The sequence below is a fragment of the Ambystoma mexicanum genome, chromosome 8, assembly GCF_040938575.1.
Source record: "Ambystoma mexicanum isolate Mex_15411 chromosome 8, UKY_AmexF1_1, whole genome shotgun sequence".
Lineage (NCBI taxonomy): Eukaryota > Metazoa > Chordata > Amphibia > Caudata > Ambystomatidae > Ambystoma > Ambystoma mexicanum.
The window spans coordinates 1,597,272,628-1,597,515,358 of NC_090929.1; the positions used below are offsets into that span (position 1 = coordinate 1,597,272,628).

At 46.1% G+C, this 242,731-nt stretch overlaps 1 protein-coding gene across 1 annotated transcript; it reads left to right on the top strand.

The window, feature by feature from the left end:
- Positions 1 to 78,352: 78,352 nt before the first annotated feature.
- On the top strand, positions 78,353 to 221,107 carry ACSL5 (acyl-CoA synthetase long chain family member 5). The gene is made up of 20 exons (XM_069611790.1): positions 78,353 to 78,535; positions 95,717 to 95,825; positions 101,609 to 101,673; positions 101,932 to 102,033; positions 108,631 to 108,730; positions 122,702 to 122,880; positions 124,013 to 124,045; positions 124,136 to 124,187; positions 127,395 to 127,468; positions 134,024 to 134,101; positions 142,617 to 142,751; positions 152,734 to 152,868; positions 154,394 to 154,489; positions 168,628 to 168,700; positions 171,952 to 172,040; positions 172,138 to 172,254; positions 201,463 to 201,606; positions 211,961 to 212,062; positions 218,431 to 218,502; positions 218,997 to 221,107. Exons 1-20 carry the CDS (start codon positions 78,380 to 78,382, stop codon positions 219,135 to 219,137), a joined length of 2,052 nt encoding a protein of 683 aa, XP_069467891.1. The 5' UTR covers positions 78,353 to 78,379; the 3' UTR covers positions 219,138 to 221,107.
- The last annotated feature ends 21,624 nt before the right edge of the window (positions 221,108 to 242,731 follow it).

Genomic DNA, 242,731 nt, shown 5'->3' on the forward strand with positions numbered 1-242,731 from the left:
GCCTGGGGTTTAGCCCCATGGGGCGTCCGGGTAATTATGCTCATTAAGGGTCATGCGGGTGCTTCTGTGTGAACTCATAAACCTGCTCTGTGATTGCGTAATGACATTCGGCAACGCCTCCTACCTGGGGCAGCAAAGGAAGATCTCATTGATACTAACCAGCCCATGGCTCTCCGGGCCAAGTGTTCTCTGGGCCAAGTGCATAAATGTCCAGGCCACCATCTTGGAAACAGGCGGCCTTGTCATGGCGGCTGCCTGATTCCAAAATGGTCCCCTCGCTGGATTCACCAGGGAACCACCCTCTGGAGCAGGCGGTCTCCTTGACTCTTCAGGGTCTCTCTTTACCACTTACTACTGACTTCAGACATGGGGCTCTTTGACAGACCCCATTAGTGACTAGAAACCTTTCCCAGTAAATCTGAAACAGTGGGATGGCTTTCGGTACGTGGGTAGCGTGCTCGTGCAAAGACGCCCTGAGAAAAACTCTAATTGTTTATCCCTCACTGGAATTGGTGTCAGTGATGAAAGCGGGGAGGACGCCAAAAATCCATTCTGCCCAATCAGTGAGTTTAGCTCCTTCCACGCTCAAACCAACCAATGGTCCAGTGTATCTCCATTCAAACCAATCATTGGATCTGGTTCTGTCCCCACTCAAACCAATCAGTGGATCTGGTTCCCTCCCCCCCTCAAACCAATCAGTGGAACCTGTTCACTCTCCAGTCAAACCATTCAGTCGACTCTGCCTTATCCACTCCAAATGAATCATTGTTTCTGGTGCCCTATCTTCTCAAGGGAGGGGTCCGCAATCTGCGTTTCCCTAGATATGTGTGACTACTAAGGTTGTGATCCCTCATCTTTGAATATGTTGTTTAGGGCTAATGGGAGGGGTGGTCCAAAACTGCTGGGGAGAAAAAGGTTGAATACCCCTGTGGTAACAATCAGTGTGTCCAGTTTCCTATCCCCGCACACCAACCTGTGGGCCCAGTGCTCTGTCCACTCAAATCAATCAGCCACTATCAGGCTCTGTTTTTGGAAAACGGTGCCCTGCAGAAGCCACAACCATTGGATACAATGCATGGCACGTTCTTGGCATCTATGGAATTGATGACGCTAGAAGATGATCCATACCAATTTGTAGGTGCTTATCGAGTCATGTTTTTCTCTTAGCATTCTAGGACTTGTAGTTCTGCTTTTCCCATTATAAAACACAGACCACAAGTTGTTGGCAAATATGAATTAGAGGCGGGCCTGTCAGAACCTAGCGTTGTTCAATTGTCCGTGGTGTTCCAAGGAAATAGGAACAGTTCGACTGCTTCAGGCCTCTGGGTCCCCTCGTGTGGAGTGAAATTGTGATGGCAGCCTGTTTTTCGCTTCCCCTTGGCTGACCTGCTTGGCTTGGAATTGCCCAATGTCCTTGTGTCTGCACCCTTGCAATTCTCGTAGGCACCAATTAGCACCCGTGTTTCATCAAACCGTGCCAACCTTTGCACCTTTCGCAACAAGAGCTCAGAGGGCAGCAGCCAGGTACGGTGCACACCTTAGATTAAAGCAGCTAGGCAGGTCAGTGCGGGTGCAGTGCCTCTGCGGTTGCTGTCGTGAAAGGAAGGCAGCACACCAGCCTCTCCCATCCCCTGAAGGAGACGCCTTGCGCCACCCGCCTGCACAGGGTACCCAGGTGAGCGGCAAAGGGAGAGGGCAGGTGCAGGCAGCCCGCCAAGCTCTCATCAGGGAGCGGCGCGAGGGTTGGATGCCTCAAAGGGGATAATGCCGGGTAACGTAATCTTTCACGAGCGCATTTACACAGGACGATTGGAAGGGAACATTACCTGATAAAGGGAGATTCAGAACGAGGCTCCAGAGAAACAGGCGCAAGAGTGAGGCAGAAAACGGAAATGAAGATCGAAGGATGGGTGGGTGTAGAGAGAGAGAGAGAGAGAGAGAGAGAGAGAGAGAGAGAGAGAGAGAGAGAGAGAGAGAGAGAGAGAGAGAGAGAGAGAGAGAGAGAGAGAGAGAGAGAGAGAGAGAGAGAGAGAGAGAGAGAGAGAGAGAGAGAGAGAGAGAGAGAGAGAGAGAGAGAGAGAGAGAGAGAGAGAGAGAGAGAGAGAGAGAGAGAGAGAGAGAGAGAGAGAGAGAGAGAGAGAGAGAGAGAGAGAGAGAGAGAGGAGAGAGAGAGAGAGAGAGAGAGAGAGAAGAGAGAGAGAGAGAGAGAGAGAGAGAGAGAGAGAGAGAGAAAGAAAGAACAGGGCGGCGGTGAGGGGACAGAGAGAGAGGGGGAGGGAGCGAGAGAGGGGGGGGGGAAAAGAATGAGAGAAAGAGAGAGAGAGAGAGAGGGAGAGAGAGAATTAGAGAAAGCGAGAGGGATGAGAGAGAATGAGAGAAAGAGAGAGGGAAGAGAAAGAGAGAGAAAGAGGCAAATGGACTGAAAGAAGGAGAGAGGGAGAGAAAGAGAGAGGAAAGAGAAATAAAGAGATAGAGAATGAAAGAGAAGAGAGGGAGAGAGAGAGAATGAGAGAGAGAGAGATGAGAGAAAGGGAGAAACAGAGAGAGCGAGGAAGAGAGAGAGAGAGAGAGAGAGAAAGAGAGGGGGACATGCCAACAGGTAACTAGGCGGAAATAAAGGAAGCTGGGTGCAGTCAGGAGAACAGACAGGCAGGTTTGTACGCAGGTCTACAGGCAGCCGGACATGCAGACATATCAAAAGAAAGTCAGACAGGCAGAAGGATAGACAAATATGCAACCAGACAGGCAGAGCCGGGAAGATGATAGAGCTACAGAACTATAGAAAGGCGGATAGTAACCAGGACACACAGACTGACTTACAGGGAGACAACTGTGCAAACAGATATACAGGAACATACAGGCAGACACAGGCAGACAGACATACAGGAAGATGCAGGATGATACATACAGTACGACGTTCATTCATCGACAGTGTTTTTTTCGATGGGTTTTTTGCTGAAATGTTTTTTCTCGAAAAATATAGGGGGTTGTTGGTAAGGGTGCAAGCAGTGGTGTCGCCCCTCGACATGCTGTGCCCCGCCTTGTGCCCCCCTACCTAAGGCAAGCAGTGACTGTGTTCTCTGTTCGTGCTGTTATTTGTGACACTCACAGAGGCAAAGGTCTGCAGATCACATGGCAATACTCCTTTTGTCGCAATGTTAATAGTGATCCAGCAACTAGCAGCCCCTCCCATCAGAATGTAGTCCACGAAAGTGCTAATGATGGGCCATTAGTCACTGAATGGTTTCGTGTCTGCATTCTGATGGGGGAGGAGGTGCAGTGGGGTGTGGGTAGTTGGTGTGCACAAAAGCCTCTCTGCAGGAGTGCTTGTGTGACATCACACATTACCTTTTGTCTGTGCCCCCCCCCTGTGCCCCTCCTAAATTTGATTCCTGGTGATGCCACTGTGAATAAGGGGTGGGAGGTCAGGAATAGTGTAAAATTAATAGGGGAATGGGGGTTGGGGGAACCCCCCAAAATAAAAACAATGTTGATGAATGAAAATAAAACCGATACATACAGAAAGACAGACAGATATGCCAACAGGGATACAGGGAGATACAGACATGCATGATAACACAAACAGGGGAAGATAGACAGACAGACATGAAGACACACATACAGAAACATTCGCAGCAAAAATACATGCAAGCAGAGAAAGAATGAAAGAGAGAAAGAGAAGAGAGAAAGAAAGAAGAAAGAAAGAAAGAAAGAAAGAAAGAAAGAAAGAAAGAAAGAAAGAAAGAAAGAAAGAAAGAAAGAAAGAAAGAAAGAAAGAAAGAAAGAAAGAAAGAAAGAAAGAGAAAGAAAGAAAGAAAGTCCCAATAATATATAGCTGCAAAGGCCGAAAGAATGATATTACCAACGTTGGATAGATAGATAGATAGATAGATAGATAGATAGATAGATAGATAGATAGATAGATAGATAGATAGATAGATAGATATAGAAAGACAAATAGATATACAAATAGAGAGGATAGCTCAGGGGTAACGGGCTTGTCTTGGAAGCAATGCAGAGCATCACGTGTTTGAATCCCAGTCCCACGCTTTGAGGCTGGTGTCTGGCCTTAAACACGATATAAAAACTGAATTTAAAATGTTGTGTACAGCACAAATGGCTAAAAGGCCCTCAACACTACTAGCAGAACAAAAGAAAAAGCAGATGGCAGGGTTCCTGAACCTAAGAACTGCGCTGGGAGTCCCTGGCACTCAGCCGATATCCATCGCTATCCCAAGGAATTTTGGGCCAGAAAGTGGCACTGTGTCTGCCATGAATGTGCATCCAACAATTCAGAAGAACTGCACAGATCAATCTCGTTAGGGATGGGGCATCTTGGGCCCAGGTAGGCGGGATGTCTTTCATGTGTTGGGAGGTGGCATGGCAGAAGTCTTGCAATTTGGGTTGCATTAACTACTGCTGTCACTCATGTGTTGGCGTCTGGCAAGTGGACCTGGTGCACACCATAGAGACCGAAAAGAGATGTGGAGTGGCCTAAAGGAACGCTCGGAAACTTTTTATTTGAGTCCATGTTGAAAGACTGTGCTTTGTTCCCATGCTGCTTCGGGACTAGATGCAGAGGCGGAGCAAGGAATCTCAACTGCAGAGCCGGCCTTAGGGGGGGCAGGCCGGGTGACCGCCCGGGGCAACCTGCCCCCCCAGGGAGCTATTAGCCCCCGCCACGCCAGTTCAGGGGAGTCTTTCAAGGGCACCCCCGAGCTGATGTTGTGGGAGAAGGCGCTGCAGGCTGCCTTTTGCTAATAAATGCGCCCGCAGCCGCGGGCTCATTTAATAACAATAGGGTGCTGTTGTCAGCATCCTATTGTTATTAAATGTGCCCCTCCGCCGTGGGCACATTTAATAGCAAAAGGCCGCCATTAGCCACCCCACCACGCCAGCTCGGGGGAGTCTTTCAAGGGCTCCCCTGAGCTGGCATAGTGGCAGAAGGCATGGCAGGTGGCCCTTTGTTGTTAAATGTGCCTGCGGCGGTGGAGTGCATTTAATAACAATAGGGTGCTGATTTATTTATTTATTTTAATTCTTATAAAGCGCCAACATACCCGTAGGCCTCAGGGCGCCCTATTGACAACATTCAACTGGTTAAAAATAATTTGTTTACATTTAGTGGCACATCCTGGCCCGACCCCCCCTCCGCTCCACCTCCTGTTGACCAGGCGTGCGTGTGGAGGGGGGGTGCTAATTCCCCCAGGGCGCTGCTGCCCCTAAGGCCGGCCCTGCTCGACTGGGAAAAAGTGCATGGGAACGGTTAAAGGAAATGCCCAGGAAATATGGCTGAGGAATCCAGAAAGGATTGCAGTGAAAGACCTTCCCTTTGCATCTCAGGTTTGAATCTTGGGAGTAATAGATGTGGAATGATGCCTGATGGTGTAGATATGCACTATTAGGCAATACTGTTCCCCTGGAAATGCAATGTCAGAATGGCTAAGTGTGATGACTGCAAATACACGCAAAGCGACTAATGTGCCTCGAACGAAGAGAGTTGCCCTGGCAAGCGGGAAGGGCATCTAAAAGTAACAGCAGTGGCGGTTGGTGAATATTTTACTGGAGGTGTGTAGATATTTGTCCGAGATATGTGACAGTGACCCATGATTCAATCTTGGTGCTAAAAGTAGGCACTTCCTCTACCTCATCTTCTTGGTCCTCTTCATTGTCTTTGAAAGTACTGCACTTTTTTTGTTGTGAAGGTCCTCCAGCTGGTGGTGGTGGTGGTGGTGGCACTTGGGGAGGAGGGATGGCAATAACTGATGCAATTTTTAAGATAAATTGCAGTTTTGATAAAATTCTTCCAAGTATGTGCTGTGTACTAGATTGGTAATGGATAATGAGTACGAAAAGGTGTAGGAGGTGTGCAAGGGAAATTTTGAAGTTGAAAGTTCCTAGATCAGTAGAAAATGCAGTTCCGAACTGTTCGCGAAGGACGGATCTTATTGTGAAGTGCAGACGGGTTCTCGGACATGTCATCATGCTGCGCACCAGCGTATGGTCATGTGGCACTGTCCGGAAGGTCCGCAATGAAGTCAGATGTTCGTAGATGTCTACGGATGCAAAACTAGTTGAAATAATTGCAAAAAGCGTATAGAAGTGTTAAAAATGATTCTAGAAGGTGGGAAATGGCAGAGTTTTAAGGTGACACTTTGTAAATTGGACACAAATATTGTTATATTTGGTAAGTATGATATTAGTAAGTTGTAGGAAAATAACATGCACTGGTAAAAACCCATGAAATTCACTGAAAAAACGTTGTTAAAGGGACGTTATGGTTAAGTTGCACTAATAAAAACCTATGAAATTCAGTAAAAAAATTTTGTTAAAAGACGTTATGGTTACAAGTAAAATTGAAAGGGGAGGGGTAACCTCCCCTTCCCAGGCAGCAGCTGTCCAGTCCTTTGATCAGGGTTAGGTGTAGAAGGACGCCTGTCCCTCCCAGCAAAGGTCAATGCTCAGCCTGTCTTTTGTTCTGGGCTCAGCCCCAAGACGAATGTCTAATGCGGCCTCATTGTTCTCCTTGTTGTCATTATGCAGGAACCATCAGCAGCCATTAGCCTTCCTGTTTTCAGGGGAGTGTCAAGCTGAGATGTCAACAGGCCAGGCTGTCAGATCAGAATTAAATAGTTGATTAGCCCTTCCCAAACATGCTTTAAATAGGCAGTTTTTGCAATTTTAATCAGGAAACAGAAACACTTTTAAAGTGGGTTTAACAGCTAATTTTCTGATGCAGCTGTCAGGCAGGGAGGCCTGGATTCCTCGGACTGCCTGGGAAATCTCTAATTACAGCACACTTTCCTTTCAATAATTCAATGGGAAATGACTGGATTTTTAAGGGCACTTTCGGATTTTAGCCCTTCTGTGGCCTTGCTTCAGGTGACAGGTGACAGGTGAGAGGTGAGAGCAGTGATTCCTGTTTTTACCCCAACGTTGCCTGTGTGTGGCAGGATGTGCAACTCTTTTGTGGTTTATGAACCATGCGCAGTTTTGCAGATATAGCGCGCCCGGGGGTTATCGCCTCCATTTTTGGCAGTTTTCTTTCCCCATTGGCAAAAGGGGTGCAGTGTGGCGCATTGGCGTGAATAATGTATTCCGCACAGCCAAGCTTCATAATAACACTTACCATGATTGCTTTTTCAAACACGCCCAACACAAAATGTCATACCACAATAAGACATGGATAGATTGGTTGCATAAAAGTGCCAGTCTTGCTTCATAATAGCACTTTTCATGCTTGCTTTACCAAAGACGTCCAATACAAAATGTCATACCACAATAAGAAATTACTGGACTGGCTGCATTGAAACACCAGTCTAGCTACATAATAACACTTATGCTTCTTTTATCAAAGATTCCCACTACAAAATGACATGCCACAGTACGAATAATACCACTGATCCTGCTTGCTTTATCAAAGATGCCCAATACAAAATCTCATGCCTCAGTAAGAAATGGCCAGACTGACTGCATTAAAATGCATGTCTATCTACATAATAACACTTATCATGCTTACTTTATCAACAATGCCCAGTAAAAAAAAATCCCAAGCCTGCTCCATGGTGTGCCAGTGTCTTGCACTCAGACAGAATCACATTAATGATTCATGTGATTATGTGTGATTGCGAGGCACAGCGGGCCAAGGGGGCCAATGCGTCTCAGGAGCTGGGGTCCCAGGGAACATCCATGGCATTTTTTACTGGGCATGACGCCTAGTAAATACTGTCATGCCTTCCCCCTGAGGTCCTAAGCGCCTCACATGCACACATTAATTGTGTGCCTGCAAGGTGTTGGGGGGCCCATTCATGGTATTTTTTACTGGGCATCTATCAGACGCTCATTAATAAATGGAATTCCTTTCCCCATTGCCCTCTAGCACCCACATGTACAGATAATTAAGTGTACATCTGAGGTGCTGGGATGCTTAGGGTTCATGCATGGTGTAGCGTGTGAGGTGCTTAAAATTCCAGCACACTGTTCTGGCATTCTTTACTAGGCATACCCATTACAAAATGCCATGCCTGCCCCCTGGACCTCAGAGATTCACACGCACACGAAGAATGTGATTGTAGGCATGCAAGGTGCTGGGGGGGGGGGGGCACAAGAGCCAGGCATGGTATTTTTTACTGGACATCTGCCATAGATGCTCAGTAAATAAAATGGCATGCCTTTCCCCTGGGCCCCAAAGCCCCAATCACACACACAATCAAAGTGATCATGTGTGTATGGAAGGTGCTGCGGACGCAGGGGGGCAGGTATGGTATTTGTTACTAGACATCTGTCATAGATGTCGAGTAAAAAAATACCATGTCTGTCCCCTGGGCTCCAAAGTGCCTAACGCATGCACACAATCAATGGGATTATGTGTGTATGCGAGGTGCTGTGGTGCCCAGGTGGGAAGCATGGCATTTTTGACTAGACATCTATGATAGATGCCCAGTAAAAATATTCCATGCCTGTTCCCTGGGCCCCACAGCGCCTAACACATGCACACAATCAAAGTGATTCTGTGTGTATGGAAGGTGCTGGGGGGCCAAAGGCGAAGGTATGGTGCTTTTTTTACTAGGCACCTATCAGATGTCCAGTAAAAGAATACCATGCCTGTCCCCTGGGCCCCACAGTGCCCAAAGCACGCACACAATCAAAGTGATTATGTGTGTATGCAAAACGCTGGGGGCCAGTACCATGCCTGTCCCCATGGCTACAAAGTGCCTAACACACACACACAATCAACATGATTATGTGTGTATGCGAGGTGCTAGGGTGCCCAGGGGGCAAGTATAGAATTTTTGACTAGACATCTATGATGGACGTCCAGTAAAAATATGCCATCCCTGGCCCCCACAGTGCCAAACACAACACAAAATCAAAGTGATTATTTGTGTATGCAAAGCGCTGGCGGTGGCCGAAGGGGCCGGCATGGTATTTTTTACTAGGCATCTATCAGATGTCCAGTAAAAAAATGCCATGCCTGTCCCCTGGGCTCTAAAGTGCTTAACGCACACACACAATCAACATGATGATGTGTGCATGTGAGGTGCTGGGATGCCCAGGTGGCAGGCATGGTAGTTTTGACTAGACTTCTATGATGGATGTCCAGTAATAAAATGCCATCCCTGTCCCCAGGGCTCCACAGCGCCTAATGAACACACACAATCAACGTGATTGTGTGTGTATGCAAGTTGCTGTGGCGTCCAGGGGGCCGGCATGGTCATTTTTACTAGACATCTATCATAGCCGTTCAGTAAAGAAATGCATCCCTGTCCCCCGGTCCCCACAGCGCTCTCCGAAGGAGAGCTTATTTTGTTTGGTGTACAGCAGGATTGTGCAACAAAGGGATTTTAAAATGCCTTTGTTATACAAATCTCCTCCCTCCACTCGCCAAAATCAGCTCCATGGACCAGCCTACACACACACACAGACTGTGTGTATGTGTGTGTGTTTGTGCTGGTATACGCACACACACAAATTAACATAACATTCACACAAGCGCCCATCATCATGCACTCACTCATAACACAAGCACACATGGATCCATGCAAATATTTAAATAGTAAATAAATGCACATACAAACACACACATTTCCACAACATACACACAGCAAGCCCTCTCTCATTCACACCAGAATACATCATCATACATTCACCTAACAACACAAGCTTGCATGCATCCATACACATAATTTAAAATAAATAATCCATGAACATAAACAAACTTACCTTCTTCTGCCGTGGGTCCTGAAGTTTCCTCTCCAGTGCTCCAGCCCCTACTAGCATGACTAGGAATCAGGAAACTGTGTGCAGGGGCCTGAGCGTGGGTGAGCAGATGCCCCACTTCAACTGGCTCTATCTGTATGTGTGAGGAGGTGCATGAGCGCCCACTTGCACATATAGACATGTTTTTCCCCAGCCAGCATTTCCAATGAGCCATGCAAGGCTGTGGATGCAAAACGCCACCCGGCTTGCATGACTCATTGAGCTTGCGCAGCTGGGGAACTGTAACTGTCAAAGGGAAATTTTGACAGTTCAGAACGCTCCCTCGGCTGAAAGAAACAGCTGATGGAGCGCATAATGGGTGAGAAGGGGCCAAAACCCAGTGGATCGACGCTCTCCAGCCAATTATGGATGAGCCGCCCCTGTGTAACAGCCATATTGGAGGGGGGGGGGAGTATCAGGGTAAGTCCTCTGGGATAAGGAGGAGTAATGTATGTCAGGTAGCAGGCTCAACCATCATCTGCCACGGATTGTCCTCCGCTCCACCACTACAGCACTGACCAGGAGGCACCCTGACCAGAGTTCTTTGGTCGTCTGGCCTGTAGGAACCTCTGTTTCACCCTCAGACACCTGCCGAGCCTTTGCTTGGCTTGAGTGGAGAGGCGCATTCAGGAGCAATGTGGAGATGGCTTTATATGGACTATGAGAACAGGGAGCAAACTGTTTGTGTACTATGTTTCCCGCTTATCTAATAGGGAAAGCTGCTCGTAAATAATGTACTTCCCCCGTCAAAGGTTGAAGATGAGACTGACTTTGAGGCGACATAAGTGTGCTTTCCCTAAACCCTAGCAAAAGCCGTGCAAAATGATTTAGTTCCACTTTTGGCCCTGTGCAAAAACTAATGATAACATACAGAGGTCTAAGTGAGCTGGAACGAACAGGAACGCTGCTTATAATTATAGTTCTACTGCATTTTGCAACCATGCGCATTATTCTGGAATTGTTCTTTTTGCGTCTAAGTGTGCATTTTTCATTTTTACCTAATAGAGTTTTTGAATCGAATCACTTCACCCCTGCATCTGCCGAGTTAACAAGCAGCACAGCAATGTGTGAGCTCTTCTGAATTAACACGTTTTGAGGCGCTTGCTTTACAAGTGGCGCAGTACATATTTATCACAATATACATGCATTTTCTTCTTCCTAAAAGCCCCAGCGGAAGCCTTGTGGCCATAACAAAAACTGTATTTCTTGGGTGTGTGTATCCTTTTGATGTTAATGTTTGCCCCGTTTCTATTGCATGCTGAATACGAGATGTGGGCACGTGTGGTTCACATAAACACAACTACTGCTGGACCCGTCTGAGGCCATTATCAGCCTGTTACAGATTAAGGGGGCAGCTGCGACCGAATGATGTCACGTGAAAAAGTTTGCCATTATTTAGCTCCTCCCTTTGAGTTTGGCCCGGGAGGATAGCTCAGGAGGACGTGTGCCTTCCTTGGAAGCAAGACAATATGAAGCAGCATAGATTCGACCCCCGGCTCCGCGCTTAGAAACCTCTGGATATTTAAGTGCATTATAAATACGCAACTAAGACAAAAAAACTATTTCGCAACTAAAAATAAAAAAAATATTCCTGTAACAGCGCCTCGATGTCTGCGGGCTATGTTAGCGCTTTAAAAATGCAAAATAAATACATTGGTTTTTTTTGGAAGGCTTAGGTGTCACTGTACTGCACACGGTCTTTACACATGAACTCTATGATGCATTGAAAGCGCGCAGCACGTGTTGATATAAAATGTCACCAGGCTTGACAATGGAAGAAAAATCCAAAGTGGCACCTCCCCCACACTTCTCCTATGATTATTAGAGTATGGAAGAGGAAGACATTCCAAAGCGCATTCCAGCCACTCGGCATCTGCAGTACGTCCCCGGCCAAACCCTTCCTCGTCCATGCCAAGGTCACAACTCCACCTCCTATGTTTTTGTTACACTTCGTCGTCGCCCTCTAGAGAACCCCGGGTGTTCCTTTCCTCATTACGAACAACACAAATGATGCGACGTGTATTTGCTCCAGATGCATCTCAGGGCAAAGCACATCGAAGGGTCATGTTCAGAGAGCCCCAAATTGCACGGAGGAACGCCAAAGAGTGCACTTCTGCTCACTTTGGTGCCCTTTGTGCAATAGTCCTTGTTTGCACGATAAGGTGCCCCCAAAGGCTCGTCGGCCCTGGCGAAAACAGGTCTACACACATTCCTCAAGCTTCGTAGTGCAAACAATTGTAAATGTCTCCAATGGCCTCACAGGGAGGCATTTAGAATGGAGTCCTGCGGTATCCACCTCTTTTTAGTTTTGGCTAGTTTTGAAGCGCCACCTATGAGTGGAAACTATTGCTTTAGAGTACAGATGGGGAGGAAAGGCATGAGAGGCACTAAGCTTGTAGGTGTTGGCTGGTTACTTACCCCCACATTGTATGCCTGCGGCTATGCTAATCCTTTTGGCCACTCCCACCCACTTCCTGCCCGTCCCTGCCCAAAACACATCCCCCTGGGAGCTCCTTGGGCCACCTTTATCAAGCCACACCATCAAACGGTGTGCTTGAAGTGCCTGCCATTGCTTTTAGAAAGCAGTCTTCTGCGAGTTAATCACTTAATTGGAACTGTAAACGTGTTACCGGTGTAATAAAAATGTCTTAACCAGGTCTGCCTTCAGCCACTCAATCTATCAGCACTACAAGTGTCCTCAATTGAGGTCCTGTTATAAACAAGCATTGGCAAAGCCAACAGTTTTAGCTTGTGTATAAGTATAAGGTATTTGCCAGGCACTACTATTATATGCCAAGGTACTTGCTCCATTTTGCAGATGCTACCATCGATTGCCAGTTAATACCACGAGCAAAGTGCCGGGCAAATGCTTTTCCCATGCCCAAAGAAAAGCCAAAACTGTTGGTGTTGTCAGAGTTATTTTTTTTTTAAGCAGGTGCTAAAACCAGGAAGATTCCATAAGAATCCAGTGATTTTCCCGCCAGCATGAAAAGGACATAATGGAGCGAAAACATTCTGTTTTTGCTGGCGGAGCAGAAAGGGGAGCTGGCAATGGTAAGCCCATTCCATGCGTGCATCCCGCCTGCAAAAACACTGAAAACCTCTGGACGCAAAAAGAGGTGTTAAGGGGGGTTTTAAAAAATGTTCCCAGGCAATATGACCCTAGATGGCTTCCTCGTGCTTGGTGCCAGTGCTGCATGGCTGGTTACAACTGGATATACAAAACCCAAGGTGGGGAAACTCAACATTCACTGGCACCTTGAGGTGAGAACATAAAATGAGACAAAATGTGATGCCAGGAGAGGAACACGATTTGGAGGATGGAAGGCAAGAAGCTAGAGAAATCAGATCATTATTTCATTTTATTTTGACTTGAATATGTAAAAAATCATTAAACATTTTAATCACTTACATTTATAAAAAACATCCTATATGTCACACATTCATACATTCATTCAATCTAAATAATTTCCTAAAACAAACAATTTTTTAAAAAGATATTCAAAAAGAATATATAATTCATTTCCAATATACAATTAGTAATAGTTCATTCCAGACAACGTATGTATATTGGAAATGAATTATATATTCATAAAATTGTTTGTTTTAGGAAATTATTTAGATTGAATGAATGTATGGATGTGTGACATATAGGATGTTTTTTTATAAATGTAAGTGATTAAAATGTTTAATGATTTTTTACATATTCAAGTCAAAATAAAAAGAAAAATGATTTGATTCCTCTAGCTTCTTGCCTTCCATCCTCCGAATCGTGTTCCTCTCCTGGCATCACCTTTTGTCTCATGGTTACAACTGGAGACAGCAGACAGACCCTGAACTGTGGCCAGTTTTTTTTTTTTTTTACAAAGCCGTTTCCTGGTGCATTTATCTACTGGTGCATAGTTCTCAATGGCACCAAAGCTCCATTACGCAAGGCTCTGTATGTGTTTGCCACTTTCGGTCACTGGTGCATTTACTAAGTAGAGAGACAGCATGAGTGCTATCTAAATTAATGATAGGTAGAGAGATAAATCACAGTTCCCTGCAGGGACTGCAAACATGGTTCCAAATGAGCCATTTATTGGTGCCATAATGTTATATGTTGACCGAGCAAATGTCAGAGTGCCTCCTTGAAAGGCACCTCAGATTACTCATGGGCCCGGTCAAGGGTTAAGCTCTGTTCCAATGGAAGCCAACGGGCAAAAGCCTGCTTCTTTTCCTGACGAATGCTAATTGCTAAAGAGTGAGGTTTTGGCGTGTACACGCTGCTGAGAATGCTCGCATGCAGTCCAGTCGGTGGCGGTATTTAAGACTCAGCTTAAGTTATAACTGCTTAAAAGTCTTGGGAGGATAGCTCAGGGGCAACGTGCTCGCCTTGGCAACAAGACAACACGGAGCAACACAGGTTCAATCCCAGGTCCACACGTAGAAACCTCTGGGTATTAAGCACATTATAAATACCCAATTACAATCACCAGGGAAGGTGCTTATTCTACCGGTTTTCCTGTCTTAGCACCAGAGCTCTCTACCCTATCCAAACCTGATGTAATCATGGAAGAGCAGGTTTAATAGCTTTAAGTATAATATGCCATTTTATTCTCTCTAGTCCCCTTTTCATGTCGCTGCACTCTACCCCCATCATCCAAACTACCAGTACGCACATATTTACAATAACCCTGTTAAGGCACCCGGTAATGGCACTGTCTCCACTGTGTGCTGCCCTTCTGGTTGAGACAACAACCCTATTACCGCGAATAGAAACAAAAATACAAATACCCTCTGGAAAACTGGTTTCATGAACTAAACATTTCTTTCTTCAGAGGCGATGGGGCATGTTTTGTAACTCTTTATCTCGTAGAATAATCATAGAGTTCCAATTAACCCATGTTCCTCGGCCTTAGAAATAGGGTCCTCCAGAGTAGACCTCCAGGCTGTAGGGCGGGAAAGGGTCTTCTCTGTTTTAGGCCTGCGTCCTGATGGTGCAGATGAACCAAGTGTTTTTCTGAGCAAAGTGCTCGACCCTATCCCCCTCTACCATGAGGCCACCTGCCTTTCAGTCAAAAGATCATTCAGTGGCTCCACCCTCCCTTTTTGTGTGAAGTAAACAAGGCAACCACTGGCAATACATACCATCTCCCAGGCGGTGTAACGTAGTTTCACTGAAATAAATAAATATGTCCTAATTTAAATTCTAGGGGTAACCGTAAAGTCGATAGGTATATGTATACGGGTGGGGTATAGAGATGTGGGGAAGAGTAGACATGGGATGGGTGATGAGGGATATGGGGAAACCCCATTAAATGGAAATAAAGCAAATTACCACTAAGTAAATTCCAAAATAGGACCTCATTACAAGTTTGACGGTATGCAATAAAAGTGGTGGTAACTGAATTACTGGCACATTTACTGCACCGCCGAATCAGAGGTACATGCAAATGTGCCTGGCGGTCACAAAAATTCCAACATGAGTCGGTGGAATTACCGTCCAAAATTGCTTTTTAGGAGAAATTCAGCCGGAGCAAATTACTGTTACCGCTGATGGTCTGTGCATACTTTCATCACCTTGTGATACAACGGTAATTCCACCAGACTCCACGGCAGTAACAGTAATTCCGACTGGCAGGATTACCGATGTGTTCACTGCCCAACTCGTAATGAGGACCTAGTGATTTATGTCATGGAAACCACGTAGAACCCTCCACGGCTGGTGAAACTGAAACAGGGGGTCATTATGAGTTTGGCGGCAGTGGTAAATCTGGCAGTATTTGCCTAATACCACCAGCTTTACTGTCCACAAAATTCAGGGTTGAGTGAAATACTGACGGTGGCATTCCTTGGGAATACTGCTGTGGTATTCCGGGCAGCCTTTCAGCTGAAAGTCTGAATACGTTTCCTCCCCTAAGAAGTTGGAGATGAAAATTACAAGTGGCCCCAGCATTTTCTTAAGACATGTTTTACTGTACTGAAAGAAAGCCCCAGCTCCGTCCTTCAAAACAACAAACGCATTTTTTCTATGGGACGGCCATCTCTGATGCCCCCTCTCACCATCATTCCAAATTCATGTTGAAAAGGTTCAGTTTTGCCCCTTTTCTGCATTAAAAACATGCACAGCAGTGGTGTGAGCCCCCACCCACAAAGTATAGGAACATATTTTACCAAAATTACTATTAAAGTTATCACTGACTAAGGTGGGATTTCTGGAACCCCTTAATAGGGTTATATGTGATTTTACCGACCACAATTACAGAGTGGTAAATTTAATCGTGGACACCACACTGAAAAACACATTTTCTTTTGTTTATTTGGGGGCCCCCCTCCCAAGCCCCCTCTTTTCCACCTTTTTAAAGCCACCCCAACCCCATCCCGACTCCTTACCCCATTACCCTTTATATATTTATTTAATCTTTTCTGTGTCTTTCAGTGTTTTAGTCCGCTCTGTTATGTGCCACTCTGTTTTGTTTGCAATAAAATAGCTGGATACCCTTAGGAGGTATTCCATATACCCCATCTCCGCCAGTGCAAAACTCTGAATTGGGTGGATTTTGTGAACTGCCGCTGGTGCAGTGGTTACGGCCGATGACAGGAAATTCTGCCCAATTCTAAATCCTAAATTCTAAATCTAGGCTCCACAAATGGGCAATCCTCCATTGGCACATCAACTAATTGAACAGGACAGGGCATTGTGCAGGAATATTCTCTATTTTCATGAAAGCCTCATTGGGATGTCACCAGGACAGCATATCAGTGGCCAGGTGTGTCATGTCATTCCAGGCCTCGGAGTAAAATGGCCTCCCCAGAAGCATGAACAGCTCAGGGTCTCAAACTGGCAGAAAGGCTTCGGACTATACAATAACGGAGTGCATAAACAGTATCAATGTTTTATGATTAGATATGCAATGTATCAAAGTAAGTATTGATTGTCTTTTAGATTCGTCTGTTTTGTTTTTTATACTTATTTAGAACTGTGTTTCTTCTTTTTATATGTTTTGTGAAAGGTGTATTAATGCCATATCGCAATTTTGCTATCCTGGAATATATAGCGGGGGCAAGGAGGAGATTACTGTCGAGTTTTTGAGGTCCCACAACGTTATAGTCTTGCAAGAGACCGGTTTCCTGGAGGCACCAAGGTTGGAGGCATACACCTCATATGGGATACCATCAGGAAAGAACCCGATGGGGCAGATGCTATAGGGGGGATTGCAATTTTGATTAAGATATCACTGGCCTGTAGGGTTGGGGTAGTGGAGTCTAAGTTTAATTACCTACAGGTTGGATCGATATGCTGTTTTATTACTAAGCTAAGGAAGGTTCTGAGTTCTGATCTACGAGTTCTTCCTTCTGCGCCTTCCTGTGTGATATTGATTAAGAAATGAGGCTCATTTGTGTCTGCATCATGTTGTGCTTGTAACAATCCGAGAGGTGCATGCTAAAGTTTTGAATGTATGTCATGACACGGCTCCTGTGGTTATAGGCATAGTGAACTCTACTTTGGAGTTGGTTCAACAATCGTTGCTCTGGTGCATCCCAACCTGCTTCTACCATGTATGGGATCATGAAGGCTACTTGAAAAGCAGATGCAGGATTGCCGGCATTGCCGGCAGTTTGGGCTGGTGAACTAGGGGAAGATGTTGACATGAGATGTTGGTGGAGATGTTGTGGGAACGCTCGGCTGGTGAGCTTGGATTGGGGCCTCCGAGCATAGCAAACGAAACTACTGTTTAGGGCCTACTGGACACCAGAGAAGTTGTTTAGAAGGGGGCTATTGGATAATAATCTCTGCTGCAAGTGTAAATGTTCAAGTGGTTCTCTTGGTCACTTGCTTTGGTCTTGCCTCAAGACAATGCAGTTCTGGGAAAAGGTTTGTGAAAGATTAAGCTTAGTCTTGAACGCTGCCATTCCCATGAATGCCTCACTACTAATTCTGGGTGATGTTTCTCTATTGGAGGAAATTGACTGTGGTAAGAAAATCTGGCTGCTGCACGCATGCATGGTTGCTAAAAAGTTGATACTGAGGTCCTGGAAGTCGAGCACTTCATTTAATATTGATGATTGGGTGGAAGAACTTCTTACCATTTCAACGTATGAAAGAGCCATTTACAAACAAAAAGATGAACTTGACAGGTTTTGGAACATTTGGAGCTGTCTTCTTGATGTTTATGGTTACCTTTGAACTATGCCTCCGGGACACTGCATTCCTCATGATGATAATTGTTATGTATAATTAACTGTAATTTTATGCCATGGACTTGAAGAGTTCCTGTGTCTGTTGTATGGTTTATTGCGAATGTAATTTTCAGTACTAAATTTCGGTATTTCTTCTTTTCCTTTCTTTTCTCTCCCCTTCTTTTTCCTCTGTTCTTTCTCTTATATATAGTGTGTCCAGTTAGTTTATGATGAGTTGTTTAGTATGTTTTACCTTTAATTGACTATATACATGATTAACTGGTTACTAATAGTCGTTTCCTCTCCTGTTATTATTTGTTGTTATGACAATAACCATTTTTTTTTAAACTGAACAATCATGTTGGTCAACAACTTCATGAGTTTGTTCAGAAATGTTACTCGTTGGCCTGTTTGTGCCAGTGTTAGTCTTTACATCAACTACCAGTTTGCTTGGTAAGAGCTTTGGGGCAGAACCATGGCACACAGTCAATACAGATTTGTGGAATTCCCTCTCTTAAAAGGGTTTTAGATAATTGTTGTTACCCTGGGTGCATTTACAAAGATATAATACTTTACTCCTGTTGAGACGGTGCCTTCTTTTGCAGTATTGGCTAGTGGTTTTCTGAATGTGATGTTCTCTCTTCATTGCCTCCCCTGGAAAATATTTGTGGGCTCAGATTCCCACTATATTTTGGAATTATGGGGACAATGTGTAATGCTTGGGTGTGGAAAGTGTTATTGTCTCTGGTATCACCCTGAAATGAGTAGCCAGTCAAAGAGGGTAAATCCTATTTTGGGGCAGCGTTTGTTTTGCTTTCATACATAATTGTGTTTTGTTTTTAACTGTGGAGCAGTATTTGGTTTGCTACTCAGACTAATTGGAAGGGTTTCTCTTCTACAGCAGAGTTTTCATATAACACCTCTGCATATTCTGTGACTCAAGTATCCACTTTTTCTGTCTGTAATGTATGCATCCATGCGTCTTTTGTGAGGTGGTTCCTATTCCACATAAGGCTTCCTGATAAGTCAATGTGCACTCCTTGTTATGGCGGCATAACCCCATGTGCAGCGTGTCAGTCTGATGAAGGATAGTATCGGAAGGACACGTGTCTTCAAAGATTACCACTATCTGGGCGCACACAGTTTCTCCTTGTTATTTACCAGAACATGCTTGTATGGCTTGCACTTAAACTCAGTCCAATTGTCAACCTTTGGGTAAATCTGGACATGCAGTGCACGATTAATGGCGCGTCATAGCCGAAGAAAAATTACTAAGATGCTTGCAAATAAAATATGTTATGTCAGCATGACCTGCATTGCCGTCTGTGATTTGACATGCTGGGCATTAGTTACTCAGACAAACGACAACCAATCACCTGTGATATGCAAATGGCTGGTGTGGCGTCATTCCAGGCGACATGGGAGTCATCCCGGGTGACCTGGGAGTCATCCCAAAGCCATTCCATAGCCTGTGTCTCACTGACATGCCACGCACACCCTGCACTGTCGTCTTTCCATGTGACTCTCCCCACATGCTGAGGCCACCCTTTGAGCATTTCTCCCAGCAGTGCCCCCTACACACTCCGCATGGAGGTTCAGATGAATGTTTTCAAATTAAACCATCAAAGTGCTTTATCCAAGCAGGTATGAACTTTTTGTACCGTATATTAGCCCGCACACATTACAATTTGGTTCCACCACAGACTCTGCCAAATGCCAAATCTCCCACATCCGACTCCATCCCAACCACCACACACATGTGCCATTCATTATATCCCTAACCCCAGCACTCAAAATTCCACCCGTTGCAACCAGAGTGCTTTATATGGCATTTAGCAGGACCAAATACCCAATGATCAATCATTTCGAGATGTGGTTGCTGCCTGGTGTACACTCTACATTGTTTAGCGTCTCTCAAGACAAAGGTTCTTCTCCACAGCAGGCTCCGATCTTGCACCCATGGAGCTATTTCTATTACATTTTAAGTTAGTACTGCAAAACTGTGCACTGCCCAGTATCAGTTAATTTAATCGGAAAATGCAATTAAGTTGTGCGCTGGTTTATTCAGATGATCAGCCGACACGTGTTTCGACCCTCCTGTCGTTCTCAAGGCTATATGTTGCTGATTAGTATGCCCAATTAATCTGGTTTTAAGATCTAATCATTTGGGCTCTGCTGATTAGCGTGTTAGATGAAAATTCTAGTCATGGATAATTATCCTTGATTAAAGTAACACGTGTCGGCTGATCATCTGAATAAACCAGCACACACCGTAATTGAATTTTTCCATTGTATTAACTAATACTGGGTAGTGCGCGGTTTTGCAGTCCTAACTCAATATGTATTAGTATGTGATTTTTTGGTAGTTGGGGTAGTACCACCTAGTGCTGACACGCAGCCAGCCCTCGTAAGGGACATAAGGGCGAAAGCGCTCCCACCAAATACGGGTATACCCTCCATATCTTTAACTTCCACAGAGCGATTTCGTTTGTGTTTTCTTCTGGCTGGCTGGTGTTCGCACCAGTAGCCTGGGAAAGATGAATTTCTTGTTGTAAACGGCCTGAATTTTGGGGTCGAGCATCATCCTATCTTGGTCTTACAGGCTCCGAGTGTCTTCTAGCAAATATTCAAAAGCACATTTCTGAGATTCTGGCCCTCGTTACAAGATACCAGGAAACTGCTGCTACTGTCTCCGGCGCCTGATATCCCGGTATTACCAGGATATTACGGGTGGCAGATGGGATGGGTTTGCCGGAATCACTGGCACCGGTCGTGCCAGTGCTTCTGGCATTTATTTGCTTTTAGGGGCCTGAACTCCGGGCAGGTCAGGCCTGCTGGTAGATCACTGCCCCCTCCAGCAAACGTGAATTTCCCTGGTCCGGAAAAAATGCTGGTGCTGGAATAACCAACAGTTTTTCGGACCGGGAAAGTTGTGTTTTTTTTGCAATCACCAAGATGGAGTTTCAGCCTTGCGAGTAGCCATCGATTATTTGTACTTTTAAATAATACACAGTATACCCTCTGAACTCTTGGCACTGAGTACAGCAGGTTCCCAAAACGCCTTTTTGGTAAAATGAGATGTAACTTTGTTGCTCCCGCACATCTTGTGTGTGTATAGTGTGTTCGGCCTGTGGCCACTAAAGTTGTATTGCATTCAGCATTCACACTCCCACACACTCACTTGCAAACTGACTGCTTTGCTTTACTCTTTACATGCATTGATCTATAAATCCTATTTCTACAAAGAAAAGCTGGTTTTTCATTAAATATGCCAAACATGGTGCTTTCATTACACTCTTTTCCCATTTCCAAGGTATGTTCAGTAATCTCGTTGAAGGTTTTGTAATCTCTGCATAATTCGCAATACATTTCCTGTTGTAACTTGCCATTCCTAACAGACTTTTTAAACTTTTCAAATTAGTGGGATCTTTTAATTTATGAATCGCCTCCACCTTTGGAAACTGACTGCTCTTCTTTACTGTTGCCTTGGCAACCGTGGTAATCTGCAAAGCCATGTAAGGGTGTCTTAAAAAAGCAAAAACAATGTTTTTGTTACACTGTCCAAAATCTGGTTCGCAAATAGGAAACCAATCGCTCCATGTTTACAGATTCCATGATTTCTGAATAGTTCCAGTTCTTTTTTTAAGTATCTGGATGTTTCCACAACAGGCTTCAGAACAGCATTCAGTTTATTTATCAAGAAGACAAATGAAAGTAAAGTTGAACAAAATACACGATGCAAGCATCAAGAATTATTTCTCTGCATAAACTACATTGTGACAAATCACATAATCAAAGTATTGCACACAAGCGTAATTCCAGTGTGATTTTCCCCCCATGGCAAAGGCAGTATCCATCAGCTTAATAGAACTGCTTTGTATAAAATGTTAAGATTGCTAACTGGTAATCCCATTACTCTGAGACCTTCTCTTCCTTGCCCCATTCCTTACAGAATGAGGCCTCCAGGACTCATGAGACGGGCAACTCCCTACTTTTCTTCCATTGGGAATCACCTTGCCTGGCGTGACTGCTGACCCTTCTCCTAACAATGGGAGGGTCTAAGGGCACCTCGCATCCAATGACTCCCCTAACCGTACTCCAACAATATAACCACGAGCATGGGGAGGAATGGAACTAGGACTGGGATGAGGAAAAGAAGGACTCAGAGTAATGGGATTACCGTTAAATCACTTGTGTACGAGCGCGATAGAAATAAAATATCCATATCAAAAGTCATTTTAACAGTACCTCTTAGACCCTCATCCTTAGACCAATCATTATTGAATGAGGAATTGTCAGCAATGGATAATGGGGACATTGCACCATAGAGCCAGTCTGAATACCCCGATGTAGTACAAACAAACCAAATGTAACGTGTGCATCAGTTATTGACTCAGGACAGAAGGATTGCCTTCAAAGGCCAAATGCAGCTTGGGTAGAGAAATAAAAGACTCAGGGACCCGCATGAGGCCCACCTGCAAATGTCGCAGACTGGGGCACCCTTGAAGACCACCCCGCATCGGACATACTACATGTAGTTCTGCTCTGCGCAGAGCTGGGGGAATAAGACCAGAATCCTCATAAGACGTGTTGATGACTGTCTGAACCCCCATTGTCAGCCATTGACAGGCTTGAAATCCTGGACAAGTGGCTTAAATCCTGGACAAGTAAAGTTGAATCCCTGCCAACATCCGGGGGGTGTGGTTAGGATGCACTGGAGTCCCCCGAAAATTCCCTAGATTTCCTGAAGATTAAGATCTGAAATAACCTTGGGTCTCCAGAGGGGAGGGGGACAGAGCACCAGACCCTCACTCACAAATCGCAAGATGCCCCTAGCCTGCAGATGGAAACCATGGCCACCTGGAAAAGGAAGGAGAACGAAAGAAGGCTGATATGCAGCTCCTCCAGAGGCTCAAAGGGAGGAGTAGGAAGGGCCTTGAGAACCAAAGGGAGGCCCCAGGTGGGGTGGGAGACTATACCTCAGGCAGAGAAATTTCTAGTCCTCGAAGGGGGTGGGGGGTAGCTAAGTCATAAATGAAGGCGGTGGAAACCCAGGAAGCCTTGCATGCTCTAATTGGTGCCAGCTGAGCTCGCAGGGTAGAGTGACCCAGCCCCGGGCCAGACTGTTCCTGGGGAAAATCTAACACCCTAACAGGACCACAGGAAAGGGGGTCATGGTTGGGTTTAAGACACTGGTTGGCAAAGGAACGCCAGTCCATAGAAATCAGAGCAGTAACAGTGATTGTGTTCTTTAATGTGGAATAAGGCCCGCGCGAGTCTTTACGTCGCCAACGTTGGTGTCTGCGAGCAAAGATACATTTGCGCACAATGTGATTCAATAATTTGCTCCCCTCACCGCAGCCCTCCCCAATTTTATTGAAAAGGGTTTCCTAAGACTACCAGAAAACAACGGCATTCATAGTCAGGTGGTTGAACATGTGACAATTAAGTCGGTTTACATATCTCCATGTCTGTGTGTAATTTAGCAAAGAATGGGAACCTGAGGTTTTGGACATCATATTAAAGAGAAGTCTAAGAAATACCTCTTGGTGACTTTTTTGCAAATCGGGTTGTAAATCACCGGACGGATGATTCTAGACAATGTAGTTTGCGATGACGAGTTCCTGTCGCGAGATCTCCACGCGCGAGCCATTCTCGCCCTTGTAGAGGGCAGGAGATCTGATTTAGAGCCTTTCCTTTTAGAGCGGTTTTCACAACCCTTCTCTGCTTCAATAGGCGGCGGAGCTTCTGCACGCACGTGCTTAATCCGCTGCGAGAATGGGGACGAGGCCACGAATTGTGATGAGGGCTTGATGTGGATTGTAAGAACGTGTTACAGTCGCTCTGTGTCATGTACAATTCACATGCCAACCCCTTTTTGAGGTCTGTGAAAGGTGGCACCCAGAAAGCTGACCTCCTGCTCTGAGGAATGCATTGCAAAGGTACTGTCTGGATAGCATACGTTGCAGGACTCTATAGGCGCACTCACTGATGATTATAGCTAAAATAACTCAGCGGGTTGAGCGCTCGCTGCTGTGATCTGAGGGTGATCTGCAGGTCGCAGGTTCGAATCTTGGCAAGGCCAACTCAGCCTTTCATCCTTCCGAGGTCTATAAATGAGTACCAGTTTCAGTTGGGTGATATTGTATGTAAATATGTGCTCTGTAAAGCGCTTTGGGTTAAGGCGCTATATAAATAACACATCATTATGTGAGGTTCTATATAAACAGGACACCATCAGCAGATGAAAAAATACATCTGGTGCCTTAATTTTGCATGAACATATTTGCTAAATGGGTGGAGGGGGGGTACAATTTGAACCCAGTGAGGGTTCTTTACTTTGCTTAAAAAATAATTCTCATGCCAAAAAAATGTATTCTTTAGAAATGTACTCAGCAGCATTATAAGAAATTCATGATGTGTCTCCTTAATTGCATTAGCTAGTTGGAACTACTATTCCCATAATGCTCCAAGTTACAATAATGTTGTCTCTGTTTACAGGCATATTAAAACCATTAGATGCACCCTGGCATTTTGTTTTGATTCTTAATAAGTACTGTTGCATAATCTTTTCTGACACGTCAATCTCGGGATCAATAATTCGCCAAGCTATAAGGTTGTGTCTCTGTGTGCACAGCTCACAGTTGTGTTAGCTGCAGCATAGCATTCTGCCTCGAATGCTTCTGCTTTCATGTAAACAGGTGGTGGGGACTACCGTTCCCACAAAGCCACGGGCTGAAGTCTGTTGTCAGTGTTTGCCTGTGCCATATAACCATGCGAGCCAGGCAACACACCCATTCTATATCAAGCCGTTCCAAGGAGCTGCTGGGTGGTGCCTTGGCCTTGGGGGGGAAATCAAGCGGGAATGTCGTTTCTTCGCACGTGAGTTCAATACTTTATGTAATTTGCCACAATATAATGTATATAGGGAAATAATTAGTACTGCTTGCTTTTTACATTTTGTTCAACTTTATAGCGAAATGTTATGTTCAACTTTGTTGTCAATAGGGCGAATCATAAAGTGACTGAATGCTGTTCTGACACATGTTGTGGACATGTTGTGGACACGTTGTGGACATGTTGTGGACATGTTGTGGACACGTTGTGGATACCTAAAATAGAATTCCAGCTATTAAACCTCCTTCCCTGAAAGTCTGTAAACATGGAATGACTGGTTTCTTCTCCGCGCACCTGAGTGGGGCCAGGGTAACAAGGCATCGTGTTTGCCTCGTTAAGATATGTTCCAGTTATGGTCGCACTCACTATCCAGGCACCTCTGATTAAGTCCAGGGTGCGGCCCACTGCTGCTGTTACATCTGCCCAGCAAGCCGAGCCCAGCCGGTGTGTGGCCTGACAGCTTTGCCGACCATCCTTATCAAGAGGTAAGCAAAACCTATGACCAGTTCTGTTACCTCTGAAAGTATTATTGCTACTGCTACACGTGGCACAGTCAATGCCACATCTACTACTACTCATACTACTACTATCATCGCTGCTGCTACTACTACTGTTACTACTACCACTACTTATACTGTTACCACTTCTATTACTACTACTACAACATCTACTACTACCACCACTGTTACTTCTGCTTCCATTACTCTCGCTTATGCTATTAAACGTCTACTACTACTACTACTTATATTACTATTATATCTACACCAATTATTGTATGTTACCACTACTTCTACTATTACTACTTCTATTACTACTACTTCTGCAACATCTACTACTATTGCTACTTCAACTGTTACTACTGCTTCTATTACTCTCACTAATGCTCTTAAACTTCTACTACTACTTATATTACTATTATATCTACAACCAATTATAATATTTCTACCACTACTTCTATGACTACATCTATTACTACTATTATTTCTTTAACATCTTCTACTATCACTCTTACTACTGCTTGTATTACTTCTATTACTTTCACTAATACTACTAAACTTCTACTACTACTTATATTACTATTATGACTACAGCCAATTATTTTATTGCTACTACTGCTACTATTACTACTACTACTACTACTACTACTTTTTTTACTACTCCCGTTACTACTACCACCACTACTATTACATCTACTGCTAATGTTACTACTACTTTCACTACCACTAGTTCTATTATTTTCACTAATACTAGTACACTTCTTCTACTACTTATATTACTATTATACCTACAAACAATTCTAGTATTTCTACTACTACTGCTACTACTTTCTTTTACTACTAGTACTACTATTACTACTACCACCCTTACTATTACATCTTCTGCTAATGTTACTACTTCTACTAACACAGCTACTACTAGTTCTATTACTATGGCTAATACTAATGCTACTTATACTATTACTATTACGACTAATACTACTACAATACTAGTGTGTGTACTAATACTGCTACTATTAATACAACTATTACTACAACAATCACTACTACTACTACTTCTATTACTACTACTTCTACTACTTCTACTACTGCTATCGTTTTTAAAACAATGTAATTTAATTTGACAAATTTGTCTTACAAAGTGTGATCTACTATACAACTAGAACCAAAATAAGTTATTTGCCATTATTGTATATAGTCCAATTGATTACCCTTATAACATTAATAACATATGACTAAAAATCGCCACTATGAAGTACAAAATAAGAACATTACATCATTAAAAATGAGAGTCTTAATTATTAAATGGCATTCCCAATCAGCACATGATCGTATAATTATTAAATGGCATTCCCAATCAGCACATGATGGTATAATTATTAAATGGCATTCCCAATCAGCACATGATCGTATAATTATTAAATGGCATTCCCAATCAGCACATGATCGTATAATTATTAAATGGCATTCCCAATCAGCACATGATGGTATAATTATTAAATGGCATTCCTAATCAGCACATGATGGTATAATTATTAAATGACATTCCCAATCAGCACATGATGGTATAATTATTAAATGGCATTCCTAATCAGCACATGATGGTATAATTATTAAATGGCATTCCCAATCAGCACATGATCGTATTCAAATGTAGATTTGTTTTCATGCTTCCCTTTCTGTACAAATGATCAGTTACTGGAATATTGCATTGGTAGTTCAAAGCAGTTTGCTATGACTGTCTGCCAGACGTGGTGACTGCACAGCAGTGAAAGATGTTCACCACATTTATCAGCCAGTTCTAACCTTCCCTCTTCTCATGTTCTCCGGCAGAGCAAGTCACGCAGACATGGAAAGCATGTTCCCTGATCTACAATACAGGATTAATAATTATCAGCCAATCCCAACCGCCCCCTTCTCAGTGTACTGCAGCATAGCAAGTCACACATAAATGCATAGCATGTTCCCTGATATACACTGGAGATTTAATGATTATCTGCCAGCCCCAACTTTCCCTCTTCTCAATGGTCTCCGGCAGAGCAAGTCACACATAAATGCATAGCATGTTCCCTGATACACACTACTACTGGTAGACTACTTTGACTCCCAATACTTCTACTGCTGATGTTACTACCATGGCGGATAGTATTACCAAATATAGTACAACCACTAATACCATGAGGTCAACTATTACATCTACCACTATTACTCGTACTACTGCTATGGATACTAATACTGGCACTACTATTTCTGAAGCTAAGAACAACACTGATATTATTTCTGCTGTTACTACCACCACTACTACTTTGACTACTATTGATACTTGCACAACCTCCACTACTAAAACAACCACCACCACTACTACTACTACTACAGCCACCACCACCTCAATTACTACATCTACTGCCATAACCACATGTCATTATGGTACTCTACAATGACTACTACATTCACTACTAGGACTGCTACTGCTCTTATGACTACTGGTTTTATGCTATTATTTTCTGGATGTCCCTGTGCCGTGATATTATGACTGTTATTTTTATGATTAAGTGATGTTATGGTTATGTTATGTTTCAATTTCATCATGTTACATTCTGTTCAGTTGTGTGTAGTCATGTTATGTTTAGTTTTCACTATGTTTAGTTGGTTTTAGTTATCCCAGCTTTAGTTTAGTTATGCTCAGTTATGTTTACAGATATGGTGCTTATTTATGTTATGTCATGTTGCGCTATATTTCGTTTTTATTATGTTTCGTTATGCTTGGTTGTGTTTAGTAATGGTGTTTAGTAATAGTGTATGTGTTAGCTCTGCAAAGTCCCTGTCCGTCAAACTCTCTCTATCCCATACCAACACAGCTTCACTGCACTTCATCTACAGAACTCCAGGCCCTCTCGCCTCATTCTCGGACGACATCATGTCCATCCTTACTGATAACACCAAACCTAACTCCCAAGTCTCACTACTTGGCGACCTCAATCTTGGGCTATTGGACCCTAAGGACCACCATGCCGGTGAGATTGCCAGTAATATCTCCAACCTAGGATTCTCTTATCGCATCCTCGAACCTACACATAACAAGGGAAGAACGCTCGATTGGATTGCCGATCTAAACTGTAACACGTCTATAAGCTCCAAATCCACGTGTGCGTGGTCGGACGACCACATCATCATCTTTAACATACCTGCCAATGACCCACGTCCCAAACCGAATATTGCACCCTCCATACCCACAAGAAACAAAAAGGACATCACCAGGGACAAACTGCTCCCTCTCATCTTGCCGATACTTAATAATTGTGCCTCGCTTCATGATGACCCAACAGTCCTAGTGGACACCTTTAACCAAACCCACTCAAAGCTATCAATACCATAGCCCCTCTCAAATTAAGCAGATCCAAACAGCATGCCCACCTGAACACATGGTTCACCCCACAGCTGAGAGTATTACGCAAAGAAAAACATAACGCAGAAGCTCTCTGGACAAGTCTCCCATGTGAAACCAATAAAGACGACCTCTTCATAGCATCTCTTAATTACAAGGAAGCGATAGTACAAGCAAAAGAAGAGACGTACAACCAACGTATCTCTCAAGCAGAATCCAACACGAAGGAGTTATTCAAAATTCTCAAAGAATTAGAATCCCCCTCGTCCATCCCTGATACTTGCAGCAAAGACAGCACGTGGTGCAACAATATTCAAAAAGCCCTCCTCACCAAAATAACTACCCTACAGTCTAAAATTAATGCAAAGCAAAGTTGCTTACAAACTAACTCCCAATCGAAACTCTCGTCCATTAAGACTACCACCCCCACATTCACTCATACACCATTCAGCTTTGCTCCTCTTACCATTCTAGAGGTAGAAAGCATCATTAGCAAACTGAAACCTTCCAACTGCCAGGGCGACTCCTGTCCTGCCCCTATCATCAAGGAATCCACGCATGAACTTGCCCCGTTCATCACCACCTTCATCAATTCCTCATTGCAGTCAGGCATTGACCCGGACAATCTCAAGGACGCTTGGGTCATCCCCATGCTGAAAAAACCTAATAATCTACTCGGCACAAGACAATCCGGATTTAGACCTAAACACGGGACAGAAACATCCCTATTAGATCTCAAAACGCAAATTGAGGACTTAAAAGATAATGTAAAATTGGCCCTACTATTCCTCCTTGACCTATCGGCAGCCTTTAATTTAGTCAATCACCAAATCCTCTGTCGCCACCTGAAATCAGCTGCCCACTTCTCTGAAAAAGCCACCAAATGGATCAGTTCCTTCCTGGACAACAGACACATGAGAGTATTCTCACCCACTTCATCCGCGGATCCGACGCCAGTGTCGTATGGGGTGCAGCAAGGCTCCTGTGTCTCACCAACCCTCCACAACGTATTCACCAAACCTTTGTTTGATGTACTTGATTATCTGGGTGTCACCTATGCCGACGACACTCAGATACTCATTCCCATCACTGGTGATTACGAGGTTGACTCTAAAGCATTGAACGATATCTACCAAGTCATTCAAGCCTGGATGGCCCAACATGAGCTCTGTCTTAACGATGACAAGACGGAGCTTCTCATCCTGGGATCCCAACAGCGACTGAATAGGCTTGACCCATCTTTTAAAACCTTCAATATTGATGGCAATTCCATCAAAGTGTCCTCTGACACCAAAACATTAGGAATCTATCTTGATTCTACTTTATCACTCAATAGACAAACTAATGCTGTTGTCTCTGCCTCCTTTCCACAAAGAATTGCATTACTCTGGCTAGGAAACTAAACTTGATTATTGCAACGCATTATATCAAGGGACTAACCAACGTAACCTACACAAGCTCCAGGTTACTCAAAAGAATGCCATTAGAGCGGCCCGCACCATCCCCAGATCTGCACACATCTCTGAAACTAGGAGGAGTCTACACTGGCTTTCAGTAACACAAAGAATCTCTCTGAAATCTCTAGCCCTTACTCACAAATGCGTGAACAACCAGGCCCCTATCTACCTAGCCTCTCGCTTCTCTCAGTATGCGCCCACCCAACCACTTAGATCTGCTCAAGCACATTGCTTGACCATCCCCAGATACAAACTTCAGAAAGCTGGTGGTGTAAGCTTCCCAGTTCTTGCCTCCAAACTCTGGAACTTGCTCCCACTAACCATCAGATCTGAATCCTCTCCAACACTATTCAAACAAAAAGCTAAACTTTGGCTATCCTCCACACAAGACTAACCCTTACTTGCTCCTGCATCTAATAACCATCTCTCAACTCTAAGACACTGTTGTATCTTTATACATTGACCTCGATGTAATAGTTTATTGGTGCTCACCCTTACTAACACCAATAACTACCTGTATATTGTGCTTACTATTTATTGTATTTATTTTGCCGATTCTGCTCTCACACATCTTGATCGCCTCTGTAACCCATGTTTTATTTATGAATAATCTTATGAAACCCTCTGTAACTGTAACTGTCTAACCTGCACCTATGTTCTACAAGATATGCGCCCAGATGCCTTTGGGCCTGGCGCGCTATACAAAAATAAATAACTACATTATCTTATACTTAGTTATCTTTAGTTGTGCTGTTTTAGGGTAGGTTAATACGCTTGTGTATTGAATCCATCACCACTTGAATGGATTTATAGTGCTGAGGCTTCTCAGGACTATTGTTGAATTTATATAATTAACTATAATTTATGATTATTTATGATTATAATTATTCTTTTATAACGTGCTTAATACAAGATATCGGGATTCACACTTGTCTTGCTTCCAAGACAAACGTGTTGCCCCTGAGCTATCCGCCCTCACCAATTCCGGACCCACCCTTTGTTAGTAATGGAAGTATGAACATTGTGTAATGGGCAAGAGCAAACGATGGACTGATGTTACTGAAGATTAGAACAGTAGTACAAATGCTGATGAAGCGCTACAACAATTTCATGGAAATTTGTGCAGAAATCCTGCAAGCGCTGCATGCCAAGAAGGACACTGTGCAAGCCTGCGCGTAGAATGAAAAATGCGTGCCCCGCATATTCATGGAATCTACAGCGCAAAGTAACCTACACTGCTTACGCGCACCCCTAAGTTACATTGGAACCCTGATTGAGTACACGCAACCCGAAATCTGACATGCAACCCCACCTGTGCACTGCAAATCCTACTCGCAAGTGTACTTACGCCTGCCTCTGGGTGGCGGATCATATGAAGGGCTTGCCTGGGCATTTCCCAGCCGAGACGCTGCGCGTTCAAATCCATGAATACGTCTTGTGCCACGCAATTGTGGGCATCCAAGGCACTGCCTGCAGGCTGTTCCTCGAAATGGCCACTTTTTTGCAAGTTCTTCCCCATTTTTGGTGTTCCGCCCCCTTCCCAACCTCCTGCACAAGCCACGCCCACGCTCTGCTTGGAGCCTCGCGCAAGGCCCTTGACGGCCCGCACAGACCTGCCGAGCCAGCGCAAACTCCACGCAAGTCCAGGAAAAGTACAGCGCATTCGATTCCCTGAATTGACGAAAGCGGATTTGTGCACAGTTGCGCACGCAAGTACCCTAGTGATAATTGCATCAAATGGGCTCTCAATGCTCACCTGAGAATCTTCATTTCCAAGCAAGCTCGGAAGGGCCTTTATAACGCAATAATGCAATTGCCGAAAGGGCATATGCAACATGCTAGGGTATACCAGTATTTTTGATCTAAGGGAGACCGGTTGGATGAGATACCGTAATGCACTCTGCAGCTGGTAGTTTTGTCCAATGCTGCCTACCAAACATGTTTTAAAATGCACTACTTGCAATATGTTTTACCGAAGCACCCTTTTATATAGCCCTCAACAGTTTTTCACCAGACGAAACAAAAAGCCATTTGCAATTGTGGGCTGCTTCCTTATTGGTTCTACAGGTGTATTTTCTATGCCAGTCTGATCCCACTACTGAGCATACAGACTCCTTTGGTCCTGTTATGTCTACAACATCTGCAGTGCAGATCCAGCCTCCAGACCCTCACACGAGCCGGCCAGGGTGAGGCAAGTCCTCAGCATCACCAACAGTACACAAAGTGCTCCTATTCGAAGTCCCCATAATTTTCTGCAGGGACCCGTTCCGTGTATACTTTCACCACATAGGTCTGCACCACCACATTTTCCTCGTTTGCACAGCGGACTGCAAATGGAGAGGGGATAAAAGACGCCAAACACGCTTGTACATTGCTGTTTTGCACTCCGCCTTGCAAATTGAGTAAACGCCACCTGCCATGTACACATGCCTCTTGCTGGTGCAAACAGCTGGCAGATGCCGTAGGAAACCCCGGCTTTGCTTTTTCAGCCAGCATAAAAATCCATTCCGGCGCAAATGCTGGAGTATTTGGTGGAGAGGAAAGGAGCAGCGGAAACGTAAGTTCCCTTCCTTCCCTCCTATCTGCTATACAGATCAAGGAAAACTAGTCGTAATGCAAAACGAAATTCATGAACGCCTTATCCAATGTTTTTACGCCTTTTTATTTCCGATTTGGCCAGGTCAAAATGAGCTCACCTGACTGCATTGCTGCCGAGGACTCTGCTCAACATAGACCCTGCAGACTGGTAGCGGACTCCACCGCCACCACCATGGGGTCCAGAGAAGAGATCTCTCCATTGCCCACTGACCGGTGTAAGGGATCCCACTAAATTCACTGCGTGTGCCCCATAAAGAGCCACATTCAGGGCAAGACCCCATGTGTAGTCCCCCTCTTATCTCCCTGCTCCTACTGCAGCGGCCCCTTCTAGGCCCCCACTCTGAGCGAACCCTGTCCATCCCAGATATCAGGGGTAGGGAATGGTAGGGACTGGCTAGGCTAGGGCAGGTCCAGCAGAGGAGGCCTGTTCACCCACCTGCCAGGCAGGAGAAGGGATGGGGCAAATGGAAGCAGTCACAGAGCATCCTGCATCCCAAGTGTGTGGGGGCAGGAGGGAGGTGCACTGTATGGAAAAAAATACTGTTTTTTTTTCTTCAAATTACCATCTCCAAAATAGGTTATCAATAATTCCCTTTGAAATAATTTACAAATAAAGCTGAACAAATCCTTCCACAAAGATGCATATTAAATACCTTAAGCAATAATGGATAATCTATGTTAACCCTTAAGTGCCAGGCTATTATGCAAGTCTATTCAAAAAGGACCAGCATACTCGTCCTTGGCACTTTATGTATCCATTCTGCGCCCTCACCCCACACTTTGCTCATCTCTCGCTCCATGCCCATCACATAATTTGTGTCCGCCGCTCCACCCCAACCTGTACTCTCTACCCACTCTGTCTCTCCCTTCTAGTCCATCACCTACCCTGTGTCCGCACCTGCTTTTTGACCTTTGTGCTCACTCTGCGCCCCGTCACCCTCTTTGTGACCCCGAGCCACTCTGTGCCACACGGACCCACTCCATGACTCTTGCCCACTCTTTCCCACCTCATTTTCTCAGTGCACCTTTATCCGCTGCTTCCCCCTCACTCACTGTAAGGTTTCTCAGAATGCGTAGAGATGGAACCTGCCTTGGACCCGTCTTGTAGCCGTAGAAATCCTTCCACAAATATAACCCTCTGAACACCCAAGGTAAATACAGAGGGATCTATTAGTTGAAAGATATGGAACACCACACAAACGACCAGGCGCTGCAGGAAAACAAGAGGAACAAATTAGATCATAGTTGACAACCAAGATACAGGAGAATGGGTAGAAGTTGATTAAGAACTGACCAGGCTATACCGGGAGGTTCTGGTCGAAGAAATAATAAGGCTGGGTCAAGATGTGGACTAAGAGGAAATACAAGAGAGACAGTGGTGTTGATTAATTAGAAACAACAGATGGACAGTAGAAAAGGGCCGTGGTTGACAGATGAAAATTGAAGGTTTACCAGGGGTCCTGATGCAGATGGCGTACCGAATTAACACCCAGTGTACTATCCAGAACCGACGACACAAGGACGCCTAAGCGGAAAGAGGCAGTCTCTAGTCCCAAGCCCTATGCCGCCGGCACGAGGACGCCTAACGACTAGCGCAGGATGGCAGTCTCAAGTTCCGATCTATAAGTTCACTGGGGTGTAATTGGTAAGTTCTCAGAACCAAGATGAGATGTTCTTTGTGCCAGCAATCCAATGGACAGAGATGGTAAGTAAGAGTTCCAAGTTCAACACACACAGTTACGCAAGTAATTCGAACTCGAACTCGAAAAGCAAAGACTTGTAAATGTTGTTCCGGGTTTGGTACACGTGGAGTCAAGCAGTTTCCAAGCGGTAGGCAGAAATTAGTAATTAAGCGTTCCAGGTTCGGTGCACGTGTAAACCAGCAGATTCCAAGCGGTAGGCAGAGACTTGTAAGTAAGCGTTCCGGTTTCAGTGCACGTGGAGTCAAGCAGTTTCCAAGCGGTAGGCAGAAATTAGTAATTAAGCGTTCCAGGTTCGGTGCACGTGTAAACCAGCAGATTCCAAGCGGCAGACAGAGAATTGTAATTAAGCGTTCCAGTTCGATACACGTGGAGTCAAGCAGTTTCCAAGTGGCAGGCAAAGACAGGTAAGTGAGCGTTCCGAGTTTGGAGCTCATGGAATACCAAAGGTGGTCTAGGGGCAAGGCAAAGCAAAGACAAGGGCAAGGACAAAGTTAATTGAGAGAAACACAAGGTGTAGTTGCGGCTGATTACAAAATCAGAAGCGAAGAGCAGGCAATCCGGAAGTCTTTAAGTAGGTTGCCAAGGGAACGCATTCCTAACGTCGTCCGGAGGACGCAAAGGACACCAAAGTCGCCATGGCAACCCATATCCGTGAATCCAATGGAATCGGGCATGGCGAGAGGGTTGTTCCACGCTCGGCTGTGGTTTATTCTTGCGAGGAAAAGAACGAGAAAACGAGTAAGCAGGTCGGAACCTGACACTCACCTTGCACTCCCATGCACTATGTGCGCCATTTTATTAATATGACTATTGATATGAATAATAATGTATGTAAATATGTGCTATGTAAAGCGCTTTGGATAAAAGTGCTGTATACATGTAAAATTATTATTATTCGTGCCTGTACCCTCCTTCACGCCATGCCCCACTTCCACTCGCTGCCATAAACCCACTCAGCGCCACCTTCACCCATAGTGGGTCCCCGCACACACTCTGTGCCCATCCTGTTACTCTGTAGCCTACCCACGCATGCTCTATCGGACTTGCCCACCCCTATGTGACCTATCTCGCCTGCTCAGGTGCCCAATTGATATGATTGGTTATTTTTAACACACTTAATACTCAGAGGTTTCTAAACGCGGAGCAGGGGATCGAACCTGTGTTGCTCAGCATTGTTTTGCTTCCAAGGCGAGCACGTTGCCCCTAAGCTATCCTCCCGAGTATTAACCCATAATGTGGATACCGTGCAACATTTTCAGGATGCAGGCAAATGCATTTTCAGGGTGATCACATTAAAGCCAACAGAGATGAACACAGTGCTTCATCTCTTAGAATTAGCTAAATAAAAGTCACTGGCTTTTATTGGAAGTTTACACTTTGATGGCTCGTACATCGCCATAAGGTGCCTTGCCCCTATGGAGTCAACAAGACTTCCATTGCACCAAAACCAAAAGTCCTGGTTCATTTGACCAGAGTGTCAAAACGACCTGGTTCCCTTCAGTGAGTGGCTTTGAAGGGGCAAGCGGGCCGCCTTGGCCACCAGTCAGTATACCATTAGGCAGCAGGCAACAGATCCTGAAAGAGGACACTATCCCTGAGGCCCTGGAGACTAAGGGCTAGAGCAGGGAGGGGGCAGGGCAGAGGACATGGAGGGAAACTGAGCTAGAGGAGGGACATGCAACCCTGGTTTCACTATTTAACCAACATGTGTTATCTTGTGCAACTCATCATCTCAGATTGTGTTATGTGCCCAAATATAAGGGGCTCTAAATGTTCTGCATTACATACACTATTAAAACCCCTAGTGGAGGCCACCAGGGGGCGCAGGCAGGATGGACGCCTGAGCTTCGAGCTCCGCACCCAGCCCTGGGTAAACTGCGGTCCACCAGCGGAACGAGGGTCCCATGAACCACGCGACCCCCACCAAGAGGTGCGGGAACCGGTAGCCCCCACCTGGACCCAACTCCGGTCCCGATCCGACGCTCCTACGCGGAGCTTTACGGGCTGAGACGATACCAGCAGCCCCTCCCCCACGGCCTGGTGTGGAGCGGCGTAGGAGGCGACGAGGGAGAGCGTGGCGTCCGCGCACACATAGGCCGTGCCGCTCACGAGAGGGCCTGGGGCCGTGGGCCGGTGCCCCCCCCGGACACTTAACGCGGCCTACCGCGGATCATCGCACGAATCAGGGGCCCGACCCGAGGAAGGCCATCCGCCCGCCCAGGGAGCTGCGACATCGCAGGGGGGCCGACGCGGGAGCGTGCCCCCCTTTCCATCGCGGCACGCATCAAGGCAGCCGGCGGCGCCTGGGGGCTCCACGCCTGGCGCTCCTGACACTCGAGGCGGGGCAGCCGGGAAGCCGCCGACGCGGCCCGGAGAGGGCCATCCTCCCACCCTTAGAGCAACGACACTGCTGAGAGGCCGACGCTGGGGCATGCCCCCCGCCCTTCCATCGCAGCCCCACGCCTGGCGCTCCAGACACTCGAGGCGGGGCAGCCGAGGTGCCGCAGGTACGCTCTATCATAGGGAGGCCCGGGCCTAGCTGCCCATCCCACGGCCCCAGGGTCCGATCCGAAGAAGGCCATCCATCTGCCCACGGAACATCGACATCGCCCGGGGGCCGACGCGGGAGCGCACCCCCCCCCAACAAACTCCCCCTCCTCCCGCTCTCACCTAAGGAAAGTGCCAGGGGACACCTGCAGCCTCGCGACGAGGACCCTCCCCACTGCGGCTAGGTTTGGGGATCAAAGTGAGGCAAGCATAGTGGGCAAGGACCCCTGCCCAGCACCCCTACAACCCCCCTCCATTGGAAGGCCTCTTGGAGTAAACGGGGTACCAAAGGGAACGTTCCGCAAACTAACGGAGCCAAACAGGGTAGACACGATCCTCCCATGAGCTGGAAAGAAAACTTGCTGAAATACCAATTTGTTGCCAACGAGAGTGTCATGGCGACCGGGGGCCCCGCTACCCCACCCCCAGACTTGGGGGCCATCCAGAACAATATCCAGACGATTCTAGAGGAGATACGAGGGATGAGGACTGACATGGGCGCCAAATTGGCTGACCTCACGACCAAAGTCACCACCCTAGAGGACCGAATGGAGGGAGTCGAAAACAATCAACTCTCTGTAACACTCCTCGAAACCCAAATGGACATTAGACTCCAAGACATGGAAAGACGAGAGGAAGAACTCCGGCTTAAGGTCGACGACATGGAGAACAGGGAGAGAAGGAACAACCTGCGCATTTTTGGCCTGGTGGAGTCCGAGGGCGAATCCACACAAGGACTCGAGGGCAAAGTGCACGACATTGTGAGGATCGCCCTGGGAACAGAGGCTGCGGGCACGATCAACTTTGACAGAGTGCACCGGGCGGGGGGAGGGGGCAGAGGCCCGCGCTCTGTCTTGGTCCGGCTACATTATTATAAAGACAAGGCCAAAATTCTAGAGAAAGCGAGAAACCTCGGCAACATACAATATGGTGACTCAAGGGTGTCCATCTTCCAAGATCTGTTGGCCCTCACCCTGTCAATGAGGAGGAAATGTGGCACCCTCACAAGATGGCTTCAAGGTAAAGGGGTTCGATACCGCTGGGGACATCCCTTCTGTTTGGAATTTGAATGGCTAGGGGAGAAGTACCACCTGGTGTCGGAGGAGGATATTCGGAGGGCCACAGACGACCTGGTCAGCGACCAGGCGGGCCACTCAGGCGCCCAGGACGGAAGAGCCCGTGACCCCCCCAGGGGTCCTGACAGACTGGTGAACCACAGCGGCAAATCCAAGGTCAAGGGGGCCCGGAAGTTCCGGAAAACTAGACACCCGTCGACAAACTCTGAAGATCACTCGAAGTCATGATAATACCGCTCGAGCGGAGGTGGAGGAGATCACGAGGTGAGCATTGACTCGGGGCCCGGGCTCTGGAGATCCTGGGTCCACGAGGTGCCATAACTGGACGCCGCGTTGGCACAAGGCTGGCCCGCCGGACTACAGGGCGGGCGAAAGTTTGTTAAAAAGTTAACTGTTTGGTTGAGTTAGCCCACACACGAGGCCCAAGTTAGTGGTTGGTGGGCTGGAGTGGGGGCTCATGGTTCCAGAATTCTACCTCGGACACTTGTACCGAGGTTCTGACGGGGCCAGCCTATATTGATCTTGAGAATTGGGATTCCCTAACACATGAAAATCCCGGGGCTGGGGTTAGAGTCCTTGGTGGTTCGTTGACCAACCCCACCGTATGTTGGGGAAAGTGGACGAACGCCTTATATTTCAGGGGAAGGGTGGGAGGGGGGCTTGGAATAGGGGAGAGGGGGGAAAAATGGTCAACAGGGCAGACAGAGGGGTAAGGGGGGAAAGTCAGTTCAAGTCACGGAAACTTGCTTGGCGGCGGGCTCCGACATTCAGATACTATGAGGGGTCCAAAGTGCACAACCGAAAAGGCGATAATGATTGAAGGGAAGATAGGCACGTTGAACGTCAAGGGCCTTAATTCTCAAAATAAGAGGTCCCTTACGAGCAATATGTTCCGCAAACAACATCTAACAGTTCTATTCCTACAGGAAACACATTATAAACGTGGGAGAGAGTCTAGAATCAAAGGGAAAGATATTGGCTGCAACTACTGGGCATCACACCCGACCTCAAAGAAGGAGGGGGTGGGCATTCTCCTGGGAAGGGCACTCCAACTCACAGGGGTAGAAACCAAGAGAGGATTTGGAGGTCGATTTTTAGGTGTTAAAGGGTTTTGCGAGGGACAGCGCGTCACTCTAGCCACCGTATACGCACCCAACTCGGGTCGGGTGGAATTCCTCACGCGGGTCTTCAGTGTCATGGACGAATGGGCAGAGGGGGCCATGATACTGGGCGGGGACTTCAATCTAATAGCTGACCCCCAACTGGACTGGTGGTCCGCCAGGGGAGGGACACCCAAGGGGATCACTAAGGACAACCTGGCCTTGCAAGCCCTCCTGAGGGATCACTACTGGGTAGACACCTGGCGCAAAGCATACCCGGGCCAGGGCGGTTACACCTTCTTCTCTCCCCCACACTGCACCTACACTAGAATCAACCTCCTGCTGTCCTCAGAGGAGGGGGATGGGGTGGTAACCCAACCAAGGGTTGAGGCCATAACGTGGTCGGACCACGAACTGCTCGTGGCTAACTGGTCACTGCCCGTTGCCCCGAGATCATCTCGATGGCGGTGCAATGGCACGCTCCTTAGAGACCCAGTATTCCGCGACTTTATGAAACTAGAAATGCTGGCCTACTTTGAGACAAACGACACCGGGGAGACTGACATGTCTATGGTATGGGAAGCGGGGAAAGCCACTTTTAGAGGTCTCCTCATAGCAGAGGGCTCGAGGCGCAAAAGGGAGAGGGGCCTGATCGAGAGCAAACTCCGTGCGGAGTTGCAGGTCTTGCGGACCAGATTGGGCGCCCCGGGGGTTGATCGGGAGGCACTCCTGGACGAGATGCAGGGCAAAAGACAGGAGCTCCATACGGTTCTCATAGGGGAGGTTGTCAAAAAAATGCGGTACACTAAGCAGTTATACTATGAACGGGGCGACAGGGTAGGGACTCTATTGGCACACAGGTCACGGGGGTGCAGGGTGGAAAGAGGGATTACCCAGCTTGGTGATGAGGGAGGCAGAATTCATAGGGACCGGCAGAAAATAACGGAATGCTTTGCTGACTACTACAGCAAACTTTATTCCAGGCAAGTGGGCGAATCACAGGAGGATATTTCCTCCTACTTGGCGGAACACCCCCTCCCCAAGCTGACCGACGAAGACCTAGAGGCCCTCGAGGGGGAAATCTCAGAAGAAGAGGTGGAGGGAGCCATCAAAAGACTGAAGGCCGGAAAGGCACCAGGCCGAGACGGCTATACAGCAGATTTTTACAAACAGACCCAATCGATCCTAGTGAAACCCCTGGCTAAACTGTTCAACCAGATTAGGAGTCGGGACACAATCCCACCGACATTCCTGCAGGCCCTCATCACCGTCATACCCAAACCAGGCAAGGACCAGACGGACTGTGGGTCTTACAGACCCATCGCACTTCTTAATTTGGACGCCAAGATTTTCGCTAGGATCTTGGCTTCCAGACTGGAAAACTCCCTCCCACGCCTGATACACCCAGACCAGGCGGGATTCATCCTTAAAAGACAGGGCTCCGATAATTTAAGGAAAACGCTCCACATACTTGCCACAACTGAGGCCAGAAACGAGGGCACACTCTTACTGGCTCTCGACGCGGAGAAGGCCTTTGACAGGGTCAGTTGGGCCTTCATGAGGGAGGTCCTCACATCTATGGGGATGGGCCCAAGGTGGTTGGGATGGATATCTGTGCTTTACTCCTCCCCCTCGGCCAGAGTGGTGGCAAACGGAATGGAATCAAGAGAATTCCCCCTTGAACGTGGTACGAGGCAGGGATGCCGCCTATCCCTGTTAATCTATGCATTGGTAATGGAACCATGGGCAATCTTGGTCCGCAACGATATAGCCATCAGCGGAATACAGATGGGGGACATGCACTGCAAAATTTGCCTCTTCGCAGATGACGCCCTGCTTTATGTCACCAGACCGTCCCAAACAATCCCCCGGTTGCTACAGGGCCTCACGCGATATGGGGAGTTATCGGGGTATAAAGTCAACCTGGACAAATCGGTAGCATTTATTGGTGGGAATCTATCGGACCCGGAGATGGCCTTTGTGGAGGGACTCCCCTTCAAACGGAGTGAGGAGGGGTTCCGGTATCTGGGAGTCCAAATCACGCGCGACCTTGAAGACCTGTATACGGCCAACTTCCCCCCCCTCTGGTCAGCAATCAGGAGAGACATAGAAAGGTGGGCGGGAGCGGGTCTCTCGTGGATGGCACGCCTCAATCTCATAAAAATGGTGATTCTCCCAAAATTCCTGTTTCTCTTCCAGATGCTCCCGGTGCAGGTCCCTAGGGCCTTCTTTGAAGAAACAAAACGTGTCCTCCTTAATTTCCTCTGGCAGGGTAAAAAACACAGAATTTCGTACGAGGTACTGACCAGGGCCAAGGAGGACGGGGGGGTGGGTTACCCTGACCTGGAGACATATTACAGGGCATCCCAGTTGAGGATACTGGTTGATCACTTCTCACCGGGAACGAAAAAACAGTGGGTAGCAATGGATAATAGGCCCCTTGCACCTGTCACAATAGAGGAATGGCTCTGGGTCCCAAGGAATAAGATCCCCAGAACCGTCCTGAACCATCCGATTCTGAAAGTACTGTGGTCCTTATGGAGAGAGGGAGGCTACTACAGATGGCTCACAACATGGCCCTCCCCCTTAAGCTGCATTTGGGCCCCTCCTTTCCTGGCCAAAATAGCAGAACCAGCAGCATACCAGACATGGTTCGAGGCAGGCCTTAGCAGGAATGGTCATATGTGGGTGGGGGGCTCTTTCTTACCCCTGAGTGACCTTGAGGAGGCCCTGGGAATAGGCACGCTTTCCCCTTTCCGTTATCTTCAGCTCAAAGGTGTCCTCACTGAGCCATCCTGGGGCGATACCCTCAGGAGGGATCTTACAGACTTTGAAAAGCTCCTCCTGACCGCGAGGGGCTCCAAGGGGATAATATCCCGCCTCTATAAGCTCTTTCTGTTCTCTGTCCCCAGAGACCCGCCGCCAGCACGCACACAATGGGGTAGGGACCTAGGTGAGGAGATCGATGACGAAAGATGGACGGAGATGTGTAGACGGGCTAATCGATCCACGGCCTCCCTCCAGTATCGCCATCCGGCCCTCAAGATACTACACCGATGGCACTACCCCCCGCAGAGGATAGCTAGGATGAGGCCAGGATATGACCCCCACTGCTGGAAATGCAGGACAGAAAGAGGAGACTACCTTCACATGTGGTGGGGATGCCCAGTGGTCCAAAACTATTGGGACAAGGTACGGGCCTGGATCAAGGGGGTGGATGGGGTTGAGCGACCTTCCTGCCCTTGGCTCCTCCTCTTCGGAGTTGACATTGGGGAAGGCCAAGAGGGCACTCAAGACCATATGCTTCAGGTTATGCTGGTAGCAGCCAGATGTTGCCTGGCACAGAAATGGAAACATCTGGGAATGCCAGGGGAAAAAACCTGGGTAACCAAGGTACGGGCCATCTACGACATGGAGTTCCTCACACACCTGCTTGATGAGTCCAAATCCAGCATCGAGGAAATCTGGCTCCCCTTTTTTGACAAATACGGCCGAGCGGTCTAGTGCCTAATGGTGATGCCGGGGGACCCCCCCCCAAGGACACGGAGCCATGACCCGCAGACCCGTTAGTGAACTTTACCCAGTTGGTCCACACGACTTCGACGTGCCAAACGCACAGTGCACTGACACTTTTGTTTTCTAAGGAACCCGTCAAGCAAGCAATTAACCAACCTATGAACATTTGAACTGAAGGGGGGTGGAGGGAGGGAAAGGGAGGGAGGGAGAAGGGGTGTGTTGCGTTTGGTTTTTTCTTGTTAACTCATATCTGCAAATGTAATGTAATTTCGTAATGCACAAATGAAACTTAATAAAATCGATTTTCAAAAAAAAAAAACCCCTAGTCATGGTTAAATAGACAGAAGAGTGGCTGCGTACATAATAATCACAATGACTAAAGGTATTTGCCTCTTGGTTTACACTTGATCTAACTTTCCATGAAACCCTAGAGCAGGGGTCTGCAACCTTTGGCTCTCCAGATGTTTTGAACCACAACTCCCACCAGCCATACCCATCATAGTCAATGACAAGGGATCTTGGGAGTTGTAGTTATAAACATCTGGAGAGCCACTGGTTGCAGACCCATGCCCTAGAGCGTCAAAGATTGATATTACTTTGAGTGGTGTCACCTTCAGTCAACTGATATGCAAATGAAGGGGCTCAGCTCTGCTTTTGTAGCACAAGGCCTCACTATGACGATCTCTGTGGGACTGGGAGGGTATCGGCAAAGGAAGGCAGGAGTATGACAGCGAGCCTGAGGAGGAGTGGCAATACTGGGAGAGGATGAGGAGGTGGCATAGAGAAGGCACGGAAAGCTGGGGAGGGAGCCCGGCCAGCTTTTGCAATCGCCAGGTGCTTCAGCTCCATGGCTCCATGGTACAGAGGTGACCCCTAGCGGCAGGTCAGTGGAACTGGGGGAATTCATAAGACCTGGAGCGGTCAGGAAAGGGGCCCCTTTTGAGCTCGCTTACCCATGGGGATATGCCAAGGAGTCCAGAGGTTCAGCGAGCATATATCCTTCTGGAGAAGACAGTGGGCATACAGGACAGACTGGTAGCCAAACGCTGGAGAGGCGTGGCTAAGCAGGGGTGTTGAGAGTGTCGGCATCTGCGAGTCTGGAAGCACCAGGGTCAAGGAGGACAGTGTAGAGGGGGTCTGACTCGCAGCGCAACATCAGAAGCATGAGGCCTTGAGGACCCAATACCTTGGCTATTCTGCCACAGAAATGCCAGAGAAGCCCACAGGAGCGGAATACAGCCATGTGGAAGCTCTGGGGAGTCAAAGAGGAGGGCAAGGAGCCCTCCGGCATTGCTGGACAGCAAAGGGACCCGTGCAGGCAGAGCCTGAAGCTGAACAGGTGGAGCAGGGACCTGGGACACCCAGGTATCATAGTTGCCAACATGATCCACTCCAATCTGTAGCAGGGGAGCCGACTTATGAATTTCCCGGGGGGGGGGGGCAAATACAGGAAGTGACATCAATGGCAGTTATATGACCGCAAATTTGCATGTAGTCGTCAACTTAGAGCAACAGTGCGCGGGAGGGGGGGTGGATGCGCGTGCAGAGCAGTGGAAACATTGGCTAGCATGTACTGCATATACTAAAGTCAAGTAAGAAGGACATTTAAGCCTTCGAGTTGCATTTCAGTAAGCCATCACTGCCCCTACTCCAACCCCTTTATAATCATCCAGGTTGTAGTAGTCCTCCCTCAAAAGGCAGAGCAACACAACTAGGATGGGAGAATTAAATACTTGCTAAACAGAAGGTACAGCTGCAAGGTGGTGTACCTCCACCACCAAAGAAAAGTTCCCAATTCAAGGGAAACGAGAAGTAAAGACGTTTCCCGATTTAAAAACTACCAAGCAAGATGTGTGTGGTGCCATAGTTCAGTAAAACATCAACAATTCAAACTTACAATAGTGCTGCTGTAGATTGGCCAGCCAGGAGAACAGGTGAGCTGTTTTCATTGCAGCACCTTCCCCAGGCTAAATGTATTTTTACGGACTACAGTTTGTTGAATAAATTCTTCTGCAATTGCCTCAACATCCAGATGTGCAGCTTCATCTTTGTGTCCATGTAGCAAAGCAACAGCATTTAATCTAGCTTGGACCATTATAGCTCTCGGGTAGGTTTTGATGCGCGAAGGCATGAAAATGAACGCTCCGAAGAACAAGAGGATACAGGGATGGTTACTGCAATTTGAAGCAGTCGTGCCAGTTCTTTTGAAAAGTGCAGCCCTGCTGGGACTTAAAACCATTCAAATCACTCCTGCTTGGGCAGCATTCTGGTGTCACATTGCTGATGCCAACATCAACGACTGTAGGCGCATCTGGCATACTTTCCACGCATTGTGCCTGGCAGTTTGATGCAACTGTGGAGCTCAAAATTGCTACAACTGCTTTGTCAGGCACATGGGAACTATGCTTTGCTTTAGCAGGGGTTATTGCAAAAAACCTCTGCATGATCGCTTTGGGGTTTCATATGCATCTTTTCCAGGGGACGTGGCTGAAGTGGTCGCTGCTAGGTATAATGTCTCAGAAAACGTCTAACTGGCATACAACTGCGAGAAAGAAAATTGGTTGCTGTAATCCATGCAAAATATATCTCTTGATGCAAGAAATTATTTTATATTTCTATTCGGGTTTGCTGACTTTACGTTGTATTAGGTTTAGTTCATCACCAATCAATGTATCGCTTTCAGGGGGTGATCTTTAGTTTTGTCTTTTTCCAAGGGCCACAAGGTCCAGATGCCTGGTAATTTCACAGTAGATATCCATAGGTTTCTCATGATTTGATGACATATGATTCTCCCACTTGGAAACAAGAAGCTAGTACATAGCATCCTGCACATCGTGCATATCATTTTGTCCATTATTTATGACCGCATACACTTCAAATGCTGTATAGAGGCACCCTGGCTATTATGGCTGGCCCCTCTTACATTAACCTACAGTAAAGATGGCGTGCACAAGTGACATTTGCAAAGATGTTACCTCTGGGAAACCAAATAGAGTTAGGGATATAGCTTAATCTTAAACCTTTCAGTGGACACATCAGATGTTCTGCTGAAGTATAATGCAATCAAGTGTGGTTTCAGACTTGAGGAGGGGGGGAGAATGTAAACTTCTTTTAACTTTGTAGTTTACCAGAAATTCTGGTAAAGTAGTGTACAATGTTAAAAAGCAGTTACCCAGGCTCACCCTGCACACAGGTGATGTTTGGGACTGATTGAAGCACTTGTGTCTAAAAGTTGTAGCCACAGTTGTCTCCATGTTTTAAAAACTCCCACTTTCCTGGTTTTCAACATTCATTTGAAACACCCCGTATTCAAAAAATGAAGCAGTCAGTAAAAAAAGTACACCCCACTTATGCTTAATAACTTCTTACCTTCCAAGAATCAAGCATACACCTCTTTATACTGCATTATTATATTCACAACACAGAAGCCACTATTTCAAACAAGCATCTAGAGAACAATGCATTGTGTGCTTCATATTTTAACAGTTTACATATCCACAAATTAGACACTCACAGACTAGTCATTGGTAAATGAAAAAGGCACGGGCAGCGATTAAATTGTGGAACGGCGGGGGGACCAGGAAATACGGGGCAGTGGAGGGGAGATCTTTCTGACCTCACAGCGGTGGTTTTAGCACTTTGAAAATATGCAGATAACCTGACAAGTACAGAATTAACGGGGGGAGGGAGGGAACATTGAGTCTGCTCGGGTCGGACCTTCAAGCACTGCCGGGTTCCCCAAGTCACAGCTAAGCAGACACAGTGTCCGTGGCTCTGCAGATCCTTAAGGTGCTCAGGATTCAAACACATTTGTTTTGTTTTATCTGTGGCAGAACCTTTAATATGCATGATGGAACATTTCCAACCCGAAAGAGCTCGCAAAGCGCCACATTGCAAATCTGTGATAGTTAAAGCAAGATGGGTGCACAGGGATGTAGAAGTGCACCCAACCCAAAACAAATTTACCTCTACATCTGTGCACCCCTCTTGCCCAGGTGGCCTCTAGACTGCCTGGGGGTCCGAGGAGATGGCTACTTACAGAGACAAATGTATCAAATGCCCACTGCCTCACCATACCAAATGGAGAACCAACCACCCAATCCTAGTACCAGCTGCTCATACATCCCCCGCACCTGGACCTACAAAAACATGACAAATGCTGTTCCTCAAAGCACAACGAAGAAGGCCACCACCATACACTATGGAAGTCATGAAACCATGGAGATGTTCCCAGAAGGATATGTTACCAAGAGACTCAGCTGCTTATCAGGTCTGTAATCTTGGCTTTCACACTTAGCCCATAGTATGTGTGATCCTGCACACATTGGCCCTCATTACGACCCTTGCGGAAAGGGGTTTACGCCGGCGTAATGCATGGCGTACCTTTCCGCCTTACTACGAGTTCCCGTAGCGCCATGGTGCTTTTTTCGCCTGCTTTTTCCGGGTGGAAAAATCCATGGCGCTACGGGACTTGTTGTTAATTACGCCACCGTAATTTACGGTGGCGTAATTAACGCCTTCCCCACTCCCATTATACCCTATGGGGCAAAAATGGGAATGGGGAAGGGTAAATGGGGATTGGGGACTTACCGCCCCGCCAAGGTCGGTATGGGGCGGTAAGTCCGCCAACCCCCATGGCGGAGTTGGCAGCTTTGCGCCATGGACCATGGTGCAAATTGCACCATGGTTCTCCGCCAGGGTCGTAATGAGGGCCATTGTCTTTGTGTGCCTTGCTACAAAATGGGGCCGACTTTTCTTTCCACTGCACCCCCCAACCCCCACTCGGCTGCTGAGCCAGACAAATACTTTATCTTGGGAGTGGGCTGTGGGGAAATATCCATAAAACTCCCTCCCCTCTTTCTCGGTCAAAAACATCTCGCAAACAAAATATAATGTGTTCAAATAACCAGCCCATTTGCCCAAATCAGTTGGGTTATAGAGTCCTCCGTGTGCAAACATTTTGAATGACACACTTTCAACCTCACACCTTTTAGGGCATGTATGCAGATTTCTCTGCATTATCCATTTGAATTCCTAAATCAAATTTGACAACTAACTCCATGCTGTTAAGATCACATCTATTTAGTCTTGACTTTATAGCCAAACATCCCTTTGCATGCTGGAACTTGTAGTTATGCATTTACCCATTATAAGTAAGGGCACAAAAGTGGTCCCGTACAAGCTGGGCTTAGAGACCCCAGATACTATTCAATGATGATGCACAACAAGGCCGAAACATGTCTGGGGATGCTTGTGGTCTCTTGCAGAAGGAATGTGACCAAGCAGTTAGGGCTGGACTGCCCCTTTCAGGCTGGTACCAAACTTGATTTGCATATTATCTTTCCCCTTCTGTAATGGCTTGCCAGGCGAACAACGATGGTCTGGAGGGTTGCCCAGAGCGATGCCAGAGGTTAAGATTGATTCTAAACCTTCCAGTCATACCTTTTCCTTGTTTTGCAACGTACAGAGTGGCATGGTTTAAAATGTAAGGACTGGATACAAAGATGGTGTCTTTGACTTGAGGCCTCTTGGCGATTGAGTATAATGTGACGTGGGTTTAGAGCATTGTTCGATTGTAACTAAGCAAGTGGAGTTATAGCCCAAGCTAGGTGTGCAGGTGACTGATGAAAGAGTAAATAAGGAAAGCTTGAATTCCAGATCAAATAATCATTCATGCATGGCCTCTGTAGACACTGTAGATGGGTGAGCTTAATTTTACAGGCCAGGTGTGTCTATCCGCGCATTCTGTGCATCAATGATGCGCTGCAAGCCTTTTCAGTGGTCTGCAACCTATGGCCAGTCAGAAATGTTGGACTACATGGAGACGTAGTCAACAACATCCCCTGAACACCATCCTGTGACTTTGCGCCAGCAGGAGTGGATGCACCCAAGAACATAACTAAAATGTACCAGGATTTTCACTGCTGCCAAAACAATTCCCAATCAATTTTGGAACGTGTTTTTATGATAACCCTGTACATACAATTGCATTACGTGTGCACATTTCAATTTTTGCAATTACACCCAAATAAAGCACCACCACAGAGGTTAGGTGCCTTAGCAGGCTGTTGACAAATTAGATGAGGAGGCTCCCTCCCACACAGTTTAACGTCTCTCTCGTGTATTTGCAAGTAAAGGTGGGGGTGGGGGTGCCAGAGGCGAGCCGACCACTTCACAGGTACTGACGCCCAGCGCACACGGAGTGCCTGTTTATTTTAAACACAGGTGTTCCTGAAGGGAATGCAGCTCTTTTTTATAGCGCTGGTTTGGAAGTGAGGCTTGCTCAGAGAGCGCTGCAGTAGGTCCTCAACCCACTGTGCGTCCCTTTTGCTTCTGCTTGATTCCGTTACACCTTTCTTTGTATTTACAATTTGTTTATGCATGACATGGTACTTACTGGTGCATTGTTGCCCTATGATGTCATCAAGGCAATCTATGGGCATGCCAGTGGATGATTTGGGCCGAAGACTGAGCTGTTAGTCAATGTCACACACCTGCACTGTAATGTGCATGCTACTGTTTCATATGTTTGATATCACACTTAAGAACACTGAGGCGTCCGATTGGACGACATGCTATTTAATGGAAATGCGAAATAACAGTAGCCTAACAGGAGATATAAATATACTTAAGTTGAACGTTAGCTTATAATTCACAAGCGCTAGGCATGCACATGCATTTATTTATTTGTTTAGTTATGTATGTTTTGGATATTTGCAGCACCTATATAACACATGGTGTTTATATTTTATAGGGTATGGTTTCGTTTGGTTTACGGCAGTGGTATTTAAACGTTTTCACTCTGAAACATCCACCCCCCCCCCCCGCATCCCCACCTTGAGTCAAACTAGTGTTGGGGGGCGGGTGGGCAGATTATGCAAATCGGGGGCCATGGCAGTGGAGAGAAGGGAGAACACAAAGTAGTGAGGAAAGACAGGGCCACAAATGAAAAAAGAAAAAGAAAATAACTTACCTGCTGCTGTTTCCGACGAACGTGCTGCTCTTTGCTTCGCTGGCTGAAAGTGTCTGCTGCACCTGCCGCTCCTGCCTCAAACGCGGGCGAACCGGAAGCAAAAGACAGAAGCTTCCGGTAGCCCCTAAGCCCTTTCTTTAAATTAGTGTAGGCGTGGGCGGACCCACGCAGGCGCTTCCCCATCCAATTGGATGATGTGCACCTATCCACCATTCAGCATTCAACCCACGTAAACTCACAATTCCTCCCACCGCCCTGTCTGCCTCACAAAATCCAACAACACACTACTCCTCCTCCTGCCTCTCACCCCGTCACCTCCCAACAAAGCCTTCCCACTCAACTCAGCCACACCCTGCGCAGACAACCGAACCCTCATCAATTCTCTCTCTACAGCATGTCTCTCACACCTAAACAGAAAATGTTCCACAGTCTCAGACACTCCACACACCGCACAGTCCCTCGACTCTCGCTTCCCCACTCTAAACAGACAGTCATTCAGCCCCATATGCCCTATTCTCAATCGATTCAGCATCACCTCCTCCCCCCTCCTCCATTCTAGACTTCCCGGATCCACCTTTACTGAAACTTTCTCATGAATACCAAACATCCACCTGCCTTTCACCCCACTCACCCACTTCTCCTGCCACTCATCCATGACCCGCCTCACCATCACTGCCTTCATCTCATCCACACTCAAAGGCAACCTTACATCAACCGCTTCCCTTCTCATACCCTCACCTGCCGCCAAATCCACTAACTCATTTCCCAGAATGCCGCTGTGACTGGGGACCCACGCCAACTCCAGATCCATCCCCCCACGCACACACCGATCAATCTTTCTCCTGATATCCAAAATCATATCCTTCCTATCACCATCCCCTGCCACAATCGCCTGCAACCCACTCAACGAATCTGAAAACACCACTACTTTCTCAAACCTCAACTCGCACACCCTTTCAATCGCCATTGCAATCGCCACCAACTCAGCCGTACAAATTGACACATCATCCGTCAGACGCCCCACTTTATACTCCCCCAGTGCTTTCCAAATAATACGCCATTCCCACTCTTCCAGATACCGGATCCTTTGAACTATCCGTGAACACCCTGCACCCTTCTTTCTCTGCCACATATGCCTGACCCAAAGCTTTGATCTCACCCCGCAATCCCCGCCTTCTTTGACACCACACTCGTCAACTCCAAGCACACCTTTGGAGACCCCATCAGCCACATCGGACACCTCACCAGATCCATATCTGTCACAACCATCAAGTCGCCCACACCCCACTGCGCCCCCTTCTCCCACATGTGAAACCCCAAAGTGCCCCCTTTCCTCCTCCACCGATCCCCATAATAGTCAAACCTCCAATTATACTGCAAACATTCACGTACCGGATGAGCCACACTCTTCGCACTACACTTCAGCCACCACCTCATATTCAACACATCCCTTCTCAACCCTAATGGCATCTCCCCCACAAGTACCTGAACCGCATTCATTGGAGAGGACCTCATAGCCCCTAAGCCCTCCCCTCCAGGACCATACACCAATATGAGTCCTAGAGGGGAGGGCTTAATCGGACATTTTCGCGCTTTTACCCGGCCGCAGTGAAGTGATGCAGTATCGATGGAAAGGGCCATCGATACTGCATCACTTCTCTCCGGCCCGGGGGGGGGCTCAGCCCCGACTTGATTTTGCCAGGGGGGCCCGGCGCCCCTGATCTGTAGGTGTTTATCCAGTCCGGGTTTTTCTTTGAATTCTGCTACTTGTAATCTGAGTTCTATAATGGGAAAAGCGGAACTACAAGTCCCAGAATGCAAAGAAAAAACTCAGACTGGGTAAGCATCTACAGATTGGAATGGATCATGGTGGCAACTATGATGTATGGAGCATGTTGTGACAACAGGTTCATGAGTAAAAGCCACAGCTGTCAACCTTTTTTGTTCGATGGGCAGGTGAAAACGACCAGTTTTATTTCTGTTGGGTGACAGCCAATTAACATACATGGGCGTGAAAAGGTTTTGGAGGGTGAGTGAGCTGGTTACATGGCAGATGTCAACTGTCAAGGTCGGGTGAGTCGAGAGATATGAAAAGCGAAAGGGAAGTGAAAGTGAAGACGAAAAGCGCCACAAAATGGAGGAGGCACCCACGATAACCCGAGCAGAGTCCCCTCTTGGCCTCCCCCTCTCTGGAAAAGGGGGAGGTGACGGGCCCAGCGCAGCAAAACACGGGCAAAGCCCGCAAAACGAGAAAGCGCGGCAAAACCCAAGGAAAGCCTGCAAAAGGCGGACAAAAGAAAGGGGAGGGATCTCGCCTTTATAATCTGGCAGGAACTGCAGGGGAAACCAGCATCCAGCCTTTACGAAAGGCAATCGCCCAGGAGTCGCGGAAGGAGCATTTCGTTTTAGGAAGAAGAAGCTGCAGCGGCTCGGCACCGACAGAAGAAGGACAACCAGGCGGAGGATCGGCCTGAAGGCCACCGGGTTGTATCGCTGGAGGAAGAGGAGATCCGAAGCAGGCAGCATCGCTGTCTGAACGAGCGCAGAGCTGCGGGAGGGCTGCGCCAGGAGCGAGGAGCCGCGGAGCGCCAGAAGAAGGCGGTGCGAGCGGCACTACCAGAAGGAGAGGAGATCCAGCACAGGCAGCATCAACGTCTGCGGGAGAAGAAGACGCTCAGGCGGCTGGCTAAAGGCGAGCGGTCAGGGACACCTCGCGGCCAGAGCACATAGCTCCAGGACCGCAGCGGCAGGGGAAAGGAGTTGCGAAGCGTCGGCAGGAGGCGGGGCGAGCGGGCGGAGCACGGCGTGACTATTATCCGAACGCTGCGCCACTCCTGAACTGCACTGCGAAGCCGCGGCGGTCCACATTAATGAAGCCTCAGCACTTGACTCCCGGCACAAAATAGCAGACACCTGGGCACTACAAAGACTGTGAGGTTGAGCAGGACAGCAAACGGAGCACCGGCTAAGGCAGCAGCCGGGTGCTAACAAGTTGGGAATCAGACGCCGCACACGGCAAGGAACGGCTCGCACGGAGCAAACAACTAAAAGGTTTACTTTTGGTCCGTATTGACAGTTGTCCAGTCATTTCGCCGGACACAGTAAAGCAGCATCACGTAGGTGAACTCGCTTCCCTTCGGTAGCGGAAGCATGAGTGGACGGGGCGCTTAGCTCTGGGCAAACACGAGAAGCAGGCAAGCAGTGCCTGAACAGCAGCTCGTGTCACAGCACCCGGCTACAAGCATGGATTTGGAGGCGTTTGTGGCAATGGCCAAGCTGGTGGTGGCCAAACACGGTTGCAACTGGATGGAGGCTTTGGCGGCACAGCCTGATGGAGAACAGCCAGGGACAAGCGAGTGCCCGGAAATCGCCTTTGATGTTCCACAATGAAGAGGACATGCAGGACCAGGAAGGAGAAGGGCACGAGGAGGAAGAAGAGGTGCCAACTGGAAAGAGGAGGAGAGTGATGACGCAAAAAGACCTGGCTAGCAAAGAGCAGGCAACCAAGAGCAAAAGAGCTAGAGGGACCGGGGCAAGAGGAAAGGGAAGGACACAGGAGGTTGTGGCGTACCGGCACCTGAACCTGTGGAAGCCGCAAGGAGAGAGGGAACACACAGCATGCCTGCATCCAGACCGGTGGCTGCAAGGGAAGAAGGACCCACATCCTTGGAGGCGGTAAAAGGTATGGTGATGCAATGTATGCAAGCTTGGGGTAATGGGGGCAATGGCCAATTGTTGTGCGGAAACATCAATGCATTTAACCAAATGGGTAATGGGGCAGCAGTATTACAACAGAAAGGGCTGGCACCGGGTCTTGGGGTCGGGGGACCGCGCGCTAGCGCTACCAGCATGCAGGGAACCTCCCCAATATGGGGGTTCCTGGGTCAGGGAACCAAGGGCTGGGGGGATGGCCAATGTTAACAAATGTCAATGGGGGACTGCAGCAGCCACCGAGTCAAGGGGCCAGCTCGGGGGCAGGGAGCGATACGGGAGGCACCAATGCTTTTCAAGCCTCGCAAGTGCAGCATCCCATTCCAGTGACCAGCACAGGTTCGGTAATAGGGGGTGGCACAGGGATTCAGTTTGGTTTAACTGCAGGGGGTGCAACTCAGCCACTCTCATTGTGGGGGCAAGGGGTGACTAATGCAGGGGTCCCCCACGGGCTAGTCCCATTGTCAGTCAGGACGGGGTGTGAGGTACAATGACGCAATACGGGAGAACAATGCCGGGGTTTGCTCCTGTCAGGGTGGCGGTCAATTCTTTATCTTGGCATATACCTACGTCAGTCAAAGAAAGGGTGTGGAGGAAGGAATTCATAGAAATCCTGGAACTGGTGGGAATGGAGCCACTGGGAAATGGTCTAAAGGAACTTTCTGAGAAGGAAAAAGAGAAGAGGGACAAAGAAACACCCAAAACAGAGGCTACCATACATAATTGGTTAAAGGCATTTTTTGTTTATACTTCAATAATGATAGAAAAGTACCCCCAGGACGCTATAGCAATGCTGGCATATGGCCATTACATTCAGGATATTTATTTAAAACGGGGTGGCGATGGGTGGCTACAGTATGATCGCGCGTTTCGCTTGAAAATGCAGGTATGGCCAGCGCTATCTTGGAATGAAATGGATGTGGGCGGGATTATGGATAAATTGGCGCTCACAGGAGAAGAAGGTGGAAAAGCCACAACAGAGAAACCCCAGGTGTGGAGGAGTAGGGGCAGTTTAACACGCAGGGGGAGGGCGTCCTTTCGCGGGCACTCCTCCTGGAACAACAGATCCAGCTACCAGGGGGAGCAATCGGATTGCTGGAGGGTTAATTCAGAGGAAGGTTGCCCCTTTGGTAAATCATGCCGATTTAGGCATCCTCGCGGCGGCGGCGGGAAAGAATGCAGCACCACTTCTAGCGAAGGGAGGCGTAAGGGTAGTCCAAAATGAAAGGAGAAGGTCAAGAAAGAATGGGTTTGAAAGCATGATGACAAAGACGGCTCTGAAGCAAAAATGTAATGGTTTGATTAAAATTGGGCTGCCTACCCCAATTAATTTGCAAGCAATGACTCCATGGTTAAATGTTTATCATAACAGTAATGATGCCAAATTGTTGTGGGAAGGTTTCAGGTGGGGGTTCAGGATCCCATGTAAGGAGGTAGGAAAGGGCGCAGAAGCACGCAGCCTACGCTCAGTGCTAGGAATGCCAGCAGTTGTGGCACAGAAAGTGGCCAAAGAAGTAGCCCTGGGCAGGGTGGCGGGTCCCTTCAGGCAACCACCGATGCCAAACCTGGTGGTATCGCCGTTAGGGCTGGTGCCCAAAAAGGAGGAGGGGCAATATAGGTTGATCCATCACCTCTCATTTCCCGAGGGGGAGTCCGTCAATGATGGGATTAGCGAAGACATGTCCAGAGTGCAATATTCTTCTTTTGAGGATACAGTGCAAGTGGTGAAGGCAGCTGGTAAGGGAGCTCTTATGGGGAAGTCGGACATTGAATCAGCCTTCACGTTACTTCCTATTCATGCGGACAGCCAGCATTTATTGGGGTTTAAGGTGCAAGAGCTCTATTATTATGACAAGTGTTTACCGATGGGGTGCGCCATCTCCTGTGCCTATTTTGAAGCCTTTAGCTCTTTTCTGGAGTTCACAGTAAAGCAAGATTGCCCGAAAGGGGCAGTGGTCCATTACCTCGATGATTTTCTGTTTATCAGGGTGGAGGGGTCTAAAGAGTGTGAAAACCTCATGGGTACATTTGAAAGACTGATAAATGTAATGGGGGCTCCGCTAGCCAAAGAGAAAACAGTGGGCCCAGTGACTTGTCTTACCTTTTTGGGGATAGGGATTGATTCATTTAAAGGGGAATGCAGGCTGCCCCAGGACAAGGTGACAAAACTGAAAGGGATCATCAAGGGGCTAAGGGGCAAAAAGAAGGCAACCCTAAGGGAACTGCAGGTCCTAGCAGGCTCTCTCAATTTTGCAGGGAAAGTCATCCCAGTAGGCAAAACATTTGCAAGGAGTGTGGAACTGAAAACAGTCGGCCTGCAGCATGCGGGCCAACACGTCAGGCTGGGTGTAGAGGTTCAGGAGGATCTGGCCATGTGGGACACATTGCTGGGGGACTTTAACAGGGTTTTAATTTGGCAGAGCAAAGGTGACAGGGAGGACAGCCGCAGATTGTTCACAGACTCATCTGGAACGCTGGGGTTCGGGGCAATCCTTGACAACAAATGGTGTGGCATGGCATGGCCAAAGGAATGGCATCAGAAAGGGATCACTAGGGGCATCACCCTGTTGGAGCACTTCCCCATTGTGGTAGCATTTAACCTAGGGGGGTGTGGGACAGCTGGCGAACAGTAAAATCACGCTCTGGTCCGACAACTTAGCGGTGGTGCAGATCATTAACCAAGGTTCCGCCAATGGCAAAGGGGTGTTACGTTTACTAAGGGAGCTTTCAGAGATGCATGCTCATGAGGAATATAGAGGTACGAGCCAGGCATATTCCAGGGGTGCAGAACACGGCAGCTGATGCTCTCTCTCGTTTACAGTGGGAGAAATTTCGAGAGAGCTTCCCGGGAGCAGAGAAGGCGATGTCCCCTTTCAAAACGCAGTGGTGGGACATGATTGGGGTAATCTGAGTGAACTCATACAGACGGCCCTGGCACCAGGCACAACAAGGAGGTATAAGGCTGGCTGGGAGCGGTACCTGAATTTCAAACAAGAGGTACTGGGGGAAAGACAGCAAGACTCACCGGTAAGGGCCTTTGTAGGCTGGGGCTGGCGTGAGGGGAAAACCAGGTCTTGGATGTCTCACCATCTAGCAGCTATCGCCCATTTCAGTAAATTGAGGGGGGAGATTGACCCTACTAAGGAACACTATATTGGCATGGCGTAGAAAGGATGGGCTAGGCAAGTAAAGCCTGGAAGGGATGAAAGGAGGCCCATTGATGTGGTCAAGCTGCAGAAGTTGGTACTATGTCTAGGGCAAATCTGCCACGGGGATTACGAGGCGACTTTATTCAGAGCTGCCTTTATCTTAGTTTTCTTTGGGGCATTCAGGGTAAGTGAATTGGTACCGGGCAACAAAGGAACAAAAGGGATGAGATTTTTACAAATACAGGATGTGCAGTGTTCAGAGCTTCAAGTGACTTTATGGCTTAAAGGCCCAAAAACAGATCAAGAAGGCAAAGGGTGCACGGTGTCATTACAGCCCATCACAGGGAGCGCTATATGCCCAGTCAGGGCGGTGTCGGTTTACCTCATGCACAGACCTCCTTCAGTAAAGGAGGCTCTGCTATTCATCCATCAGGATGGTGCAGCGCTAAGTCGCTTCCAGTTTAATAGAGTGATGGAGCTGGCATTAGAAGGAATTGGGGAAGCTGAAGGGGTCTTTGGGGCACACTCATTCCGGATTGGGGCTACCACATCCGCAGCAGCGGTTGGCATGGGGGAAGTGGCAATCAAGCAGATCGCGAGGTGGAATTCTGGCTGCTTCAAGAGATATATCAGGCCCGAAAAAATGTGATGTGAAGTCTGTTTGTCCTTTTTTTTCACCAGCACCTGCTCGAGGAAGGAGGAGATCGGTATGGGTGGTGGGACACTCTTTTGTGTCTAGAGCAGGGGCAAGTTGGTCGAAAGAACAAGAAAAGCTGACAGCGGGCGAATTTAGGATAGGTTGGCACGGGATGCCAGGAATGAAATGGGCACAGTTACAGAAGCAGGTGCACAGATTGTTGAGCGTTAAGCAAAAGCCAGACATACTCGTGATTCATTTGGGGGGTAACGATTTGACAAGCTTAGTGAGGGGGGCCCTAATGCGAGCAATGATGTGCTCATTTCAGGAGCTGGCAGGTGAACTTGGGGAAACAGAAATTGGTTGGTCTGAGATCATCCTGAGGCTGGAATGGAGAGGTGCAGAGAACCACGCACCAGTGGAAAAATCCAGGAGGAAGCTGAACTGCGCAATGGCAAAGTTCTGCAGGGGCAGGGGCTTTGGGGAGATCAGTCACGACTTGATCAATCTGAAATCCCCAGAGTATTTCCTCAATGATGGAGTACACTTGGCCCCGTTGGGCATGGATCTGTTCTTTTGGAATATCTGCACAAAAATCCTGGAAATGTAGGCATAAGGGGGGAGCCACAGTGGGCGGTAACCCACTCGTGGCGTGGCGGTGTTTGGCCGGACAAACACATGAGACAGACTCCGGATGAGCCAGGAGAAAGCAAGAAGGGTCTTTGCTCTTCTCAGACCCAGCACCCCGCGGGAGCCTAAGCGGCAGGGGCGTCTGGGAGGAACAACTAGGGCTCAGCTTCCCGCAAGGAAATGGCATTCTCCCCACCCAGGAGCGCCTGCAGGGGCAGGACAGGCTTGGACGCCAAGGGTGGGAGAGTTGGGCCTAGTCTGGACACTTGGGGAAGGAAAGGGGGAAGCAGGTTATTTTGGACACAGAGCAGTCGCCGCATCATGTCAGTAATTTTCCACAAAATGTGTGCAGTGTGATTTTGGTTTTGTGTTATTGTGGAATCAATTCTGCGGCCTTTTATGCCAAAAAACAAACAGGTCTCATTCTATGCTTTCTGGGGGAAAGGGGAATGAGCTATGGATACGTTGATACAAATGGACGGATGCCAGGGTTATATGACTGCAACAGGAAGTGCTGCATGGCCAGGGGCATAGAGAGAAGTGAGCAAACAGGATGGTGGGCCAGGAAGGGAAGGGAAGGGTAGGGAAGGGAAGGGTGGGAAAGGAAAGGAAAGGAAAGGAAAGGAAAGGAAAGGAAAGGAAAGGAAAAGGAGGGTGAGGGAAAAGAGAAAAGAGAAAAGGGGAGTTACCCAGAGGTGTGCTTGTAGGGCGATGCCCATTGCTTGAAGGGGTTGTAGGGCAGAGTTAGGCAACTGGCACAAAGCTTGAGAGCAGCTCTGTAGAGGAGGACGAGGAAGACAGACCCAACAGTAGGAGCCGGACAAGTGGGAGGCACACTCTCGGGCGGGGCACCCAGGGGCATAATATGTGGCACTGCAATACCCCCATCACCCTTCCCAGAGGAAAAATAGAGCAGCCCAGTAACATGGTGGCTCCTTTTCATGAATGGCTGCTTGAATGCTGGAGCGTAGCGGCTCCCGCCATAGTGGGACATGGAAACTGTTAAGGCCCAGAATGCACCGTGCTCAGTGCCCAGGGGTAGGGGCACTTGGGAGTACTGTGGAGGGGAGTGCGTTAGGAAGAGATGTGTGTCCTGGCTCTCAGGTATACTCCTACACCCCCATCGCCCCCACCCCCACCCCCCCTGCTCTGCAGAGTACAACTTGCAATCTGGAAACGATCTTTGATAAGGCAACAATTCCATGGTTTGAACTTTGCACTCCATGCGGGAGCGGATTTGCAGATTGGAAGTTAATTACACGTTTGTACACTTGAGTGAACTTTTGTAAACTCCGACTATTGCTCAGGCCTTTCGTGACCTTTAAACTCTCTGTATCTGAAGGTGGCGCCGAATCTGCGAAAACTAAAGGGCTCAAAGTCCACTTTTATGGGCGGTAGTTTATTGTAGGCTGTAAATAGTTGGCGCCGGGAACTCATTTATTCTCAATGAACAAACTGTGCCGATTTCGTATGCTACGTTAAGTGGTGTTGGTAAAGCGCAACTATCACGATTTCCAGAGCGTCTTCGCGCTCAGAGCTGCCAAAGGAGCGATGGGTTGTTTTGCCTTCTATGGCCAGCCTCGTATGAGGGATACTGGAAGAAGGTACATTCAGTCTCATCACGAGCGCTCCGTTGTGTATCTGTGTTGTTGTATACCTCTGTAAGCGCTCTGTTGCTTCTCAAAGCTAGGTCAGCGCTCAAGAAATACCATACTAATAATAATATGTAGTATCTTAAATCCCTTCCCTTCCCAGTGTATTTTAACCTTGTTGCTGTGATGTCATGAGTGAGTGATGGAATGAATTCATGTCATGGAAGGTTCCTTCCAATAGGTTCCAGGAGATAGAGTTGGAGATGTCTACCTTGGTGGTGGAGACCAATGGGTCTTCTCCTTGTTGGTGTGATGTCATGAGTGAGTGATGGAATGAATTTATGTCATGGAAGGTTCCTTCCAATAGGTTTCAGGAGCTAGAGTTGGAGATGTCTACCTTGGTGGTGGAGACCAATGGGTCTTCTCCTTGTTGGTGTAATGTCATGAGTGAGTGATGGAATGAATGAATATCATGGAAGGTTCCTTCCAATAGGTTCCAGGAGCTATAGTTGGAGATGTCTACCTTGGTGGTGGAGACCAATGGGTCTTCTCCTTGTTGCTGTGATATCATGAGTGAGTGATGGAATGAATGCATGTCATGGAAGGTTCCTTCCAATAGGTTCCAGGAGCTACCGTTGGAGATGGCTACCTGGGTGGTGGGCACCGGTGGGTTGTCTCCTTGTTGCTATGATGACATGAATGAGTGATGGAATGAATGCATGTCATGGAAGGTTCCTTCCTATAGGTTCCAGGAGCTAGAGTTGGAGATGTCTACCTTGGTGGTGGAGACCAATGGGTCTTCTCCTTGTTGCTGTGATGTCATGAGTGAGTGATGGAATGAATGAATATCATGGAAGGTTCCTTCCTATAGGTTCCAGGAACTACAGTTGGAGATGTCTACCTGGGCGATGGAGACCGATGGGTCTTCTCCTTGTTGCTGTGATGACATGAGTGAGTGATGGAATGAATGCATATCATGGAAGGTTCCTTCCTATAGGTTCCAGTAGCTAGAGTTGGCGTTAGCTACCTGGCTAGTGGGGACCGGTGGCTCTTCTCCTTGTTGCTGTGATGACATGAGTGAGTGATGGAATGAATGCATGTCATGGAAGGTTCCTTCCTATAGGTTCCAGGAGCTATGGTTGGAGATAGCTACCTGGATGGTGGGGACCGGTGGGCACTTCTCTTTCCCCTGTACTTGTAACCTGTGCACCTAAGACCTAATAAAGGAATCTACTTCTACCTACATGAGCCTGCAGACTTTATATTGCTACATAATAATAATAATAATAATAATACCTTGGCTTATCCCCCCCCCCAAGTAGACATTGAGGGTCCACCTTGCTGCCACCTTTGCACCCAAGGAGGGAACAAAAGTGCAGAGAAGCAGTTTGGCACGAATAATGTGTGCAGGCGATTCTCAAAAGAGCCTACCATTGCCTTAAGGGGAACCCTGTCCACATCTCACCAGTGGAATCCCGGGAGGAAGCGTACAGCGTCAAGAGAGTTGCCGTCAGAGCAGGGCAGGACACTCCGTTAACGTACAAATTGAAGCACACACTCACTTGAGAGCGTTCTCAGGGATAGCCAGCTAGCCCGCCTATAGCACGGGGCATTCAATGGATTGGGGCATCAGCCTTCTCAGGGTCCACCTCACTGACCTTTGCTGTCGGGTGCCCTCACAGTCCATGTGGTGCCCTGGTCTTCGTGCTGTTTGGCACAACTGCCAGAACTGTGCCTTTTTGGGCACTGTGGCCGGCTGCAGCGTCTAAAAGTGCTTGGAAGCAGCAGGAAGGAAGCATGTTTGATTGTGCTGTCCAGGATGCAAAGCATTGTCTCTGAGGATAGCTTAGGGCCAACGTGCTCACCTTGGAAGCAAGACAACACAGAGCAACACACGTTCGAACCCTGGGTCCGCGCTTAGAAACCTCTGGGTAATAAGCACGTTATAAATAACCTATCATATCATATCATACGTGACTATCGGCCCCACATTAGTTATGTGCTATTAAATTTTACTGCAGCAAAGCACCCTGGGTGCAGAATGTTGGGTACACAGAGCCCCTAAAAACCTGCTCCCACATTTCTTTGCGCACAAATGCCTGATTCGACAAAGGGATTTGGGTCCAAGCAGGGGGGCTGTTTGAGAGCGTAAGGGACAAACGGTCAACGCCACCGAGCATATTTAAGTACCCACCTTCCTAACAACTCCAAAGGAGCTGGGCAACTCCCCAAATGAGCGGGGGGCAGGGTTCAAGTGGCCTCAGTTAGCATTTGCAGTGGCATGCCTTATAGAGCCACTCACTGACTGGAACGCTTTTACATTTCCATCCAATGAGCATTGAGTTGGGGGCAGACCCATGCTAGCATGGGCCTGAAACTTGGGCGTAATTATAGGGGGGACAGAGGGTTTTGCCCCCCCGCCCAACTTCTGTGGCATGCCTTTTTGTCCCCCCCATCTTTTGGAGGGAGGACAGGGGGTCGCAATCATCGATTATGTGATTGGACAGCACAAGCCTGGCTGGGGTGCTCAGCAAGGCTTGTGCTCCCTCATTACATAATGCAGAGATGCCTGGCAGCCGCGCTGCAACACATTCAGGGCTCGGATGCCCTGCGTGGCTCAGTCCCTCACCCTGGCTGGCCTGACTCAAAGTCAGCAGCTAGGGTGCTGAACTGGGTGTTGCAGGGCCTGGCGCCTGTGCTGTCACGCTAGCATCAGCACTTGCAGGGGCCAGGGGCACATAGCATTGCTTTCCGGCTTCGTGTTCTGTGACACAGAGACAGGAACTAGGAAGCTCATTCAGTTTCCTGGTTTTTGTCTGGAGGCGCGTGAGTGCGAAGAGGTTAGGTTGGTGTAACATGAGACGTGACCCGGGCAGCTTTTGAAAGTAGAGCAGAGGTACTTTTTAAAAAAAATAATTTTTTATTGTGTTTGTGTATGTTTGTTGGGGAGCTCTGTCCAAGCCCTCTGAGGCAAAATATATGCAAACTTCCTAATTAGCATATGGATTGCACCAACAGAAGTGACTTCACAGAAAAGGAAATTGCAGAGAGCATCATCAGTCTATGATACTTGGAGGCACCGTGAAAGTGACTTTAGAATAAGTTGCCATAAATAAGCCAAGTGACAAATTACTTTGTGGTGCAAAATACCTAAATTACACTATTGTTATATGTGGAGCAGCTCCATAGACATTACGCTTTTCCATTATAATAGCATGATACATTAATATAAGCTTTGAAGTGAATCAGAATCACTTACAGAGCTGCAGATAAGGCACGATGTGATTAAATAATTTGCTAAGGATCACATGGTGAAACTGGGATGTGGAAAATGTAAGCGACTGTGCACATCTTTCCAGGCTTAGCTGATCTAGATATTTATTAAGGTTTTGCTTTACATTTCATGTGCTTATTATTTATACAATACATATAACATATAATTATTTATAGCAATGCATTGGAAGCAAACCACATTACATAATAAACAATTTCATAGTAAACTAACCATACACTATATACATTGTCATAGAAATATGTTGAGCAATGGGAGTATGGCTATAGTTTCATTCTCCCCATTCTGCATGCAATGTCACAGTAGCATCATGCAGATTAATGTGAGCCTAACAAATCCTCCTTGGGTTTTAAAGCCATAGTCATTATTTCATAAAGCATGCACCATTATGCACCCAACTCACTTCTGATCACTCCCTCCCATTCACATTACTAAAGGGACAAAAGTCCCTGCTAATAGTACCCCCCTCCCTCCAGTCAGTTTCTAATGGCTCACATTGTAATACTCGGTTGATACAGAGCAACGTGAGGACCCTCTGCTGTCCGGCGTTCCTTGGGACATTGTCCTTGCAGCGGGACACCTCTACCATTTGGAACGGGTAAGGTGTCCTTCTGCCAGGACAATGGGCGTGCTGAGCAGGAATATCTCAGCACACATTTTCCTGCCAGCGGGACACTTTTGCTGTTGGGCACCCTCTTTGAGATGCCGAATGGGAGAGGTGTTCCAATGATAAATGTCCCGGTCTGCCTCTTAAAAGAGCTACAGGGGGGCAGCTTGACCACTCTGTTGTAAATGTACATATAAATCGTGTGTGCACACAGTGTATGTCAGTGGAGGTGCTGGGTGCATTTGTGTGTGTGTGTGCGTGAGAGTGTGTGCAAGCATATGTGTGTTGACTTTTGTGCTTGAATTGAATAATAAATAATGCATTGTTTGTATGTTCTAGTGGAATTAAGTTTGTGAATGTTATTGTTGCGTCACTGAGTGCATAGCAGGCCAGCTGAAGATGTGTGGTGGCCCAATTGAATTTTAAAGAAACGCCACAAGTCTCATGAAAGTTATAAAAGAGCATCAGCAATGGACTCTTGTGGTGTAGTAGTTTAGTGTTATCCCTCAGGGATTTAGGTTGTTTGAGAGACGTACAAAATCACGGCAGAATTAACCGTAATCATTTTAGCTGCGAATACGATTTTACCTCGGTATAAAAAACCCAAACCCATGTCCCCTCAAACCGCCAGTATACTCATAAACCCCCCCACTTACCTTTTCTCCATCCGCTGCCTCTCCTGTAACCTGTGGCATCAGATCCATCCCTTTAACGCGGGTTGGATCTGACGCTTCCACCAATGACGAGGAAGCGGGGGACACCCCCGCAACCGCCAAAGACAAACATACCGAAAATGGGCTGAGGGGGCCACCCCTGCAACCACTGCTCTTCAAGTTCGGTATCTTCGGCTTAGATCTAATCGTGGTGACCGAATTTGTTCATTTGGCCGAAACAATCCCTCAAAGCCACCATCCGCCCTCGCTTCACCCCGTCCCTCTCCTTCAGTTATCATATCCCCGCCCCAACATTTTCAGCAAAGTTACTCCACTGGCCTGAAAACACATACCCTTGCGTGCAACCCTTGCGTGCATTGCACGTGCCCTTGCGCCTGCCTTCAGACAGGGAAGACGAGTTACAGGGAAGAAGCTACAGAGGCTGCTTAGCATGGAAGTGGATTATTTTGTGAATCAAAGATGTGCTTGTATGTGTCAGTCACTCCCCGGCATGGCATAACCTCTCTGCATGCATATAATGTCGGTGGGGTGAATCTGTCGACGCAGAGCAATTTGCTGCAGGCATATGACTCATCCCACGTGCACAATGCACAGTGTGGGTTGGCATGCATGCCCGTTTGGCACACGCAGGTATAAACACAGTTTCATGCATCACGGTTTCAGCGAAGGAGTTCTGGCCTCTAGTGGCGTGCCCTGGGAGGGCACATGCTACCCCTGGAATCTGATTGGCCACCCCAGATGCTGCCCCATGATCCTAAACTATGATCATTATGTGTGTGCGTGCTCATACTTCATGCCACTCCTGCATAAGTCAGTGCCCCACTTGTGCCACCCCCCTTCCTCCCCCTTCCCCCCCTGAGTCAAGAGTCTGGATATGCCACCGCTGACCTCACTTTACTCCCGGCAGTGTTAATTGATGAAAAACGAGACACTACTTACAATGTTGGATACAAAACATGGTAATAGACTGCTTTTTGTGTGATTTCATGCAACTTGATGGAATTGCAGTAGTCGAGGCCAGATTACAGAAACCAGGGTGTGATCCTGGGACAGTGGGAACATGTAGGTGTAAACATATTTACATAATACATATTTTCAATTCGAGGCATCGAGTGACTTGTTTGGAATCACATGATTTGTGTTCAGGTTCCATTGCTGAGATTGGAGTCCAGAGCTTCAAGGTCCACGGCCAGCCATTTAGCCATTAGACATCTCCTCGCAGGCCCTTAAGGCCCACTTCACATACAGTAAGCAACGTTTTAAAAATGTTTTTAGTACCTGCAAATCCGAAAGAAATTAAGGCCCCTCTCAACACACTAGGCCCCTTTTAAGAGCTTAGTGGTGTGGTAAAAAGTGACCCCCGAATTCAGAGTTGAAACTCACAAAAACGTCCTATTTTTTTGAGGAGAGAATTTCCTGCACACAAAGCGGTACTGCATGCAGTATTCCTGCATGCGGTAATCGTGCCTGAGGTAACATGGCACTTCCCCATGCAGTCCCATTGGACAGGAAAGAGGGGATTAACTGAAGGGTCTGCATGGCTCAGAATCACGTGGGTCCTTCAAATTACCACACGATTTACCGCAGACGGTAATGCTAAATGAGCTGGGCAGTGTTTCCAGAGGAAATACTGTCAAACTCCACTGTCTCTCTTTCTTGCTCTCCTGGAAAGGAAATCTAAGCTTTCCTGCTGGGATGAAATGTGGGTTCCTTGAGCTAATAAGGGTGCAAGGGCACAAGGCCTGACCCCAGCTACTCCGGTAGGATTCGTGAGAGAGCTTCCGGTTTGCTCTTAATATGCTTGCCCACTGTATTAAAGACACCAATCACAGGGAGAATACACAAGTACCCCCAAAAGAACTGTGCTGCACCAGGGCTGACCCACCACAGAGCAATTCTTAATTCAATTAAATATAATGCAGTGTGGCACCACCGCGCGCTCACACCTTAATTAGCTCTCTGGGCTTTACACATAGATAAGCCCGAACATGCTACGTGATTCAGAAATACAGTGTAATGAGTACTTGTGAAGCAGGACCGCACACTGCTCTCAGCCATATGCAATTATCCAAAGAAGCCCTCATTATTTGTAGAGGTGATACGCGGTGTAGCTTGTCGCGGAACATTGACTTGCTGATTTGCGTGTACCAGCAGGTGTCACTGGCCTGTCTGTTTCGTGCAGTGTGAAGACACGGTCCCACAAGGCGACGGTAGGTCTCTCTGGGACCTGCCTGCAGATCACTTGTTGCACATTGCCGGGAGCACCCCAGATTTTGAAGCCTGAGGAGTGTTTGATCAATTAAAATGGTGCTAATGAATTAAGTTATCTTTTATTACGCGCTTAATACCGGACGGACCGGATTCGAACCTGTGTTGCTCTGCGTTATTTTGCTTCCAAGACAAACACATTGCCCCTGAGCTATTGTGGTGCCTCTGGCGCTTCCCTGTAACCACCTATGTACCAAGTCTATTTGTATCCGAAACCGAGCGTGTTGCAACGGCACAGCTCAGAGATGGCCCACTGAACCGCTTTTTGCTCGCGCCAACGACTGGGTTGTACAGTCACAACTCACGATCTCCTAAGCCCGAGAAGAGACCTTGGATCAGTCCCTCTCTTTTACTCCACAGGTGAACTCGCTGCCAAAACGGGCTTCCTCCACCTTCGACTCCTCCAAGGTATTCTGCTCTTATCATAGACGCGATGGCACCAAAAATGTGTTTTGTCCGCGTAGTGGTCCAATGCCTTTGCGATTGCTGTAATGGGATTCCTGCGGGTCCCACAGAGAAAACTGTATATAAATGAATTGCGGAGAGTTCAATATTTCACAGCTTGTGTCATATTCAGCGTCAAGTGAGAGGATCACATCTCCCCGCCTTGATGTTGCTGAACAAGCTGCCAATAGTATTCTGCATTCACTTGAAAACGTTGACATGTCCATGGAGCCATCCACGGCTCTGGGCTGGATACATCACCAAAATCTTGCCCCTCCACCAGCCGACCAGATGCCTAAAGACCGATGTGCAAAATGTGCTTGACACCCGGAAATGAAGACTCACCGTTTTGACGGTAGATCGCGGTGCATGATTCTCACATTAGAACTCCCTAAAGCTCCATCTCCTGGTCTAGACGGATCTGTTGAAATTTCATGAATCACAAAGATGGTTCAGTTCCATACCGCCCATGGCACAAGAAGAACCCCCATCTCTCTTTCAGCTGTATCCCTTCCGGACACACAGTCGACAAAATACAGAACAACTTGCTAAGAATCCCCTCCGGCATAAAAACATGCCAGCCGCAAGTAGTCGCCTGGATGACCACAAACAGGCTAAAACTCAACCCCACCAAATCTAACTGATGATTTGTTATCCCGTGCCTTCTCTACCGCTTCAGTCCCATGGTTGACGTGATGGGCTCCTGCCCAATACCATCCTCTACATTCTGCAATCTGGACTCCACTATGGACAACGCACTTGCACCCGAACCACAGGTGGGTAAATATTAACAGAAACTGCTTCTGTCAACTCGGCTCTCTGTGCCGCATCATGTCTTATTTATTTTATTTTTTATTTTATTTAGCATTTGTAAGGCACTTTATACAACTGAATAGTGTTTCAAAGCGTTACGAGGCTAAATGGGAGGGGAACAGGGGTAACATAATAATAGCAAAAACAGTAAAATACAATCATGGTCCTACTAGGCCTTGTGGCATTCAAGTGCAGTGAGGAGAAGGGCAGGAGATGGGGTGGGGGGGAGCAGAGGGCTGGGTAGTGCTCATAGAGGGCCAGAGAGAGAAGTGCTTGCATGAGCCAAGAGGGAGAGCCTCAGGCTAAGTGCTAGTGTTGTACCAAACATTGTCCCACAGAACCAGGGCTGTGAATTCTCTAGTGCTAAAACGGCAGGACCATTTATTTATTTAATTGGTTTTTTATAACAGCTTAATACCCGAGTTCGGTTGACGTCATAAGAAAGTGTGCACAAAGTCCTGAAATACTGAATGAATACAATGTATGAATCCTAGAGGAGAAATGAGGAAGTAAAGAATCAAGTGAACCTTAAAAGTGTAAAAGAAGAAGATTACACAGTAAAAAGTGCTGCAGAAATCAGAAGTATAATGAATGTACAGACGCTGAAACGCAAGATAGATCAAGTCGTCGTATAGGCTAGCTACAAGTAGTGAATAGAATGCAGGCGGAGCCGCCATTGTACACAAACTGGACATTGGTATCATGAAATAATAAGCCAATAATATATATAATAATAATAATAATAATAAGCTACTGTCACAGTAGAGTAGCAGGTTGTTGGAGCTGCATTGGGAGGCTGTCTGGCCTGAAGTCAAGAACTGAGAAGTCGAGGTCAGCCATCTACACTGAAGAGGAACATGTGTGTGGAGGATGAATCCTCTCACGTTAAGGTGCAAGAAAGAACACAGAATATGCCAATTCTTAATTCAATAAAACATTTAGAAGCTTGCAGAATGAACAGAATCTTGGTCTCTTGTCACGTGAGTCGAGGATGAAATTAGGGCTTGAACTTCAGTTCCAGACACGATAGAGAGGGCCCTCACTCCCGTTGCATTCCTAGGACAAGAATACTCTGCAAGGCCAAGTACAAAGAGAATTTCTTCATGGTAGAAGGTGTGGGTGATGAAAGATGTTGGACAGATTGGGTGGTAGGGCAGCTCCATGTACTGTCTACTTCCACCTGGGTCTTGGCTTATGTGCTGCCAATTGAACTGAATGTTCCAGACATGGCACAAGCGTGCAAACCAATTGTATTAGTCCATATAATGAAGGACCTTATAGCTTGAGAAACCAATGAAACACAATGTAACTGATTTTTCTTAAGTGACACGTATGAAGAGGTAGTCATAGGTTGTCCACCTTATATCTAACAGCCAATAGCTTAGCTCCTATATGATTGTATATCTAGATGTGTCCCTTAACCAAACTGAACCCTTGATAGGTTTTTCACTATTGCCTGGTAGCATGACGTAATTCTGATGCATAAAGAAGTATATCATTGTATTTCATGTTGAAATCGCTGAGGATGAGCGTACTTCCGTTGATGTTCGTTGTAAACTCTCTGTTTTAGATCATTGTTAATAAAACTGCAACTTGCCATCTTCTTGAGTTTGTCCTGTTATTTGGACTCAGAATTATTCTGGTGTAATCCCATCCAGTAACAGATGCACGTTTCCAAAGCTCAATCCCCACCCATCTTTCCTGTCATAGATCAAAGTGTCTCTCTGGTTAACTGAGTCCTCTGTGACTCTTGATCAAAGCGCAGGACAACCTTGAAGTTTTTGATTAGAGCATACTTCCTGTCTCCCTTAAATCACATACTTTATCCGTCTGAAAGGGAGTTTGCCTACTGTAAACAGTTGTCCCAGACATGACATTCACTGCCCTTCATACAGAGGAGTGGGAGCTACCTTCAAGGTGACACATTGCATATCAAAGAGGTGTTAGCTTTCCTGCCCATTGTTAAGTTCTGTGATCAGGCCTATTCACAGGCCTGCTTCAATTAACTCTCATCAGTATGCACCGCCACCACACATAATTTAGACAATAGAACACGGTGGATCCATGAAGCCTTCCATATTTAATTAGGCTGGCCATGGGAGGAGGAAGGTGTAGCCCTTTTCCTCTTGATGTTTTCGTGCACCCCTCGCTGTCCCCTGTCAAATAAATGTGACAGGGAGGGCTGCACTTGTAGGCTATGTCCCCCAGAGTACACTGGACTATGTATTTGTTGTGCAGCGAGCATTAGAAAATGTGTGCGAAATAGCCCCACACATTTTCAGAGGTTGATCTCCCATCATTCCAGTTCCTAAAACATCATCAGAAAAAGCCCAGGCGAGCGCACACTCCCCGTGTGGATGGTTGAATCCCTCACACACACCCCAACACCCCACAAATGTTGCAAGCAGGTGAGTATTGAATAAGTCGCAGGAAATACTACAAGCTAGACCAGGAGGTCACGGCAGGGTGCGTATTCAAATTCAAGTAAGGAAACAACAAGGGTGGAGACCAAAAAAGCCATGAGATTAAGAGCAGGGATGGGAGGATTGTGCACATGGAAGAAGCAACCATTGGCGATGGCACGGACCAGAGGCCTTCCGGGAGAGGTCGAACCGGATGCCGAAGCTCCAATAGTGGCCACGATGGGCGTGAAGTCTCTTACAAAAGGGCTTAAGGTGGGATCCCCAGTGGTCAGGCCCCACCCCCCACAATCAATACCTCTCTTGTTCGCCTAATTGCAGTGGAGTTATGGAGAAGGTGCTCCAGACTTGGACAGAGACCTCATCCAGCCACCTGCCATAATATCTTTTGTAAGTGAGTTTGGTGATAGAAAGAGAGGCCACGCGTTGGGAACCTAGCATGTCCTAAGACAATTAGTGAGGTGTAAATTGGGTTTGCGTACATTCGTGACACTGGGCACGTGGCAGGGTTCCTTGACTATGTATGATTGTTAAACGTAGGCTTTTTGTTACATTCTCTGTGGTGGGCAGATGTCCTCATGGAACGTGAGGTCCATACTTTTGAGCTTACTATTAAATACAGCAATTAAGGAGTTTTTTATTTTATGAATCACTGCACGAGTTTGTGTGTCGTCCTTGCACACCGCTGCGCTAATCTCCTCTGTATCGTTCCATTTTTAAGTATATTCTGTGCACATGAAGCAATTTTATCTGATCAGGGGATTTCATGTAATGCAGTGTTGAAATTGATCAGAACAGTCACTAGGTTAAGGCTATAGCGTATTTTCCATGCGTTTAGCTAGTTGCAAGGGACTGGTGTGAGAGGTTCCCCCTCGTAACCATTTCAGAGGCAATCAGTAACAAACATCCACGTGACTGGACTGGCCAATTGGCAGAGGGGACTTCGGTCCCACAGGTACATCCTGAGGGGGAAATCAATCTTGGTACACGAAATTCCATGGATGTTCCTAATGACTAGGCATTGTGGATTTTTTTCCCACAAAATTGAAATCGAGGACTATTTGAGCACATTTTGTTTGCACCCTGCGCACAAAACCACCACAGTTTGCAAAAGCAGCTTCCCCAGAGAAATATAGGGAAAACAAATCGATTTACTCCACATGCCAATCAGTTCACTCAAATGATGAACAATTCGCCTCCCCATAGCACCTTATAGTGCCTTGACATGTCGGCGCTTAGAAGCCGGATATTGCTGATCTCCCTAACAAGAGGGTTGATGACCTTAGTACTTAGAATGAGTTGGCCTGTGTTTCCACACAGAGCGGTCCACTGTACCCCCAGCCCACCCCCTGTGTCCCTCCGTACACACTAATGGAGAATGCATGCAGGTGGCCTCCACCGTCTTAATAATTTATTTGAGAGCAGACAGGCTGACTATGTTGCTGCTCTGAATTCTTTTCAATGAATGTCTTCTGGATAGAAATTATAAAAATAAATCACGAAAGTAATGACATCACTACTGAATTTTGAGGGAAAACAAAGCAAAGCCGAAAATTAACCATATGCGAACTGTTCCAAGATCAGATGGCCCAGTTGTTCATTGAATGATACAGACATGTGTTGACTGCAGATCCCTGTGGGAGTGAGCTTTGGGTCACTTTGCCGGCAGTAGAATGCTGCTGATCGGTGCCACCTGAGGCATTCCCCTTGTTTTTGCTTTCTGGTGATAGGTAGTAGGACCATAGATTGGGGGTAAGGGCAGCATGTCAGCACGCCCTATAACAAAAAACATGGGTGTTGCCGGTGGCGTGGTGTTGCCGGTGGCGTAGCGTAGCCGGCCAGTGCCATCTGATTGCCTAGAAATTGAACCCCAGCCTGCTTGCGTCTACAGATATACTAGCTAAGACCTGGCACTTGACCCATGTTCTACTTAGCACGACAGTAAGGCACAGTGCCCCCCATATACAACTATCCTTACACTTGTATTCTAAAACATTTCTCTCACTTCCTTCCTCTTCCCCCCCACTTAAGCTCAAAATGTATTCCATTGATGTACTTATATCTGATGCACGATTAACACTTGAATGTCATGCTTGTGATTACCATGCACTTTTGTTAATCATAATCACTGTCACTTCATACTGTCATTATCATGGCATGAACATGTAAATGTAACTTTTCAGCCTTGATAAAGACCCGGGTGGAAACACGTGCCGGCTGACAAACAACTGAACTACTCTGATGTACGGTTGGGATATGTATATGATTGGTAAATTGGTGTGATTAATTCAACAATAACAGTGTGTGTTTATCAAATTAGAAACGCCCTGAAGAAGGACTTATAAAAGTCCGAAATGCATTGGCATTTTTGCATCTGCGAATAAAATCGAGATATGTTTATTGTCAAGAATCAGCTTGCAAACTTTTTTCGAAGTTGGACATAACGTTAGTATTCCCAGATGAATACAACAGAATTGAAGTAAACACAATGAATATACTTTGAACATTAAAGACAACACGGGAGTGGTATTTTGGGTGTGCAGCCCACACCGATGGCTATCTAGCCTAGGTCTTTTCTCTTTCACAATTTTACATGCCCAGCACGAAGGCATGTGTTGGGATGGAAATGAGCCTATCCCACTCCCCCTAGGCACTTTCAAGTTAGGCGGACCCCATACGAGGCGATATAACCAACAAGGGGGGAGTAGCCCCCACTCGTAGGCACATATAAAAGCCCTGTAGCGCATAGAAGTAGGCGAATAGCGCAAGCCATGCTCCTGCTCCGCGACTCCATTTCGTATTTGGCCGAGACAAGACACGCTGATGGCCTGCGATGCACGTATCCCGAGTTCACTCAGAGATTCCCAGCCCGACATCAGCACACCAAGCCTGCACCACATGAGCCCTGTTCCCACGGAAGTCCATTTCCCTCCTGTCCTTTCAGTGTTGCAAATATCTAGTATCACTTCCAAGAATGCGCCCCGAAAAGAGCGTGAGACAGTACCAGGCACCAGCACGGTGTCCATCCATCTCCACTAAAATGCCATTGGACCCTTGACCCCCAACACTTCATAGACCCGACCCCCTACCTTTTTACATAGCGATAAACATCCAAACCCCAGGTCCTGACCTCCATAAGGTACCCACCACAGATCTAAAGCCAACCGTATATCTCTCCAATAGCAACACATGTCTTTTCGTATAATGAGGCACCGGGGAAGGTAAATCATAGATCATACCCCGGGGGGAGACCTTGGGTGTGGGAATTGCAGTATTAACGAAGTCCTGAATGTTGGGGTCAGCATGACTGTGTTTTATCCTCCCCTCGTCCTGGCACCCCTTTCCTGTGTTGCCCAGTTGCCGTCATAATGAATGAATAGCCAGTTTCAGTTGTTTAGTTTGGACTAGATATATTGTATCTTATGTATGGCCTGACCTTCACAGCGAAGATGAGCCCAGCTGACCCACATGGACCAAGATCGACGAGGAAAAACCAGCCAATTAGCGCCTGGCATCCCCTATGAAGCAGGCCCATGTATATGTTTGCACCAACCATCCATGTGGATTTCTATTGTTTATAATTGATAGATAGTTGCACATAGTTTCCAGTGGAAGAACATAGTTTAATCCAAGTACAGTAGGACAGACCCCCAGCACAACCTCTCACTGGGCCGGCTCACAAACTGTTATGGAATCAAACTCAAACACTAACACTCTATGTAACTAAGCAAAGTACAGTATTCTACACAGAACTATATTACATCAGAGACATGGAACATTCTGACTTCTTTATATAGCATGCCTGACAAGAACTATTTACTCCTAATCAGATAACATCATAACAATAATGATGTCACTGATGACGCTTTTTGCCTTCTTAACGTGCTGCCCATGTAATTTTTAGCAGAGCGCTCTCGGGCAGCAGAGTTCTTTGCTGACACCTATATATATATATATATATATATATATATATATATATATATTTTATTTTTATTTTTTTAAATTTGTTTTGGCGCAAAAGCCTTTACAAAAAAAAAGTGGCTGATAAAACATTTTACAAAGAGGAAATAAAAAGAAAAAAAAGAAGAGAAAAACAATTAAAAGAAAGGAGCAACAATATTTTCCCCGCTTTTTACCAACACTGCCAAGTTTTTCTGTGTAAACATTTCATTAAATTCTGTTCTTTTCCATATATTTTCCATGTGCGCGTTGTTTAAATGCATTTTTCTTATTTTGTTTATATATTAGATAACTATTTCACATTTGGTTAGCACCTGGATAGCTGCTAGCATCAACGAAGCATTAGTGCCCGAAGTGATTCTGTCCCACAGGGAGTCTGATATTATATCTTCCTCTCTGCGCACAAAGTTTCTGAAAAGTCTTGATCGATATGTCCATGAACCTTCACAGTCCATTAATAGATGTCTTAATGTTTGCTTGGCAGGGTTTATGCAGATTGAATGCAGTTTTTTTGCCATATTCCCTTGGTTTTGTTTTTCTAAGACCGCCCTGCAGTAAACGAGGTTTAGTCTCATTCTGAGGAAAATTGAACGCAGCTCTCTGTCGGGGAATTTCCTTAGGTAACTTGAAGGGAGCCCCAGTTCTTTTTCCCCCCTCAAAAAGGAAAATCGGATTGGATCTGCTCTTACTTTTTCTATTGTTTCGATCCAATCCAAAAGTTCTAATTTTCTTTTTATTTTGAGAGAGTTTAGGACCAGAGTTTCCTCATTCAGATCTATACTCGTGAGGGCCTTTGTTACTCTTTCCCCTAATGCAATAAGAAGAGTTGATTTGCCCTGAAGGCTCTGATGTTTTAGATCTCCATAGAGTGTAGAATCGCTGCTCGTTAAGATTTCTCGAAATAGAGAAATAAGTTTCCATTCTGCCATGCACTTCAACGACTTGAGGCCCAGCTCCAATCTTAAGCTTTTTGTGGAAGCACAACTCGGAAGGCCCAAAACTCTTTTCCATAATCGACCCTCGAAGCATTGCCAGTTTAAAGACCAGAGCCCTGGTTTGGCTTCCAGGCCATAAAGTAACACCGGAACCATTTTTGCGAGGTAGCACTTCACTAATGGAACGATTGAAAATTTACAAAATGTTTAGTTTAGTTTGATCATTTGTGATATAGCTTGTGTTACTTTGGCCGTTATCTCCGATTCTACCTTAAATTGAGCTGTATGGGCATGAATGTTATATCCCAGGTATTTTATAGTTTCTACAACTCTTATGCTTTCACCCCCCAAATTCCAGTTTTTGTATTTGGTTTTTGACAAAGGATGCTTGAAGATCAGGATGTTTGACTTTGCAGGATTCATTGTTAGTTTGTTTATTCTAACATACACATTCAATTTCTCAAGTAGATGTTGTAGTCCGATCGGGGTTCTGTCAAGGAGTACTATGTCGTATGCATAGGCCAGCCAACAGATCTTCCTTTTATATTTTATATGAGTAAAACTTTGCTATCCTTGCTAGACTAGCTCTTGGCTTTATTCCCTAGCCGGTTGTATTTACTCTGGAGTTTGTGGACAAGGGTATATGCCTTCACATGATACAGTGGTTTGCGCCCCACTCTGCAACTAATCGTTGATGTGGGGGTGTAAAGTTGATTGGAGTAGCAGGTTCTCGTGGGGCGTGTAGATGTGGTTCTTGAGATGGTCTCTAATAGGTATGAAGGGGGGCTGTATGGATGAGGCATTTGTGTGTGAGGGTAAGGATTTTAAAGGTAATGCAGTCTTTGACAGGGAGCCAATGTGCTGCCTGCCTAGCCTGGGAAATATGGTCCCTTTTGGGAATGCTCAGTGCTGCTCTTAGGGCATTGCTTTGGGTGATTTGGAGTATATTTAAGTTTTTCGCAGAGGTACCGGATAGGAGGGCATTGCAATAGTCTAATTTGGCGCCAATAGTTGCTCTAGCTATTGATAGACAGTTAGGCTTAGAGAGGTAGGGTTTTATTGCGTTGATGAGCTTCGTGGTATGGGCAGAGGCCGAGGCAATTGCGCTGACCAGCCTAGTCATGGATAAGGTAGAGTCTATGAAGACCCCTAGAGTCTTTACTAAAGAGGAGACGGGAATGATGGAGTTGTCTATGTTGAAGTTTTAGTAAAGAGTGTCAAGTTTAGCTAGTGTGGCCTTTTGACTGAGAATGATGATCTTAGCGTTGTCCCCGTTGAGGCAGAGGCCGTTGGCCGCCATCCAGGCTTGGATAGTGGCGTAGATTAGGTGTAGTGCCTTAGCATTTTGGTTATAGGAGCCGGAGAGTGGTAAGAGTACTTGAGTGTCATCAGCGTAATTCGTATACGCTATACCAAGTACATCAAGCATGTTTAAGAGGGGCTTTGTGAACAAGTTGTACAGTGTAGGGGCTGTACATGAACCCTGGGGACTTCATAGTGTTCATAGTGTATGGTGGTGGGGGCTGCACTAGCTATATTGGAGAATATCTTCATTGCTCTGCCCTCAAGGAAGGAGGCAATCCACGAGGCTGTTTGTGTGGAGAAATTGGCTGCGTGAGTGAGGTGTGATGTAAGTGTCTTGTGATCTACAAGATCGAAGGCAGCCGAGAGGTCCAAGAGAAGAAGGAGAGCTGCCTTGCCTTTGTCCATGATTTGCGTGATTTGTTTTTTTTAAATCTACCAGGGCAGTTTCTGTGCCATGCCCTTTGCGGATGCCAGATTGTCTTTTTCGTAAAATGGAGTTGGTTTCAAGAAAGTGTTGAATCTGGCTATGGGCCGCTTTATCAAATATTTTGAGGAGGAAAGGGACAGTGGCTGTGGGCTGGTAATTATTGGGCTGGGCAGGGTCTAGGGTGGGATTTTTTCAGGAGGGGGCGTACCCATGCTTCTTTAAGACTAGCAGGAACAATACCTGTTTTAATTGAGGAGTTAATGAAGGCCATCACGAGAGGGGCGAGGGCATCGGCACAGTCCTTGATGATCTTAGGTGGGCAGATGTCGCCTTTGCACATAGAGGGTTTAAGGTGCTTGAGGAGGTTGATGACTTCTGGTTCCGTGATGTCTCGGAAGGAAAATAGAGGGTAGTGATGGTCTGTAGGAGTAGGGAGTGTTTGAGCGGGCAAGTTTTGGAGAGGTAGTGCTTTGTAGTGATCTTGTATTTTTTTCTGTAGGAGGTCGATTTTGTTAAGCATAGCAGATTGTATGCTCGCGCACCAGGCCTCATCTTTGATGATCTCATCTGGGCTGGTAGGCGGAGAGATGAGTTCATTAAAGATGGCGAAGACTTCCTTGGTTTGGGAGTTAGCATGAGTGATTCGAGCGTTGAAAGAGGTGGATTTGACTTTGATAATGGCGTCTTTATACTGGTGGGAGATCTGGTTAGTGTCACTAGGGTTGGCATGCCAGTTTTTAAGATGGTACGTAGGGCCTATAGTTCTTCTGTGAACCACGAGTTGGTGTGCAATGACTTTTTTTCTTTTTTGCACCCTTGTATATGTCTGCTAGAATGTTGGGGTCATTAGAGAAAGGGGGTGATAGAGCCGGGACATCCACCTTATAGAAGCTAGCAGTATTTACTGCAGAGCGTGCATTTGTAAGCGCTCCACTTGATACTGCAAGGTCACATGCCCATGTGTATGAAATGACATCAAAAATATTTTTGAGACAGGATCCGCAGTAGGAGTGACACCTTCGCTGGGCCAGGATGATCTAGGTCATCAGCTAAAAGGTATGCAAGGTTTTATGATACGATTAGACAGGATACCATTGTGATTAATGTAATTGGTATGCATGTGGAAGGAGCATGTAAATCAGCTTCACGACATCAGCCAATTTGCATCAGGCAAACAGGATCAGCTCATTGTGTAAAAAAGAATGACAAATTCTGAAATGCTGATAGTTAAATAATAAGTGCATTTGGGAAGGTTGCGGGATTGTGGTGGTCTGGCAGGTTTAATGGATGTCCATCCCTGCGTGACTGTTGCAACACTGCCTGTAGTGATGCCTGGACATGTCTTCATGACATTCAAAGACTCTACCTGCGGTTGATGGTGTTGGACATAACAGTGTGAAGCAACGCTACTATGAGATATGGCTGAATGATACATGGAAAACTAAGGTCACGTAACTTCTGATCTCCACGATGTGTGTTTGCGCTTTATTCAGTCAAACATCTACTGCGGAACATGAGCTGGTGGCATGTGTAGATCGTTAGGTTTGTTGTATAGATGTTCGTCATCATGGGCCAAATTTGAGAGTCGTTCACGGATTACGACAAAATTCGTCCAGCCATTGTTGTAGTATTGTTCCTGCCAACTAGGTAGTGCCATGGTAGCCGTGTGTTACCATCAAGCTATCATCTACAAAGCAGATACAAATCACGTCTGTCCGGATCATGTTTGCACATAAATCTAGTGGCATACGATGAACATGTTTCTTCAGAATGTCAATATTAACCTGGATCTTTTTGTTTTTACACTTTTTGCAGCTTCTAGATCACGCCGCTGACTGGGTACGATGCTCGGAATTTTGAACTTCCTGTTCACCCCGCTGCCGACACCCGCACTGATCGGGCTCTTCACCATCGGAATCACCGCTTTCCTATGGGCGATCACCAGACCCAAGGCTGTCAGATGTCCAATCGACTTGAACAGGCAATCCATAGGAATTCAGGTACAAATGTTATTGCGCAGATTGCAGCAACTTGAAACGCAAGATGGCCGTTCTATCTGTTATTTTCAACGTGCACTAATTATGTTGTTTCTCATGAGTCCCCACTGGACGCTCCATTATCCTACATATATTTTTATAACAGGGACTGTCAATTCAGATTCCATCTGTGTAGGGGTGGCAGACAATCTGGTGGTATCCAGCCATAATGTACCCAACAAATATCTCGTCATATCATGATCTTGACACAAATATCTACCCAGCAATCTCAATATGAACTTAATACCTCAGTACCATAATTTAACATAGACCAATTGGCCAAACCCCCCATCAAGCAGGTGGCTCCAAAGATGGCAGCACTGTAGTCAGATTGGACAATTAACCCAGTTCTAAAATAAGGGAGTTCTCGTTTAATAGTACAGTTGACCAATTCGTTTCTTGACAATCTTTTAATTTTAAAGGCTTTATGTCGATAACAGTTTATGAGCAACTATGGGGAGATGTTCATGTTGAGATTATTGTTGGGAAGTATTAGATTGTCAAGGTTAGTCCCAGTAACCAGTCCCGCCACTGTTGCTCGTTCGCAATTTGCCCTTTGTGAACCGGAAGCTTCATCTTCCCATAACACCCAGCAGTATCGGAAAATCTCATTGGTTAATGGCATGCACCACCTCACATCCTGAATCGTTCCTGAATGTCGCCACCTACCTGAAGCTCTAATCCACAAAAACTGAATTCACCAGTAGTAGTTCATGGTGGATTACAGGTGTTTTCTGAGCCTGAGCGAGTGAGCAAGCAGGATGAGTGAGTCAACCGTTTGAGGGGATTCTCCCCCTAATTATGGGGACCGAAGAGTTGCACTTTACACCTTATTTCTTTTAATTAGAATAAGAAAACAGAATGTACATGTCCCGCTGCAGACCCTACAAAGGAATCCATTAAGACTTCACGTCCACCGCATGGTGCTTCCCCTGGCACTGCCATTTGCAGATCACAACTGACCCGGAAATAAAAATGTGCTATGCAGGTGCAATGGTGGTTCTGAACTGCCGGTTTCTACTAGCGCATTTGTGTGGCCTGTAGTTCTTCACTCCAGTGGATTCGCCAGAAATCCTGACCTCTGCTTCAGTGTTTTAATCTGTCTGTTGGATTTTGATGCACGTAGCCTGGTTTTCTGACCCACTGTCTGAATTGTGGACTGATTACTGGACTGTCCCTAGAATGTTAGCTGTGGGTTTTTTATGTTCAAATACTCGTTACTGTAAATGTGGGTTGTACCTATCTCAGTGGTTATTTTGGGACAACCTGGAAGTGGACTTTCATTTACGGACCCCAGTGTTTCCGTGGAGTTATTGGACCTTGATAAGAACTCAAATGTGGCCTCCTGATTGTCAGGTGTTCTGGTTTCAGAACGGGTGGCACACACAGTAATAATAATGACAAGACAGGATCATGACGTCGCTGCATCTTTTACACACAGACTTCAACTCCACTCCTCCTCTTCCTCAAGCATCTTCCTGTCCTTACACGGACAGCAAGGCATGTCCACAGAAAGAGGCGAGGCATGTCCATAGAAAGAGGACAGGACGCTACACTTTTTCTCTTAGAATTCCTCTCGTGCCACCCACGTCAGTCCCTTTTGTACTGTTAATGCAGTGTTGGTCCACAGGCAACACAACATAATCTGGTTGAAGGGATACAGAGTAGGTATACTTGCAAGATTCACATTTCTCTAAGATACCACAGGACTAGTGGGGAGAGGTGGTTTACCCCATGAGGAAAGGGAGTCGCTAACCTTTGTGCATTTATTCTTGCAGCCAGGAAAGTGGTTGTACCCCCTCCTGCCGCTTGCCCAATCACGCATCCACAAGAGTATTCAAAGTCTCTTGAGAGGTGGAGTCTGGAGCAAAGTCTTGCCACTCTTCCACGTACTCTTCTCAGAATCTGTGTGACCTAACACATACACGAACACACACGCTCATCAGTACTTGTGTTTTATAGGGCGCAGATCTATCTTGGAAAAAACAGAGCGCGCGACATACCATTGCAGGTAAAATATGAGACAAGGAGGGAGGGTGTTACAAAATGTGGAGGGATGTGGCGTAGGAAAGCGAAGCATCTAGGAGGCACAGAGGTACTGACTGGAGGTCTCAATTTCCTGCCTCAAATGCAAGAGCACTCACAGTCTGGCTTGCCACCAGGATGGTGTTCCAGTAGACAGGGGTATTACAAGAGAAGTCTTTGTTTCTGTTAGGCAGAATCCTGTGCAGTTCCCTTAGGGAGCACTACAGAAGATTAAGACTACAGGTGAGAGCAATAAATCCCCTTTGGTGTCAGTACCACAAACATTTAGTTGGTAGCTGTGGCTGAGCAGTCAGACTTCTCTCAAGAGGGAGATGAGCAGTATTCAGGGTTTACACATTAGGCCTACAGTACTATGGGACAAGGAAACACTAACCAAAGCTTTGTATTAAAAAGTAAATATATATTTATTTTATACACTTCTAGTAAAACACATTTATCACAGTCATCAAGCAAGTTAAAATTAAGTCAAGGAAAAATCTACATACTCCCTAGTTAAACTGTAGACCAAGTGAACCAGAGTGAAAACTGAGCAAAACGGCACAGTGAAAACTACACACAAGGGATGCTCCAATTTCTCACAAGGGAGGGAAAGCACACATTATATAGAGATAGCTTCTTCCCCACCCTGCCAACACTTCCCATAAGTTTGTGAACCAGTTTAAACAAGATAGTGCATCAGTATAGAATATACCTAAATGAAAACTGAGCAAAATGGCATTTCACAAGGTTTAGCAAAGGGAAGAAAAGGGTAGTTATCAGAAGCAGAAGCACCAACACAATTCGAGTTGAGAATCAATCTAAAGAAGGCAGATCTAACAAATGTAGCCAGAGTCAATAGGCCTGTGCGAGAGTCAGTGGTACAGGGCAAGGGCCCCGGAGCGAAATGTTCTCGTAGCTGCAGTCAAGTCTTTGGTTAACAATTTTGAAAAGGTGGATGCAGAAAGCGAAAGACAATGTTAAGAGAGAGCGGCGGCCAACCCAACAGGTAGGTAAAGGATTTAAAACACCTTTAGTGCTACCGCGAAGAAAGGGCGGCCTGGCGGAACAGTGTACCTTTAAAATGAAGAAGTGGCTCCTGCGGTGGCGGTTGTTCCTGGTAGTTCCTGCAGTTCGGGGGATCCAGCAGAGGAAGAGAGGCTCTCGTCGTGGAAGAAGGTTCGCGTTACTGCACTACCCAGGGATGAACCTAGCCGCGTTGCTGCCCGACGAATAAAAGGTACGCTCCTTTAAATCGCATTGCAGGTGGACTGGTGCTTGGCTATCCGGCCTCCGTGTACAGGGTACTGGCGATTCAACCAAGGCAGGACCAGGAAGGCGATTGGCAAACTGGTTGCCCCACCAGCTCAAGGGAAGAAGGCTCTTGCAGATGAAGATCTTCTCTCGTCGTGTGGAGAAAAGTGGTGAGACGCTGCAGCAGGGCTTCACCGGTGGTTCAGTCGTTGCAGATGTCTTTGGCTTCTCTCCTCTTCGGCTTCTTGTTCCAGTGGCGACGTCTTGCTCTTCCAGTCCTCAGGATCCTGCTTTTATGCAAAAAGATCCCCATTCATACAGCCTAGCTTTCACTCACACAGTGGAGTGGTCATCTTGGCGGGAGACCCTCCAGCCTATCAGGATAGAGTGCGACATGGGTTGTGGAGGCAACCCTGTCCAGGGGTCCTACTCCCCCTCCCACACAACGGACCCACCCCAAACTCAGTGGCGCCGAAAGGAGGGCTTCTTGGCAGAAGCCCGCCTAAAGGACGAACAAAGGATCCCCGACCTGGGTCAGGAGGTTAGAGAAAGACACGAGAAAGAAGTTATATTAAAGTTCTGGCAAATAAAACCTACCGGAGTAAAGTTAATATTAAAATACACCGGCAGTATGTTAGAGGCTGTCAGAAAAAGTGGTAGCCTCGAACAATGGGAAAATCCCATAGGGAAATATTTGCGGTTGAATATTTATGGTAGTAACCACTGCCACCAGCCAGAAACTTTAGAGAGAGGGACTGTACGCTACCCCCTCGAAAATGAACACGAGGGAAAAACTATTAACCCTTTCCAGTACCTCTATAGTAAGATGGGTTGTACTGGTTAAGTTCATAAAAATTGAATAGTAAAGTCAATTGGGACTTTACATGCCCTGGGAGACAGTAGTCAGTCCCAGGGTATGGAGTCTATGTTTGGGGGTCGCTACGACACCCCTGTGTCACTGCACGGAGGGTGCTGTGTAACACATGTGGATAAAGATGGTTCCTATGGAGGTGAGATAAACCCCATAGACATTAAACACAAAAATAGCCTAGAACACATATAGCAAAAATGCCTAAGAGTGGGAAAAAGAGTCTCACTCTTAGCAGGTAAAAATAAACAAACCCTTCAAATCCAGCAAAGCTGCTGGGGGACTCTATAGGTAAGGGAAATTAGCCATAGAATGAGAATTCTCCCTAACAAGTTCCTGTTTTTTTCCTTGCGTTTCAGTTTCATCTCTTCATACAAACTTGCGCGGTTGCACACATCCACATACACGCATCATTTTAGTCAGCATTCTGGGCTGCCACTAATCAACAGCTCCTTGATAAATCCAGCAGCACGTGGAAACATGAAACGGGCTAGAGGTCTCCGCCACCTCTCTCTGATGAATCCAGCCTCCTTGGGAGCTTTAGAAGACTTTAAGGGGGCAGTCTTCACCGATCAAGTTATAAGCTGTTCTGGATTTACCAGTACCTCAATAACCTCTTAGGGCTCTGTAGGGACTGCGCCGCCCAGTGCCTGCAGGGAGAGCTGTTCTGGCGGCTTGAATATGTAACTGGGCAAGCATTACACACCGCCACACATGGCAGCCTAAGTGCATCTGCAGTGCTCTCAGACAACGATTGCCTGTTTAACTGAAAGCCAGCCCACCGTGGGAGATGCTCAAACGCCTGTTAGCGCCGTCACAGGAAGCGCTCTCCCTTTATATCTCAACCTTCCTTTATGGGTGGTCGGCCTTCCCTCTATTAGCCGGTCAGATAGCACAGTGAGCTAAGCGCTCGCCCCTGATATCTATGTGCAGCCTGCTGTGGCAGGTTCGAATCCCAGCAAGCTCAACTCTGCCTTTCATCCTTCCGAGGTCGATAAATTGAGTACCACTCTGTGGGATAATAATGTCTTCTGTTATTTCAGTGCTCTGAGACCGATGGGTGTCTAGCGCTATATAGGAAATAAATTATTATTATGGCAACGATGCCATTAACAATCATACCCTGCATCACCAACACCAATCATTCGCTCATCCATTCTTGTCACTCAGGCATAAGCCTCGAATGATAAATCTGTACCAATAGCCATAATTTCCACTTTGAGAGCACCCTCTCCTTCAAGAACCACATGGGAAAAGAAATATAATGGCTGGCATTGAAATTGCCAGCACTGCATGGTAAATACTTGCTTACCACAAAGAGACTTCTGGACCATTGCCCAAGGCGTGAACCTCTTAAATTGACATCCCATTTTGATCTTGGTGGCGGATCTGGCAGAAATGACCTAATCGCTCACTTCGGCTCATTCCTTTCTGATCTGTGTCTGGAGCTATCAGGATGGTCGTGTAGCTCATCAATTTTGTACCGCCATTGAAAGGGCATTGGCTAGAATATGCGTGATCATGTTCGACACAACACCGATTGGTCTGCAATGTGCTATAACCTAGACCTATAAATGTTAATGGGAGATTAATCTTGGGAACACTAAAAGTATGTGCCTTGATAATAATAGGTCTGGTGTGAATCACAGGTGGCATATTCATGGACACACCCTATATCTGATAGGAGACTTCAAATGTCCATAGGTCATCATGAATACAAAATTGGGTTGGGGCGATGAATGGGAACTGGTCGCGCATAAGCGTGCCCAGTATGTGAAAGTAGTGTCAAGCTCTGATATTTGGTATGTGGGATTGAGTAAATAGTTCTTTATTGGAGCATATCGAGCTAAAGTATTGCTCGTCCCTTTGAGGTCGGAGTTATGGGAATTTGCAGGTTTTCAATTGGAAAAGAACTCCAGGGTTGCCTTTCAGCCAGCCCATCCCATTCATATATTTCTCTAGGGATATCAGCACGTTGGGGACTTGGCATGCCCACAGCCAGAGACCCCATGTGTGCCAACTGATCCCCCTCTTCTAAAACACTGTGACGATCAGGAAGCCACGGTTTTGGGGTATGATATGATATGATATGATATGATATGGTATTTGTAACGCGCCTATACACAAGTGTTTCAAGGCGCGACGAGGCAGGGAGGGGGGGAAACAAGGGGAAGACGGACAAGCGATCCTACTAGGCCAGGTGTCATTCAGATCGCGCAAGTGCAGAGGTAAGGGGAAAGGAGAAAGTGCAGGGGGAGGAGGTGGGGGGAAAAGTGCAGTACAAGGTAAGTGGCGTAATAAAATAATAAATGATAAATAATAAATAAAAGGGCCAGCTGGTGGCAAGTGCGAGGTAAGTGAAGAGCAAGTGCTGGGTAGGGGGCTGTAGGGATACAGTGACAGTCCCACAGTGCAGGGGGAGCCAGGGGGGCAGTGCAAGTGGAGAGTGGCTGGGCCCTGGACCGAGGTCGCTGAGAGTGGCCCAGATGCAGGTTAAGTGTAGAATTCAGGGGGGAGTTAAGCAGGTTTAGCAGGGGAGAGGGAGAGAGAAGGCAGAAGCGAAGAGGAAGGTTTTGAGGTGCTTCCGGAACCGGAGGTGGTTCTCCTCAAGTTTCAGGGAGGCAGGCAGGCTGTTCCAGAGGGAGGCCCCTGCTGCGGAGAGAGATCTACCCCCAGCACGTTGCTTCGAGAAGCGGCTGACCATGAGGGAGTTAGAGATGGATGAGCGAAGGGCTCGTGAAGGAAGATATTTAGGAAGAGAGAGTTGAAGGTATTTAGGCCCCAGGCCCCAGAAGGCCTTGTGGACAATGCAGAGGGTTTTGAACTTAATCCTCGCAGCCACTGGGAGCCAGTGAAGAGATTTCAGTCCTGGAGAGATACGGTCCCTGGGCTTGAGGCCAAGGACAAGTCTCACAGTTCTGTTCTGGATAAGTTGCAGAGGGCGGAGAGTGGAGGCAGGGAGATTAAGATAGAGGCTGTTACAGTAGTCCAGCCTTGAGAGAACCAGGGCTCGGGAGACAGTGAGCTTCTGGGGGAAGGAGAGGAAGGGAAGAATACCTCTGAGGAGGTGCAGCTGGTAGTGTGATTTCTTAGAGACATCAGATATATGAGGAGAGAAGGAGAGTGTGGAATCGAAGATGACCCCGAGGTTTTTAGCCTTGCAGGTAGGGGCAGGAAGGGGGCCAAGGGAGGCCGGCCAGAGAGCTGCAGGGAAGGAGGGAGTGGGTGCGCCGATGAGTAGAATCTCAGTCTTACTGGCGTTAAGGCAGAGGTCATTGGCGGCACACCATTCCTGGATAGCAGACAGACAGTCGGAGATGAGGGAAGGAGAGGAGGAGGCCGAGGGTAGCCTGAAAATGAGCTGGGTATCGTCCGCATAGCACTGGAAGTGGGGGCAGAGGGCGGCGATGCGGTGGGCAAGGAGTGCCAGATACTGGTTGAAAAGCCATGGAGAGAGGTTGGATCCCTGGGGGACACCACAGGTGGAGAAAAAGATGTCAGAGAGGAAGGAGCCCATTTGGACCTGGGAGGGTCGACCGGAGAGGAAAGAGGTCAGCCATGCCAGAGCCTGACCAGTGATACCCAGGTTATCACGGAGACGGTTGAGCAGGATGGCATGGTTGACAGTGTCAAAGGCAGAGGAGAGATCGAGCAGAATGAGAACACAGGGAGTGTTGGAATCAAGGTTCAGGAGCAGGTCCTCACGGATGTTCAGGAGAGCAGTTTCCGTGCTTCTGGCCGCTCTGAAGCCGGATTGATGGTCATGAAGATTACCAACAGATTCAGCATGGAGGTTAAGCTGGGAGATGGCCAGTTTCTCCAGGAGCTTGCCCAGGAAGGGAGTAATGGAGATTGGGCGATAGTTGGCCGGGCAGGAGGGGTCGGAAGAGGGTTTCTTGAGGAGGGGGTGCACAAGGGAGTGCTTGAGGGGGGATGGGAAGACTCCAGAGGCGAATGAGTGGTTGCAAAAGTCAGCCAGGGCAGGAGCCAGGGAGACGATGTGGTCCTTGATGGTTTTGGAGGAACAGGGGTGAACCTGTTTAGACGAGGCTTTCATAGATCGGACTTGTCTGGAAACCTCGTCAGCAGAAAAAGGTGGAAATGAAGAGAAGGAGGGCGGAGGGGCGGCTGCAAGAGAGCAAGAGGAAGAGCCGGGAAGAAAGGGAGGGAGGAGAGGGGAGGAGAGTGAGGACAGGATGTCCTGAGTTTTTGAGATGAAGTGCGAGGCCAGTGCAGTGCAGAGGGCCTGGGAGGGGACAGGAGAGGTAGAGACTGCAGCAGGGTTGGCCAGCTCCTTGCAGATTTTAAAGAGTTCGGCCGAGTTGTTTGATGCCTCAGAGATGCGGGCTTGGATAAGGGCTCTCTTCTTAGTGAGAACGGAGAGCCGGTATTGCCTTTGGAGCAGGCGGCAGGCCAGTTTGTCAGAGGATGAACATGAAGCACGCCATTTCCTCTCTGCCACCCTGCACTTGCGTTTTAGGGTGACGAGATCCGAGTCGTACCAGGAATTACATTTGGCTTTGGGCTTCAGGCGGATTCTCATGACGGGGGCAAGGATATCGAGAGTATCAGATATAGAGGAATAGAGCATGGAGAGGGCTGTGTCGGGGTGGGAGTCAGCCGAGGGGGGAGGAGGGGGCGAGAAGGTGGCAGCGAAAGCCTCAACTGACACGCGCTTCATGGGTCGGATGACCGAGAAGGTGGGTGGCAGTGAAGAGGGTGGCTTTGCCTGTGGGGTAGGGAGGGAGAGGTGGGAGGATAGAAGAAAGTGATCGCTCCAGGAGAGAGGAGTGGAGAGAGGGAGGGAGAGGGGAAGGTCAGAAGAGATCAGAGCATCAAGAGTGTGCCCTGCAGAGTGAGTAGGACCAGAAGGGAGAATAGAGAGTGAGAGAGAGTTGCAGAGTTCGCGAAAGAGACCAGTGGGGGGACAGGAGGCATCAAGGTGGATGTTGAAGTCACCGAGAAAGAGGAGTTGGGTGGTTGAGGACAGGAGTGAGGAGGAGAGATCAGCCCACTCAGAGAGGAAGGAGGAAATTTGACCAGGTGGCCGATAGATAGTAGCCACTGTAAGGGAATGGCTAGGAGAGAGAGAGAGAAAACATTATCGCCAGAAGGACAGCCCTTGATCCTCAATGGAGTGACAACACTTAAATGTTAGGATGAGTGTTGGGCACAATGAGATGCAAACAATGCCCAGTGTGTGTTATATACTTAGTGATGAAAGAATAAAACCCTATTATTGCAGACGTTTTGTCAGCAGTGGCTAACCTTATGTTCCCAAAACACTTTTTCGATTTTATGCAAGGCTGCCAGGAACCCACATTGGTGCTACTATCCCCTTTCCCTTTATGTTATGAGTACTTATAGAGTGCAAACTATCACCAGCTAGGGCATCATAATATTCTCTGTCAAAGAGTCACATATATTGCCACTTCTACTATCAGCCGAGAGAAATATTACTGACTTAAAAGTCCAAGGGAACAAATCATTTGCCACCAAATCAACCCGATCCAAAACATCCTTCCAAAAATCTAACACTCTACTACACTCCCAAAGCATATGTTGGAAGGTCCCTCTTGTGCAATGACACCCCCAGCACAAGTCTGTACCTGCCAATCCTCTCCTATTCATTCTCACAGGCGTCCAATAAATACGTCCTAGAATGCGCTGATGGATGCATCTCAGGTTTAGAACTTGGATGCATTGCAAAGCATTCTTTGCTAAGGAACATTGGTAGGAGCTTGATGTGAGATAAAGGCGACTGTAAAGGGCTGCCTTTAGTGGAAAATGATGACGCTTAAGACACGTTGGGTTTGCAGCATTTTACAGGATTAAGAGGCCATTTCCAGCAGGGTTTTTGGGGTTCACTCTATGGGAACATTGAGGGGCAAATGGTGCATTGCACAGCTCATTGGTCAGTCTGGCTTTCACTTTAAATACAACTTTTCAATCTGGGGTGATGTTTTTTTTTTCTCGCCAAAGAAATCTTTAGACAATAAAGTGAAAGGAGGATAGCTCGGGAGGATAACTCAGGGGCAAACGACACGGAGCACCACGGGTTCGATCCTCGGGTCTGCGCTTAGAAACCTCTGGGTATTAAGCGCGTTATAAATAACCAATCATATCAAAAGTAGGACATTTTAAAAAGAGGTTAGGCCAGAAAGATTGATGAGAACATGGCAGGCTTAAAACACTTCCTTAAAAGAGGGTAGGCAGTTGGGGTTCATCCCCAACTAATTATTGGTAAATGTTGCTGGTACATTTTGAAGCATGTGGAGTCTGTTACATGATTTGTATAGTGCTACATGTCATCTTCCTGCCACTTCAAAGCGCTTGGGGATGTCGTTGTGGTAGGACTCTGGCCTCACGTCGATTGATGCTTGAGATTGTCTGGTGGTTTTGCCAGGGGAAGCAGAAAGATGGCTGTTTTTTTCCGATTGGTGGAGCCCAGTCTCTCATCCAAGGGGTCAGCGGTCTCAGGCTGATCTAGGACTTGAGCACTGACCAGGTGCCTTTGCAAGCAGAAAGAGGCCATGTGGGATGTATTCTGATTTATCACCAGGTCAGTCAGGAGAGATGGGGCTGCACCTGGCTCTGCGGTGTCCGGAGGAGAAGAAGAAATAGCCTCCTACACACTCCAAGCCCAAAATGCACTTGGGCATCAGGGTCTTTAAGCAGGAAAGCTCAGCTGACTTCAACCACGGCCACTTCCAACTGAGTGGGCTTCGGACCATGCCTCCTCTGGGAGGACAGCCTTGGACTCGGCTGTCTGGAAGTTCTTGAGGCCGGCTAGGGGCTATGTGGGGCCTGGGGGACATTCAGCATAATGCATCCTTTTCCACACTCTGCTATCTGGCTATAGTTATGATTTCCCATTAAAAGAGAGCAACAGTCAACCATCACACACACAGTCCACATGAATAACCTGTATGATATGATGATATTTTATTTATATCGCGCTCGTACACAGGTGTTTCAGAGCGCGACCAGGCAAAGGGAGGGGAACAGGGGAGAAGCAAAAACAACGATCTTACTAGGCCCAGTGACATTGAGAACGCGCAAGTGCATGGGGAAGGGAAAAGGGGGAAAGTTCATGGGGAAGGGAAAAAGGGGGAAAGTGCAGAGCATAGGAGAGAACAAAATAAATACTAAGTAAATAAATAATTAAATAGGGTGTTAGCGGTGGTAGTGCAACATGTAAGAGGCAAAGGTGCTGTTGGTCAGATAGGGTGTATCTGATAAGTGCCGAAGAAAAGTGTGTGGGTAACTGTATGGTTACAGATACAGGCCCCAGTGCAAGCGGTGGCCCGGAGGCAGTGGGCAGCTCTTCTGGGTGGAAGCTGGTTTAGAGCATACAGGCCATTGCATGTACTGTTCACATGCACCATTCAATGTTATCACTCATTACAGGATGGGCCATAAACCCTGAAAGCCTGGCTCTTTGCCTAACCACTGCCTATCAAGTTACTTCCCTGCATGCAGACTATGTCCTGAATGTACTGAACGTCTGAATGTCTTCTCCCAAAGGATACTGATATACCCCCTGTTATGAATCAAGCTTGTGTATGATTGTAACTGGTCTGCAACAGCACCCTGATGCCTGAGGGTGTAGGCACTCTACAAATGAAAAAAATAAATAAAATAAATAAATTAGCACTCTAAATGCATCCATCAGCCAGTCCGCCTGCTCAGAACGCAGGCTGTAGCAGGCGATACAAGCCAACGTTAGTCCTATGGTTATAGTTGCAGTTAGGGATACAACTGGGTGGTGAACGTTGTATATGTTGCTGTAGCTAAGGTTTAGATTGGAGGTTTACAGTTAGGGTTAGGGGTTGTGGATACTGCTAAAGTTAGCATTGTAGGTCACAGTTACGTAGACATTTATAGGTTTAAGGTGTACAATTATGGATACAGTTAGGGCTGCTGCGATGGTTGCAGAAATGGTACAGTTTGGGTTAGGGGTTAGAGTTATCGCTACAATTAGTATAAGTGTTATTGATACAGCTACGATTAGGATGTGCTGCCATTATGGATGCAATTTTAGCTTGAGTTGGCACTTCAGTTATGGTGGAAGTTAGTTTTGGATGCAAATATGGTTGCGGCTTGAGGTCAGAGGGATGGATGGAGTGGGGTTAGGCTTGGGGTTAGGGTTAGGGCTAGGGCTAGGGCTTGGGTTTTGTATGCAAATAGAGTTGCGGCTTGAGGTTAGAGGGATGGGTGGAGTTAGGGTTAGGGTTAGGGTTAGGGCTAGGGCTTGGGGTTTGCATGCAAATAGAGTTGAGGCTTGAGATTATAGGGATGGGAGGGTTAGGGATAGGGTTAGGGTTGGGGCTTGGCTTTTGTATGCAAATGGGGTTGAGGCTTAAGGTTAGAGGGATGGGTGGAGTTATGGCTGGAGCTTGGGTTTTGTATGCAAATAGAGGTGAGGCTTGAGATTAGAGGGATGGGAGGGTTAGGGATAGGGCTTGGGTTTTGTATGCAAATAATGTTGCGGCTTGAGGTTAGAGGGATGGATGGAGGTAGGTTTAGGGTTGATGTTAGGGTTAGGTTTACGCTTACGGTTAGGGCTAGGGTTTTGGATGCAAATAGGGTTGAGGCTGGAGGTTAGAGGGATGGGTGGAGTTAGGGTTAGAGATAGGGCTTGGGTTTTGTATGCAGTTAGGGTTGGGGCTTGAGGTTACAAGGATGGATGGAGGTAGGGTTGGGTTTAGGTTTAGGGATAGGGCTAGGGTTTTATGTATGCAAATAGGGTTGAGGCTTGAGGTTAGAGGGATGGATGGCGTTAGGGATAGGGCTAGGGCTAGGGCTAGGGTTAGGGTTGAGGTTAGGGTTAGAGCTAGGGTTTTGTATGCAAATATGGTTGAGGCATTAGGTTAGAGGTATGGATGGGGCTAGGGTTGGGGGTATAGCTACATTTAGGGTGATGTTAAGTGTTAGACATATGGATGCAGGTAGGATAAGGGTTGGATTTGAGCTATGGATGCAGTTGGAGTTGGATGTTTGAATATAGACAGGGCTAGGAGTGGAGGCGTACATAGAGTTGGGGTTTTCCTTAGAGCTATAGATACAATAAGAGGTAGGGTAAGGTGTAAATATGAATACAATTAGGGCTAGAGTTGGTGGGAGAGGTTTTTGTACAGTAAGGGATACGAATTGGGGATGAGCATTATGGGCACAGTTGGGGTGAGGGATTCTGTTGTATTTATGAATATGTAGTCAAGGTTAGGGCTGAGCTTTACGAGGTGGGCGTTAAGGGCTTAACGGCACCAGTAAAGGTGCCAGAGCCATTAACCCCTTACCGCCCCATTACGAGGTCCATTCGTGGGACCCGCTCTGGATGCCTGGTTTTACCAGACGCCCTTAGCGGGTCCCGCGAGCGGCCCAGCATGCTAACAACGGGCCCGTCATTAACGGGCCCGTTGTTAGCATGCCCCCCATTCCCATTGAGCCCTATAAGGGCTCAAATGGGAATGGGGATGGTCCGGGTCCAGGTTCCCTGAATGGGGAAATACCCGGCCCTCCAAGGTCGGAATGCCAGTATTTCCCCATTCAGGGAACCCAGGCCCGAGTTTGGAGCCAATCATGCCCTTATTCAGGACATGGCTGCCTCCAAACTCGTAATGAGGCCCATGGTTACGCTTAGGTTTTGTGTTGGAGTAATGGATACAGTTAGGGTTTGTACTGGGGTTTGCCCTATTGGTACAGTTAGGGGTAGGACAGGAGTTTCATTTGTATATGAAGTTAGGGTAAGGATTGGGTATCAGACGTATGGATGGTGATTCAGTGGTCTCAATACAGCTATTTGAGGTATGGGCAGCGAGGTATAAGGCTGGGTTTCAAGGGGTTAGATTAGGGCTAGGTTTCAGGGGTAGGGATACAGTTAGGTGAGGGTTGGTGATTTTGCAGTATGGATACAGTAGTGGTTAGTTCTCAGGGTACGGACAGTTAGGTATAAGGCTGGGGTTAGTGCACAGTTATGGTTAGGGTCGAGGTCAGAGTTTCGATACAGCTATAGATATGGCGACTGTTTACGCTTAACATATGGGTAGTTAGGATTGGGGTTAGTGTCATGGCTAGAGTTAAGTATAGGGTTAGGATTGGGTATCGGAGGAATGGATAAGATTCGGTTAGGGTTGGCAATTTAGCAGTATGGATCGGTTATGGTTAGTATTTGAGGTATGGTCAGTTTGGAATACGGCTGAGGTGAGCATCATGGGCACAGTTAGGATTAGGATGGAGGTTAAACCTATAGATACAGCAATAGTTAGGGTGAGGTTTGATGATTAACGCTCTAGACAGGATTGTGATTAGTTTCATGGATAGAGGTAAATATAGTTTTATGGGTACATCTATTGCTAGCATAAGAGCTAAAGCTAAGATTTTGGTTAGGGTTACAATTAGGAACAGGTTGTGGGTAATGTTTTTAAAACAATGTTTGGGGTTCTGCTATGGTTGGGATCAAAGTTGTATGGAGTTTTGTGGCTGAGATTTGGGTCAGGGTAGGGGTTAGAGTTAGGGTTAGGGGTTAGGCTTAGGGTTCAAATTGGGTTGGGATAGGCTTAGGGTTAGAGCTAGGTTGGATCAGGGCTATGGTTATAATTAGGTTGGGCCAGGGTTAGGGTTAGAGTGAGGTTGGGTCAGGATTAGGTGAAACACATTATGCTGTAACCTTTTGCCCTGTAACTTTTTCACCAGAAACGCAATGCTGTGCATTATTATGCTTGCTAGAAAGTTTGGTCATTCTAGTCCAGTGTGTCTCTCGACAGAAATCACTGAAGCCTCCGTAGATTCTGCAATCACCTTTACCTCACATATACGTTGTCTGCCCTGAGTTAAGGCACACATCAACGCTGCAGTTGCAGTATGTGTGCGCTTCGACCATTCGCAGGGGGGGTAATGAATGATGCGAGATCAAACTCTGAAAATGTGTGAGGCCATTCTGCACATATTTTCGCTGCTCACCGCACAAAACGAATAGTCACATGTACTCCGGGAGGACACAGCCTACAGGTGCCGTCCTCTCCTGTCAGGTTCAGATGGAATGTGACAGCCACGGATACATCAAAGCATCTCAAGAAGGGGGAAGGTACACCTTCCTCCAGCCATGGGCAGCCTAATTAAAATGTCAAAGGCTCCATGGATCTGCTTTCCTATTGTTTAGTTCGGCGGGTGGCAGTGCATACTAATGAGAGATAATTGAGGTAAGCCTGGAAGGGGCTTGGATGCCAAACAGACAACAAGAAAGCAGGGATAACATCTCTTTGATATGCACTTTGTTAACTTGAAGCTAGTTACCACTCCTCTGTATGAAAAGCAGTGAAAAGCATGTCTGGGTCCACTATTTACTGTAGGCAAACCCCTGCAGAGCGGGAAATATGTGATTTGAGGCAGGCAGGAAGTCTGCTCTCGTCACAAACTGTGCATTAATCAAGGGTCACAGAGGGCTCAGTTAACCAGAGAAACACTTTGACCTACAACAGACAGGAAGATGGGTGGGACTTAGGTATATGTTGTCACCCCTTACCTTTCCCGTTGCAGAGCACTCTGGTCCTAACCTCATGCAAAACAGAAGATTGTTGGTGGGGACCCAGGATTGGTCCATTAAGGTACACTTAGCCTGCACCAATCACTGGGGCCCATTTGGCTTTAAAATAGGGCTGAACCCCTCACTTAGCAGATCATCCAACGGCTTTGAAGGAGTAAGAAGAAGGACTCACTTGGACCCTGGCTGAAGGTACAGTTTACCTTACATCTTCCGCCAATGAAGAAAGGCCAGGATTCCCAAGAAGGAAGCAAGATCCCTCCCCTAAACATCTCACAGGGAACAGAGGACCAGTCCAACAGCTCCAGAACCAGTACCCAGCCAGCATACAGCATGTCCTGCTAGGTTCTGCTAGGTTCTGCTAGGTTCTGCTAGGTTCTGCCAGCAAGCTTCCTAGGTGGGAAGTGCCAGAGAGTATCTGAACTAAGAACAAGGCCTTTGCCTGCAAACACTCTCCTAAGCTTTGGGCAATCCGCCTTGAATGGACGACACAAGCCCTGCGAAAAAGAGCTAGGAGGAGTGCCACACAAGCATCAACCAGAGTCCATCTTTTAAGGACATATTCAAGACAGTCGAGTCCTCGAACCGCAAACAGCTTCACCACTAACTGTTGTCATGCTGCCGTCACCAGAGCCATCCGAGACGACTCGACCAGCGTTCCAGATCCGCCAAACAGCACAGATACAATGATTTTTTCCCCCGAGCCACCGTGTAAGGCACCCTGCAGCCATCCATCCAGCCTCGCTTCGCGAACTGCCTGCTGCCGGATATCCGCAGCTGTCGCCCGCCTCAAACTCTGCTTTAGGAGCTGCAAAGCGCCCTGGAACCGTCTCGACGCTGTTGAGCATCAAGAACTTCTTAAGCACCAGGTACATTGTGGTTCTGCCGCCCTGGTCCTTTTCTGAAGGCCCCTAGAGATGGTTACAATCCTTTGCCGCTTGGTGCTGAAACCAAAGAACCTTGAACAGTAACACTGATTGCTGTACCATCTACCATCCTGTCAGTATCCAGAGTGCTCCCCTTTCCTTCGTGAAACTGTCTGTTCTCTGCATTCCTTTACAGTGTGGGTTGTAATGTGTAGTGTGCTAAAACTGTCTGTTGTAATAATAATAAAGTAGATATTTTTAATACAACCTTGACTGGACAGTCCCTTTTTATCATCGGTTAATAATTGTCTTTTCGCTGTGTTGAATCTAACCAACGATCCACACCTTGCGGAGATAAGCCTGCCGTTCCATCCACGTTACCAAAATTGGACAATGAGGTTTATAATTGACTTGTGTTCCAGTCTATTTGGATCCCTTCCAGTGTACTAGAGGTGTGGGGCTGATTGATGGTTTAGAAACCAATATTTATCCCTGGACCACTGGTGCCCCGGATGTTGATTCGTCACACAGTAGGCGTCCCTTTTCATCCCTGTGACTCAACTGTGCCTCTTGCCTTGTCCCTTCCTGTGCAGGGTGGAGCCCGCAGATGCTCTATGTTTAAGGACGACAGGCTGATATCCTACTACTATGAAGATGCCAAGACTTTGTATGAGGTTTTCCAGCGAGGGCGCCGGGTGTCGGGTAAGCAGAGCACATTGCAAGCTTTGCAGTTGTTTGCATCCATGTCCACAAGAAACATGCTATGACCCAAAATGGATCCCTGTTGTGATATCAGTGTGCGTATAAGAACCGGGGCCATTCAGAGAGCACAATGGCTGCCCAAACCGGAGATTGAAACTGGGGAAGCTTAATGAAATGAATGAGCACGTACGTTTGTCTAATAGTATACTATTACAGCGTATTGATAAGCACCATGCTCACAGCACACCGCTGTCCCTCACGCATAACATGTAGGAAGTACTCCACCATCACACTCCTCCACTCACTCACCTTGGCTCCGACCTGCAATGGTACCACACGACAGACAGGCAGTGCTACGAGGCCACAACAGGGGCAGATGCTTGATATACTACGGCAGTTAACATTGAAACAGCCCTGCGTTTTATTAAATGCTTGCAAGAAACAGTTTTACTATGTCTGTATAAAATCTTTCTGCAGGTTAATGTCTCTGTTTCTCTCTCTCTCTCTCCCTCTCCCTCTCCCACTCCCTCTCCACTCACATGTATATGTATATATATTAACTTAAAAAACCTTAGTTAAGGTGCAGTTAGGTTGTGCAGATTTAACGCAACACAATGTTCACCGGATGAGGGAAGTCATGACCAGCTTAACTCGGCACACTGCTGTTGATGTCCCCCATAATGGCATTGTGTATGTCATTATGAATCCCTTCTATTATAATATGTATGTGCTCCTGGGCTTTGAGGTGGAACGCGCTGAGTTAAGCTGGTCATGACTTCCCACATCCGCTGAATTTCAAGGGTTTTGTAGCGTTAAATCTGCACAACTTAACTGTACCTTAACTAAAGTTTTTCAGTGAATTTCAAAGGTTTTGTTATACCATAGATTTTTACAGACCACTAGGCATGGCCTTTCGCCTTCCGCCATGGCTAGTGGCCAAGGCCTTCGACCGTGTCCACTGTACATGTTCCCCCCAATATTTTTCTTTTTGACTGCCTAGGAGCCAGGCCCTTCAGCCGTGTAAACTTTCTATATTGCACCATTCAGTTCCTAGAAGTAACCCAGTAGCCATAGTATTCGGCCACACCCATTACTCCCCCACCTCACTGTAGCTGTAACATATCATTCCATTATTAATCACATTATTTGACTCTTTCTTTTACAAAACGTTTTCCCTCAACCAGGGTTAGTATGACCCTGATGATAGTAATGTACTACAAATCGCCACGGTTATTCATGTGAGGCACTTTCATTCCCAATCCCATTTCTTACCCCAGTTATGAGAAAGCGTTTGAGCACTGAACTTGGTCCCGAGCCCTCCCCAAATGCCCAATTTCACATGGTGTCCTTTTTCCCTCTCTCCGCCTTCAGTCTGATGCCATTTCAACATCTTACCTCCTCCAAATGGCAATTTTTCCACTCTCCATTTTTAGCTAACCCTGTTTATTTTGGAAATAACCCAGTTATCTCTTGTACCGAACAAAAAAGAACTGGCAGCTTTTTCATTTCTGAAAGCCTCTCTACTGCAAAGCACCATGGGAGATAGAGCTATAATTTTGAGAGAAGGGGGCACCCTCTTCCCCTTCAAATGTTTCAACAACTACTGGACGGACTAACCCCAGACCCATCCCGTAATTTCATGCCCATATTGTTTTGTACCTGATCCAATTCTATCCAGCAGTTTGTGCTGTGCGCTGTGCAGAAATTTTGACTTTTCTCTATGGGGAAATACATTGGGAATAGGGTGAAAACAGTGTTTTTTTACTTGTAATAACTTTCATTTTTTAAACGAAACTTTCCCAAAAATCATGTGAGTCAAAAGTTATTAGCAATTTAATTTTCAGGTTTCCTTGATACTCAACTATAGTGCAAATTCCAGATTGAATGTTTTGGGAAGAATTCATTAAAAAATGAAAAGGTTATTAAGAAAGGAAAACACTGGTATTTTCGCTGTTCTTCGTCTATCCTAACCCCCCTACAACTTTGCCCCTATTTACGAAACCACGCCAAACGCAGCAAAAATATTCAAGTTCATGTCTATACTGTTGTCACAAAGTTTTGTGTGGATTTTTTAGTTTGAAAACAGTTAAGATGAACAATACATTGCAACAGAACCTTTCAAATTCACTGAAACCCCTTATTTAAAGAGCCATTAAGATGCAAATTTAGCGTTTCAAAACCCTTGAAATTCGGCAGACAATTCAGGCAAAGCCACGTCAACCCTCGCTCCTGTTGCACGGCAGATGACTACACTGATGACATCACTAATTAGATCATATATGGCATCACTGATTACATCACTAATTGATTTACTAATGGCATCAGGCATGAAATCACTCATGTATGTTAAAATATTTTTTGGGTCACTCTCTTGGTACATATGTTACTTCAGTATACGAAATAATTATAAGAACATGACAGAACAATAGACGGGTACAAAGTATGATATGAGTACTTTGGAGCATTCATTTGTACTATTGGGATGACATTTAAAATATAAATATGTAATATTTTAGAAATATCTTTAGCAAGCAATTAAAATAGGCCATTCCATAGAATGTACCTTATTGTGGCAAATGTACTTTAGTTATTTGTAAGATAATATAATATGTATATACATTAGTAAACAAATGATAATAGGGATAGATAGAAATAGAAACATGTTGAATCCTGATTGTTAGGAAAATGATACATGTACAAATTTACATTTTCTATTGTGCTTATTAAACAAATATTATATAAACGTATTGTTTTCCAAATGAGAATTGTTCAAAAAACACATGTAAAACAAAGTACATACGCTTATGTATTGTAATACAAGCATTCTAAGCATAGGTATTCTAAAAAAAAGCATTTATAATACAAAATTCCATATATACAGAAGTAATGAAGTTTAGAAGATACTTATGTAGGGCCACAAATGCCTGTTTGGAACTGCGCCATCTTACTTGAAGGAGAAATTGGAAGTTTGCAAAGCAGTTCGTAACCTCCGCTCTTCTGATGCACAAGGCCTCATCATTCACTGCTTCAAGAGAATTTAGGGAAATGGCAGCTTGTTCCTTATCCTGATTGCACAAGCTTGGAATGAGCTACCTGAGACTTTGCGAAAGGAATCAAACTACCTTGTATTCGGGAACGGTTTGAAGACTAGCCTATTTCCCTAAGGCGGTTTTCCCGTTTTTTGTCTCTTTCGGTCTCATAATTATCAATGTAGCGCACTGATGCTTAAGGACTTTGGCGCTTAACAAATATGCAGAAATAGAAATAGAAAAATATAAATTGAAGATTTACTTGTAGGTATATAATTGGATTTAAATTACTTTCAGTTATATCTTTTCTAAATTAATTATGACTTTTTATTCGACTCTAACATATGACATGCCATAGGAAATTAATCTTTACATACTGTAATATTTTGTTGTACTCATTTTTGTATATGCTTCAAATTGTGGACCATACACTAAATTTAAAGAAATTACAGCAGATTAAAATGTACTTTAAAAATATGTATATTTATTTTATGTAAAAGAAAATAGTCCTAAAAGTTGAAAATGGAATTGGTAAACAGTGCTTTTATCAGTGATGTCATATATGATGTAATTAGTGATGTCATCACTGATGTGATCTCTGATGTCATCATTGTGGTCATATGCTGCGAAACAAGCGGGGAGTAGTTAAGGTGTCTTTGCCTGAATTACCTGCACGCGAGCCTGTCCAGAAACATGTCTATTAGTCCATCTTCTATCCATTTATATTGCATCCATGGTTCAATGGCTCCGGCGCATGCCAGAGTCACACTGTCGCCTAGGAATTCCTTCTGGAGGCTTTTCGCAGGGAAACCATCCAATGAAAATGAATGGGCCCTCTGCAAATCATGGTGTGGGAGCATTAGGCGCACCACCACTGGGTGACAAACACAGGCTATAGGTCTGATAGCACAGCGAGTAGAGTGCTTGCTTTGACATCTGAGCAGAGCCTGCTGATTCAGGTTCAAAACCCAGCAGGGCCAAACTCAGCCTTTTATCCTTCTGAGGTCGATAAATGAGCACCACACACCATGGATAATAATAAGCAGCGCTCAGCTGCCGAGGGTTCGTAGCACTTAATAAATGCGAAATTATTATTATAGGGCCAGCCGGCTATGCCAACCTATCACCCTCCAGATGTTTTGTCCTACAGCTCTCGTGATCTGTTAGGGATCATGGGAGTTAGAGGCCAAACCATCTGGAGGGTGACAGGCTGGCTAGCCCAGCAGGTCATCCCCGTGTGGAAGGTGTGTCTAGGTTTGTCTGTTACTCCCTTGGGGGTCAATGGCTACCCACAGTTCCGACTGGCGTTTCTGGGTAGAAATTCCTGCAGCGGCTGTGGGGTGCTGTGCTGCTCCCGATATGCAATAGAGGTTTATGTTTTTCTCAATTTTCTTTACTCCCACCTTCATTGAGGGTGCTTGGTGCTAGTGATTTAGCAATGCCAGCATTTTTGGAGCCTGCGTTATTTCGGCACACGGTCAAAATAACTCCATTAAAATGAAGAATAGTCAAAATAAGAGAGAATTAGCTATTTATACCTCCTTGTTATTACTCCTTCAATTTCATTCCAGGTTATTATTATGCCTGGGAAATTGTAACAAAGAACCATAATTGCTCACCACACCTAATTATAATTCCTTATCATGATAAATTCTTTATTCAAACATATTACATTTCTGTTAAAGGACATACAAATAAGTACAAATTCATCCATTTAATCATCCATTTAAAAAATATCCATATGAATATTTGCACTAAACTTATTACAGAGATAAAACAGAATGCAAATAGCATTCAGTTCATAAAACCAAATTCAATCCAAAGATGACCCAGAACACAAAGATCTGCAAGTTACTTTAAGATGTGTCGATCGCAATGAAACGGGCACAGTCAATACAATTGGCGATTCATTATTGCTGTTACTATGTTTGTCTAATAAAAAGAGAAAGCATTGTCTTGATCGACCTATTGACAGATTGTCACTGGGTGAGAGGGTGATGATCGCTACATATCTTTAGTTAAAGGGATGCCTGGTGGTGAGAGGGTGATGATCCCTGAATCTTGTTAGTTAAAGGGAGGCCTGGTGGTAAGACAGTGATGATCGCTGCATCTCTTTAGTTAAAGGGATGCCTGGTGGTGAGAGGGTGATGATCCCTGCATCTCTTTATTTAAAGGGATGCCTGGTGTTAAGACAGTGATGATCGCTGCATCTCTTTAGTTAAAGGGATGCCTGGTGGTGAGTGGGTGATCATCGCTGCATCTCTTTAGTTAAAGGGATGCCTGGTCGGGGTTGGCACCACCTTTAAGTAACCAAAGGTTAGGCGGGAGGTGGCCATCCCTCCCTACTCAACAGTCGGCACTAGTTCAAGCCAAGGCATTTTTTTCTTAAGCCTAAAGCTCTTGTGCGTACTAGAGAAATCGAGTCAGGACTATATGATTTCTCCGGTATTCTCGAGAGGCCTGAGGCAGCAAAAACAAAATTCCTTAGCTTGTAGCAGCCTGATTGGCACCGAGCAGACTTTAGGGAGCTCCAGCAGTGCCCCTTCTCAGAACACTTTTCAGAGACTGCCTAGGCTCTGCCCAGCTGGCCCCAACCCACTTAAGCCCTGGCTGTAGCAAGGATCAAGGGACGAGTCGCCCCCGCCTGAAGTCAGACCTATGACTTGTGTGCTCTGGAAACAGCCCTAAATCCGTTGCTCATCAAATCATGACTTTATTTGTAGCATGTGTGATTTTTCTTTCCTCGTCTTTCAGGTAATGGACCCTGCCTTGGATTCAGGAAACCAAACCAGCCTTATGAATGGCTGAGCTACAAAGAGGTGAGTCATCCCGGTAGCATGGGATCTTAATGGGGAATAATTCATCCTTGTACAGCAGCATCTGGGAGTTGCTAACTGACCCCTTGTCATCAGGTACCCCTGTTCGAAGCCTTTTCGTTTGAACCGTCAGCACTTTTCATGCTGGCACCTGAAGGCCCAAACCTAACATTTAAACTTCAAGTCCCAGCATGCACCGGACTGTTGACTGGAATAGTGTTTCTTGAGGCAAATGACCTGCTTTTGCTTCTCTCTTCACAGGCGTCGGACAGGGCAGAGTTACTGGGCTCTGGTCTCATCCACAAAGGATGCCAGCCGTCGCCAGAACAATTTGTCGGTATCTTCGCCCAGAACCGACCAGAGGTAAATGCAAGGTTGGCATGAATAAGCATCACTGTGCGCCAGCAGAAGAGGCAGCAATAATGGCTGCCCTGGAAAGGTGGTTTAATGAGCAAGTGTCTGTCAACAAATGTCCATGAGAGCAGGTCAGGCCTGTCTGAGCCACCTTCAAGGTAAATGAGAAGCTTAAAGGCAGACACCAAGGGCAGCAAACTAAGGGTGACCTGTGTCCTTGGCTAGAAACTGTTTCTATCACTAGGCCGCAGTTTAGGGGTCCCAAGCCTCTCGCATTTAGGCTATATTTCAGGGGTCCTAGTGATTGCATCGAATGCAAAACCATTGAAAAAATATGCATCGAAAAAATGCATTTAAAAAAAATATATATTAATGTGGGGGGTTCCCCCAACGCCTGTTTATTTCCCCTCAAAACCCATTATAGTAAAAAATAAAACCTTTACCTACAAAAAAAATGTTGATGCATTTTATTTCGATACTTTTGCATTCAATACTATGTATTCGATGCAATGCCTGGATACCTATTTTTCAGAGCCTGCTGCTGGCGGCTTGTAATGCCCCGCTGCTATGGATTGAAAGGTTTGTAGGAGTTCAAGATGGCACGCAGTCTACCCGGTGTGCTCACAATCAGATTTTAAATTATAATTTGAACGCAGTATTTTTTTTCATGCTGACATTTGAGTATTACAGTAATGATAAATTCAATCTGTATGAAGTTTTGCCTGTTCCTAATATGCATGAATATATGTTAAGTATGCCTTTATACATTTTAATTTCATCATGTGCCATGATCCAGTGTTCAATACAAAGGGTTTAATTGATCTGATCCATAAGGAAAGACAACATGTGTTTCGCGCATGCCCTGCGCTTCTTCAGGGCTAATTTGGTCTGTAATGATGTGTGTCAAGGAATTGTGATACTGGGTGCCAGCGGTCGGCTGGCACCCTGACAAGGGTAAAATGTCATGAGCAAAATTCCTTTTGGATGAAATTCGCGTTGCGTATCACTTTATAGAATTGTGTGGATTAGCCACCTAGAAGAACTGAGGGAGTAACCAATGTACTAACCGCCCCGCTCCTGCTTCCTCTAACACGCCACCCAAGTACTATGCACGCCCACTGGGCGAGCCAGCCTACACACCAACACACAGCCAACATAAGCAAGACTCACATACAACAAACAATCCCTGACACTGGACCTTACCCACACGGATACAGTGCACACAACCTTAAATACCTGACAATCTACACATAAAACACACAGACCCACCCCAACATAACAAGCATTCACATAGAAAACAACCCAGGCATTGGACCTTACCCGTACGGATACAGTGTGCACAACCTTAAATACCTGACAATCTACATATAAAACACACAGACCCACCCCAACATAACAAGCATTTACATAGAACAGCCCAGGCAATCTACACATAAAACACACAGACACATCCCAACGTAACAAGCATTCACATAGAAAACAACCCAGGCAATCTACACATAAAACACACAGACACACAGAGCCACCCCACCATAACAAGCATTCACATAGAAAACAACCCAGGCAATCTACACATAAAACACATAGACACACAGACCCACCCCACCATAACAAGCATTCACATAGAAAACAACCCAGGCATTGGACCTTACCCGTACGGATACAACAAGCCAGTTCACGCAATCCACCTTCTGCAAGCCAAAACACCAGGCGCCATATTCTCCTGGTTCTGGAACTCTCCTATCTCTCTACCCTCACTAACCGACCCCGTCGTCTTTCTTGCAGAGCCACGTCAGCACCTGGGGACTGACCCTGGGTGGTAGTGGCGTGTGGTATAGAGCAACATAACATAACATAACCCCAGGCTCTGGCCCATGTAACTACTTCTTTGAAGAACATCTTTCACATCTCTGCTTTTGCATTGCTACCCAATAATGTACCCTTTTACTAATTATGCAAAAGTGAGGAGGAGCAAACAACAAAATAAAAAGAGCGGCCGAAAGCCTTGTACCCGGACTGCATGTGGCAAGCTCTACTCCAATGTGGCGGCCTTCGATATGCACCTGTGTGGCCAAAGTTGTGGGCTAAATAGAGGTTTCTCCAGGGTACTCGTTTGGCTTCTTTCTATTTTTACAAATAATAGAAAATGGCCGATTTGACATATTTTATCTGAGCAGAGCTGTGACTGAACTTCAGGACTTAGGCTAGTCTACACACACAGGTTCCAAAAGGGACATGGAAAGACAGGGTGGGGAAATGTACTCATTTCGTTACACCTTAATTACAAAACACCATTATTTGTGGTAGTAGTGCTTCTTTAGTTAGCCCAGAAAGGGTTTACTTTTGCAAAAGGTGACAGTGCTTCAAGAGCTTTAGGCAATTTAGTTTACATAAGCATTTTCTGTCACTCTCAGCCTTTCCTTACAAGTAACCAGGTAACTGTATTAGAGCGAAGTGCAATTACCTGAAAAGTGAAGTGAGGTAATACCACAAGACTTTAGCACCCACGTGACAGGCAGCGATGAAAAGTGATTGGGCTATGTCACATGGGCCACCAAGACACAGAGAAAGGACCAGCAAAAACACAATTGACCCACCAGTGCCCTTAATTTCTCTTAAAACGTGGTATCTACTGCTCCGCCCTGAGTTTGTGGTACTCCAGAAGCCTTTTCAAAGCCGGGTCCATTATTGGAAGGCCGATTTGTACTTGTATTTGTATTTTATTCGAACTTATAAAGCGCTTTTATCCAAAGCGCTATACAGAGAATTAAAACAACAGTACAAAAAATATAAAAAGATGAAAAAATTCAAATATCAATTCTGAGAACAGACATTCAAGGACAGAGATGGAGATGCTTTTTCAAAGAAACCTTAAAAAGAGAGAAAACAGTGATAGAACGGATAGGAAGAGGAAGAGTGTTCCAATGCAGAGGAGCAAGAAGTTGAAAAGAGATATATGATTGCAGGGTTGGGCCATAATTGTAGGCCTGCCCCTTTATTGCAGGTCTGTTTTTGGATGGTGGTACTTTTTTAACGCTTGATGGTATCAAGCTCAAACGTGGACAGATTTACTGCATGCAGTATTTAACACTGTTCTTCTTACTACATTCCATGTCACTTTCCTATTTCTGCAGGTGATTGCAGTTCCTTCGCCTTCACTGCACTTACAGTCCTACACATAATGTGGGCATTATCTGCCTGACATGCCAGTATGTTGGACAGCGTTTAATTGTAACTGTTAGCACTGCTTGCCATGTTAGCATGTCATGCAGTCCTCACAATTAAAAGTTAACGCTACCGTGCATTCGACCATGCCAGGCAGCGTTTTTTCACTTTGCACATTAGAGTGTACACTCCGCCATGCAAATGATGAAAATTTGGCAGCGGGGAGCGTCCTATTCCAGTGATTAATTCCCTGCGTGGCACCGGAGTGAAGAGGTAGAAAAACAATGTGGCGCATCCTACCCCCCCCCAGGCCTCTTCCTGTTGACCAGCAGCGCATGGAGAGTGGGGGGTGGCCAATTCGCCCAGGGCTCTGCTGCCGCTATGGCCGGCCCTGCATACACAAACACTTATCTTTGCTTCTCTTCCGGGATGCTTCAAAGTGGCGCCTGTCAGCGCCTGCGCGCACTCCTGTGCGGCACAGGGGCGTGACCTTCTAGCTCCCCGAGCTTCCGTCCGCAGTCTTCTGTGCCCGCGATCTTTAGATCGCGAACATTAGACCGTGACTGGTTTAAGAAAACGTCTGAGACTCTACAACTTTACAATCTATGAAAGTCTTTCACTTCCTTGCACTGATTTGTATAGGTTTTTTAGGCATTTCCTGAACTTAAACACTGGCTTTGCAGTCAGTAATCAGCTCTATTCCGTTTAAAAGATATCACACTGTAGCTAGTGATGCAATTCTGAACTTTACATGACAGAAGCCATGGTCAGTTTAAGATGCCTTCTGCGGCATCCCTTTCTGTCAGAGTCGGATATATTAACTTGCTCAGGATGTCCGTGCATTGCCTTCCCTAAACTGTGACCCTAGAGAAAAGAACCCAAATATCGCCAGATGGTCACATCATTTCCAAATCCTGAAGCTGTTCGAATCACTATATATGCTCGAGTGTAACAAACATTTCGATGTTAGGTTGAGTGTTGTGGAAATTGACAGGAGCACCAAGGCCAGTGAGCATTGTGTACTGAGTGATTCAAGCACACACTTGTTTTATCACAGACATATCTGTCCAAAAAAAACATCAGTGGCCGTTGCCAAAATGTTCTTTGGTTGTATGCAAAGCAGTTTGGAACCCTCACGGCTGCTGCTTGTCTCATTCCCCTTTTGATATTGATATTGATATTTTATTTCTATCGCGCTCGTACACAAGTGTTTCAGAGCGCGAAACACTTTCTTTCACAAAAACGGTATTTCGCAAGAGTAATATAGGAGTGTGCAAGACTTGATCAAAAAAAATAATTTCATGGTTATTTCTCCCCCAGAAAACCTTCAAGATATGTGAGTTTTTTTTCTCTGGGCGCGCAGTTGTCAGCAACGGCTGGGGTGGCTCTAGAAAAAGCAAACCTGATTATGCTGTGACTCATTTATAAAGAAACAGACAGACACAGGATTGAGAGAGCTAAAGAGAGAGATAGAATGAAAGAGAGAGAGAGGGGGGAAGAGAGTGAAGAGAGAAAGTGAGTGGGAGAGAGAGGTTATAGGGAGGCACGCTTGATTGCTGTATGATAATCCAGATCAGCTACTGTCATTTGAATTCATGTGTGATCCATTTTGGCCTTGGCTTCATGCTTTTAGGGTGTTATAGCAAATAGCTGGATCCTCGGTCCCAGCTTTTCAGGTTATCCAAAATAGATGAATATGACAAATATCTATCATTCTGAAACCTGATTGGATTTTGGAGTTTGCTTTGGTCACTAGGTAATGATTTACTGATATGTAACGGATGTTCAAGTCCGGTCTTCAAGTGTCAATTCCGGTCCATGTTTTAAGGATATTTTTGAAGTCGGTGGATCTAAATGGGAGCGATTTATATATTGAGTTCTTATCCTCTACGGCCTGGTACGCCTGGTATGGTCAATATCTTCCTTCTCGAGCTCTTCGCTCATCCGCCTCCAACTCCCTCAGGGTCAGTCGCTTCTCCACGTAAAGAGTTGGTGGTAGATCTCTGTCCTCTGCCTGGGCGCCTCCCTCTAGAACAGCCTCCCTGCCTCCCTGAAACTTGAGGCGAACCATCTTCGGTACTGGAAGCACCTCAAGACCTTCCTCTTTGCTTCTGCTCTCTCTCCTCCTCTCCCCTGCTGACTTCCTGGCTGAAACTGAAACTGCACTGGTTACCCGGCCACCCCCTGATCTCGGGCCCAGGTTGCCCCCAGCCCCCGCCAGTTGCACACCTGCACTGCCCCCCTGACAACCCTTGCACTTGGGGACCGTTTCTGTATCCCCACAGCCCCCTTCCAGCCCTTGACACCTGATGTCTGCACTTACCCGTTCACTTGCCACCAGCTGGCTGCACTTTTATTTATTGTCTTTATTTATTTTACTGTTATCCTATGTAATGCACTTCCCCCTCCCCCTTTCTCCCTGCACTTTTCCATTTCCTCCTCCCCTGCACTTGCGCGATCTGAATGACACCTGGCCTAGTAACATCGTTGTCTGTCTTCCCTCCGTTCCCCCTCCCTTGCCTCGTTGCGCCTTGAAACACTTTGTGTATAGGCGCGTTATAAATGCCATATCATATCATATGGTCGGGGATCATCTTGAGGGGTGGACTTGGTGACCCGTAATGTGATGTAGAGGTCATCTTTTTGACAAAAGAAGGTACCAACATGGGTTTGTTTGCAGGAGCAGTTGATGTAAACAGCAAGTTTTACATAATGTAACTAGCGCCTAGATACCCAAGGGTTCTGTGCGCTGCAATAACTGCAAAAAAAATAAATAATAAACAAGCTCATCTCTATTTGGATGAAGCTTAGGCTGTGTGCTGCCTAGTGCAGTTGCGCTGGGTGTGCTTCACACAGGGTTGCCCACACAGCACGAGTTGCTGGGGAACCTAAAGGAAGTATGTAAAGGATGCGTTACTTAATCACGCAGCGCATTGAGTGTGAGAGACAATGCCCTTGGCAGAGAAGACCAAACAAATGTAACGTTAACGAAATGAATATTTATTGTGTTGGTTGTGTGGTGCTTATATTCAGGTTGTGGTAACTAAATGGACGAGGAGCTGTGCAGGAGCTCGAGTCAGCCAGGTGTTTAATGACACTATGGCTTTCCAAATCCCTGCAAACCTTTACCAAACAACATCAAGTTTATGGTGAGTTTAACAAAGGGAAGAAAAAAACCTTTCACCTTTAAGGTGAGAGTAGAACAAGCCATTTCCAAATACAAGACAATGGTCTCACCTTCCGCAGAAATGCAACCTTGCTGGTTAATTTGCATGTACCATAATGCTTTGCTTTGTGGCTCTAACCTAGAGGTGAACCTGCAGAGGTGGTTACTAGGTGGCGCTACCGCGAAAACCATTCAACAAAGAAATTGCTATAAGCAGCTGCAAGGTGTAGGCGAAGGCATCGCCAGTCTAATGTCCTCTCCTACTTTGCCCGCAGTGGGTCATCGCTGAGCTGGCCTGTTACACCTACTCGATGGTCGTGGTGCCGCTCTACGACACTCTGGGCCCGGAAGCCATTGTGTTTATCGTAAACAGAGGTATGTTGAAAAGTGGCTCACTATACATACTTAGCGTAAACTGACTTTGTTATCGGTTTATTTTGATAATATGGTCATATTATTTGGCACCTGATACCACTTGAATCCATGTTCCATTCTTTATAGCTAAATCAACACTTGCCCGCCCACGGCCCATGCTATTAAATGGCGATCTTGCCCAAGCCACTGTGCCCACTACTCTGACCTTTGATCCCACCTCCACCATTTGCACCTTTGTCCCTCTGCATAATCCAAGATGGTGACCCTACCCAAGATGGTGACTCCCAAATCTTTCCATCTATAGAATCAGTGGCAACTGATTTCATCTGGTTAGCACAAGATTGGCAACTAACCAAAAACCCAAATCACTGGCCTTGGTAGCATCTAGTAGTCAAGCACCAAGTGCACTAGCTACAGCACTGTCACTATCATTAGCCACAGCACTGTCACTATCATTAGCCACAGCACTGTCACTATCATTAGCCACAACATTGTCACTGTCATTAGCCACAGCACTGTCACTATCATTAGCCACAGGACTGTCACTATCATTAGCCACAGCACTGTCACTATCATTAGCCACAACATTGTCACTATCATTAGCCACAGCACTGTCACTATCTGTAGCCATTACACTGTCACTATCTTTATCCACAACATTGTCACTATCATTAGCCACAACATTGTCACTATCTTTATCCACAACATTGTCACTATCATTAGCCACAACACTGTCACTATCATTAGCCACAACATTGTCACTATCATTAGCCACAGCACTGTCACTATCTTTAGCCACAACACTGTCACTATCATTAGCCACACAACATTGTCACCATCATTAACAACACAACACTGTCACTCATTAGCCACAACACTGTCACTATCATTAGCCACAGCACTGTCACTATCATTAGCCGCAACACTGTCACTATCATTAGCCACAGCACTGTCACTATCATTAGCCACAGCACTGTCACTATCTTTAGCCACAACACTGTCACTCATTAGCCACAACACTGTCACAATAATTAGCCACAGCACTGTCACTATCATTAGCCACAGCACTGTCACTATCATTAGCCACAGCACTGTCACTATCTTTAGGCACAGCACTGTCACTATCTTTAGGCACAGCACTGTCACTATCTTAAGCCACAACACTGTCACTATCATTAGCCACAACATTTTCACTATCATTAGCCACAGCACTGTCACTATCATTAGCCACAACACTCACTATCATTAGCCACAACACTGTCACTATCATTAGCCACAGCACTGTCACTATGTTTAGCCACAACACTGTCACTATCATTAGCCACAACATTGTCACTATCATTAGCCACAGCACTGTCACTATCATTAGCCACAACACTCACTATCATTAGCCACAGCACTGTCACTATCATTAGCCACAGCACTGTCACTATCATTAGCTACAACACTCACTATCATTAGCCACAACATTGTCACTATCTTTAGTCTACCTAGCCCATCGGTGTATTCCAGCCCAGCCACTGTTACCACATACAACCAACATGCATAATTAATTAAACTCTAGCTTAACCACTGCTATACTTCAAGCTAAATCAGCCCATACATTAAAACCGAATGTATTGGACCTATTGTTTGAATGCTGACTCTGTCACTACTCAGTTGGTATTATTTCATGCCTGGCAATGCAATGAACCCTATTTTAGGGACAATGAAGCTGATAATAGTGCGAGAAGAAGCAGAATTTAATTAGGACCATTTGGAAATTGTGTTAGTGGTGTAAGTTATTTATAGTTCTGTTTTAATATTTAAGTATGTTGTATTATATTAACTTTATGTATTGTTTTAAAATGTGTTATGTTTTATTTTCTGTAAAGTTTGTAATTAACTATATCACAAATAAATAAATGATTCAGAACCACATTATTGCCATTTCTGTGCTCTGCATAATCTTGTGTTTAGACCCCAGCTGCACTGCTGCCCCCTTAACAGACCAGTCTGTGAAACTCTTTGTGAATCACTTTACTGAATCCATGACTGTGACTCTCGATAAGCCAGTTTCATCTCCTCCTGTATGATGTATGCATCACTGTACCCCTTCTTGGGTCCTTTCAGCCTTGTCCCTGTGCCTCGCCCATCACTTCAAACGAGTGGTCTAAGTCTACAAAAAGAAGCATTAGTACCCAGCAGTCCTATCCACGGGATTACACTGACAGATGATTGGCTCATTTCCGAGCCCTACCTCAGTGTAATCCTGTGGACGCACGAACGTGGTTCGCGTGCCAGGTACACTCTTTTTTTCAAGGCAACCCTGGAAAGGGAGAAGGGCCCACACGTAGCCCCTCCTCCCTTTTCCAAGGTGGTCTTTTTTTATTTTTATTTTTTTCCCATTCATTAGTATGGAGCAACTTCGACCAAAATGGCGCCCTGTTGCTCCATACTAATGAATTACTATGCGCGGTCTAGTGTTCCTAGAACCAGCGCGTACTGCAACAAAACCTTTTCAAACGGCAAAGACATGCCGCTTGAAAAGGTTTGGTAAGCCATTAGTGTTCCGGGGCTGCAAACTCAGGAAAACCAGTATCCCGAGCCTGCATACCCCAGAACACTAATGGCAATAACCACCGAGCCGGCAGGCCATTACCGCCTTATGGAAATGCCCCCGGGGCCACTGTTAAGGCCCTCGCTCTGCTCGGGCCTGTAACTTGAGGCCCCGGGGCCATTACCATAGGCGTAATTGCCCGCCGGCTCGGCGGTTATTGCCACAGTAGAAATATGTTGCCCGCTGGCATGACCCCACTCCCCGCAAACCCCATCGCCACGGCCCCTCCCACGCACAATCCAAACCCCCAAACAAACACATGCACCTGCTGTTTAAGGGAACGTTCAGTGCAGTGCACTGAAGTGCAAGTTTCAACTTCTTCCTACACTTTTATTTGAAAAACGAAGCCATTGCGGAACAAACATTTTTTTAAAAGTATAGGAGCACCGCTCCCAACCACTCCCAACCCACTTCGACCACTGTGTCAAACTAACCTTAATCCTTCTAAAGATTTTGTCTCGTATTGCACCCCTGCCTAACTCGTTGCTGCTTCCTGCTCTCCACCTGACTTAGAGCTTTTCCCATACCTGGACAGCTGATGCCATTGACACTGCAAGTAATCCTGCAATTCAGCTCAGTCACAACCAATGTAACCTCTCCCCCCTACCTGTCAAACGCCAACTCCACACCTTAATCCGTGCCATGGCCTCTTTGCCTAATGCAGACCCAAGAGAATTCCTGGATCTCTGCCACCCCGGCACAAGGCAGATATAAAATCATACCCAAGAACAGTAACATCTCCGACGCCATGATGCCCCCGGTTCTGGGCGTTACATACATGTTATAAATAAAATAAATAAATAACCTCTTCCTAATCCCACATTGTCACCACATCCTCACCAGCTAATCCGGCACTGCCAATGCATCCTAATCACTGCCACCTACTCTTCTTCACCCGGATGAGCACCAGTGTTGAACTAATCGCAACACCTTCCCCAACTATACAGATTGCGGCTGTTTCCAGACCGGTGTTAGGTTCCCGTCACTTCCTAATCTAGCTGTGAAGCTACATCTTTCCCACTGCTTCCTTCCCCACCTTATGAAATCCCGCTGTTCTCTTGTGCAGCCCACTCCTCTACCCAATTCGCCATCCTGATCTGTTTAATCAACCTATCGAATCCATCAGGAACTGGTGTAACCCAACCCATATCCTCCCCTGACACCTGCCCCAATGTGGTGTAATCCAGCTCCCATCCAGCACCATGACCCATCCCAATCTAAATACTTCATTTCCCCCATCCCATCCCAATGTACCCCAACCCTCATCCACAACTCTCATGAGTCCCTTGATGCAACTCAACCCTCATCCACCCCTGCAACCTATTTCAAACCGCGATGACTCAACCCACGTCCAGACACCAACCCACCTACATAGCAGACCAACCAGCCCACGTAGCGACCAATGCACAGAATCCAGACCCACCAGTCCACCCTCACCAATGCGGCACATCACAAACCAGTGCCAATCGAAGGCAATCCCAATTGGTTTCTCCCCCCTTCCCGGCCATGGTTCAGGGGTCTCGTCCTGTCCCTCTGCACTGGAAAATCCTTTGGCTTTGTTGCAACATTGGAAGAATGGAGTAAAGCTGCAATAATAATCACGATTATTCCAATATTAAAACCTCAAAAATCAACTTCTGAGGCCAGTTTCTGTGAATGAGTAATATCAAAGGATGGCAGGAGGAAGGATAACCTCAGTATGGTGCCTCCACCATTGCTGGAAATGGTATCCCACGTTTTTTCCGACAGTAACTACTTTGAAGTAGTTACTTCAAAAACACTTTGATTTATATAGGGTGTTGTGGGTTAATGAGTTAAAAGTGGTGGGGGTGCGCTTGGTGTAGGAATACTAGTTGAAGAAAGGGGGGGCGTTGGTGGGGGAATCCCCCAAATAAAAAAAAAATGGAAGTACATTTTGAAAGTAATTACTTTGAAGTAAATTACTTCGAAGTTCTTACCGTCGGCAAAATGACATGGAATCCCCGGAAACGGGATCATAAAGGTCTCCACCAGTTCTAGTAACCGGATCATAAATAAAGTGATCCATCAGAGAGAATCCATAGGATGTCTCCACCAGTTCTAGTAACCGGATCATAAATAAAGTGATCCATCAGAGAGAATCCATATGATGTCTCCACCAGTTCTATTAACAGGATCTGAAAGAAGTGCTTATCAGAGGGAAATTACTGGCGGTTCTGATATCCTCCACCATAAACAATCACATTTTTCTGATTTGCTGTCTTTTGATTGACCCATCATTTGCAACATTATCGCCTTGGGAGCTAGATGACACGGAGCAACACAGGTTCGATCCCGGGTCCTCGCTTAGAAGCCTCTGGGTATTAAGCGCGTTATAAATAACCAATCATATCACCTAGGGCAGGTCTGCTTGCTAAAGCAGAGGGCGACATCAATTTTCTCAACACTACAGCTTCCGCAGTTTCTTTAGGTTGTAGGTAGGGTAAATGTGGGACTAAGCTTAATGTAGCCGTTTATTGTACCATCCCATTTATAACAAGTAAGGAATGAATTGTGGGATTTTGAAAGTTGCACTGAAACATATCTGGCTCTCATTTTGTAAGACGGGTAAAATGAAGGGTAAGAACTTTACGCCTCGTTTTCTAGGGGATCCTCTTTACATTTTGAGGCAGAGTACCGGAGTGAAGCGGAAATAATGTTTCTGCCGTGATCTCCTCCTTTGCCTCCAGAGAGCAGATGGTTTTAGGCCTGCATGACATTCTCATGCATTGTAGTGTCTAGATTCCTATTGAATCCTCCAGTTATTACCACCTCCTAAAAGCAGGCAGATTCCACAGGAATCCATTGTGAATGCCATCTGCCGAGTGTAAATGGAAGGCTCCATTAACACGTTTGGTTAAAAAGTGAGGCTTAAAAGGGATTCCTCCTGTTATTCCACTTTGATTTTGCACTCTGTTTTGTAAATGCAAAAGATTGCATGGAGGGGCACAACAGCGCGTATGTGCTCACATTGATAGTACCCGCTGTGCAAGTGCCACTTTTATGAAATAACCCTCAGGTATAGTTTTAAAACTTCTAAAGATGTTCTGGTTTAAAAGGTCAGATCATCACCCAGGCTCATAATCACTCTCCACAATCTGCTGCATATGTGTGCTTTTTTCATAAAACTGATAGCTCAGGGCCAATGCGCTTGCCTTGGAAGCAAAACTCCACGGGTTCGATCCCCGGGTCCGGGCTTAGAAATCTCTGGGTTAGCGACGTGTGTTATTGCATTAGGCATCATTTTTATGGTAAGCAAAAGTGCAGCCCCTCCCCTACCCCCTCCCACCCTCATTGCTTCCCAGCTGGGTTCACATTGTTAAACTCCCACACACACATACTGTACATACAAGAGCGTATTTTAGATACTACTTCTGTGACTAACATACGCGTCTTGTACAGGCAACACACATATATATTCATAAGGTCCAATTATGCCAGTGAAAAAGGCACTAAAACGTTCAAAAAATGTTGTACAAATGGTGGAAAAAGCTTATTGAATTCTACATTTTAGATTCATAAACATTAACATCGTCTTCATTACATCAACATGCATAGCTGGAAAGGCAGAAAGAAAGGGGGGAGACATTAAATGTCGCATGTAAGCAAAATGCGGGGGAGGGAACAATACTCAGAGCTTATTCTAAGGAAAAGAAACAATAATTATTTATACATATTTTTTTCAGGGGTTTTTCATAAGAGCCACGCATTATTTCAGAACGCAACATACAGATCAATAAAAACACAGCATAAAACATACAAAGTGCAGACTCGGGTCACTTATGAAAGATGCACAGGTGCAAGCAAAGATCATGCCTTTATGGTAGCCGTCTTCTGAAGCTAATAGCCCGCCAAAAGGTAAGAAAGCATGGCGGCGCAAACTGGTGGATCATCCGGTAGCATACGGCATACAAAAGCTTTCCGGGGCGGGGAGGATCCAGGCAGCCGGGAAATTGACCACTCTTTCAATCCGCTCCAAATGACCATGGCAAGGGGCGGCGTGCCCCTTTACCTTACGGTGGTGTCAGAAGCTCCTGTGGCCACAAAATGTCTCATGGGCAGCACTGTAAATAATCCATCATGAATCCTGCATCCGGTTGCCGTGATAGCGGGTAGTGTGGCTGTACCGCAGCAGTGTCCTGAGGACCTAATCTGGTGGACAAACGGGCGCTATGCCCTGTAGGTTAGCGCTCCAAGGGGACTGGTGGCAGCACTTTCTTCCTTGTTCTGAGGGGAGCAGCGAGAGGGGTCCCCATAATGGACTTTGAATATTGGTTTCCTTTGTGGCACCGCAGAGGGAACGATTGCAGTGGTGCTCACAAGGGGGGGCATTATTGCTCAGGTTGTCTCCTGCAATTCTTCCTGTGGTGAAGCGGGGTACTGTGGTCTTCTGCAGAGATGGGGACAGTGCACTGGGCTGAGCGCTCCCCCCGCCGCCGCTGATTGCTTAGTGTCCCCTTCATAGTAGAACAACAATGAGAATCTAGAGCCTTCGAGCTATGGCTCGGGCATGGCTAGGGCTGTTCAAGAGGTGTTCAGTGATGAATCAAAACATTGATAAAGTGGAGTGGTCACCGGTCATAGTGGAATCCCCCCCTGGAATCCATATCCATGGAGAATCCCATCAGGAGCAAAGAAAGGGAGGTTCAGGGAATGGGGACTCATCTTCAGGCCATTGAACATCTAGTGGAAATGGGAGACGAGGACTGGTTGACCTCAAAAACAGAATGATGGAAGCCAAATTCCTAATAGGCAGAAAATTGGAGCACACATACAATTTCCAAGGTGCCGTGACGATGCAGGTGGTTTCTAGAACTGTGTCAGACGATGCGCCATATACGTCTCTGCAGGACTTGCTGGATGCGGCGCTGAGCCGGGTGGCTCCTGAAGAACCTTTAACTGTCCAATGAGCATATTTCATGCTTCTCAGGAAGGAGACAGCTAGAGGTGTCCTTCCTGGAGGAGTCATTGTGATGACAGTACTTACAGATCTTGATGACCCGGAATTGCTACTGTGGAAAATGGCTCGGGCCAAACCATTGGAACTGGATGTTCCAGGCTTTTACTGTCTCCGGATATTAATAGTATGAACATTGCAAAAAATAATAAATGGGTTGACATCCCTAGGAAATTAGTCAGGATGGAAATGAAGGCAGTGGTTTGGAATCCGGCAAGGTTTGTGGTGTCCCAATGGTTCAAGAGAAATCCCTTTACTGACCTCGATTAGAGATCATGGAGGAATCTTAAAAAGACTTGGGGCCTGCTGAGATGGGAGCTACACAGTGATTGCGACACTTAGTCTGGCTGATCATAGTTATTACTGATTGGCAACAGCCGGGCAAAGGGGAGTGGCCACTGTAGTGATTGGGCAGCTTGACCCTTCTGATTGTGTGATAGTTTATGGTGTTTTCAGCCCCCCGGCCCACTTCGCTTTAGTTCATCTGCCCTCTTCTTCCCCTCTTAGACCACCCCCTTCCTTGCCTCTTTTCTGCTCTATGAGGCTTGCACCTTAGCTAAAGCTTGTTGGACTTCTCAATAACCCATGAACACAAAACTTGAGCTTGTATGACATGGGGGTGCAACATAATGTTATGAGTTCTCCCGTTTTAAGGTGTGACTCAAAAACAAACAAGTGCTACAAAAAAAGCTAGCCACCACTGCCTAAAACCCTTCCCGCTCAACAAAAACATCACAAATCGTTCCCTATTTTGATGAAACAAAGGGCAAAAAACAATACAATGTATTGTTTCAAAGGTGCTTTTGTCACACGTGCACATACTATGTCCAGTCCTTCCCATCTTCACAAATTTCGAAAATACTAGTTCAGAGGCCAAAACTAACATTTCTTTTTTAAAAAGCGAAACCGTTTCAATGGACAACAAAAAGTAGCATTCAAAGGATCAGATAATATAGGAGAAAGGGGAGCTAAAATGTTTACCATGATTATGCAAATGGTGGAGTGGACCTATTGAAATACATATTGTAAATTATGAAACATCAACACATTTTAAGGGGACAGAGTGGGAAGCAAGAATGGAAAGCAAGTAAGATAAGGGGAACATAGAAAATTAGAAAATACAGAGCTTAATATGAGGCAAATAAACCAAATATATACATATATAGCATATTAGTTTAATTTAAAACTTTAGCAAAGTCTCAAAATAACGTTGTCCTGATGTCCAATTCCTCCTTTTTCAATTTAAAAGTTAATTTGCTATCTCCAGTGTGCCGTCCGCTTCCAGTAAATTGAAGGTTTCTCTTATGAATTTTAGCGCTGCAAGCGACAGACCGATCTTCTCTCCTCTTCAAAGCATGGGCCACCACTCTTCGGTAGTTATTGTTACATAAGCTTCCAAGAATCAACCAAAATGTTTTGTCCTAATCGTGGTTAGGACCTTGCATTCAGTGAACAGGTGGAGGAGATTTTCCACCTAACCAGAGTTTTTACAGAATCTGAAGTCAGCATTGGTTGGTTTCATTCTGGCCCTGGCCGACAGGACTTTGTTGGTTTTGAACAAGTTCATCCGAATTCTCATAAAGTCGGCCCTAAAGAAAGGATCCAGGAATTAATTTCTTTAGGTATTCAAGGGGGTTTCCCCTACTCCCAGATTCAATTGCTGAATTGTGGAATAGCTTATAGTTGGTTACTTCATCAGTTGTGATCGAGTCTAAATTCCACATCTTCCCAGGGTTGAACTGGCGTATATGGCAATAGGCCCAGGGGCGAACCAAAAACACGAAATGCTGGTGTGGTCAAAATGGGCCACTTTTTTGGCCAATTTGGCCCAGTTTGATGAGTTAATGCACTATGCGGCTAGTAGTTTTGACCAGTGTTGCTGAATAAATATTCTTTAAAAATGCACAATTTTCATCACATTTGATCAAAAAAACTCCTCCTTGGTTACCATTCAAAAAGTGTCACACAAGAAATGAATAGCCATTTTGCAGGTGTGGGCCACTTTTTCATTGGTGCCCGAGACAATTTGATGCCGCAGTCCGACCCTGCAGCTTCCTCTTGATCATCCCTGGAGAGCGACAAAGGTCTTTCAATGATACACCTAGTTCAGCCAGTCTGGCTTTACATTCAGCTCCCCAACTAGCGAGAGGGTTCCCGTCGTCCTTCAGTAGAGCAGCTCCTCTGATAGTCAGGATTGGGGCCGCGTTTGTTTCCGTGCACTTACAGACGATCACATTTTTCCATTCAGCTGCTGCTTTTAGAGAACATAGTCCCAACTCTCGTCTGATAACTTGGATAGGAACTGATCTAGGGAAGCCCAGTACCCTTTTCCATAAAATACCTTTCAGAAGGGCCCAGCGTTTTTTTTGGGAACCAAAGCAAGGGCTCTGCTCCATAGGTTAGAATTGGGACCACCTTTGCCCTGTACATCTCCAGGATAGGGAGGATGGAGTAGCAACATTCTCTTCATTTTATTATCCTCGCCTGGGCTGCTAGAGCTGTAACTGTCCTCTTTAAAGTACCCTAGGTATGTGTCTCCACCATACTACCACAGATGTGCATCCCGAGGTATTTAAAGGATTTCACTGTTTCAATCTCTTCTGCCCCCAAGAACCATCGGAAGCATTGCTTCCTAGCAGGGTTGTCCTTCTTTAATAGCAAGATCTTAGTTTTCGCGGGTTCCATGTCATCTCGCCAACCCCCTTTTTTCCGCCGGGTGTTTTGCCGCTGAAGTTTTGTCAAAAAACATTTTTTAAAAAGTTAACATCATTTTTTGGGAGGGTTCCCCCAAACCACTCTTAATTTAATTATATTTTATTTTCCTTCACCATACACCCTTTATTTACCCTTTCCTACCCATAAAAATTCAATGGCCATTTTTAGCAAGACTCCCATGCCAAAACACCTGTCGGAAAAACGGGTGTCTGAAAAAGGACGCAATACCGTTTTCTTCCTCGTACTCCCTTAGGGCCTTTAGCTGTCTCTGCAAACTGATGGCAGTTTGGTCTAAGACGACTAAGTCATCTACATATAGTAGGCGAGGCACCTTTATCCCATCTATTGGTGGTGGGAAGCATCTGATCTTTTCCATTGATTTATCTAAGTTGGAAATATAGAGATTGAAGAGGGATAGTGCCTTGCTTGTCCAGTTGTTTAGTCTCTTTAGGAGGAGGGCTGCATAGATTTTGCCCAGCACATACAAAAGAGTGATGGGCCAGTAATTGTTTGGGTCCCGTCTGTTGTCGCTCTTGACGATTGGAACTACGTTGGCCGACGTCCAGGATTCTGGAATTATTTGGGTCACCAGCACATTCTTCATTGTCATCTCCGTCATTATGGCCCATTCCACTGGGTTTTCCTTCAGTGTTACGTTTGACAGGCCATCAGGCCCCGGGGCTCGTGAGGGATTGGCACACCTGATTTAGTAAATCAGGTCTTCGTGATCGAAGTTCAAACTCCATTGGCTTTAGACGCGGTGTAACGCTTTGAAGAAATGCATCCAGCTGGCCTCTGTCACTCCATTTATTTGTGAAAGGTTGGGGTTGCGGTTAGTCTGATTTAGGACGCCCCACATTTCAGCTGTGTTCTTGGAGCTGATGATTTTCAGCATCCGTTCCACATCTTGCTGTATAATAGCGCTTTTGTGACCCTTCATCCACTTATTGTAGGTGTTTTTAATCCTTCTCTCCGTCCATTTCCAGCTCAGAGGGGCGGCTCTCTTGGCCCGTCGGATAGTTCCTTGTCTCCCTTTTTTTTGTGACTACCAACTGATTGTACGCATGCAGTTGGACACCCGTAATTTTCCATTTTGTCCCATTTCTTTTTTACCAGAAAAGGGGCAAGTGTTGATACATAGTTAGCTGCCCCCACTGTGTTCAGAGTGGATGTCTAAGCAGGTTTCGCTTGAAAAGCAGCGGTTGCTTGTTGGATATCATTCTTCCTTCCAATGCCGAGTCACCTGACAGCCAGCCTTTTCACGAGTGACTGAACTGGGCTTGGGATTCCACGCAGGCGCTGCGCGCCACGCTTAGGGTGATATAGTTTTCTTTACAGCATCAGCAGCAAGGAACAAAACTCTTTTCCAGCAGCAGAGTTCTATATATAGTATATATTTCAAAGAAAATGGTTATGTTCCATGCAGTTCCAGAAGGGTTTACCAAAGGAGTTGGGGTGAAATTAAATCTAACCCTGCTCACCCTATTAAAACTTGAAGCAATTAGAAGTCGGAAGAACCTATTTCTGGCCTTTGTGGACCTCCATCAAGCCTTCAACAGCGTGAATAGAAACACGCTGTAGAAAAAATTGAAAATGTGGAATTGTCCTGAAGCCCTCCTTCAACCCATTAAGCTACTCCACACGAAACACTTCAATTCAAGTGAAAATGAATGCTGCGGTTGAGCTGACAGATAAAATATATCCCGAAAGGGGAGTGAAACAAGGCTGCCCCCTAGCGGCATTCATTTTCAAGCTTTACAACGTCGATCTTCCGTCTGCATTATTGGAAAGTCACTCCTTTCCACCAAAGATTAATGGTCACCCAATAAGTTGGGCGACAAATTCAGACAATCTGGTGTTGGTTCATTGCACCCAAATTGTTTTACAGCGACTCTTGAATCAATGAGAAGCGTACCTGCAAAAGAACAACCTAAAAATAAACACTAAAAAATCTAAAATAGTGTGCATTGGTTCGGAGCCTGGAAAGAAGAAAAAAATCTTCAAATGGTACTCAGCAAATGTGGAATTAGAGCGAACTGATTGCATGCGCTATCTGGGTGTAGTCTTCAATAACTCAATAAGAGAACATCAATGGGTTGAAGACCTAAAGGTAAAAATGAATAATCTGAAATTACAAGGTACAAAACTACACTCAGACTTTGGTAAATTCTCAGCCAATCCGATATTAATGTTTTATCGCCAAAAGGTGGTGGCAGCAATTACGGTAGTGAGGCAGGCTTTAATATCAGTAGTACAATATGGAGTATTCTAGAAGGTAAATGTTGGCGTCAAGTCCTTCATTTACCAAACAGTGTGTCTATTGCAGCCATTCCCTATGAGTTTGGGTAGCAGTCCCTCTCTACTCAACAGTAGTGTGGAAGTCAGTCTCACTGATGAGAAAAATTTCAATGGACTAATCCTCTGCTCCTTATCAAATATTACATGCGACTAGAGAGAATCCACACCAAGGGCTGCTGAAAAAGTGGTCTGAGTTGATAAATGCTTATTTGGCCGATGCAGGAACAAATATTAAGAATCTCCAAGAAAACCCATGTGCCGTAAAGAATAATTTGCTTTATCACCACTGGATAAATACTGCGGATATAAGATCAAAGCTTGTATCCAATCTTGATTTAGAAGGTGAGGTTTGCGGTATAAATCAAACTCCAAAATACCTGGAGAAGTTTCCATCTAAGTACCATCGTAATCAGTTTCTGCACCTGCGTTTGAACCTGTTACCAACGAAAGAAACGTTATTCCTAAAACATGATGCGAATACTCCGAATAATCGTTGTCGATTCTGTGATATTAACGTTGAGCCATTGAAACATTTGTTTATCGAATGTCTGGCTGTGGTAGGCCAAAGGACTATGTATTTAGGTAAATTAGCACCTGAACACGAAAACATGACAGTCTGGTGGGCTAGGTTACTGTCTGGTCAGAATGTTTTGTTGACCTGTGCAGTGGTCGACTATTTGGACAGTCAATTGCAAATAGGTAATTAAGTTACTCTACCTTGATTAGGATGAAATTGAGTTGATTGTTGACAAAATAAAATGGATAAAATGATGATAGAATTGCAGCTTAATGTATAGCTACTGGTGAATTGTAGATGATTGTACATGATGGCATGTCACAAGGAATGATTAAGGATTGACTCTGGTTTTAGGAGATGACAGTTAGCGATAAGTTTATTTTTATGAATGAATGATTGAGAGAAACTAAATTGATTGAATTTAGGTTGAATTAGGAGGTGTTGTAAAAATTCGTTTTGTAATAAACTACAATTTACAAATAAAAATAAAAAAATGCATTCATATTTATTAGTTGTGCCTACCATCAACAAATAATTTATTTTCGAAATTTGACAATCTTATCAAGTCCTGTGGGTAATTTTAGAATAAAAAAAGATTGGGAGTGCCCACTTGGACAAATTGGTATTGGGCATTGATATAGCAAGTGGGAGAAGGTAAAACAGTATTCTTGGGGTAGGGAGAAGGGTGTTATGGGGAGCATACTCTCGCAAACCCTGCAAGCATTTGAATGTCAGCCAATCAGAAGTCTAGATATATCCTCAATGAAAGTGACCAGAACTGATGACAAGCCTTAACCCTGAGAGAGACACGAGTACGCTACTATTTGAGCATAACTGAATGCTAATTGTTGCTCTCTGATGTTTCAGCCGAATTGTCGACGGTGGTGTGTGACAAGCCAGATAAAGCTGCAATATTACTGGACAACTGTGAAAAAGGGCTCACCATGGGGCTCAAAACGATCATCCTGATGGACCCATTTGGAAGTGAAGTCAAGGAGCGAGGAGCCAAGCTTAAAATTGAGGTGCTGTCGCTCCAGGAACTTGAGGTAATTGAATCATCCAGGTCATGTAGCCACGTCTGCCCGGGCTGTCAGTTCTAACAGAGTAAAGCCAGACAATGTGGGCACTTCTTGATCCCAAGCATGAGACTGTGCTTCACAGTGTTTCAGGTGTTTTGTGTGTGTGCAGTGAACACAAGAGCTCTTGGAATGTCCACTGGGCATTGCTAATTAGAGCATGGTCAGCTGGACGAGTTAAAGGTCTTGGAGCAAAGTTAAGCATTCTTGACTTAACTATACCTGCAAGGGGCACATATGCATGTCAATCGCATGCACCTCCATGGCCTTGTGTATGTCTTATGGTATGACAGCAGAACCTCACCTGGATGCGCAACCGCACACTCTGCTACAGTAAGAATGAATGACCAAGCGACAACGCATCCTCGGAAAGTGGAGGTGGCAGCTGTCATTCGCCAATCATGAGATTTGCCTGATGACCCCCCTAGTTTTTAAGGGGAGTAACTTGAGAGATTCCACAAAGGTGTATGAAGACCTACGGTCATCTATGAAAGGCCAGGAGTGGAGGTTGGGACTTCACCAACCAATAGACCCTGGGACCAACAGGGTCCACTGGGCCTCCTGGCCCCTTTCCTTATTTGGATGCTCTACATTCGGTGTCTCCATGGGTGGCTTTTTGCCCGTTCAAGTGCTCCACTAAGGCAGCATGGACTGGGACTTGCACCCCAACAGGCAAATGAGAGAATGATCTTGATAGAGTGTGTGGATGTGGCCAACAAATGCTTACGTAAAACTCAATTACACGGGCCACATTCAAAAGGGCAACATTTAGCCAAAGTGCTACAAATCTGTTATTGGGCAGACCACACTGTTTGTGTGTAAGTACCCACAATCATTTGATAAATGAGGTGCTACTAAACCAGCTGGCATTTATAAATGTTACATTTCCGAGATAGTATTGAGAAACAAGCAGCTAAGAGTGTGTCTGTCTCAAAGTGATTTGGGAGGGTCCGCCCTTGTCTTCACTGTACCATGGTTACCATGCTGTGATTGGTTGGAAGAAGGGACATGCTTGTTATCAAAATTAGGTGATAATAAAAGCTTAAACCCCTATTACAATAGTTGCTCCACATTTTAACTGGTGCTTCATTTTCTCTTACAGGAACTGGGCAAAGAGAATTACAAAAAACCAATAGTAAGTTGTCCTGCTTTTGGGTAAAATGTTAAATTGAATCAATGCACCAGAGCAAATTTTCAGACGGTGTGCGTGTCCTTCCTCCTCCAGCCTCCGAAGCCCGAGGACCTGAGTATCATCTGCTTCACCAGCGGAACCACAGGTGAGGCACAGCAGCCAGGTGACATATCTTCATGTGGCACTAGACACAAATATGCGGCATGGAAAGACCTTCTTGCAAGAACATCATGATATGTTTGGATTTTTAAGATATGTTTCTTTTCCCCTCTAAACAAGCATGGCCATCCAGGTGTAATGCCAAACAGTATTTTCCCACCAAACCACTCGAGGAAGAGAATCTTGAAATATTGCTACCTAAGTGCAAGCAATTCAGCAGAAAGGGAGAGAACTATGGCACAAGGTTGTTGGAGTCAGAAAACTCACACCAAATGAAAAGGGGTTCAGGATGTAGGAGCGACGACATGGGGGCCCGGTCCTTGTTAATAAGGGAGCATAAAAAAGTGAAACCTCTTCCTCCTCCCAGCCTTCAATAACAAAAGAATCCAACAAGCAGCCATGACTTTATTAACGATGCTCTCTAAAATAAACATGAACCGTGAATGGGGTGATTGTTACCTCTGTCAAGAATCAAGAAGTGGGCCCACTTCATAGCGGGCCTCTTTGAGTTGATTTGTTTTAACCCTTAATAACATCTATTGGATTACTCCCCACATGAAGTAATTCTGACTAAAGTAAATTACCTCGAAGTAATTTACTTTGTTAAAACGGCGGTAACGTGTTGGGTATTCTTGTGGTTTTTAGGGGGTACAGGATCTCTCCAGTACATTTTCTTGTTGGGGGCTGGGAGGGCAGGTGAGAGCAGGATCTGTCCAATGATTGGTCCTCCTTGAGGACATTGGGGAGTTTGGGTTTTCTTCACTCATTGGTCCGTTTATATGGAAGAATATTCTGCCCAGGCATTGCTACTCTAGGGTGTGTAGGATCTGTCCAATGATTGGCCCTCTTTGGGGACATTGGGGGGATTGGGTTTTCGTGGTTTATAGTAATAGCATAGAATGCCAAAGCATCGATGCCTTACCATAAAAGAAAACCTTCGAAAGAAAAGCATCTCATGCATTTTTTTTCTTTTTTTTTTAAATGGGGGGCTTGCTCCCAAACCCCCTTTTTTAACCTTTAAAAACCGAATACAATTAAAATAAACCCTTTTGCTTAAAAGAAACTGAATTAGATTCTTTTTTTTTCGATGCTTTTTTTAGATGATAAGGCATTCGATTCTTTGGCATTCGATGCTATGACTAGATATGGGTGTTCGTCACTCATTTGTCCTTTTGTGGGGAGGAAGATTCTGCCCAGGCATTTCTACTCTAGGGTGTGTAGGATCTGCCCAATGATTGGCACTCTTTTGGGACATTGAGGGGATTTGTTTTTTTTGTCGCTCATTTGTCCTTTTGTGGGGAGGAAGATTCTGCTCAGGCATTCCTACTCTAGGGTGTGTCGGATCTGTCCAGTGTTGCTTCGTTTGATGGATTTATGATCTTTGAAGCGATTGGTCCTCTTGGAAAGAATATAGGATCAGGATCCATCCAGATCCTATTGGGGTTGAAGGATCGTTCAATGTTTTCTCCTCTTAGGGGTTGTAAAATCTGTCCATGGATTAGTCCTCCTATTAGAGAAGTGTGGCAGTGGGAAGCAACAGGATCTGTCAAGCAAATTATCCTCTTTAGGCATATATGGTCTATCGAGGGATTCGTCCTTGGGGGGAGGTAAGATCTATCCAATGACTGGTCCACTTGAGGATGCAGGATCTTCCAATAACTGGTCTTCTTTCAGGGTGCAGGATCTGTCCAGTGAATGGTAACACAAGCCTGTGGGCTATACACCTAAATCAGTGGAAGCCCTTCTCTGGCCACACTTGCAGCATGGCTACCTGCGAGATAAAGGACATTTGAAGTTGTGGCATGTTATCATTGACACATATTCAGAGGACCCTTTGTAATAAGTGCAGGTGGTTGCAGCAGCTGCTCGAAATGGTCTGCTATGGGCAAAGAGGAGAATTGTTGGTCAAAGATGCTGCCCAGATTCCATGCTTTAGTCATGTAATTTAAATGTATTCTCAGCTGAGGGTCGCCTGCCACGATGCTGAATCAATCCTTAAAGTGATAGCCCTAGGGGACAGCCCCAGGCATAAGCTGAGGCTTGTCCCATGAATGGCCCCATCTTCAATTGTGCCATACAATCAATGAAAAAGGAGGAGATCCATGTCAAGAGTGGTCCTCCGATGCCCAAGCATATGCTCCATCCATTGAGCAGAAAGAAGTTCTTTAATTCCTTACACAAACATTTCTAAGTACCTATGATTCCCTTCTTAGCCTATCTACATCTTGTTTCCCTCTTAGTCAACACATGTTTGGAACTTTAGATCTTCTTCAGGGCATACATCTTAGTGCTGTTTAGTAAAAAGAAAATGTTCTCTTTACTGTAGTCAATGCTCCTCATTAATCCAAGCAATATCTGTAATACGATTTAACTGTCCTCCTACATGGTATCATTTCAGCTTCATCCTTCTGCAGTCGAGAGCTTAGAATCTGCATACTTCTACTTTCATTAGACGGTGTGATTATACTTATTTTCTTATAGCATTTTCTTATTTTTTAGATTGCCATATTCATTTTCAATGAGTTCTAATGTTTGAGTCTTGGAGACGGTAGAGGCGTCATACCATCAAGCAGGGCTCCAATCAGGTGCAGGAGACAAGTATTGTTCACCTTAGTGATAAGGATTATAATTAGTCCAGCAGCAAATTGTGGTAAAATACATCCTATTCTGCCAATAGATCTCTAAGGAGTTACATCGGCAGGCTGTCTCTCCTCTATGTTTTTGGTAGACGTTCTCTCTAGTAGAAGGGTACATTTGGTACTCCGCGATCGACTCTGTGGTGGATGCCCGGCTGCTTATCGTGGAGTGGCTGGTTGGTTTCACTAAAGAGCTGTATTTGTTTAGTGACCCACTGTTCAATGATACTGGTTGGTGGAGCCTGAGCAGCTTTGCTCTCTGATGAGCAGGATCTATATGTGAGGTGGTAATGTGGGCCATTCGTGCACCACAGTGCAGCACCCCGATCTCCTGAGCTCTCCATCGGGCATCGCGTCCCATGTTTACGGTCAAGCTCAGACTGGGGTGTTGAAGCTGTCCAAGGAGCAGCTTGCTCCATTTACATTAAGGATAACCACTTGTTGGCACCATTTCTTGAGTAGGAATGCACAGGTAGGTATTTTTTGATCAGGTGAGTGATTAAAAGGGATGCCCTCATTTCATTCAAAGTGTTTAACTTGTCACCATTTCTCCACAGGGGACCCCAAAGGTGCCATGCTGACCCATAGAAACATTGTAGCCGACTCTGCCGGGTTCATCAAAGGCACCGAGGTGGGTTCATATGTTCTTAAACGTCCTCACATGCAATATGTACTTAAAGCGAGTTGGGAAGTGTTGCCGGGAACCTAGGAGGGACACTTTCATCACCAGAGGTGGGGTTCTGTGCGTAGAATAGAATAGCAAGGTGCATGGTTCCAATTCACCAAAAATATAAAATGAAGAGGAAAAAACAAAGAGGTAAAAGTAACTCCTTTTTTCTTGAAACTAATATAAACTAGAGAAACCAAGACATTTTAAATGACCAAAGTATAAACTAAATGTATTGTTTCACAATGTTTTCACAAAAGGAATTTCTGTCCAGATAAAGGTATTTATTTTTTAAAGGCGGTATTGGTTTGTTGGTGATTTAGTTGCATGAGGAAGCCCTGCATAGCGCCCCCTCATCTCGGCACCCCATCTCCTATTTTCATGTCTGAAGGTGTACTTTTAAAACACTGGGAAGCAATCCGTACCCAAAGGACCCCCTGCATCCTTCTTCACCCTCCTCACCTGCTCTAAACCATTCTCTTCCTGGCCAGCGATATGTTTCTTTTTCTATCCTTTACACACGTTAAAGTCAGGGTTACCTTATCGTTCTTCATTGTTAGCTTTTTTGAAGTTATTTTTTTATTTTATGTATTGTGTTCTTCGTGTCTTACAATACAACTTTGCACAAAAACAATCATTTTTCAAACATACAAATGAAAACAAACCATTATATTTAACACAAACACGACATCATCCTCAATAACAATAAACCTCTAACAGAAAAAGAAAATGATTTTCAACATGTGTCTTCTTTATTTTTAACTTAGTTGTGTTCAATATAATTTATTTTCTTTTATTTTCAATTTTCTCCATTGTGTATCAAAATAAGTCATGTAAAACATGTCTCTCCTTTATTTGTAACTTAATTATTTTTAATATAATTTATTCTAATTTATTTTCAATTTTTTTCATTTTGTACCAACATGCTTTCAAGTTTCTGTAAAAGCCGTGTAAAACATGTGTCTCTTTTATTTGTAACTTAATTATTTTTAATATAATTTATTCTAATTTATTTTTCCTGGACTGAACGTGCCTTGGCATTTTCGCTCTGTGAATGCAGAGATCCTCTATGCATCTACTACATAGAGAGAATAAGAGGGTCAGAAAAGGGGTGGGAGTTTCCCAAGCTTCTAGAATGCGTGTGGGTATGTGCAGGTCGGGAGTGACAACCGCAGTTGTCTGCAAAGAGTTGTGCGAATAGGGGGTGAGCGTAGTCCCTCATCCCAGATTCCAGTCAGAAGTGGGGCAATGTCAAAGGAGGGAGAAGGGAGGTTTGTGTATCATTTGTGGAGGTCAGCAATACTGTGCCTCGCTGATTACCATCTACTATATTATGCTACATAAGGAGAGACGCAGGTGTTGCTGATAATTTAAGACTGTAGTAAGCTGGCTATTGACCGTGTACGTTTTGGTTTGTCCAAAGAGGAGATCCCAGAGAGCTGAATGCTGTGAAGAATTCCCTTAACCATGTATGTCGTTTTTTAGTTTGGTTAAGTTATTTTGTGCATGCTGATGTGGATCGTGCGTGGTGATGTAGACCGCGCATAGTTATGTAGAGTGTGCATGATGCTGTGGTATGTGGGTAGTGTAATGTGCTATGTGCTGTGACAAAGTCCCATATGAGAGGCTGAAAGATGGTACCAGGTGGACCCTAGTGGCCGGGCACCACCACATGCTCTGTGATGCGGGCCACAGAGGGTGGTGTCTGGATGATCCCCAAACTCCCCTTTCCATCTCTAGCATTGTGTGATTGACCTCTTCAAAGACTCTGGCGTGCCAGGGATAAAGTAGGCATGAACATAAGAGAGCAATGGCTAGTGAAGGAAGTATAGATCAGGAAACTGTTTCCATGGATAGGGGACAGGGCACGATCAAAGGATAATAAGCTCACCAAATACCAGAGGTCTGCAAGGAGGGACTGCTTAGTAGCCCCACACCATGTTCAGTCATGCAGATGACTGCATGTTAATGCATTTTGTACAAAGAACAAGGACTCTAATCTCTTAGGTTACCACACTTTTACATCTGACCCAAACATCACTGTGCCATTATGAGCACCAAAGGCAACCCATACAATGAGAGCAGAGGACTGGTTTAAAGTGCAACGTGAGGTAGCATTGCGCACCCGCTTATGAGACAAGATGGTACTTGTCAACGCGGACTGCCGATGCAATGCTGATTCGGATCATCTAAATCCAAGATGGCACCTTCACTGCAAGTAATCTCGGGGAGCGGAGATGCGCCCGCCAATGTTCATAAATTGTTGACACATGAGAGTTTTATAGATCCTTGGTGTGGGTGCTAATCACAACACTTGCTCATGTGATTCAACCAGCTGACAACCCTTGCTGAAATCAGCAATCTGCAGGCTGTCCCACAGAAGGATAAAAAGGGGCGGAAGCGAAAAATGTGTACAACTTAGAGGCATGGAGGAGGCCAAGGATGGTGCATAGTGGGGCCGCAAGTAGAGAAGGAGCAGGGAGTGCACTGAGGAGGAGGAGGAGCAGAGAGTATGGCAGAGGAGACACTGGAGCTGAATAGGAGTCATTCGATGGATAATGTTAGAGAGTTGAGAGAAGAGAAGGATGAGGCAAAGAGGAGGGATCAGCTGAAGGAGGGATAGAGTTGAAGGATTAGCTGGAGAAGTAGGCAAGGCATGACCAAGAGGAGGATAAGGGAGAATTTAAGTAGAACTATAAAGGCAATAATAATTCAAGAGGACTAGGAAAGGGATGAAGAGAAGGGATAATAAGGAGGAGGATGGTAGTACCTGAAAACTAAGGGAGAATAAAATAGAAAAAAGTCCTAGAGAAAGATAATCGGTGGATGAAGAGTTAAGAGCATTCTGGTTCGTTGAGGGTGACAGGAGGAATGACAACAAGGTGGGGTGGAGTGGGCAAAAGAAGAAGGCATTGGACAAGGCCTATGTTCTTGGGGAGGGTCCTAGCTTGGTGGGGGAAGCATGATCCAGGGTAGGGCCTGGCAACCTGCAGAAGGGGTTAAGCCTAAGAACCATAGGGGTTCAACTTGAGTATCAGTCCGACACCTGACCCAGATGCAGGCAACCCAAGGCATCAGCGATGGTGGTGCCAAAGCTTCCTGGAAAAGAGCTGACGTGCAACATCCTGACGAGAAAGACATCTCATTGAGCTGAGAAGAAGTGCAGGGCACTTACAACACAAGAGTTTGTGAGTGTCTTTTTCCTGTCATCGGGCATATGCCAAGGGAATAGAGGGAAGGACTGTGGTAGATAAGGATTTGTGCTTTACGGCCTCTCGCCCCCCTGTTACCTCAGTTAACACCAATCCCTTATTTACTGTTGTGTAAAATAAACACCCTGCAACCATATCACTGGCTGTTCATTACCTGTTGCTTCCTCGTCCATGACAGTGCATAGTGCTCGCTGTGCATAGTATATGAGCATGGTTCGGTATGTGTGTTGTTTGGTGAAATGTGGTTTTTGGGGCCCGTCGGTGCCCTATGTGGTTTGTGTACTGTGTGTGAATGAGTGGTATATGATTTTGTATGAGGGTCTGTGTTGTCTTGGGGTATAGGTGCATTTGTGGTAGGTGTATTGTGTTCTCTGTATTGGGCTTTGTATGTTGTGTTATGTGTACCTGACAGGGCTTAGGAAATTAGTTTCTCCATCATTCTGTAGGCCACTGGTCTGCAAGCTAGGGGGATGCCCCCCCTAGGAGGGCCCCAGGGATGTCCAGGGAGCCCCCGACTCCTTAAAAAGGGAATATGATGGTTTTCAATATAAACATGGATTAAGGGGGCTGCTTTTCACAGAAAATATAAGCAGTAGAATAATCTGCTTTTATTTTAAAGAGCTTGGGGCCCCCCTAGACATCCTTTGGGTCCCTTAGGTGGGGCCAACAAATAGGTGGTGGAGCCCAGAAACAATTTTTGCTCACTCAAGGGGGGACTCAGTATGAACAAGTTTGAATACCACTGCTCTATGATTTATGGTGTTTTCTCTAATACTGAAAAGTGGTATCAGCTCATAATGTCCCCATACATAATGTCCCCATACATAATATCCCCATACATAATGTCCCCATACATAATGTCCCCATACATAATATCCCCATACATAATGTCGCCATAAATAATGTCCCCATACATAATGTCCCCATACATAATGTTGCCGGGAAAAGCCATTGGCGACATTATATATGATGACATTATGTATGGGGACAGGTTGCAGGGATTTCCCCTGCTCCACTTGTAAAAAAAATAAAAAATATCAGGGGTTCCAGGGGTGTCCCCCGGATGTTCAATGTAATAATGTCTCCGCAAAAAATAGCTACTTTTTTGTCAGGAGGCATTTTTGCGGGGGACATTACATGGAACCTGAAATCTCTCCTCCCGTGAACATCTTCATATTAAAGGAGTCACCAAATATCTGTTCTGTCCCCAAGTAATTCAAGTTCCATTAAAACAAAGGATCGCAATATGGTAACATCAAGATGGAAAACGACACACCCTAATCGAGTTGAAAAATGCGAAAAAAGAGAACATATTGTTTTAGAAGCATGGAACAGGATTCCTGGGACCACACTTTGGCAGAATTGAATAAAGCTGAGGAAGTGTGGCAAGAGGTCTCAGGAGATATTGCTAAGATTTTACGAATTATTTATTTTTTGTATTTGCATTTTTAAAGCACTCACACAGCCCGCAGGCACTGAGGCGCTGTTACAGGAATTGTTTTTTTTTTTTGTTGCGTAATTGTTTTTGTCTTAGTTGCGCTTAAGCGCAGACCCGGGGATCAAACCTGTGTTGCTTCGTGTCGTCTTGCTTCCAAGGCAAACAGGTTGCCACTGAGCTATCCTCCCCGGGACATCCTTATATCCTTATGGCTCCACTAAGAAGAGCAACGATTTTATTAGGAATTAATGGAATAGAGATGATTCCCTTTTTATGTCCATCTGGGGTACCCGTATGTAAACAGCATAACAGGGGGGGAAATCAAATGTCTGGACATTTTATGAATGGGAAGGTAAATTTGATTAGAAACAGGTTTTTTGGAAACTATGATGTATGCTCAACATGATGGAGAGACAAGAAATAGAAGCTGGTGCTTGTTTGAAATCCACAGTATAGTTTAATTATTACTAAAAGTTCACATTAAACATTTCCGTGGGAGGTTACTTTTCTAAGGAATGACATATAGAGATGTATGTATTTATCTCAGTCTAAGTTTCTTTTATTTTGGTATATATGTTTAATTGCAATGCCAGAGTCTAAACACTTTTTTTGAACCCAAGCACACCTTGTAAGGACTGCCCATGCATTTTCTCTGCCGGTTCCAGAATCTCAAATCTGACCACCTAGCCTGTCCTCCCTGTGCTTGATATCAGGCATAAGGAGCATAAGGAAGGCTTCAGCCATATGCCATGGACCAGAACCCTATTGAAGATTGATAGACAGTATCCCATATGAGTAAATGCGCTTTTATGTTATTTTGCTGGAGTTTTATAGAGCACAACCTTTGCCCCATTCAGGCATCTTGCTGTTAGGAAGAGAAATTCTGAAAGAGCATCATATTAATTAGGTTGATGGAAAAGGGAAGCTTTTTATCTTTCTCTTAAAATACATATGGAATGTCGCATTATCACGAAAGTTGCTGGGCAGGTTTGGCCAGTAGCAGCCCACTAGCCCGATCTAGGGTACACTCCAGCAAAGTGAGGGCCGCGGCAAGGGCTGCGGGGTCATTAATGTCTAAATTTATCAGTCAATCTGGGTGTTAATGCCTGTAACTCCCCGTCATTCTCATGGGCGTAATTTTAGAGGGCGACATATTGTCCCACTCATTTGGCAGGGGTCCCTTTCATTTTGATGTCATGCCCCCCCACACCCCCCCCGGAACATTTTCCACAAAGTTCCTCCACTGGTCATGCTGCATGCTAAGAGCATGTTTGACCATAGAAAAACACATTTACTTTGATGAAGGGTAAGATGTGTTGTGTGCCCTACAGATCACGCAGGTGCGGGCAGAGGGGACGGGCCATGCAGGGTATGACACCTGTGGCGCAGCAGAGCTAGCAGATGCCTCCAAACGTAGTCTTTCTCTAGCCATTCACGAATGGCGTTGGTGAGAGCTGATTGGCTGGCTCTCCCCCGCGCTGGGGTCTAATGTTAGGGATCTGATAACAAGAGGCAGCGGGCTCCAGTAGAGGGCCCCAGATAAGCCAGGGCATGATCGCCTGTGAATTTGCGTTTACTAGCAGGGATATGGGGCTAAAACATGCCCTAGGAACAGAGAATTGAGAGGGAGAGTATAGCAGGATTTCTTTCTGCTATAAAAGCGGGAGATTGACCATGTATGGATCTACCTATGATGCACAGAACTTAAAACACAACTTGCTTACTGACAGGTAGCCAGTGCAGCATGGGTAAAGCCAGCCGGGATGAGGCAGAGTGGGGTTAGTTTAGCGGTATCTTCACAGCAGGTGACTCCATCATCTGAAGTTTGTTAACAGCCTTTTAACGCTTATTTTACTCTTTACCCCACAGAATACCTTCGCTCCGACGACAGACGACATTGCCATATCGTACCTTCCCCTGGCTCACACGTTCGAGAGGGTGGTGCAGGTAAGAATAGGACTATACCACTTGATCTTCCACCCACACAGCTGTTGGTTTTATTATCTTTAGGTATTGACTGATTCTAGAAGAGTTTTTACGGTCATTATGGACAGCCCAACCCCAGCTAAAATGCTAGACCCTCAGTCATCCGTTTGACCACTACCCAGCCTCGGGAATAAGCATGCAGTTCACACACCCAGCCCCCCATTCGCACAGGCAACAAATACAATCATCTTGTATGGTGAGTGTTTATCATTACGATAACTTGATTGATAATAGTCACTACACTTACAGCCTAGGAAGCGGATTATCTGCAGTTGCTAATAACAGGTATCGTCATTCCATATCACTGCTGCTCCAAAGGTTGCAATAATGCATAGGCTCACTGGTAGCACCCCACACTTCATAGGTAAGTGATTTCCCTTCAGATATCCAGACCGCTAACATGCCTACCGTTCCAATATGATATGATATGAAAGGTTATTTATAACGCGCATAATACCCCGAGGTTTCTAAGCACGGACCAGTGGATCGAACCTGTGCTGCTCTGTGTGGTCTTGCTTTCAAGGCGAGCACTTTGCCACTGAGCTATCCTCCCGACTACATTTCCTTATTCCTCATCAATAGATATTCTTCTTACAACCTGGTTGCACTGAAGTTGAAGGATCCCGCGTGAAGATTCTGACGCCTTCAGCATCAGCGGGACATTGGGTTTGCCTTCAGATCCTTACTCCGTGGAAGCGGATCAGTGATTGCCCACAGGTTCTTGGATCTGAGGCTTTCTACGCGCATGCGGACATTCATTGAGCAGAAAGGCTGCACAGTGGAGAGAAAAGCCATGGAAATGACTTTCTTTTGATTTACCTTGCTGGTAGGGAGATTTTGCCTTCCCCACTGAGAAATGGTATTCCCGTGCGAGACGGTTGTAGAGAATGCCCTGCGCAGGACCACACCATCATGATGACTGTCCAATACGTGAGTCTGATGCTTAAATTGTCCCATCCTGTAGAATGGGCAAATTTGGGAAGAAAATGCAGAAAGCCCTTTTCCACATTTTTTTACTCCACCCATCTTCGGCAACAGAACAGATGTTCATTTTCACGGCAATACCCTAAGCAATACTTGCAAATAACCCTAGAACATAGCATGGCTGTTCTCCACGAGGATGTCCCTCATGTTGGGCAGTTGGGCCAATATCTTGCATACTGAAAAACACTAGTTGCTCTTCAATGGATCTTGCTGTAGAATGTTATAAAGGTACAGGAATGTGGATCAAAACAAGAGCCCCCACACAGAGAAAAGGGGAAGGGCTGCAGTCTAAATCTTAAAAACTGCAATCAGTGTTCCCAATCACATAATGCTGGTTAATCTAATTTTTATTGACTCGCTGCAGGCCCACTTCCACTGAAATATTTCTGACTATATTCTCATCAATATATGTAAAAATGTGTGAAAGTCTGTTAAGGTTTAAAGACTGTATCAATGAATGCATCTTGAGTTAGAGAATGGTGCTCCACCTAGATGCCATCTGCTGGGAGGTCCACCTAGATGCCGTCTTCTGGGAGGTCCACCTAGATGCCGTCTTCTGGGAGATCCACCTAGATTCCGTCTGCTGGGAGATCCACCTAGATGCCTACTGCTGGAAGATCCACCTAAATGCTGTCTGCTGGGAGACCCACCTAGATGCCATCTGCTAGGAGGTCCACCTAGATGCCATCTGCTAGGAGGTCCACCTAGATGCCGTCTGCTGGGTGATCCACCTAGATGCCGTCTACTGGTTGCTCCACCTAGATGCTGTCTTCTGGGAGGTCCACCTAGATGCCCTCTTCTGGGAGATCCACCTAGATGCCGTCTGCTGGGAGATCCACCTAGATGCCTACTGCTGGAAGATGCACCTAAATGCTGTCTGCTGGGAGATCCACCTAGATGCCATCTACTAGGAGGTCTACCTCGATTCTGTCTGCAGGGAGGTCCACCTAGATGCTGTCTTCTGGGAGGTCCACCTAGATACCGTCTTCTGGGAGGTCCACCTAGATACCGTCTTCTGGGAGGTCCACCTAGATGCCGTCTTCTGGGAGATCCACCTAGATGCCGTCTGCTGGGAAATCCACCTAAATGCTGTCTGCTGGGAGATCCACCTAGATGCCATCTGCTAGGAGGTCCACCTAGATGCCGTCTGCTGGGAGATCCACCTAGATGTTGTCTACTGGATGGTCAACCTGGATGCCATCTGCTGGGTGATCCACCTAGATGCCGTTTACTGGATGGTCAACCTGGATGCCATCTGCTGGGTGATCCACCTAAATGCCGTCTCTTTGATGGCCCACCTAGACTAGATGCCATCTTCTGGGAGATCCAACTAGATGCCGTCTGGTGGGAGGTCCACCTAGATGCCATCTGCTGTGAAGTCCACCAGATGTTGATGCACTTAACCAACACACACTGACGCCCATTCCTCTCTCGACCAATAGCATTCTGTGTAAGGCCCTTGGCTGATCCTCATCTCTCCTATTGGGTAAAACCCTGAGTGTGCAGATGAAAACATCAAGATCAACACTCCTTCCCAACCATAATGCAGCCCTCATAGATCCAAGCTATCACCAATGATAGAAAGGTCTACAAGCACGTTATAGCTCACTGCACCCGCCACAGAGGAGAAATATCAATTTTCATATCAGTCTTTGTCCCACTCACAAAGGCAGTCCAGCACCGAAATGGTAGGCGATTCTCCTCTGAACAAGAGTAACACCAGCAACCTCAGACACTTGTTTTGGCCTTGTTGGGCCGCCTCAGTAAGGTGAAGCTGAACCTCTCTACAGCAATGTGAGCAAGCGGTCCATGTCTGGATTACCCTGGGTTACTTAGGGTCAAAGCCCAGGTTTTGCTCACTGTGCTTAGAAAGGCACAGCTTCACCTCACTGATGAGGCCCGACTAGGCCGAAACACATGTCTGGGGGTGCTGATGGTACCCTTGTTCAGAGGAGAATTGACTAGCATTTCAGGGCTGGACTGCCCTTGTGGGTGGGACAAAGACTGATATGCAAATAGTTATTTCTCCTCTGTTAAGGGTGTAATGAGCTGAAACGTGGTTGTAGACCCTTCTGACTGGAAGAAATTCCATAGAACAGGGTATTTGACCCATGTTCGTTCTCAGTAGAGGGGCTCCCACACACATTTGTCAAATGTATAGTGCACAGAGCTGTATTTTGCTGGACCTTGTCTACTGACATATCAGCAGCTGCAATGTGATTTGACAATTTATGGCTCCAAAGCAATATGTGCATTCCTGAAACAGCCTGCTGGAAACAAATTAATTCCAACAGCATGGCTGCCTTTAACTGTGTTCGCTCATGATTCAACTGTATTTAACTGTATACCCTAATGGCCTGGTGGCAGTACGTTGGTGACATTTAAAAATAAAACTATCTAGTCTTCTGTAGTGGCATATGAGAACAGTTAACACTGCCAAAACCCAATCTGATTTAATTGTATTATCCACTAAATGTCTGCCTCCCTTGCAGCTGAAGAGCCATTTGTGTATTGCTTCTAGCCTGGGAGGCACACCCACAACAGCTATCCTTCCCAGGATGTTCTTTGTTCTCTGCTGGGAACTCTTAAAACCTTCCTCAGAAAGCGGGATATACCTCCCCTCGGGGTGGGGTAAGGTATGAGGCTTCAATGGGAAACCTGAAACATAATAGGTAAGTCACACCAGGGAGATAACTACCAAACATCCTTTTGATAGGAGTTAGACAAGAAAAGGGTTAGCAGCAGTGTGGCTATGAGAGGACCTGGACACAGGAGGGGGGCCCTACCATCTTGGATATGCACAGACTGCACTTCCTGCCTGAGAACCCTCCCACCCCCACCCCCAAACTTCCTTCAGACAGGCACTTGGGAACTGACACCAGAAGGAATAGCCCTTGTCACAGCAGCCAGAATTGGCCCCTTAAAGGAAGCTTGGGATAGACCAATGAACTGTGGCTATCATCCCTGAATCATTTTTTACCAGAGTGAAGACAATTTCACTGGAACCTTTTTGGGGTAAAGGGGGACCAAAGTCCCATCCATAGGGTGACGATATAAACTTTCAAAGAGCATGATCCTTTCCCGAACCACTTCAAGGGGACATTTGAAGTGACCTGCAGGGAGAAAAGCCTGTCTGTTGCTGGACACTGGTATCCAGGACTATTCCTGCTGAAGGGGCAATACCTTCAAGTTTCCCTATCAACCTTCCTAGCTGCCAAGGGCCGGTGTTGGGCTGACCTTTCCACAGAGCAGCAGAACCAAATGAAGCTGCCTTTTGCTCTCCCTGCATCTTTGAACTGATTCAAGCCAGTTCGAGCAGTGACTCAAATAGACTTGAAGGTGCAAGGGTCTTAAGAAGCTGCCTTTGACACTCTATGCTTCAAACCACTTTAGGACTACCGAGCCACACCTCGACATGTTTCTGTTTGCCAAACCACATCACTTTTTTAGACCCAGTTGAGCTAGCTTACCACTGAAGTTGAATCCCTGCTTTCATGCATCAAAACCTGGTTTAACCTTTGGACTGTGTTGATTCGAAAATTGCAACTTGTCTGAAGCTTATTTAGTGATTGCTGTTTGTTAAATTGCACCATGTTGCTGAATCCTGTCGAACCAGCTTGACAGACTCAAATCCATCTTTATGCACTTGAAAATGCCAAGAAACCCGGTTCAGCGCTGTTGAGATTCTAAACCAAGACCATACGTCATCTAAACCCGGTTCTGTCCAACTGACCTTGTTCTCTGCATTTTAGCCACTCTTAAGACGATACTTTATACATTAAACAATATATTCTTGAACTTCACACCCAGAGAGCACTTTTAACCTAAAGTCTGCATTCGCTGTATATTTCATTACAGGGATGGGTTTGTAAGTGTTTTCAATAGGTAATTTTTCCTTTTTTTTAATTTAAAATGATTTGTTTGATTTTACAAACTTTTCATTAGAATAAGAGCAAGTCATTTAATTCAGACCCTTTCTGATTCATTTGTAATCTCAATCCAGAATTTAATTATTGTACTGATAAGCCGCCATTGATCGTTTCCTAGTAGGAGATTAGACCATCTTTCTTCAGTCGTGTTTGCTTTTGACGAGATTTTTAAAAAATCTCTAAAGAGTTCCCTTTTTTCATTCAGCATCGGACACTCCATGATTATGTGAATTAATGTTTCTGTTGTTTTCACTTCTTCGCAAAATCTACACTCCAAGGAAACGGTGTCAGATTTATCTATCATTGCTAGATAGTCTCTGGTCGGTAGTATGTTCAGGTGAAATCTTAGAAATAAGTCACGTATATTTCTGTCCGGAAATTGACTTAAATAGTCAGGTAGTTCGTTTAGAGCTCTTTTCTCGGCGTCACATTTGAGGTAACGTTTGTAGGTTGTTTGGATCTCTACTGTTTTTATCCAATCGTTGTTTTTTAGTTTTTGTTTCGCTTGCTGTGGCCTCTTTGTTAGTTTTTCTTCTGATATTTGCAATTTTCTTTTTATTGTTGTTGTCCATTTCCAAAGAGCTGGCGTTTGAAAAGCTTGTGTTTTTCTTTTTAGTATTTCCAGTGATGGAATCTGCTCATCCGAAATTATTTTTCTAAACAGGTCCATCTGTTTCCATGAAACAATAGACTCGATAGATTGTAAGGCCAATTCAAATCTGATCCTTGCAATGGGAAACGATTTTGGGAGAGCTAGTGTTTTTCGCCAGTATAGTCCTTCTAGAAAAGACCAATTGATCATCTTCTGGTTGATTAATGTTTCGCTTGCATAGGTTATTATTGGAATTACCTTTTGTCTGTATAATAGGGTTGTAGCCTTTACTGAATATGTGCCGTATTTCAGGTGAAAAAACCTTCCTTGTCTGGCTAAGGATCTTGTCTTTTCTTCGATGCATTCATACCATTCTTTTTCATTGGTAGAGGGATTAATCAGAGCGCCCAGATATTTTATTGTCTTTGTTGCCAGTATTTCTTTATTTTCAAGAAAGATTTTTACGGGATGTTGGATTTTCCGGTTTTGAGTGACAAGTTTCATGACCTTTGTTTTACTTGTGTTCATTTGCAGGTTATTTGTACACATATACATTTGTGTTTTATCCAAGGTTTCTTGAAGGCCTTTTGTGGTTTTGTCTAATATGATGATGTTGTCAGCATAGATTAGTGTTTGTATTGACTCATTGTTAATCTTCGGTGGATTTGCTTTAGGATTTTGGATTTGTTCCTCAAAGTTGTTGGTGTATAAGTTATATAAACAAGCGGCTACATTTTTCCTTTAAGTTAATTAAAGTTGTATTTGTAGAGAACCATGATCAGACATTTTGTTTATTTTGGTACATACCATACTTGTTGTTTGGATGCTTCCATGTTGGCTCACACCATTTTGAAGAGTATCGCCTGCCTGCACCCGATGCTACCTGTTGAGGGGAAGGAGGAATGCCATTCTAGTTGTGACTGTTCCACCTTTATGACTGTGATCACTGCTTTTAAGAGTAGTGTAAGGGCTGAGTAGGAATGTATAAAACAATACTGATCCCCATACGCCACAGGGCAGTAGTCATTGCTTCGAACACGCCCTGCTTTTTCGCTCTGTTATGACTAGATGCCACACAGCTTTTGCCTGCCTCACGGGCCTGATAGCTGGAGCTGTGAGCATTTAATAGTTCATATAGGCCAGAGTTCCTGCCTATGAAGCTTGAATGATTTACCTTTTCTGGAGTGATTAGAAACAATCCCTAATACATACAGCAAACAATCAGCATGTTATTGACTTTGGCCACCAATCCGTCTAGTGGACGTGTCTTAATTTAGACTAAGAGTAAAATCTCCTGCCATTAATTAATTAATTCGCTCTTATTCCCAGATATGATATCAGTTTCCCATCAATGTTTAATTTGCTCTTTCGTTGCACTTAACTTTCTTTATATTTATTTTGCGTTGCGGGCAGGTGCAATATATACCAAAAAAATGTATTATCACACAAAATAACCTTTGAATAACATTTGAAAATGAATTCTGTATTTCAAAAGAGTAATGAATTTAATTAAGGACTAGCTGTGGTACCTGGCGTTGCCCGTGTCCTGATCGAGTGGTGTTTCATGTGCCCTGGAGGATGTTGCTCTTGTCCTCATGTCAGCAAGTCTTGCTTCAGTTTGCTCTGGTGTCTCATGTGCTCTAGAGGATGTTGCTCTTGTCCTCTTGTCGGCAGATCTTGCTTCAGTTTGCTCTGGTGTCTCATGTGCCCTGGAGGATGTTACTCTTCTCCTCTTGTCGGCAAGTCTTGCTTCAGTTTGCTCTGATGTCTCCTGTGCCCTGGAGAATGTTACTCTTCTCCTCTTGTCGGCAAGTCTTGCTTCAGTTTGCTCTGATGTCTCCTGTGCCCTGGAGGATGTTACTCTTGTCCTCATGTCAGCAAGTCTTGCTTCAGTTTGCTCTGGTATCTCATTTGCCCTGGAGAAAGTTTCTGTTGTCCTCTGGTCGGCAAGTCGTGCTGCTGTTTGTTGTTGTGTTTCAGAAGCTCTTGATATTGATTTTCGCCGTGCATTAGATGGAGCTTTTCCAAGTGATGTTCCTTTTTTTGTGCAGCATTTTTCAGTCACTCAATGGCTTCAGCACATTTGAGAAAATGTCCAAGAAAGATTGATTGTGCTCTCTTCTCATGAATGAACTTCAGTAAACTGTAACCTTGCTACTTGGAGTGGCGTGATAAAAATATATATTATATTTGTATTCCCTTTAAAAATGCTTTAATAAACACTTTCAAACTGTGTACAGTAGAAATACAATTCAAAGGAATAACCAACACATCTAGCATTTTGCTTCAGACACTTTTCCAAATGTTCCCTCCTTCTAATACCTTTAGTTAATCGGGGAGCATCCGTAAATGAGGGTGTCTACGGAGTACATTGTTTGCATCCAAACATAGACTACAATCTTGCCCCAGAAAAATGAGGAATCCATGCAAAATTTGGTAGCAGTGGGTACAACGGTGTGGATTTGTATAGCCGGAAAAACATACACACACACACACATCGCAATACTTTTTTGTGTATAAACTTTTTGCATCCAAATATAGATTACGATCTTGCCCTAGACAAAAGAGGAATCCATGCAGAATTTGGCAGACGTGGGTTCACCAGTGTGGATTTGTATAGCCGGACAAGCATACACACATACATACATTCCACTTTCTATAGAAAGATGCAGCATATATTTTTTAAACAAAATTATTTGCTCGGATAAATTGTGACATACCCAAAACTACAATAAAACATAATCAGATATGCGCATAGGTTATAATATTATTCTTTTTTTAAATCTCAGGGTACATATGAACCTTTTGTTTTATGATAATAAGCTGAAAAGCATGAGGCTAGAGTGTGATCTTCAAATTAAGCCAGTGAAAATAAATACTAGAACCTGAAACCAAGGCAATAAATCAGCGAAAGGCGGGGCATTCTTGTTGAATATAAGACTGATTCTATCACTTTTTTTAAACTCTGTAGACGGTGGTCTACTGCTGCGGAGGACGAGTGGGCTTCTTCCAAGGGGATATTCGACTGCTGACCGATGACATGAAAACTCTGCGGCCGACCGTCTTCCCTACGGTGCCACGACTTCTCAACAGAATCTACGATAAGGTAACAAATCAGGGTACAAGACTGTCAGAAAAATCCAGGAGAGTACGAGCGGGCTATATGCTGAGCAATGTATTTTTTCTTCTTTAATATGACTTTTATTTTAAACAAAACTCATAACAGACATTTAAAAGCTGATAGAACTGCATATGGTGCAGTCTACTTTAACAGCCAATCATGAAACCCAGCACATGCAGGAATTCAATCCAAGACAAGGTCCATCCCCTTTAAATCTGTTCCTCTTAAATGTTAAAGCCATGAATTGCTGTATTTGTTAAAGGAACCTGGAAGGAAGAGTGAACGTATAACATCTGGCAAGCAAGAGTCAAGCTGGTGACCGGATCTATGTGGGTAGTGTATGCTTGAGTTTACTCCCCGAATTCTGTCCCCTGAATCCTTTTTAACAAACATTCTACACCTTCTTGCCCAGGCAAAGTGCTTGGAAAGTAAAGGCTGAATGTAGTTTTTCTCATCTTCTCCTTCTTCACAATCAAATCCATCCCTTTGTTATCTTTTTCTCTTGCAAATCATCTGCTACTCTACCAACCTACTCTTTTCCAACCTCTTCCTCGTGCTTCTTCCTTTTCGGATATTTCTTCTCCTCACCCTTTTACTGCCGTATTGTGGGACCCACCCCCCAAACCCCTGGGGTGCATGTGTGTTATGGGGCTGCATAGCCTGAATGCTTCTTGAAACCAAATCAAGTGCAGCTCGGGGGCAGGGGACCTGCAGGAGGGAATCCTGCCAATTTGCATAACAACAAAGAGCATTTTGGGAACATATGAAATGGTCTGTGGTCATTCTTATTTAAAATATTTCATATTTAATTCAGGCATGAATCCCTTTTGAGCATGTAATGCACACTGGGCTCTCTGATCACGTAGTCATACACTCACCCTAATAGTAAAACATGTGTAATCCACAAGGCATCGATACTCATTGGGCTCTGCTTGTTACGAGGCTTCGGCTATTCAAACAGGGATGTTTAATTCCCCTAAATGCTTCGCCATGCTCACGGCGAGTCATCTGAAGTGTACTTACACTTGGAGAAATCAGCTGATGAAAGGACCTTATCCCAGAACCTCCTTTGTGCACAGGAGAAATTGCTAGAGCTGCAGTGACTGTGTCTGTGTGTGTGATGTGCCTGTACTAAGCTTTATTATCTATGCCCAGCCCCATTTTAAATACTACACTCTGTCATGTTTTAAGGGTATCTGGTGTTTCCATCTAATGCCATTCCATCTAATTTTTTCCATCTAAAACCTTTGCATCTAATGCATATTTTTGGGGGGTAAAGGGTTAATTTTTGTTTAGGTGCATTATAAAGGGTAAAAAACAGGGGTTGGAGGGGGACCCACCCCACCCCCCCCAAAAAAGAATAAAATGCAGTAGATGCAAAGTTTTTAAATGGAAAAAATTAGATGGAATGGCATTTGATGCAATGGCATTACATGGAAAGACCATAAAGCGTTTTAAGCTGTAAAAACATGTTTGTAATGTCTTGCTCTACCGGGATCAAAGTGTTCTTTGCCCAAAGCTGAATGCACGTTAACTAGAATCTACTGAGAGCTACTATCTGTACTCATTCACTCCTTTTGTGGGCTGGGGGGGGGGTGTCGGTTTCCTTTTATACTAGCTGGTTAGGTCATGTTATATTTGTTTAGGTTTCATTATAATGTTTTGCTTTGAATGTATCATTTTCATAGCAACCACCTAAACACTCAAACTAAAACAGACGATAGACCTGGAAATCTAATCTGTTAACTAAACCATACACCCCTGTTTTGATCTAACATTCGCATGATGCCCTCTTTTAACAGTACACAGTAACTGCAGCCTGGAGTATGCAAATTAACTCCAATAAGCACCCAGTCTCACCCTAAAAGTATTCCTGCCTCACACACTCGTTTAACCTTTGCCTCACACACTCATTTAACCTTTACCTTGAAGGCACTAGCAAGACTCAAGAACCCCCAGGAAGGCTGGACTGGGATTTTGCCCCTAAGGAAGCCATGTTCGAAATCCCACCCTCCATTATATGTGCCCATACCTCCTTCCAGCTTTCCCATAAGAGGAACCTGGCCATTCGGGGCTTTGGGGAGTAAGAAGAGGGGCTGTGACCGCTGTATTTTCATGGGCATGATTTTCTACAGGCCTTGGTGCACCATGGCACTGTGGAAGGCTCAGTGGGGCTCATTAAGAGTTTGGTGGTATCTCTGTGATAAATTGGCTGAGATAGCACCAAATGGAATAACCGTTACCACCCCTTGGTCTGCCGGTGTTACTGCCAAATTACCAGTGGCGGTGTTAGTCCCCATTGGAATCCATGGGGCATTTCGATGGTAATTCCTCTGAAATCAGGCCGAAAGTTGGCGGATTCACCTCCAGCACATAATCCTCCAACTTTCCACCCAACTCAGAGTGGGGCTGTGTGGTAATGTGGTGGTATACAGTGCTAGTCCCGCATTTAACCCACAACGCCCAACTCATAATGAGGTCCATCTGTCTGGCCATAAGCACTTTGCGCACAAGCCTAGGGTTTTGGTAGCCATGACATAAATGAGGAAACCAAAACATGTGAGATCTTCTTTTGTTCGCCTTTCAGGGAGCTTTTGCAAAATTGGCAAATTTGGATTTCTGACATACAACCCCTCCCAAATCTTTTTGGGGGCCCAGGGAAGTGCATGTAAGGGCTTTGCCGCATGTGTTTTCTGGGTACGGCCTCAACATGCCCGAGCTCAGCATGCAGTGAGTAATTCCCATACCTACCCCCCTTGCGCAGAGAACCCCTCCTCTCCAGCGATCTCCTCTTAGTGCTGCATCCCATAGAATACAATTGAGTCCCATGATTAATGCGATTCAATTATACACATATCTCGTCTACCCTTTCCTTTTCATGCCTCCCTGTGCCCCTTATCTATCCCTTGATCTTATCCCAACTATCTACCCGACTTTGCTTCTACCCACCACTACTGAATGTTCTATCATACTCCTCCTTTGCCTCTCTGACTGGCAAAGCACCACAATATACTATGGCAGGAGGCGCTACACAAATGAAAGATAACATAACATATATATCTATATCCCCATCGCTATTTCCCCTCTCCATCTCCCCCCTTCCCTGCCTACAGCTAAGCTAGCTGGCTCCAAGAGACTTTGTAAATGCTCCAACACTCTTAATGGTCTAGGGATAAAAGGTATTGACTAACCTAAAAGAACTTTTGATAGTCTCGGGAGGATAGCTCAGTAGCAACGTGCCCGCCTTGGAAGCAAGACGACACAGAGCAACACAGGCTCGATTCCCCGGGTCCGCGCTTAGAAACCTCTGGGTATTAAGTGCATTATAAATAACCTATCATATCATTCAAGATCCTTTTTCTAAACACGGTTTTCCATGAAGATGACACTTTACATGCAACTTTATATGCGCTACATTCTAACTTCCCAAAACCACTGGGGCCAAGCGGACCCACAATCCTGTGCAGAGCAGGGAAAACAAATTAGGCACTTCATGGGAGTCCAGGAGCTCAGTGAGTTTCGAACACGCAAGTTTACCAGCAGAGAAAACTTATTTGTAGCACATTTCACACTTTAAAGCATCACACAATGTTTAATTTCAGAATGAACAGTTCCAAACCCCACGGAAACGATCTAAAATACCCAAACAGTGCTCAGAACATCAGGAAATAAGCATACAGGAATTCCATGGCAATAGAGGGGGACCTCTAGGGGTGAGGATCTAGAGGTACTACACTTAAACTAGATCACAAAAATAAATCACACAATGAGAGTCAATGGGAAAATGCACCCAGCACCACCTATTAACAGTGGAGGTTAGTTTACCACGGTTAAGCAGAATCAAAGCGTAGGCTTATGTACATGAAAAGGGGAAAAGCATCTTTAGCGGACGCAATCGTGCTGCAATGGGAACTCACGGTTGCAATCAGAGGTGTTGCTGGGGGGGGGGGGCTGAGGGGGTTATAGCCCCGGGTCTTTGGGTTGTAGCCCCGGATAGAAGCTCAGGTGCTACAACCAAAAGACTAGCTGGCCCCGAGTCTCAACAGCCCCGACATTAGTGTAGCCCCAGATCTTTTCCAGACCTAACAACACCCCTGGTTGCAATGATTGACCTCAACTCCAACACACTGGAGAAGCAGGTAAAGGCAGGGTGAAGGCCAGGCTAGGCAGCACATATCACAGAGGCTGTGCCACAGAAGGGGAGGAAAATCACAAGTAAAGATTGCTGGAAGCTAGGAGCAGCTCCCACGAGAAGACAGGTGCTCACATCAAGGCAGGGACCACTGCACCTGCATAGGTCCCAGCAGCAAGGCAGCACACTGGAGTGCTCAGGGCCTGCCATGGGGTCAGGCCTCCAGAAGCCGAGGGAGAGGCTTCGGGCAGGTCTGACATCAGAAGACAGGCTGACTCAGAGTCTAATCAGAAGGTCTCCAAGGAAAAGGCTGCAGCCAAGCCTAGAGGCTTTGGCCAAAATAGCCAAGGGGACAAACCAAGAGGCCGTGGTGGCAGGGGGCCACCAGGACAGTACCACTGCATTTAAAGGGGTAGCAACAGCAAATATGTACACAGTAAATTGCAAATGAAGTGTTAAACCCCACATTAAAACAGCACACCTAATATTAAAATGACACAAACTAAAAGAGTGAAATTACGTAGCATTTTCTGTATCCATAAAATTAAATAAATATATGCAGGTTTAAGAGGGTGTCTAACTGTCATTCTACATATGAGCTGTCTCTTCCTGACCATTCGGAGGGTGGAAAGAACATGATTAATATTTTCCAACTGTAAGTAGCAGCAGGGGCCTTCTTAGCATCTACCCCGATTACCAGCAAGAGATTACTTGGGCCCCACCAAAATCCCCACCACAAGAACGGAAGACTCAACCATAGGGTAAAGTTTACTGTCTTCATCATCAATCAAGATGAAAGGAATTGCAATTGAATAGCTAACGTCTCCAAAAGCTCTCGTCCTCCCAACGTAGGTTATACAGTTTTAACTGTAAGTGACATCACAAAACAAGTTGTATCCCCCAAAACCAATCGGGGAAGGGAATTGGTCAGTTGAGGAAAACTATATATGTAATACATAGGGGTTAGTGTAACTATTGGATAGCCATATCTGGTGGCTCCACCTAAGACCACCTCTAAATGTAACAAATACAAAGTTGCAGGTTAGCTGGGAAGTTATTGGCCACTGCAACATAGTGTGCCTTAACGTGAAAGGTAGCTAAGGGTTGGACAGAACCAGAACAGGTCTTCTCAGCCTTGGGACCCTGGACAGCTACCAGGCTAAGTGAACCTATTCAAGGCAATGGGAACGATCACGAAGGTGCTCTGCGTTCCCAATATGTTGCCATCTCGGATCGCCTAAGCACAGAGAAAGAACATCCAGCTTTTGAACTTATATAGTAATTGTATCTCTCCACCTCTGGTTCGATTGGAACAGCTTTCCTCCATCCACCTCGCGTGAATAGTCACTGTCCTGCTCTTCCAGGTCACGTGTGCAGGGACGATGAAATGGAGCTCTCCTGCTTTGTAATTATGAGGATTTTAGGCTATATTCATTGCCGATCCCTGATCACCTTGGTAAACTGGAAACTTTCCATCTCTGCTCGTCCTTGGCAAGGCTATGCATGGTGTCTGCCCTGAAAGCCTTATCTGTCTGCTTTAGCTGAATCAGGCTGTCTGCATTTACCTGTATTCTGAAGTCTGTTTGCTTCCCTATTCACTTCATTGCACTTATGGCTTCCATCTTTGTTTTTATGGCCATTCACGTTAGTCTCCATTAAGCATGAGCAAGCTAACTGTACATATTCTTTGTTTATTGCTGTTTTCGTGCAGCTTAAAGAGTTACTAGTGTAAGTGTATCTGTCCTCTAACTACCAGGAGTCATAAGCATTTGTTTCGTGCATATCAGCAATAAACTGTAGAGGAGCAGCCGACTGCCTCTACAGAAAGTCCTGCCCCTATTTTGCCTATATATTGGAAACTGGAAATTGCAACATGTGCAACCCCAGTAATGATAACTATACAACGAAGAGTCGTTAAAACAAGGTATCAGTTGAGAAGACCTTACATGAAGTATCCCCGAAATACTAGTAGTCTTCTAAGAGAAGTGCCTGAAGAAGTGTGAAGAAGTGAAAAGAAGAAGCTGGTGACGTCACGAGTAATCAGTGTGACGCACTGAGAAGGATAACCAAAGAAGAGAATGCATAGATGATATAGAATTTGATGTAGTAAAGAATCAAGAAGACTTTTATGTGCGAAATGAAGATTGCATGTGTGAAGAGCACTGCAGAAAACACCAGCCATTTTACAATTGTACAGACGCAGCAGCGCAAGTAGACTAAATATTCATAAGGCTGGCTATACGTAGTATATAGACTGTAGTCAGTGCCACCAACATATATGTATATAGAATTCTGGACATTCGATAATACAATTTTAGTAAGCAAGCCACCATGAAGGAAGACGGATTAAGAGCTATGCATATGTCGCAGCAAAGAATAGACTTGAATTCGCAGCAAGACCAAAGAGGCTGTCTGGCTTGATGTCAAAGACTGGAAGCAGCCAAGAACTGGTTATCAGCCTGCGAAGGACAGCATACGTGAGAAGCAGAGGCATCCCTTGATAAGTTGCAAGGAGAGAACACCACAAGTGCCAAGTTTCTTTATTAAAGACACTTAAAGGCCACAATACCGGATAATTCACGGTCTATGATCACGTGAGCTGTGGGTGAAAATATATGAAGGGCATGGTGCACCAGATTGAAGATAGCGAGTGCCTGCACTCCCTTATATTCCCAGTGGCGAGAAGCTACTACAAGGCCACGTTCAAAAACAAAGTGCATGGCAGAGAGCATGAGTGATGAGAGATGATGGGCTAATTGGGTGGGGAGACACAGTCAAGTTCACCCACCAGCACCTGGGGTACCAGTTTACGTGCTGCTAGAGCAATCGAATGTTCCAGAAGGGGACAAGCTTGCAGAACCCATCGTAGAAGGCCGTATAACGAAGAGCCTTATAGTTTAAGAGCCAATAGTATTCTGTGTACTTAATTACTGTCGAAGTTGACTTGCACTAAGGGAGGGCACAAATGCCCACCTAACTATAGAGACCCAATCACGATCCTATGCCATATAGAAAGTATGTTTAGATGTGCCCCTTGAGCCAACCACAATTTCCCATAGGTTTTCTTAGTTTGCCACGCAGTATGACATCACGTATGACCATTTTATGATATAAAAGTGCTGTTTTTATGGAAAGTATTTAGCTTATGCTGCGCGACGTCCGTTGATGTCCGTTGTACTCCCTGTTTTAGACAATTGCAAATAAAACACAGTTATTTGTCAACTTCCTGAGTTGGTCTTACTGCTTCGTGTAAGTAGTTAGTCCCCGTCCCATCCATAGTATGATGTGTTACCTTGATTAAAAGGGCCTCTAACGCTCAAAACTAAAATGTTTGTGTAGCTTCATGCATGGATGCCTACATGCTTCATGTCTAACAAATCTACGTCATGTCAGTGGTGATGCCATCAGCTCTTTGAAATTATATTCAGTCAACTTGTTCGATCAATGACAACTGCATCTCTTCCATGTCGTCAATTGGATACAGCTTGAATTGGTGTCCAAGCGAGTAACGTTTCTCACATCTACGATATATATCAACAATGGCAATGAAGGGCCTAGGATTGATGTGCATCTCTCATTTTTCTGCCTTCGTGCTGCATGTCAGGTAGGGGTCACGACGGCCACACTTGGGCCCCCCTCTTCACAAATGTCATAACTGAAATCTTTGGCTCACAGGATTTGTGGGATGGGCGGAAAAGCTGGAGATCTAGAAAAGTCCAGCCCATTGAAATCAATGGAGCCCATTCGATGGAATGAGGGTCTATAGAAGATAATGGCTGCCCATAGTAACCCATGTAATCTAAAAGCACATTGTACATAAATGTTTTCATTTCAGCCCAAATCAGTGTGACAGTGCATATTCTCTCAGTCATTTCTGTTCTAGGTTCCACCTTCTCCCAGGGCAGGCCTTATTAATTAGTCACACAGTCAAAATTGGTGATTGCCCAAAGAACCACCTGTGCTGGGTATGGTGGTCCACAGACCACTGCCCTGGGGACCAGGTACCATTCTCAGGGCCAGCCACTATTTGGGGGCTTTACATAGGGACTTCTAGCTATTAGCAAGTCGGAACAAATGCCTGGTTTTTAACAGATCTTTTATTTTGTGGAAAGATGGCAGACTAAGATGTTCCATACCGAAATATCCCAAAGACAGCCATCATGGGTTTGGCAGAGCAGTGGGTTCTGGGAAGAGCCCCTTTCCCAACTCCATGGCAGCATGCCACAGGAGACAGGATCACAGATGGGAGCAAGTTGCATATTATGCAACAGGAAAGTGCTTTTTATTTGGATGTATCTGTTTTGGCCGTGGCAAAATTGGTCGTGGCCGAATTAACCGGCCAAATTAAGCAGACACAGCCAAAACTACCTTGTTATAAACCCCCCCCCCCACTCGTCCCCACACACACCCCCACCGACCCACCACTTACCTTGTCACCGCCCGGGCCTTCTATGACCCTGCAGCATCGGATCCGACCCTGCAGGGTCTGCTTTTCTTTTTTTTGTGACCCCCACAAACACACCTCTGGAAGTGGGAGGCACCCCTGCCACCCCCAAAGGCAATCACTACCAAATATGGGAAGCGGGGGACATGTTTGGTACCAAATGTATCTTTTCAAAACGACCAAATAGTACTGGCCGAATTCGGCCAACTGTTCTATTCGGCCAATTCGAAACGATCAATTTGGATAATACCTTTTATTTAAATGGTGTCAGAAGACGGAAGGATGATGTGTGTCAGAAGTGGGGTTTGTGGGGGTGAGCCAGAGCAGTCAACAGCTTGCTCGGAATGCAGGCATTTACCATAGAAGTCAGCCCATTAATGGAGCAAATTAATTGGCTCAACAATTTGGCCACAGGTGCACATTTCAATCACATAATTTCAAAAGCCCTTTACATAGCAATGAACACAGTGGGCCTCATTGGCGGTAGCCCTTAATTGCGGCAGTAATGGCGTTCCCACCACATTTAACGGTCCGCCCAATCTCGGGCTGGCACCATTTACCTCCAGCTCTAAGCTGAGGGTAAATGTGCTGCAAAAATGACGATTTTTGGGTCAATTAACACGACGTAATAGTGCCGGCGGTAATTGCGCAGAAAATTCCCCAGGAATGGGGAATTACAGTTACTGCCCAAACCGCAATTGAGCAGTAACGCAAATACAGTTGGGTGGTATCCCAGTCAGGATCAGGGGTGGACTGGCCTATAGGGAACTCTGGAGATTTCCTGGTGGGCCTCTGCACCCTGGGCCTCTTTTGTGGGGTATTTCCAAATGTTCTTATAGGAAAAGCATTGGGCTTGTTGAAAATCTGTCATATGGGGCCACTTTGAACTTTATTTCCAGGGCCTCTTTTGGTCCCCAGAAATTATTTCCAGGGCCTCTTTTAGGTCCCAGTCCACCCCTGGTCAGGATACGGCCCAACTCGTAATGAGGTTGTGTGTGTCATTTTCGTTGTTTTCTGCACACTGTATTATTTTGAAGGGGCTAGTGCTATGCACCCCCTCTCTATGCATCAGTCTAATCACCGCCCCTTCTTTTGGGGATACAGTGTTCCTGCTGTGAAAGGAAGGTGGCTGAAATGGCAATTCCGGGGACTTTTTCTATATCAATGTTGGTGTATGGTCGAGTGTCAGTTGCACAAATGTGGAAGGGAAAACATACACTTTTCAAAAATGGTGTGTTAGTACAGTCGATATTTTGGTACGTCAATCTTTTTTAGGGTGTTTTTGTTATTGAGATGTCAGGGATTGTTTGGTTTGACTGATTACACAGAATCTATGCCCCATGTCAGGCTTTGAACCACACGTTCACCAGTATTGAACTCTCTTTCTTCAGATACAGAGCGGAGCAAATACGCCCTTCCGGAAGAGACTTTTGAACTTTGCTGTGGCGCGAAAGTGCGCGGAGGTAAAACAGGGCATTATCCGAAATGACAGCATCTGGGACCAATATATCTTCAAGAAAGTCCAGGTATGTTCAGTTGGCAATCTGCCATAATAAATGCTCTTCTTATATAGCGCTTCATGCCGGATTCATCCTGCTTCTAAGTGCTGTAATACCAGGTGTTATTATTGCCGATTCAATGGTACTCAATGCTTAAGTAGACAGATGTTGACCACTCAGAGCAAATGTTGACATTAACACCAGTACCACATGCGGTAAGCATGCCGTAACTCTTCTAGTCTACATGATTCCAAGTCATGAGGACCCAAAAGTTGTTCCTCATTACGAGGACCCATAGAACTCAATGTTTTTTTTTTTACTGTATGAAATAATTACTGCATGCAATAATGCTTTTGTGTGGCTGTATTTAACACCACACAAAAGCAGGTGTAACAAATGAGCTTCATCTTTCAAACTCGTAACGTGGGGATCAATAAAACTAGGCCTCATTACAAGTCTGGTGTTCCAGAAGGGTACCGGTAGCAACGGACTGCCAGACTACAAGAATGCCTGCAGGGGCCGATGCAGGCATGGTTTTCACGGAAGCACCGGTACTTCTGTGTCCCCATTCCCATGGAGTTCTATGGGACTCCACGGGAATGGGGACTTCCAGTTCCCGCTGCCTGACATCCCGGGCCGACGGGACTTGTAATATCCTAGTGGCACCGGGATATCAGGTGACGGAAACAGTGTTACGAGTTTGGTGGCAACCCGCTGGTAGCACCGGCGGGTTACTGTCAACCTCAAAATGAGGCCCAATGCTGTTGTTCAAAAATAATGAATGTTTTACCACTTAACACCAGACTCGTAATCTGGTGCTCTGTTTTAAGATATTTGAAATTGTGAGCACTGGTCTATGAATGCAATGAATACATTTAATTAAAAACACTGTACAAAATAGTCCTATGTAGAGTGTAAAGAGAAACGCATACACGACAATATGTGTTTGCTTATACCCTACAGCATACCAGATATATAATAACATAATATTGTACGTAGAGCTTGATACAGCAGTTCCTACCATTGCATTATACTCTGAAAAACAAGTGCTCCTATTACTCATTTTAACAGTACTAAGTGTATTGACCTTGGAAGCATAAAGGCTGAACGAAACCACCCAAGATTTGAACCTGTTACCTTTGGGTGAGAGAGACCACAGCACCAACTCACTGAGCCATGTCACGACCTGTATAGAGGGGGGCAACTTACAGGACTCTGGGGTCTGTTACCTTCTTATAGAGAGTTATGTGGACGTGCAACAGAAAGGTATTAGAAATCCTATAAGAATCCCTAGGAGAAATCGTACTACGCTTTCCCTTAGGAAACCCTACTAGATTGGTATAGGATTGCCCTGTAAGAACAACAGCATAGAGGCTTCCTTGTATTCAACTTGAACATTAGTAGTCTACCCTTAAGAAACCTCAAAGAATCCATTGCAAACCTATTGGGAATCACTGGGACAGAACCCATTGAATGGTTTCGCTCTGCATGGAGCTCTTTTACTCAGCTGTCTGCACTGTTCTTTCTAATGGCATGTTGATCTTCTCCGCAGGATAGCATGGGGGGACGGGTGCGTGTTATGATCACTGCTGCGGCCCCAATCTCACCGGACGTGTTGACCTTCCTCCGAGCAGCGTTGGGGAGTCAAGTAAGTAGAAAGCCAAAGATTGTCGGCTCCTGTATTCATCAATTTACATTATTTTGATATCTCATTGTAGAAACGTTTTGAAATGGAGAAATGTATTTACAGGGATACAACTCCCCAGTGCCAATCGCCCAACCTCGCCACCAGATGCAAGTGGTCACTGGTGTGGGGGAGAAGTGGTATCGCTCTAACTGTGTGCGATCGTGATGAGGGGTCCCCTTTTTGGACACATAAGAACTATGTAAAGCTATGTTATCTAAAATGTTAGTGTTTAATAATACACATGACAGAAATGTTGATACTTCCCCAGATGTTTAATGTATTTTGTTGATGCAATGCCAAGTTGCATTTATGCACCATGGAGGCAGATGGGTTCTAGTCATGGTGCCATCAGAGAGCCAACTTCCCAACCATTCCGTCGTGGATGGAAAGGGCACGACCAGTTCAATAAACCATGTGCAGAGATAGATCGGACAAGAAGAAACCAGTAAGGGAACCGCAGAGGGTAGCACTGGAAGGAAACATGTCATGGCAAGTGGGTTGCTCTGCAATGACACGTTCTGCAGAAAGATGTACATAGCCAGGGTTGCTTCCTTACCCGTCTTTCCATTTATGCTCACTTCCCCACATCCAGACATTCATAAAAAGAGCTATATTGTTAACACCTCTCCGGGTAGCAGCTTGTAGACAGTGTGGCGACGAGGAATGAAGAGACTGACCAAGTGGTGCCGTGGTGATTGTTATCGACTTTTATTTAAAGTGAAAGATAAACCTATCTGTCATTCACTCTAATGGGATTTCCCAACCTAAACTAAAGAAACTCAGGTGCTCACCAGGAAGTCCCTGAAAGTACAAATGGAAAAGGCATCCTCCCAGTTCAAAAGCTCCTACGCTATCCCTGTCGCTACAATAAACAATAACAATGTTTGGGTTCTGATCGTGACCCAGGAGAATGACTGGTTGCATCTGAGGTGTTCTCTGGGGAATGGGCAGTCCATCCGACAAGTGTTCTCTTTAGACCTCTCCAGATTACTTCTATTCAGGATCTCTTGGTGAGTATTTGTTTTTCCTTTTACCGATTTTTCTCAATGTTACTTGTAGCAATGTTTGCGTAAAATTGGTTGTGCTTTTCATGTTCTTTACTGGCCCCACTATCTTTCTCACATGGTCACAGCATGTCTATTTATCATATACAATACCCTTGCCAAGTACAGCCTGGTTGCTTGTTCGTTCAGCCGGCAGTAGTTCGTGGGGTGTATGCTAGTTCCAGACCACACGCTCCAGCTGCCACCAGTCGCACCACCAGCACTGGTTGTTTCAACTTCTTCCTATTCACCTGCCGTGTTCAACGGCAGGCTACGGTTGGCGGATATGGCTTGGTTGTCCAACCGCACCGGTCCACCCCTTCACAGTCTATGCCACCACCAGGACGGTTCCACTCCATCAATGCACAGTAGCTCAATCGATAGGTTGAACGGGCTTCTGGTATCTGTGGTCCGTCCTCCTTCCTTTCAGACTGCTTCACGGGAGATACACGCTGTCTGTCTTGCACAGTAACTTCACGCTGTCGTCTTGAACTCCTCGGGTGGATTTGCCTTCTGACCATCTGAGCCTTCTCTCGGCCTCTCCACTGCACTTCATTCTCTGCTAATGAGATCTTTGTTTCCGCCTCGTGCTTTCTCTCTACTACCTCGCCACCTCACTGTGTCGAAGTCCTATTGACCTTCAAGACTTTCTCCCCAAGTCTTGTTCACCAGCTCTTTCTTCTTCTTTCAACACTGAGCTCAACACCTTTCTCTCGTCTCCGCATATCAATCACCTTGTCCTCCTTTGCTGTTTGATATGAATAGCGGGGCCACCCTGGCTTAACGTCAGTCAATTGACCACAGCTGGTCGAACACTTTTCATGCTTGACCGTAGCATTCTTAAGTTCTTCTTCGTCCCTGTATTTTTCGTATAAAGACTATCTGACACGTTAGAATAGCACATGGTTTCAGAGTTTATGATATGCAAAGGAGGTTTGGGAGATGTCATTACCCTAGGGGTTTGGGATTTAAAGGACTGTTTCCCAGACGTACGTCTTTATATCCAGGAAGGGGGTCCATCCCCATGAGGTCCCCCCACATGTTGCCTACCCTAGGGGGACTTTTTCTTAGCAGCCTCACCTCCTTAGCCTCATGGAAAGGGGCTCCCCTCCTGAAGGATTGTCACAACGGGCACAGCATAGCCTCATGTATTGATGGCCCTGCTCTGTTGTATGGTTGCCCAATTTCAGGAGGTATTTGTCTTCCATCATGCTGCCCCTTTACTTGCCCGCATGTAAGAGTTCTTTCCGTCTCCTTTTCACTCCCTGTCCAACTCTGGAACAGGATGATGTAAGAATTTAGTAAACTTTGGCCCTCTAGATTATTTGTATTACAACTCCTTTCATCCCTAACCAGCATAGTCAATAGGCATATATCATGGGAATTGTAGTTCAAAACATCTGGAGAGTGTGAAGGCATCATGAATTAGACACAGACAACTCACTGGAGGTTTGGGGTACAAACCTGTAATGAAGAAGTTTGGAATAAGGCATATCTTGCCCTAAGCTAAGGTAAGAGTTCCCTACCAAAATAAAACTGAGGATAGTCTGTGTCAGGAAGTCCGAAGCAAATGTTTGTCTGTGTCCAAAACCTATACTTGCCCTCTCGTCTATTTGCATACAATGTGTAGGGATGTCAGCCTCAAAATGATAAGTCTTCAAATAAATGTTCTGACCTTTGTCCAGCTCTTTGTCAAATGTTTTCCCTTGTCCAATATTCAAATAATTCACCATAGAATAGGGGGATCCCTTGCCAATGCTTGCGCAGTTCCTTTATGGCTCTTGCCAATGCTTGCGCAGTTCCTTTATGGCTCTTGCCAATGCTTGCGCAGTTCCTTTATGGCTCTTGCCAATGCTTGCGCAGTTCCTTTATGGCCCTTGCCAATGCTTGCGCAGTTCCTTTATGGCTCTTGCCAATGCTTGCGCAGTTCCTTTATGGCTCTTGCCAATGCTTGCGCAGTTCCTTTATGGCTCTTGCCAGTGCTTGCGCAGTTCCTTTATGGCCCTTGCCAATGCTTGCGCAGTTCCTTTATGGCTCTTGCCAATGCTTGCGCAGTTCCTTTATGGCTCTTGCCAATGCTTGCGCAGTTCCTTTATGGCCCTTGCCAATGCTTGTTCTCTTAATCTTGCACAGTTCCTTTTAATCCTGTGATTCCACAAAAACACCTTTCATTCATAACGGAATTCCACCGTGCTTGCTTTCAGTCAGGTCGGTATTCAAACTTCAAAGTGTTTGCTTTCTTGTAAATTGGTATTCAATATGCTTTGTTTCATCAAAATGCTTGCTTTCCTCTAAAGCGTTATTCAATATACTTACTTTCATCAAAATGCTTGCTCTCCTTTAAAGCGGTATTCAATATACTTGTTTTCATCAAAATGCTTGCTTTCATTTAACTCTGAGCTTTCATTCAATTTCTTATCAATCTTACATGCTCGCCTACTGTCCAGGTGTTCCCTTTCTCTAGGCTGACTCACCAGTCGGCGCTTGCGGCATTCTTCAAGACTTCCAGCTGTCACAAACTCTCTCTCTCGTGCAGCTCCTTGAATAGACTGTGCAGCGGCTCTCTGTGGCTTTGCTCCACCAATGATGCGTATCTTGCAGTGCTGGTCTCACTCCGTGGCTTCTCCTGCTTATGCTGGTTCCTCTTCATTGCTCTGCCACTGGCATCCAGCCTTCTTCAGCTGCGCTTCCCGCTGCATATACTATGCATCTTCTCTGGTCCCTCGAGCACTCCATCTGCCACGCCATTTCCCGGGGGGAGATCTGCTTTCGAACAGCAGACCTGCAACCTGCTTCCACAGCTGACCTCATATTCTTCCATTTTCCTGCTTTTAAACCTCCCACCAGGCTGATTGGTCAGAAAAAGACTAGACCACTCATTGTTAGTTTGGGAGTTCTGTGTTACTCTTAGTTGCCCCCTCCTCGTCCCAGTACCTAACTGGTGTTTGTATATCAATAAAGAGAGGCTGTGTGTCTCTAGTTGGTCCCTTCCTTGTGCCAGTATATAACTGGTGTATTGGTGTATTTTAGGGAATGATTTAAAGGAAGTCGGGAAGGGATTGACAACAGCCTATAAAGGCTTGGGGGACATTGGGGATACCATGCCTCACCTAAGGGTGCCTCACCCCCAGTCCCCAAGTCTGAGTCCAGTCAGCTGATCCTCCCTCGCATATCCACCCCCAGGGTCAGGATCCGATAGCAACAGCCTTTCATTGGACACCTGGGAGGAGGATAATGGGGGGTGGAAAGAAGTGAGGATGCCCTCAGATTCCTCACAAGAGCCAAAAGTTGGAGGCCGCTCCAGTAGACCATCAAATCAAAAGCTTTCCCTCTCAGGCTTTACCTTTTTGAAGTCAGCTCCCTATCCTATTGCACCAAGTCCCGAATTTCCTGCCTTTTAGTAAATTTTTGAAAATATGACTATGGGTCTAAGCTTATGGGTAACTTAATCTTCACTACCCATAACTGGTATGTGGGGTCATTGTCTGTATTTTGTTAAGCTATGTTATGTTGATTCATACAACGCACTGCTACCATTTGCTCACATGGCTCTGTAAGAGAGTGGATGGAGTAGGTTAGTGAGGGAAGAGGGATAGAATAGAGGTTGTGTTATTGTGTTGGTGTTTACAGAACCATTTGGTTCATAATTAAATTATATGTTTTATTGTTGAATTACTTTTATGAATTGTACTTTTTATATTTAGGCTATTTGACAAATATGTGTACAGATATTTGATGCATTTTTAGGATAGGTTCACTTTAAATACAACATTTTAAAGAAATACAATATACAAAGGCTTGCAATGCCTGCTGTCCTCACTCCTTCATACGCTGAATTAGACATTATGTCGTGGGGGTTTACTGTGTTTCTTACGGTTTGAGGCCTCTTATAGGTGAATAGTCTCAAAGTAGACACTACAGCTTACTTGATGAAAAACAGAAGAGAGCGTTGATAGTGAGGGCCTTACCCATAATGGTGAGAATGGTTTGCAAGTCAGATTATACCCATTATTGTATACATTACAGACGAGAGCATTCACATTATAAAAGAATCACTCAGTCTTGTTGGTTACAGAGTGGAAACTGTGGGCAAACCCGTTTCCATCCAATATAATGGTTGTTGATTTCACCCGCGCCCACCTTCTCCGCCTCTGTTGGCGTCGCTGTTTCTGCCTTTGTGTGCTGGAGTATCAGGTTGAGCCTGTGTGATCCATCCAACTGCGCGTGTCTCTCTGCCAGCCTGCATCACCCCTCCAGCGCCGCCTGTCTGTGTACCTACACGTGATCTGGCAGCTAGTGGTGAAAGTGTGCACTTGCAGGTGATTGCCACAGACATCCTTATCATTTTACATATGTACTATGTATCCGAAGTATGGTCAATCCTGGCTATGTTTCTTCTACCATGTTAGCATTTTATTTCAACATTGTCGGGTTTGTGGCCATGTGTGCAAGGAATTGGTTTACACAGACATGCACAAGACCACAGGTAGTTGTGTGAGTGGCCCCTCATCTGAAGTATTTTCTTTATCTCAGAAATGTATCTTCAAAATGTTCATTCAGCCATTTTTTATTTGCTTGTGTATAATATGGATTTTACAATACACAACCTTTAAACAATATACCAATTAAAAGAAGCAACAGAGAAAACAAATTTAACATTATATACAAAAAGTAAATTACTATAAAACGAGCAATATTAAAATGTAACAAATGCAAAAGACATTGCAATTAATCGATAACAATTAAGAGTTAATTTGTATTCTTTGTTTAACCAATTAGTATAATTCTACACATCAGCTGACTTAACCCAGCCCACCGTTAAATTGAGTGTGCGCTCTACGTTCCAGATGAGCAACTCCTTCCAAAATCAATGATGTGTGATGGCCATTCAAAAGGTGCAGCCACAATTCCTCCATCTGGAGTATGGTCACATTTCCCACTAGCCTTTCCACAAACATCTTATGATCATGATTTAGGTGCAGCACTCCACAAGTGGATTATGCATGGTTTCTAAATGTACATCCTCTCTACAAACCCTACAGTGCCATGGCCAGAGAGCGGTCCTCTCTACAAACCCTACAGTGCCATGGCCAGAGAGCGGGCCTCTCTACAAACCCTACAGTGCCGTGGCCACAGAGAGCCCTTACACAAGCTTCTTAATACTATATGAGTCACAAGTGTATTACATCTGAGAAGAAGCATTAGTTTGATAGAGGGTGCAAAAAAGGATCAACTCCAGATATTAATATGAAAAAGTATGTGAATGGACCAGATAACGAAAGTAGGCAAATCATATAAGAACATGGCGAGGGCAAAGTAGGAAGCCTTTATTGTGAATTGCTGGCTTAAATTAGAGTCTTCTCCAAAAGAACAGTACCCGAAACTATTCTGGAAATGTATAGTGCATGAAATGGGCACCTCCGAGCAATACACTGAAGTCAAAATCCCTGAGTTAATCATCTGCAAATGCAGTAGCCAAAGTAGGTCAGAAACACAACAATAAAATGGGGTATTTAGAACAATGGCAACTGAATGGGCATCTTTAAGTGCAGGTTTTGTTGGACTGTTTTCTTCCTTCCCAATGGCTATCAAAATACACAACTTATATGGGACACTGGATACAGGCCAGTATTAACCAGAATCAAAAAGGTCCCTCAGGGGTATTCCATCAAGCGTTTAATGGCAACGTCTGGCAGCTTTGTTAACATGGCCTAGTGAGAACATTTGGACATGAAAAGAAATCCAAGCCCGTGGAGACCCTGACCCAGGAATCAGAAGCCTTGGGTTGGGCAGACCTCATCATGAAAGCCTGTAGACATTAAACTAACAGAAATCTAAAGTTCAGAAGACACAAGGAAAGTGAAACAAAACCCTAGGACATCCTTCTACCCTCAACCTCATGTGTGCTCTCTGGTGAATCAGCAGCAAAGGAGAGCTCTTTCCCTAGCAAGGGCTGTAACCCTCATGCCGCCTGGTGGCTTTTTGGCAAAAGAAAACCAACAGCCACACACACCTTCAAAAATGAACCTGATCAGAATGGAAGCCTATGGCCTTTTCTCCCACTCTGGCCAGGATCCGACAAAAGCAGAAACAAGAAACGACTTTGTATCCTGAGGAGACAGTGAATCCAAGGCTCTCATTTCCCAGTGATCTTCCTCCTAGCGAACAACCAGGAGCTCTAGAATTCCCACCCCAGTATGCAAAAGGAGGGGAGCCTGAATCAGTCAATTGACCCCCTAAAGATTACCTCCTTAAAATGTCCCCAAGAACACATTAAGGAATCTCAGGGAAGAAGCTTGAAACATGAATCCCTGATGACAGCAATCTTCTGACCCCAAAGGCCTGTTACTGTATGACCTCTACAGAGGAGACAGTGGGAAAAAACTGAGGGTGAGCTGTTGAGAATCAAAGGAAACCTGCAGCTCAAGGGCCTTGTGGCAACCTATATCCCTAATGGGGCCCTCAATCTGGCCTCCTGAATAGACAATGGCTCCAGCCTGGCTTTAAAGGAACTGCAACTGACAGTCTGATATGAAAAAGAGAATATCGGTCAAGCCAGTTGTGGAGAACTTAAATGTTCATAGCTCGTGTGATTTGATCTAGAGTGCATGCATTCCCAAAGTAAGACAGTGAGCATGCTCCACAGCTCATGGTGTGGAGTGCTCATTCTCTGTCCTCTAGGTACACTCTACTCTCCTGTTCTCACCAACTTCTTACTGGGATGTTGTGTGGGGGCAGAATTAGAGCAGGAAAGGGCCTTAATGGAGACACTACACCTGTGGGATTTATTAAGGAGTGTAATCCATAACAAAGTCTTTGAGTCTCTTTGGAAGTCTCTTTGCTCTCAGGGGTCTTGATCCATGTTCTTGACGGCTGCTCTTGGGAGATTGGGTTTCCTCGCGTTTACTGCCTGTCTATTCAGTTGCGTGCCAGCTTTCTTCCTCCCAAAATTCATCATTTCTTTGTGTCGGTGATACCTCGCCTGGGTTTTCATCATTGTCTTGAGTTCGTTTTTCCTCTTGCTAGTTCTCATGCCTTTAGTGGTTCTCTCTTACCCAGTGTTATTCATTGCATGTGTTAAGTGTTTCCATCTGTCAACATAATGCATGTCTCTTGGGCATTGGAGTCTTTTATTCCTTGTGTCTATCCTCGTGGGGTAGCTTTATCCTTAGTCAGTATGATATTTGCAGGTTGTGAGCAACTGTTGATCTTCTGATGTTGTGCAGTTCTTTCAACTCTTGTGGATATGCCTTACTTGCTGTTATATTCGTTACATTCAGTTGGACCTTGTTGTGTTTACTTTGTTTGGTATTCCACCTGGTTTAGCGGGCTGTACTCATAGGTCTTCTGTACATTAGGGAGAACGGTGAGGCACTAGTTCCTCTGTGAGATGTGACTCTGTGTGCCTCAATGGCTTTGTGGACTTCATCTGTGTAGTTCAGTCCTCCTGCTACTGCCTCTTCAAATATACATTTTATATATCTATTGGTCCTTTTGTCATGCCCATTTCCTTGTGGATGGTAAAGGCCTGATCAATAGTCTCTCCGTGGATGTGAATTATACAACGTTATCTGTGACAATGGTGGCAAGGTTTCCTTCTCTTCAAACAATCTAATTGAAGAGGTTAATGGTGGTTTTGTTAGTGATGTTTTCCAGGCACTTCATCTCGATCCATTTGTGTTAGTGGTCCACCACCACCATGTCATATCTTTCTCATGGTGGCATATAGTAATGGGGCTGAAGAAATCAACTCTCACTTTGTGGCATGTCTTGGGATCCTATTTTATCGACTGCAGTGTCACTGCTGATGTTGTTAGTCTTTTACTGCTGACTGTGCATTTGTGGCATTTTTCTATCTGCCTCTCAATGTCGGCGTCTGTCCGTGGGCTCCAGTACCTTTCTCTAATTCATGGCCCAAATATATGACTCTTCCTCTTAGTTCAGCTCGGGGGCTGCGGGTTGAATTCCTCATTAGTGGACCTTGAAGCTGTATTTTTGCAGACCCTTTCCAGTACCATTGCAGGTCTGGCCATGGATTCCTCTGTTCTAGCCAGGCTTTGAGACTTGTCTTATTGGGTATTTTCTTATTGATTTTGAGGAATGGTTCCTTTTCTACAGCCCTCTAAGTCTTTCAGCAATGACACAATACATGATATGATTGGTGATAACGTGCTAAATACCCAGAGGTTTCTAAGCGTGGACTCGGGGATCGAACCTGTGTTGCTCCATGTCGTCTTGCTTCCTGGCTATCCGCCCGAGACATCCATCTTTACAGAACATTTCTTCACTGTTGAAGTTTACTGTTAGGCGAGACAGGGCATCTGCTTGGGAATTTTACCAGCTTGGGATGGGTTTCATGGCATAATTGAATTTGTTATGCTAGCCTTGTCAAGTGGGGTATTTACATTCATGGGTTTCTTGACCCCTAGGAGGTTGTTAGCCTATGCAAGGCTTGAATTTTCAGCCCCATCAATTCTGACGTAAATGCATTGCTGCCTATATGCAAGCCAACATGTTGTGCTCAATGACCGAATAGAGTTTAGTGGCTTCAGTGAGAGCCGTGGATGATAATGCTATAGGGCTCATGTCGCTGTGCTTCATTTACATGAGTGTTGCGCCGAGGACGTACATGCTTGCATCTTTGGCTAGTACTGCTTCCCTATGTCGAATGGGCAGGTGCAGGGAGAGTTTGGTTTGTTGGTCTTGATCTTGTTGAAAGCTGGTTTGCCCTGCTCTGTCCATATGTAGTGTTCACCTTTTCTTAGTAAAATGTGTAGGCATTCTTTTTTGGTCTAGAGATTTGCAACAAATTTGGTGACTAGGGCCAGGAGTATAGCTCAGGGGCAATGCGCTCGCCTTGGAAGCAAGACAACACGAAGCAACACAGGTTCGATCCTTGGGTCCGTGCTTAGAAACCTCTGGGTATGGAGCGCGTTATAAATAACCAATTACAATAGTGTTGTGCCAAATCCATGAAAGATTTTCGTTGGTCCTTGTCATAGGGCTCATGAGTGCCTTGGATACTTCCGACTGAGATTTCTGTGGGTTCTATTCCTGCTGCTGAGATGGAGTTACCCAGAAAATCAAATCCAATATGTGTTTGCAGGAACTCACATTTCTCTTTTCCGAATAGAATTCTCATGTTTCCATTCCTGAAAGTACTTCATCAAGTACTCTGTTGTGTTTTTTCTCGTCGCTACTGTACACTGGAATGTCGTCCTGAAAATGTGTGACTTTGGCCGTCCCTTTCAGTGTGTTCACTAGGATGCATTGGAATACTTAGGCCACTGAGCAGAGCCCGAACGGCATTCAAGTATATTGCAACACATTGAATGGGGTTAAGTATAGTGTTAGGTGTTTGGAATGCAGGTGTAACAATACAACGTGTATATGTTATGTTATGTTATGTTATGTTATGTTATGTTATGTTATGTTACGGGAATTTCTTAAGTGCATGGCCACCCAAAGGTATCTTGGCACTAGAGAGCCGGGCAAGCATCCACAACAATGAGCCCAGTTCATCTATGTTTGTAAGCGGAAATAACCACAAATTACCTCTTAGTTGGGGCTGCCTAGGTCCACGCAAAGTCTGAGTTTTTGACACATGTGTTTCCTTGTAATGACAATGGGAGTTAAGCGTTCAGTGGCTTCTACTGCTTTTATGAGGCACATCCTGTAAGTGGTTGTTTGAGTACTTCCTTTGCTGTTTCTGGTACCAGACCCACATTTTCTTAAATGGGTATTGTCCTTTTTTTAAACTTTATTTTGTACATGTAGTCTTTTGGGGTTGCTATTGGCAGATCACACAACTGGTGGTGCCTGTTGAGTATGTCCTCTAGAATATTTTGTTTTATGGGCATCAGATTTTCCGCACCATTGTGTTCCAGGTTTAGGGCAGGTTTTCCTTGGCAACCTAAGAAGAATCTTCCTTGGTCATCACGTACACATTTTTGAGGTTGTTCTGTCCATGAGTTTTGGTGTGCTTCTCAAGTATCCCAGTATTGTAATTTTCTACCACCGTATGTGCTGATTGATTGTGTGTGTTTTCTGGGCTCCCCAGATCTTTGTAGTTCTCTTCAGGTATTATGGTGAGGTCTGAGTCAGCCATTATCTTGCACTCTTTCCTATTGATTTCTGCGGTGCATATGTGCATGGTGCATTTGCGTTTTCCTTTCAGGCTTAGGAATTCAGTGTGGTGGTGATTTGTCACTTCCATCAGTTTGAGTGCTACTGCTTCCTGCATCTTCACGGTTCAACTCCTCTGGCCCTCTTTGGCCAAGTGTCCCATTTTCCGGCAGTTTGCACATGTGTTGCCTCTGTCTGGACCTTCCCTCCACCATGTGACCTCTATGACGATCCTGGAGCAGTAGAGTTCTATTTTTTCCTGAGTGTGGCTCCTTCGCCAAAGGTTTCCTTCTTTCTTCATTTACTTTTGGGATCTGTGTTTATTTTGTCGGATCTTATATGGGTTTTGTGTCTAGGGGTCGTCTTGGTGAATAACGTCCTGGGATCGCCATTTTAAGGTGACTATGTAAAATAATACAGAAAAGTTGTACTTGATTACCACCTGCTGGGTCGTCGAAACGAAATGATCGACATGAAAACAAAAAAAAGTTTTCTGATGTTTATTTTTAAAGGTTTTCCATAGAATAACCCACCCCATCTGAACTTCTCTTCTCTTGCTGTTCCCCTTTCCTATCCCTGTCCCCCCTCCTCGACCTCCACGGAAACACCACCACCCTCTCCCCCTGCCCTTATCTCACCCCATGTGTTCCTGCCTCCCCCCGCTACCGGCACCTACCACACCACTGAGTTTACCCTCCTTTCCCCCCCCATCCTAATCTGGTCGATCAGGCTGATAGGTCATCCGACTTTACCAGTCGAACGCTCTAGCCCGGAACCCAGTTAATGATGACCAGATTGAGCCAACTACCAGATTTGGGGGGGGGGTCGATCAGGTGACCCAATACCCTTCTTTGCTCTTCTTTCCTGTGAAATGTTGCTTTTTCTGCACTTTCCGCATTCACACTTACTTCATGTAGTGTTGGCTTCGTGGTTTGTGGTAGTTTTTCCTGTATTTTGATTCCACAGCACCCTACTACTAACAGATCTCTCAGTGCTGTTATCTAGTCATCCACGTTCTCCAATGGGTTTTGGTTGCAGTGGTCAAATCATAGAGGGCACCTGAGAATGATACCTTTCAGGTAGAATTGTTTGGCCAACCTTTGCCTTGCCTTTTTCGTCATGCCATCTTGTTGATTTCCTTTGGGTAGTTTTCTAAGCACTCTGTGGCCCATGATGCCCCGTGCGTCGATTGCGATTGCTCCTTTCCTGCTGGGCGCTTTGCCATGCAGTCCTCGAGCACTGAAGCACCAATGCTTTCCATTATTGCCACTGTATGGCTGGCATCTCTAGGGTAAGAAGGAACTCCAATATGGTGCCTTTTCTTAGACTTCTAGTGTGTGCACTACTTGTGATGGGTGTGCTCTTTCAGTCTTGCCAAGTGGGGCCTCCTATTAATCCTATTTGTGGTGTGACACCCCTTTAAGTAATGTGAGTCCCTGCCAGGGCTCGTGCTGATGTCACATGTCTGTGACCATGCGACTGTATTAATAAAGGGAGCACCCTGCATGCACGTGGGCAGACCTGCTGCAGACTCCAAGATGGAATGACTTGGCTCTGTGTCTCATTTCAGGCATGCCGGCCCACACCGTGTGAGCATGGGCCTACAGGCCATGGTGCTGTGGGGCCCTGTAGCCAGCATGGGAGCCAGGGGCCGCACAGGCTTGGCAGTGTTCGCCCCTTCCTCTCAACAAGCCCGGGTGACCCCCCCAGCAAACCTCCGAGGTGCTGTGCCTCCACCCAGGTGCTGCTGTCCCCAGCTCCAACGGGGCCAGCTCGAGTGGCCTCGCTAGCCCCCACAACGCCATCTACTCAACCCCACTGTCCAGAAATTAAATGTATATTCACAGAGTCTGTTATCGCATGTGATTTAATCTGAAGTACGTTTATTCATTGTTGATCTCTGCACTTCACTCTCGGCCCTCAGAGCGCCTTTTCCTGTCCTCTCGCGCTCACGTGGAAACGATGAGTGGGGTTGGGCTATGTGACGTAATCTTAAAGGAGACATTACAGCGATCCAAAAAAATAACAAAAGGAAACTATTGGTGCTACCTCACTTTACCTAACCCACTGAAAACCCCTTTCCTGTTCAAGCTCTCTCGTTCATCGTAACCTTTTCGGCCTCACCAAATCTATCCCCTTCATTAAATCCCCCCCCATATAATACTACCCTTCATCCCTTACTTTACCTCTTGCCTCCATGCATTGCTCATTATAAACCCAAGCCTTGACCCACACAGATAATTTTGCAGCCTAATCAAAGGTGACCCCTTTTTATTCTGTAATATGTGTTTGTTGTTTTTTTTGTGTATTTTTATATTTCATTTCTCAAAAGATGCTCAGGAACCGGAGAAAGTGCTAATAAATGTATTCATTCATTCATGCATTCATGGTTTTCTTTCCGGGAAGTTTATAGGAGGTGAACTGCAGCGTTCTAGTAGTTCGGGCGCACACATGTTCATAAATGTTTGGCAGGAAACACCCATGACGTGTTTCCTGGACGTGTTTCCTGCAAGGACAGTTACGAAAGGGAAAGGAATAAAGAGGTTGTGTTTCGACTTAACGTGGTGCCGTGGCGTTCTTTCCTGCAGCGTCCCGGGCGACCTTGGGTCCATGAGCTGGTCGCCGGTAACATTATATGAACAAGTACTGGGGATGTGAAGTTATAAAAGAGACATATTGCAGCCAGAAGCAACATGAGTAGACGATGTCCACAGAAAGGTGTCCACTCTCTCACACAGTAACACTGATAAGGCTTCTTTCAGGATTATTTTTCGTGAAGTCAATTAATTTAGGAAGGACTGGCTTCAGAACTATTTGGGACTTATGGAGAACGAGAGAGAAAGAGCGAAAAGACAGTGGGTGTATGTATTGTATACATGTAACCTTTCATGCTTTGAATTAGGTCAAATCATGCTTATTTTCTGACCACAGATATTTGAAGCCTACGGCCAAACGGAATGCGCAGCAGGGTGCACCTTCTCAACCCCTGGAGACTGGACAGCAGGTACAACTCAGCAGCAACCTGGTGAAAGAACCCCAAAAAAATGCATTAACAAGTCACATTCCCTCTGGGGTGTACAGGTGCTTTACACGGATTGTAACAGAACTGTCAAGCAACAAGTGCGCAGCTACCGCGTTCCAAACCACTATGATTCTAACCGGGCATTTGCAGGTTAAATGCAGATATTTAAATAAATCCACTGAGCTTCTTCATGATGATAATTCAGGGCGTTTTATTGCAATAAATCTGCCTGATTCAATTGGGCCAATGTGCGTCGAGCAAATTGAACCTTGCTGCACGTGCCAACCCACAAGATGAACACGTGCACCAGAGTCTTCCTTTAGGACACCAAACTGTTCTGATGAGTCACAAGTCAGGTAGGTATAGGCATACTAATGAAAGATCGGCCCATAACAGGAAGTAACTGCCAATGTTTCTACCTGTTGTAATACTCTACTTTAAGGACTCATTCTGGTCGGTCTGAACACAGGAAAAACACCCTCATTACGAGTCTGGCGTGTTGCCGCTGAACCCGTAACATTTTACCAGTGCTCGACTTCCCGGTGCCACCGGGGGATTACAAGTCCAGCGGCCCGGGAGGTTACGCGCCAGTAAAATGTTAGTGCCCACTCCCATAGAGTCTGGGGAGTGGGGACTCAGAAGCGCTGGCACAGTTTCTAACGGTGCTGACGCTTCTGTAAAGAGTCTGCCTACTGTGGGTGCAGTGCCTGGCAGGGTCAGACCTGTCGGGCGCAGCGGCCCCGGCAAGCCACTCCGGAAACAAGGATGCCGGTGATCTTACCGGCACCCTTGTTTCCGGCCCGGCAAACTTGTAATGAGGCCCATAGAAAGAGGTATTAAATTGTTTTTTCTGCATCCGTCCCATCCTCAGGAGATTTACTGGTCGGTGGGGGACTCGTTGTTTGCCCACCGGGTTTTCCACACCACGCACGACATCCACCCTCTTCTCAGTGGAATCAGCATTCTGAAGCTCCCGATCAAGCTAAAGTCCCTCCGGACCGGACCATGTTTTCTGGGACGTGTAGTTCAGAACAGCTGAACTACACGTCCCAGAAAACAGGCCTGGAGAAGCACCGACATATTGGAATGGATTATGTTGCCTGCAGCCATGTCTAGTAGAAACATCGCCTGGTGAACTTCTTTTGACAGTGCCCATGACATCTAATTTGACCACTGAGCTGGGGCACTTTTCTCAGAGTATGCCCTTTGGACAGGCCTTTGCCCAGACACCTATGCACCTCCAGGCCATCCAATATCACCAATGGATATGGCTTGCAGCCATGCTCAGTGGCCATTCTGCCCAAGGTAGGACCTTCAGCAATGCCCAGGCAACTCCCACGTGCCCATTTTGGATGGCACCCGCTGAACTTGCATTGGGTCCGGCCATGGGAATGCAAGATGCCACTTTTAAAAAATGTGCAACATGGGGTCCACAGGACCCCGTATCTAACCAAGAGTCGCAATCGTGGTCATTTAGAAATCTTTCCCGGGCCCCCAAACGGTCAGAAGGCTTGTCTTTCAACCAATCAGGTTGCCCCTTACTAGAATGTACTCACCTGACCCAGATCAATGAACGTAAAATGTCTGAAAACGTCCTCAAAAGCAGCCATGCCCGGATGTGAAGAGGGAAGCGAGCTCCGAATAAACATAATGGGATTTTGGCTACATTTGGTGAATAAAAAAAAAAAACAGGACGGATTTTCAGCAGACCAAGTGCAGATTGAAGATAAGATCATGTGATGGCTTTTCATGTAGGGTTGGTTTAGATCCATGGAGCAGTTTATAGTCTAGGGAGCTTTGCATGAAAACTCAAGTTTTAGGATGTCGCTCCCCTTAAAAATGGACCCTCCGCCAAACCGAATGAAACTTTACAAAATGAAGCGTGTTTGATCTGAAAATACAGTATAAACACAACTGGTAATCTGTTAAAGTGCATATTTCCCTTAACTTCACAATAAAATGGGCTGTTTTCCAAAAACAAAATGAATGAGCATGCGTTTCATGCACGATCACTATTTGTGTGCAATTTGAACACACTGTCTCCTTATGCATGGTGTGCTAGCAATCAGCAATGACTCTGACGAGAAGGATAAAAAAATTCTAAAAAAATTCTAAAAAAATGCACAAACGACATTCCTTGCCGGAATCCTTGCGGTACAGCCGCCAGGCTACTGGCAAATGTGGATACTGTTTCCGGCACCCAGTCTGGCGGCGTTGCCTCTGGATTACGGGTGCCGGAGTGACGGTGTAAATCCCCATTCATGGGGCCCAATTGGACTCCAAGCAGAGATTTGCCATCATTACCAAATTACCAATCAGGGCTTTTTTTGCCGGTAGGGCGCCTTAGCCGGAGCTCAGGCAGGCTCCCACCGGCAACCCTATAGTCGGCCGGTCCAGTAAAGTGGCAGTATCCACGAATACCGGCACTTTTTTACCGGCCCGGACGGGCCGACTTAGTATGAGGCCCATTGTTTGTATCACAAAATTATTGGTTTTATTCTATTTTAAGCTGTGGTAGGTACCTTTTTATTGTTTAACTACAGAAATACAAGTACATATGAAAATGCCAATAAAAGTGCAAACTTATTGCCTATTATTCACATAAACAAAGATACCATATTGCGATTTCACAACTCTACTAAAGCTAGATCGGTTGGCTTTGGCAATGCTTATTTTCGATTCCACAGAACTCAGAAATGTCTCTGGTCTTTGTTTAGGGCACATTTATTACATTATGCTGCCTTCATCATCTACTGATAATATCAATACAGTATTTGAAGCTCTATCAGAGTGGCAGCAAAAGCAGCCAATGAAAATGGCCCACACACGGATATCAGCAAATGACAATGCCAGGAACACTAGCAGGTAGATAGGAGATATCCCCCGCTCTAACCTGTTGCGACACTCTACTCCAATAGCTTTGGCAAAGTAGATGGTGTTAAAGCACCACCTAGGACTCAAAACTAAAAATGCACAGTACAAACAACAGTCCAATATTCACCGTTTTCTTCCCATTGAAGTTAGTAGCTCTCTGCACACATATTAGAATTCCCATTCCGTAATAGATGAAATATGTTCCTCCTGACCCTATCAAAGAAAACCTTGAGTAACTCCATGCGCCATTTTAAACCATCAAAATGGAAGACAACCCCATTCGGAATCTAAGCAGCACAGCACTCCTTCCTGTACAATCACACCCACTGTTACAAACGCTTTTATTTCTCTAATTTCAGGTCATGTGGGCGCACCGATTCCGTGCAACATTATCCGACTGGAAGATGTCACAGACATGAACTATTTTGCAGCCAACGGGGAAGGCGAGGTAGATACATGTGCATGTGGGTCTTGCGTGGCACCATAGGGTACCTGAGTCAATGGAGTACCGGAGTAAATGCGGCACTTTTCTCCTTCCCGCGCAGGTCTGCATTAAAGGGACCAATGTGTTTAAAGGCTACCTGAAGGACCCGGAGAAGACGGCGGAAGCTCTGGATGAAGACGGGTGGCTGCACACTGGGGACATCGGGAAATGGATGCCCGTAAGTTGGGTCATTTTTCAACACAAAGACAAGGAAAGGTCTTTCATGGCTGATGTTCTGTTCCTATTGAGTCAACTTAACAATGACAACTTTTCAAACGTACAATGTTGCCTTTGTATTTCCTTTGCTCTAACAACAGGTGCCAAAATCTAAAAACAAGAGGACGTTTTTCTTGGGTCAACCTGGATACCACTATCTTCTTTGTTTCTGCAGGAAGTATGGGCCCTTCTTCTGGAATGGCTTCTGCTTGGAGCATCAGACTTCATATCCTCAAGGTTGCCTCCATGCAAACTTAGGACCTGTATGGCGGCCTGATTTTTCAACTTCTACACTTTGTCTCCCGTATAGTTCGGAGTCGAGTACACATTAGCAAAAATCCATTGTGCCATTACCGGGGGTCTCACCAGCTTGGACCGGTGCCTCGTATGGAGGAATAGTAGAATCATACAAAGTCCAGGTAGCCACAAATTGTCACTGTGTTGACTTTGGGGATACGGTGACCACTGAGTAAACTATAGTGCCCATGTTTTTGGCCGTTGGCACAAGAACTGTTCCCTCTGGTATGGAAAATTCAAAAGGGGTAGTGTTTCTGGCTGATTTGACCAGTGAGCAGAACTTTGAGGATGTGGAGGACAGGCGCAATCATCAGTGGATAGATGTGATGTCGGCGTGTTTGCACCAGGCTTATCCAACTAAGGATGGATCTGTGTATTGTCTGCATGGAGCTGAAATTGTTTTAAGGGCACAAAGATGACCCTTGCAGAAAGACCAAATGATGGCAGTATTCCATGATTCCATGGATTCCTTTGATCGTTGAGCTGCAACTGCAATTCCGGGACCTCTGATCCCATCACTTAATCTCTTAAAGGGATAGTTCACTCTAAAATTGTATTGGCTCAAAAGATAGGCCATAATCAAAAATATATATAAAAAATATTTATAAAGAAATTTCCTATGTAAAATTTTGAGGAAATGAGGCTCAAAGTGTTTGCATGGGGGCATTTTGTGATTTGAAGCAGCCTACTCTGTTCCTGTTAAGCTCTGCTCTGGCAGCAATAATCAAGCAGCAAAAGCCCCTTAGTAGGAGCTTTTGATTACTGCAGCCAGAGCAGAGCTTAACATGGAGAGGAGGCTGCCTTCACTTTCATTTTACATTTTCTGTGCTCCCCAGGCCCAGGGAAGCACAGAAAACGTCAAATGAAAGGCAGAGCAATTATAAATACTTTGCCGGCTGCTGGCTGAGTTTTCCTAATTGCTGCGACTTTCTTTTCTAGATTCCTGTGCTCGGGAAACTAGAAAAGAAAGTTGCAGCAATTATGAATACTCTGCCTGATGCCAGCAAAGTATTTATAATTCCCTGGACTTGCCTACAAGAAAAGGCACAGCAATTATAAATACAATGCAGTTGTATTTATAAATAACTTTTTTTCTTTTCAAGTTTCCCAGGCTCCCCCAGCTCAGAGGAGCCCAGGAAACTTAAAAAGAAAACCTCGGAAATCGTAAATACAACAATACAACAGCATTGTATTTATGATTGCGGCGGCTTCAGCTTTGAGTCTCCCAGCAGGAGACTTAAAGCAAAAGCCACTGCAATCATAAATACGCTGTGGTTTTCTTTGTAAGTTTCCCGGGCTCCCCTGGCTTGGAGGAGCCCGGGAAACTTAAAAAGAAAACCTTGGAAATCATAAATACAACAATATTGTATTTATGATTGCGGCAGCTTCAGCTTTAAGTCTCCCAACTCCCCCGGGCCGGGGAGCCCGGGATACTCAAAGAAAAAAACACTGCAATCATAAATACAACACTGTTGTTGTATTTATAAATGCTGTGGTTTTCTTTTTAAGTTTTCTCGGGCTCCCTCGGCTCGTAGGAGCCCGGGAAACTTAAAAAGAAAACCTTGGCACTGCAATCATAAATACAACAATGCTGTATTTATAATTGCAGTGAATATCTAAAATAAAACATATAAAGCACTTACCAACAGACAGGATCCTGACTGCATTCTCTGCTCTCCGGCAATAATGAAGCAAAAGCCACTTACTGGTAGCTGTAGCTGGCTCCCTTTTGCTTCATTATTGCAGAGAGGGCAGAGCTTAACACAAGCACAGGAGGCTCGTCAATTTCACGAAATGGATGCCTCCTAGTGATTGCAAATGAAGAAACAAGGCAACTCTGCCTTATTAAAACTGGCGCATCTCAGTTGGCCCTTCTATAGGGCTGCAAATTTTCGAAAGATTCGATTCCTTCTTCAATATCTTATTGCAATCAAAATATGAACAGTCAAATATATCTATGTACTTTTAGACAGGAATGTTTATTCACATTCTCATGTATTGATTCACATTGCACTGTGTTGGGCGATCAAATTTTGCCTTCAATATACATTCTGCCAATGCATTTCGGTTTAAACCTTCGTCAGGGCTGTATAAAGGCACTTGATTACGTCATCAAGCTAGTCATAATTATGTATTCATGAATTTAAATACACTTTACGGTTTAAATACAATATATTTACAAATTCACACATACCATTTGGATTGTCCCACGTATATGCAATAGTTCCGCCAAATGAAAAATAAACAACCAACAAAAAGCCATTTAGTTTCAGCATTATAGGTTTTGTATGCATTGATTTTTAGGACAGAAATCAGTCCTACCTGATCGCTTTAAAGGCGTTTTCTCTCTAGTTTCACAGTTGTGTGTGTTTCAATGCGTCACCAGGCGCATATGACCATCGTCTCTCTGTTAAAGAGATAGGCGGTTTAGACAGCCATTCTAATGTTATTATGTCTACTGTAGAGCGCGGCGAGTGTTCGCCGATGCTTACCTGGAGTTCCAGCGTTGTCCTGCGGTCTGTAGAGAGACGTGTGCGCGCAGGCGCCTGTGTGTTTCATTTAAATGTTGTCATGGAGACCGTACGAGGCGCTGTGGTCCAACCGGGTTGCCGGAGCACGTACGCCTCGCGCCCCACCCCCGGGTAATTACCCTGGGGCGGGGATGTCTCCATGGAAACCTCTGTTCCACTATATGTAATAGGTCAAGCTGTCAATGCCTGTGTTTAACTCAATTACGGATAACTAGACATACTATTTGTACGGTGCATTACGTATATGTCATAAAATATGTGCTATACTATTATTCATTTGTAGGTGCAAGCAGCAATCTTTCACCCAGGGTGATTTCTAAACAATTAAAGCATGCAATGATTTATTCAAAAAGGGTATAAATGTTAATCCAAGTGTCTAGATAAATCGGTCTCATGCACCAATGCCTGAAGTTCATCTGAGGTTATCCTGCGTCTGTAAGTATATATGCAAAATCGGAAATTCTAGATTACAAAAAACACATATAGTTAATCTCTTCATTCATTCCTTTAGGCATTAGAGAACTCAAACGGTCAATCCAGAAGGTTTCTCGTTGATCCATTGTTTTTTGGAAGTTTTCATGTGGATCTCTCTTTTCCACTATCTCTAGGATAGCAAAACGTATTTGTGCCAAGTTATGTTTCTTGTCTTGCCAATGCCTGGCCACAGCCGAGGTTTTGTTATTATTACGTATACAAGATCTGTGCTCATTCCATCTTGTTTTAGCTGTTCTCACAGTTTGGCCAACGTAATGTAAACCACAGGGACATTTTATAGTGTATATCACGTTTTCAGAGTCACATGTCCCGAAACTTCTTAATTTTATAGTTTCTCCTGTATACGGATGCCTCAAGGTATCCCCTTTCATTATGTAGCCACAGTTGTTACAATTCAGGCAGGGAAAGGTACCACATCTTTTCGTAGTTTTCTTTTTGTGTGCTGGTTTGGTTTTTACCAATTTATCCTTAAGATTATGGCTTCGTTGATATGCAAATACCGGGACGTCTTTAAATAGGTGTTCTACTCGATGGTCACAGGTCATTGTGTTCCAATGTTTTTTAATGATTGTCTTGATGCGGTTACTCTGTCTTGAGTATTTTGATACAAACACTAAGGGAGATTCATCATCCTTTTTGATTCTTGTTTTCAATAGGTCTCCCCTTGTCTGTGTCGCCATGCGCATTTCTGCTGCCGATACTTCTTCTTGCTTATAACCACGGTCAAGGAATTTCTTTCCCATTTCTTTGATCTCCTTTTCGTACTCTATTGGATCGCTCACCAACCTTTTCACACGGAGCATCTGACTGTATGGTAGATTTTTAATGAGGCTTGGTTGGTGAAAGCTTAGTCGTTGAAGTAAATTGTTCCGATCTGTGGATTTACGAAAAATGGTGGTCTGATATCCTGTATTCGTTATTCTGATTTCTACATCCAAGAAATGTATGTTTTCACGAGAGTATTCATGTGTAAACTGTATTCTTCTGTCTATGCCATTGAGGTAATCAAAAAATTCAAGTAGTTCCGGTTCGCTACCTTTCCATATTCCGAATATGTCGTCAATGTATCTTATCCAAATCCCTAGCTGTTGTTGCCACCGTTGGTTAAGTAGAACATTTTCAGTTTCAAATTTGTGCATGAATGAATTAGCGTAAGAAGGAGCCATGGTAGCTCCCATGGCTGTGCCAGCTACCTGTAGGTAGTAATTATCTTCGTATCTAAAGTACGAGTTGTTGCCAATGAACTCTAAGAGTGCCATTATGAATTCTTTTTGTGCTCCTATTTCATCCGCTTTCAGAAGAATCCACTCAACTGCTTCATTTCCTAGATCGTGTGGGATGGACGTGTATAAGCTTTTAACATCAATTGTGAAGCAAATGTTTCCAGAGTCAAATGGTGTTGAGTTTAGATGTTGCAAGAAATGGGTGGAGTCTCTGATATATGTACTCGTTTTTTGTATAAGGGGTTGTAGGAAGTAGTCCACATATTTACCAAGGGGTTCTAGGATGCTGTTTATCCCTGCAACGATAGGTCTGCCTGGTGGTTTTACTAAATCCTTGTGCACCTTTGGGAGAGTGTAGAAATGTGGTATCCGAGGATATGAGTTTGTCAAGAATTTTTTTGTATGATGGTTTATCCATGCCAGTTCCTCTGCTTTATCCAGAAGAATTCCCAAGTTCTGTCTAATTTCTGCTGTTGGGTCATTAGCTAGTTGTGCATAGGTGTTGCTATCTCTGAGTTGTCCCTCGTATTCAGCAGTACTAGACCACCACCTTTGTCTGCAGCTCTTATTGTAACGTTTGGATCTCCAAATAGGTCTTGTATGAGTTTTAATTCATGTGGTTTCATATTGCGTCTAGTTTTAGGTTTGAAATGTAATTTTTCAAAATCTCTCGTTACTTGTTTTTGAAAAATATCTATTGATGGAACACTAATTGGAGGAATAAAGGTGCTTTTACTTCTGAACTCTTTCAGATCTTCTTTTTCCCTTATGTCTTCAATTTCTAATTCCTCAAAGAATACTTTTAACTTCATTTTCCTAATAAGTTTATACAGTTCAATTTTAGATTCAAATAAAGTGCTGTCATATGTTGGCACAAAGTTTAGGCCTTTTTGTAGTGTCTGAAGTTCTTGGGTTGTCAATATCCTTGTTGACAAGTTTATCACGATGTTTTCTTTTGTTGTAACCTTGTGTTCGGTTTTCCTCTTTGTCTTTCTCTTCCCCCTTCTTGTTCGCCTCTGCCTATCTCTAAAAAAGATGTTCTTCCTCTTGTTGAGGCTTCTGAGGGTCTTGTGTTCCCTGAGGTTGTTGGCAAATTCTCTTCTTCTATGTTAGTAGACTCTCTTTCTGTGTCTGTTCCTGAGCTGGACGTTTCGCTAATGTTCGTAGGTTTTGGTTTTCTTATTGGAGGACCATATTTGTCCATCCAGGTATAGACTTCATCCTTTAAATAATCGTATGTATCTCTTTTGAATTTTCGAATCTTTTTTGTTTCAAGTTCTGCCTTATATTCGGCTAGTTTGCTATTTATTTCTTCCAAGATTATGTCAACCTCTTCCCTATTTAATGTTGCCACAAGTCAATACATGAGAATGTGAATAAACATTCCTGTCTAAAAGTACATAGATATATTTGACTGTTCATATTTTGATTGCAATAAGATATTGAAGAAGGAATCGAATCTTTCGAAAATTTGCAGCCCTATAGAAGGGCCAACTGAGATGCGCCAGTTTTAATAAGGCAGAGTTGCCTTGTTTCTTCATTTGCAGTTTATTAAGGTCCGGGTGCTATAGGACTAGATTTAAACTGGCAGCTCCAATTTTACCTGACATTGAAGGTGAATTATATATATAATTTGAACAAGGAAAGAAAGAGAAGAAAATAACTTGTGGTGCCCGCCTCTCCGATATTTCTGCCTCCTAGTGATTGACATTTTTGCGTTTGAGCCTGATTTGCTCAAAATTATACGTAGGAACTTTTATTTAAAATATTTTATATATATATTTTTGATTATGGCCCATTTTTTGAACAAATCAAATTTAAGAGTCATCTATCCCATTAATAAGGATACAGCTTTGTATTTAGTATTTTGTTTTTATTTATATAGCACTTAAGTGCTGTACATGGAGCTAAACGATACAGTAAAATGTGATCAATCAAGGTACAAGAAAATTAAGAAGAAATAAGGTGGACCTTGATATGCAGGGGAATGTAGGGACAGAGACAAGAAATAGGGATGGAGAGGGGCAAGAACGAGAATGAGTATATAATGGGATAAGTGAAGAGATACGCTGGAGCAAGATGTCTCACTTCAACAAACTAGAGACAAGAGGGGATATTTATATGGGCCTATCCAAACAATCCTTCCTTCAAAAAATTATTTTTTCAATTGCTTACACACAATGTATTTGTTTATTTATAAACAAATAAATACAAATAAAAACAAATGTGTTTGGGCGGTCCTCTGCCTTTTCAGACTGTCACCATATGGCTGTTTGGGATAGAGTTTTAAATTATATCTCCATCTTATTTCTATGACTTTAATAAATCTTCAACAACTTATCAAAAAATATAGCTTTTTTTCAGCTTAAAAACATTCTTTTTTTAAAAAAAGACAAACATTATTGCCAAATTCAATTGATCAAATATTGAGAAATGTATCTCAAGTTTTTACACTTTTTATGTTCTCCATTTTTACCAATAATATACAAAACATGCAATTTGTTTTTTTTGGAGAGAACCTAACAACAGCGATTTGAACTTCAAAATTCAATGTTTGCGTAGGTTTTAATTTTATTTCTCCGTCATCCTTTTTCTTACACACCATTTATCCCAACATGTTTCATTCCACAACATTCATTCTTAGACACTCATTATTCTGGACATTCTTCAAGGGAATACAATTCAATACTGATGAAAAAACTTTTTATTCACTCTGACAAATTCTTATCAGGTCGATTTTCACCACGGTTCAATTCCTCGCTAGTCCTAATTCTTTAACAGTCAGGGTGACTTTCTGAAAAAACAAACAATAAGCCTACTTTACTTTATATAAATACATTTTAATTCTTACACTACTTATAATTCGTTATAAATATTCAGGGCGGTTCATTCCCTTCATAACTTTCACAGCTTAAAATCTTTGGATGCCTCCCTTCTGACAAATTCCTACTCTTAAATAAGATCTTCTCTATTCCATTTGTTATGTCAATATTCCAATATATGTTTCTTCTGTCACATCATATATTCTAAGGTCTGCTGAGGCAGATACCTGTCCCCTTCCCTTCTAATTTGCCAGTGAAAAAAGGGAACCACAAATGTCAATTGCTATGGAATAATTAATTCTTACTTCAGATTCCAAGAGGCTTAAGGCTTAGTAGTATTTTGCTGTTCCCATAGCTGCATTTCTGCCAATTGCAGTCAAATACTTTGTAAAACCGAGGGAGACATTAGCACACACCTGCTGCAGAAATTCTTTGGCACTCGGTGTTTCAGCCCAGACTCGTTATTCCACACACCGGTTATTGGCAAAATAGGAGAGACAATATATCACACCTGTTACCATCCATCTTTGAGAGGTATTGTCAATCATCACTCGTTATTCCACATATTTATTTTTGCCTGTTAATTAACACTCGCCTGTGGGCCATTTTTTACTTTGCAAGTAACTTTTCATTTTCGCTTTGCAGTTTTTCTTGTAAATCGGTCTCGGGCGGTGCCGGATGCTCTTTAATCACCCTCATTTACATGCAAGTCCTGTTAGAAAACTGAGAATCCGTGCCAATCCTTATTTTCAACAAATCTAATCAGTAACGTCTCAAACTGGCCCACATGGGCCATAAAAGTGGCCCACTTTGACCAAACAAAAATTGGACCATACTAGCATTTTACGTTTTTTGTTCGGGCATTGCCCTACTGACTAAGCCAGTCCGGACCTAACCAAATGCCATTACAATCATTAGCTGTGGGTGTAACCAAATGCGTTCCAAGCTTGGATCCACAGCCCATCACCACCTTTATAGGTCCCCAGCAGAGCAATCCCAGTGCCCCCTGGAAGCTCGGCTGCAGAGCACTCTCGGTGCCCAGCTTGGACCCTGGGCAGCTGATCAGTCTCTGTGCCCAGTTGTGCGAGCGGCAATAGGCTAATCTCTGTGCCCAGCTCTAGCCCTCGCCAATAAATAATCACTGGGCCCATTTTTACTCTCAGCTACAGCCTAATCTCTGCATCCATGTTAAAACGGCACAGCAAACTAATCTCCGTGCCCACCATTAACCCTCGGCAGTAGGCGCGTACTGTCTACGTCACGGGCAGCCCCGTGCTGAAAAGCATTGCCCAGCACCTGTATTTCCGGAGCCACCTCTGTGCTGAGAGTAAGTAGTCTGTGCACAGAACTCAATAAAGCCCATTTCCCGTGTTCATGCAGAAGTGGATAAGAAAAATGACCACTGCGTGAAAGCATCACTTATGGCTGTGAGTGCCGGGCTTCTGCGCAACTGTCCGCCATGCCGATTAACCCTTAGGTGTCCAGGGCCCCTATGCATTCTCGGGGCCCTGACCTCCCACACCAAGTCGCCCCAGCTTCTGTCTATCCTCAGCACTTGCCTCGACTCACCCTCCTCCCCTGGAGGATCGTACTTACCTTGCATTGCACTTCACCTGTTGTTCCCCCTTGAGCACCCCAGCACCTACCCCATTCTCTCTCCCTTCTGCACTTGCACGTTCTGAACACCCACCGGGCATAGTAGGTTCGTCCTCCCCCCCCCCACTCAATTTAATGTATTTATTTTAATTGTTTCTCCTCCCTTGTCCCCTCCCTGTTGCCCTGTGGGCGCTTTGAAACAGTATTTACTTCCTGTATAAGCGCCTAACAAGCAAACAGTAAAATAACATGAAAATAAAACACTCTCTCAGGTGCTTGAGGCTGTAGCAAAGTTGCTGCTAGTGAAAAAACCCTACTAAATCCATACCTCGAACCTCCTACCCTTGATACTGCTGTAGGGGCCAGACATTTAATACGTACATCGCTTCGGTGCACATGAGCATTAAGGCTTTAATTAAAGGCAATGCTTTGTTAAATGTCTAGCTCTTTCGGCAAAGTGCTTTAGAACGCACCTATTTACATACAATAATCCTCCCAACAGAGGTTTGCACTCCTTTGTCAACCTATGGACAAAGAACGGCTCAGTTGCCTTGTCATGACCTAAAACTGTGACCCACAGGCACAAACGAATGGCTGCAGCAAGCGCTCGACCCACTGAGCTATCCTAACCCCTTAAAGAACCCACTGAGCTTTCTTCATAACTTAAACAAACCTTGCTGTCTCAAAGCACCACATTCCAAGTGCATAACTTTGCACTGGTCTGTACGCCATTTCCTTCTCAAATGACTCTATTCCAACAAGTCAACCACATTGAAGTTTTTACCAATTGGATCTTCCAAAAACTGTCCTGTGGGCCACACAGCCAATGCCTCGCATCAATGCACGACGCCTTCCGTGGCCAGGAGTATACCTATTTACTCATAATACCCTGTCAGTAATGGTTTTAATTTGTGATCATCTAAAGTTGCACGTCACTTTCAGTGCACAGGAGCGTTGTTCATTAAGTGATGCCATACCATATACTGACCGCTCCATCCCACAGTGGCGGGCAAGCAACCCCCATAACCAAACAGCACGCTATGCATGTGTTATCCGAAAATACCCTTTTTGTGCAGGCAACCTTGCATAAAACAAGGCCACACTTGTCCCTATCAAAAACCATAGCCGTCTGCGCTGCAAAATTCCCTTTTTGTGCTGCCAGTGTTATTAAAAAAAAAAAACTTTTTTCTGCAACATTTGTGCACCACTCTCTGGTCGGAAGAGGAAGGCTTTGCACCAACAGTTTCCAGAAACCACCACTCACCTCCTGGAAGCAACGGTGAGCTGGGGCAGCACATGGCGATTTTCTAGGCTTTCTCCCCTACTTGAGCAGTGTGGCTCATGGGGCGGGCCTTCCTGAGCGCATCATCATCCCTGCAAAGCGCTTTCATTTTTCATTACAATATCTCCGCATTCGCAGTGTTTTGGCTCTGATTGCTTTTAAAAAAAAAACATATTTCCCAATTTGTGGCCACTTCGTTTTAAGATGGCCGCCATGGAAAATAGCAGCCCTTTATGTTCCATCAGGCATCTACAATCTGCCCGATTGGCTGACAGTGTGCTCATCACAGCAGACCAGCAAGCAAAGCCGGCCCACAACTAAAGAACCCTGTCTGTGTCTGCCTTGGCTGAGGAGTACCAGGAGAGCCATAGACTTCCATCTGTAACTATGATCCGTCCCCCGGACTAATTCCTGGACTGCTCCATTTCTACTGGTTTAAATGCCACCCACGATCACTGCATTCATGAAAGTAAGTTTGGCTAACCTCCATAACTAATCTCTCCTGAGGCATCGTCAGTGCTTTTCACCACCTCCATCCTCACCTAACTTTATTCCTTTCACTGCATAATTACTCTCACTTGTGTTTTGCATTACCTGTGCACCACCTGCATTCCATTGTTTGCTATCTTCACTTAAAGTCTAATTTGAGTTTTTAAAACTAATTTGGGTGATTTGCATTACCTGCGCACCATTGCATTGCACGGTTTGCTACCTCCATTTTTAAAATCAATTACATGTGTATAGTTACATCTCTGTGTCACTCTTCCAATGTAATTCTATTCCTTCTGAATTTCACTTATTCTCTCCGACTCAATCTTCTAGGCCTCCTAGTGAGTTTAACCAGAACTGTGCAGTGCAGTGCTGCCACTCCTCCCTCGCTCCTTGCCTAAACCTCTGGCCTCATATGGCTCTCTCCATCACTCCTATATTCTCTAACTGCTATCCTATCACCTATCCCCCTTCTCTCACCAAGTCTGGCAGGAAAAAGCACATAAAAGACATCCTGATGCAAACCATGGACTTCCCATTGCAGACACCTATGTCAGTGCTTCCTACAGAGAGGTTTTCACGGATATCCCTTTCTCTGTCCCCTCTCCTGATCTCTGGACTCCTCATCTCCACTCTCTCTCCCTCCTCACACTCCTCTATTAACGGTGGCACCAACTGGGAAGTCCTCTTGGCTGGTTTTGCATCCTCTCGTTGCTTCGTTAATGTCTATCACACTGACACCATTCTGGTTCAGGGTCCACAACCCAACCTCCTACTCTTTGACCACATCTTGCCTTCTCTCATCAACTTCCTTCCATCGCCTGCATCTTCCCCTTCTCTCTCTCTCACTCTCCCTCCCTCCTCCGAATGGCATACCACGCCCCTGTACCCCACCTCAGAAAACCTTCAAAAGTGCTGACCACCTCCACCTGGTGACTCTTAATGCCCGCTCAGCCAACAAACACTCCTCTGACATCTGTCTCCTTCTTGAAGACATTGACCTCGACATTCTCGCTCATACTGAGACTTGGTTCAATGCCAGCTCAGTCACTGCCTTTACCTCCCTCCTCCCTGACGGCTTCAAGATCATCTCCAAGCCTCGACCTCACCGCACTGGCAGGGGGGGTTGCCTTAATCTTCCCTGAGTGGGTTCCTGCTTCCACCTTTTCTACTCAGACCTACACCTCTTTTGAAAACCTGGTTTGCAAGTTGGTCACCTCTCCCAACTCCACCCTCACCATTGCTACCATCTACCGGCCTCCATGCGCCACCTCCCTATTCCTCGCTGAATGGGCTGACTTCTGCTCTTCTTGACTTTCTTCCACCTCTTACCTTCTCCTCCTGGGTGATTTCAATATCCAACTGGACGCCCCTGGCTCTGCATCCACTCTATTCACTGCCCTCTGCTCCTCGTTTTCCCCCTCCATTCTCCCTTATGGGCCAACCCACACAGCTGGACACACTCTGGATGCCCTCATACATTCTAACCTCCCCCTCTCTCTCCGCCCCACGTGTCACCCCTCTCTTCTGGTCAGACCTCTCTCTTCTCTACATCCATCTGGGTCCCATTGGCCCCTGACTGCCCCCCCCAAAAAGTCGCACCAACCTCGTTCACTAATACCCGCCTGATGAAACGAGTGACTGCGGCTGTCTTCGCCTCTACCTTCACCCCTCCTAACCCCCCACCCCTGACTCTACCTCTGCCCTCAGCAACCTCCATATTTCCATCGCCAACACTCTTGACATTCTTGCCCCAGTCAGGAGGATCAGTCTGAAACCTACCTCATATTGTAACACTTGGTACAACACTGAATTTGCAGCCCTGAAACGAAAGTGCAGGGCAGCAAAACTGAAGTGGCAAACCTCAGACTCATCCTCTGACAAACTGGCCTGCAGCCTGCTCCGAAGGCACTACAGACCCGTCATCCATGCAAAGAAACAAGCCCACATTCAGGCACAGGTCTCCAGTGCATCCAATAACACGGCTGAACTTTTCAAAATCTGCAGGGAACTAGCCAACCCCAGTGCAGTCTCCTCCTCCCTTTCTCCCTCCCAGGCCTTCTGCAATGCACTGGCCTCACACTTTGCCATCAAAACTCAGGACATTCTTACCACTCTTTCTACACTCCCCCACAACCCATCCCACTCCCCCCACCATACACCCCTCCCTCCTCCCTCCTTTTCTCCTGTCAGACCTGAAGCCGTTACCAGACTTTTCTGCTCTATGAAGATCTCTTCTAAACAGGTCTCCCCTTGCTCATCCAGGACCATCAAGGATAACATTGGCTCTCTTTCCCCTGCTCTCGCTGATTTCTGCAATCACTCTTATCACTGGATCTATCTCCTCCCACCTTAAGCACTCCTTTGTGCGCCCACTCCTGAAAAAAACATCCTCTGACCCTAACAGCCCTGCCAGCTATCGCCCTATCTCCATCACCACCTTCCTCGGGAAGCTACTTGAGAAGCTGGCCTTGCCCCATCTTAACTCCCACACTGATTTTGTTGGTGGCCTCCACGACTGTCAATCTAGAGTCCAAGCATCCAGAGGCATGGAAACTGCTCTATTGAATACTCGTGAAGAACTGCTTTCCTCTCTGGACTCCAACTCCCCAGCTGTCCTTATCCTTCTCGATCTCTCCTCTACATTTGACAGTTAACCATTCCATCCTCATACAAAGGCTCCACAATACACTTACTATCTCGGAACGGACACTGGATTGGCTGTCCTCTTTCCTCACTAACCGCTCTTCCCAAGTCATCCTGGGCCCCTTCTCCTCTACTACTTCCGTCTCAATCTGTGGTGTCACCCAGGGCTCTATACTCTCCCCCCTGGCTCTTTAACATCTACATTGCTCTCCTTGCACGCCTCATCTCCTCTTTCGTCTCCAACTTCCAGTGTTATGCAGATGACACCCAGCTCTCCTTCGACTCCCTTCTGACCACTTGCACCTTCCATAAACCTTGACTGCCTATCTAACATCCAGTTGTGGTGCGCCTCCAATGATCTCTGCCTTAACACCTGTAAGACTGAGATCCTTCCCATTGGGACCCCTGCTCCCTCCTCCTTTCCTTCACTCTGGCCTTCCTCCTTGGGCTCTCCCACGCCACATTCAACTGAAGCCAGAAACCTTGGAGTCATCTTCGACTCCTCTCTTTCTTTCCTCCCTCACTCTTAAGACATTGCCAAGAAGACCAACTATCAGCTCTTCCTTCTCAAAGGAATTCTACATTTTCTCACTTTCCCCAAGAGGCTCTATGTGACTCAAGCCCTTGTTCTTTCTATACTTGGCTACTTTAACAGCCTTCTCCTGAATCTTCCTTCCCCCACTCTGCGCCGCCTGCAGCTTATCCAGAATAGGACAGCAAGACTTATCCTTGGCCTTAAGCCCAGGGACTGCATCTCTCCTGCCCTAAAATGTATTCACTGGCTCCCGGTTGCTGCACAGATTAAATTGAAATCCATCTGCATCATCCACAAGGCTGTCTGGGTCTTCAACTTTACCTCACTAAATACTCTCCCTCTAGACCACTTCGCTCCTCTGACACCAACTCTTTGGGTGTAAAGCGTTTTGCTAAACAGAGGGTATGGGGTTGCTCACTTTCCTCTGCGGGCTCACTCCTTTGGAATAGCCTCCCCCTCGCCCCTCTCCCTGCACCTTTAGTAGGATCTTCTCAAATTCCAGAAGCCCCTTAAGACTTTCCTCTTTTCCTCGTCCTTCCCTCCTTCTCTCCTCTGCTAATACCACAGTGCTGAATCGGTGTCCTTGGCCCCTTTGCATCTTCAGTGCCTTGACCTCCCACACCAATTCTTTTCAGCTCCTGTCTTTCCACAGCGCTTTGCATCTGCACACCCTCCGCTATGGAGTCTCGCACTTACACCTCCCGCATCCCAAGCCCTGTAGCACTCAACATTCCTAGCACTTTGTCCATGGCCCACCAACGGGCTCAGACTCCCCAGCACTTACCCCCTCTTCCCTCTTCCTTTCTGCACTTGCACGTTCTGAATACTCACACAACATAGTAGGCTCATCCCCCCCCTCTCTCTTCCCCCTCTGCTCTTAAATATTGTGTTGTAATGTATTTCTCACCCACTTTCACTCCCTGCCTTCCCTGTCGGCGCTTTGAAACAGTATATTCTTATTGAATAAGCGCCTAACAAGCACACAATAAATAAAGTAAATAAATAACATTACAAAGAGCAGGCTCACCCCTCCCCATACGTTATGGTAATCAAGCTTGTAAAGCGCGTGGTCACCCAAAGGTATCATGGCGCTGGGGAGAGAGAATCCTAATGAAGCCACGGAGACCTAGAAGAGAAAAGTTTTAATGGCCTTCCTGAATGCTAAGTAGCTATGAATTTTCTTTATAGTCATCGGGAGGCCATTCCACAATACTGCGGCAGCCACAGAGAAGGCACGTCCTCCAACCCTGGTCCGTTTATAACCGGGCACCATTAGGAGGTCAGCCGAAGCAGAACGGAGGGACGGAAGAGGTACATAGAATTTCTCCTGATTATATTCAGCTCCTTGGACATGTAAGGCCCGGTGCACAGTGCATAGTGACTTAAACATGATGCGTTGGTTTACCGGAAGCCAATTCAGGGCTCAGAGTACTGGAGATATATGGGCTCCATATGGGGGGCCGGTGGCAACCCGAGCGGCCAGCTTTTGAAGCAGTTGAAGCCGACAGATGACTCCCTTGGGTTGACCCAAGTAGAGGGAGTTACAATAATCCAGCTGTGAGATCACCAAGGCCACCACTACCGGAGCACGCAGAGGGGAAGGTATCATAGGAAGTACCTTTCTAAGTATCTTGAGTTGAAAATGATCCGCTTGACATACGGCTGTTACTTGCTTGTCCATAGACAATGAGGCAGATAGTATAACCCCAAGGTTTTTCACCTTGTCTACCGGGGTGGGCAGGGGACCTAGGGAGAGAGGCCAGAATGAAGACACCCAAAGTGAGGAATCAGGAGGACAACCCACCACCATCACCTCATGTTTGTCCCCATTCATTTTGTGCCAATTGTGGTCCATCCAATCTCCCACGGCCACCAGACATCCCCGCAGGCAGGACGACCAACAAACCACCCGAGCAGCAAGCGCTGTAAGTGTTAATCAGTGCTACACTAAATGGCAGGATTCTCAGATCAGGTGCACATCACCCCCGTTGTTCCCCAGGGGCTGGCGGGGGATGCAACACCGCACTCAATCGAATGGCCATGGAAAGTCCATGCAAGTCAGGCGGACCAGACCGACCCACTCAAAAATGAATTAAATTACGAAATTGCTTCAGATCATCCCTCACCATCAGTAAGCAACTTGTTGCCCCATTACAACCCGTCCGGCGCATGTGATATTATCTTCCCCTGCTACCCTCTTTCTTTTAAGAGGTGGAACACGGTTAACGTGCCCTCCATCTATAGCATGTATAATGGTGCAATGTGCGGCATAATCCGGCCAACACTACTGCCCTCTGGCATTAGCGTACAATGGCAGTCTGCCGAATGCAAAACGTATCCTACAGTACAGCTTAATTTGAGACAGTAACATCAGCTCTGGGGCCCAAATCCGCTCCCAACATCACACGAACACTAAGCACCCGCGCCTGGTCGAGTGGCCCGATGCGTGGCGAATTGAGTTCCGGGACCCCCACAAACCCAGCTCGCATCTGCTCCTGCATCATAGCTCCCGTCTTTACACAATGTATACAGCGCCAGGAAAAACAGCACCCAGGTGGAGGCGCCAGGCGCCAACAGCCCGCATTAAGGCTCCGCCTCCCCTACCTTCCACCAGGGAAAAGAAGCGCAAATGGCTGCCGTCTGGAAAAGCAATCTCTCCGCGTCTCGAGCGTATAAAGTTACACATAACACGTGACATTTGACATTACTCCTGTTTTGCGAAAATGCGTTAAACAAGCCACTATTGGATCACAGCCACGTAGTACTACAGGAATGTACACTTTGTGCATTGCAAATGGGCGTGTGCGCTCCCTTCTTGCGGAACTCATTAAAGCACGTGGAATGGCGGAAGCACATGGATAAAAAAACAAAGCAAAGCAGGAAAAAAAAGGCCAGTTGGTTCTTTGGCAATTTCATCGCCAAGCGTTGGCAAGTTGCCATGCCAACTCCATACCCTGCTCCCAAGCTCCCCTTTCTCCAATACAGTACCAATGGTGTGCTGATATCTGGTGGTCACACCACCAACATTTGCCAAAACCAAAAAGTGTGATCTCTTGGAAGCAGGGCAACCTTGGAATATCTACAGCATTAATGGAGCTTTACAGTCAAACTGGGTGTTGCCCATCATTTTCAAAAAGATTACACCACACGGAAGCATCACATATGGGAATTATCTGCCGCTTTGGGGTCCAATTGGGAATTGTTCAGAGTCAGGGCAATGAGCAATGCTGGAAAAGGCAAATGAGACCCGCTGGAGAGGTCTTTAATTAAGCAGGCAGATCAATTAACCAGCTGTGCTGGCAGTCTCCATTCGTTGCCAACACAGAGGGGCTGACAGAGTCTCCTGTGGGCCAATTTAATACACTAAACATGCTTTGGAAAAACACCGGCTCTGCCAATTACTGCACCCGAGAGCATGGCCGGAGTACCCCCACGGCAATCAGAGAGGGTGAGGCAGGACGTGTTCACTCCCAGGCATAGCCGAGCCGTCTCTGTGATCTGATTAAGGAAATGAGCGAGAGATGAAGAAACTGACACAAGAAACACGTGTTCTCGTGTGTTAAATGACTATTCCTGTGCCTCAGTGTCCGCACAAAAGTCAACTGCCCAGAGGGTCCCCACTATTTAGTCAACAGCTATTGGCATGCCGGGCTTTGTAGTCCATACTGCCGGTCAGATAGCACAGCGAGTAGAGTGCTCGCTTTGACATCCTTGCAGAGCCCGCCGACGAAGGGTCGAATCCTGGCAGGGCCAAACTCGGCTTTTTATCCTTCCGAGGTCGATAAATGAGCACCACACACTGTGGGTAATAATAAGCAGCGCTCAGATGCCTGAGGGTTGGGTTCGTAGCGCTGTATAAATGCTAAATTATTATTATACTCTTTCATTATGGGTTGGTCATTAGAAGTTCCAGAATGCAGTGCTATTGAATTTACCCACAATGGGCCTCATTGAAAGTTCAGCGGTAGCCTTGCCGGTAAAACCGGCAGGCTTCTGCCGAACGTGCACATTTTTCCAGCGCCTGGCAATGGGGAAATACAGCCCTGGTGGACCCTGTATTTCTGCATTGCCAAGCGCCGGAATGCATTATTCCCCATTCCCATTTGAGCCCCATAGGGCTCAATAGGATTGGGGAGGCCGGATGCACCGGCACCATTCGTGAATGGTGCCGGTGCATCCGACATGGCCTGCTCGCGGGTGCTGTTCCGCCCGCCAGGTCAGACCTTGCTGGCGAAAAGGCACCCACTAGCAGAACTTGTAGTTTGTCGGTATGGTAACAACGGTACCGGCAAGCTTACCGGAACCGGTGTTACCGGACTGGCAAACTTATAATGATGCCCAATGAATAGCTGAAGGGGCCCTGTGACGTGGACCAGCTTAAAAGTTGTGCTTTCTCCAAAGAAAGCAAGCCATTCATCCAAGCTAATCCTCCAACCTGATCGTGAGAACCAAAAGCCCCACAACCGTACATAGACGCCAAGTGCTCTATTTCATGTGTCACACCTTCAGCCAGTCCTGATGTTTTAGACAGTAGCAGAGTGCATGCTGGGACATGTGGGCTCTTAACTATAAATCTAAAAAAGCAAATGCATGTCCCAGAATGCAAAACGATGATGGCTAAAAAGCCAGCACAGTGTCACGGGCCATCATTGCAACTTATGTCAGTGAATGGCCCGAGCAGCAGCAAGTTTCCTAAATTCAGGACGTTAAATGTGCACTTTGCAGCATGCATGTTACAGCCTGCCTTTCTTGGTGCCCTCAGGCCGTCACCTCTCTCAGGCCTCCTGCAGTATCCAGCAACATTACTATCACTTTGTTGCCTTCTTACTCTGGGTTCGTCTACATTAGCTCCTTGCTGATAAAGGGTGATTAAAAGCTTTTCAAATGGTTGTTTATTGTTTCAGCTCCAGTGGCTTTCTGTGCCATGATAATCTGCAGCTTAACACCCTGACTGCATTCCTTTGTCTCCATTCTAATTTTAGCACTCCACGAGGGCCTCTGACTTTACCCAGCTGTAGGCCACGGGGTCTCAAACATGTAGAAATGGGTTCTCACCAGGTGCCCAACGCCATTGAGCTAATCAGGCTTAAGCCCCCTGCCCCTCCGAAATGTGAGCCGAGGGGCGGGGCTTCCGCGCATAGCTTTTTGTTAGTCAGTTAAGAGGGAAGAGAAGCCTTTCCTGAAACCCGCTGCTGTAAAGTCTTACTGTGTTTGTGCAGAAACATTTATTTTCCCAAACGCAGCAAAACCTTAAAGCTGCTAGTTTCAAGAAAGGCATCCCTCACCTCTCTACCAAACAAACATCCAATGCACACATCAGGTCCCTCCTCACGGATGCGAGTGTTATATGTTCTTTCACTTCTGAAGCCTGATGTGCACTCCTGCTTTTTGTTATGTGTGCAAGGAGTGTGCATGTAACGTATGTGTAGTGTATGATATATGGGGGCTGGGTCTGCATGTAAATGAGTGCGTGTATGGTGAATGGGATGTTTAAATGAAGGAGTGAATATGTTATTTTGTGTTTGTTTGTACTTATGTTGTTATCGCCTCATAATTGCAAAACAAAATGCAGAATGCACATTTACTCCACATTAGGCAGTAATAAAAATGTGCATCCCATTACACCATACAAGGGGTGCAGGGGTGTCACCTGCTCCAGTTGTACGGTATGATGGGTTCAGGGGTTACGGGGGTATCCCCTGCAGTCACAAGGAAGGGATTGCAGAAGAAACACGTAGATGTTCGATCTATCGGATTACTGCGCGGCTCCATTTTCGCATTCGTCCACCACCCCTGAGACACTCACTTTCATGATGGCGAACCCAGCTAGTGGCGTTAACCTCAACTGGCCCATCACGCCAGAAATCCTACTCAAGCCCTCACCTCTGAAGGTACCTTAACAGTAACACTTTGCCTATCGCCATACCTCCATCCACCAACCCTTATCTAAACACCTCTGCCTTATGGCTAGAACACTTTGCCATGAAACCCATACTCAATCAACCATGTGCCCTGCACCTAAGGAACCCTAGACTGGGCTCCAGATTCCTTCAAGTAGCTCGCCACAGAAGCCCATCAAGACTTTGAAACCTCCACCACACAGCCAGCGACACTGTGGTTCCTTCATACCCTCTCCCTTGCCCACTCCTGATCACCCTCCCCACACTCCCAAAGATACGCTGATTAGGGGCGCCCTGGTTAACGCCAGGTTCTTCCCTGCCCACGCACTGGACATCGCAGACTCTATCACTACCCAAGATCTTGACTTTCTGGCCATATCTGAGACATGGTTACATGCAGCCTCTGGACCACTATTATCCCTCGCCATACCTACTGGTTATTCCATCATTAGATGCGACCGCAATACCACTCAATCGAAAGGCGGCACAGCCGCCGTTATCCACTAATTTTTACTAGGCCCCAGAGCCATGCCCATTCAACAGATCCCATCAGCAGAGCTACTTGCAGTCAAACTTCCCATCTCTCCCAACCAAACTGCCATCCTGCATCTCACCTATAGGCCGCCTGGACCTGTCAGCACCTTCGCTGAGGACATTATATCCTTACTAGTGGATACATCTAAGACTAAATCTCAAATTATCCTACTGGGTGATTTTACTCTGGGCTTCCAAGACCCTAAAACCCTAATGCCATGGACATTACCAATACTCTAATGGACATGGGCTTCCCCCACCACATTATTGAACCTACTCCCATCAAGGGGAGAACACTTGATTGGTTAGTTGATTCAAACTGCAGCATCAATCTACAGTCCAATTCACCCTGCCCTTGGTCAGACCATCACACAATTACCTTTAATATCAAAGCTAATGACCAAGACCCCAAACATGATATTGCCCCTGCCTTGCATACTAGAAACAAAAGGGACATAACAAATGATAAACTACTCCCACTTATCATCCCACTCTTAACAAAGCTTCTTTATCATGCTCTGACCCCACAGTACTAGTTGATATCTACAACCATGCTATGATCAAAGCAATGAACTCCATTGCCCCAATAAAACTTTAGGAAACCAAAACCACGTGCACATCTTCACTCTTGGTTTACGCCACACTTGAGTGCTACGAAAAGAAAAACGAAACGTTGAAGCCATCTGGAAAAGTCATCCTACTGATGCCAACAAGGACAGCCTCATCATAGCATCCCTTAACTACAAAGAGGCTATCTTCCAAGCAAAAAAAGACTCCTACAACAAGCGCATTATGCAAGCGGATTCTAACACCAAAGAGCTGTTCAAGATTCTGAAAGAACTTGAATCCCCTGTAACTCCCCCTGACTCTTGCACCAAAGATAGCGTATGGTGTTCAAACATACAAAAAGCGCTCCTGGACAAAATCTCCACTCTCCAATCCAAAATCAACGCCAAACAAAACTGCCTTCAGGTAGACCAGCGGCTCAATCTCCCCACTAGCAAGAACACCTGCACCACTCCTACCTATAAACCCTTCAGCTTCTCCCCACTTACCATCACTGAGGTTGAAAGCATAATTAACAAACTCAAACCGTCCAACTGCCAAGGCAATACCTGCCCAACCCCTATAATTAAGGAGGCCACACATGATCTAGCCCCTTTTATCACTGCCTTGACAAATTCGTCCTTCAAAACAGGCATCATCCCGGACAACCTGAAGGATGCTTGGGTCATCCCCCTTCTTAAAAAACCCACTCTCGATCCGAGCATTCCCACGAATTATAGGCCCATTACCACTGTCCCATTCATGCTCAAAATACTGGACTGAGCTGCCTATCTGCAGATCCAGGACTACTTGTAATCTAACAAACTCCTTGACCTTAGGCTTCCGGCCTAGGCATGGTACCTAAACTGCCCTCATTGATTTAAAAACTTAGAACTCAGAACTCTTTCCTTGATAATAGATCTATGCGGGTATTCTCCCCGTCAGCATCAGCCGAGCCTTCACCCAACTGCGGTGTCCCTCAAGGTTCTTGTGTGTCACCGACACACTATAACACGTTCACCAAACTACTTTTCAATATTCTTGATTATCGGGTGTCACCTACATTAATTACGCCGATGACACCCATATACTCATCCCTATCAGAGGTGACCACGCAGCAGACACTAAATCCTTGGATGACATCTATCTGGTTGTTCAGGCGTGGATGGCACAACCTCAATGATGAGATGGAACTCCTTATCCTCGGATCCCATCAACGTCTTAACAAATTAGATCCCTCTTTCAAGTCGTTCACCATTGACGGCAACACCATCAAGGTGTCCAATGACAGTAAAACTTTAGGCATCTACCTTGACTCTACACTATCATTGTCTAGACAAACCAATGCTGTTCAGCATCTGCTTATACGTGTAAACTCATCACAGCTTGTAGACCCTTCCTGACTACTGCTAACTGCACCATTCTTGCGAGAACATTTATTATGTCAAAGATTGACTATTGCAATGCCCTCTATCTAGGGACTATTCAACGCAACTTAAATAAACTTCAAGTCACACAGAACAATGCTATCAGAGCTGCCCTAAATATTCTGAGGAATCAGCACATCTCTGACCATAGACGTAATCTACACTGGTTCTCGGTAGCGCAGAGAATCTCCCTGAAACGCGCCCCCTCTGCCACAAGTGCTGGCCAGCCAGGCGCCCATAAACCTGGCCAACTGACTCTCACCCCACACCTCTACCCAACCGCAGAGAGCTGCCCAAGCCCATTGCCTCTCCCTTCCCAGGTTCAAGCTTCAGAAAGCTGGCAGGGTGAGTTTCCCGGTCCTAGCTACCAAATTGTGGAATACCCTGCCCAACCCTTGTAGAGCAGAACCCTCCTTTCAATCCTTCAAGAGAAAAGCCAAATTGTGGCTCTCTGCTCAAGACATTCGCGTTACCTAATACCCTGCACCTTGATGTTACCTTTGCCTGGCATGCACTGTGATTTCTTTACTGTAGGTTATCTGCATGGAATTTTGTAACCCTGTATGTATATAGACCACTCATTCATTTTTTTTTATTTCATGCTTCGTACACTCCACTTTGGTTATTTACCCTGTACTCTGTCTGTAAATGTCTCATTGTAATTTAAGATATGCGCCCAGATGCCTTTGGGTCAGGCGCGCTATACAAATAAACAAAACACAAACACAAATTCGGAATATCCGTATACAGTATTTTGGCCGCGCAGTAATCACATAGATGGGGCGCTACCATTTGATACTTGGGCTCCACACCAGACAACCATTGGGATAGACCAGAGGGGGTGGAGCATCCACGTTTGCCCCACCCAGTTTCTGAAGTGGCCCCTCCCATCACCAGTTAGCCCCACCCCCTCCCCCAACGCGTCTGAAACGTAGGTTTCGTTGCTCCACTGGTCCTCACGAAACCAGACACATCTTCCACTGGTCCTGCAGGAATGGCTGAAGGTTTCACATGTGACCTCGGACCATTTGCTAGGTGTAAACTCAAAAACAGCAGTGTGAATGGAAGTACAACCAGGGGAACACCATGCATAAAGTTAGGAAATGGACCGAAAAAAATGCCCATAGAATATATAATATATACTAGATTGAAAGTTACTCTATGTCTGCAATGAGCAGCTGATGCCGTCATGCTTTTTATATTGTTATTATAGTAGCAATACATGCTGGCCTTTACTATAGCGTTTCAGGCCACAGTTCTCCTTCTAAGCACTATAACCATTGTTTTTAGTATTAGACAATGTAATGGCACTCGATTGACGGGCCCCACATTAATGAAGAGCTGAGTCATGTTACTGCATTTGGAAGCCCACCTCAGTCTGGGCTCCAGGTGCTTCCCTGATGCCATTTACTCTCTTGTCACTGAAATGGCCTGGACCAGGCTCTAAAAAAACTTAACAGTTGGGCTGCTGTGGAAGTCCTGCATCCGAGTACGTGTGGAGTATGCAGGTCTCGCCACCGACTACCACAAAATCAGCAGTGGGACTTGGGATAGCAGAAAGGCCGCTCGGTCCAGGTGACCAGGAGAGGAGCCAGATAACCAGTTTGGCTACAGAGCGCTATTAGCTCACGCAGGTGGTAACAGTGCGCAGTATAAGAACCTTTAACATAACGGTGGAACGCACTGCCATTTTGTGAGGTGATCGGTGGTAGAGTGTTTGGGCTCTGAATGCGAGGGATCGATTACCCTGCAGGGGAGGAGATAGAGACCTATTTTTAACATCTCTCCCAGCCAGATGCCCCTTCTGGGAGTATGAAATGTAGCCCCATTATTCCCATGGAGATTCTAGGAGCTATTATTGCTCTACTGAAAAGGAAAGCACCATCTGCCAAAATATTAGACCTTCGGCCAAGTGCTTACACAAAATATAGGTCTTTCCGAAGACTGACATGGCTGCTACCTGAACACAATTTCGCAACCTATTTTCCCCTTGAATGCAAGATGTTTGACAAGGTCACGGCTTCCATAATCAATGCAGTGCTACTATCATTGGTGTGGGAGGATAAAGCGGGCGCTGTGAAGGGGCGATAATACTCAGATAGCGCTAGGATGTTGTTCAACTTAAATCATTGGGCAAATAGCTCTCAGAAACCCATCACTGCGCAGAAGGCCTTTGACCGGGTTGAATGGGAGGACCGGAGATGGGTGCTATGCTGGTTTTGATTTGGTCCCAATATGCAGAGAATGATCAAAATGCTCTACGCTGCGCCGTTGGTATATACAAATGGCGCCCTCTCTGAGTGCTTCCGTTCCACCCAGGGCAGTAGGCAAGATTGGCCAGTGTTGGAGCGGTTTTGTCACAGACCTTCGGTGAGTGGCGTGTCAAGAACGATCAAATAAAAACAGGGTATATTGGTAACATAGATGAGCAGTCAGGCTTTACTCATAGGAGGGGATGGGCTGGAACCAAAGTACAACTAGCCCCAGACATTTCTACGTGATTACAGATAATACGTAACAGAGAATGCTTTTTCAGCGAAAATAATAACGGTGAAAAAATATTTAAATGTACTTTTTTTGTTGGTCCCCTAAACCACTGGTTTCTCGATGTGCTTAAACCAATCCCACCCCCATTATTGCCCGTTTTACCCCTTACCCCAATCTCTATTTTTTTTTTAAAACGTTTGATTTTTTTTTCTCTTTTGTTGTTTCTCTGTTATGTCATTCTCTGTAATTGTATTCTCTATTATCACTGGATATTGCCCGAGACACACACATAATAAAATACACCACACAATACACTGTAAAGAAATCAATTTATTTAGTATTGCATTATGATTAAAAACAGTCAAATAAGTATGTGGGCACATACACGAAAATGCAGCAGTTTATCAAAAATCAACAGTAAAACGATGAGAAACAGCACCTACCATATAGGAGACTATTTTTACCTATGAGTACTAGGTCCCCGTGCTTTAAGTGGGCCGCGGCCAGCTGGGGCAGGGCCCTGGCAGTCTCTGAAAAGTGGGGCCCTGCCCGGGCCCCCCAGTCCCACCACAACATTAGCAGGACACATTAACCCACCACAGCCGCAACGGGCGATGTGCTCGCCATTTTCGAGTCAGGCAAGCTAACAGAAGTGCCAGCCAGCCGCAGCTGTGTCTGGCTGGCACTTCTATCAGTCACTGTAACTTCCTCTTGTGACCCCTCGCGCCTGCATAGTACACAAACCATAGTAAGGTATGCATACAAATATATAAATTCTTACATGCATTTATAAGTCTGCTTGCGTAGCTAACTATGGTTGGTATACTTTTTAGGCCACGCCCACCTTGCAAGCCACGCCCCAAAAGGAGTGCCCCCCTCCTCGATTTCTTACCCCACTTAAAGTCCTGACTAGGTCTATAATAGTTCCTAAAAAGTGGAGAAACGAGGGGTTGCAGGATTTTACCAAACCGACTCAAAGGCCCATACAATAGACAGTAAAATCAGGATGACAATGCTGGGCCTGAAAAGGTGCCAGTTCACCCTTAGAAACTGGTAGAGAAATCTGACCACTAGTGGCTATTGTAACACTATTCATTTCTATTAGTACAGAGTGAACTGCAGCGACTTTTTTTTAAAATATCAAAACCTAGCAAAACTGTAAAATTCCACTTGTTGTCCTAAAAACACCAGGGTCCTATGGGGGACCTGGGAAAAATGTCTCGGTTCAGGTAAGTATCTTAGTAAGTCCATTAGAAGTTTAAAGAGTTTCCAAAGCTTTTCCCATAGGATTGAATAGGGCCTACACCCATTGGTTGGCCGGGAGTACAGGGAAAAGTAAGGTAAATTCATCTTTTACCACACAGGTGCAACAGACGAGGCAATCAGCCAGAGGTGACACCCAAAAAGAGTTCCAGCCCAGGGTTCGAGAACCAATGGGGAGGGAGACTGGTTGAAGAGGAAGCACATAGCCGACTCCAGACAATGGCAATTGACCACTTTTGATTACAAGGGACCCCTCACAACAGGATCAAGGAGGATACCAGGACAAGAGGGCCCAAGGACAGGTACTCACATCACTGTTTGAGGACAATCAGCCCAAGAGCGGTGGGAGAACAGTGAGTTTGGGCACCACATGTAAGTCTGGCTAGCCACGGTTGCAGACTTCAAATAGAGTTGACTCAAATTCAAAATCCAGCAAGCATCTAGATGTCCAAAATGAGCAACAAGCAGAACATCTGGGAGGACGAACCAGGAGACAGAAAAATAAGCATCCGCAAAGGCAGTAAAAGAGGCGAGTAAGAGCCCAACCAAGGTTCCAAGAGCAGCAAGTGCCAGCCATCCAGCCAGCAAGAAACTCTCCCATGATCGGGGCAACAGCATGAGGTGACCCAGGACATCCCCAAAACAACCAGCCGGCAGAGCCGCCTCTCGATATCCAGCCCAGGATGACTCCCCGCCCTGAGACATTTGGGCCTGAAGGATGGGTTAGGGAGGCAGCACTGCAGACAAGGAAGATGACCCACAAAGGGACAGCCAGAGCAGCCAACTAGGAGAAGGGCAGTAGGGGAAGGAAGAGACTAGGATGGGATTCCACCAACGGAGAAGGAGATAAAGAGGTTTCTCTGCTCCAGCCATTATGGTGTCACCAGTGTCCCCACACAGCAGCAGCTCATCTTCAGCAGCAGTGTTCTAGGAATTCGGGTACAAAACGGAGAAATTCACAATTCTCCCTACTGATAACACAGTCCCACAGGGGCCGGACTAAGCCAGCCCTCCAATCCCATCACATCACAGGAGGGCTGGCCTAGGCCAGCCCTCCAATCACATCACAGGTCAGAACAGAAAAGAAAGTCTTTTAGCCAGTCAATGGGGCTGACCCTAAAAGCCACCAAGCACACAGTCACTCCCACACTGGATGTAGGGAGTGAAGTCTAGAGGACTTTAAACCAGTGTACACTAAACTGAAACCCAATGGACCTTTGTGCACGCTGGATTGGCCACCAACAGGAACATTTCAATTTTGGCAATGACTCGTGGTTCCATTAGAGAAAGAAAGTCCAAAATTAAACAGCCAGGAGGAGGGCTTAAAAACACATCAACATTCCAATGGCTAGTAAAGTGGCAAAAGAGGCTATAGCCATGGTGTAGTCATAACTAAATCACAGGTGACACGACCCTACTGCACATAACACTTTCCGGGTCATACATGTGTCTAAAATAAGGTGCTGAAAAACACGCCTGCCCTAGAATCCATGTGGATTACTAAGGGCAGCACACAGTGGAAGTCCCCCTGACCACAAAGGTAATGTCCGAACACTAAGGAAGCCAGCAAAAAGTCATGGGATCCAGAACCCGACACATCAGATTTTCCCCTCAAACCCTCTGCAACTCATCGCCTTGGAGCCGCTGCTCATGCGGACTACGAAGGATCCGTCAGTCAAAGCAACACCCTAACAATTCTGCATATGCAGGTGATGGTTTTGTGTAGGTCACCGAGACCCGAAGATTCAAGTCTAGCCTTAACGTCTACGATATCTGAGTATAGATGGATTTCTAGATTCAAGGCTGATTGGGATAAACCTGAGATCCTGCCGCTAATCGCGCTTATGTTCCCGGTAAGCTGCAGTCCCCTCCAACCGGCTTGAAAAAACCCTGTATTAGACAACTCAGCATTCATTTCGACACTAAGACAGATGATACTGGGCAGCTCAATATTACACACGTATGATTTAATGCAATATCACATCGTGTTCGCCACATTACCTTTCTGGATTAGTCTCTATTCTTGAACATGGTGTAATGTCATCAGAACCCTTATACATCTTACAATCTTCCTTCTCATCTTGGCAATGTAATGGCAGCTTCCCTCATATGTAAAGCCCAGGCCTCGTAAGAGTCCCTATTTTGCTTGGTTGCTATGCGATGTACCATTGTAGGCATCACTGTCTTGACTTCTATGCAGATGTGGTTGATTAATGATGAATATATTTGCTGTTCATTTTATTAGATTAATTTCTGTACTGATCTCATTCAAGATCCATTTATGTAAGAAAATCTTAAACTATGTTTCATGACGTTTAACTGCATGTGATTTTCCATTTGTTTTCTGGTAGTTGTAGTTTTTATTTGTCAAATTAGAAACTACAGGTAGCAGAATGCCAAATAAATCCAGGTCTGGTTAAGCTGCTCACACCTGACAAGGGGAAACTTGAGCTAAGTGTAATACACTCAGCCACCCTCTCTTTATAATGTGGTATTTACCTACATAAAATACTAAAATGGCACATCTGTTGTGTATTTATTTTATGTAAGGCCAATTCTTCACTCAGCAGTTGATGACAGGGTCAAATACTCTTGTAAAACTTAAAAATTAAAAAGTATTAGTATTGCCCAGTTCACCTTCATGAGGATTACCTTCATCCAGTCTGTCTCTTAAATCAGCCTCACTTTGCATGCTGGGACTTGTAGGTGCATAATTAAAAGGGAAAAATCCTGAATACAAGTCCCAGAATGTAAGCTAAATCCCAGGACTGGAAGAAGATGGTTGTTATAGCATGAGGCCAGGCTGCAGCTACTATATTTTGTAGTATTACCTCTCCCTACCTACAAGTACAGATAGAAAATGTGGCGCATGCAAGGTACACGCCGATATAGGTATGTTTTCATGATTGAAGCATTGCTCAGACACACTGCTCAATCTCAGCTTTGGGCAGCAGGTCTATTCCTCTAGTTTCTCTAGTTCTAGGGTGTGGATGTCTTCTTGCAGGTCCTGGGATGCAGCAAGTGGGCACGGGTCAGGGACCCCCTGCATGCTTGTAGGCCCAACAGTCCCCATACTAACAACTTTGCCTCTTTGCAGAATGGCACCCTGCAGATTATTGACCGGAAGAAGAACATCTTCAAACTGGCGCAAGGCGAGTACATCGCACCAGAGAAGATCGAGAATGTGTACATCGGAAGCGCACCTGTGGCCCAGATTTTTGTGCATGGTGACAGTTTGCAGGTAATCAAGCTACCTTGTTTGATGCATGTACCCTGCTTTGATTCCACTCATTCAGAAAACCCTGCCATTCAGGAGCCAGCCAAGACCGTTCAGCGTTACTGGCCCAAGCCTCGAGGTAAACTTGCCGGGTTACATGAGAACCTAAACCCGCTCAATAGCTTTCAGGCTGCTATTTAAAAATGCCTCTTTTTATGGACTGCTAATGTCACCTGACCAATAGAAAGATAACATAAAACCCACCCCTATCCTACTGCCCGAACTTCCAGCCACCAATCATGCATGCTAATTCACAGCGCCAGCTAGTCCTGACTTTCTAGACAAGAGCACTTTGCATTCTGTGACATGTAGTATTACATAGGTCATATGCTACATCACACGAGTACCATGTAGTAACAATGTCCTATGTAGTCCTGTGTTAGGTTCAGGCCTATAAACCCCTGCAGGTAAAATGCTGTTGGCCAAACGGTCCAGGCTAGCTGAAAGTGGCCCCACATGGAAAGGCCAAAAGTGGCAGCTACCAACCTAACATTCTTCACTCCTCTAACTACACATATATACTATATGTGCTGTCCTTTAAGCACACATGTGGTACCTGTGATCTTTTGTAAATCCACAAGGGGACCTGAGCTCTCACTGTTTGTGAAGAAAATGCAGCACAGCAGGAGAAGCCCCAATGGACACCAATGGAAATATGTGCTTGAGACCCGCCTGTGAATAGTTTCGACCTAGAACATGGGCAACCCCTGAGGGTGAGTATATCAAATAGCCCACCACCCCATAAACCAGGGGTAGGTAGTCACAGTGTTTGCTCCTGAACATCGGTTCCAGGAGAGCTGAACAGCATGGTACACACGAGATTTCTTTTGTAGGCACAGTTTGCAGGACACAATTTCCCAGGGGTTTCACACCCGGGCCAAGAGTACCGCCAATAACCAAAAAGAAGACCAAACAGCATTCCCAGAAGAGAGCCCCCTCAAGTCAAAAGCAAAAGTAACTGTGAGGAAGACTAGAGTATGGTGGGAGAACATAGCAAATGAGGTTCAAGTGGCTCAAAGGACAAAGGCAGGGTACGCAACGGCAGATGATAGTCCCTCGAACAGGACTATATTCGGGTGACTACTGAAGACAAGATGAAGTGGGGTGTTGGGGTCTCAACACCCTTCCAGGTGACAGGAATGATCAGCACCAAGGTGGACACCCTTGGCGGTAAACGGCAGGAAGCAGAAGTAAAACAGCCTGGAGACGGTCCTAACACAAAAGGCCTCCCCCAGCACACACAAGAGTCAGCAAAAAGATTGAGGAAGCTCAGGCAGGACAATCAGGAACCAAAAACCCAAACCGGAGATCAGCCAAGGACACAGCATTCAGCCAGTATGAATATATCTGAAGCATAACCAAAAGTTGGTGGCTGGAAGATTTTGAACAAATCATAACCACGGGCACAGGTCTGGGGAACCCACCAGACCATTGTTTTTTAGTCTGCCAAGCCAATACAGAAGCGGAAAACATTTACAAATCAGGTCTGGTCCCACCCCAAAAGGGGCAGTCCAGGCTGAACTGCTAGTTCACGTACCTTGGACATGAGACCACAAGCATCCCCAGTATGGCTATATCTGGTCTTTAAGATGCCGCAACGTCTGGAAAACGTGGGAGACTCTCCAGCTGGTAACTAGACCTACAGATTCTGAAAATTGCACTAAAGAACTCTGAGCTTTGGTTTAGGATTGCCCCTTAAGTACCACCACTGAAAGGGGCTGGCCTAATGCAGCCCACCAATTACAATAAGGGATAGGGATGAAGGGTCAGGAGATCCGTCCTTGTGGTTGGCCCCAAAATCTGCCACTCAACCTAGGTCACCCCTAAAGGATGCAATATGGAAATCCGAATGGGAACGACTGGTATAAACCAGTCAAAACCAATATGGAGGCTGCACACTTGCTGAAGCCAAAACGAATTAACTGCTGCCACCAGCCTACATTGTAAAACCAACGTACTGTGATATAATCACCGTAGGGCACAAATGGGGAGCTTAAGAAGCAACCCACGGACTGGGAGCCTTCTGGGAAACCCTGGACAATGTATTCAAAGTGAGTGAAAAAGGGTTGCATTGGCAGGGGGTCTTCATTAGAAGTCCCTCTGACCACCAAAAATAGGCTAGTGATAGGCCAAAAATAAAAACAGGGAAAAGGCAAAATGTTGAGGCGAAACTAAAAGAGCATACAGGATTCCCACAAATGAAATTCTGTCTTCACAGTGATTTCAAGTTGTGCACCCTCTCCACAGATGCCTGTTGCATGATGTGGTCGTCTCTGTGACATCCCGAGTGTGCCCTGGGCATGCGCGAGCCTCGTTTGGGCCCGCGCATGCGCAATAAAATAAAGGAAGTCCGTGCGGCAGTGGCCGCCGGGTGATGCAACCGGCAACATCGTGTCTGATTCCTCTGTGCATGCGTGTGTGTGTGCACACGTGTGTTTGGCCACCCACACTCCGCTGGGCCACACAACAACTGGCGACGAGGCAGGATGCTGCATGAGCGCTCGTGAAACACATAGCACGTTGCAGCAGCAACGTCACGGCGGATGAGTCACGGACCCGGCGGGTGCATTCCGGCGACGTTTAGAAGCAGGAGCACAGTGGTAGCGGCCTGAGAAGGTGCTTGTGTGCCACTAGCTCCATTTCGACCAATTTTTGGAATTTCTGGCTATCCTCCACGCCCAGAGGATGACCCATTGAAGGCAGGCACCACACGAAGGGGACCTGAAAGCAGCAAAATTCAACAAGGGGGCCATCACACGCAGTAAGAGAAGGGGAGGTACGTGCAAGACCCTCCAGAGTCAAGTTTGCGGCCTCCAGCTCAGCAGGAGGTGCCTGTGTGACCTGTGATCATGTCAGACAGTGAGGGAGAGACAGAAACTGCAGCGGTGGCGGCGAGAGCACAACAGGGAGCCTTGCTACCCATGCAAGAATTTGATGTGTCAGGACCCCCTTCGAAGTTGGGCCCAAGATGGCGGCTTTGGATCAAAAAACTGGATATGTACTTTACAGCAACAGGGATTAATGATGACAATGCAAAGAGGGCCACTTTGTTGTACTCAGCAGGCTTAGAGGTTTTACGCATTTACGAGTCCCTCAACTTGCAGGTAGACACATACGCCGAGGTGAAGAAGGCGCTGGAGAACCATTTCATACCGCTCTCGAATGTCGATTACGAGAGGTTCCTCTTCTGCGGGGAAAAGCAGAGAGAGGAGGAGTCGCTCGACCAGTTCTGTGCCCGGCTTCGAATGATGGCCACCTCTTGTCGATGGGACAATGATGAGTGCATGATACGTAATCAGGTTCTACAGGGTTGCAGTTCCAGCAAACTGCGGAGACAAGTGTTAAGAGAACCAGGCTGGTCCCTGCAGCAGATATTGGACAGTGGCAGAACATTTGAGCTGGCCGAGTCCAGAGGTGCGAAAATGGATGCGGCGGTGCGTTCAGGAGCATCGGAGGAAGCATTCGCCATGGGGAAACGGTCGATGCCTAGAGACAAGTGGGGGCAGAGAAAGCAGGAAAGTCGCTCGACTGCAGGGTCCGACAGCATTTGCCAGCAATGCGGCTATGATCTGCCCCACTCAGAGGAATGTCCTGCCAAGGACAGGTCATGTGGCAGATGTGATAGACCTGGCCATTATGCCCGAATGTGTCGCGCCCCCGCCCCGGTGTCAGGGCAGAGAGGCCCAGCCAGAGCACGTGGCGGTGGCTCAAGAAAATTGCGAAGCATTGCGGCGTTGGAGCAGGAGATACAGAGGCTGCACATGGCAGAAGAGGAGGAGGAGGAAGAAGAAGAAGAAGTATTCTTCATCTCAAACATTGCTTCAGGTGACAAGAACAAGAGACAGCCTAAATGCGTAGTCGACATCCAAGGGGTGCCGACGCAAGTGCTCATCGATACCGGTGCATCGGTCTGTGTGCTGGCCGCAGACCACTATAGGCGGATTCCGGGACCTCCGGCGCTATGTACATCAACGGCCAAGATCTTTACGTTTGGAGGGGACACCCCCCTTCCCATTGATGGCGTGTTTATAGCGCCCGTGTCCAAGGACGGTATCACCATAAAGGCACGTTTCTTCGTTACGGACGTGAGCCACCACTCGTTGCTCAGCTGCGCAGCGTCCGAGGCCCTGAATTTGGTCCATTTCACGATGGCAGTCTATCAAATGGACATCGAGGTACTGTTAAACAGATTTACAGGCATTTTGAAGGGGTTGAAAGCACCACAGGTGCGGCTGCACATTGATAATACGATCAGGCCGACCGCCCTGAAGCACAGGCGGATTCCGTTCCACCTGAGAGAGAAGGTGGAAGAGGAGCTTTGCTCGCTGGTCAACAATGACATTATTGAGAGGGTGGAAGGGTCGACACCCTGGGTATCCCCCATTGTAGTGGCGCCAAAGCCGAAGCAGCCAGGGGCGGTGAGGATATGTGTGGACATGCGTCTCCCCAATGCCGCCATTAAGAGGGAGAGGCACCTCACGCCAACGCTGGACGATATTATTGGCGAATTACAGGGAGCGAAAGTATTTTGGAAATTGGACCTACGAGCGGGCTATCACCAGCTTGAGCTTCACCAAGACTCTAGGTTCATCACCGTCTTCACGACGCACGAGGGGCTTTATCAATTTAAACGCCTGAGTTTTGGTATCTCCTCAGCGGCGGAGGTTTTTCAGAACACTATAAGAGGGGCACTCGCAGGCCTAAAAGGGGTGTTGAACATAAGTGACGATATCTTGGTGTTTGCGGACACAGAAGCCGAGCACATGAGAAGGCTCGAGAGCACACTCGAGAGATTGCACGACCTAGGCCTCACCTTGCACCGCCAGAAATGTGAGTTCCTCAAAGATCGGATTGGGTTTTTTGGGTTCATATTTCACGCAGCGGGAGTGTCACCGGACCCGGAAAAGATCAGGGACATTCGGGAGGCAGCGGCGCCAACATCCCCCACGGAGGTAAGAAGCTTCCTGGGGATGGTGAACTATTGCGGACGCTTTATCAAGGGCCTGGCCTCCTTATCAGAACTCCTCAGAGCACTGACCAGAAGTGATGCGGTGTGGAAGTGGGAAGGTAAGGAGCAGGAGGCGTTTCAGGCACTCAAGAATGCCCTGTCGGATGGGGACACTATGGCCTACTTTAATCCCGCCGTAGAGTCGGAGATTGTCGTCGATGCCAGTCCGGTGGGAGTGGGGGCAGTGCTCTTGCAGCCGGACGGAAGAGGAGACATGAGACCTGTCGCATACGCCAGCAAGGCTTTCTCTGATACTGAAATGCGATACTCGCAAATTGAGAGGGAGGCGCTCGCCATTTTGTGGGGCTGCCACCATTTTCACCTGTATATTCTGGGAAAGCCGGTGATAGTGGTCACAGACCACAAGCCCCTACTACCAATTCTGGCGGGTCTATCTTCGAAGCCGCCACCAAAGATAGAGAGGTGGATGCTGGCCCTGATGGAGTACGGGGTGCGACTAACGTACAGGCCAGGCACCAACAATCCGGCGGACTACCTGTCACGTCACCCCAACGCTGGAGGTACCAACAAAGGCGGAGAGGTGTCAGACTGCCAGGGTCTACTCTGTAATGTGGTGGATGGGGCGCTCCCCGTAGCGTTGCCGAGAGCAACCATTGCCTCTGAGTCATCCAAGGATGAAGTTTTTGACATCACTAAAGAAGCCATTAGAAGTGGAGAATGGAAGGAAATGCTGCGCAACAACTCCCGGCGCCAGCAGGAGGCCCAGAGAGATCTTCAGGCACTATGGCGGGTGAAGGAGGAGCTCTCAATCTCCGACGATGGTCTGCTACTGAGAGGGAGGCAAATTGTAATCCCGCAGACACTAAGGAAGCGGGTGCTTGAACTGGCACACATCGGACATCAAGGGGTGGTCAAAACGAAAGCGAGACTACGACCAAAGGTGTGGTTTCCGGATCTAGAAGAAAAGGTCGAGGGCTTCGTAAAAAGGTGTTTGGCTCACCAGGCGGCGACCCCGGGTGACAGGGCTCCCCCTATAAGCTCGATGGAGCGGAGTGAGAAGCCGTGGGGGACAATCCATGTAGACTTTGGTTCGACGGGTCGGGGCATGTATTTCCTGGTGGCCGTTGACCAATGGTCGAGATACCCGGAGGTGGAGGTGGTAGAATCAACGGCAACAGAATTCACCACGAGGGCATTCGACAGAATGTTTGCGGCACACGGTTTTCCAGAGATGCTCTGCTCCGACAACGGACCGCCGTTTACCCGCAACCAATTTGCGCAATACCTCCGTGATAGGGGAATCCAGCACCGCAGAGTATCGCCACTGTGGCCTCGCGCTAACGGAGAAGCGGAAAGAATGATGCGCACGCTGAATAAAGTGCTGAGCATCTCGGCAAACGGAGGTGACGACCTGCAGAAGAAGCTAGTGGAGTTCTTGAGGGAATATCGGACCACACCCCATCAGTCCACGGGTGTCGCCCCGGCGGAGGCCCTGTTTGGGCGCTGCCCCAGAGGAATGATACCTGAAATGGAGGGGAGGAGTCCGGGCATCATAGACAATGAAAAAGTACGACAAGAGCGGGCCATACACAACCAGAAGGAAAGTGACAGGCGCGGTCTGCAGGGCAAGGAGATCCGTGTCGGAGATTCAGTGCTAGTCAAGAACCGTCGCCCCGAAGGAAAGCTAGCTCTACCGTTTGAACCGCACCCTTGGAAGGTCACCCATGTAAAGGGGACCATGGTGACAGCCGCCTGTGAGCGCGGTACGGTCACGTGTAATGTTTCTTTCTTCAAGAAGGTGGACACATCAACAGGAATGTCCAGTGCCCAAGCCGTGCCCACCCCGGAAGGAGGCCCTGAAGAGCTGGGCGAGGAACCCATGAACATCTGAGCCCCCGCAGCGGAAGCAAGCACGGAGACCACAACAGTCACGTCTAGGTATCCCTCAAGAGTGTCCAGGAGACCGCCTGCCCGTCTCAAGGACTATGTGTTGGACTCAGGAGACTGAGGTCAGGAGATCCGTGGCCGTCAGTAAGTGATGGGAATAACCTGCTCACAGGTCGCTCAAGTTAATGTTTACTAAGTTAAAGTCATGTTGTTATTTGCTGTTAAAGATAAAAATGGATGTGACGTCCCGAGTGTGCACTGGGCATGCGCGAGCCTCGTTTGGGCCCGCGCATGCGCAATAAAATAAAGGAAGTCCGTGCGGCAGTGGCCGCCGGGTGATGCAACCGGCAACATCGTGTCTGATTCCTCTGTGCATGCGTGTGTGTGTGTGCACGTGTGTTTGGCCACCCACACTCCGCTGGGCCACACAACAGTCTCCTCTCACCAACTCATGCTGCGATGAGCCCCTTCAGCGCAACCTCAAGGCAGCTTAGTCCACCGGTTGCCTTCGGCCCACCATGTAGTCTTTATTTTCAACACAGAACATATTGCAAAGCTCTGCATCTTAATATGCTACGCATTCTAAAAAGATATGGTATTTATTAACTTAGGGCAAAGATGACCTATCAAATTGCATTAAAATGTGGGACAAAATATATGCGTAGGTCGGTATGTATAAAATACAAGAAGAAAAGGTTAAACGAAACGAGCCCCAACGATCGATTTAGAGTAATTTAGCAAATAAAACACCAAACTCTGATACTGATGTCACCCATTGGCCAGGTAAATTGATTGGCAGATTACGAGTGGTGATATGACAGAGTTAGTCCCCATTTCAGGAGTGCTTAGGACTCGATGGGGATTTCGGGGTCTTACCGGGGTGGATAATTCCACCCTCGGTAAATGAACCCGTCTCATAATTTGGCAGTGAGGCAAAGGTGGCTGCAACTCCATTACAGATGAAAGAAAGATGGCGATAGCGGATTCATTCTCATGGTTTTACCCCACCGCCAAACTGTAATGGGGCCCGGAGACACCATACAGGGTAAAACCAAAATCTGATCCTACAGACACTAAAAACTTTTCTTATCGAGGGTATCTCTGGACATTTGGTGTTCATTAACATGAAGGTGACTCAGCATATTTAAGCAATCCGAGAGTTTTGAGCACAGACATTCTTTTAAACCGAAAGGCAGTTGATCCGGACTCTTTAGGACAGGTGTCTGCGACCTTTGGCTGTTTTGCACTACAACTCCCATCAGCCCATGCCAGCATGATCAATAGTGAGAGACCATGGAATTTGTAGTCCAATGCATCTGGATCCACAGGTTGCGGCCCACCGCATTAGGCCATGGCAACTACCCAAGATTCGGGGATTAGCAGCCAAATAGTCTGTATTTATGGTGTGAATTAACCTTCTTATGCAGAGATTGAAATGAAGATTTGATCATCGGGGTCTAAAAGCACCTCGTGTACCAGACATCACCAGTAAGCAGGAGCTAACTCTTTGGAATGAAGAGCTAGTACAGAGCGTAGTACAAATCTAACCCACACATGAGATGTAAACTATAACGTTTTGCTGATTATATACAACACATTATGCTTTAGAATGCTCTTGGCTTGTGACTTAATGCTCCTTTACAATTTACACACATTCTCAAAGCCACTGGGTATTGCCACGTGTGTGCATGGCATTAGTTGCCCTGGGGAGTCAAAAGAAGCTCCTGGTAGCTGTTGTGTGTCATGATAAACAGGCTTCGCTAGAGCATAAGTGGCGGGCAAGATGACGCCCACCTCCAAGCAGTTTCCAACCTGGGTTATGGTGAAGATAATTGGTCTTAAAATGGATCCTGGCACCCAAAGAGAGCCAATGTAGGCGTCTCAGGGCCGGGGCGATGCACTCATATGCCTTATTCCCTGTGGCTAAGCAGAAGGCATTGGGCGAACCAGACAGGTACTAGTGATTTACCTCAAAGGAATAAGATTGCTGCAAGAACTGAAAATTAAACATTTCATCAATTTCGCTGAGAAGAAAATTGAAAATGATCAGACTTCACGACAAAGTGAGCATGGGGTCCAAGGGAACATGTAGGTTCCCATGGGTAGCCAGAGAGTTGGAAGATGAAGTACCCAAAGGAGAAAGCTCACTCAACCAAGTGGACACGAAGGGTTAACAGATGGAAACAAGAGAAACGACATCTCACAGTTATTACATTCAAGGCATGCAGGCACGTCGAAACATGTCCACCTATTGGGCTTTTAAAGCTCCTTACATTGATGAAAAGAAAAATAAAAAATTGTGAAATAATCAAGAACATCTCTGATGATTTTTTAAAAAATAGCTGCACAGTTGTTTAGGGAATAGATTTGCGGGTCCGGCCAAGCTTGACCTACATGAGTGTTTCCCCTTTTGTAATGGCACAGCAGCCAGAAGCAAGCACTGGAACAAAAACAGTTTTGCTGATTGGGTAGGCATTTGCCAGGAATTGACAACATGGTGATATCGGGACATAAGATTACAGCAGCTGGCAAATATTCAGAATACATGGGTATACGATGCCAGTGCTTGCCAAATGCATAGCCAATACATATATAAAAAAAAAGCACACAATGCTGAATTTTCCAATGCTCATTTATAGCTGGAATTCAGTGCAAGGAATAGAGAGGGCACACTGATTTACAACTGAAATTAATCCATTGCCTTTCAAAGACTGTTTAGCAATGGCAGGCCCATAAAAGCCCATTGTTCAATGTTACTGCATGATAGAACTAGCTCAGAGAGATGCCGAAGGGTGTGTTTTGAACAGGGAGGGGTCGAAGGAGGATTTGAAGGTCCATAGGGAGTTATATGGCAATGGGTGGTCATTTGGTCATTTAGTAGGCACAAAGCTAAACAACCCCTACAGGCTTTTGTATCTGTCCCCGCGTTCCACCTCCCTGTACTCGTATGCCAATAGTTGTGGCTTTATAGGTAGAACTAAAGCACTCATTATTGGACAAAAATAAAACATGATAAAAATGATTTGGAATTGGTCGAGACTGCTTTTTATTGAGTAATTTAAGCCTTTCCCCATCCATCACTCTTCAGTGTCATAGTGTCCCAGTCATCCACGGCATCCTCGCTCACTTGCAGCAACCCGCTCGCACTTCACCACACTGCAACAACAACCACACCACACAGACCCCCAAACAGCAACACACGACGGGCTCAGTACTGAATAACACACCAATATGCTCGGTGAACGGTGTCAACCGAACTGAAGCTGCCAACAGTACTTCACAGCTCCCTTGCTCTTTTCCAAACTTTGTCCTACTAACACGCCTGACCTACGCCACCTTTAGTTACAAATCCACCAGAGCACCAGGGGACCACTCCGGTGGTGATAGTGTACGGTACAAATATCCTTCAACGTTAACATTGTGTCACCGCTCATTATGTTGCTTTGCATTTTCCGTTCCTAGGCTTGTCTGGTTGCGATTGTGGTTCCTGACCCAGAAGTATTGCCGGACTTTGCTGTAAAGCTGGGAATTAAAGGCTCGTTCGAAGAACTTTGCAACAATCCAGTAAGCAATATTGATTTGCTAGTTATTAAAATACTAGTGTGAAAGCGCGTATACACGGGCCAAAGTGTGTAAAGAAAGGCATTTTCAGAATGTTAACATAGTATGTGGTATATTTGATAGCAATTGATTGCAATTCATGTTAATAGGCAAAACATTTTTTTGGTTTTAATTAAAACATTAGAACCACTATAAATCCTAAGGCAACAGCTCCCTCTAGTGGTGACAACAGGAGATGGGATACAGAAGATACTGTAGGTTTTCATTCACACAGTGAGACCACTATATATACTAAGGCAATAGCTCCCTCAAGCGGTGGCAATGGGATACAGAAGATACAGTAGGGTTTTATTCACACAGTAGGACCACTATATATATCCTAAAGAAACGGCTCCCTCTAGTGGTGACAACAAGCAAAGGGAGTTCTTTGAAGAGAAAAGTTCCATCCTAAAATGCATCGCAGAGGGAGCAAGCCTTATGTGTGTGGGTAGAGCATTCCAGAACCCAGCTGCGCAGCAGGAAGAGGCGGGGTTTCTGTTTATTCTCTTTTGCATTCCTTGTAAATTCTTGCTAGCTATTTTTGGCTTTCTTGTGAGAAAAGTTCTTGATATTATGCTTAGCAAACATGTTCATGCAGACCAGCCTATAGCAACATACGCATTTTACTTTTGTAAGTCAGTAGAGACCATGCGCTCACAGATATGGTGGCGTTGATCGTGTCAAATGCCTGGGACACAATGATGCGCCCGCCATCATATTGCATGTGCCACTGCTTCTGGCAGAGGCCTTTCTCTTTTCTTTAGGTAGCTCTAGAATGGGGGTGAGGGGGGGGTCTGCAATCTTTGCCTCTCCAGATGTTTTGGACTACAATTCCCATCAGCATTCGCCAGCATAGTCAGTGGGCGGGGATCATGGGCGCTAGAAGAAACATCTGGAGATCCGCAAGTTACAGACCTCTGCTCTAAAATATACGTGACAGCATGGTTGGCCCTGGAACTCTCCCCCGTACATGGACCACCAGGATTCCAAGAGAACCAGTGCTTATGGAACAAAGCAATTGTTTTATTCTCGGATCTACCCTTCTGCCTACCAACCAGCGGCAAGTCAGTCATGCGATTTGGAGAGCAACACGCTATAGTTGATACTTGTGATGATCATGAGAGGGGTCCTGCATGTCTCGCAAGCTACTTACCCAACTACATGTTTTTTATTTATTTATAGGAAGGAACAATACTCTTGATCACAAAAGAATGTATAATAGATAAGAAATCAGATTTGAAGGGAAGCAATGAGCTTCTTACATTAGGGCGAGCGCGACTGACATTCAGACTCGTTTTTGGATGGGAGTACATTAAACAGCCACTGCGGACAAAACATGGGTGGACTTACAAAGATTAAGGACAATCAACAGACATTTTTAAGTGCTGGCAGACGGTATGGCCAGCTTTGTTAAGGATGTGAAGTGCTAGAGTGGAGGCAGAGAAAGTGAGGGACAGAGGCAAGGGGAAAATGGTAGCTAGAAAGCAGATGAGAGGTAGGCTAAGATGGTAACTCTGAGGTGAGGAGGTAGGCTTTTAATTAAGTTTTGACCAAATCAGTGTGGACTTTTTCTCGGATGTCCAGGGAAGAGAATTCCATGCAAATGGAGCAAGAAGAGAGAAGGAGCAGAAGCGAGAGGACGCATAGGGAGGGCGAGGAGCCAATTTAAATCTGGCCCTGTATTGCGTCATCAGACATACAGCCTAGTAACAGTACAAGGAAGTAGGTGTGAAGTGATGGAGTTCAAAGAGAGTCTTGGTAGTAAAGTTAATGATCTTGTAGTGAGGATAGGAAGCATAGTTTGGGAGACCAAAGAGGATGCTGGCCCAGTAGTTCAGTTTAGAGAAGACAAGAGTAGTTAAGTGTTGCTTGGCTGTATTGAAAGGAAAGGGGTGCTTGATTTTACTAATATTTAGGAGGTTGAGGGGAGCCACTGTTGCAGTTTTGGAGATTAAAGTACAGAAGGTATCAGAAGGGTCATAGATGATGCTGAGGTTTCTAGCTGAAGAAGAGTAGGGGAGAGTGTCAGGTGGGAACTGGATACACTGAGGAAGAGATGAGAGGCAGGGAAGAAGAGCCCCTCTGCTCTGGTAGAGTTTATCATCAGCAAGCGCAAAGTTATCCAACATTTAATGGCAGAGAGACTGTTGGAAATGTTGATGGAGATCACAGGAGAGTTCAGGGAAAGAGAAGAATATTTGGGTGTCATCTGTGAAGAGCTGGTACGAGAACCCAAAGGAAGGGATTAGTTCCCTCAAGATCAAAGGTTTAGAGTGTAAAGAGGAGGGATCCCAAGGCAGAGCCTCATGGAATCCCAGTAATTAGAGTTGAGAGGTGGCGTTGTAACAGGGGACAGAGAATTGGCGAGGTGCCAGTTAGGATTCAATCCAGCTTAGGGCTCGATTCCGAATCCCAAGAAAAGAGAGAGTATTAAGGAAATTTGAGTGATCGACAGTCTCAAAGCCAGCGGACGGGTCCAGGAGCATTAGGATAGAGAATAGTTTGGAGTGCATAGCAGAGGCGGTGAAGTTGGACACATTCAGGAGCGGAAGCCTGCTTGTAAGCGGTCTTGAAGGTTATGGATGTCTAAGAAATGTGTAAGACGGCTTAACACAACCCTTTTGAGTACTAGAGTAGTGTGGAAGGAGAGGCACAGGGCACAATTTAGTCGGTAGTTTCGGATCAGCCCCTTGCTTTTTTAGGAGCGGGATAGCTGTGGCCGTTTTTAAAATAAAGGGAAAGCAAGCAGAGAGAAAGTAGAGGTTGAAGAGTTCAGCGAGTTGAGAGGCCACTAGAGGGGCAATAGGCTTGATTAGCTGAGGAGCAAAAATGCCTGATGGGGCACATGGGGGTTTAGTCTTCATCAGTAGAAAAGGGACTTCTTCAGTATTTGTGTGACTAAAGTAGGAGATAGAGGCAGAGGATAATGGTAGAGAAGGCAGAGTGTAGAATGTGGGAGGAGGGAGTGCGAGGTAGGTCAGGTGTCTCTAATTTTGGAAATGTTTGGAAATCTTTGCAGCAAAGTATTCGGTTAGGGCATTAGTTGTGAGTGGAGTTGATAGTCATAGGTTTAGGAGTGATGGTTTAGGGTGCCCTGTAGCCAGCGGGGATGAGTGTGAGGTAGAATTCCCTTTTAGCTCTATCAAGAGTGGACTTGAGAGGGATCTGAGCAAACCTGTAGAGTTGCAGGTCCTCATGCGAGTGGGTACGCCTCCATTTGCGCAGCAGCCAACCCATGTCTGTGCGGAGAGAGCATAAGATTTGTAGAGACTTAGGAGTGAAGTAAGCAGTGAGAGGCAAATGAGTCTTATAGTAGGGATTGGAAGCTGGAGAAGGCAGCATTTTTGCTCTTTCAAGTGAGAACTTGAGAGTTAGGGGCCGAACAATGCACTGACGGGGCTACGCCTCAAGAGTTTACATTCATTTTGATTCACTTTGGAACACAATTTCCTGGAATTCTGTGCAAGCAATACACAGAGTGCACAAAAGAGAATGACTGAGATATATATTTAAATAGAGATAGATACTAGAACAGGCCATTTCCGTCAACAAGCACTCAAGCCACATCACCACCCAGTAGCCATGATGTCTGAAATCTTGCCTTCAGTTCGGAACCACCGAACAACGTATTATGGGTATGCCAAATAGCTTAAAAACACAAATTTCAGCTGCTCCATTCCAGAAAAGTGTCTGTCTTATAGGGCATAGCTTTAGCATCCCTAGACACACACCTTTCTCACATGAAGCAAAAATTAATGTTTTTCACCTAATTTGCATACCCACAGTGCATTGCTCAGAGATTCTGAACTGCAGGTGAACTTTCAAGCATGGCTACTGCGTGGCTTTGTAGCATGCGTAGAGTGTGTGTTTGCGTGTGTCAGAGAGAAAGAGAATACATGCATGCTTGTGTGTGTTTGGGCTTTGCGGCAGGTTAGGAGACCGACCAGTTTTTGGCATTCTTGAAAAAGATTAAATAAGTTAAAAAAAAGCTTCACTTTCCCGACCTAAGAAAACGCCGTCTGTCATGAAGTCCAAAACTAACAGTCTGTCCTCCATCACAAGGCTAAGCTATACTGACCCTTCCACTAATACTAAACAGCAAAAGTCCAGGAGAATGACTCCTTTCTTCTGGTTAGGCTTCCTCACATGTTATTCAGTTCCTTTAGGGGACATGTCCAAGTCTTTCGTTGCCCAATTCCTTGATTTTGAACACTTCGGCTTCTTGGTGTTCTTAGCCTAGTCTGTTTTTCTCAAATATCTCTGAAAGTCTCTCTTTATTTAGTAACACGGTTGTAATCAAATCACTCTTTATATTTTTCTTGTTCACCGTATCCTAGGGTTCTGTGCCTTTAGCTGCTCCAGAGTAAAAGGTGTAGAACCCCCCCCCCTACTCTTTGGGGCAGGTATAATAGACCCAATAGTTATACTTGCTCTCTTGACCAATTCTTGTAGTCCTGCAATGAGGGAGAGGAATTTGGTAATTCATTTTACTATCGAGGATCTCACTAGTATCACTGGGATGAGTAGGACAAGTCCAATAATACGTTTCAGTCTCTTGGTTTGATTGGCTCCCTCTCGAATCACTGGGACGAGTATGAGGAGTGCTGTGATGGGTGTCACTCTCTTGATTTTCCTTTGTTTCAATGGGACGAGTAGGATGCCAGTACTCGTTATACCCGTGTTCCCTCCTGGGTCTCCTGCTATCCCAGTTAGCTTTCTTCATATGCATTGGTGTCACAGGCCTGCATGCAGGCTAGGGACTTTTTCTCTGGTCAGGACGGCTTCCACCTTTGATCGGTTTCTCTCTGCGGGACCAGCGTTACAGAAGTCTTGGTGGAATTGAAGACCGCACAGTCCACTACTCCTGGGTCATGCCACCACTTATGGCTGGTTCTTTCTCTTGGGGTTTTCTTCCCCTTCTGCCCTTTTCTTCCAGCTCTCTTAGGGCTCCTGGCACAGGCCAGCTGGTTACATCCTCTTGGCAGAAATTAACCATGTCTCCTTTGCCTTCCAGGACGCTGCCAATTCGAAACTACTGGGTTTCACGTCTCATCAGGAATGCTCCTTCTTCCCTTTTTATGTTCCTTTGCTGGATCCTCCCCAGCCGAGGACTATAGTCCATTTTCTCTTTTTATTGTGCATTCTTCATTATTCACTCACTCTTCCTCGTTACAGTATTATTTTCTAAGCACTGAGTGATTGTTATTATTCGCGCATTCTTATCAGTAGTTTTGCCAAATATTTCTTTAGGTTGAACCTTGGTACTTATGGCACAATAACAAACATTGGCTTTGTCTGTTGTTTTTTATTGTAGTCTTGATGTTGCTATTGGTCCAATTGAGAGCGCTTTAGGGAGTTCCTCTGCAGAACGGGAGTCCTTATCTCCAAGAGGGGGAGTCTCTCCCTGTGAGATCCCGAATGCCACCACCCGTAGGGAGAGTATTGCATAGCAGGCTCACCTCACTAGTGTCACAAGGAAGGGCTCCACCCTGGGGAGGAGAGACTGTATCTCGTGATTCGTCACAGCATGCATTTGTGAACAGTCCACATGCATGTATGCCTTTACATGCATTTTGTTTGCAAGCCTCTAAAAGTCTCATTCTAATGGGCCTGGTTCAATCCCAGGTAAGGAGCACAGCCAATAGACAGCATGACCACATTTCAAAGCTTTTTATTTCCAGATAGGTTGCTGCACAGGGAGTAGGCAGATCGGGGATTCACTGCCTGCATGCAGTGAAATTCACAGCAATGGCCCGGGTCACCATGCCTTTCAATGCCCATATGCAGCGACTGCATGGAGAACCAGGGCCAACATCACCACCCTATTAATTTTATTAGACTCTTGCTGGCATAAGATATCCAAGCAGAATCTATGAACATATACGCGTCCTGGTGGCTTGGGAATGGGTTTGATCCCCAGTGCCATGTTAAGTCCACGCGGGAACTCCAGTGCAGGGTTTCCAGCATGGACTTTGCCTACATCCTGATCCAGGGAGGCATGCAAAGAGCACAGCATGACAGATTCAATACTTTTCCCTGCATGCACACACATCAGAATGAGGCTATGGGTGTCGCCACCGCAGCACCGCAGCAGACTCGCTGTGCTTCTGCATAGCTCTTGGGATCTGAAATTCTCAACTCTCTCAGGCAGGGTCAGTGGCTCCATTTGGAAATTGCAGAACAAATGCTAACAGGTTTCCGCATTGCGCGCACTCCTTTAGAAACACAGAATTATATGAAAAGGGTAAGATCAATGCTACTCTTTCCAGTGGTGTGATCTCATTTCTAAACCACCAACATCCATGTTTACCATATTGTATTATTTCTTTCAGGTAGTGAAGAAGGCCATCATAGAAGACCTTATCAAAATGGGCAAGCAGGCTGGCCTGAAGTCCTTTGAACAAGTATGTATGCCTCTTTTATATATTTATCTAGTGATGTTTTAGCAGGCATCACCTGCGATCGCAGTCACTTGGTAGCGCCCAAGTAGATGCCTAATCAGTTGACAGTGATGCATCTGACAAGGGTTGGTCCATCCTCTGACCCAATTGCAGGAACTCTTAGGGAATTGCCGACGTGGAGCAGAGCACGCGACATGTCTAAAAAAACGAAACTGATGAAACGGATGATCAGAAGCTAACTGGCTGCTGTAGTCTGCATTCCAAAGATCCGATTGGCTCCTGCTGCTCAAGCATTCCCCATTTGGTGCTAATTTATGTAAACCTCTTATGTAAACCTCTTGTGTATTAGCACTTTAGAGAAACGATTGCCTTAGTGCAAAAACAGAATTCTTTCCAAGCAGTACAGCACAGCAATGTTTGTCCTAGTGCTCATCATAGGGAATGCTACCGTGTTATGCAACATGTCACTGACTCGCCTTATCCTTCTTTCTAATCAGGTGAAAGATATTCATATCCACCCGGAGATGTTCACTGTCGAGAGCGGACTACTCACACCAACTTTGAAGGCGAAGAGGGCCGAGGTCTCCAAACACTTTAAAAGCCAGATTGACAGCCTCTACGCAAGCTTGCAGGAGTAGAGATCCTCAACCCTTCTACACCAAGGAATAGCGACTGTCCTAGTGATGACCTTTGATCTCGGCATTTCTTTCCAACTCCTTTGCCGATATTTGCACTTCGGACTTAGCCCAACCGGCACCAAGCGCGGGAACTATGGGAACTTTAGTAACTTCAGATGGAAATGACAAACTAAAGATGTGTCCCCACAATTCAACAAGTTGTATATCAGGGTATAGTAAGCATGCCGCCCTTCTCAGATCCAAACGATGGGATGGCATAGTTAGTTGTCTTGTGCGATGCAGCAGAGTGAGTTGGCAGGAGTTGGTCTTCAGTAGTGTACAATCCTTGGGACACTGGTGCCCTGAATCTCCAGTCCGGATGTCCCAGCGATGGTAGCTGTACTTCCTTCGCCTACAATACAGGCGCTCCAGGTGGCATCAGGGGAGTTTTACTGTGCCACGCCCTAAGAGCTCTGTGTAATAGTGACCCCATCTACACACGTGCTCACAACTGCCTAAGCCGGTGTGTTCCAGCTTGCACCGCAGAAACACTATCTCCCAAAATGTAGGTAATGGCATTGGAAGTAAAAGACTTGGGGCTCAATCAAAATAATTTGGAAAGGGGAAATAGTGGGGGAATGTTGGGTTTTCATGGGAAGGGGGGCTTGCAGAAGGTCTGGGGCACACCCCTTCCTGCTCCAAGTATTTAGGCCCATTTAAGAAGATTGACATTGGAGATTGACGGACTCTGACCTATAAGGTCGATATTTTCTCACATATGAGTGGGGCACGGGAGAGCACTTTTTGGAACCAAATCTTTTCTCTCACTCTCCAGTACAACTGCCCATGGTCCTGCTTTGCCCTGACCAAGGCAAGGTGCACGGGGGCTCTGACCAACACCTACGAGATGACGGTACTCATGGTTTCCAGAGGGAAGGCAGGGAGGAGGAAGGCATGGGATCAGGTTTCCCTCAATCAGAAGAGGAGACTAGAGAACCCCTCCAGATGGTGGGGATAACTGAAGTGGAAGCCCTCGGGAGTAGTGAGAAAGTAGTAACCTGGGTTCAACTGTTGATACAGGGTTTAGTGCATCAAGGGAGGAACAAGGAGGTAAGAAGTGGCTAGAACCTAGGAAAGCGTGCAGGATACACTGGATCAGCGTCATTGTATTCCCGGTCAGCGGGAGGCGACTGCCCGATTACGGAGACAATGGGGTGTATCGGAATGAGTGATTACAGGGAGGAAGCCACACTACTACATAACCAAGGCCAGGGGAAGGGCTTAGTTAAGACCTGATAGATCCGGTGTCATCCACCAAATAACACACGAATAGTCTTGTGTTGTGATCCAACAAAGTACCGTGACTCCGCACCTCTCTGGCCTTGCATGATTATTCAAACTCTCGCAGCAGCTTGATAGGCGTTGATGGCAATGGGATTAAGTCTACTTGTGGTCAAGCATAGTCCCGCTTGGTGTTGCACAATTCTCCCTTCTACAATGCCTGAACCATCCAGTGCAATCTGGCAGTTCCTGCACCTGGAGAAGATGTAATTTCTATTGTGCATAAGACCAGGAGCCCTACATTGGTATTTGGAAACAAAGAAAGTTAGCAGTGTTGGATACAAGTCCACCACCAAATTATAAATCCATGGGAAGAGACAGTGAATGATAAGAGTAAGAGGCATTGCCAAAATCTGTTACCTGGATTCTGTATTTAGAAAATCTCCATTTCTACGTCTTCCAGGAAGAGGTCTATACCAGATCCTTATTCATCACCCAACCACTCCTATTCCTCTTTGGATCTCTCCCACCATCCCGCTCTGCAGTCATTACAAGCATTAAGAGCAGCTTCAAAACAAAAATCAGAAGGGTTGTCTTCCTTTTTTATGTAGATGTTAATGTTTCCTTTTAGTGAGGCTGCTTTTTTTTTAACCCTTTGACTGTTGGGGAATCATTGTTTTTCTATGGAAATAAACTGATATCTATTGAGACTGTGTAGTTCTAGTGAAGTTGGTGTTTCTACAGGAAGAGGCAACTTTGAAACGCTTCTAGTTTTGGAGCCATTCAACTGATCCGCAAAAAACCTGGCAAAAAATGATGCATACATGCACCTTTGATTTGTTTTGAAAGTTTTGTGAAGTTCAGTCCAGGGGTGGGGGAGTTAAAGTTATAAAGGGGAGGAAGCCCCATTAGTTGCATGTCACCCAAGGAAAAGAAATGCTGGACAAAACCTTTGCATGGAGCAACTGGGTGGTTCCAAAAAGAGTGTGGTTTCAAATTTGATGAAAATGTGCACAGCGTTTCTTTTTCTCTCTTTTTTTTTTAAATAAAAAAAAGCAGAGCATTTTCACATATATAGGCCCTCATTACGACCCAGGAGCTAAGTGGTTAACGGTGCCGTAAAAGGCTGCGGCGCCGTTAACCACTTAGCGCCTTACTACGAGGTCCCTTTGCGGGACCCGACCTGAACGGCTGGTCTGGACCAGCCGTTAAAGTAGGGACCCGCAAAGGGACCTCGCAGGCAATTACGGTAACGCAGTTTGCGGTACCGTAATTGCCGCCTTCCCCATTCCCATTGAGCCCTATGGGGCAAAAATTGGAATGGGGAAGGGCCATGGTGAAATGGGGAAATACCGCCCCGCCAACCTTGGAATGGGGCGGTATTTCCCCATTTCACCGTGGCAGACTCGTTACAACACCGGCACCAACCATGGTGCTAAAAGCGCCATGATTTAGCGCCGGTGCTGTAATGAGGGCAATAGAGTTTGTTCATTAGATGTTTGTATCGGTTGTAAAAAGCATAATTTGATTGGTCAAAAAAAAAAACATTGAGTGGCTGGGTGCTTATCCGACCGCATGGATCCTGGCGTGTTCTGCTGACCGTCAGTGGTATCTTGCACAAGAGGTGGCTAGGTCAGGACTCCAGCCGGTTGGCTACTTCTCCTGGTATGTCCAGGTCCTCTGCAATTATGGTACTTAAATATATTTCAGGTTCTGGAGTACCGGAAACAAACAAGGAGACGTATCTGACCTCATGGACTTCTGACTCCACCACCTAATGGTGGCTTTCAACCATTGCGGCTGGGTCAGGGCTCCATGAGGTCAGATACCTCTCCTGGTTTGTCCCTTTCTTCCAAAACTTGAAAACATTTCCATGTCCAAATTAGTCAGGATAGATATATATCTATGAACAAGCAACACGTCAGTTGCAAAAGGCGTTGTACGACCACCTTTTGTGTCTTTGAGCACCTGAGGATTATGAATAAAGGATTGTGCCTTGTACTTTCTTGCTGGGACCTTGGAGTATGGACCACGGTACTTTTGTACAATTATATATATGATATGATATATGTGACATTTTAAAGCACCTGCACACAAGTGTTTCTAGGCGCGACAAGACAAGGAGGGGGAAACGAGGGATGACAAAATAACAATCTTACTAGGCCTGGTGTCATTCAGATTGTGCAAGTGCGGGGAAGAGGGAAAGGGGATAAATGCCTGGGGTGAAGTGAAGGGGGGGGGGTGCAGTTAACTCACAAGTGCAGCCAGTGGGTGGCTCATAAGTGCAGATAGAAGGAACTGTAGGGTTGCAGATACAGACCCTTAAGTGCTGGGGAGCCTGGAGGCACTGCAAGGCAACTGGACATGCAGGAGCCTGGGCCCAAGTTCAGAGGATGACCAGTGCGCGGAGCAGTCAGGTGTATCAGCAGGGGAGAGGAAGAGAAAGCAAAAGCGAAAAGGAAGGTCTTGAGTTGCTTCCGGAACCAGAGGTGGCTCTGCTGAAGTTTGAGAGGGGCAGGGAGGCTGTTCCATAGGGAGGCCCCTGCCGAGGAGATACATATGCCCCCAACTCTCTGCTTGGAGGAGCGTCTGACCATCAGAGTTGGAAGTGGATGAGCGGAGAGCTCGAGAAAGATGATGTTTTGGAAGAGGAAGTTGGAGGTAGAGTGGTCCCAGGCACCAGAAAGCCTTGTGGACAATGCAGAGGGTCTTGAAGTTGATCCTTGCAGCTACAGGGAGCCAGTGAAGAGATTTCAGAGCTGGAGAGATACAATCCCTCAGCCTGAGGCCAAGGACAAGTCTTGCAGTCCTGTTCTGGATAAGTTGTAACAGTCTAGGAGTAGAGGCAGGAAGATTTAGAAAAAGTCTGTTGCAATAGACCAGCCTAGAGAGAACCAGAGCTCTGGAGACAGTGAGCTTCTGGGGGAAAGTGAAAAAAAGGAAGAATACCTCTGAGGAGGTGCAGCTGATTGTTTGACTTCTTAGAGATGTGAGGAGATAAGGAGAGGGTGGAGTCGAAGATGACACCAAGGTTCTTAACCTCACAGGAAGGAGCAGGAAGAGGGGCCAGAGAGAGGAAAGGAGGGAGCGGGTGTCCCAATAAGGAGGATCTCAGTCTTACTGGCATTAAGGCAGAGATCATTGTTGGCACACCATTCCTGAATTGCAGCCAGGCAGTCTGGTATGAGAGAAGAAGCAGAGGTGGCTGGAGGAGAGCCGAGTGTCATCCGCATAACATTGAAAATTGGAGCAGAAAGTAGCGATGCGGTGGGCAAGAGGTGCCAGGAAGTGGTTGAAGATACAAGGAGAGAGGTTAGATCCCTGGTTAACACCACAGGTGTCGAGAGACAGAAGAGAGGAAAGACCCCAGTTGGACCTGGGAGGGTCGGTCGGTGAGAAAGGAGGTCAACCAGGCCAGGGCTTGATCAGTAATACCAAGGCTGTCCCAGAGACGATTGAGAAGGATGGCATGGTTGACCGTGTCAAAAGCAAAGGATAGATCAAAGAGAATGAGGACACAAGGGTGATTAGATTCAAGATTGGAGAGAATGTCTTCATGGATGTTCAGAAGAGGAGCTTCTGAGTTTCTGGCAGCTCTGAAACCAGACTGGTGGTCATGGAGGCAACCAACAGATTCAGTATGTAGATTAAGCTGTGAGATGGCCAGATTTTTCAAGAGTTTGCCCACGAAAGGAGTGATGGAGATCGGTCGATAGTTAGCCGGAGAAGAAGGATCAGCCGAGGGCTTCTTTAGAAGGGGGTGCACAAGAGTGCTTAAGGGGGGAGGGGCATGAAGTTCCAGTGGCAAAGGAGTGGTTGTAGAAATCAGCCAAGGCTGGAGCAAGGGTGTCGATGTGGGCCTTAATTGTTCTGGATGAGCAGGGGAGAACCTGCTTTGATGAGACATTCATAGATTGGACTTGTCTATAAACATTGTCTGGGGTGAACAGGGGGAAAGGAGGAGAAAGGAGGAGGAGGGATGGCCACAGATGGGCCAGGCGTGGTAGAGGAGGCAGAGGAAGAGAGGGTGGACACGATGTCCTGGGTTTTAGTAGTGAAATTAGAGACTAAGGCCGTGCAGAGGGACTGAGAGGGAACAGGAGAAGTAGAGATTGGCAAGCTCCTTGCAGATTTTGAAAAGTTCGGCAGAGTTGCTAGATGCCTGAGAGATGCAGGCTTTTCTTAGAGAGGACAGAGTCTGTACTGGCTGTGGAGCAGGCCAGTTTGTCAGGGGGTGCAGCCGAGGCCCTCCACTTCCACTCCATCACCCTAGACTTGCATTTAAGGGCAGTGAGGTCAGAATCGTACCAAAAGTGGCACTTGGATTTGGGCTCCAAGCGTACCCTCATGACAGGAGCAAGGACATCCAGAGTGTTAGACATAGAGATATGAAGGTTAGAGAGGGCTCTGTCAGGGTGTGATCAGCCAAAGGTGCAGGGGGAGGAGAGAAGGTAGCAGCAAAAGCCTCAACAGACACACGCGTCATTGGTCGGATGAGTGAGAAGGTAGGTGGCAGTACTGGAGTCGACTTGACCTGCGGGGGAGCGAGGTGGGAAGAAAGGAGAAAGTGATCACTCCAAGAGAGGAGTGGTGAGAGGGTTAGAGAAGGGGAGGTCTGAGGAGATCAGAACTTCCAGTGTGTGCACTGCAGAGTGAGTGTGGCCAGAAGGAAGAATATAGAGGGAGAGAATCGCAGATGTCGTGAAAGAGTCCTGAAGAAGGGCTGCTAGCATCGAGGTGGATGTTCAAGTCTCTGAGGAGAAGTTGGGAGGTACAGGCAAGGAGTGAGGCAGAGAGGTCAGCCCACTCAGAGAGGAAGAGGGCGACCTGGCCAGGCAGTCCGTAGATAGTGCCCACAGTGAGAGAGAGGCCAGGAGAGATGGAGAGTCTGCAGACAAGGCATTCAAAGGAGGAGTAGTGCTGCACATTGGAATGCTAATACCAGGGAGCCACTCTGGGAAAATAAAGGCTACACCCCCACCGGGACAGTTGGTTCTGGGTTCAGAGAGGATCTTGTAGCCATTGGGAAGGAGCGTGTCGAAACACGTGACAGAGCTGGCCATGAACCAAGTCTCAGTGAGACCAAGTACATGCAAATCCAGCTCTTCCAGGAAATGGCACATGTCAAAGGAGTGTTTGACAACTGAATGAGAGATGAGAGAGAGTAGTTATATGGAGCAGGTTGCCACATTTGAAGGACTTCCGGGCAGGGGTACAGACCAGAGGTACACCCTGCCAAAGTGTTGGAGGTGCCCGAGGAAGGAAGAAAAGGCAGGGTAATCAGAGAGGGAGAAGAGAGTGCCAGAGGGGTGGCAGAGCAGGGAGGCAACAGGGTGGCCAGGGAATCACCAGGTGCGTGCCTAGGAGGTGGCAGAGGAAGGAGGCAGCCGAGGAGCCAGAGAGGGGTAAAAACTGATAGCAGGAGAGGAAAGGAAGTTGATAAAGCGCAGGAAGTGTCTATTAAAGAGGAAAAGATTGGCATGAGTGGCCAAGACCAAGACAGTGCCATTTAAGTAGACATTAATGATGGTCTTAGAGAAGTGGAAGGGGGCCACGAGGGCCTCCCACTGGGTGCCACCATTAATGGGAGAAGAGGAAAAAGGAGAGCTAACAGAGACCATATGGGGGGTCCATAGGCCTGGAGAGGGAACGACAAAGAGTATGTCGGTAAGGGTCTGTCTGGAGGAAGGGTGTCCTTTTTGCTCTTCTTCCTGCCAGACTTAGTGAGAGATATAGAATAGTCGATCGAAAAGCAGTTAGAAAAGATAGTTGAGACAGAGCACCAAAGGGAGTGCAGGAAGGACAGAAGGGATATAGGGGAGGTCACGCAGAAGAGGCAGACAGGAGGGAGACACCGGGCGGACACGAAAGGGAGGGGGCACAACAAAGAACAAGAATGGACCTACAAATCAGATGCAGTACAGAACCATCAGAAAGACAATAGCACAACAGGGAACCTACACAGAGAATGCAGATGTAGTACAGAACCAAGACAACGCACAAATCACAAAACGGAACCTGGAAGTAAAGAAAGCAGATGCAATAAAGGACCAAAAGCAAAACAGAGGTCAGAAGGGGACCTAGAAGTGAAGAATGCAGGCAATTGCAATGTGATGCCACAAACCGTGAATAGCAACACAATATCAAGAACCGTAGAGAGCAAACACCAAGTCAATACAGTCAACAAGGCACAGAACACAACAGGAACCTAGAAGAAGAATGCAGGCAATACAAAGTAATTCCAGAAGAACAGTAGAGCATGTGACACTGTCAGAATAGTACACAATAGTTCCAAGATAGAAGGGCTGAGCAGGGGTGGCTGGTGACTTTGAAAGGTGGTGGGGCATAAATTTATCTGGGCGAATTTTGGAGCGAGCGCAGCGAGCGAGCCCAACCCACATCAAGGGGTGCGTGGGTATTCTCCTCTGTGAAATATTTGTAAAAATGGCTTCCAAAATGTGCAATTTACTGTCCAAACTCACAGAAATTTGACATAAAAAGCATTAGTTTTACATACTAATACAACCCCCCCACTCCGAAGGCGTGAAGGCCCATTAAAAGAAATACTGAAATACTCTGACGTAGGGCCTGATGCTGCTACCACACGCTGTGTGTGGGGTACACAAGCATTCCACTGGTGATGACAATATCTACATGGCTACCACTGCCACACAAAAAGAACATTTTCTACCCCAGATGTCACAGAAAGCTGCCGTTGAATGTTACACAAACACGTCCCATGAGACCCTCTGAGCCCACTGAAAAAAGAATAAGATTACTATGCAATATATAGAGGCAGCATCACAATGATTTGTATGTTCTTGAGAGTTTTTTTCAAAATAACACTGACTGAAACTATGCCCCCCCTGGCTTCACACCCGGCTAAAGGGCACAGGCCCTTAAACTGAGAAAGGGAGCAAGTGTAAGAACAGGAAGTGTGACAGACATGCAGAGAGGGGCTGAGGCTAGTAGAGTGGATCGCCAGTTAAGCACTTGCCTAGAAATGGTCCGAGCGTGAAGTTGGCAAGGTTGGTTCTCGGCATGCTGACCCTGCCCCAACGGTGGTCTGGCCTATAGGGAACTCTGGAGATGTCCCGTTAGGCCTCTGCACCCCGGGCTTCTTTTGTGTGGTGACCTATTTTATGTCCAACATTTCTCATAGGAAAAAGGTTGGACTTGCTGAAATTGTGTAAAATGAAGGCCACTTTTAAAATTATTTCCAGGTCCTCTTTTGGTTCCAAGTTCACCCCTGCTCTGCCCTTAACCCTTTCGATGGAGATACACTGTGTGTCTCTTTATTACACTGCTTAGAAGTGTGATGAACACCATTAGAGATCATATGCAGGATCTAGATTCCAACGTTTGCGATCACAAAAGGGGAGAATTTCACGTGGTAGCTAGAGAATGCAATTTGCTCATTGACTTGTACAGGGCGAGGGGGGTTTCTTTTGGCGTGAGAGCAAAACCCTATTAAAAGTAAAGTTTTGTTTTTAAAAAAACGACATCCATCTTATATATAGAGGATATCAACTAACTTTTCCTAAATTAAGTCAATTACGGGGGTCGGACACCTACAACAAATCGGGACAGGCTATCAACTAAATATCAGACAGACAGCATTTCATGTAACAGACTTCCATTCACACTGTTTTTGTCGCGGAGGAAGGAAAGACTGGGATTGGGTCGGACGTCGCATGGGTCGGATGGTGACATCTCCTTTCAAGTTCTGTACTTTTTTTCTGGGAGTGGAGTGGTGGTGCATGGTCACACTGGCTGCCCTCTCTAAATGCGACAACAGCTTTTCACTGTTTTCATACCTTTATCTGGCCCCAATGCATTGCAAATTCTCGTTCAAATGAACATCAGCACGCGAGGGATTTATTCTGCGCTCTTAGCTTTGTGGCGATTCAGCGGAGGCAGAAGTGGGAGGTTACTGGGAGAGGCTCACCTTGCATCCCTGGATAGGCCTGTCGTTTTGTTGCAGTGGTTTGCCTGGCCCAGTCCGACCTCCACCACAGCGGTCCACAGAGTGGTGACGTCACCAACATGCGGTGGGTGTTGGCGTTGGGATCGCAGTATTTGTACATTGAGCGAACGTTCATTCTTCGCTTTCTTCAAGGCTGCCGGCAGGTTATGGGTAAATGCCCTGCCAGCGTTTCACCTATGTGTGACTCCATTGGGTTAACAGCCCGCAACGGTTTCCGTATGGAAGATGAGAGAGAATCTGAGACGCAACAGTGTTTGGCAGTGTTTTGTTTTCCACACGTTCCCTGGTATGGCTGTGGTCGTACATAGATGCAGGGAGAGTAATGGGGCATTGAAAGACACTTTGGGTCGCAGAGAGCACTGTATTGGCCGCCCAAGAGAATGTGCGTTTTAAGCTAAAATTTGTGACAGTAGAGCATCTGACCAAACAGCAGGTGGGAGCCGAGTGCTCAGGACGCCATTTGCTGCCGAGGCGTGAACGTGGCAAAATAGTGGATGTCAAGTTTCAATTATTTGAGGACGCGCTGCACCTGTATATGCAGCGTTTGGCCGTGAACAGGCAGGCGGTTGCACGTTTAGTCGAGCAGCATCAAACTACACAAACCGTGTTTGTGTTACACAAACACCATGGTTTATGTAGTTTGATGCTGCTGGTCATGAAATCATACTTCTACAACTAGACACATCGATTGGAGAAATAAGCCTGCTGTGGTTTATCCAGGGCAGGGCTCCAGGACCAGGACAGTCGTGGGAGCACTGTTCCTGGGGAATGAAGGCTGGCCCGGGCGGGCACCACCATCACCAGGTTAAGCCCTATCAAAGTCACACACACTTATCAGAGATACGTCCTGTGGTCCCTCTGCAGCTCAGTTGACTTCTGTTCTCAGAGCAGCTTCTTGGGTGTTGACACGTCTTCTTTGCGCTTCTTCACACAAAATCCACTCAACACACGACTAAGTGAGGCGGTGGAACGTTATTTCCTTCTGCACGCCGCATGCGCCCAGTCACATTAATGTCATATGCTCGAAAACAGCCAATGACATTCAATGATTTGCTGTTACTATGCCGAAGTCCTTCACAGGTGCGCTGTTTGCACACACATTATTACTAGCGGGGCCACCACTCTAGCGCCCCACCAGCCTTTGCACTGCCATGGGGGTTACATAGAGTGCATGGAGTTACAAGCTCCACGCACTTAACATTGGAAAAAACTGCATAAAAGGGGGCGTGCCCCTCTGCAACAGCCTGGCAAGCCAGGAATAGCGGAGCTTAACATGAGCTGAGAAGGCTGCCTGAAATGACAAAATGGATGCTCCCAGGTAAACGCTTTGAGCCTTGTTTGTTCAAATGTTTACATAGGAACTTTCTTTAAAATTATGTTTAATGCACGTTTTTGATTATTGCCCATCTTTTGGGACAATAATATTTTTGAGCGCACTATTCCTTTAAGAGCAGAAAGGAAGAGGCAGGGCTAAGAAGGTGGGTGGTGCTTAGGCCAGTGACCTAGATCCACTTGCACCTGCTCCCCATCAGCAAAGGAAAAGAGGCTGGAGGGCTGCTTAAGTTAAACTGACATCACACATTCAATGTTAAAATGAAAAAGTACTATCCCCTTGATCCCTTAAATGGATCTTCACTAAATCTGGCAAACTACTGAACCCGACAGATCCAACTGGGGAAATAAACCAGGGAAGAATCCATGCAATCCATCAAAAGTAATAAATAGTTGGAAAAAAGACATTTTTCCCTTTCTTCTAATGGAGATCACCATATGAAAATGGGACGTTTAGACATCAATGTCTCCAAATTGTCCATTTCTATTTTGGAAACACTAACATTTTACTGTGAAGTTAGCGCTTTAACAATTTGGAAAATATTTAATATTGCGCCCAAGCAGCATACGAATAAGCTAAACGCTTACAATGTTACAAGCAAAAGCATGTGAACAAGCAGAACCCTTTGTAAGCGATCAGAAGGAGGAGACTGACACAGGAGTGGCATATTGGTTGGCATAAACGTTTATCCATCAAAAAGAAAAGGAGAAACTTAACTTTCCCTAATACTAAGAAGGGTTTCCCTGCCTCAACTAAAGCTAAGGATTCTGTCAGGATTTTTGCACAAAATAAATAGTCCACTGTCCTGTGTCCAACACCTATTCCCGTGCCTTACACTAACTAGTGCTGGTACCAGTGTTCTTTATCTAGGAAAATGACTCCCTTCTCCTGGAAAGGGATTTACAGTTCCTGTGGGTGAGGGAACCGTTGCCTGAGGGAGTGACTCCCTTTCTCAGTTTATAATTCTTATTCAAGATGGGAATTACGGATCCAAATGGTTTAACAAAATGTGCAAACCTAAGTTCCAAATGATGCAAAGTTCTTAAGGAAAACCAAGTATGTATGTGTGTATGTATGTAAGTGTATTTATTAAGCGCAAACCAAGGCCCGAAGGCATCTGGCCACTGACAGCTACAAGCAAGTCCCTTCAACCATGCCACAGATCAGAACAAAAAGGTTTTTAAAGTTTTTCAAAACTGGAGGTGATCAGATATCCGTCGCAGGTGACCAGGAAGAGAGTTCCATAGTGATGGAGCCAGAAAAGAAAAGGATCGCCCTCCAGCCCACGACTTATGAAAGTGTGGAACTTCAAAAAGGTTTTGAAAAGCTGATTGCAGAACCTGTGAGGGCACATAAGAGGTTAGTTTAGCTCGAAGAAAGGCTGCGCCAGAACAATGAATAGCCAGTGCTTAAAGTGGGCCGGGGCCCGCCCCGGCAGTCTCCAAAAAGTGGGACTGAGCCGGGGCCCTGCCGGGGCCCCGTCCTACCGCAACATTGGCGGGATGCATTATCCCGTCGCGGCCGCAGCCGCGACGGGATGATACGCCTGCAATGAAGTCAGGCAAGCTGACAGAAGTGGCAGCCAGCCACAGCGAAGCTGTGGCTGGCTGCCACTTCCGTCAGTCATAGTAACTGCGTCTGGTGAACCCTCGCGCGAGAGGTCACCAGAGGCAGTTACTGTCCCTTTGTTTCCCCAGGTCGCCGAGGCGTCTTTAACCCTCGGCGAACCTGGGGATTACTCGACATATTTTGAGGTTTATAAAAGATGGCTTTGAAAGTACACATTTCAAGCCATCATTTATAAAGCTTTGCCGACTGACAATTTTGTCCGTAGTCAAAGCTTTATAAAAGATGGCTTGAATTGTGTACTTTGAAAGCCATCTTTTATAAACCTGAAATGTTTAAAAAAGATGGCCTGAAAACTAGGCAAACCGTAGGGTATGCACACAAATATATATAAACGTTATATATTTGTGTGCGTACCTTACTATGGTTTGTGTACTTTGCAAGCCATCTTTTATAAACGTAGAAAAGATGGCTTGCATAGTACACAAAACGTTATATATTTGTGTGCGTACCTTACTATGGTTTGTGTACTTTGCAAGCCATCTTTTATAAACGTAGAAAAGATGGCTTGCATAGTACACAAACCATAGTAAGGTACGCACACAAATATATAACATTTATATATATTTGTGTGTATACCCTACGATTTGCGTACTTTTTAGGCCACGCCCCTCCCACAAGCCACGCCCCCAAATGAGGGCCCCCCCCTTGATTTATTACCCCACTTAAAGCCCTGTGAATAGCCCAATGTATGATGCACAGTACCTTATATTCGACACAGATTCTCACCGGCAGCCAATGAAGCGCAGCCAACAACGAGGCACAGTGAGCAAGCCTAGGAGCATTCAGAGGTAAATGTGCTGCAGAATATTGTAAAATATGGAGCCTCTGTACGAGAAAACCACACTGTCCCAAATACATACCATTACTGGAGTCCAGGCAACCCATAATCGAAGCAGTGACTACTGAAGAACGAAGTTGAACTGGAGTAAAGTCTAAGGAAGCCAGCTTTACAAGCAGAAGCAATCTGGGCTTCCCGAGTACCAGTGGGAAGAAGCATTATCCCTAAACTCTTAACATACGCTAGGAGCCGGGCAGGGACCTTAACAATCAACCCAAAAGTCTGAATGCCAAAAAGTGTGATAATCCATTGCACCAACCACCAGGATCTCCGTTTGCTCCCCATTCAACCTCAGCCAGTTTTCAGACATCCACTCACCAATTTCCGCCAAACATTTCTTAAGATTAGAGGGAGGATGTAAGGTCAGAGAATCGAGCCTGAAAAGCAGCTGAGTATCAGAGGCATGCGTATAAAAACGAATGCTGTGGGAAGGAAAAAGGCCAGCCAGAGGACGTAAATACAAATTAAAAAGAAGCCGGGACAAAGAAGACCCCTGAAGCACCTCATAGAAAATAGCGGACGCCGCAGAACAAAAAGGAGAATGTGCGATGGTCTGCCAAGAAAGAAGCAAACCAGGCTAAAGGGGCATCAGAAAGCCCATTTCCCTCCACGTCCACTCTTCCTCGTCCCAGTACTTGCTTCATGAGGCCCCTGCCTCCGACACAGGAACTTCTTCTATTTCTTTAAATTCCTATAACTCCTCCCCCACATCCATGTCACTCAGTTTTAATTTTTCCTGCCTCTGGCAGGTTGGACTTTTGCTTCCCGGTGCGGGGCACTGGGGAGCACCGCTTGCTGGCCCCCTGGGGGGGGGGGCTGTGTGGCGGGGCCCTCGGCTCCCTCAGCTGCGGCGTTGCTCCTGGGCCACCTCCGGGGCTTGGGGGTCACAGTTGAGCGGGGTTGCCTCGCTCGGTTCTTTGCTGGGCTCCGGACCGCAGCGTGAGCAGTGTGTCCCGGTCCTGCACGGCCCGGGGGAAGGTAAGGAGACTGGGCTTGATGTTTTTCCCCTCTCCTCCTGTTTTTAGCCATCTTGATTCAACAGGCCTTTTCCTCGTGCTCTGTGTACACATCTTTATTGGAAATGATGGCAAGCACTTGGCAGTAGGGGCTAGCCTTGCCTTTTGTTGTGAGACCTCTCTGCTTCTTGACGTGGGGTGACAGTGGCAGAGTCTTTGAAAGTGCGGAGGCTCTGTTCTGTCACAGGCATGTCACATACCACCCGCTCCTCAGACACACGCAGCCCAGGATGCACCGGATGTTGGCTGCATTCTTTGCGTGCAGCCTGTGAAAACGGTGCGGATTTGGGCACGTCTGCAAGCGGCCTGGCATAGTCTACAGTTCGGGTTCAAGTCTCTACGGTGCTGACTCGGCCCTTCATCCTTCCTAGACCGACGCATTGGAACGATTTAGAGCTTGGGGCTACCAGCTACCGGATACAGGGCTCAAGCCACCTCTCAGTCATGTGGCAAATTAGTGGTGTGTTTGGGTCTGTGCTAGCTATGGACGCAGACTCCTTGTCCTGTCCTCTTCCTCTGAACTTCACGAGGGAAGGTCAAAGGAGATGATTTCTTTTCCCTTGTCCGGCATGGAATTATAGAAAATGAATCATGGAAGTAATGGCCGTTCAGAGGGTTCCCAGTGTCTCCTCTTTTAGGGCCTAGGTCCTCCGGTGCCGACGTGTTGCTTTCACGCCTCCTCTCAGACTTGTGGGAAGTGATATGGCACATGTCTGTGCTTAGAGGGGTTCTCAGGGCCCCTGGTGCCGGTGGAAGGGATGTCACTTCAGTGGGTTTTTCCAGTGTAGGTATACCCCGGGGGGGGGTTGCCTTTGATGTCTGCTATCCGGGATGGATTGCTTTTGCCCCTCTTTGTGACAGTACTCTGCCCTTTTGACTCCAGCCTGGTGGCTCCTCTGTCGGCTGGGGGGGCCATGGTCTGCTGGACCTCTGGGCGGTCCTGTATCTTCCTTTTGATAAGTAGGATCTTTTTGTGGGCTGACAAGCATGCTGGTATATTGTGGCACAGGCATGCTTCAACGTCCTGTGATTTTCCTCTGGTGCAAGTGCAGTGACTGGCGGTTTTCCCTGGCTCCTCGTCTCTATCTTCTCGGAGGTGTATGGGACCGGTGGGGTTCGGCTTCCTGGGTAATGGGCTCCTTCCGGAGGGGGAGGGGGTATCAGTTGCCGTTCCCGTCTCCTCCTGTCCAGGTTTGCATGGTTAGGACTTTGGTACCCAGCTCACGGTCCAAGTAGTTGGCCATAGGATCCATTCTCTCCGAACGGTTGTTGTGGGTTACCGTTTTGCCCATTCCTCTCCCTGTTCAGGGTCAAGTTTTCTACTTGCGGGTGTTCCTGGTCCCTATGCCTTCTAGGATGTGTCACCTGCTTATGGGTCTCAAGACACTGCACTGCTTGTCTGGACGTCTGGGGAGAGCAGGGGGGGCGCTTGCTGGCTGGTCTGGGTTATCAGAAGACAGTATGTCTTGGCTCGCCTGTTGCTGAAGTTACGGGGCACGTGGCGTCTTGCGTGTTGCGTGTTTTCCGGTTCTTTGAGCCAGTCGTTGGTTACGTCCCCTGGTGTCTTATACTCTCCCACTGGCTCCCGACCTCTCAGCTTTTGTAGTTTTGTTTTCAGTGTCCCCAGCGCTGCGAGCCTCCCTGCTATGGTGGCGGGGGGTTTCAGGTTTACAGGCTGAGGTGTACATAGTCCTTCCTCCTGTGGCCTCTCTTATTACCGACGCCAGCAGAAAGGGTCTACATTGGGGGTCCTCTCAGCGCAAGGGATGTGAGATCTGGGGAGAGCCGGCGATCATCCAATTGGCAAGAGTTGTGCCATTGTCCAAGCTCTGGTGTACTACAAGGAGTTGCTGGACGGTCTGCGGTTTTGATCCGATAGGACAATACGACAGCCTTGGCATATGTCAATTGCAAAAGGGGTTCCGGCCGCTCCTTGAATGCTCTGGCAGCACTGATAGGCACCTGGGAGGAATCTCATCTGGTGTCTTTGGTGGCCTCACGTATCAGAAGGGTGGACAATGTTCAAGCGGATCTTCTCAGACGCCGGTTTTCACTCCTCTGCGGAACTGGTCCTGTTGGCCCAGGTATTTGCGGTGACCTGTGTCAGATTGGGGTCCCCGGTTCTAGACCTGTTTGCATCCCCAGCAGAAGATCCCCTCTTCTGCTCTCGGTTTCAGGCCGGGGGAATTGGGGGATGGACGCCCTCTCTGTACTGTGGCCTTGGGGTTTTTCCTTTATGCCTTTCCGCCTATTCCCCTTCTGCCCCGGGTGGTTTGGCGCATCAGAGTGTCCAGGGTGACTGTCTTGTTGTTATCTCAGTTCTGGTCCCGCCGGAGTTGGCTCCCCTCTCTGTTGGAGCTTCGGTCCTAGGAACCTTGGCTGGTTCCGAGGTGGCCATGTCCCCTTCAAGGGGATCGGCGGTTGGAATTCCACCGGATGCAATGGGCACTGTGGCTATTGCTCAGTCTAGGCTGATATCTCAGGGGCTCTCAGATCCTGTAGTTGAGTACATAATGGATGCTCTTAGACCCTCCACTCTGAAGGTGTTCGGCAGGCATTGGAGCCATTTCCGAGACTGGTATGGCCGGTCTGGGATCCCTCCCCTGCGTTCTGGCCTCTCTGCTATCCTTCGATTCCTCCAAAAGGGCTTTTGACAGGGGCCTGGCAGTTTTTTCCCAGGCTTCGCTCTCAGTGAGCCTGCATAAAATTCCTTTTGAGGGACTCTGAAGGTCACTTGGATGGGGAGGTGTTGGTGGGGGAAGTTGCTCCAGGGTTTTTCTTCTTCCCGTCCTTGTGCTGATAAAGGGCTTCCCTCTTGGGATCTCCCTCTAGTATTACGGTTCCTTCAAGGGCCTCCTTTTGAGCCCTTTTTCCAAGATTGATATCGAACATCTTACAATGAAATCTGCTTTCTTACTGCCCTCGCTTCTGCCCGTAGGCTTGGGGAGATTGGGGCTCTCTTATGTCACCCTCCTTTCCTGAGGGTGCTGCCAGACTCGGTGGTGCTGAGGTGTGGTCCGAAGTTCCTCCCTTAAGTTGTATCTCGGTTTTCACACCTCTCAGGATCTGGTTCTCCCTGACTTCTTTCATGATCCGAGAATGCATAAGGTGGTGGCTTGGCTTAACATTCTGTCCGGTGGGACGTGAGTATTTGGCTAGGTTTGCTTTTTTCCACCAATCTGATAGTCTTCTGATTGCTTGTGGTCCGGCTGGGGCTGGGCATAACGCATCTGTGGTTTCCATTTTCCGGTGGTTCCGGGTTGTGATCTCCAGGGCCTATGTGGCTTCTGGCCTGCCTGTGCCTGATCAGGGGCGGTCCGCCAGGGGTTTGGCAGCTTCCTGGGCCGATGCAAGGAGGGTTTTTCTCTGCAAGAGATTTGTATGGCTGCCGCCTTGGCTGGTCTAGGCATTTTCGTCAACCGCTATGGTTTGAGTTTCTCCCACTCGGGGGGGTGGGGGGGGGGGTTGGAACCTTCGTTGTTGGAGTTTTGTCTGTGGGGATGTGAATTAAGAGTTATTGTGGATGTGTTTGCTGCACTGTTTTTAGCTCTGTGTCTCATTGGGACCTTTTCCCTGTTGCTGCTTTGGTATACCTCATGAAGTAAGTACTGGGACGAGGAAGAGTGGACGTGGAGGTAATGCTCTGATTACTTACCGGTAATCTTCATTACTCCTAGTCCTACTCTTCCTCGTCACAGTACTGACGACCCTCCTCACCCTCCCTGCGGGAAAGGTCCCATGCTCCGGCTTGGTAATATGAAACTGAGTGACATGGATGTGGGGGAGGAGTTATAGGAATTTAAAGAAATATAAGAAGGTCCTGTGTCAGAGGCAGGGGCCTCATAAATTAAGTAATGTGATGAGGAAGGGTAGGACTAGGAATAATGAAGATTACCGGTAAGTAATCAGAGCAATCTCTTCCAACCAATGAAGAAGAATCTCATGATCGAAAAGTTCCATTTCGAGACCTGGTGATCAAGAAACAAATCTCTTCTCTTGGTCTGGGCCACTCTTCTTCGTGTGCCAAGAGAATGTCTCCTTTCTCTTGTGTTTCAACTACTCCTCAGGATACTGTAGATACGTTAAGTAAGAAGATTTACTGGGATTCTCTATCTTTGCCTTTCTCCACAGATGCTTCACCTGAGCTACTACTTCTCAGGATAGGGTTATTTTTTCAAGGCCTAAACCTCTGTTGTGGGCATGGGTCCCAGACTGACACTAGTTTCTTGTCTGCACACCTGCTATATTAGTCTGCCAGGTATTGTGACGGTGAAGATCTCGGACACCTAGATTACATTTCTGGGTGTGGGTCAGACAAAGGAGGGGCAATTGTCATTCAGAACACCAGTGACTACATCAAGATGGTAGAAACCCTCCTCAGCGACCATGCGGGATACCATGTGCTTCCCAGCGATCCCACAGCGTCCCTACAGGCACTGATCGCACCCATCATTGAAGAAGCAGAGGAAGAAGGCTACTTAAGTTCCAGGGAAGCATTGTTACTGACCCCCTCACATCCAAGAACTTGGGCTCTGTATGCATTGCCAAAAATACAGAAGAAAGTTTTCCCTACACCTGGTCAACCTATTGTTTCAGAGATTCAGTCCATTCTGGAACCCCTATCAGAATACGCAGACTTTTTCATCAAGAATGAAATTCTCAAGATTAAATGTTATATAAAAGACTCCACTGCCATGTTAATTCTACTGGACTCTTTGGCATTCGACCCAGAACTAGACTGGTTGGTGACCATCGATATAGAATCTCTCTACACAAAGATTCCGCAGCAAGAGACCTTGATGATGCTCAGCCAACTTTTGTATTCAGGCATTGATCTGTACGAGGTACCACCCTCCTTTATATCCTCCTTGATTGCAGTAACAAAAAACTACTTTTTGTTCAATGACGAATTCTACCAGCAAGATTCTGGCACAGCCATGGGCGCGACCTTCGCTTCGAGCCTGGCCAATTTACATGTTAATTCCTTTGAGCAAAAACACATACTCACAAACACCAATCCGTTTCTTGAGAAATTGCTAATCTGGCGCCGTTATATAGATGATATTTCTGTCATCTTCAGAGGGCCCAGGGACGAACTAACAGCCTTTCATGCATGGCTCAATATGCAGAATATCCATATACAGTTCACCATGGACAAGAAACAGTCACTTACTTGATTTAGCCATCGCAGCATCGGACGGAGGTCTGATCTGAAAGGTGTACCGGAAAGAGACAGACAACTCACTGCTTTCCTACTCTAGTTACCATCCGCAGCCTCTGCAGCAGAACGAATGACTATACCGCTCAGGCGAGCATCCTGAAAAAACAGTTGATTTAGCGTGGGTATCCATACAGAATTGTGAATCATACATGTAAAAGGGCTAGACACATACCACGTATGTGCACCCTTGACCAACATGACAAAAACCATGATGATCCTGTGATCACAGCAGTACTAAGCTATTCTCCGCTCCTCAACAAAATCAAATGAGAGATCAAGACTCTCTGGCCCATCTTGAACACAGGCCCATTGGCAATACCACCACCTCGTTTTGCCCTTAAAAGGAGATGCAACCTGAGAGATGCACTGGTCAACACCGTATGAACAGATGCAGCCATCCCATCCAACACCCAAGGCACATTATGGAATTCCAATCGGCCGACTGGACACACTCCATGCGGACAATGCTCCATGTGCACACAAACAACACACAGCACCACGCTAGATATAGGTCCAAAAACAATTCACCAATTGTAACACCAAGGGTGTGGTGTACATGATCACATGTCCCTGTAATTTGAGGTACATAGGCATGACAGCACGTGAGGTGAAGAAACGCATGATAGAACATTGCTCATGCATTGGAACAAAAAAAACGGACAGCTCCACTTGTCTCACACTTTGTGGCTGAGGGACACATGGCAGACACTTTCAAATGGACCATTCTAGAGAAAATTAAACAGCCCAAACGAGGAGGCAATTACCATGACTTGCTCTTCGCACAAGAACAAAAGTGGATCTTTTGGCTAAACACATGCCGAAAAGGCCTTAATGAGGCCATACAATGGCATGAGTTGGCAGTACTCCAATGTTAAGTGTCTCCCATTTGTAAGTTATTACCGAAAGGCTTATTTAGGAACCTCTGCACCCAGCCCTGTTTTTCCACCCATTGATGGCCGGCACCCTCACCTCAAGCATCCAAGCATGCATTTTGTCATCCTCGCGATTGCATTCTTTTTGCAGTTTTCAAGACAGTAATTGAGACATATGTTATTATTCAAAATCCTTTTACGAATAATTTATTTTCATTGACTCCTTTTTGCCACCATGAGCATTTTGGCTCACCATACCACTGTTCTTACCAGTATACCACTTTGGATCTGCAGAGCCTTTTGCAGCTCCGCCCATGACCCGCCCCTCTCTCACCGCTCCCTCCTCCTTCCGGCCCGCCTCTAGTCCATCATTACATCATCGCGGCCACACACCCTCTCTGCCGCATCCGCCCAATGGCTGAATGCACGTATCCCTGACAACAGGCCCCGCCTCCCCAGTGACACACGCAGTAGCCCATTTCTTACAGACGCACGCGGAATCCCATTTCTTGCAGCCGCGCATGTCACTAGTTGAGTCTTCCCTACGTGAGGCGGCTTGCACAGGTCACTTCCAGGGACCTCCTCAGGTATGTGTCTTCGCATCGTTTGTCAGCTTGGCAGCATATTACATAACCTGCCTTTTCATGCTTTGACGTGACCGCCCCATTCATTCCAGCGATTTGTCACTTTTCTTTGCAGGCAGTGACCTCCTCACGTCTCCATAGCGTTTCAAGCATACGCTGCCACTCACTGGACCACACTGAAGGATCCAGGTGGGCACACACAACTGTATGTGTCTATCTGCACTTGGTGTTGGGCACACACACTTTTTCACGGTTGTCCGCGCCTTAGCAGCTTTAGTGTCCACAAACCCCCACCCCCCACCTACCCTCACAGGTTTTTGTTGATGCCACGCCACAAAAAGTGGCCATGCATAGCATTGTTCTAGTGTGTATACTCTGTCCGGAGCATTAAAAAGCCTCCAAACTAGATTATGAGCAGTAATTGGTTGGTCTTCAGTTATTGTGAAATGGCTTTGCAGTACTAGGTAGACTGATGCCCCTCCTGTCATGTTGTTTGCATTTCCTAATAGGACTACAAGCAGCTTTCCGATGCTGCCCGATTCAGAGGCCAGCAGGAAGACCTAATAGATTTAGATGGGAAGAAATGTCATCCTGAAGAAGATGGTCCGATTGACAGTGTACCATCAAAACCGGTTGACCATATCAGTTGTGGCTCTACCACAACTCCAACAGATACTCCGGATACAGACATGGGGTACAGTGTAAAAGAATCAGACTCACATGCAGTGAGCCATTTTTTAACAAGTCCCAGAGCTTTGGGCTTAAAAAAAAAAGTTTTGTTAGTTATTGTCCTCTTTGGCAACCCCCGACATGCAGATAATAGGAGCCATTAGGGTAAATAAATATTGAGAGAAATCCCTATGATCCCAGCTACCACATGTTAGCGGATGCAGCCTGGTTTGTCCACGAGATTTAATTACACTCTCGAAGAGACGCTCATGGGTGGTTGCCTTTTGGCTGCTTTTCAGCATTGAGTGGGATTCAATCGTAACAATCTGCACACATTGTATAGAGTCTGGGACAGCCTCTTGACCCATCCCTCTTAGATAGGCGGTGCCCCATCCGCCGTCTAGGGACAGGCACCCCGGCTAGGGCTAGGGTGTTCTTCCTGAGGGCCGGATTAGCTCATTATCTGGTTTCCCCTTTGTGGATATCTAAAAGCTTTGACAGTCATTTGACTTGATTTTTATGTGCAGATATATATCTTTGCTCCCTATTCTGTAGCTATACATGGAAGTGTGTTGGGTTATTTTGTCCTGTGCAGGAGAACAGGGTGAGGGAGTTGGTGTGTATGGGGACTATACTGCATTTCTCCCAAAGTGACATTCCATAAGGGGTTTCCCTCCCATGAAATCTGTAGTGATCTGCATCTTATCTGTGTGTGTACAATAGCTTGTGGAATGGTGTGAGTGAATGGAATGTGGAGCTGGCAGGGACCTTGGGGTTCCAGCAGTGGCAGTTTTATTTCATTGTTTTTTTATAACGCGCATAATACCATACCAGAGTTCGGTTCCTAAGCACAAATTCGAACCTCTGTTCTGCGTGATCTTTCTTCCAAGACCAGCGCGTTGCCCATGTGCTAGCCTCCGTTCACATTTAGGGACTGCATCGTGGGAGTCCTACCAGATAAGAAGTGCCTGCCTCTCTCTCCTGCTTGCATCTTACTTTGAACTGCAACTAATAAAGAACCTTCTGTTTGTACCAGCTGGTGTCATGAGCCTTACGTGAGTCCTGCCAGCATTCCTACCAGCAACCAAGACACTTCAAAATCCACCTGCTGAGTACCACCCTGACAGTGACTATCGGGTAGCACCCTCACCTCCCTGGCCTCATGGGAAGGGACTTCCCCATGGAAGCAGTGACGACATACTGGGATTCATCACAACTGGTAAAGGTAATACAATCAGAAGCATAGAAATAAGCAGAAAACGTATTGTCGGCCCAAGCAGAGACGCAGAAGAGGGAAAGTCCTACAGCCAGGCTGTGGTAGGTGGAGAGTGAACTCTGAGGAACGCTGCCGTTTAGATGAAGGCGGGGATCCCAAGCAGACAGGGGCCGCTTAGGTAGGAAGCAAGCAGAGAAGCAACACAAAGTAATGGCGTCCTAACGCTTAGACGCCAAAGTGCCAAACAGGAGAAAGAAAATGAAAAAAGCCGATCTTGCAACCCGAAAAAGGGCGCAGACCTGCAGGAACCATAAAAGCTGATGCCAGTACTGTATCTCACTGCTGGAGAGAAGGTACGTGACCACCATGGAAAGACTGTTTGACAAGTGGAGAAAACGATACGAAACGGGGCCACCAGTGTCAAAAGCCACCAGGGGCTGAGAAACAGACTCTGCAAGGGGATAGAAAGGAGATTCGGAGTTGGTCTTTAGTAGCTCATAGCTCACATGGGGCTGAGAAGACATGCCTTACTTACCGTAGTAGCATTTTTTTTTTCATTAAACCCTTTATTGTTTTTAATAACATAAAACATACACCCTCGTAATGCGAGGTAACAATACCCACACCTGCCCGCTAAACCTCGATTTCGCACCATGATTGCGGCTTAATATGCGCATTACACGTCTAGGTACATTTTATTACAGCATTGTCTCATTAACTTGATTCCCGCCCCATGTTTCAAAAAGACAGTTCGGTACTTTGGTACAAACAACTCCTCAGTGTGCATCTTCGCATTTCTGCCATATTTTCTGGGCTTTCTCAGGACACCCTCTAGCAGTGTAAACTCTTTTCCATTGCAATACAAATGTCCACGTCTGTGATCCATTGCGCATAGTTCGGTGGTGTTTCAGAGCCCCACACTTGCGCTTTATTCCTTTTCATCACTGCAGTGGTCGTGGATATAAATAA

What these genes read in the sequence shown, in the direction of transcription:
- ACSL5 (XM_069611790.1), top strand. Translation starts at nt 78,380, where the DNA reads ATGCTCGGAATTTTGAACTTCCTGTTCACCCCGCTGCCGACACCCGCA. An exon ending in CAGCCAACGGGGAAGGCGAG is followed by an intron (nt 172,041 to 172,137) that starts GTAGATACATGT and finishes CTTCCCGCGCAG; the next exon opens with GTCTGCATTAAAGGGACCAA. An exon ending in GCCTGAAGTCCTTTGAACAA is followed by an intron (nt 218,503 to 218,996) that starts GTATGTATGCCT and finishes CTTTCTAATCAG; the next exon opens with GTGAAAGATATTCATATCCA.